General features: G+C 37.2%; 1 protein-coding gene across 1 annotated transcript; it reads left to right on the top strand.

The window, feature by feature from the left end:
* Positions 1-109,631: 109,631 nt before the first annotated feature.
* SEMA3E (semaphorin 3E) lies at positions 109,632-261,142 on the top strand. The gene is made up of 17 exons (XM_009943572.2): positions 109,632-109,891; positions 187,633-187,793; positions 198,157-198,216; positions 203,025-203,144; positions 219,926-220,019; positions 227,241-227,360; positions 229,381-229,523; positions 232,252-232,366; positions 232,708-232,777; positions 234,074-234,218; positions 239,868-240,090; positions 242,732-242,823; positions 244,023-244,064; positions 247,400-247,566; positions 254,011-254,078; positions 255,590-255,729; positions 257,812-261,142. Exons 1-17 carry the CDS (start codon positions 109,777-109,779, stop codon positions 258,262-258,264), a joined length of 2,328 nt encoding a protein of 775 aa, XP_009941874.2. The 5' UTR covers positions 109,632-109,776; the 3' UTR covers positions 258,265-261,142.
* Positions 261,143-267,836: the final 6,694 nt, after the last annotated feature.

Raw genomic sequence — 267,836 nt, 5'->3', positions numbered from 1 at the left:
TAACAAAGTCCCAAGGAGCTGGATGAGCAATTATACTGTTAAAATTCACAGGCAGCACAGAATGGGCAAGGGTAAATGAGGGAGCTCAGAATAGTCAGTTTTGTGCTTTACTAACCAGAGTCAGCAAAGAAACCAGCTTTGTTGGTGGAAGATTAGAATCTTTCTGTATTTTCGGTGATAATCAGACCTATACCATCATCTAGACTCTGTCCTGTGTTGAGATAGAGTTCACTGTGAGCCTGTTTCTTACACCATTTTCCACCTGAAGCTGCCGGAAGTGCAGGACTTGTTGCTCTGCAGACAAGCCCCTGTGTTGCACCTCTCTGGAAAGCTGCAGACAGCTAACTGGCCACTGAGCATCTCTTCTCTTTCTTTGTCTAAATGTATTACCAAGTATGTGTGTCTGTCCCTCATGGCGGCGTACAGACACTTTATACTGTTTACCTAGAAGAAAGCCAGTGATTATGAGAAATGCAAACATTTTTTTTGCAGAAAACAGGCTTGAACTTGAAACTGTTCACAGATGCTGTAGAAATGAGGGCTGTAGACATACCTGAATGCAGAAATAGCAGCCAAAATTGTCCATGCACAGTATTCTTTTTCCTGCTAAACATTTTCTTTCCATTTTCTTTCTTCTTTTTTTTGATTGTCAGCTGCACAATGAAAGTTCTGGTTGATTTAAACAAGTAATTGGATGAATTTAAGGACACAAAGATCTGGGATGAATATACAGAAAAACTCCTGAGAGCCAAACAAATGATCAGCAAAGTGTCCCAAGGGAATCTGTAGAAACTCTGTTACTCGGGACTCTTAAATTAAAAGATACTCTGGGGAACAGTTTTGGGAGATAGCTTGATAACTTACTAGGACTTTCCTATCATTAAACTTGGAAAGGCAGTCATTATCAACAGGAGTGGGAACACGGTTCATTAAAGTTTATAACGAAAGCTGAAATACTTACCTAAGTCACACGAATGCTGATGAAACAGAAAACAATATAAACACCACCAAAAACTGAGGGAGTCTCAGCTGTCCTGTAAAGGGTGGAGGAAGAATGGTGTGATATAAAGTTTTGTTCTTTCCACTGGCCTGTGTGGTTCCTGTACACCTCACGTACAGATTGACATGAGGGTTTAAGCAGATGCATTCCATTCACCTTAGTGAACACATGACACTGCATGTCCATCTCATTATACTTCCACGGTCCTTAAAAGGATAAATATACTTTATATCAGGGATCTGTAGCCAACTCAAAAGGCAGCAAGACACATTATAAAATTACGCAAAGGAAAATAGGAAAAAATACACAAAAGTTATGAAAACAACTCAGTAAATGAAAGTTGAAAAGTGTTCATTTGTATTTTTAAATTAAATTGCAGGCCACACTTGTCTGCTCTCCCCTACCAGTCCCTCTTTAGATTTAGGCTTGCTTATCCAGGACTACTGAAACTGGGAACACTAATACCATCTGAAGTCAGCTGATAAAGAGTTGCAGGGTCCACTTCCAAGACAGAAGTTCCTTGTTTTGTCTACTTTAAAGCATTCGGCAGTATTTCTCAACTAAGAAGGGTGGATAGGGCATTGACTTAGCATTCTAGTTCACAGAATTACAGAATCACAGCTTTTGTAAGAGACCCCACAAATCATTTAAACATTGGTCCATAAAGATATTTAAGAGCATCACTTTTATAATTTCAGACAGAAGAAACTGGTTAATACTCTGAAGGATAAAACATTACTTTCTTTTTGCCTAATTCTATATGCAGAATGGGAATAGTAACACTTCCCATCTCACAGGGTATAAATACATCAAGATTAGGACATTTCAGCACCATGTCAACAAAGCCATAAAGTCCCTAAACTACTTAGGTCATGTAGTGCAGGCTGACACGAACACACCAGAGACTCTGGCCCAGTGACTTTAATTCTGCATTGCAAATTGTGATAACCAGGTTATCTAACTCAAGGAGAATTTTACTTAGACATTGACATGTACTTAGCATACTACAGGTATATTAAGTAAGACTTAAAGAAGAATTAACGCAGAAAACATTTCATTTTGCATGAATAATTTAAAATAAAAAAAATTATTAAAATGTCTTAGAGTAATCAATTATTTCACCCTGAATCCTGCACTAATCTATAGCTACCTGCCTCTATAAACTGTTCAGGGTCCAGTTACTCTTTGTAAAGTACATAAAATCTACTTCTGATTTGATTACAATTTCATTTTCTAAATTAATTATCTCAAGGCAGGCTAATCTGACAGTTAGGAAGCCCTATGTGCAATAAGTTTATGTAAGGGATTTAATTATGCCTAGGGAATGGTGTTTTAATTAGGTATGTAAGATTTACTTGAGTTGGAAATTCTTAAATTGACTGGTGCCAGAAGGTGTATGACATTCGTGTTGTTATCAGCAAAGGGCACAGTACTTGTTTTGGAGAAAATCCTCACTGAAATCTAAATTAACCTGAAAATCTGTGCAATGCTGGTTCAACACTTGTGCCTAAAAAGATTCAGTTACAAAAGGCTTTCCTGACTGGTAGGACTCACTTCCATGAGGAGGCAAGAGAAAAAGAGAAGGGAGACTTCGCATGGGAGTGCTTAAGCGTTAGCATGCTGAGTGGCACTCTCGAGATGAGAGAGTGCTACTCTTTTAGCCTGAAGAAGAGAAGGCTGAGAGAGGACCTTATAAATGCCCATAAATATCTTCAGGGTGGGTGTCAGGAGGATGGGGCCAGACTCTTCTCAGTGGTGCCCAGTGACAGGACAAGGGGCAATGGGCACAAACTGAGGCTTAGGAAGTTCTGTCTGAACATGAGGAAGGACTTCTTCACTCTGAGGGTGATGGAGCACTGGCACAGGCTGCCCAGGGAGGTTGTGGAGTCTCCTTCTCTGGAGATATTTAAGACCCGCCCGGACAAGTTCCTGTGCAGCCTGCTCTAGGTGACCCTGCTTTGGCAGGGGGGTTGTACTAGATGACCCACAGAGGTCCCTTCCAACCCCTAACATTCTGTGATTCTGTGATTCTGTGACAATATCCAGGCACAATTTAGGGCGTAGCTTGCGCTAGGGGTTATTTACAATAAGGCAGTATGGAAAAAGCTGCTGCGCTGGTTTTGACTGAAGTGAACTCATCCATGGCCACAAAGATGCATGGATGCAGTCTGAGCTGCATCACCTGCTAACAGAGCCAGAGAACTGTCCATGGCCCATTTTCCTTACTGCCATGAATATGTGCTCTAGCTCTGCTATCTGCCTTCTGCCTCCCCTCCATCGAGCCTGGAGGAAGGGCTGATGACAGTAAGAGCATGCTGCTGAGTGAACCTGGCTCTTGTAAGTTCTCGGCAAGAGAGGCGAGAAAACTGCAGCTCTGACATCATTGCCTTCATCCTCTCTGCTAGATCAGAAGGGTAACTCCTTTCTGACAGCAGCACACTGCAGACTTATAGACATCTCCCCCTACTATAGGTCCTCAATATGTGCCTGCAGTACCTTTCTATACCACCTCTGTTAGTTGCTCCTTGTTTTCCCAGTATCTCTCCAGTATTGCAGCAGCTGTTCCTGGAGTTCCCAGGAGCCTAATGCAAGTGCACTTATTCCCCATTACTCTTCAGTACTGCTGACACCTACTCCATTACACAGCTTTTCAGCAAGGAACAGGGCACCTGGAAGACATTCGTCAATCATTTTTAATATCTTTCTGCCCAGAAAACTGGAAGGACTAGTAATTCAAGTTTATTTGGATACAGTAAAGGGATTCTCTCACAAGTTTGCTAAAGGCTTTTAAAAAATAATTGTTTAACAGTTCTGCCTCAAGCTCAGGTGAAATACTGTAAGCTATTAAACTTATCAGTGCACTTATCTGCTGTTACCAGGTGTGCTTTTTGAATGAAGCTTAACAACAAAATGTTTGGAGACTACTCATTAAACTCACAATGACATCCTTGACAGGACCAAAAAAGTCACATTTCTGCTCTGGATGTTGAATTTTACATCCAGCAATGCAAAAGGAGATATTTCTGAACTTATTATCCAAGTATTCCCCTGCTTAGGAAGCATACTTCTGTGGAAGCCCTGTGTGAAAAGACTTGATGTAATTGTAAAAATGAAATGTATCCAGAACTTCAGAAATTCTGGACTGACAAAGAGACAAACTTTGCAGCCACAATAATTTCAGCTGCCATCCTGGTAGACTTGGTCTAACATTTGGAGGAGAGATTTCTAAGATCCATGTGTGCAGGAAGGAAATTAGAGATTCAGTAGGTAACACTATAACACTTTTCTGCTGTAGATGCTAAGAAAGCACTGTGTTTCTTGCATGTAATCTTTCATAAAATATAGATCTTAACTGTAAAAAAATCAGGAAAGCACTCATGGAATGTATTTGCAGATTCTTTTCTTTGATGACGTAGCTAAATGCTCTTTGAGTGATCACATTCTTCCTATGCAAAAATACCCTGTAATTTCTTTGGTTTGCACTACTCTTAATTTGCTGTCCTAAACATGGTATGTAGTGCTGATGGCAGAGAGATCTCATATTCTCTATCTTTCTACATATGCAGAGATACATAGAAAACTTGCAAAGCATTTTGTTGTTCTATAGAGTGAAAGATATATGTATGATATCACATCAAAACATAATACTTTATTTTTAAATATTCTTACAAAATGTAACTTCCAGGAATGATGTCAACCTTTTAGCTGCAAGACCTTGACTGACCTGGTAATGCCATTTCTGGAAATCCCAAAGTAAAACATGCAAGACTACAAATAATTCAGCAGCATTCAACAATTTTGTGATAAAGTAGATAGCGCATGCATAATTCCAGTCCATTTCCGGCCAAATGTTAAGTCATGCTGATCTTAGGTAAGATACAACAATGGATTTTTAACTCCTTGCTTCATAGGATTATATCTGCACTTTATCTTTGCAGAAGTTGTGTGTGTCCTTGCATTAGACTTTGTTGTTGTTAAACATGTTTCAGTGATCAAACCAGACATTATAAGCAAATTCTGCTGCATCCATCATGTTTAGCAACATATTTCTGTGATAAGTTTTTTGTGTTTGTGTGGTATTTCAGATCTACATTCCCAAGTAAGACTCTTAAGTGTGCATGCTGTACTTGTTATAAATAATAATAATAATATTGGAATGGCCAAGGTGTCCATGTTACTGTCACTGACAGTGACCAGTGCTAGCTGTTTTTGTTGATACTATGAAATAAGCTCCACAGTGAATAATATTTAATAATCTGACTATGAAAAAATGTTTCTCCTGGTTTCCATTACTGAAGCATTCTCTGTTACTCAAGCTTTAAAGATGGTATCCCACTTCTTCATTTACTCGGATTTCATATTATCTCTTATAAATAAATAAATATTTGTATAATCTGTTTTGACTTTATGAGTTGGATTTGTTCCACCATAACGTAGGAAGAATCATGCAAATGCTAAGATTTTGGAGAGGTATCTGAGAGGTATTCTTCTGTAGCTTGAGGCCTTCTTTTTATTAGAAAATTTTTTTTGTTCCAATTTGAAAGAGGGTTTTTATCTTCCTATTTTTTTTTGAAGTTTCATATTGTTCTATTATATGGAAAGGACAAATTATTATTATTATTATTGTTGTTGTTGTTGTTGTTGTTATTTTTATTGTTATTGTTATTCAAAATAACTTTACAAGAATTTCTCAGCATGAGGGCAATCTTATTTACACTGCAATAAGGTTGCTACTGGTCTGGAAACCTGAGCTTCTGCTCTTGTAGAAGGCTTCTTTCTCCTAACAGTAGTCTTCCTTGTGGAAATACTGTCTGATCTGTATCAAGCCAAGGACCCTGAAGTAATCTTTCACTTATCAGTACTTACCATCAGAGCCACCTGTAAGAGCAGGCAAAAAAAGTTTATTTGCCTAAATGGAAGACCTCTGGGAGCTGTAAAAAACCCCTATGTTTGCTGCAGATCTGGAGTGACAGGTCAGGGTTATCAAATAACCCTTCCCAAAAGCAGGGTCCTCCTTCACAGAATCACAGAATAGTAGGGGTTGGAAGGGACCTCTGTGGGTCATCTAGTACAACCCCCCCGCCGAAGCAGGGTCACCTACAGTAGGCTGCACAGGACCTTGTCCAGGCGGGTCTTGAATATCTCCAGAGAAGGAGAATCCACAACCTCCCTGGGCAGCCTGTGCCAGTGCTCCGTCACCCTCAGAGGGAAGAAGTTCTTCCTCATGTTCAGACAGAACTTCCTGTGCCTCAGTTTGTGCCCATTGCCCCTTGTCCTGTCACTGGGCACCACTGTCCACTCCTTCTTCCATACAGAATGCAGCACAGCTGGTCGTATCACTATACCACTGGATGTAGGTGCACTCACAGTCTACACTAATACTCCATGACGACAAGGCTGGAGCTGTTTCTGTCCAGATACTATTTAATCTTATTACTGCAATTAAAGTTTTGTGTTATTGAAAGCTTAGCTGAAGAGACAGAGTGACCTGTTACGACATGCTGATGAAGTTACTCAGCTTCTCCCTGCAGAACCTTAGCAAGTGACATGAGAGGCAGTGACTCTTGGTGTCACTTTGAACAGGACAGGGCAATACAGGGAATGTACTGCCCCTAGCTCAGCATGGTCCTCACACTCACCAAGCTGGAGTCACAGGGGAGGGGAAGCAGTAAGGGGAAAATACAATACCACAAGCCAGTCAGGAAAGGGTTACTTATGGTCTACCTGCCTGGTGTACTAGACATGTTGGGAGCTAAAGCTGGCATCTTTCTGTGGGCTATGAAAAACAAAAGACAAACTGTCTGGAAATAAGTGGCATCATTCTGTTAGACCAGCAAACTGTTTTCTGAGAGTAGGGCCTGAAACAGCACTGGGTGTGGCACTGGTGCCTTGCTGAGTGAGTTACCTTCCACGCAGCAGAGCCAGAAGCAAGCAAGAATCACTGCAGATTCACAGAGATGGACTGCAAGAGGGAGGGGGAAGGAGTTTTTTCTATGCAGAGGACAGATTAATGCATGATAACGACAGAAACATCTTGATAATTTTTGAACTCCAATTATAAAGAAATGGAGAAGTCTGATCACGTTTGTTCCTTTGAATATTTCATATGCTTCAATGAATGACCTGAATAGTTAGTGTTTAAATAGTAAAACTCAGCCCCTTCAGCATGTTTATGCTTCTGAAACCTTTGACGATTTCAGCAGAATTGACCTTGTCTGTTTTCAATAGGGGTCAAGAGAGCATAAGTGTGCAACAAAATACCTTCAGGGAGATCAGTCTTGTACTTTGATCTCATTGAATCTTGCTTGCTGCTTAGACTTCCCTTTCTTACAATGGCCAGAAAGGCCCAGGAATTTAGCATTAAAATGTCCCCACCTTGACCAAGATATTGGAGGTCTCTTCTTAGTTACCCTCCAATCTTCCTTTGCACAAGTGGCTTGATCTCCTATACTTTTCTCTGTCCTGTCTTTGTCTCAGCCATCTAAGTAACATGGGTTGCCCAGACCTTCAGAAAATCCTACCTACATGTCTGGCAGCTGCAGGTCTCTATGTTAGGGACCAGAGCTTGCAGGAATGGGGCTGAAGCAGGTGTGGGTTTTGCTGGGCTACTCTTCTCTGCATCATCAACATCAGCATCCTAAGATGACATGGCATCTCTGCAGAAATCTCCTGTTACTGGACCATACACTTTTTGATCAAACACGTGCTGTAACCCACCTCCTCTGAGAAAATTTTTAGGCTAATAAATACATTTTGTGAATTGAATCTGGTTCTTACGTCATCAGCTGGACCACTTTAGTTTATGCTATTACTTATATTACTAGGCCTAATAATTCCAGGGATTTTGGTAACAAGATAATGATGGATTATGTTTTCAGAAAGTGCTGAAAACTAGACTTCACTTCACAATGAAAATTGCCAAAAAATTTAGAATCACATTTAATGGTCTTAAGACCACAAAGAACAGGAAGGAAGAAACGGCTTCCAAAAGTCATGGTATCACAGAGGCTAGAAATGAAACTAAATGAAGTTATTGCCTTTGTCAGGCCAACAAAAAGAAGATCATAGCAGACCACAAAGAGATTATCTGATGTCAGTGGAGGCAACGTCTCTTGTATGGATATAATGAGCTGAATGAGGACCCTTCTCATTGCAATGGCCCAACACTAACAGGTCTACATTACTTATGTGGTAGAGTGGTAAATACATACGGATTGGATTTAATCTTGCCACCAAACCTAATGTGTATCTGTATCAGATGTTAATGTAATCTACCATATCAATTCAGAGTTCAGTGAAGGAATTTTCCCAGGAAAATGTAATCTTCATCTCTATTCCCTTTATGTTTTATTTCCCCCCTTCCTCTTTAAAGATTTTTATCTGTCTCAGATTTCAACACCTGTCTGCAGTCTGCGATGTATCAGGCTTAGTATCACTTTACCTTTCAAATATAACTGCAGAGGAGTGATTATTGGGATTAGCTCACTAGGCTCGTCTGATCTGTGTGACTGTAGCTTTGCAAGCATCCAGTTAACCAACGGAAATGCTAAATGAGGGAGGTAGTCAGCTTTTTACTGATGCAGGCAGGTCTGCCTTAAAAAAAACAGAAGCACACTCTTGCATGCAAACTTGTTCTGATACTGTCTTCCATTATCTTCTAATAAGGGGGGGATAGGTAGTAGAAAAAAACATATTTGTTTATTTATTTATTTATTCATCTTGAAGAGATTGCCTAATTTTGTTGAAGGCAAGAACATGACTTGAAGATTTCCATAGAAAAGAACCAAATCCAAAAGTCTTTTATTAAAAAAAGATTTGAAAGCCTTCAGTTAATTTTTATTGAATGAGTTATATTTATACTTTGCTGTATGCAGGAACTCAAGTTTCAGACTGTCAAGAGCACAGGATAGAATCATGTGGTTAATGGCTGGTCTACCCTTCAGCACAACAAAGTACCCATTGAAGGATTTACTTTTGAAATGGTTCAGTGTATCCACATTGACCAACACTGGTTAGTGTAAATGGCTCAGCCTGCCCACATATGTCACTCAAAAAATTCCAGACAGAGTTCTTCCCTTTCTATGCTGTACTTAGCATTTTTTAGCATATTACACTTTTTTATAGCTTTTTGAGGGATAAGTTTCAAAAGAGGGGTGGTGTTCTCTTTCTCTTAAGTGTTATGTTTGTAAAGAAATTCTGAAGATTCCAAGCAAAAGTCTAAACAGTTTCAAAAGGTATCCAATACAGAAGAATGTATTCTTACTGGTTTTTTTTCCTGAGTTTTACAAGTACTTAGACATTTGCTTATGATTTGAGGGATGGAGGTTCAATTCTTTGCTTTGCTGCAGAAAATTTTGTGTGGCCTTGTAATTTAGCTACAGTGAAAAATGAATATATGACTATAAATATAAAACTAATTGAATATAAATGTAACAAAATAAAGTTAGTATAATTATACCCAAGATTATGATTTATCTATTAAAAAAATATCGTGGTAGTTACCAATGTGTGTGATGTCATATTGAAGACTATGTTATAAGCAAAAATAAAGATCAGCACTTGGAAGCGATTTCAGTACTAATCTCTAAAAAATTACTGGTAGTTAATAAATTGCAACTTTTAAAATTAAGTGCATCTAAAACAACTGAGTTCTTATGAAAGCTGCATTGTAGCGGATAGTTTGAATTACTATTTTTGCTACCTATTGAAACAACTATTGAAGGACAGTTACTGTGAGACCACAAGGGGAAAACTAGTTGATTTGACACTGTTGATGCTTCAGTTTAATGTTGCTTTTCAAATGATCAAAAACCTCTGCTGGGGCAGGCTCAAGACACTGTAAGGCTCATTCATTGAAACAATAATGCTTAGACTACTTGGCACTGCCAGAGAGTTTGAATGCATGTGAAACCTTGGCATCTCCTGTTTCCGTACTCCAAGGAGAGGAGTAATTTCTCCAGATGTAGACAACTTCTTTTGAGTTATTCCTACTAAGCCCCTTCCTGGTTAGTGAAAAGACATAGACGTTTCCACTCCATGCTGTTTTTTACATCTTCCAGGCCTTTTTTTATCTGCTATCTTTAAGGGATCATATCAGGCTCAGAGAATAAGTCTACATTTTAGATACCTAAAGTGAAATTAGTTAAATCCTATGATTTTCTTGCTCACAGATCAGGAAAGGACAATTAGAGTTGATCATCAGTAACAGTTTGGAACTGTCCTGCACAGAGTTGAAAAAAAGCCATATAGTTTATGTACTTATGATAGTGAAGTTTCACATAAAAGACTTTCAGATGCTTTAACTGATGCTGACAGGATACTCTAAGTGTCAGAAATGTTACTAGAGAACAGCAGCAAAAAAGCAGCTCTAAAAATGCTACTTGCTGCCTCTTGTGTATCTCATCTCAACATTGCGTGATAAGTCAGTGTTGCCACTCTTGTACCATCTGTTTTATCTCAAGCTATCATAATACTTTGTGACATTAGATTCAGTTCATTAGGACTGAGAACATGTATTCCTATTTTATCTGAAGCATCATCTATCTGAAATCACTGTTGTACTAGAGAACAACTTGCTACGCTGCTGGAGTGGTCTCATGCAGTCTCTCTTTTATGTCTCCCTCCAGCAGAATGTATCTGCAGGCTCCAGGTGAAGGACTGCCAAGGTAAGCAAGCAAACCAACTCCATCCAAGCTTACAACCATCAAAAGCGGTGCAGAGACTTCCTCTACTGTGCCAGAAGGCTTCCTTGCAGGCTTTTTCCAAATCTCTCGCCAACTGCGGCTATGTCAGCTGACTATAAAATGAAATTTCATTTCATCACCCTGACCATTTTTTTTGACCCAAATAGGTCCTACAGTTCAAATAGCAGATATTTTCTAGCCTTAAGGGTCTTTATTTTGTCTGACATGAGCTAGTTCTGTTGCCAATTCTGTGGAACAGATAAAGGGCTGAAGATGTAAGTAAGTGGGAATAGGCTGAAAGGGGGATCTTTTCAGGCAATCTGGGTAAAATTGAAAGAGAAGATAGGAGTAAATTTTTACTAACTAGAGACTTAAGTAAAACTCTCTGCAACTCTTTTCCACTCATTTTCAGCCAGACAGGGAAATCAGCAGTGGTTCTGACAACATAAACTCTCAGAGGGATTCCTCAATGAGAAATATATAGCAGCCTAATTCTGTTCTCACTGGAGTCGGTGCCAGGCTGCTACAGACTGCAAGGATGTGTTAGGATGGGTTCATTATGCATATAGCTGTTCCATTAACATGTTCAAAACATAACCTCTCCTTGTAAAGGGAAACCTTACTGAAGGAAAAATGGCAGAACCTTCTGTAAATTCCAAAATATAAAGGGTTTTCTCCATCTGTCTCCAGTGACTCCATTCTTCTATGTGCATTTTCAGCCCTTTCTAGAAGTGTAAAGAGAGAGTAATTTTGGCTCACTTTAAATTTAGTTAAGATCATCCCTTAAGGCTTTGAAAGACCTTTGCAAACCTCTACTAAATTAGAAATGTGAGAAGAGTTCTGATTCTTGAAACAGGCACACCTGATTGTTAATACAAGCCTGTTCAGCAACGTATTCATGATAAGGAACTAAGTTTTCAGTTGAATTTTAGTTGAATTCATTTTGGCTGCATTTAGTAGGTTTGGGGACTGTGTTTGTTTTTAAATAATATGTTGAATGACTCTTGATTAGTTCTGTAGGTGTTAAAGGAATACAAATAATGAAGCACAAGGATAATTACCTGTCATCCCCTGGAAAGTTTTACAGGGCTCATTTTGTTTAAAAGAGCTGTAAATAAGTCTCTAAGAATATCGGCCTGCATCCAAAATATGTCTGGGGCCTATGCTGTACGAGGAACATTTGCCACAAACTCTTCAGTGAGGTTCTAATAGCTGTTTTCTGTTTAACAGAACACTGCTCCTCTGTCCTTAAAATTAATTCAAATTTCACTAAGTCTGATATTTTGCTCTTCTTCATTGATTGTCAGACTGAAACTGTACTTTATTTCCCACAGTGTGAGACACTGTGATTTAGAATCATAACTGGATCAGTATTTTCTTACCCCAGCCATCTCTAAAGTAAATCCCAGTTGTAAAAATCTATGTATGCATATAGCTGTGACATTGTTTCATGATCCCATGGGTTAAAAGCTTTCCACAGAGCTTCAACATAGCATGTAACTCAGAATAAATTTCTGAAAGACAAAAATATTGTCCATTGCTACTTAAATAATTTCATTCCAATTAATAAGCCCATCAAGCATCTCTAGGTTGGCCTTGATCAGAATACCCTCAACCATGGCTCACTTTAATAAGGTTGAAAGGATAGATGCTGCTTTGCAGTGCAAGGTATTTCTTTCTCCTGCATGTGAATTGTAGAAACATTTGGTCACCCACGACGTGACTATTCACTGGTCTGAAAGTTGATTCTGTTCTTACATTGCTATAATAGCTCCCGAACTATGTGAGGGTCCTGCAAAAGAAAATTATCCAGCTGGTCATATTTCACTTAGAAATGTAGCCTCAACACTTTGTAGAGGATGCTGCATGTTTTAAAGGAAAAGTGTTCTGGAAACTAAACTATTTTAAACTACTGTAAGCAATGTCAGTCTCCAAAAATGTTACTGTCAATATATGAAAACCAAGCTAATTTGTTCGGTACATAAATTCATGGCAGAGCTTGAGAGCAATTTATAAGGGAAGTAAACATCCTCCTCCCTTACATGTTAACCTTCAGCAGTCTTTTTAATTCACAAAGAGCTCTTTCAACTTTTCTGCCACATAACCATCTGTAAAGTGCCTCTGAAAAAGTCTCCTTTCTCTTATCTCACAACTCTACTGATAAATTTAATGAATGGAACAGCAGTTTTGTTTAATTTGTTTTTTTGACGTTTGTTTTGAGTCCCAACAGGTATACACTTCTTTTTCATGTGCTAATTGGTGGTTTTTATTAGTTATTGGCACTAAATTTAACCCCTTCCTCCAAAGCAGCATAAGCAAGTTTTCCTACTTTGTGTGTCCATTGAAGATAAGTTTCGTGGGAACGTCTGTAATTGCAATCTACAGAAAGCCCTGACAGAAACATGTGATACAAAACAATTTCTGCCAAAATAGGGCTACTGTGTTTATGGCTGCAATAATCATATAATGTAACCTCAATGAAGAGTTATCCATGATTGATGTCACTGTTACTGAGAAACACCTTTGACGATTTAATCAATGCTTCTGGACAGAGTTGGGTTCAGAACGTGCTTTGATCGAGGGGTTGGACTAAATGATCTCTGGAGGTCCCTTCCAATCTCTTCAAAACTTCTGTTGTTCTATGATTCTCTGAACAGTGAAAAGACCCATCAAAAGGTCCATGGAATGTGGAAAGAGGGACAGGCCACTTGGGAAGAGTACAGGAATGTTGTCAGAGCATGCAGGGATGCAAAGAGGAAGGCCAATGTCCACCTGGAATTGAATCTGGCAAGGGATGTCAAAAATAACACGAAGGGCTTCTTCAAGTACATCAGCAGTAAAAGGAAGACTAGCGATAATGTGGGGCCTCTGCTGAACTAGGTGGGTGTCCTGGTGATGGAGGATGCAGAGAAGGCAGAGTTACTGAATGCCTTGTTTGCTACAGTCTTCAGTGCCAAGGCTGGCCCTTCCCTTGGTAGAGGAGGACTGTGTGAGAGATCGCTTAGGCAATCTGGACGCCCACAAATCCATGGACCCTGATGGAATGCAGCCACTAGTGCTGAGGGAGCTGGCGGATGTCATTGCTGAGCCTCTCTCCATCATCTTTGAGAGGCCCTGGAGGTGCCCGAGGACTGGAGAAAGGCCAATGTCACTCCAATCTTCAAAAAGGGCAAGAAGGAGGACCCAGGGAACTACAGGCCAGTCAGTCTCACCTCCATTCTGGGAAACGTGGTGCAGCAGCTCATTCTGGAGGTCGTCATCATCAAGCAAGTGGAGGAAAAAAAGGTAGTCAGGAGTAGTCAGCATGGATTCACCAGGGGGAAATCATGCTTGACCAATCTGATAGCTCTCTATGATGGCATGACTTGATGGGTAGATGAAGGGAGAGCAGTGGATGTTGTCTACCTCAACTTCAGCAAGGCTTTTGACACTGTCTCCAATAATATCCTGCTAGGAAAGCTCAGGAAGTGTGGGCTGGATGAGTGGTCGGTGAGGTGGATTGAGAACTGGATGAATGGCAGAACTCAGAGGATTGTCATCAGCGGCGCTGAGTCTAGTTGTAGGCTGGTAACTAGTGGTGTCCCCCAGGGGTCAGTACTGGGCCCAGTCTTGTTTAACTTCTTCATCAACGACCTGGATGAAGAGTTAGAATGTACCCTCAGCAAGTTTGCTGATGACACAAATCTGGGAGGAGTGGCAGATATACTGGAAGGCTGTGCTGCCATTCAGCGAGACCTGGACAGGCTGGAAAGTTGGGCAGAGAGGAACCTGATGAAATTTAACAAGGGCAAATACAGCGTCCTGCACCTGGGGAGGAACAACCCCATGCATCAGTACAGGCTTGGGGTGGACCTGCTGGAGAACAGCTCTGTAGAGAGGGACCTGGGTGTCCTGGTGGACGACAGGTTAACCATGAGCCAGCAGTGTGCCCTGGCTGCCAAGAAGGCCAATGATATCCTGGGGTGCATTAAGAGGAGTGTGGCCAGCAGGTCGAGACAAGTTCTCCTCGTTCTCTACTCTGCCCTAGTGAGGCCCCATCTGGAGTACTGCATCCAGTTCTGGGCTCCCCAGTTCAAGAAAGACAAGGAACTACTGGAGAGAGTCCAGCGGAGGGCTACAAGGATGGTGAGGGGACTGGAACATCTCTCCTATGAGGAAAGGCTGAAGGAGATGAGCTTGTTTAACCTGGAGAAGAGAAGGCTGCGAGGGGACCCTATAAATGCTTACAAATATCTGAAGGGTGGGTGTCAGGAGGATGGGGCCAAGCTCTTTTCAGTGGTGCCCAGTGATAGGACAAGGGGCAATGAACACTGACTGAAGCACAGGAAGTTCTGTCTGAAATGAGGAAGAACTTCTTCCCTCTGAGGGTGACGGAGCACTGGAACAGGTTGCCCAGGGAGGTTGTGGAGTCTCCTTCTCTGGAGATATACAAGACCCGGCTGGACAAGGTCCTGTGCAGCCTGCTGTAGGTGACTCTGGTTCGGCAGGAGGGTTGTACTAGATGACCCATAGAGGTCCCTTCCAACCCCTAACATTCTGTGATTCTGTGAAATTGTGTTGATTGTTAGAACTAGAAACACAAAGAGGAAAATTGACAATCAGCTGTATGTTTAATGAAGAAGGAAGAAAAATATTAATGTCTTACTTTGGAAATTCAAGAAATAGCTTAATGTTGAAAATACACATGAAACTTCCTAAAACTTTTCTACTGAGTATTTTGTACTTTTTGTTTTATTTAATTTATTTTTTTCTTTGAAATTAAGAAAGTAATAGCAAAAAGCAAACCCACAGCCATGACTTTTCAGAATATAGGATTATTTTCAGTGAAGCATTATTCTCTTTGAGAAAAAAATTATTGCATTTACTGATCTTAAAATATTGAATTATGAACAATAATATTTGAAATTGCTGAAGTCAATTGTCTGCTCTTTTTTGCCATGATATTCTGCATCAAGATATCAACCATTAGAACAAATTCTGGAATCTCAAGAGAATTTTTTTTTTACATTCATATAAATTCTTTGTTTTTTTGGTCTTTAAATGCCGTATCAACATAACTAATGTAGAAAGTAAGCATCTGTAATTTTAAATAGAGAATGCTCATATTGCAGCTGAATTGTCTCTTCATTAGTAGTATATTGCCTATAGTTTTCAAAGAGTATAAACTATGACAGGGAAACAAGATTGTGTTTAATCAAAGGACGTGGTTTCATCAGGAAAAAATAGAAAAACAGAGTCCTTCAATGATATTTGATTTTAGTCCTTAAAATCGATAGAAGTATATAAAATCCCTTGTTACGTAAGATGACAGGCTAAAATCACTGGTGTGTTCAGAAAGCACATTTCTATAGCAACCCACCATGCAGCACTGCATTTACTACACTTCTCACTGAAAAATAAAAGTCACTTATTCTTCATAGCACGACAATAATGTTCAAAGTCAAGGAGGCAGAGTGTTTTTTTTGTAATAGGGTTTGGTTTTATTATTTTTTTGATTTTGCCACAAATTCAGTGATGATTAACCTGTGTAATACTGTATCATTTAAATAATAGGAGGCTGCTACAAATAATCCAATGGCACAATAATCTATGGCAAAGACCTGAAATTTTAAGGGAATTCCTCTGAATGCTTATGTTTTTTTATGAAATGAGAAATATTTTAATTGAAAACAAGCCTAACCAGATTTCGTTAGGTTGAAAGAGTTTGTTTACCATATAGCTTACAAACAATAGGGGAGCTAAAACCCAAAGTATACCTTATGAACGAAGAAGAAATAAGCAAGTTTTAACATCTTGCCAGAGGCTGCAGTATGAGAAATACTGACAGACACATTAAATGAAGGTTGGACATTTGGTTTCAGTCTCATAATCTACTTCCCCCTTGCAGATGAAGGCAAAAGTGAGTGGAACCAGACATATAAGAAACATTTAAGATTTAGGCAAGCAGAAACTGATGTGTAAATGTTTCTTACCATTATTCTGTTTGCTGTCTCTTTAGTGGGTGCACCCTAATTCTGAAAAGGCTTCTATGAGTCACTGAGCTAATGGTTTTAAAGGATAAAGAGACTTGTTGTGTTAAATCAAGTGGGTAATACAGGCTGCTACTCTGGGATCCACCCCAAGAGTAGATTGAAAAATTGTGAATGTGCAATCGTGGTCTGAGAGAAGGGAAGGAAACCTGTCAAGTCAATGGGACCATCAGAAGGATTAAATGGGATCTCCATAAAAACTCATGAATGTTTCACTTGACTCATCAGATTCAAACTCAGCAGGAAAAAGACATCAGTTATAGTTGGCCCCTGCCCAAGATGTTTCCCTACATTTTTTAATCAAAATGGAAAATAAAATTGATGTCAGGTCCAACAAAAAACATACCCCAGCATAATTTCTTTCCTTCTTCTGCATTTCACTGTTGAGTTTGCCTTGTTATCATATCATCAGGGGTCTATGTGGCCCTGCTTGAGCAGGGTGGGTTGGACCAGAAGACCTCCAGATGTCTCTTCCAACCTCTACCATTCTGTGACTCTATGCTACAACACAGACCATGCTGCAGTGAATTTCTCCATCTCTACTCTTCTACTTTATGTGAACACTTATCTGTTACTGTAGAGGAAAACTTAAAAGCTATCAGTTGAAATGAGTCACCTAAACAAAAACCTCTAATTTAGCTACTCTAGGCTTCTACCTGCTTTTCCAGAATGGTATCTTTCTTCTCTAAACTTTGGATCCAAATAATGGACTCAACTGATGTCTTAGATATGCTAGATATGCTTAGATATGCTGTGAGATCACAAGTGACCCTTCAAAGCTTACTTATCCATCCTGAGTATCACTTGCATTAGCAAGTCTATAGCCTTACTTCTTATTTCCCTCATTTTAGTATGGATCTAAATTACTATTCAAGATAAAAAAGTACCATAGGAAAGATTGAGGGTAACCTGTTATTAAATGGTTGACGGAATCATTACCAGTTACTTGAAATATCTATTATTACTTTTCCTTTGGTCAAAATATAAAAAACAGTCATGAATGAAGTCGGTTTTTAATGACAGAGACAAGAGTGGAAGAATGGTTTCAAGCTCCAAGTGGTAGTCCTCTCCACTCTGTGTAAGATCAACAGGTTTATACCCAGGACCCAGCACTTACCTATATTCATTTTTGCTCTCCATCAGCTTTACCGTCTATTTTTCTAAATCTTACTTCAAGTTGGATTCTCACGAAACTACTCAAAAATCATGTCATTATTCACTTTTCTTACTTCTAGACCAAAAGAATGTCTAACATTTGACCAAGTCTTCTGACAAATGTAAATTTCTGTAGCATTTGATAAGTCTTTGAAATTTTTCTTTTTTCTTTTTTTTTTTCTGGAGCTGGGTGCTTAATATGCTACAAGGAGGTTTTCTACCTGGTGTTCTTCCTTGTTTGCTGAGCATGCTGTACAACATATTGAAATCAGAAGAATATTTGTATTGACATCACAGGAATAATTTTAAATAATGTGTAACTTCAGTTATTATTTTAAAGGTAAGTATAACAACTAACAGTCTTATTATAAAAGATATTACATAGTGCTACACATTTTGCAGTGTCTGAAAATGTTAACTATGTAATTTCTTTACAAAGGATATGGAACTTCAAATTCTATATTTCATTTTTTATAATTTCTTAAACTCCATAACCAATTTTTATAGAAAACAAACAATCACAGTTCATATTGAGCAGAATTGAATAGGTATGACTATCTTTAAAAGATGAATACATTGCTAAACCAAAATCTCTTCTGTTAGTTTTTTGCCAGATTCTTCTGGGGGCTTTGCTAGCTTTCAACTTTCTTCCATTTTTTAATCTGTCAGGATGAATTTCAGAGATGCACACAAGCATAATCTGCTGTTACACTACAGAGCTAGTCTTTCTACTTTTTCAATGTAAAGCAAGTCTGAAAATTTGTCATATTATGTATATTTGCTCAAATGTACAAAAATTTCATATTTCCACCATTCAAATTAATATATCAATAATAAACTAGTTTTGTAAAGTAGCATAGCATTTCTTTTATTTGTGTGAAACTCAGTTTCAAAAGACTTTCAAATAATATTCATCCATGCCATACCCTGCTCAGATACGGAAAAAGCCATGTACTCTCAACAACCTCTGATGCCAGTCGGGTGGTATTGGATGTATTAGTTCAGGTTGTAATTATACTTAATTCTTAAAGCATAGTTACAGTGTTAAATGGACTGTTACTGCTGCTTTCTTAGATACAGTCAATTGCTAAACAACACAAATGTGAGGATATATAATAAACTGTAAAATGTAGGCGTCGTGTTAGACCTCCTGTGTTATATGATGAAGGCAATTCTATGGTTGGAGCTTAACTAATAACAGGGATACATCAAATATTCTATAAATTCAGTAGAGAGAGGTACCTAACTTAGCTCTTAGTTAAAGTAAATTAGTCAGAAGCTCCTAATCATACCCGTATAAATCTCTAGTATTTAAAAGTTGACTTCCTTTTTTTTGTATAGATCAATTCTAATTCACTTGTCACTCACTCCTTAAAAAAAATAAATCATTCTTTATTTCCTTTCCCTTCCTATTCTTTACAATGTTTAAAGCTGTGTACATTCAGAAAATAAATTACTTCAACAAGTAGTCGGGAAAAAAGGAAATCTCATTAACTAATGCATTAAAAACAAAAAAAAAACCCCAAAACTCTCAAAATATGCCAGACTTCTAAAAAGCTACTGCCAGAAGTGGAAGAATTCCTTTTGCCTGAGGATGGATTTGCTGCTTAAGGCTTTTCTTCCTCCTTCATTTCCTCTGCAAAGTGAAGATTATTTCACCATCAAAAGCAGTACATAGTGTGTGATTTTCCTTTTTTGCCATTCTGGAATAGAAGTTTTACTGCCTTCCTGAAAATGTTCATGCTTTTACTTGGCTGATTCTTTTTCCTTAAAGTTCTGCAGTTTCTCAGTGCTGTGGGACTTCTTTCCTGGAGATCTTGTGTTATACAAGGGGCAAAATAGCAATGTAAAGACATGGGAGCTTTCATTATTTGTCAAGAAGTTTTGATAATTAGTGTTTTCTGGGGTGTTCTAGAGGAAAATTACTGTCAAAGTACAAGATTTAACTTTATTGTTCAGCAGATAAGCTATGCTTTGTCTTTTCTATGTGTGAAATAATCCCTTTTTGAAACTATACGTCAAATGAGCCTTTTGAATTCATAATATTCCAGTGACGTGCTACCTAAATTAACTGGAATTGTTGGGAGTTTATGGCATTAAGTCAGGCTGGGGAAGAATTAAGGACTAGATCCAAAAACAGACTAGAGGCAGATGTATACTGCACACTACCAGAATTTTGCACACAGACCACCCCACTAACTCTGGAAGTGCTGATTACATGCCTTACTACGGTGCTGCACTCACACAGATGTAACCATGAAGCTTTTTGGGTATGACCTAGATGAAGTGCTTAGATTAGTTTCCATTGCAAAGCTATTTTAGGCTGAAGTGTGAAGTAACTAGAGGATCTGAGTATGATTCATTATTTGATAAGACACAGAAGTAGCATAAGAAGAAATAAATACATTTCACAACAGGGTGCAACTAAAACTTTAATAAGAGGTACCTAAGTAGACAACATTTAGAATGTACTCCTAAAATAGCACAGTTTTTACTGTTTCTTGATTTTTTATTACCAATACATCTCACCTGCTCCAACAAAATTTCCATGAACAGTTTGCTCAATCTAAAGGTCTATAAGGCCTGCAAATTTGGCATAACTGGTCCCAGAGTGGGATTTATCCTACTATCTTAGAATTCCACACAGGAATATTATTACCCAAGACTGACATCCCAGGATGTCTTCTTAATTAAAGGAGGGAAGTGGGGATCTCCAGGAAGGATTCAACTGTTATCCTAAAATATACATGTAAAATTAGCCAGATGTATTGCACTCTGGAGCTGCCTCTTTCTCTCTCTGTCACCCTCTGCTCCTAAATTAAATTCTTGTCTATGCAGATTCAGCTTGGAATCATGTTCTGGCACTTCTAGTGTGCATTTTATCTGATCTGTTTTAGATATCTTCTTCTGAGTGAGATGAACCATGCCCTACAAGCACCTACTTCATTTCATTGACTGTAAACAATATCTAAATGACTCCTTCTGTAGGCAGCTATGTTTGGCCAGATGATTCTATCTAATGTACAGCACATAGCTGGAGGCAGAGTTAGATAATTTCAGAATAAAGAATATCCCTAGTGTTTTATATACCCCCTCTAGGGCTATATATAACTAAGCATTTGTGGAAGCTGTTCTGATACTTATTAAAAGCCAAACTGGCACTAAGACCAAGCGAGAGCAGAGATACCCTAAACCACATTTCATATTTCTATTTCTGGCTAGTCTTGAGAATGTTCATTGAATCCATACTTCATGAGATCTACATCTGAACTCGGGATTAAGCTTTATCCAAAACCACATTTGTCATAGGATAAAGCCAGGGCTGCATGCCAGACCTAAATTTGATGACATTTCAGTCTGCAGAACACAAGGGTGATTTTATGCAAATTTGGCCAAGTTAGATATGAAAGCCTAAACAGTACAGATGAAATATATAAGTTTGTGGTGTTTTGTGAGGTGAAGGGAAATTTTAGGGGAAATCAGACTGTCTTCTCATGGAATTGTTTGTGAAGTCTATCGAAGAGCAGTCTATCCATCTGCAACTTATTTTCATGATTTGGTAACACTAAGCTGTTAAGGAAGCTTGAAATGTTAACATAATGACTATTACTAGTCTTTTTTTTTTGTTCTTCCTTTCCTTCTCATTCCTCATTAGCTTCATCCATAGGTCTTAAAGCAGCAGAAAAGAGAGCAGTATCATCTTCATACTAGGCAGAGAGAAAACAGAAGGCACCAGAATGTTTTCTAAGAATTACCAACAGGATACTGCAAAATTCAGTACAGAACCTGTTTTTTTAAGCTCTGAGCCAGGCTTCTTTACATGAAACAGCACCCCTTACTTTGGAACTAATATAAAGTGTGTGCACGTGCATTCAAGCATGTCTAAATTAACAGGATGTTGACAAGACAGCATTTAATTTTCCAGACTAAATTATATTCCCTTTCCATTGTACAGTATCTTAAAAGCCGGCAAAGAATATGTTCTCAGGCAATGAATTTTCTTTCAGTGAAGCAGAGACTGAATATATTCTTGAAAAGTTGCACCTGTCACAAAGGTAAGCAGATCTCAATACTGCTAGTTGGCCTGAGTTGTTGCTGAATTTTTGTAATCAATGCTCAATACATAGCATAGCAGAAATCAATGTTGTAGACTACATCCTGATTATTTTTTCCGTGATATTACATGTGTAGGCACAGATACAAGATAATATAATGTTGTCACTTGACTCTTCATTTTAGTTGGAAGTGTTCAAAAGCAGATAGAGAATGAAAACACAGGTAAAATTAAGTGCTTAGAAATGAGTAGTTAAGGAAGAAATAAATAGGGGATGAGCTGAGAGTGTACTCTGTTACAAACAGGTAGAAAGATGATTAGTCTCTGAAGAATGAAATTACTGGTGTAAGAAATATAAGATACGGGTCATGTGGTACGGCAGTAATAAACTCAGAAGATTACCCAGTAAAGGAACAGAACTTAAATAAATGCACTGTATTTGCTAGGCCTCGAAGATCTAGACTTAGCAGCTCAAGAGCTTTGTATTTCACTTTTAGAGACTGCTGAACTTGTTATAGGAAAGTTTGGAAAAACATATTTAAAGAGCATTTAAAAAAGAGAGCTTGCATATGCCAAGCATTACTCCATGGAGTCTTGGAAAGGCCAACAAACAGGCTCTGCAGAGACGCCACCTTGCACTGTGGATATTATGCACTGCCCCCAGGCCCTGCACACAATCCAGGCACTGTCAGAGTCAGCTCCACCAATTCTGGCGCGAGAGTAGTGTGAACTGGTTTTGGCTGGTGTTGTAATACTTCATTGCTTCCATGACTTTCTCTTGTTTAAGATACTGTAAAGCAATCAGGAGATGTTAACAGTATTTCACTTGTCTAGATGTCCTGAATGAGTTCCAGAGGGATGAACGGAGGATCCCCCGGTTCTTGTATGCTTTCCACTTTACCAGGCTACTGTTAAAAAGTCATTCTGTCTAAGGTAACTAAAGATACAGCTACCTTGTCTTTAAATTAGGCTTGCTTGTGCTCAGGATTTGATTAGAGATTTTAGCAGCAAGTGGCTTGAAGTTCTTCAACCATGCAGTCTGTACAGCTAAGTCTTGACAGGCAACATACTTGGCTTTCCCAGGATAGAGTTAACATATAAACCAATACATGGGCCATGGAGTAATGAGGAATTTGTACTTGAATGTGAGCTGTAAGCTAACAAATAAACTAAATTAATGTATATCCTCTCTTTTCTCCCTCAGCAATGTCACCCTCAATAGCCCGTTTATCTGGTTCTCTGTTCTTTAACATTCCCTCCTAGATACTGTCCTCTGCAAACCTGTCCACAAAAGCTCCACCCTTTCTCTGCTAAAGTTACTCAGCCACTTCTACTGTCAAATCTAATGTCTCCAGTTGCTTCCCTTACTCAGTTATGCCACAAAGAAGAACCTGTGGAAAGGGTGCATAATGGTATCAGTGGTTTTTTTGCCAGGTTCTCCACCCTCTCCTTACTATTTCCTCTCCTTCTTGATTTATATTTGTCTTCTATGTTGCTAGGTTAAAGATTGTGTCATTTACAGTATTGCTGACCTCAGACACTTGAAAGGAATGTGTTAGCCCCTGAATAATAACGAGTTTTGTTTAAAAATACATATTTGCATGATCATGTTTATACATGTTATTTGCCCTCTGCAATTTTATGTGAGACTTTGCAGTGAACATTTTAACCACGAGGGATAAGGCATATTTTTTCTTTTTCATATGTAAACTGAGATTCTTATATATGAATATTACTCTAGAAGCTGAAGGTTAGAGAAAATATCAGATATCCCAAAAGCTATGATTAAATTGAAACACAGTATTTATTTCTGTTGGGGAGACATCTGTTTGAATACTAAAGTTTTACTGCACTGTTATTTATCCTCCAGGTTCCTAAAGCTCAAAGGTCTCCTTATGGCTGAATTCTTTATCTACTGATCAAAAGATGATAGATCCATAAAAGCTGAACCTCTGATGAAGTTCTCCACCCTTTGAGGAAGAGTGCCAAGACTGTCACCCTTTAGAAGCTGTTCTGTACTTTAGCAGTTAGCAATCAAATGAAGTATTCAAAGCAGCTTTCCAGTCTTTCAGGCTCTTTTCTTTTCTTACCAAAGCTGAAATAAGAACTTTAAACTGGGTGTACAGAGAGTGAGAAAGAGGATTCCCAACTAAGACCAAAAATTTTGTTTCATGAAAATTCTTTGTGATGCAGATCTCAGAGGGAAGAAAGAGTGGTGAACATGGACCTTAGACATGATATGAAAACACTGTTGCCTCTGGAGAGAATGAGGGTAGATGTGAAAACAGATAACTCACATGCCTAACTCCCAATGCACACAGTACTGACTAGCAGCAGGTGTGTTCCATTAATGTGCTGTGTCACCATTATATATAGAGGATTTAATATTCAAAATCTGGTGCTCTGGTGCTACCAGGAAGTTCAAAACTGCTTTCATGGATTTCCTTTTTAATACATGTGATGGGAGGGAGGGACTCTGTTACACAGTGTGTTCCTGCAGGTGTCTGAGTAAAAAGGGCAGCCTGGTTGATGTGGTTGTAAGTAAATATACTTTATTAATTCCCCCCATCCATCCAAATGGTAACTATAAAGGATTACAATTTAAATTTGGATTTTTCTTTCAAGTTTGTCAAACTAAACCCAAGTCTTTCAAATACATCTATGATTAATATATGTAATAATACTTTCATTAATTTTAGTGGCAGTATGCTATGCGTAACATTAAATACATGCATGATTATGTTATCGATAGGTTATTATTTTACTAGGAACAGATGAATATATGAGAGGTCAAATCCAAAAGGTCTAGATTTCAATTCTTGGTCAGAAAAACTTACAGAAAAATCAATATATCAGTTTAATGTGATTAAAAATATCCCAATTTTTATAAAAACATTTAGGACCTTGTGTTTAGGACCTTGCTGCATTTTCTGCATTATGCAGCAAATATTAGTGGGGGATATCTGCATAGTGCAAATCTATAGACTAAGCATTTTCAAATAAAGAGCAAAATATGCCATAGGTGAAAGTCCTTAAATTCACACCAGCTGTAAAGCTGTGCAAAGAAAACGTCACTCTGAGCACTGTAGATGCAGCTCTGATACAAGAACCTACACATTATCCTATAAAGAGATTCGCAGTAGTGGAAAGAACATCTTTATGTAATTTTCAGAGAAGAACTGCTAGCTGATGTTTTAAATGATAATATGACAAAATGGTTAGACTGAGCGAAGGAAAGCTACTTCCAATATCTGACAGTGGAATGTAATTTCAGTTCAACAACAGGAGTACTCTTGAGAGATTTGACCAAAAGGGAGTACTTGAAAAGATAAAGATCAAAGGATGATGGGCTAGGGTGTGGGAATCATGTAGATAAAATTCCAAATCTGGATGAACAGCATCCGTTGCTCTCAGCTTTTTGGCATCCTTTCACTCCATCCAAAAATGCAGCTGCAAAGATTTTCTATGTTGTTCTTACCTTATTTCCGTACATATTAAGTTCAGGATTCTCTTCCTCACTTTCAAAACACTTCACGGGTCTGCTCCTGGTTGCACCACTGCCCTCCTCACCTCTTCCTGCTCCCTGCATCCTGCCAGCTCTCCTTTTCTGACTGCTTTCTTTTTCTTCTGAATCCACTGAACATTTTACACCTTTTTTACTATGCCACCCTGCAGGTCTTCAACAGCCTTCTGATTATTCCAGGCCAAACTCAGTTCCTCTGCTGTCCTCAAACCCTTCTTTAAATATCTCTCACATTGATGTTTTGGTATGTCAGGCAACAGACTTTCTTCCCTTGATTTGCTGTATAGAGGGATAACTTCCACGTGTAATTTCTGGCAACCAACATACATACAGGAAAGACGAGATAATGAACCAGATTTCATGAATGAAGTTATAAGGGTTTTCAGTACTTGGGAAACCACCACATTCAGGAATGGAGGCAACTGCGTGATTTTAAACACATGAAGATAAAACAAGCTGAAAGGGTGTAGGGATATTCTTACTCTGTTTGTTTCAATCATGATTTTATTTAATTTAAACCATAGCTTACTTTGAAGCCAGCATAAACCACTCTGCTCAATATGAGGTTGACATACAGCAGCTTACATGAGTTAATAAATTACTCTTCTATAGAATTGTAGTTCACTTTTGATCAGTGCATGTGAGAGCACTTTACAAGGAAGACGGCAGGACTATTCCCACTTTGAAGAAAATGAAACTGAAGTACAGAGACTTAAGATCCTTTTACAAGAACATAACAGAAGCAGAGATGTAGAAAGAAATCCAGGTCCTCTGAAGTCCAGCTTTGAGTTCTATCCACTACAGCATGTGGCCTGTTGTACCCTACTTCCTAGAAAAGCTTTCTAACTGTAGTAGGTAACAAGAGAACAAAATACAGTGGTCAGACCATGAGGTCAGTTTTTCTGACAGGTTATAAGATGTTTATGAACTGGGCCATAAAGTTCAGAACAGTCTTAGAAAGTAAAACACACAAAAGCTTTTGTCTTTATTTTCCCCCCAGCTAATTAAATTCACATTTTTGTGACATCTGAATGAGTAAATCTCCTAAATGGGTTCTTTCCTCTAAGAATTAAAAAGAAGTAACAAACATTTCCTCATAAAATGCTAAAAAACAAATATCCCCCCCTTCAAGGATGAAGAATCATTACTCCCATTTAGTGGTCCAAGCCCATTGCTCTCTGGTTCATCTGGCTGGGTTCAGTAGGAAAACAGTTTTGATTTGAACACTTTTGGGGTCATCAGGAAAAAAACTCCTTGGAAAATGAGAAAATCAAGTAATGCTTAACTTGTGCACTCCCATTCATTTATGAATTCCAGTAATACGGGCATAAGACTGAAATCGAAGCAGCCTTTTTAGACAGCTATAAATAAACTGCAAAAGCAGTCCTGCCAACACAAAGAGCTCATGGGGCTCTTTATTTTTGGTTTGCTACTGAAGAGAAACTCTTGCCTTTCACATATGCTTTACAATGAAATTGTGTTCAGGGTAGATAGTGTTATAAGGTCTATATATATATTTGGAAAGGAAAACTTGCGGAAGACATATGAACAATTTCCTTTGTTTAATACAGAGGGTTCTGTTGGGATCTCCTAAGAGAATGTATTGGTGGTTTGATTCGGAAAATGAACAAAAACATAAACTTTTGAGAACCAGTAGTTAATCTAACAAAACAAAATACAGAGGAGATGTTATAACTGCTCAGAAGCCCCACAGAATAGCCTGAGGCAATAATTCCCAAATGGTGAAGAGAGTGGCCCAAGTAGGAAAAAATCTTTAAATTTTGATAAAAAATATATTCATAGCTGAAATATAGACTTGAAGTCAAGGTTACATGTACTGTTAACAACTTGCATATAAGTTCTGTGCTTAGGTCCCCCAGTTTCTCAGGCACTCTGGAAGGAAAAACTGACCATTCTGTGAGTTTCAGCTTTTTAATTAAATTTAAAAGGATGAAGAATAGTTCAGTCTGCCCTGTGGCCTTTATTTTTGCCATAGTTATTAATGGGTTTTTTTTGAATATTGATTTGTAATTATGTAATTTGTATCATAATTCACAGACAGTAGTGTGAAAAGTCCCTGTAAAAACGAGCAAATCAGAGTCTAAGTACAACAGGTAAATCCAGTGGATAATATTTTAAATTAATGTTAACTAATTATATTTTAATTAATATTTAACTATGCCAAAATCTTGTGCGTCTGAAACATAATAACACTGATTTTGGTAGTGTGATGATCCTAGCTAGAAGTCTTGGCCTTCTGACAATTAAGAGATTATAAATGAGTGAGGATAGTAAAGTTTCCTCAGATACTTCTTAAAACTGTGATGGTGTTCACTTATATATAATTTTTTTTTTAGGGTACTCAGAAGTTTCCTTTGTAGCCACATGTGTTTTATTCGTATAGGTGTTCTACAGAGGTAAATTCTGTTACTGTAGTATCCTAAAATATTGATGATTATTACAGGTTCTGATTTATGCAAACAGAACAGAAACTGTACATCACCTTGGGATATTAAGGTGTTTTTAAAATGACTATAATATGACTTTGTGTCCTGAAATTTTCTGGATAAAAATTTAAAATACTAAAGATTTCATGTGCTCTTGCGGTTAAAAAAAGTCAAAACCTACATAAAGTTAGCCTAGAATTTTTTTTGTATAGCACAAAAAATTACATGGATCCCATTTCTGTCCAGCCTTTGTAGGCTATTTTATTATTAAGAAAGCCGGTAGGTTCCAGTCAGGGTTTTTTTCCACAATGGTCTATAATATAGCCAGGCCTATTCCTTCTCTGCATGAGTTACCTCCGACTGGAAGAGTGTCTCCTGCTTGCCTTCCTCAGCTCTCGACTGGGTACTTTAAAAAAGTGCCACTATAGGCTGTGATGCAAAAGCAAAACATTGGCAAAATGATTAACTCTAAGTAGAGGAACAGATGTTTGCTCTCTGGAAAAGCTTAATCATTTGGGAATGGGTAAACCAATTATTTTATTTTTCAGTTTTGTCTTGACTGCAGTTCTTCATGAAACTCTGTGATTAGTCTTTCTATGTTATACTTACATCAGTAAAAATATTTACATCCTGGCAGATGTTGGCAGGAAGTATTGAAAGATGAATATAGCCTGAAAGTGTCTCCTGCTATTTCTAGCAAATCTGCATTAGACACCTGATTTCCCAACTCTTTTTCTTATTTTCTTTTTCTTTCTTTTTCTTTTTCTTTTCCTTTTTCTTTTCCTTTTTTCTTTTTCCTGGTGAAATACTGAAATTATCACTAGCTGCTTTAAATCAGTCTCTTTAGATTACTTTCTCTAAGAACTGCTTAAGACTGTACAGGTGAATGTAAATGAAAAAGTTTTATTAACTGCCTGCAATATGTACATTGACTTTCAGAATTCTTCTTAGTAAGTCATTAATTTTGAATGTTCAAGAATAATAATGCAAATTATTTCCAGTAACTTTCCCAGTTTACATCGTATTTCATGTCTGGTTCCATTAATGTTTGGTAATGTTAGTGTATAATGTCAGTATATAAGTATATATAGATATATAATACTATTAATGTTAGCATATAACTATAGAACAATATTACCAAATAACTTTTAAAAGCATCCAAATGACTCATGATAGAAAACTTGAATGAAAGCTAAAGGTGAGCACTAAAAATTCTTGAGAAAAAAAAATCAGTTTCTAGTTTAACTTACATAAAACATATAGTAACCAGCATATAATCAGGGAATTTGTGATAGGATTTGAAAATATAAAAATTACAGGCTAGAAAAACTGTGTGTATCCCATATTCCTTCTTCCTCAGCTGTGTGTGTCAGGCAGGGAATTTGGAAGTAAGGTTATCTAAAGAGCTTAGGTTTAGTAAGAACACATTTACTCCACAGGAATATTCCAGAAGAACTTCAGAAAATGGGATGTGTTTTGTGTTTGGAAGTGAAAAATAGCACCTAGTATGCAAAATGGTTGTGTGTTTCTTGTTGACAAATCAGGGTAGATGGAGCACAACTTTCCTGTCCCTTTGGAAATAGTTCATTTACTGTGGTGTTGGGCTTAGAAAATGAACTGTGTTTCTCTTTCCTCTCCTTCCTGGAGAGAAACAAATCATGCTGAAGTGCAGTTCTTACGTCTAAGCAATGTTCAGGGTCATCAGCCTCCTCTCTATATTTAACTGTCTCATCAACAGGAAGGGAGTAAATGACTTGGCTGTTCCTTTTTTAATTAAGTACCCATGTTGTAGTGCCTGTGAAAGAAAACCAGGCAGACAGGAGAGTAAGGACCCCTATTTAGAAGTCAAAAAAACGCTTCATGCAGCTCCAGGACCAATGCTATGTAGTGGCGTATCTGGTCTTCCAGCAACACTGATAGCAGGGACAAAAGGAGGTCGTGAAAATAGTAATACTTTAATCTATAGATGTACCACATTACTGAAAAGCTGAACCCTTTTTCTGACTTTCGTTGTAAAGGTCCCAGGTCTCTACCAGACTATCTGTATGAAGCCCATAGCACATCTTTAAAGCATTTATCAGTCTGCCAGATTCAGCTGAAACTGGTCAATGTACTCCAGAGTTGTTTAGAGGGCACACAGGCAGACAGACATGTAGCAGTATGTCTTCTCTTTCCTTAGAAATCAACCTAAAAACAGGAGCTGATTTTGAGTTCCTTACTTTCTCTTTTGTTTCAAAATAAGTGACGTATCTATCAAAAATGCTTGAGTAGATAGCAACCTTCATTAAATCAGAAATGTGGTGCTCAGGGGGAAAAGAGTAAGAAATATTTCTGAAGCTATTGAATGTGTAATTTAAAAGAAATTCCTTGCTCACCATTCACAGTTAAAGAAGAATTAAACCTTTCAGTACTGTCAAGATAATTGCCTGGGATTTAACATACTGTTATTGCTTTTAATTGTATAAATAATCCTAACTGCCACATTTCTTTTGCCTGCTTCTCCTAGAACTCCTGGGATAATATTTATTTCAGTTTTCAATAGGCTGTGTAGCTAAGATAGAGATTATTATGCTTTCTCTGCACTTATATCAATAAATCATTTATCTTAACACTACACAAAAACTTCAGCAAACATCTTTATGGTCTGGCAAATCAAACAGAGTGAGATTCAAGAGAGACATGTTAAAATTAAATCACTTGCTGTGTTACCTTAAGCAAATTACTGACATTTGTTCCTCTCTAAAATAAGGATAACAGATTTCTCTGTAAACTGCATTGGGATTTACAGATAAAGTGCAATAACAAAAAGTTATGCATGACTATGAACTTTTTTATTCAAGTGAGTACAGTTCAATGTTTGTACAAAGTCACAGAAGATGTTATGAACAGAATTTGGTACCTTCTGCCAACACCATCACTATAGGCATATCCAGACTCAGCAAGCCAGTTGAAAAAATAAAGTATCAAATACATGAAAGGTGTTGCATTGCACAATTTTGTGAAGATTAAAAAGTTTTGGTTCTTCCAGCAAGTAGGAGAGGAGTTTAATAATCAGATATTATTACTCTTCAAACATACTTTCCATTGAATCTGTAAAGAATAACACAAGTAGCCTGACTGGAATTAGTATGATTTTTCATACTGATAAAATGGAGTAGATCTGAACTCTGCCTGAGCGTAAGACAGAAGGCTAATGCTTTTGCCATATGCTTCGGAAACACTATTACTCTTAGAGTCTCAGATGTTGGTCTCAAGTGATCAGGGTGGTTGTGCAATATGGACTATCCCCCGTGGCTCATTAATTAGCTTAGAGGTGAAAGAGATAACTGTTATTAAAACAAAAAACTTGAGTACTGCCCAAGTAATTGCAAAAAAGAGAGATCTGGAAGGAATAAGAAGTGCCTTCTGAAAGAATTGGTAATGGGATCTAACAATTTGAGAACCGTTAGAAAGAATCATGCTCTCTGCTAGGAAAACAAGTGGGAACAATTTTCCACAATTTGGCAAACAGTCATTAATTATACTAAAAAGACATGAAATATAGAATAGGCTTTTAACTTAGTGTGGCTTATACTCTGTTAACTTAAGGATAAATTGTTTAAATAAATTTAAATCTTGGACCTTCATGAAAGAAGGGAAAAACTATTTGTGTCCACGCTAAACTTGACAGCACAGAGATATGGGGTCTTTGCTGACTTATCAATCAGATTTGAAGAAGTAAAGTAAAACGATTTTTTGACATGTTCATTTCTTGACAGGTGACCACTAGGTGATTTTGTATCTGTATTATCAAGAAATCTCCTCTCATTAATCTTTCTATTACATACAAATAAAAAGCCCGATTCCTGTGCCTCATAATCTACATAATCTACTATTCTTCAACAATGAACTATGAATAGATATCTTTCCGTGGAGTACAAAATATCTAAAACATTGTTTACATGCCAAAATTTATTTTAGTCTTCTTCTGTCTTAGGAATGGGACTGAACTTCCACTCCGGGATGAAACTTTCCTCATATTTGACTTTGAAGTTTTTAGCTGGCAAAAAAATTCCAATAATAAAGATAATAATGAAGTATAGGAACAGTAATTTTTGCAACTACTTTGGAAAGTAGTATTCAGTTTAAATGACACTTTAATATGTTTCCAAACAAGAAGAAGAGAAGAAAGTGTGTTAAGTAACAAAGCTTGAGGTGCAGGATAAATGTATGCTTTTTTAGTGAGTTATTCCAAACAGGCCTTCTTGCAAGCTTGCAAACTGAGGTATTCACTAAATTTCGTCCTTATCTATGAAGGTAAATATTATCCTAAATACTTGTAGCATTAGAACTTTACACAATAACTGCAAAAAGCCTTCCAAACACTCTAGAAAAACAAACCACAGAGAAAAAGACAGTCTGAGGTAAGAATTCTTAAAACATACTCACAAAACATTCCATACATTTCAAGGATTATATGCAGAATTTATTTAGTACACATGCAAAACATGCTACAGCTGAGGCACAAAAAATATGCCAATCCCACTCAAACCCACACTGGTACATATATTGGTAATGTTTCCTTTAAATCACCAATGAATAATTCAAATATTTCTTTTAATTTTTGTGTTCTATGACTGTAAATATTTTTATGATTATTTCATAGCAGGGTCAATAATGATGGAAGTTTTATACTATCTTTACATAATGATCCAGGAAACAGTGATACCAGTGGCTAACCTCCAGTATGTGCCATGAATATTACCACCTTATTACATTTTAATGAGGTTTATTTATAATATTTTATTTCTGTTCAAATATCTTTGAGAAAGACAAAGGGATATGAAGGCCCCTGTAGTCTTCCCATTAGCATCACAGGTAACAGTGTGTTTAGATTTGATTGTGGGATATGGGAAAGCCTTTGTGGTTGCACGTCTTCTTTTCCTAATTAGAGTAAGGATATGCATTTTACACTGAATCTCTGGCAGTTCTTTAAATCCACCTGTTGGCAGTACTGCCTTCTCGAGATGCCTGTTTCTGTTACACAAACAGCGTTGAAATTAGCACCTGCAGCTGGAGGAACTAATCCTGCCCTCAGCATCCATAGCAGCTGTGTGCTGAGACTCTGAAGGTGGGACATGGAGAGGACAGGTAGCTGAAGCCTCAAACAGTGTTTGGGTGAAGGACCTTCTTCCATGTTTTTCCCACAGCATGATAGCTCACTGAGGTAACTCTAGCCAAAATGCCAACACCGTGTAACATGGACGTGAGATATGTTCATCCAGGGAAGAAAATTTTCATTTCACTGATTTCCAGAAGATTTTCCTGTTTTACTGATTTCCAGAACAATTATTTTTGCTCTTGGCATTGGACTTGTACTTTCCTGTTCTCCCAAGAAATTATTAGGATGCTAAACAATAATTACCAGATAGTATTTCCTTTTTATACTCTTGTACGTGTTTTAGACACACAAGAAATTCATGGATGTGTTGTTCTTAAAGGCAGATATGCCTGCTTCTTCTTAGATCCCTAGTCTGCTACGACAGAATATTTAAGCATGTGTTTTTAGACAACCCAGCTGCGAGTCCATCAAGTATCAAGAAGCTGGAAGAAAATTTTTGACAAATTATTTTCATTTGCTAAGACCAACAATGAATTTTAGTTTTTACGACCTGATTTTTCATTCTGTGAATGTTTGAATAATGTAAAAGGAAAACATTTTTTGGATTGATCAGCTTCCAGTCTGTATGATTTTGATAAATTTCTAGCTTTGGATTTCAGAAATTTGTAATGGCAATTAATACAACTGTGTGGAAGATGGAGAAAAATTATGAAATAACAGAAAAAAACAAGTTTATTTTCAAAGGAGAACTAATAATAGAGTCGACTAGATACAATACTTTATTCTACAAATAACAGACACACTGTTTTGGTTCTCTGAACACAGGAATATTTGAACAGAGAGAGTCATTCCTGTGTTCGTGTTTCCATGCTTCTCTTCTCAGGGTCATGGCCTCCCTTTGTTTAGAAAGTGATACATAAACAACGGGTTTCTGTCAGGCTTGTGATCCCAATTAGGCTTCAGAACTTCACCTGAAGTCAAGAACCTTGCAAGAAACTCAAAATATTGATGCTAATATTTGGTGTAATGAGCCTAACTTGTCACTGGAAATGTTTGGGAACTGTCAATCACCTCCTTAACTGTCACAGTCTGACTTGCAACCATGTTATACCATATTTGAAGATACATTTGTAATTGAAGCTGAGGTAGGGGGCTATCTGGTAAAGAATAAATTGCATTTCAGGGAAAAAGTAACCTCTTGCATGATACAAGCTTCGGTAAATGTGAATTTACATTGAAATAATAAATTTGATTTTAAATCTCTTAGACTTTAATAACTGGAAGGAGACATTTAATTCATGAAGTCAAATTTACCAGTAAAATTAAGTGTCACTGAAGTCTTTATAAACCTTTGAACTATATAAAACATTACTTCTATAAACCAAATGATGTGGCTTGTAGCACCACACAAGAGAAATTCTGATGTCTTTATATAGAATGGAACAAGCCAAATGTAACCACGTAATTATTAGTTATGTAAATATGTATGAACCTGATGCAAGGAGAAAACATTTCTAATGTTTGCATAACACACAAACATCTGGTCTCCAAACTGGCTGAAGCTAGTTGAGAAAACATTCCGCTTTAACACTTCATTATTTTCTCCAGAATCCCCTGTAAATTTTGGTTCATTACCTTCACAAAACACTCAGCTGAACCAACAGCTGCCACAAGATGAAGCGTGCATTCATTTTAAAGGCAATTCACTTCTAGTGGCACTGAAGAGCAGAGTTTTTCCAACAGCAAAGGGGAGTAGGGAAGACTGCAGCACTGGTGGGCAGAGAAGACCAAAGGCCTTCAATTAGCAGAAGCATATACACCCTCGTCTCTTTGCAGGCTGTGAGAAATTGTATAAACTTGGCATTGAGGACTCAGCATTGCAGTTGGCATTGGATGTATGCTGTCAAGTATGAAAAGTATAGGCATATGGTAAGCACTCAAACATCTGATGCTTAAGGGTATGGGAAGAAACTACGCAGAATTGGTAGCAGATGTTCCTTCAGAGTGCATGCATGTTTAGGTGCTATGGAGAGGCCCACAGCTTTAATGACAACTGCTAACACTTATAGTACGCTACTTTCTGTATATTCTATCTGTCTCACCTGTAGGTCCTTCTGTGCAACCGAGTCATTTCCCCAACAGCTCAAGATAGTCTTTTGCTTTCTGTATTAGTAGAGAAGACAGCTACAGAAAAGGTCATAAAGGTGATCTAATTCTGTAACAGTTTAAAATTACATGTTTCTTAATAAATGAATTGGCTGACATCATTAAAATTACATTATTCATGATTTCTTCCTCTAAAACTTCAGAAAGAGATTGGGAAGTTTACAAAGTATGACAGGATTTTAAGGTAAAATATCTCCAGTCAGGAAATTATCCTATGAAGGAATAAAATTACTTCAAAAATCCAGTGTGACTCTTCACTCTTTCAGAAATGCAGACATAATCAATCCTCTTTCATTCATTTTGGACTTCTGTTTCAATATATGTGATCTTTTTTACCCATTCACTGGTCTAAGTAATTTTTTTTTTTTAATAAAGTATTCTACATGTTCTATACAATTTTCTTGTCTTGGTTTGTTTATAAACATTTTTCACTGTTGTGTTTCCAGGAATTTTTCTTCTAAATAGAAAAAAATTTCTGAGGGAATCTAAGGACAATAGAGATTGAAACACAGCAAGAAATCTTCTATTTGTGGGTGACTGAGAGGGCAATAACTGTTTTTACGACCTGACCCTGCAGTTTCTACTTGGATGACTTATTGCCATGGACTCCTTGGAAATTTTGTCCTAAAGAACTCCAATTGGTTTTGCGTGGGTTTTTTCCTTATAATAGTGGGTTACATTATGCAGTTCTTCCTAGACGTCCTTAAGGGCAAGGATACTAATTTGCACCTAGGTATGAGATGGTATAACCTGAAGACAGGTTATGGTGGGAACAATAGACTTAAAGAGACAGTGGAAAAAATTTCAAGGCTATTCAGAAATTATATTCTGATTCAAGTGAAGTTTTGTATACAACAACAGGTCATTCACTGCAATGACTAGCAGTAAGCCAAAAAATTTGCTACTAAGACGATTAGAAATGCATAAAGACAGGAAAATATTCATCCCGCACATTTTTTACTATATTCCAAAATGGAAAAAACATGACACAGTACATGGCGTGATTCCCTGCCACAAGCTGATGCAAAATTCATTCAAATAAACAGAAAGATTCACAGTGACTTCAGTGTCTCCATGTTGAGATCATAATAACTTAGCAGCATGGTAGGTCTAAGTCAACTCTTTCCAAGTTATTCAATAACAAGAGGTTTATCTTGGGCCTGTGTTTCCTTTTTTTCCTCATGCATTCTCTCAAATGGTTGCTGATTTTCTTCCAAGATTTTGACTTTTTTGCCTGCTTCCCTGCCTTCACCAGTGCTCAACAAACTTCTTGTTTTCTTTCCTCAGCGTGGTCCACATAACCACTATTTCCTTTGCTCTTGCTCAGTGACTCTGCCACCTTTCTGAATCTTAATCACACAATGAATTAAATATCGTATAGGGAATGATCTAACCCCCACAACATGTGCTGCATTATTGTCTTAGTTCTATTGCCTGTATCATGGTAAACAACACGTGGAGCTGTAGAAAACCAAAAGATAAAGGAGCTGATACATATTGAAAAATATAGATAAGTAAAAGAACTATGATAATTTATGATGAAGTAATGTAAGGGAAAATATTACACTGAATGGATAATGTAAAATTCATATAAACAGCTGGAAATATCCAAATTTACAATAACATTTCACTTATAATATCAAAGTGTACATGAAAAAATCTCTGTAAAGTTTTAAAGAACAAGGATTATCTCTAACAGCTGAATTATTTTATAATGTAATAGCTTTTTTGAACAGATTTTATATTAATTAGGTTTCATTTTTCACTTTCCATGAATATCCAAAATTGATTGTTAAGACCAAAGTGAAAGCATGCTATAATACCACCTTGTCCATTTAAAGATTAATGGACTTGTGTATAAATGATTGGTTACTGATCATGACCATAAATCATATTTCCCAGCCTTTATGGTTGTTATAAAGTTGCTAGTGTTCAGTAAAAAAAGAGGACCTCTTTTAAAAATAGAAATACAATGTATGAAATGAGAGGTTGTGAAGATTTACAGCTGAAGGGAGAAAAAAAATCAAAGTTTTTAGAATTGTAGTGTGCCATTTTTATTACACTTTGAGCAGAAAACTGTAGAAAATGATCAGATGTAAATACTCTTATTTGGCAAAAGTACATGTGTTGATTTGCTTTTCCCTTGTATTAACTGTGAGCCAGATCCTACTCTGTTTAGCACATGCGTGTTTTTTCCTTGTCTGAGCATGATACTCATGCAACATTTTAGAATATTGAAGAAAGAGACTGAAAGGAACCCAGTTCCCAGTGTTTCCTGATAAAATATCCATAATTCAGCTTTTAAGTGATAACATGCATTCTGTAACATGTACTGTGTGCTAGGCAGCAGGAGTCTCGCTATTTCTTTACTTGCAGCATTTCCCCTTGCCTGATGAGAATCCACACATCTTGTACCTGAAGATGATCCTGTTCCTCCATGTAATAGAACTTCCTGTCTTCTCCAAATTCAGAGACTGTAATTTAAAAAAACCACAACATCGAATGCCAGGATTTGGTATGTAACGGATTTTGGGTTCGTGTTTTTCATTTTTTCTGTAAACACACATCAGTATTGAATCTCTACACTTCAGACATTATTAAGGAACTAACATGTCCCCATGGACCTAATTAGCCTCTGTAAGAAAGAAAAGTACTCAAGAGAGAAAGAGAGTAATTTCTTCACCAAGATAAAAAATGTTCTTCTGTACTTCCTCTGAATCTAAGACAAAAATATTTAAATAGTCATGAGAACCTATAGCATTTTTACTTCATTCCTTAACCTTTGAGATATTTTCTTACATGTTTGTATGATGTAATCAAATTGGAATTTTCAGTCTGCAGCATCTATGCTTAAAACACATCTGTGACAAAATGAAGCAGCAACATTATAAAAGTCTGAGCTTGACAGAAGTAAGATGGTATTTTTAATGTATTCATTCAATGCTTGTTTAATGTATTCATTCAATGCCTGTTTAATGGAATTGTGAGTGGCAAAAAGAGGGTAAATAATGACTGTTTTTCACCTTCTCTTCCACTAAGAAAACCAAGGAACATCAAACAAATTCAAAAGGAGAAGGTAACAAACAAACAAACAGGATTGTTGCCTCTTAAATCAAATTATGAAGGACCTAAGCTATGGAACTTCTTGCCATAGCTTGTTGGTGGTAATTTCTGCAGGAATACAGAGCAAGGCTGAGGAAGTTCATGGAAGTGAAAGCCATCACTGCCATCATTTACATCTAAAGAGGACCAAGAATCAAACTGTTGAAAGTATTATGGGGTTATATAATTTGGTTTTTGCTCTCTTCTTATGTTTTGTTTAGATGTTCTGATCTAGACTCTATTGGAAACATTTCACTGGGCTAAACAGACTTTTGATCACATGTAATGTATCTGTTCTACACTTTAACAAGTTTCTTCATGACTACAAAATGTCTCGGTAGAACTTTGAGATGATACAGTTAAATAATACTAATCAAATATTTTAGCAAATATTTTCCAGTAAAAATGAGATATATGATGTGGGGTCAGCCTATGAAAGGTGAAAAAATCTTAAAAAAAAAGTCATAAAGCAAAACTAGAAAATTGTCCCACTGCAGTAAATTTGTAAAAGCTGTAATTTCACCTGAAACTGTAAAACAACCTTGAAAATACAGGAATAAAACCTAAAGTGTAATGGATAGATTGTGTTAGGAGAAAACTACCTTCAATATTTCATATATGTTCATCTGCTTGGTATTTCATGTCCTTTGTGCTGCATCCTTCCATGTTATTCTCTCCTTTGAAGTTCTGAGCTAAACAAACAAGAACAGAGGTCAGAGTGATGCATTCCCTTTTCACCTTTGGCTTTCAATAATCCTCATTTCTATTTGTCCATGACTCGTTGTCAAGACCTGGCTGAGATTCCTTTGGTCTTGCTCTGTGAGGCAAACCTTATTGCTCCAGTGTGAACAGCTACAAAGTCCAAGAAGTGTGATAACACAACATGACAAGTCATTAAAGAATAGTTAAGAGTCCCTGACTAAGGGATTCACAGCAACTTGCATTGTTTCTCATGACAGCTTTTCAATCCCCCCAGGAGAAATTATTGTTTATAGGTTTTTACTTTAAAAAATTTTTGATATTCATGGAAATTAACAGAATAAAACCTGGAACTACAAGGATGTATTATCATTATACCTCACAACTACATTTTTTTCTTTTTCCACTCCTAGATCTTTCCAGTAATTTAGTATTAGGCAGAGAGAGATGTCTTAAGACAACTATTGTTTCCTATTTATATTGCTGATTTTTGGTTTGTATTTTCTCACAGTGATTAGTGAACTCCACGGTTTCTTTCTTCCATTCAGCCTACTGCCAGCTTCTCTCTGTGTTAGGGACACTGCACCTTGCAGCCAGAGGGCCCTCTGTACATATGTTAGGCAACAAGGATTCTCTAATTCACTTTCCCTCTTTATCCCCCAGCTTCATGCAGTGTTACTGTGATTCCCCTCCATGGAAACAGAGCATACTGTCTGCACTAGACCTAGCACAGAATTTCCATAAGAATTAATTATGGACTTATGGCTGTAGAAACACAGCCTTTTATAAATTGGCTTAAAAATAAATAACAGCTAGGACTTTTCATTCCTGAATTTTTGGAAAAGGTGTAAGTATCAAAATCACTATGTCACTTGTGTGTGCTGAGTAGGAGACTTGTTAGTCTGTGAACAAAGGAATTCAAACAATGTATTTACTACCCCACTCCTCACCCAGGTCTTTGTGGCAGGAGTACATTTTTATCCTGGGGTGGACCACACAGGATTCACAACAAAATTTCCCTGTTGCTTAACACTGTTTCATCTTTTAGTAGGAAGCCAAAGACTAAATGAAACTCCACTTTAAATTAAATGTTTTTTAAAAAATTACACCTTTGCAAATGATCTACTTGAGGGACAGGACTTTGTACCTCTATAGTTTAGGATTAGTCTGGAAGGAAACTGAAAGGAGTGCCGTGGTGTGATTTATATAATGAGGAGTAGGAAAAGAAAGGAAGTTTGATAATTAGTCTAGTATAAACACTATAGTATAAATAGTGAACTAACACTTTTAATATTTTTCAGCTAGTTACTTTCCTGGTTCTATTTTGATCTTTGTATGTATAATTAATTCTCCTGGGATCAGTTAGGCATCTCTGGCACCCTGCAAACGTTAATGAATGTATCCTTAAAACAGACCTTGAAGTGGGGAAGTACTATTAACTGCCATTTTAAAGGTGGCTGCTAAGTCACAAAGCAAAGGCATTTTATACAGACTCTGGCAATCTGTGGCACAGCTGAAAATTAAAGGGGAATCTTACACTTTATTCATTTTTTTCCATTTTGTAACCACAGGGGATCAATTTTAATGATAGGGAAGTTAAGCAAAGCTGTTTAAAGAGATTATAAATCGTTAATATTTTCATCAACTGATTTCATAAGGTCGTGTTGAACGAATGTCTAATTTAGTGTAGCCATCTATTATGCACCATTTACTGTAACTGGTCCTTATATCCCCTGTGTGCTACACTCTGTCTCAGGCCATGGTTCACACAACTGCAGGTGTGGGCAGCATCCCTAAAAGTGTCTGAGCTGGTCCCAGTAACAGTGCCAGCCAGAGCCTAACCTGCACAAAGTTGTCCTTTCCACTCTGCAAAGCAAAGAAGTATGAAAATGTGTCTTCAGGAGGTCATTGGGTCATCCTTCTGTGCAGTACAAAATCAGCATAGATGGATTTTTATTTCTTCTTTCCCATTGAAAGGGAAATATCTAATGGAAGGAATAAGAAGAATGCTGATCAGATCTTGGTGGTCTGAAGGTTTACCAGGTGAGAAGCTGGCAGACAGCCCCTTTCTGTTGTACCTCAATTCTCTCTGCTGAGCAGCATAACTTCCATGTCTTGCCAGGGCTTCTAAGTGTTGCAGCCACAGTAACATGCAATGATCAATAAAAGAAGCTGAACCTCGGTACATGATTTTCTCAGCAGCTGTGCAATGTTCTTGAAGACCATTATCTTTATAACAGGTAAAGGGAAAACAGGATTCCAAATTTCTTTTAAGAAAGATTATTCTTTCTTGAAGTCGAAATAATTTGGAAGTACAAACTCAGCAAATATGTCCTGACTTATTGAGTTAATCATCACACTTCAGTTATGCAATTCACGAGTTATAAATCCAGCATGTCTTTTGTATGTACTTTTTCTTAAAGGGGTTATGCCTGACAGTCTTAGCTGATACGTTTCTTGAAATAAGATTTCCTTTTTGTTTGACTTTGATTCAAATAAAGGAGAACACAGCCAGTTGGATTCCAGGTGCAATTACATCTTGAACATTGTTTGATAAGGTTGTTTAGTTTAAGAAAAGAAAAATAATGCAAGCTCATTTTGATTTGATATTATAAATCTTCAATGCAAACATAAAGGATAAAAAAAAAAAAAAGAGTAATTTCTAATGTATTGTGAGGCTAATGAAGGCTGATCTCTTACGGATTTGTGTTCTTTAGTACCCAAACCTTTCTGCAGCAGTAACCATGGCAGAACACAGGCAACTATCAGGAAAGATTTAACATGTGCTATGGGTAATCCAGAAGTACACATGCTCTTTGTTGCCGTGTTGGCAGGCCAGCCATCTGTCTGAGTGCAATATATAGTTCTGTCTGTCTTATCTATGAGTCCTGTCTCTCTGAATTTGATCTGCCTTTCCCACAACCGGACTGTTAATTCAAATCTCTTTCCAACAGGCAGATGGCTATTTGCACAAAACTTCTAGTGATTTAAAGTTTTTTGAGCTTTTCTCCTTCTTTCAAATTTGAAATGTTCAAAGGTGATTAGGAAGAGAAAGCAGGGAGACAAATTAACAGATTGATAGAGAGGCAGCTAACACAAATGCATGTACCTTATTTTTGGGGGAAATAGCAGCATCTTAACAATGACAACAGAATTGCCACTCCTTAGTAAGATTAGAGAAATCCCCAAATTTGTCCCCTTCAGATCATGCAGATGTAGGGCATGCCATAGTAAGTAATTAGCAAGACAAACACCTAAAGACACTAGGGAAAGAAGTGCAGTTTACAGCATATAGATTAAAAATGTTCATGCAATGAAGTTCTCTTGCATTGCATAAATGAGTTAAAAATTCCTGAATGTTAGGAGTTTAGTAGCAACATCATCTTTGCCATGTGCATGGGTGTGGTGGGGGAGGGAAATCAGCTCTCTGTAGGGAAGTAGCTTCCGAGGATCAAGATACAGGACTGGTTTGCTCTTTATTAGATGTAGCCTGGATAATGAAGTTTTGATCTGTACGGATTCCTTAGAAAGAAAAATCACCTAAGACAGTATTCTTCATCCTGCAGTGTTCCTAATGCAGAGAACTATGTAAAGGAAGGTGGACAGCGGGACAAATTGCTGGTATACATGCAGACAACTTGCTTACATTTTCTGCTTTATAAAAAGCCCTAGAAGCACTAGAGTTGGAATCATTTGGAGAGATAATAGTTTTTTTCCCACAGAAAGTATTTTATTAATCTTGCATACTAAAAATGAGCTCAGTGCTGTCACTGTAACCTGAGGCAATCAGCTCTGAGTTCCTCAGCTTGCACTGCACAAACAATTAGGCGGCCATTAAAATAACAAAGACATTTTAAAAAAGATATCCTAGTCCCATTCATTTAATAAAAATTTTACCACGTATGTCTTGATCTGTGTAGTTGATGCACATATCATATTGCCTATGAACCTAGTAATGAAAAGTTATTCTGTATTTTTCTTTGTTGTTTTTGGGTTGTTTTTTTTTGTTTACTCTTTAATGACTAATAAAAGGTCTAGGATGAAGTTAGAATGTAGAGGCTGGCATATAATTCTCCCAACAGATCTTCTTTCTTCTGTATTTGCTGGTGCTTTACTTGCTGTCAGTCATTTCTCAATGTCTCAGTGGTATCTGCATCTTATTAACTAAACACTGTAACATACTATTAAAATCAGTTTTCATATTTTGTTTGATGAAATAAGATAGTTGACAGACATAATAAATATAAGTTTCATTTCAGCTTATGTTGAAAATTTTCTGTCCCTTAAAATACTGAGTATATTCAGTTAGATAAAACCATGCTGCATTAATATATCATCTTTCTAATAAACCACAGACTGGAATGTATGTACCATTGTTGAAAAACAGAATTTCTCGTTTACCTCCCAGTCATAGACTTCTGAGAATATTTCCAAAACTATAGATTCAATTTTTTTGCAATGAAAAAAAATGGCTGATTTTGATTATAGCATTTGTCTTTTGATCCAAAGCTTCAAAACAGAAAATACTTTCAGGTTCAAAGTTCAGTTTATAGCTCAGACTAGTTGGTGCAATCGATTGGTCCTTTTTAAAAGAGTTTGGTAAAATATTATGCCTATCTGTGAAGACCAAGGTTAAAACAACAGCATAGGACCTAACATGGTAAGGCGTGAGCTTCTTAACATGAAAAGTAGCTTTGACAGAGGCTCATTAATTCAAACAAAAATATCTGAAGTTTGTTAAGTCATATGATTCGATGTAATAAATCGTATTTCTTCTTCAGAGGGCTGGAACACCTCTCCTATGAGGAAAGGCTGAGAGAGTTGGGACTGTTCAGCCTAGAGAAGAGAAAGCTGTAGCGACCCCTTATTGAGGCCTTTCAGTACTTAAAGGGGGCTTATAACAAAGACGGAGACAGACATTTTAGCAGACCCTGTAGGGATAGGACAAGGGGTAATGGTTTTAAACTAAACGAAGGTAGATACAGTCTAGATACAAGGAAGAAATGTTTTTACAATGAGGGTGGTGAGACACTGGAACAGGTTGCCCAGAGGAGTTGTGGATTCCCCTTCCTGGAAACATTCAAGATCAGGTTGGACAGAGCTCTGAGCAACCTGGTCTAGTTGAAGATATCCCTACTCATTGCAGGGGGGTTGGACTGAATGACCTTTGAAGATCCTTTCCAACCCAACCCATTCTATGTTTCTCTATGATTCTCTGATTCTCTATGATGCTTTATGATTCTTAAAATCATAGCATCTTCTAAGAGGCTTTTTGAATTTATTTGGAACATTACTTCCCACTATGTATTCTTTCCTGGTATAAAATGACACTGTCCATTGTATGTTAAGGGAGCTAGTGTCATTTATGCCACCTGAAGATTGGTAGTAAATGCTGATGCTAGACATGATAATTCTTATGACTCACTAAGACCACTGCTACTTCATAAGGTATTTCTAGAGAGAGAATGAAAAAGAAGGATTGAAAATATATCAGGTAAAAAAAAAAATCTTGCGAGTTTTCACACCTGGAGAAAAGTGTTCATCTGTATGTTCTTTGTTGTTACCCTGAAGACAAATCCATGCTGACAAAGGTGGAAACTCTGGCCCTCTGAAGTGAGCAGACTTCTTGTTAAAGTATACTGGAAAATTGGTTCCTCAGACAAAGAGTTTGAGAAATTTATTGTATGCAGATAAATCTGTTTTCCAAGGGTCCATTTTCCCAGTGGTATGCTGGATTACATGTGATTGCTGTAAATACAATAAAAGTATACAGGAAATTAGAATCAGTTGCCATATATGATCATCTGAAAAAGTATCTGACCAGGTTTTAGCATCCTGTTAGTCACTCTCTGTATCTGTGCAACATGAGAGGAAAGAGCTCTGCTGGTGTGATGGATTAAAAAGTATCCTGGTTTGAATTTTCTCACCAATGAAGAATAATAATAGACTGCTTCTCAGCTGAATTTTTTAATTAAAAATTGACTTTATTATTTCCAGAACATGTGCCATGAGGACCAAAATTTCGGCTGGAAAAACATTTTTTGTATGATGAGAACACAGGATTTTTGAAGTGATTACAATTGGGTACTTATTTAAGCCAAAGATTTTTTACTTTTCTTTGTGTTTGGGTGTCAGATGTGATACCACCTGTTGGACTGGAAGACCAGCATTTAGAAAAATATAGGACAGAAAATTATTATGATTCATCAGTTCGACTTTTAAATCATTCATTGGCCTTGAGAAACAACGAGAATAAGTTCATCTTCCTTCAATTATATATGTGGCTTTTAATTTGTATTTGACTTCTTAATAAAGCATCTCTATCTGCAGTTTTGCAGTGCCCTTGTATTATGATGTAGCTGAATTGACATGAATCCTACCAGTTTATGGGGAGCAAAGGCTAAAAAGATGATAATGTATATCCTCTACATAAGCCATTATAGGTGGTAATTAATATTTTCTGTTACATGAAAGGGAGGAAAATTGTTGTCTTAAGGGACAATTTTGGGTCAATTTTTTAGGACCTTGCTTGTCATTTAAAATCAACTGCTGTGGATCCCTCTGCTATTCCCTTTCATATTTCTGCATCCAGAATCTCACTCATAGACTTTATTGGGAATGCTATGCAAAATCTTTGTCTTTTTCTTTAATTAAAAGCTTTCAGAATTGACGATTCCAGTTTTTCGAGCTACCATTTCCTAGATGTGTCTTTAAGATATTCAAGATATCCTTCTAAATTCTTACTCAGATTGCAGAGCAGTGTTTTGAAATGCCATTTCAGATTTTTTTTTTTTTTTGTGAGAAATAACATATATCTCATTATCGGTGTGGTTCTCATTTCAAATGTGCTTTTCCTTGTCACCATTTCAAGCAGGGTCAATAAACTGAGTGACAGATGTTCTTTATTAACCCCCACCCTCCCACCAGAGGAAGAGAAAAGGAGGAAAAAGGAGAGAGATTTACAAAAATTAATATAAAAATTTTTACTAATAACGCTAATAACACTAATAATAGTAATAATGAGAGAAATAATGCAAAATATGCAAAACCGACACTGAGTTTCTCAGAGTTGGGTGCCAGGGCGCTGGCGTCCCACCAACGGCTGCCGGCCAGGAGTGGGAAGTCCTGGACTGGCCTCAGCAGCAGACAGGAACTGGACTCAGGAATGCACGGATAGGAATCTGGCTCAGGACTGCAGGCAGAACAACAAGCAGGGTCCTCTTTAGAAGGCAGCCATGGACATAGAGAGCTAGACCCTCTTGATCCCCCGGTTTTAATCTGAGTATGACGTGCATGGCATGGAATATCCAGTTGGTCAATATCGGGTCACTTGTTCTGTCGGCCCCTCCCCACAAGTACGACCCCTTCCAACTCCTCACTTGTGAGACCTAAGAGATCTGTCAGTGATCTTGGCTGTTATAGTAATAATTATAAACAGGGGTCTTTTTCTGCATTCCTTTCCTACTGTTAGCTCAGTGTAACTATAAATATTAGGTGTTATCAGCTTTGGAGTGGACAGTGTCTGTAAAATATGCAGTCAGCTTCACAAACATGCAGTTACTTAGCAGAACTTAGCTGTAAGAAACATTCACTAAATGAGAATCGGTTCTGTTTTTACCAAAACCAGGACATCTCTTTAAATTTGTTGAGTGTTTTCTGGTATTAATGTGGGGGTTTTAGTAGAACAGAGGAACACTTAAGAGTTAATTCTTACAGTTACTTGGAATAAAATACTTCTACAGATTCAAATGAAGGAAGCAAGCCCAGTAACATTTATTTCATTATATTTAATCTCAGGAAATATTTTCTGCTGTATTTTTTCTACTTTACAGAAATAATGTTCATGTGTCATTAGTCTCTTACAGAAAGATGAATGAACCTACAACTCTTAAATCCTTTTAAAGAGTTCAGCTCTCGTCAGAGGTCAATCAGAAGTTAAATTGGGTATTTTTTAAGCAATTGAATAGGAAACTATTCCATTATAGATGTCAAGATGCAATGTGACTTATGTCACAAAAGTTAAAGGTTACAGGCTAATCCTCTGAGACTTCATTCATGGATCATATTTAAATCGTTTCAGACACTTTTAAGAAGTGTATTCCCTCATAAGATCTCTGCTGTCTTATAGGAGTTGCAGCTACACGTGTAAGCAGACTTCCCTTACTATCTGTGTTAGCATTCAGATTGCTGAACTAGACTTTTACTTAGAAATAGACAGAAGACCTTCTTAATTAATTAAAAGCAACTTCTTCCAAAATATATTAGTCTAGTAAGAGAAATATCTTTTTAAAAATTCCATTTATTCTTCCCAGAAGGTCTTCTAAGTTAAAAAGGAATCCCATGAAAACATGTACCCAAGAGAGCAGAATTCTGAGTGTTAATATGGTCAACAAATTATAGTATAAGAAAGATTATTTGCTTATTCATAAACATACTTACATTTATTAAAAGCACTTTGAAGAATTATTTTGAGGGAAAATGTTGAGTCATGTATAGTCTTTTTTTCAAATGGAAGCTGCCAGAAGATCATATTAAATAAACAGTTGACAAAGAGGTAATGAATTTGAGCTGTTCTTGGTTTAAAGCAAAAAAAAAAAAAAAAAACAGCAGTATTTGTTTATATGCAGAAGATACTGATGAAAAATAGCAACATGACAAACATTTCAGGACCAAGCCATGCCCTTAGCTGTCCTTGCACTACTTACATGGAAGCGTTAGTGGGAAGAATGCCTGTGTCCAAACTGGATTATGGCCAAAATGCAGTGAATCCACCCTGACTTATTGATATATCATTATACTGTTTTTGAGAAAAAAATAGTGGGATTCTGTGAACAAATGTAAACATCTTTGTTGCAGATGTATGATCTAGTCAATGTTGTTCTGTATATAGACCTATATAGACCTGTTCCAGCCTGGAGAAAAGAAGGATGTGGAGAGACCTTATAGCAGCCTTTCATTACCTGAAGGGGCTTATAGAAAAGATGGGGAAAATCTTTTCAGTAGGGCTTGTTGTGACAGGACAAGGAGCAATGGCTTTAAACTAAGGGAGGGTAGATTTAGACTAGACACAACGAAGAAATTTGTTACCATGAGGATGGTGAAACACTGGAACAGATTGCCCAGAGAGGTGGTGGAGGCCCCATCTCTGGAAACACTCAAGACGAGCTTGGATAGGGCTCTGAGCAACCGGATCTAGTTGAAGATGTCCCTGCTCACTGCAGAGGGATTTGACTAGATGACCTCTAAAGGTCCCTTCCAACCCAAAGCATTCTATGATTCTATAGACGTAGAATTTTCATCATAAAATATGAAATTATATTAATTAAATCCTAGTTATCTATCCAACATAATGATAATCGGTTTGGGTAGAGATGAAGGAGTGTTTCAGTTGCCTTTTCAAAATCTAATCAGGCAGAGAAAGAGAGGTTTCTTTTCTTCCTACAACATTTGCAAATCTGCCTTATGAAAAGATATTCAGACTAAAGACATTGTGGATAAGAGGAGGATTTAACTCCTAGTGAAAATCCTGTGTATCACAAAGATACAGGAAATTGTTGGGTTTGATTTGGGCAGAGAAGAAAATAACACTGTTAATAATTACAGTCATGTCCAGACAGTATGCTGATAGCTCGCATTTGAAGAACATTTTTTGAGAAATACCTCCAGAGTTTCTATTTGGGAAAACAAAGAAAATGCTTTGCTTATACTTTGTGTATTGCCCTAATCTTTCAGGACTTAAAAAATTTTCTGAATCTATGTGCAAGGACAAGGTTTGAGGTTAAGTGCTAGAAAGACAAATAAATTGAACAAAAAGCTTATGCAGTAACAGTTCTGTGTATTTGATTTGGAAAGGAGGGGGAAGTGCCTATTTTCCCTTTGGGGTTTTTTTGAAAAACTAACCCTTCTAACTATACTGACATTTGTGGCTGTTTGAAACCGTACAGCTGACTTCTTTTGCCTTTGAGCTGTATTGTCAAACCTAAGCTAAAGACTTTGTGATCCCTCATCTATTTTCATCTTTAAACTTAAAATGTGTCATAGAAGTGTTGGTAATTGTTCTGATTATCACAATATCATGATGCTTTATATTGTCCATTGTGTAAAATACTTTTTCAAGTGTCCTCACGTATGATAGTTTCCAGCCCTTTTCCTTACAGTCGTACAATCAAAGGTTGGAAAAGGCCTTTGGAAGTCATGAGGTCAGCCCCAAAACTCAAAGCAGGACTCGTTTTAAAATAAGTCACTCAAGGCAACAATAACTTGTCCTCTCTGCCTTCTCTTTCTAAAGATGAACAAGTGCAGTTCTCTGAGCTTCTGCTCACAGAACACACGCTCCAGCTCCCAATTATCTTGCTGACCTTCACCTAGACTCAGTCAAGTGAAAGCAAGAAGAAAATAAGTGAAACATTTGTTTACTACTTTCACAGTTTCTTATATGTAAACTGGTAGCACCAGATTTCTTCATTACACAGATTTTAATTTCGATATACTTGCTCTCTTTCCCTTGTTGTAGATTTCAGTGCTTCCATGTGATGAGAAGCAAAGCGAACAAGCAGTTAAGACGCTGGTTTGGGTGAGATTGCTGCCTGCTATTCTGAACTAAAACACGTTTGCTCACATTTCTCTTTGTGATTCCATGTATTTCTTGTACTTTTGCATTTGGACTACAACTCTTTGGGGTCAGGAGTGTTTCATTATGCCTCAGCAGCATCTAGTATAGTGAAGCCATGCTCTTGCAATCCTGATCTTGATGCTGTGGTGCTACTTTCCCTCCCTGTCATCCCTTGTTGCAATGGTGGAATAGGTAATGGCTCAGAAATGTGTCCTCTCAGCCACGGTGTCTCCTGACACTCTCCTGGCTTCCATGCTACACATTCCAAGTGCCTTAACGCACTCCTCAGCCTCAGCATACCATTAATAAAAGTCTACAATTCCTGCTATGAGCAATTACTGAATTTCTCTGCTCAAAATATGCTCTGTTCAGCTGGAGTACCCCACTCAGAGTTTATTAAGATTTGGCTCTGTTATCATCTGTTTCCCAGCCAGGAACTATGAGAGTTATGACACAGAAGGAAAACTAAAAAAGCAGAACTGACTTTGATTTCCATGTGTGCATGCTCTTGCTCCAAAGACTAGTAACATAGCAACAAGGGCTGGATTTTTTCATCTTTTTTAAGACTATGGTTTAAGTTGCATGTTTCCTTCAGGGCATTATGCTTATATTCAAAATAGAGGATGAGTTCACAGTACCTTGTTCACAGGACTTACTTCCAAATATATTGTGCTTATGATATTCAAACACTGATATAGCATCTGGTTTTGATGGAGTTTCTGCTTTTATGCGCTAATGCTGTTAGCCTGACCAGGTCATCATGTGTGACTTCATCTGTTATCAAACAACTTGATTTAATTGGTTTATTTTACATCTGAACCTCAACTTCTCCATTTCACTCTTTACAGAACTCTTGTGTAATTTTCTTCAGTAACACCAGTCAAGAACAAGCTGATTTTTAGAGATGCATTCTATTTCCACTGTCCATTCGGCTTCCCTTTTCACGTCAATACATTATTATCCTCTCCTAACCTTAGCAACGGAGCAGAACTACCAAGATATGCATGAGCATGAAGGCATGTAACATGATAATAACAAAGTCTCAGACAAATTTTTGGGTATCCCACTCCCTGGACACTTCTGTGCTCAGGGTAGGGATCGGGTCTCATTAGCTGGTGCATGAGGTTACTGTGCACTACGGAGGGGAATTTCCAGGTAGCTCCATGCTCAAGCAGCTGAGCAGTCAGAAATGATAAAGAAGCATATGGTGGTTTAACATTTACCCTTCTGACAATTTGGCAGGTACGTGTCTCAGCTCAGAATTCAAAGCTATGAAACCTCTCATAAGTTTCTTTTTCCCAGAGGAAAAAGCAAAGATCAAATCCTTGACAGGATATGATCTTCTTCTCATACTGAGTGTTTAGAGAAGCTTCAGATAGTGAAGCTGAGGCTGAAATCCTTTATTAAAAGGGAAAATGCTACCATGTATGTTATTTTTATCACCTAACTTCATTAACATCCCTAAGCAGCTTTTGCTGTGAGAAAGGGAAAGGATGAATCAGAGTAACAACCTAGTTACATATCGACCTAGTTATTTGTAGCAATTTTGGAATCTGCTTATGAGAAAAGTCCAGCTCCAGAAAGAAAAAAACCCTAACTGTAAGTGCTGGATCAAGCCACACTCCGGTGAAATACTTCCTACTACAAAATTTGAGTCCTTTTCCCTCAGGCACAAAGTTTGACTTTCAGAACAAAGTAATTCAACAGAAGCTCAAGGTATCAATAATGTTCTTTCTGTCAACCCAAATCATCTTTCCAGAGGCAGCCTGCCTATTCCCCCCTCCCCCTCAACCAAGCTTCTAGCAGGCTTTCATGAGGACTGGGTGAATCTTCAAGCTATTATTCGATCCCTGTATCACATGTACAACTGGGAGGCAGCTAATTAGTTGCAGATGGAGCAGGTTTACATTTTAAGAACTTAAAGAACTGCCACCATTTATAGTACTTAATGCCAGATTTCAGCTAAGTTCCAGGGCTCTGATCATTTGTTTGATCTCCAGAGGTGCACTTATTCAGAAATAGTTAATTTCATAGTTTCTAACTATCTCACAAAACTTTCCTGAACTTGGGCAGGAGCCAAAAACCCATATAGCTTTCAGCTAGCTTAATTATGCTGTGGTGACAAGAATTAGGAGGACAAAAGATATGACAGACGTCAGACTTAAACATTACTGAAGTTCAGGTATATCAACTGTCAAACAAGATTCTTGGCAGTAGGAACTGATCACATGCATTCTCTCACTGCAACTTATCACTAATAAGAAAGAAGAGGTTTTGTGTTGCCATTATCAGTGAACCACTTTTAAAAAGGAATCTGAACCTATTTCAATTTGTAGGTAGCAAATTTCTGTTTGTCTCCAAAGAGAAGGACTGTGTTAGGACTATATCACTTTGGACCTGTACATTTGACAGGTGGCATCTGTCATTTTGAAGAAACAAGCAAGTAGCAAAACAGATGAAATTTGAATAACTTGGGTTTTTTTAAAGGGTTTGGGGTTTTTATTGTCAGAAATTTTGTTACTGTAGCCAGAGATTGTGTTGTTTGCTATTAATTAACAATTATATTTAAAGGATTCTCTTGTATTTTTGATTCCTGGGAAACTAGAATGGAAATACCTACGAACAAGAATATACTGATAAATTCAAACAGACATTTCGGTGTTCTAAATAATTTATTGATACTTAAAAAAGAACAGATAAAAATGCAGGTGGCTAATTTTTAATGTGAGTCTCTCAGTGATTTACTAAGAACATCTGCCAGTTGGTTTATACGTGTTCTGTTCAGTACTCAGACACTCATAAAGAAGTTGTCCTGATGGAATGAGAGAACTGCTTCAGAGCAGGCGTGATGTATACAGTGCAATGCACATACCAGTGCTGATAGAGAGATTAAGCTTCTCTGAAGGACTGTCAGGCACAAGTGGACTTATTTTTTTTCCTTTTAGGCATGCCAAAGTTTAGTCAGAGGGTGAAAAATACAGAGAAAGAATTTGGTGGAGATTTTGAGCAGACATAAATTGTATAGCTCTCCCTGAACAGATAGATGAAAAGATTTTTATGAGCTAGTAAAACTTTCTTCAATAATCTGTTGCAATTTCAGCAAGGTGGTTTTAGTATGGGGTTTTCTTTGATTGTATATGTGATTCCACTTACTTTGAACAGAAACAAAACTCATGAATGAATTTAGTCTACAATGGCGGTCAAAGAAGATTGCAATGCTAAGCATATGTGACTGAGGATAGTTCTTATGAAAATATCCTGTGCATACTGACGTGAGTGTAACAGAGGAAAACTGAAACTTTTATATACTCCTGTATTGCTGAAGTAAATCTTCATCCTGAAACACATGATTTTTCAGAGTATTATAGCTGTCACATGCCAGTATCTCCAAACAGGTCAAGTTATTAAAGCTAAATATGGGGTAAATGCACCCTGAAATGTCATTGCTTCATAGAGGAACTCGGGAATACAAGCCCTATCCAGTACGATGGCAGGCACTACAGCAAAGCACTTAAATACCTCTGTAACTTAAACAGTGCCTTTCCCCTGACTGCTAAGGGAGTTCTCCCATGCCTTAAAGAAAGCCCATGTTTCACCACTTTGCTGTCCCAGGCAAGAATACCCAAGTGTAAGTTTTGAATTTTTAGAATAGAAGTAAGCTGGTATTAATTATTGCTTTTCTTCATTGTTACACCTCTTTGGATGATTATTTGGACTGGACTGCCCATTACAAATCCATGTACTATATACAATTATTCAACTAATTTGTTTGATACCTTTGTACAACTAACAAGTAACAGTATTTATCTATTAATATTCCTGTGCTGTAATCCCCAAAGGATAGTTCAGCAAATAATGTAGTTCTACTTAAATAACTAAAAGATCCCAAATATCTCTCATTGATTTATTACTACTTAATGACTTAATTGTTTTCCATTATGTTGTTCTGAGCAAAAGTATTTCTCTTATCATCACTTGTCCTGGATACAAAAAGAAGATTTTTATCCCATCATACCAAATATACCAATGCACCTTTATTCTTTATTGAAGTTATGCACTAAACAAAAGGGAATTCTTTTCTTGATGGCTTAGCAGGCAGGGCTGAAATAATCTCACCCTTCTGTTTCTTTTGCCAAGCTAATATGAGTTACAAAAAGATAGTTTTATTTTTATCATTGTATCAAGTTTGCTTGTTACATATCCGAAATGTGAAATCTTTGAAATTGAAGATAAAGAATTTAAACAATTCTCAGGATCCAGACCACTGAGCTCACCTGTGTAAGTACTTTTTATGTGTTGCCTAAAACATGTTGATCTACTCGTGAATACCTTGAAAACGGCAGGGAAACCAAGTAAATAATAAATTAATCCATTCACTCAAAGGATTCTTCTTCCCTCCTCCCTCAGAAAATCCTACCCAAATCTCCCAGACCATAAAAAGGAACTGTGAAGGTGGAAGACGGAAAAAAAAATCCCAAATGGAAGCTGTTTGTGTTTAGTATATCTTTTGCCAGTTAAGCCTACAGCTATTTATTTGACAGAAAGGAAGCAAAGCTACAACGCTTATCATCCTATCTCGTCACAAGTGTTCTTCAGGAAGCTATTTCAAAGAATATCATTCACAGCTAACTGGGGATGAAAGGAAGATAAAAATAGGACATAGTGACTGTGCTTTTGCTCTGTGAGGTTCTGCATGTTCTAATCTGTTTTAACTTATTAGCCACCTGGTCTATTGTCTTTAGTCCTTTCAAATTTTTTTACCATATTTAATGTCATCCTGAAGAAAAGAAAGCAATTTCAGATATTAGAGTCAGGATAGTAGAATAAAGGGAAAACAGAGTTTCAATTTGCAGATCAGCATTGATGAAAATTACTGCAACATTGTATAAATACACCAAAGCAAAAAAAGTTTAAGATCTATATCAGCCCTGGAAGGACATTTTTCTCTGCATCAGGCATAATATTTTAGAATTTTCTTTAACATTCTTGGTAAGAAAGCCTTCAATGAAGCGGGCCTCTCCATTTCTCAAGTTGAAGTTAAATAAATAAAAGGCCATTTAATGGTAGCTCTTAATGCATGTTGACATAGTAGGTAATGACTGATTCAACATAAGAAACTAATGAAAATCAATGTGAGGATGATGTATGATCTGGAAAATACACCTTTGGCTTTCTACTGTATAACTTTGTATCATGAAATCTTGAGAAGCTCTTATCTGCCAATAAATTAGAAAAAAAAAGATTAATGAGATTTTTTTGACTTTGACACTTTGTAATTTGTCTTTATTCTCTGGTTAGACTTTGTGTCATCAAAACATTTATTCAAAGCCCTGACTTTAAGCAGAACAGTGTTAAGCAGATGTTTCAAACTAAGCCTGCTTGCCATTGTCTTTTGTTAAACTGGAAAAGGATTATCAGGTAGCATGAAGCGATATGCCATGACCCTTCAGTTAAGGCACACAGTATAAGGCCCCTGTATCTTTGCTGTAGTGGTGGTATACAGCTGTCCAACACAGTATTCACAGCAGCTGCATCACCTGTCAAAAGTGCCCATAGGTGGGGAGACAAGTAACACTTTCTGCTTCAGCCAAGGTCTTCCTTCCACTTCTCAGTGGTTTCATCTAAGTTATCCCTAACGACATAACCAGCAGGTTGAGCCACTCTCAGCACTTTCCTTTTGGCCTGTCTACTCTGCAGTCAAAGGTGTAATTTCAGGACATGTCAGCGTATTGGACTGGTATAAACCAGCTGCCCCGTGTACTAATAGCCATGACCCTGTAAGCAGCACAAAATAGCAAAAGCATCGCATGGCTGAACAAATGCAGCAGGTCTAAGGGCACAATATGCCACATCCGAAGTTCATGACGAAATCAATTAGAGGTAGTTTTACACATGTTTCAGTACACATCCAAACCACAGAACAGACATACCCTAAGTATATAGTATTGAAAAGTATCAGGGAACAAACTGCTCCCTAGAAGATAAAAAGCATGAGCTGCAGTAATGAAAATCATCATTTAAATAAAACCAAGCTGTTGTGGGTCCAACCCAGCATCCGTTCTCCACAAATAGCCTGTGCCAAAATCAGTGGGAGAGCTTGCCTTTATAAATATGGAAAGATCATGGCAATTCCTTCCAATAATAGTCATTACTTTTTAAAAATATGTAAGGACTAATAAAAAAGCAAACAGTGTTTGAAAGCTAGTGTTACTTTTACCCCCAGTGTAGGAGATATGAATGCTGTCTATTTCTTGAAATAATAAAATTCATCATTTTTTCACTCTATAAAATAATTAAATCACTTGGTAAACTTTCGTATTTGTTTTCTTTGTTCTTGTCTCCAACCTGAAAATCTCCAAGTCCTTTGTTTGAAAAGCCCCACAACGTTCCTTCACATTTTCTTCCATTACTGTGAATCCAGGCACAACAACTTTGTTTTATTTCAATAGCCAGCAAGACAGATACATATATGCGTCAGCCAGCATGTCAGGGTACAGGTCCTGCCCAGACTGTCACACACGACGATGGAAGCGTAACACCTAGCATAATCCTATTTCTCCAGGCATTGAATCTCCCACTTATTTTCCACCCTTTAAAGAAGAATGGTTTCTGCTCCCTCTTGCTTTTAATGGTCTCAGTTTTCTTTTGTTGATATATATCCAAAATCTACTGAGTGCTTGAGACTTCTAAAGGTTTCCTGAAAGGGTCATTTTATGCAACTTTCCAATCCTGTTCATAAAATTGTTAGGTTTAAATTATGCACTGTTTCAAGTAATTGCCAAAATTTTCAATGAGTACATTTACAGCTGGACCTTCAGCCTATTTTTATATTTTGTAAATATTTAATGAAAGATACAGTATTTAGCAAAAGTTGAGGTATTCTGACATGCTGGTACGTACATTTGGTCATCCATTTTTGTTTTTCAACTTCTTTGTCTTCCAGAGGTGCAAAGCTTCTATTTCAAGCATTTGTTGATCTGCATGCTGTACAGATTTCTAGCACTACCAGATGTGTGTGTGTCAGTTTTCTCTCACCTGAATTCTTTCAGTCATGTTATATTTAGCAGTAGAACTTCAAAGTGTGATTGGAAACAAAAGATGTATACTACTGAATTCTCATTCTGATTTGATTTTCTGTGAAATGCTGGCTGTGAAAATAGATGATTTTTCTATCTCTCAATATACATGAACTGTGCATCATGATACGTGTCCCATGCTAATAGTCTTGAAATAAAATTTATGCATAGGAGACTGTCAGAATTGTCACTGCAGGAATGCTTTTTGAACGTGTATCTCTCAGATTGTATTTACCATTGTCTACAGTCACAGACAATACAAGGTGGTCAAATTTTACTGTTCACTTTTCTATATTTCCAGAATAAGGCGAGAAATGAATGCAAATGCCATAATTTCATTAAACAATACTAGATGAAGGTACAAAATAGTAATAAAATATTTGTTTTTCACTTGAGCATTATACATTTGGAAGATTCTTTCCAGAAAAAAAAACTTTAAAAAGCAGAAAACATTTATAAACAAAAATTTGCAGGGCCCCGGTATATTTCCATTTTTTTCTAAGCGGGCAAAAGTTTATCTTTGAAATTAGTGAGATTTGTCCAAGGTGTCTTGTCTTCCAGATTTTTCTTGATCCTGAGGATTTGAGCTGAAACACTTAGTTTGGGAACAAGAAAACTGAGTGTCATATGACCTCAATATTCTCTGCTTCCTTTTACAGTTGTCTGGACTAAGTAATCTAAGGGAGTGAAATATCCCAGGACTGAGTTTTACTGTAGTAAAGTTTGGCCTAGCTCACATAGTTGCTAGACTAAACTACCTCACTCCTAGTGCTTTATTTTCAGACAAGCCAGTAAGTGTGGTTGTCTTCACTTTTATGCTTTCACTTATGCTATTTTCCAGGTTTATATCTTGAGCTGTTATTTTCAGAAAATTTTTAATAAAACATTATGATTTAGTATGTATACTGCTATAAATACTATGATAAAGTATTATACTTAAAATAATGACATTTTAGGTGCTATTGAACACAGTGAGAACAGAGATATTGATGTAAATATTACTGCATAAAGTCAAACAAAATATGAAGGAAAATAAAGCTTCACTATTGGTTGAAACCTTAAGCATGGAATTTTCATTATATGTTTTATTATGAATCTGTTCCTCAACTAGTTTCTGCTTTCAGTCAGTCTTGAACTGTTACTATAAGAATAAAAAAAAGTCTTTGCACACAGACTATACATAATTCCTTGCCAGTGCAGAATTACTGTAGTGTTTTTTCATGGAGATTATTGTGTGTTTTGAAGTTTTTCCCGATGCTTTTCCACTGTTTGTGGAATGTATCTTCTTTGTGACAACTACCAGAACATAGGCCTGAAATGAAAAGATGCTCCATCTCTGAAACTTAACAGAGAAATAAAACCCTGGATTTTATTATACTTCATTAACTTGTTCCAAACTTCTCATATGTTGGTGGTAGGTAATATGCCAGGATTCAGATCTTTGCTGTTGGACTAAATGAAGAATTATATTTCTTCTATTTTCTACATCCTTTTTTTTGATGTTAATATGTATTTTTAAACTACGTAAACTCAATTATCACTCATTAAATGTGATGCACATACTCTTATTGATCAACAACACATCCTTGATTTAAATAGTTATTTTCAAAGATCTTTTGGAGAGCTCTTTAAGACTGTGTGGCTTTAATTAAGAAATGGATAATCAGCAGTGGTTTTTACCTTTCAATTTTTTTATAAGCTCAGAAATGAAACTGAAAAAATGGAGATAATATATTCCTGTAAGTTTTACTTTCACCAAAGTCAAGAAGTTCATAATGATGGTTCCCACCACAACTGTATCTTAGTCTCAAACACATATTTAGTACTTTATTTGATATGTTATTAAATTTCTATGCTCATACAAAGTAAAATCTCTATATAAAAGAAAATTTCTTGTCATTTCCAGCTCAATATTTTTAATCATAATATTGGATTGTTAGAGTTTGGCAATTTATGTTCTAGTAACTTTTAAGATATTGAATCTGAAAGTGTTCAAGAAAATATTCCAGGATCTATATGCTGGAATCTATACTTACACATTTCTCTTTCCAGAGTCTTAGATTTGGGAGTCACTCCTATGTCAGTTAGCTTCAGCAACATAAACTTCAGTCTGACTGAAAGAATATATTAAATCAGGTAATCATCCTATACAACTCCTTATTCTCAGACACGAACAGATTAGGGCATATGGCTGACACATATGCTTAACACTTTTCGTCAGTGATAATGTTTTGTTGGTTGGTTGATTATTGCGTATCAAACACATGAAGGCAGATATTTGTCCACTTTATTTAAGCACATTGTGAAGCCCTAGGAACAAAATCACAGCTTTTACTTTGCCTAAGGAGCTGAAGAATGCTCTGTCTTGGCAAATCCACGGACAGAAAAAGCTTGTGGACTCATCCTTCTCCAGGCTGTGTGGTGAGGTATGGGTTTTCATCTTCTAGAAGTCCCTAGCTGTTGAATGACCAGCTGTCAGTAAGCATAAGTTTCAGGGAAATATTTGAGGATAGCTGGATATTTGTTTTGCTTGGATGTAAGGCTGAATGCAGTTTAACAGAAATGTAACAAATGAAACCATAGTTTCCATCCAGCTAGGACTATATCAGTCATAACTTTGTAAGTAACTGTGGAACTGTGTAATGTCTATGATGAGGCATTTTCCCACTTTTTTGCTGAAAGTGTCATAAGACAGTGAATAAGTCATCATCTTCAGGTGAAAATTTGCATTGCCTATTTAAGTCTCAGGAATCTGATAAAAATAAGAAATCAGAGCAGTTCAGTGTCTATGTAGGAATGCTTTCTGAGGAAGCCAAAGATTACACTCTAGGATATGAGCAAAGTAAAATATCAGATCATTCGTATCAGTTTGACAGGAATGGCCAACAGTTAACACACTATCACAGAAACGTAACAGAAAAAAAAAGTAAAGGAAAAGTTAAGGTGTTTTTTCTTCTCTCACATTTTACACTTTGAGGCACCCTTTCTCCTTTCAACAATCTTTGAGGATCACCAGCAACACAACACACCTTTGGCTTTCTTAACAGTAGAAACACTAACTCCCGACCTGTCTCCAAAATTTCTATTCTAATATTACAACATATCAGCTTTACAACCTTTTAGGACAGTTGTGCTAGATAAAATTATCTTGTTTTGATAGAAGATGTGTCATATCATTCCTGAGAAGATTTCCAAGGCACTCCTCTAACTATATTATATGGCTGTAGGGGGAGAAGGGGGCTTGTTAAAATCAAATAGGATACATGATTCAGAACGTGGGTGTCTCTTAGAAAAATACTGTGCTAATGGGTCATTGTTTCCATGTGTAAGGATTTAGCAATACTTGATTTCAAAATGTTAGAGACTGCTGAATCCACTAGTTCAATGAAAGTGAGGTTGTTGAGACTCCATGTTCTGAGGTTCAGCAAGGCTAAACATGAATGAGCGTCCTTGGCTGTCCATGGGCTTCTCACCAGGGACAAAGATCTTGCCATTCTCCTTGGATAACCTCAAGGAAGTGGTTCTGGGTACCTCATTCACACTAATTTACTGGGGTTTCACAGCCTGACATTGTTCCTCTGCATACTGCAGGACTTCTGTGTTTATAGTGATCAACTTTTAATTATATAATATAACATGCATTTTACCAGCATTTTTTTCACAGTTTAATTGTGATTAATTCCATTGAATTTACAAAGTAATAATTACCCTTCGTGGTCAACAGCAGAATATAAACGCACATTTCATTACAGATATTTTGAAGGCTTGTTTTTTAGGAGTGTAAGAGCTATTTGAAACATATGTGACTATAGCCTTTATACCCAACAGTACCTTGTTCTTGTCTATTTTATTCTTTTCATTTCTACATTCCACTTATGAACAACAGGGTTCACTTAATGTTATTTACATATAGTCATGACGCAATACCTTTACGTTAAAGAGAATTCTTTTTCTTTGGACTTTACATAAGAGAAAATAAGAACGGTAGTGACTTCTGTCCTGTAGGATTTGCTCCATAATTTCTGTTTTATCCTTCGATAAACCCTAATGTTCTAAGGAGAAAATTCTTAATTTTGTGCTTGAGTAATCGAGGTTTTGCTAACATATTCATTATATGCCACTAGAAGATCTTTTACACCAATTTGACTGAGAGTGTTGAATGACATGAAAATGAATGACTGGGCCCAAGAGTATTATTTGATAGTCTGTTAGGATTGCAGATTAAAAAATGAACAGACTTAATATGCTCCCGATAGTCTGTTACTTAGGAAATATTCTTCAGCTTCTAAGACTATTTTGAACCTTGTGTACGCTGGCAGTTTTGTGTTCTGCTGATTTTCTGCTGTGTCACTGTTAAATGATGACGTCTGTTTCTGACCTTTGTGATAATGAATTATATCATGTTGGGATGGTCATCTCACAAACCTTTGTTAGGAGATTCATAACAATCAAGAGAAACAGGGGAAGATTTATTTTATATTGATCATGGTTCAGAAGGTTAGTATCAGAAACTGAGCACAGAGTTCAGTTTTTACTTTTTTAGTTCATGCAGTTTTTTTTCTTGATGAAATATAATACTAATTCTGAATCTTGAGATTTAGAAAAAAATGCAAGGTTTTGTTTTGTCTGAGTACTGCAGAATACTTATCTAAATCGTTTTTTGAAGCAAGCCCCCTCTGGTACAAGATAAGAGGGAATTTGGTAGCAAGGTAAATGGGCCTCACAGGGGACTTACTGACGCTAGAGTTTTCTTTTAAACTGCACCCAAGTCTTCAACTCACGAACCATACAGTTAGCAGCAAGGAGTTAACTTCCCACAGAGAAATACCACTCTTTCACCCCAGACAACTAAGTTTTATAAAATGCTGTGAAGTCAGTATGACTAAAATACAAGGAGACCACTTGATTTTACTTTGTATAAGAATGAAGGATATAATTTAATCTTTAGAGGATGAGATAGCTTCTATTTTTTTCATGGATTTTTTTTTCCCTGTGTGAAAATGACTTCTTTTTGGAATGGAGACACTTCATGGTCTTAATAAACTCTCAAAAGGAGAAAAATTTTGGTTAAGTAATATGAGACTATCCCTCAAGCCTGAAAGTAAGTGCACTGTCCTGTGATATAGGTACAATGGTAGGGCCAACAGCCTGTACAGTGCAATCTACTAATGTCTGCTTATTAGCTTTCTCTTAGTATTTCAGAACCCACTACACAGTTCTTTAGCAGTAGACGTTCCAACATAGGTCATTCTGTCATGGACTACTGCATTAACATTTTCATTACACAGTAGTGTACAGAAATAATGCATCACAGTATGTTATTTTATGCAGAATTGTGCTTTGGGAACTTACTTTAATTTTCACTGTGTAGCATTCAGTCTATGTATTACTGCATATCTTTCTGTGTTTAATTTAAAATGTATATGGTTTCAGTGCACTTCATGCCAGAACATGAATTATAAACCAAGTAGCACCTCATAAGTTTGAGAAACAGAAAATGTTGCAGGAGCCAGATGTTTTCTAGGGAGTATATAGGAACTTTATTACATAAATTCTCTTTTGTCTTCAAAAATATTGAAGCAGAGGACACAGTGGTTCTTATTTTAATTGTGTCCATTTTTTCTTGTAATAAACATGCTAAAGTGACGAAATCTGGTAAGACTTGCTAAAGTGAGAATTTCCCTACTCAAGGGGATTCTATATTGGTGCAATGGCTGTGACATGCCCTAATAAAGACCTGCAACAGAGGCAGAGAAGAAGCTAAAAAAAATTAGCACCTATAAACTGTTGGTCTGAAATATGAGCTGAAGCATATCAATAAATAATTTCTGAGGAAGAGAGTGAATAATTAAGAATGCAGAGAGAATAGGAATGTACTCAGAGCAAAAGATTAATCAGCAATTTTTGTGATGTTATGAGTAATGAGGGGATTCCTGAAGCAAGGAAATGTGTAAAAAAAGAAAGATGGTAAAACCACTGCCAGTGGAAAGGCCCTGGAAAGCTGCAGATAATTTAGAAGAGCAGGTGAATGTGAAAGAGAAAATGAATTAAATTCAGAGATTAAACTATGCCTAGACACAGTGTCAAAGAAGAAGATAATAGCTAAGCAAGAAATAACATTGGAGAAAAGACTGATTAAACAGATAAAATTTGAGTCCACATATTTCCAACATATAATAGTACACAGACAGATTTGGAATGAACCAAGATGCTTCTTCTGAGCTTAAAATACTTTTTGCTTTTGAGAAGTCTGAGATTTGTTCTTATCAGAGGGGTGCAGAAATGCCCTTTCTTCCAGCTGACACTGAACTTTGTCAAAATCTTGAATCCAGTGATCTGAAAGTTGGAAAAAGATGAATTATTGCACAGATGCCTTGTGTGAAAATTTTTCAGCTAGACAAAATATTTACTGTTCTCTTCTTGCTTATTTTCCCTACTATTTCCCCTCGAGAGCTGGCAAGACCAGCATTCCTAATTACTTTTGTTGGCCAAACTGTTGAAAGAGACAGGCTTGCCCAGGCATAGTTAAAGATCTGTAGAGAGGTGGGTAGAAACATAGAATAATTTAAAAAGATTGTTAGTCAAAGAATTCCAGCAAAAAATGTGAAAATTCAATCAACAACCAAAATTATATACGGTTTGAAAGAAAAAAGGGTTGGGATCCACACTACCATGAGATTAGTTACAAAGATTTATTTTCTATTTTCTCTGTAGAAAAAAATTGAGTTTTGGAGAGGAAAGGTTTTAAGGTTTTTAATATTTCTGTGTGCTTTCTCCCATCCTGAGTGATGAAGAATTCTCATCTGGAAAATTATACATCACAAATACACATTTAAATAAAAGTATTAACAATCCCTATGGTGATATTTGGTAACAAACATTTCCTCAGGAAAAGGAGACAGCAAAGAACAAACTTGTGAAAACAGATACGAAAACTACTATTATGGAGAAGTATTTCGGTTGAATGAGAAATTTAACTCAAGGAAAAAATTTTTAAACACATAATTTCTAGTTTTAGAAGATGTATAAACCTTTAGTACTTTGACTATGTCTGTGTAGCAGACTGAATGGAATATAATCTCAGTTAAATGCTAAAGTTTAATGAATTAGTGTCTATCACAAACTGGAGCTACTGATCACATGTTGTATGCTCATGGTGTCTGTGAGTCTAAGAGTGTTAAAAATATTTAAGCTAAAGTGCTTCACCTCATATTTGTGAAAGGATTTGCACTGGTTTTTATCAGCACTGTGTTTGAGCCCTGTCTCTGTAATGCAGTGTAAGACTGGACTCCTCTAAGGTTTCCTGCTTGACAAACCTGATCTCCTTCTATCACCAGGTGACCTGCCTAGAGGATGAAGGAAGGGCTGTGGATGTCATCTACCTGGACTTTAGTAGGCCTTTGACACTGTTCCCCACAGCATCCTCCTGGAGAAACTAGTTACCCATGGTCTGAATGGGTGTACCCTTCACTGGATAAAGAACTGGCTGAATGGCTGAGCATAGAGAGTGGTGGTGAATGGAATTAAATCCAGCTGGTTACAAGTGGTGTACCCCAGGGCTCAGTTTTGTGTCCGGTCTTGTTTAACATCTTTCTCAATGATCTGGATGAGGGGATTGAGTGCTCCTGCAGTCAGTTTGCAGATGACACCAAGCTGGGTGGGAGTGTCAATCTGCTCGAGAGTAGGAAGACTCTGCAGGGGCATCTGGACAGACAGGAATGATGGGCCAAGGCCAACTGTATAGGTTCAGCAAGGCCAAATGCTGGATCCTGCACTTGGGTCACAACAACCCCAAGGCTACAGGCTTGGGGAGGAGAGGCTGGAAAGCTGCCAGGCAGGAAAGGACCTTGGGGTGCTGGTCAACAGTCAGCTAAACATGAACCAGCAGTGTGCCCAAGTGGCCAAGAAGGCCAGCAACATCCTGGCTTGTATCAGGAATAGCGTGGCCAGCAGGAGTAGGGAGAGGATCGTGCCCCTCTACTGCTGAGACTGCACCTGGAGTACTGTGTTCAGCTTTGGGCCCCTCACTACAAGAAGGACATTGAGGTGCTGGAGCGTGTCCCGAGAAGGGCAACGAGGCTGGTGAGGGGTCTAGAGAACAACTCTGATGAGGAGCGGCTGAAAGAACTGGGGCTGTTTAGTCTGGAGAAAAGGAGGCTGAGGGGAGACCTTCTTGCTCTCTACAACTACCTGAAAGGAGGTTGTAGTGAGGCAGGTGTTGGTCTCTTCTCCCAGGTAATTAGCGATAGGGTGAGAGGCAATGGCCTCAAGTTGCATCAGGGGAGGTTTAGATTAGGTATTATGAAAAATTTCTTTCCTGAAAGAGTGGTCAGACATTGGAACAGGCTGCCCAGGGAGGTGGTGGAGTCCCCATCCCTGGAGGTGTTCAAAAAATGAATAGATGTGGCACTTCAGGATATGGTTTAGTAGGCATGGTGGTGTTGGGTGGATGGTTGGACTTGATGATCTTAGAGGTCTTTTTCAATCTATGATTCTATGATTCTATGCAGGTTAGCCATTTCATCAGGGTCTGTCATTGAGCCATTCAAAGGCTGATTCATCCTCTTCTGAAACAGTAGTCTAAGATCATAAAATCATAGAATGCTTTGGGTTGGAAGGGACCTTTAGAGGTCATGTAGCTCAACCCCCCTGCAGTGAGGAGGGACATCTTCAACTAGATCAGGTTGCTCAGAGCCCCGTCCAACCTGGCCTTCAGTGTTTACAGGGAAGGGGCCTCCACGACCTCCCTGGGCAACCTGTGCCAGCATTTTACCACCCTCATTGTAAAAAAGTTCTTCCTTATGTCTAATCTAAATCTACCTTCTTTCAGTTTAAATTCATTACCTCTTGTCCTGTCACTACAGGCCCTTGGAAATAGTCCCTCTCCAGCTTTCTTGTAGGCCCCTTCTGGTACTGGAAGGCTGCTATATGGTCCCCCAACAGCCTTCTCTTCTCCAGGCTGAACCGCCCCAACTCTCTCAGCCTTTCCTCATAGGAGAGGTGTTCCAGCCCTCTGACCACTGTTGTCACGCTCCTCTGGACCCTCTCCAACAGCTCCATGTCCTTCTTGTGCTGGGGGCTCCAGAGCTGGATGCAGGACTCCTGGTGGGTTTTCAACAGAGCAGAGCAGAGGGGCAGAATCACCTTCTTCGACCTGCTGGTCACACTGTTTGTGATGGAGCCCAGGATATGGTTGGCCTTCTGGGCTGTGAGTGCATATTGGTGGCTCATGTCAAGCTTTTCATTCACCAGTACCCCCAAGTTCTTCTCCTCAGGGCTGCTCTCAATCCATTCGTCTCCCAGCCTGTACTGGTACAGGAGGCTGCCCCAAACCAAGTGCAGGACCTCGCACTTGGCCTTGTTAAACCTCATGAGCTTCACACAGGCCCACTTCTCCAGCTTGTCCAGGTCCCTCTGGATGGCATCCCGTCCTTCTGGCATGTCAGCTGCACCACTCAGCTTAGTGTCATCTGCAAACTTGCTGAGGGTGCACTTGATCCCACTGTTTAGGTCATTGATGAAAATGGTAAACAGTACTGGTCCCAGCATGGACCCCTGAGGGACATTGCTTGTCACTGGTGTACATATGGACATCTAGTTATTGAACATTATGCTCCAGATGCTACCTTCCAAACAATTCTTTATACACAGAACAGTCCACCCATCAAATCCGTATCTCTCCAATTCAGAGAGAAGGATGTCATGAGGGACTGTGTTGAAGGCTTTACAGAAGTCCATATAGATCACATCCTTAGCTCTTCCCTTGTCCACTGATCTAGTCACTCCATCATAGAAAGCCACTAGGTTGATAAAGCAGGACTTGCCCTTGTTGAAGGCATTCTGGCTGTCTCAAATCACCTCCCTGTCCTCCTTCTGCCCTAGCACAGCTTCTAGGAGGATCTGTTTCATGATATTTCCAGGCATAGAGGTGATGCTGGCAGGTCAGTAGTTCCCAGGGTCCTCCTTTCTACCCTTTTTAGAAATGGACAGTATCTTGGCAACTACTTCAGCCACTTCCCTCAGGACTCTGGGATGCATTGCATCAGGTCCCATAGACTTCTGTATTTTCAGGTTCCTCAGTGGTCACAAACCTGGTCTTCCATTACAGTGGGAGTGGCTTTACCCTCGTGGCCTCCATCTTGTCGTCTATCAACTCAGGAGGGGAGAGGAGAGAAGTTTCCAGTGAAGACAGAGGCAAAAAAAGAGGAGTCTAAGGAAGCACTCGTTTTAATTTGGTGATACCTTCTCCCTCACTGCTCAATGCTGGGGCACCCTGGCCAAGGAAGAAGAAAGTTCAGTGAGATTTATCTTATCCTCAAGCATTTACTGGTTTCTTTGTATCATGTTTAACATGGGGTTCTGGGAAAACTGAAAAGATACCTTGCAGTTTCTGTACTCTGCCAGGTGTAAGGATAGGTTGGTTCACCACCAGAGTTGGTGGCAGCAGACAGGACAGCTTACTAGGTTCAGTGTTAAGCACCATCTGAAAAACCACAGCAACTGCTTTGCACTTGTCAGGACGTCACAAAGCCACTCTTTTCTAATGGCTTTCCAGACTTTCCAGCAAGCGGTGTCGTCCAGTGAGAACCAACAAATGCACATAAATTCACAATAGTTCAAGGGATTGAGACAATAGTAATTTCTGCATTGTATGTTTACTGAGTGTAGAAGTCTATGTTAAAATAAGAATATTAAAACAGCCTCTGACAATTAAGGAAATATCAAGGTTTACTTATGAAAGGATTAATAACCATCTTGTACATATATATGTGACTTGCCCTTTGGCAGAAGCAAAATTAGTCATATATTTAAAGACCACATCATGTTTCAAATGAAAAAGAATGTTTCTTATTTCCTAATTTTGAGAGTTCATAATCTACAGAGATTTTTGGATGTGTAGTATCAACATTTCAAAATCGAGAATGGTTAAAATAACTCTATTACATTACCACTCTCTTGGCCTCTAGCAAGTTTCAACTGTAGATACATTGTTCAGACATGTCTACTAGCACAGGTAACCATCTATTAACTCTCTATAATCACAGGTTGTTATGCTTTACGTGGATGGGATAAATGAATACTCATACATTTTGCCCTGAGTTTCACCGCAGAAGATGATGAAGCACTAATGATGACAAAGCTCAAGTCATGCTCCTCATTTCCTCTCCACACCTCTTATCTCCTTCGACGTTCAAGTGGCGCCTTTCAGGTCTTGTTGATTCTACTTTATCTTCTCCCAATTTTTCTTCTCACTGGAAAGCCCCCTGCTCGTTTTGTTTCAGTCCAATTACCCCTGTATGTATGTGTAGTGGCATTATTCCCACTGCTGTTTCTGCACCAAGAACGAAAGTCGTATTCCATTTTTTTCCTACCATTTGAAATGCTTAAGGGAAGACCTTCTCAAAGAAAGAGATGATAAGAATTTAATGAAGTTACATAGTGTTATTCTCAGACTTTTTCTCAGCCTGGTTTCTCTTTTTGTTTCATTAATTTGAACATTTTGGTGTGAGTGAAACCTTCAGATAAATGGTGCAATCTATGGCAGACTTGTGGATGTTCACCCTAAAATACTAGTTTTGCAAAAACTGTGAACAACTAAATGCAAAGTCTCATGATGGAAATTACTGGGTGCTTTTAATAAAAACAAGTGCTATACCACCCCTGAATATGAAAGTATGTGAACTGCATTTATGCTTTGGCAGCACGCTTCCTGAAGTAGCTGTTAAACAAATCTGTTCTCAGGTCATCCTGCCCATCTCTGCTTTCTTTGGTGGAGAAACTACTCTGACAGGTTCCCAGCATCCATGTTTCTCTTTCACCTGACTTCCCAAAACACACTAATTTTACAGTCAGGACTTTCTGGCCACACAGGAGTTGAGATTTACTGCTGTGAGATTTTGATGCCAAGGCTAGGAATGTATTTTTCCACCAAGAACAGCACACAGTATGTGGCAAGTTTCCTGTTTGGTCTCAATTCTTTTGACATTTTGGACTGGCATAAGAGTCCACTGCGGAAAGGCTCTGCTCATGAGTTGTCTTTTGTCTTGCTGCCATTTTCCTTTGACTTACTTCAATCTGAAAAACTTGTTCCAGTCTGAATGGTTTATTACTAACCAGGGCTTACAAAAATAGCATAAAGAGACTATTTCATGCAGAGAGAATATAATTATGCTTCCAATGTGCTCTTGATATACTTCATAACTCAATAAGCAAGTTGTGAAACTTAAATTTTTTATTGTAAATTGCAAAATTGTTATGTTTTCAAAAGTATTTGGAGAACAAATAGATTCCTTTCACAAAAATTGCTATAGCTCATTTTCTGCATGTACTTGACATATAACAGGACAGCATTATCTGCTATGCAGAGAACTGGGCTGAAAATGTTACCTAGTTCTGACTCTATCTTCAGGTTCCTACATAACTTTAGGGAAGAAATGTTTTATTTTTGTGCTTCAATTTCTCTTCAGGGTCACCTTGAAGAAGTTAGAGATTTAAATAAAATTTGGTAATGTTGAATGGTCAGGCTGTGGGATTCAAGTGCCACAGATGGTGTATCCCATGTTCCGTGTGTGATTTATCACATGATAATATTTGCAAATGGAAACAACTTTTGCTGGCAAAAATCCTGTATTTTTATCTGTGTGAGTGAGCCAAGAAAAGTAGGTATTATTTATTGAACTTCCTTTATTCATATAGGAGAAGTAGTTTCAACAAAAAATCACTTATTATGAGACCCCCTTAGGTCTGATGAATTTACAGTCACCTAAGAGGAAAAGGGAAGAGAAAGAAGCACAGTTATCTCATTTCAAGAGGTAGAGAGTTACGGGCTTAGACACATGGACAAGTTCCCACGGAGACAGCAACTTACTAAATAGCAACCAACATGTTGTAACTGTCCTTTTGTGTTCTCTTGGTTTGTGGCAAATGTGAAGTAATTCAAATAATCCTTAGACCAAAGAAAGGTAAATCACTTCACACTTGTCACAGGCTAAGAGATTGAAGATAAATGTTGTTGCAGATCAGCTATAATGGGTAACTCTTTATGGCCTGGTGACTTTCCATGTGTCTGTGACTTGAGACCTAGATTGACTTTCTGTGCCAAACATTAAATTTACCCTTCTCAAGCCTTACTTCCACGTCTAACCTAGAGACAAAATCAATCCCACTTTTATATTTTTCGGTGCCAGCCATGACAAAAGCAACTCACAAAAGCCTAGCCCTAAGGTGTACTGGCCTGACAGGGGGGAAAAAAGATATCAAATAAATTGAAAGAACTAGATTTCTAGCCATCCTTTGTAGATTCAAGAAGCTTGGATATTCAGATAGGTAACCAGTGTTCGGAATATTTATTTAGTGAAAGTAAAGTTGAAACTTTTGGGTGCTAGCCAGTTCTCCATCACTATTCATTATTATTAACATGGTGTTATTCCAAACACCAATCCTTTATTTGACATGATTATGATAATAATGTATCTTGAAGACAAGACAAAAATTCCAGCAATGCTTTTGCAGCATCTGCTCAGTTTTAGTACGGTCACTGTAATTTTTAAATTGTTGCTCCCACATGCCTTGGGGTTCTTTTTTGATTTTGGGGGAATAAAGTTTTTTAGTTTGTGGGTTTTTTTCATAAAATATCAGAATGGAGTTTGATATTGGGAAGAGAAACTCGGATCATTAATGCTCAATCAGAAAAACAGCATAATCAATTACAGTTTTTCTTCTTCTAACACACTATCATTTATTTGGGCTCAGTAGAAAAAGGTCATCAGCTTTTAATTTCTGTAGCATTTGGACAGTAGTATACACAGAGCCTTTGTGTTTCTGATAAAAGGTGGGTTTTTAAAAAATATAATGAGCGAACTTTGACGAAAGTGAGTTCGTAATTTATTCTTTCCCTACAAGTGGTTCAGTGCCACTCTGTGAAAATCTTGCAGTCTGACCCTTCTGGTTGCTTAAAAAATAGAGGAGTGTTAAAATCCATAATGTCCATGACTCCAGGATCAGTCTCTACTCCATTTTCTGCTGAAGTAAGCTCTGGAACTGTATGCCAAAACAGATAGAAGGTTTCTTGTACAGTCTATTCACCACATTATCTAATTTAAGCTAAACTCAGTGCCTGGAAATAGCTCTATTTAACTGTCTTTGAAATCACCACCTAACTTTGAAATAACTGGATTAAGATTTGATTGTGTGTAAGAGAAAATATAATTTTCATTTGGGTGCATACAATACTTTATTTCAGCACTTTCTTGGTTGTACTTCAGAACTTTACTGACTTATTTACACCGCTTTCCTCTCTTCCCCAAACTCTGTCCTCCAATCCACTGTGTTTTTGTTTTGGTTTCGGCTGCCGCCGGCAACAAAAGCGCCACGCGGCCGCCCCTGCCCCCACCGGCGTGCAGAGGAGAATGAAAAGAAAGAGGCAGAAACTGGTGGGTCGGGATAAGGGCAGTTTGACAGAACAGCAAACAGAGGGAACAGTAACAACAACGATACAGATAAGGAGAAAACACGACAAAAACAGACCCGCTCTCTCGGACCGCACCGGCGCCGCACGCTCCCGAGCCGCGAGAGAGTTCCCGCCGCCCGCCGCCCCCCCCACCAGAACCCAGCGTGACGTCACATGGTATGGAATACCGGGCTCTGTTTGGCCAGGTGGGGTCAGCCCCCACCCCCCGGCTGTGCCCCTTCCTGGAGTCCGGTGAAAATTAACCCTGTCCTGGCCAAACCCAGGACACTTTTATACATGTTAGTTTTATGACGGGTGAGATTCGTGTCATATTTTTTCTTGGTCATATATTTTCCTCTTTCAGGAAGATCAGGTGAGAAGCAATCACCTGGGGATGAAGAGAGACAGTATCAGAGACTTCAGGGTGTGAACTTCTTGGGAAGTTAGTGCATAATTATTTCTTATTTCATTTTCGTCTTCTTGGATAAAAAGAGTTCTAAAATATTCCTCTCTATAAACAACCCTCACAAGTTCTAGTTTTCTTTCTTATAAAAATGTAACCTTTATTGATTTTAAAACCTTGTGGTCTTCTTCAGGGAGCTCATTAAGATGTAAAGATCTAGATAGGTCTATTTCAAAGTAAAAGTTGACTTGGAATCTTATCGATATTTTTCAAAAAGAAGTCTCTCATCTGAAGTCTGTGCACTATCACTTTTCACTTTCTCTGTCTTTCTCTCTGTGTGTATGTGTCTGTACGCATATGTACGTATCTCCTAGAAATGCAATTATATGATTGTATGCATGTATATACACATGCATATATATATGTAAACATATATGAAAAAAACCATATATACTTTCTTAACTACATCTATTACTTCATTCGACTGAAAGTCGCTTAAGGAAATCTCATTTTATTTAATATGTTATTTGCAAAACATTGAAAAATAGATTTCACATGTAAATGCATATCATATTGATTTGGCAAGAACAAGGTCAGTTAATTGATCCCAGTTGCAATGAATTTAATTTCTCTCCCACCATTTCACTCCTGCTTTTGGAGGTCCTGAAGTTAAAATTGCACATGTGGCATAGATGTGTATTTCAGCAAATGAGTTCTTTTAGCACAGTCATTAGTGTTAAATTTATGTAAACAGGAGACCAGAAGTAGTCTACTAGTCCCAGTGGGTTCTTTCAGTTTGGATTCACAATTTTTGTAAAAGTTATAACAGTCTAATTAGTGTTTTGGACGTACAGTTTTCCACTTGGCAGATAGACTACAGTAGCTCTTTCAGAAATTCTACTCATTATGTCTTATTAGTAGCAGGCAAGACAATATAAATCTCATTTCACAAGAGATTTATAAGAACTCCTGCTGGGAAGTTGTCCTTTTTCAAGTGACCCCTAGTTTCTTTTTCTGTGTGTCAGCTGGATATTTCTGGAATACTGTCTTTAATATAAAGTATAGTATATAACAGTATCTGAAAATGTCAATGTCTGAGAAAGTAGATTGTATTTCTTCCAGCTATAAGTGCTTTGGGGAAAAAAAAAAGCTAATATTACTGTTTCACCAAATTACTATCAAAATGAAAACATTTTTAGTATATATTTCCTAATCAAACTATGAAAAATTCTAAATGACTTAACCGCAATTCATTTTTATCCACACATGAAGCTGTAAGTCTTCCTGAACAGCTTGATTGCAGATACGAATTTTATTTTCAGATCAAAATGACATTTTATGTTCCATTCAGAAAATCTCTTATTCTTTTCGAACAGGAAATTCTTAATCACCAAATATTTACATGTTTGATCTCTTTTTAGACAAGTGGCTTTTGTTTTTTTAATTGTCCTAGAATTAATGTATATTCATTTTGAATGGCTTTTATAGGAATATAAACTATCTAAATAAATATCGAGAAAGACGTAAAGTTCTTAAGACATTTTTATCTTGTCTGATGAAAAAAGAAATCAGAAAACACTATCGATCCTTCTTCTGATAGAGTTTGAGTATGAATAGATGCTTTATAAACACAAATTTCCCATCCTACAAAATTATTCGGCTCATTTCAAACTGCAGCCAGAGGGCGACCCGGCATGTATCTGATGTTCAGCATCAGGAGTCTGAGCCTGAGGTCAGAGCCATGACTTGGTAGAAATCCTGTAGCTAGATCTGGAGTACAACCAGCTGGATCCGGGATAAGCTGTACAGAGAATAATTTCAGGGTAAGGTATGATAATAGTTCATTTATCATAACTTTCTACACTCTTACTGTTTTTTTTGCTGAGTTGATGACCGAAATTGAATAACATTAATAACATTTTGTATGTAGTCAAGCCATTTCAACAGGGTTTGCTGAAGAAGAAGAAAGTAATGGGCCTCTGTGTTTCATACTGCATTGGCAGAAAAGCGTACATGGTTTGGCAAGTTCAGTATTCATGGAACATTTTCTGTATTCAGTTCGAATTATACAAGTGTCCAAACTTCCTGTGCAGTGACAAATCCTGCAGAAAGTATTTGATATTTGTTTATAGGACCAAACATGGTTCATATTGCACTATAAGAGATTATGTATGTCTTGACTGCAGTTCACATTTTTAGTGTCAGCAAAACAATGTGTTTCTCTGTATGAAAACAGAGAGACTAACACGCCTTTGCTTACATCCGCATGGGCCAATGACTCATGCTGTATTTTAGGAACAGGCCAGTTTTCATTCTTTGATCTCTGTCAGTTGAATAATGATTTGCAAAGCCAAAAAAGAAAAAAAAAAAGAGTATGATTTCATCACCTGTTAAAACTAGATACTGTGTACTTAGTAACAAAGAAAAATAAATGCATGGTGCCAAATTCTGGTTACATATAACAAACTTAATATGTAATAAACCCTTTTAATATATTTATGGTAAAGTACATGTGAGCAGATGCATGTCCCACTTGATCTGAATAGGAGATGAAAACAAAGTCTGTAAAGTCAGTGCACTATTCAATTTACCAGAACACTGGTGATTTAAATCAAAAGTCTCAATTGCCTTAAGTCTTGGATATATTACCCCCAATTTGTTTTTAACTTCTTATTTGTTTAATTAGGTAGTCTTTTACTTTCCTGTTGCATGTCTGGGAATCATTCTCTGTAAGTTCAAATGCATTGCTTTCTGTAGCTTTTTCTACGGTATCATCTTAGGGTATAAAACCTATATTTCATATTTCTGTCATATGCTCTGGAAAACGTAATAAAAAAGTATTTATAAAGCAATTAAGTAATTCACCAACCTTGAATATCAATTTAAATTAGGTAATTTATTTTCCTACCTATTTTTATTCTCGCAACCTGTGAATTAATCATTTTGACCCTAATACGTCTTTAGGTGTCATTAATGATCACAATGTATGGCTAGTGAGTTGGAAATTGCTTGTAATAGATTTGAGCTGTTCAGCTTTGTAAGTGAGATATTCTTTCTTTGAGTTAAAAGAAAAATCAACCAAATCAATCGAAGATGGCGGTTACCAATGGCTAATTTTCTTTCTTTTTGCTAGAGATGTTTTAGAACAAAGAAATCTGATGTAAATCCTCTTTAATTTCCTCAGTGTTAAAATGTGACCTATATATTTTGGGATGTCCTAGTCGCAGTGAAAACTGGTGAATACCTGGATTTAATCAGGCACAATTTGGAAAGCCGTAGAATGACAGAATGGTTTGTGTTGGAAAGGACCGTTAAAGATTATCTAGTCTAACCCCATGATGTGGGCAGGGACATCTTTCACTAGATCAGGTTCTTCAACCTGCTTCAAACCTGACCTTGAACACTTCCAGTGATGGAGCAGCCATAACTTCTCTGAGCAACCTGTTCCACTGTTCCAATGGCCTCATTGTACATAATATCTTCCTTCTGTCCAATCTAAATCTACTCTCTTTCAGTTTATGGTCACTTCCCCTTGTCCTGTCACTACAGGCCTTGGTAAAGGCCTCTCCATGGTTCTTATAAACTCCCTTGAAGTATTGAAAGGCTGCAATAAGGTTTTCCTGGAGCCTTCTCTTCTCCGGGCTAAACAACCCCAACTCTCTCAGCTTTTCTTCATACGAGATGTGTTCCAGCCCTCCCCAAGATTCCCCAAGACCTTGTTAAAATCAATGCATGCCCTTACAAGACACACATAAGCTATTTTCCTTCCACACATTTAACAGAAAATAGACCTTCTTACCAATGCCTAGTGGACCAAAGGATCCCTAATTTATGATGAAACAGATCTAGTAACATTTTGGGGGATGTACAGGGATTTTCCAGTTTCAAAGCAAAACCCAGCTGAAAGCATGTCTTCAAAAAATGTATCTTCATTTGAAAAAATGGGTTATATTTGGAACTTCTCCCAACATAATTGCACAAATTCTCTGCAGAAACCATGACTATTCCACACCTTAGAGTTTTTCCTAGCCAGTCAAGTGGGTTATGAATCATAAGTACTACCACAGTAGTAGCGGAAAGTACAACAAGACAGTCATCAACTTGCAGAATGCATTGTACAGACTTTGGGATGTCCATCCTCGCAGTGACAGTTGCCCTACGGGAAAAGAAATTACACAAATACTACTACCACCAGCAGTTTCTGTCGGACCCCACACTAAAAGGTAGGAGTGCTCCGCTCTTTGTTCCCAGGTCTCATCCCAAGTGCCCCCAGGTTGTTGCCTGGCTCCATATGCTGCATTTCTGGGTTTCCTTTCAAATCAAAGGAAGGGAAAAAACCAACACTCATTAAAATGCATCCACTAATTGGCACAAGTTGGGACCTCACCGCAAAGTATAGCTGCCCCACAGGTAGCTACGTATATTGTAAGACAAGGCCTGAGGTTACTTGCAAGCAATAATAGAGATAAAAAATGGGCAATGTTTCTGCAGTGAGCTTTTTATGACTGTACAGAGCTCTGTTGACTTTGGGGTTGTGCTCGGGTGCAGAAACCTGGCTAATATAGGATCAAAGTCACACAGAGTTAAAAAGAAAAGATAAAGAACTTTTCCCTTGTTTTACCAGCTGCTTGCAACGCCTGCTGAGTCCATGAAAACTGAACTCAAAATGTCAGTTTCTTTTTAATTACAAAGCCAAGAATCAAACTATGCTTAGCAAAATATAAAAATAGAAATCTCTGCAGACAAGATACCATTACCCGATGTCTTGTTAGTAATTCATTTGTTTTAAAAGGAATTGCCAAGAACAAGTCACTGTTAATTGTATAGCAGGTTATATTTACTTTTCACAAGAATGTCAGATGGAACTGCATTTTCAAAACCCTTTTTATAAGTAGATCTCAGACTTTCCAGTCTTGTCTAAAAAGGGAAGTTAGTGTTCTGTAAGGTAGGATGTGATTTTACCGAATACTGGCTATCCCATATTAACTCCCTATGTGAACAGTCCAGCCCTAGAAGTAGGTAGCGTGCCAGAAATTTTTACACTAGCTTTACAAACAAAAACTTTCCTGTGAAGTCAAGGCCTCAGGCACCTTTTATTCAACAAACTCCTTCAATTTTTTCAGCAAAGCCTTATTATATGGCAACATTTCTATGTCTGTATAGTACAAACTCAGTTTGCTGGAGCAGTTGCAAAGAAAGCCTTAATAAATAGAGCAGCATCTTAATTTTACAACTTGAAGAAGAGGTATTGGGAATGCAACACCTCCTGTCCCCCAGTAGACGCCAGCATGTGGCTCTCAAAATGGTACAGAGACAAGGAGAGGGAAGAAAGCCATCCCCAGGGAATTCTATGGGCCACTATGAGATCTTACCTATACCAACTACAGCAGCCTAGTCAATCGTCAGAGAGGTCCTATCTTTCCAGGAATGACGAGCTGCTTGGATGAAAGAACTAAAACAGTTATGGTTATAGCATGGATCAGATGACAATGTCAGGAGGAAATGTTGCACTTATATAGTCTCCATCATCTTTCAAATCAACAAATTCTTGATTTTTCTTTATAAATTCACTACATTTGTGAATATCACTCATCCTATTTATCCTCTTTATGTCCATAGGCATCCCCTTCTAGGGAAGCTCAGGAAGTATGGGCTGGATGAGTGGTTGGTGAGGTGGATTGAGAACTGGCTGAATGGCAGAACTCAGAGGGTTGTCATCAGCGGCTCTGAGTCTACTTGAAGGCTGGTAACTAGTGGTGTCCCTCAGGGGTCACTACTGGGCCCAGCCTTGTTTAACTTCTTCATCAACGACCTGGATGAAGAGTTAGAATGTACCCTCAGCAAGTTTGCTGATGACACCAAACTGGGAGGTGTGGTAGATAACACGGGAAGGCTGTGCTGCCATTTAGCGTGACCTGGATAGGCTGGAAAGTTGGGCAGAGAGGAACGTCTCTGCAGCCCAGAAAAATATTATTTTAAATATTTTTACGAGAGGAAGAAAGTGGGGCAAAGAAATTAGGCTTTGTCTCCAAGCTAAAACAAAACTTTCTGGGAGAGACAGGATTATCATTGAAGAGTCCTGGTTTCCTGGACTGTGCTCAGGTCACTTTCTCACTTCCACTACTTCAAATAATATAAATATAAGTGCTCATCTGTCTGCTGAGTATATATTTTCTAGGTTTAAAATCTATGGTGTTAACATCACAGCATTGCTAATCTTTTCCCCTTTTTTTATTTTAACATTAAACTGCAAGTCTCTACAGTAATGCTTCAGGACAGAAGGAGGCCATGCAGTCCACTGCAGACATTCCCAGTAACACATCGCTAACGTTTTTATTGCTTCAAAGTGCTTGTCTAACACTTTGAATGATCACAGCTGTGGTTTCCGGTGCCATCTCAGATGATCCATTCTCCATGTTAATTATCCCTTTGCATTCTTCTGATTGTCATAGTGCCTGATCTTCTCTTGTTTGACCTAGTGTCTGTCAGCATTAAAACTTCCAAAGTTCTATGTAACTTTGTCATATCTCTTAATTGTCTCTTTTTTTGTGAATATTTACAGTGCACAGAGAAGCATGGAAATGAGTTCTACACCTGAACCCTGTGTATTAAAGCCTGATTCACTGCACATGAACTTAAGATGGCTGGAAATGAGAATCCAGGTTTCAGAAATTGTTCCACAAGTTATTTGACAATGCCTGGTAAGAACTGCTATTCTACCTCCCTCTGCTTAAGCAAGGAAATGTGCTTATCTTTTCCCTGGATATAAGACACATATTAAATTTCAGAGGCCAAATTAATACTGTATATCCCACAGACTTTGAAATAAATTTCTTCTGAGTGTGTCAAGCTGATTGATAGAGCTTTTCTTCTGAGCCAGTTCTATTTCAGAAGTGAACTTTTCGGTTATAGTAATACTCGAAGTTTAAGGCTCATATCTACATTTCACATTTCACTTCTGGTTCAACAAAAGTTACTGATTCTAATAACCACATATACATTGTGATCTGAGACTATCTAGTGTAGCACGCCAGTAGGGCAGCACTGAAGCAATCAGGACAGCAACGTTTAACAAATAATGGAAATTTCTCATTGAAGTCTGGAGTACCAGAGACCCCAAGAACAGAAGAGTTTACAGAGATGATTTTAAGGATGGGGGACATTCTGTGATCTAATTCCAGCAGTAGTGTGCAGATGCAACAAGGTAATTTGCATTTATGTTTTTAGTATTTTTCTTTCATGCTGGTAATTTGGGAGAATCTGGCTAAATTTAGATACTTCAGGGCCTCAGCAGAGCCCCACATGAAGGTAAATGTCAGCCAGTTACCTGCCTCTGGTGAGACATCTGCTCTTATTTCCACTGTGTTCCTATAAATACTATGGAGAATGCTGGCTGGGGGATCACTGTCTCTCACAGAGGCAAAACACCAATGGCCACATATTGTGCTACATCTTGCCTCTTTGTAAGGTCATGCCTCCTAGACTCTGGCTCCCAGATGCTCTCAGCTCTGAGCCAGCAGTTTACATCTCTTGTACAGGCACTATCTTCTTTCTGTGAGAGGCAGTAGATAAAAATTACAAATACTTATATCCTGAGAAGTATTTTCTGCATTCACTTCCTGTTCATTTTTCCTAAAAATCTAATATTTATCATTCACTAAATATTAATAGCATAGCTATTATTCAAACTTCTGTTTTGCTTCTGTGTTTATTTTTAGAAGAAATACTTTGTGTTGTCACAGCATACACACTTTCCCAAAATTCTTTTTTCAAAGACTTCTTGAATCATTTCTCCCTAATTTGCTTATCTGTTCTGTGATTTTAAAATATAAATAATGCATAAGAGCGTCCCCCCTGTTTCAGCAGCTTTCCACTATGTTTTTCCTTAACTGAATCTGTAGCTTTTTAGTGTGATTCAGAAATTAATTTCAAGCACTGTTGACTATCTTTTACTTTAGATACTTGGTAAACCTTTGGCACCAAGAAAATTAATGAAGTTCAAGCAAAAATAAAATTCACTCAAATAGGTATTTCTTGCTGTCCATTCTGATTCTTATCCCCAGTCAACTATTTCTTCTTCTAATTATGCTCTGAAAAGACACCTCATGAGCTGAAAAAGGAAGTACAGAACGGTTAATCTAGTATAATATCTCTATTTTGTAACTTTCAGTATTGCCTTGCTGAGTTTCACAATGAGGTTTTCTTTTTCCCCTGTTTGTAATCTGCAAACTGCATAATTCTCTCCCAGTTGTGATCTAATCACTGAATTTTAGTGGGATGATTTTGCCAGCCTCCATTTCTTTCTGCTGATTAATAGTTTCTTCATCTCTCGAGGTTTGTGTGGTTTGCGGAAGCTGAGGAACAGTTCTCAGCTGATTTTTGATCACGCAGTTTTCAAAAATGTTCTCCTTTCAAGGTTGGATTCAGCTTGGCTTCTAACATATCTAACATACCTCTAAACAGCAGGGGTAAGCAAGCTCTGCCTGTGGGGCTATTCATCCCTCTGCTCCAGGCCAGCCTATAGCCATGCAAACTCCAACAGGCCAAAAGGCAAGATGTGTGAACTCAAACTTGGGAGAATTTAACTACAACCCTACGGCTCTGCTTTGATTCTGTGTGTTGGTGGGCATCCGTTTGCATGCTTACGAAATACTACATCAACAGATTCTTAAAGAACCTGGTCCTTGTTCTGCCTCCGTGCTCAAGACAGTAGCGAGTCTGTGATGCAATATGCCAACACTACTCATAGTTAACTTGTCCTTGCATGATGGTGATTCCCATAAAAAATGTGGATGTCCTTCCAATCCCTCAGGAAATCAGCTCCTAATATGCCTTCTATAACATATTCACATTTCCGTTTCTTTGGAGACTTTGAGTCTAAATGCATTTGAATATCCCTAACATGCTGGTTAGCTTCCAGGCACTGTCCAGTCGTTCTCCAGAAGTTAGATTGCACACTTCTCTGCAGTTTCTTGACAAACAGTACATCTCTTAGCCATCTGACAAAACAGTAAAGTGTGGCTTCCTGACTTAAGGCTGCAGGTGTCTCTGGAGATGATTTTCCCGGGTTTGTATCACATTCGGACAACTGCAGAGTTAGTAGTGGCAAGCTGTGCGTCAGCTTTGTCTAATTCATGTCTTTCTTATAACACCTATTACATCTCTTACATTTTATTCAATATAGTTGTAGCTATTGATCTCTCTTCTAACTGTGGTGAGGTGTTAAAAATTAGTGCTTCTATATATCCATCTCCACATTCTGTGCTCTAGAGCAGTCATTTACCAGTAGGCAAGTCTGAGTGTTATTCATTTCAGAGAAAAAGAAAAGCCTTCTTCCATTCAACAGTACCTGTTGATAGAGAATGACATTCTTCCTTCACATTTTTTTTAGTAGTTAAGAAATTTGAGTTAGATTTGACTTAGCCTGAAACCTCTATGAGAGCCAGTATTCCTGTTCTGCTCAGATGCCATTTTGCACTGTAACTCAGTAGAGCACTCGGTGTGCATTGATGCTTTTTTTGAAACTATATAATATGAGCACTGTTCTCATTGCTGGTCTTTTATGATGAGCCTGTTTCCACAGCATGCCTCTCAGCTGTTGCACAAGGCAACTTTTCACATCAACTTGTAAGCAGCTGAGTCGTCAGAGCTGAATAAAGCTCAGATAAAGGCTGTTATATGTAATGTAAATAGATGTGAACTGGCAATTTAATATTGCCCTTTTGCTTTTCTGTACTGAATAGGACTGTGAAAGCCAAATCTGGCAGAAACTATACAGTGTTCACAACTAAAAAGTAAGCCTTGAATTTAAATTTGATCATTTATGTGGGTGCAAGTGGATGCCTGTGAGTGAGATGAAATGCTTTAGTCTAATGGCAGCACAGTCTCTGAATTGGAGAATTTTAAGACTCAGATTTGTAACCACTGAAATGCAAAGCAATATATGCATCACCAATGGATTAATAAAATAAACTGAGACTTAGCCAAAGATCTATATAAAGTACTAACAATATTCATACAGATATTCTCTGTTCTAAATATTATTTAAATGATAAACTGAAACCACTAGTGAAAAAATAAAATAAGGCCTGTTCAGTTTTAAACTATGCTTGAAATATAACATCCTGTTACTAGATGGTTTACAGACAAATTATTGGACTCAATAGAGGGGAAATTCTTTTGCCTGTGTTATACAGGAGGTCAGGTTTGATGACCGAATGGTCCCTTCTGGCCTTAAGAGCTATGAATCTACTCCTTTTCTACAATGTACACATAAAAGATCAAATTTCCAAGACTGGAATATTTCACAGAAGGAGCAGAAGCTCTCTAAGATGTCTTTAAAATAATGAAGGGGGTAAAAAAGACATAAAATAAGGACAAGAGAAGGAATACAAAATAAACTAAATTAGGGAATTTCTATCTTTCACCCTACAAATGGAAATAAAACATTAAATATAAGACCATGCCATGTGTTTCCAGGAGTACTTATGTGGCAGTGCTTGAAAACAACTCCAGCATACAACTGAAGCTAGTCTGTTTTGCAAGAGATATTTTTGAATAATCTCTCACCTAACAAGAACCTGAAATTCTTTACTCAGTGGAAAAATATTTTGTGAACTGGATGTGTACATGTCACCCCATATAATTACAAAAATATCATTAAAGAGTTGCAGTGAGAAATACCAGAATCAAAATAGCTACTAACTACCTAAGAACATTACCATAGTCAAGGTATTAGCATTCACCCTCCTATACCATCCTGAGAGTGAAATATCTACAAGACAACATTTTCATTTATGGAGTTTATGCTCTAAACTCAGTAGGGATTTCAGTGTTTAGAGTAAGTCTCAGTGAGGGTCACCCTTAAAAAATGATGTATTTTGAGGCATCCTTTAAATCTTGTTTCTAACTGTACCTTATTTATAAGGACATTATACACTAAAAATAATATTCTACTATTTTAACTCTAAACAGTTATTTGGTTGCACTGTGAAAAATAAAACCCACTCAACTGCAAACAGTACAAGCCTATACCCTCTTAACAATCAGTACATAACTCAGGTTTATCCAAATATTTGCATTTCTCATAGATGACTTATCAAATACAAACAGCAATGAACATTCTTTCTCCTCCATCTTGATGAGCTCAGCTTCCTTGCAGCATTGACTTCCTTATAAGAGGTTTCTAAAGTGTCATAGAAAAGGAATACACTAAAATAATACACATGCTACACATTCGTTCCCTCCATCCATACGATCTTTATTTTGTGCCCCATTAACCACCACCACTTCACAAGGGTTTAATTTCTAATCCATACAACTGTTTTCTGACAAACTATCTGTGCCTGCAGATAAGGCAGTAGTAGAAAGACATGATACTCAGAAGAAAAAATACTGAGCTGGAAAGCACGTTAAGAGGTGTTTTATTTAAATGACAGTTTTTCATAGAGCAGCTCTTATCCACAGACACAAGAGCACTCAAATTTTACAGCCTATATGTTCAATCACTGTATCCATTATTGAAATTCAGCTACAGCTGGAGAAAGAATAGAAAAGCCTTGTGAATATACATCAAGATGACACAGAAGGTAGGAGAGTAATAAGGAATCCTCATATAAATGTAAGAAATATAAGACCAATTAGCTAAGAGAAATTTAGTCAAGATCTAAGAATTATGGCTCTATTGCTCAAATCTAGCTTTATTACACTGACATCTTACTCAAAGGGTAATATCTCTCAGAATTTCTGTAATAATATGATATTGTATTTCTGTTTAGTATGATATAGTTTGTGTTCCTATACCTCATTATTATTGATAGCCACCAATTATTGCAGATAAATACCATGATATGAGTGGGCCAGAGTTTTACTTGTGGTGCAATGATTTCTGAAGCTTTTTGCAGGATTAATACTTTCATTACTTTCATTTCTAAATCTACAAAATAGGATTTTTTGTGAACTGCTTATCCTCGGAAGGCATTCAGAAACAATGCTGTAAAGGTCCTTGTTTTCCAGGTTTCCTGAGCTAAATCCGTTTAGGCTCATATTATGCAGTTTCAAAAATAAGATGAAGAATGTAACTCTTCTACTGTTTAAATAGAATTCTTATTATAGAACTAGCTGTGATAACATAATAAAATTTCTTGCTGGTCCCTTTTTGTAAAAACACAAAGCAGGTTTTATACAACTTCTCTTCCCTACACACACACATCCCAACCATACTTAGGAAGGGGAAATTCTTGTCAGAAAGCCCTCACTGGCAATGACAATCTGTCTTTCTGTTCATTGGGAGGTGCTAAATGGCATGGGTGAAAGGAGGTGGTAATAAAGACTTAGCTCAGTGTAGCCAGTCCTGTTTGACTGAAAAAGAAAATTCTTTGAACTTTATTGGATCTTCAACAAATAGAGCTTTTCAAGATAACAAATGCTTAGTTTTTTTACCAATGTTAAGAACACATTAGTTGTTTCTATAGGGATATGGAAAAACATACGGGCCTGACTCTGTGATCGGTTTTATAGCAAAGGAAAAAGAATTTCAGTACTGGTACATTTTCAGCCATTAACGGAGCTTTTGTTTTAACACTCGCCACCCCAAAGAAAAATAGTTTTGGTGCTTGTAGCCTCCAAGCAGAACTACATTTTAGAGAACAGAGGCTTTGGGGTACCCAATAGCTTCATGTGATGCCCTGATTTCACTGAAAGTTTCTCAGATTTTATAAGGTCATAGAGCAAGTATGAAACATGAAAAAGGGAAGTGAAAATCACCATGTCACTCTGTACATGTGTTTTGTATACGAATGGCACAACATGGCAGCCATACTTGATGTGTATGCTCAACAGCACAATTCTTTCCCCAGATGTGAAATTAGTACCACTGGATTCAATAAGCCAGCTCAGGGCAGGAAGCAACTGGCAGAATCAGATCCAGCTTATATCTTTAAATGTACCTTTTAGCATTTTCTTTTTGCCTAACTTGAAAGCTAGTCTAAGCCTTTTTAGGAATGAGTTCTACAAAACAAATTTTAAGATCCTTCAAACAAATCTCTTCAGTAAGAGTAATAGGTTGTGCTGAAAAATCATAGTATGATCTTTTGAGACTGTTAGATAACAGAACTATATTGCGGCAATATTTACTACTACTGAGTGTTAAAGCCAATAAGAATATTTTAGAACTTAACAAAAAAAGAAATATTGACTCAATCTGAGTGCTGATTGTGTGTTATTTTTAAGTTATCCTTGCTAAATTTATCAATGGTCAAAAAGCACTTTGGGATTTCAAATAAGAAGTCTAACTTTTATATGTAAAAACGTAGGTGAGAATAAATTAATCTCTAGTTTCTGTTTGCAGCAATGCTACTACTCCTCTACCCCTGTTACATCCACTGCTACCTTATGCTTATCTTTCTGCATGTGAGTTCAAACCATAAATAAATAGATGCAAATTAGAAATTTGTGACAGTTTCCAAATTTCTGTTCTTTTGCAAATTTCAGTCATTACAGGGACAGTATTTCACTAAATATCTGTAATATCTGGTAATTCCAGTTGCTCTTGATATCAAGAAAAGGGCCTATATCCTGCATTTTGTATGCTGTTATGGATCTGATCCCAAACACCAGAATCTTGGTTCTAGAAGATTCAGGAAAGAAAATAAATTTCTAAATTTACGTATTTGCAAAGTGACACTTGGTAGTAAAGTTGTTAGAATCTTATTATGTTCCTTCAGTAGGGAGTTTTATAAAAGCTACTTTGCCCGTATCAAATTCTAAAGTGAAATAGATTTATGTGGGAGAGAACATTGTCTCGGTTTAACATCAGTGCAGTACCCCAAAGGATCACAGTTCATGTCTAACTGAGTTTTTGCAGAGCAGTCACAATCACTTACATGAGGAGATATAAAAGATGCCATAACTCCAAGAGAGAAAATACTTTATTCTGTGCTGTTTACTCCTTCCTTCTTGCTTTTCTCTGCTTCCCCTTCCACCCCCTTTAGAGCAATAACATACTGCATTTTTAACATTCCCAAAACAGTCAAACATGAACGTATTTTCCTAGTGATGACCTTGTTTATCAATAATTAAAAAACTTACAATAATGTCTGGCCTTAGTTTTATAATCAAAAAGAGAATGGTTTTTGTAATTCCTATTGAACTCTTCCTATAAAAAAAAATAAAGACTCAGTTCTAGCAGTTGGAAAATCGTGAGAACACTGATTTTTTGGATAGTTATCATTATGGCTGCCACACAAAATTTAATGTCTATAGCTGAGTGTATGGACTTAGCTCTAAGTTTAAGTATGAAAACCAGCCTCCACTGTTCAGTTCATAATACCCCCTTGTCTTCTGTGGAATTGGCAAAAATGAGTATCCCTACAACACAGTTTCTAGTAGCCTATTTTAGATTCACCTGTTACCAAACATACTCCAGGACATCTTTTTAGTAGTTTTACCTTACCAAAACCAAGCAGGGTTATTGGTGGAGCGTTAGCATATTTTCTTTCCCTCTTGCACTGCTCAGTAGGAATATCTTCCAGTAATGTGAAATACATATTATGCATTGTCAAAATATGGTATAATGCTTTCCATTGAATTCATGGAAATGGGGCGCTCAGACTATCTCTGTCAAAAGCGCCGCTTTCCGTCTCAGTGAAACAATTTCTAACATCCTCACCAGTTCCAAATTCCCTGCAGAAACATGATCATATCTAAAGATGTCAAATGGATATGACAGCTGTGCTTTTTAGGTAAAAAATGTTCTGGAAGTCCACTTCTTACAATGTAGAAAAGTTGGTGTTAAGTGTTTTGCCCAGAAGGCCTTGCATTTAATATCGGAAATTATTTGCTGTGTCTGTGTATGTGTGAAACATACATTTCATTTCGCTTCATGTCTTCTCTTATCTTCTTTGAATGACTGTATTGAATCAATCCAATTGTTAGAATGTGATTAAGGAAGATGTTCAACTGGAGATTAACACTGGCAAACAGGAATCAGTGCCCAAAACCAAGAAGGAACAAAGGGCATGTTTTTTTTGTCTGATGCAACGCAGTATTTCCTTCCCATATCCGGAACTTAATATTTTTATAAGTTTTAAAAGGAATAAATGAACAGGCCTCATTATATAATATTTATGATTCTTGGTTCTCTACTTTCTTTCATTTTTTTTTTCCGTTGAAAGATTATACTGCGACTGAGTTAATATCTTCATGTGCCAAGAACTTTAGCTAGTTGTTAGCTAATTTTATCAGTCAAGAGCAACTTGAGTTAACCCAGTCAGAAAATCACAGCCTTAATGCTAAGCTGGTACTCTCACACCAAACATTTACTTTCTTTAACACTGAGTAAAATGTTTTCAGTTGTCTAATAGCACAAGTAACCTGGACTATGATTACCACACTCCTATGTCAACACATTAGTATCTTATTTGGCCCCAGTTTGTGAGCTAATGATAGTATATAAAGATTTTACTTAATGCTTTTAGTAGAGAACTTAAATGGGACAAAACCAAGTCATCTAAATGAAAGAAAGCAGCAACTACAAGGCACTGCATAGAGTGTTGCTGTAGTGCTTTGCTACTGAAACCTTTTCTCATGTCGAAAGCAATCTAACTGATACTGAGCAGGGACATTAGGGAGCCTTCCACAGAGAATGGTTATACGCTAGTTTGATGGGATTTAGAGTAAATTGCAAGGGTCACAAAAGATTTTTTATTTCTAGATTTTCATGGAACTTTTAGAAAAAAAACGTATAGTACTACAGCTGCTTGAGGAAGGAAATAAGAAAAATCTGAAATACCAAAGTGCATGCAAAGGGAGAATATCTTCTGGCTTTCAACTGCCTCAACACTGGTAACTGTGATTGATATTCAGTATGGATAATCTTAAAAATAAATCAATGCACATTTTGAATGCTTCTTATTCAGATATATATCATTGCACATTTTTATGTTTTTAGGTCCTGATAGTGAATCTTGTGTTCTGATTTTACAATTATTATGTGATTCATAGCTTTAAAGTCATTCAGACTAATTTCAGTAAAACCAGTTAAGATCCATATTCTAAATAAAAATTAATAAAAAGAAGTTTTGTCTGGAGTAGAGATGTGCCCTGAGTATGTAATAATTTTTTTCTATTTTCCATCTGACTTACAGTCTATTATTACATGTTGCTGGTAGCAACCTTAAAGCCAAAGAATGACTTTGTATTCCACAATCCCTTTGGAAGTTAAGCTCCTCAGAAGGATGGCTGACTGTTACATAAATCAGATTTTACATAAATCAGTCTTAACAAAATAACGATTATAACTTTACTCTGTTTGGGGTTATGCTATCTGTTACAAAACAAACAACTTTTTCCAGCCACATGTAAAGGAAGTGCCAGCCTGTTCTCAGTGCCTCCACACTGTTTCTGGGGGATCTGATAGTTATAACACATGACACTTGCCAAGTGCACCTGAGTCCCCCAGGAAGCAGCTATAGCAATGAAAGAACATGTCAGATGATAAGTCAAAGTCAACTGTCATTGCAAACATCAGGAATGTTGCACTGGATAACTGTCACTGTTAGACACAGCAGAACCTCATCTGAAATCCTCTGTGGTGATTCAGAAAAAGAAAAATAGGAGCAGGTTTAAATATCTTGTGGGCATCATCAAAAGCATTTAACATCCTGGAAAATATGTGGAGAATACAAGGCCTGAGATCAACTCCTATGTATGAAACTCTGCCTCCAGCTTGGCAAGTATTCACCTGCTCCTAGAAGAGGACAAACATATGTTATATCCGACCCAGTTACGGGTCTCTGATGAGAATGTCGTTCAGAAATATCTAAGTGTCATTAACATATAGTCTGACCTCCTGCATAGTATAGTTTACTTATAACTCAGGTGTAATTCAACATAAAAAATAATCTAGTTTTTCCTGTATGTAAGCTGATGACTCCATGTGACTAATGCACAGCTTCCAAAATGCACTTAGTTTTCTTTTGAGGATTTAGAAGTGGGAACGTCAACATGTACTCCTACTCTGCAACATGAATGTGTTACAAAGGAATAGAGACCTTATTTCTATTTCAATTTTTCTGTCAAATTTGTTGTTTTGGATTCTCATTGTACCTTTCACCACAAGGTTAAAATATACTTGATATTTTTATTCTGGTTTTGAAAAGGCTTAATAATAGCACTTGAAATCCTGTTGATATACTGCCATAGTTTATAAGAATCTGCCTTTTTGTTTTGTTTTCACTCATTGCTTATGACGGTATTAAAGAAATACTTACTGACATTTCATTTTGGAACTATCAGAGCAAACACTGGAAGTCTCTCTCCTTGCAGTAGTGTCATTTGATTCAACTTTCGTAGTACATGTTGAAGAACTGAAGGAATCATGCAGCCAATAGGACCTTTCTCAGGATCTGTGTTTTCTAACATAGGAAGTAGTGCAATCATTGAATATCATTGCAGGCCCTCTTTATTTGGATTTTTTTAAAAAACGGATGAATTACTTTAATTACACTGAGTGTCACCTGTGTCTGGGAATAGTCTCAGGGAAATAAATGGGACTACTTGTGAACTGAGGATCTGATTTAGGTCAGGGTGAGGTGACACATCTTTATACTTACTTTGCCAGATTTAGCAGGCAATATATTTTTTGACTGATTTTTGCAAAGTTTAATAATTTGTCTCTAACTTCACCCAAAGATTGTGCAGTCTTTTTTTAAGACTGATCAACAGACAAAAACTGCCTAATAATGTGAACTCATAGTCGAGTAAAATTATCAATATAGTCAAAATAAAGATCATTCTTGTCAACAATTAAGCTTTTCTCTGCTGTTCTCTGAAACTTCCCTGATCTTGAGAGAATAAGGAAATATCAATGCCTTTGAGCTACCAGAGAATGCACTATAAAGCAAAAGCAATTTTAGTCTTTTGGATGTAAGTATCATGGACAGGATAATCAGTTTCTGACTAACTTTTTCCTCCTTGACATGAGAATATAGACTTCAAGCATCTTTTTATTTGGGCTGGTAATTTTCATCAAACAAGGAGCCAGGAATATTATACTGTGAAAAGTTACTCCATGGTTCCCATTGGTTTTCTTGCATCTTTCTTTGAATTGTCTGGTTCCCACCACTGGAAAGGAAAAAGTTTGAGACTTGACAAGTGTGATTCACTATAATAGTTACTGTATTTTAGGAAGCATATTAGTCATGGACAGAAAATAAAAATATTCATGATCTTGCACAGCCATGTTCTTGCATTCTCTGGAAAGTAATTATTCCTATGTAAGTTGAGGATGTTATTAAATCATTTTATCAGAAACTTTCTATAACTAGATGGACCAGAATTACATCACTGTATTCTCAAGGGGCACCCATGCGATTCTGTCTTTATCTAACTCTTTTCTTGAAAGTTCAGTTCTTATTTCTGTGCCTGAAACAAATGATCAGACTGTCCTGAAGACTGAAGTAATCCAGTCATATACTGAATGTATTTTATATCACTATGAGTAATTTAAAAAAAATGAATTATTATTTTCTAAAACTCTAACAAATGTCATGATAGAGTACACAGGTCCGGTTACTTACCAGTTTCATCTACTATACTATTCACTATGTTAATTCCACACAAATATTTTTTTCTTTTTCCGAGCAGACACCTGTAATGTCTATGCATAGAAATTAGACCATTAGATTAGGCTGCTGCTTCCAAGTTAAGCAGTGCTTATGCGTTAAGGTGGAGAGAAAGCTCTCGACAAATTAGGAATCCACTGCCTCTAAAAGCCTAATAGCTACCAGTTGCAAATAGAAATTCTTCCTCCTGCTTCCCTTCCTCTCCTGTTTATCAACTCTGCAAAGTTCCTGGGAGGGCTGGTTGAGCAGGTGGTGGGGAGGAATCTACATTTCAGAGGAAACACCCTCGCTATTTGCATGAACTTCATGAAAACGCCCTTCTTTTGTGCTGTTGATTAAATCGCCAGCCCAAGCAGAGCGAGGAAAGTAACAAAGCATTGCTGTTAGTATTTTACACTACATAAAAAGCAAAGAAACAATCAAAGTAATATCAAATTACACTGATAAAACAGAATTGAGAAACAGAAAATCTTATATCATGGAAAAAAAGCACAATGCCTTTTCTATAAAACCAAAGATAAAATATTTAATATAACTCTCAATACTTTAAAAAAAATATTTCAAAAGCCTAATAAAATATTGGACTATAATTTCACATAAATCTCAAGAGTTAACACACGTAGACCAAAAATCTGGAGTCCATCTGAGCCAAAAGGCACAGTCCAGAAAGACAGAAATGAAACTAAGCATTCTGCTTTTAAGGTTCTTCAACATGGAAGATGACAAATCTTCAGTGACCATGTGGAAATTTTCTACCTGCTTGGAGACTTGTGTTTTCAACTTTCTAAGCATGGAAATGATCAGAAATAAAAGAAGGCTATATAATTTTTACTGTAAGCAACACTGGTCCACAACAAAGAAAAATCTTTTTTTTAACTAGTTGCGTAGTTTGTTTTTCAGACTTTTCTTCTCATTAATTTCATGTTTCATTCCAAGGTAAAAGATTATCTATTTTGGCAAGGTATAAGAAAAGAGAATGTACAGGACTGTTACTGAGACATGTTTGCCAGACATCCAGTTGCACACTACAGAAAGAACAATTTTGCCAAGGGCAGCTCTTGCTAGCTGAAGCTCCACAAGGCCCTGTGATATCCCCTCAGGGACAAGGGAATAGAACAGAGCTGGCAGATCTTTAAGGACGCTTTCTATAGAGTGCAAGAGCTCTCAGTCCTCAGGTTTAAGAAATCAGGAAAGGAAGACAAGAAACCGGCTTGGCTGAGATGAGACTTGGTGGTCAAAGTAAAGGACAAGAAGGAAATACACTGGCAGTGGAAGCGGGGACAGGTATCCTGGGAAGAGTGCAGGGACGCTGCCTGGTTGTGCAGGGATGGCATCAGAAAGGCCAAGGTGCAGTTGGAGTTGAACTTAGGAAGGGATGTTAAGAATAATAAGAAGGACTTCTAGAAGTATGTCAGCAAGAAAAGGAAGGTCAAAAAAAGCAAAGCCCCCGTATGAGCAAGACTGACAAACTGGTAATAACGGACAAAGGGAAGGATGGGGTACTCTGCAAAATATTTGTCTCAGTCTTCACTCTTCCCACACCTCCTGAGTGGATGGACCATGAAACTGGGACATGGGGAGCAAAGTTCTTCCCACAGTAAGAGATGATCAGGTTCGTGACCACTGAGGAACCTGAATACATGTACATCTATGGGACCTGATGAGATGCATCCCAGAGTCCTGAGGGAAGTGGCTGACGTCATTGCCAAGCCACTCCCAAGTCATGGCAGTCAGGCAAAGTCCCTAGTGACTGGAAGAAGGGAAACATTGTGCCCATTTCTAAAAAGGTTAGAAAGGAGGACACTGGGAACTACCGACCTGCCAGCATCACCTCTATGCCTGGAAATATCATGGAACAGATCCTCCTAGAAGCTGTGCTAGGGCAGAAGGAGGACAGGGAGGTGATTTGAGACAGCCAGAATGCCTTCAACAAGGGCAAGTCCTGCTTTATCAACCTAGTGGCTTTCTATGATGGAGTGACTAGATCAGTGGACAAGGGAAGAGCTAAGGATGTGATCTATATGGACTTCTGTAAAGCCTTCAACACAGTCCCTCATGACATCCTTCTCTCTGAATTGGAGAGATACGGATTTGATGGGTGGACTGTTCTGTGTATAAAGAATTGTTTGGAAGGTAGCATCTGGAGCTTAATGTTCAATAACTAGATGTCCATATGTACACCAGTGACAAGCAATGTCCCTCAGGGGTCCATGCTGGGACCAGTACTGTTTACCATTTTCATCAATGACCTAAACAGTGGGATCAAGTGCACCCTCAGCAAGTTTGCAGATGACACTAAGCTGAGTGGTGCAGCTGACATGCCAGAAGGACGGGATGCCATCCAGAGGGACCTGGACAAGCTGGAGAAGTGGGCCCATGTGAAGTTCATGAGGTTCAACAAGGCCAAGTGCAAGGTCCTGCACTTGGTTTGGGGCAGCCTCCTTTACCAATACAGGCTGGGGGAAGAATGGATTGAGAGCAGCCCTGAGGAGAAGGACTTGGGGGTTCTGGTGAATGAAAAGCTTGACATGAGCCACCAATATGCACTTACAGCCCAGAATGCCAACCGTATCCTGGGCTCCATCACAAACAGTGTGACCAGCAGGTCGAAGAAGGTGATTCTGCCCCTCGGCTCCACTTTGTTGAAACTCCACCAGGAGTCCTGCATCCAGCTCCGGACCCCTCAGCACAGGAAAGACGTGGACCTGTTGGAGTGGTCTGGACAAGGGCTACAAAAAATTACTAGGGGACTGAAACATCTCACCTAGGAAGCAAGGCTGAGAGAGTTGAGGTTATTCAGCCTGGAGAAGAGAAGGCTGTGGGGAGACCTTGAACGGTCCCTTCCAACCCAAGCTATTCCATGATTCTGCTCTGTGATATCACATTAGGTCTACAGCAAAGAAGCTCTCACAAACCCTACCAAGTCAGCCACTGGTTCTGGCAGACTGGTGACTGTCCTTAGAAAAGAGCCTAGCACAAGTTAGTTTGAGAAATTAGTCCCGAACTAGTTATTTACTCTCTTTACACAGAAGATATTCTCCTTCCCATGTTGCAGTTTCCTGTACAAAGAATGTATGATATACCTTAGAGAAACTGTAAATACAGTGTTACTTCAGATACATAATTTTTATTTTCTTCTGATTTTTAAATATAGCTGGAGAGCACTATGGTCCTTCTATGCAATCATGAATAAGAAGATTTCACATATGCAGAGGAAAAAAGAGATTGTGAAAACATTTTTTTTTCAAATACAATAGGACATCTGAAACCTGTGAAGTTTTAGCTGCATGTCTGTAAAGTTTGATGGGATTATTGGGTAATGGTTTTATATTCTGTTTCCTCACTGTTTAAATGCTTTCTAACTACCTTGAATGGCTAACTTAAATTGAGTAGATATTTTATAAAGTCAGAATATTTTGAATGAAATAATTCATTTATATTAATCATTAGTTTCTTACCTATCTCCTAATGACAAGCAGAATTAATATCCCATGGCGATTATAACTAGAAGACTTGTGTAAAGCCTCCACACAAGTGATTATACGAGAAAAGTTCCATGTGAGCAACGTTAAAAAATGTGTGCAATGTTAAAGAAATTACTGAATCTACTTATCTGGCTTATAATTTCTCATGCAATAAATTTAGACTTGAATCTTCAAAATCAAATGCTGAAGATTAGGTTTGAATTAAATGGTCTTGTAGAAAAAAAGTAAATAGCAATATGATGAAATCATTAAGAAAAAAATAAAATATATGGTAATATTGATTATTCCAAATACGAATAACTCTCAACTAAAGAAAGAGAATTTCCAATTTTGGAAAGTGAATTCTGTGACAAATCAAAATCAATGTCATCAGTAAAGAAGTTGTATTAGTTTGACTCTAGTATTTAACTGCTTTATTTTTTTTTTTGCTGTATTTATCAGAAAATATTTTGGTTTTCTACAGAAACCAATAAAAGAAAGTCATACAAGTTCTGTGCTATGTTAAGTGGATAATTGTTACAATTGTTATTCTGGTATATCTACAAAATTATAAACCTTGTAGCATCCTTGTATGAAAGGTCAAAATTTAATACAAAAAATAAGTGTCAAACGTCAGATTTATCACAGGACTGCAAATGTGAAGGACTACAGGTTGATCTCAGAAATGTATTTTCCTTGGTTTATAACAGATGCTGGGGGAAGAAAGAGTAACACAATCTTATTTCAATACATTTGATATCTTGGGTCTTCTGGAGATAATCGAGCACAAAAGAAAATAAGAAAAAATAGCTTCTGTCTACTTATGTGCCAGCATTTGAGATTGGGGCCTTGTCATCATTTCACCCGTATAGGACTAGTCCACACTCAGGTGTGTCATAAAAAATGTTCTGTCAAGCAGCTGAAGAAAGAGAGGAAGAAAAGACAAAAAAATGACCTTTTCAGGTCATTCAGATTCGCATAGGAAGTCAGTGAAACAAAACCACATCACATAAACTTGTTGGACTGTGCCACAATTTGTTACTCCATTCTAGTGTGAACTTAATCCATTTTGTACCATTCTAGAAGCAGAAATCAATGCAAAAGAAAAAGTCTTTCAGATGAGCAGTACTGACAGAGGTAGTTATGTAGTTATATAGAGATTTATCCTGTAACACTTTTTTTAAAGAAAAGCAACATTCTTTCTTACTGACTGTAATTGTTTTACCACCTCTCATAAAAATAACACTTTATAATTTTATGGTTCACTTACAGTGCTATTACACTGTTTATGCTTTTGTGCTGTATGAGTGTGATCTCTCCTTTGATAATTAGTAACATCTGCCTCTTTTGCATGACAAATGATGTGTCTTAAACCTAAGTTGCTTCATTTCCACAAGTTTTTAAATGTTTAGGTTTGTGTAACTTTCTAAAGGGCTTCAAGCTTCTGGGAAAGCAGAGTACCTTAGCTTCTGAATCTGTAAGAACACTGTGTATTTATAATTCAGCTTGTTTCTGTTGTGGCTGCTTAAGTAGGCAATACATGAATAAGAAGGATTAGACTTAGTGTGATGTGTAAAATATTTTGAAGTTAAACATTTATACACTTTGATAAGATGATTGTCTATCTAAAAGATGTTTGTATTACAGACTGGATATATGCAGACTCCATAAATACTCAAAGAAATATTGTTACTGTATATTTTTGACATGAAAAGTAGTGTCTCTTTTTTTTTCTTCTTATGGGGAACCTCAGACATGAAGAAATAAACCGAACAAATATCACAAAAGCAGAGCCAGGAATTTAACCTGAATCTCCTGGATGCTAATTCTGTGAATTTATTTGCTGAATTAACACTTTAAGAAAGAAATTACGTGTTGCAGTTCAACATCTTTCATTTGACATTCCTGCAGTTTTTCTTTTGGCTCCCAACAAAGCAGTCATGTGGTTTAGAAAACATAAAAATTCTGTATATTCATTTCAGCAGTTGTGAAAAGAAGCAGGAGGCTAGTTGTTATTCAAGTCAATTCCATTTTTCTGGACCTTGAAATTAGCTTTTATAGCCAGATGATGAAATAAGAAAAATGTGCATGATTCGTTGTGCTAACTAATGGCTGCCAATTGGAAGAAATGGGCTTGTAATTAGGAATCGCATTTTCTGTTGAAAAATGCAATATATATTGTCAGTATTTTTTGGAAACTGACTACATTCTTGGTAAATTCAGGTAGATCTAAGCTCAGCTAAATTTAGCTGCTCAAAGATGCATAGATATCTAAACTATGCTATAGAGCATAGACATCAAAACATTCTCTACAGCCAATAAAGGGGGATGCAATATAGCCTAAGATAGATTTCTGAGACTTAACACTAGTAGTTGACTAATATTAAGGTGAAAAGCACTCTGTGCTTTGTGTTCTTGCAAGGCCTTTTTAAGCTTTGTGACCAAGACTTCAGCTACATCCCAAGAATTCCAGAGGGGAGAGGAAGTCACAAAAGAAAGAGATGTGTTGTCAATGGGTGGAGAAAAGAGGTAAAAAATGACAAGGACAAATAGAGAGGTTTGAGACTTATCTGGTTTGTATTTGTCACATTTAGGAGGTATGTATTTTAAAAAGAATTGCATCCTAGGAGGAAAAGACTGCTAGGTAGTTATATTTATCCTCTAGGATTTCTGTTGTTGCTCTTTTTATCTACTTGTTTAAGTGTGCTCTTTTCTTCTTTGTATTAAATTTTTGATTGCTAAACAAGGTTTGTTAAACCTTTTTTCTTGGGTTAGAAAATAAGCTCATTGAGCAGCAAAAGTGTTTGTATAATTTTCCCTGGTTTCTGGATGGAATAGTGGCCCCTGGAAAATTCAAAGCCAGCTCTTGATGCTGCCAGTCAAATTTTGGCTGAAGGAAACGTTGCACCAATAAGTCATGATCTTCACACCAAAGATTCAAAATCATAAACCTGTTCTCCATAACAGAAACAAATTTTACTAATAAAATCCCTTTCAATTTTTTTTTTTAATGTGGTGGTTGTTTAACTGTATAAATTACCCATATGAAGAAACTTTATAGAAAGGGAATAAAATGGCAGCGGAGGTCTGAGAGAGACTGAAATGCATGCCTAAAAGCAAATTATCTGCAATAAAAGGGAAATAATTGTTAATTAGTCTGAACACTTTGCATTTTATTTTTATTACGTTTTTATTATGAAGGAATTTAATCCAAAATATCCACTGAGTCTTGGACTCACATTTCACTATCTGGTGTTAGTAGAAATATTATCTTTAATAGAATAAACTCAGACACAAATGTTACATATTATTTATAAGGTGGAAAGAAGTGAGGAATTTCAACCTGAAAAAGAGTTGCATTTTCAGGCATTTTGTCAATGCAGCATCACAAATATTGCTATGAGCCTTTACAGTAGACTAAAGACCAGAAAATTTGAATGAGCTTTTTGCTACCAAAGAATCAATTAAATGCAGGGATACAGGGCAGCCTGAGTGAAGAAGATCCAAATGAAAACCAGTTCTCCACACTGTTACTGATTATTATTTTTTATTTTTCCTAAATGCTTTCTATTCTCTGTGTTCCAGCTAACACAGAATAAAGTTGTAAATATATGAAGAATACAGTTCCAAAATTAATACAGTCTTCAGAATAAAACTTCTGATTGAAATTCAAAACTTGAAGAGTACCAGACATTTTAGGGATTTATTCCAGGCCAAAACCAGTCCAGAACATTAGCAACTACAACAGGTTAATTTCTAGTTTTATTGTCCAGTGGATGGTGTGAAATATTTGAGTTGAGCTAAGTTTCATTTGCAGCTAGGTTTAACACCCTAAAATGACATGTGACGTCTTGTGGTGGCCTCAGCAAAAAAGGACAAAGATTTATTTATATGAACTCATGTGGTTCTTCTGAACAAGACTGGTGATATGTTGGGTTTTCCCTCATCAATACCGAGGTATACTTGAGCACCAAAATGTACACTGTCTCTCTATGTGTGGTATTGCTTCTACAATTAAATAAAGATACTTAGGCCCAAAAGCTGAGAAAGAAATTCCTTTTTGAACTGATGACTTCTCCCATCTGCTGTGGCTGTGGAGGCAAAGCTGAAGTGGTGTGCAGTCCTGAACTGTCTGTGCCCATCCTTTCCATAGTCATAGGTCATTGGGACCTTCCTACCACAGTACGATAGTTTCTGTGTTCCTTCAAGCTTCTTTTAAACCTCCTGCTGTAGTTCTGCCTTCACTTTTCTCACATCCTACCGTAAAAACAGTTACCAGAAGTGAAGTTTCTCAGTTTAACTATGCCTCTGTCTTCACCTTTCTGCATTGGCTCCTCTTTGACACATGCCTTGCAAACTGTTTCGTATCAAGGCTCTCTCTTTCCCTCCGTTGTCTAAAGGAATGTAAATTCATTGTTGGTGAAATTTATTTGTGTTTCTTGTTTATTTCAAACAGGACAGCACTCTTCATAAGTACTAATTTCCCACAAAAATGACTGAGAAATGTGATGCTGGTGAATAATTGCCCAGTGGAAGTCTACAATTACTGAATGCAGAAAACAGAGTTGTTTACTATACTTCTCAGATCGTGCGTTTGGGGGTCAAAGTTGTGGGTCTTTTATAGAAATTATGAAAGAATAATCAGAAGATCCTGATATCCAGAGGAAAGCATTCAAAGAAATCTTTATCCTAAGACAAATGCCTGAGAATATACGTGGAAAGAACTAGTTAAATGACACATGCTTAGAATTCAGTCTTTCAGAAAGTTAAGTGCTAGTGAAAGACCTGTATGAGTATACTATTTTATTTTTAGGGAGATCATTTAAAGATATTTTAAAAACAGGATATTAACTGTGGAAAATTACTGGTCCTTGAACTGAAATAAATAAAATACGACATTCAGTACAAAATAATTCCTCCCATCTTACAGCTATTCAAACAGTGAAGTCAATTGGTCATTTGTTGAGTGTTCAGCCCACAGAGAAATAAGCTCCCAGCTAAGGTTGATCAAGATTTATGTATTTATAAATATATACTTTTAGTTGGCAGGCTTTCTTGATAAAGCACACACCTTTTTTAGAAAAAAATGGAACATTTCCATAAAAGTGACAAGTAATAGTAATCTTTCTCAGACAGGCTTCCATTCTGCTGAGTGTTTTAGTCTGATGATCTGAACATGGGAACGAAGTGCCAGATCTGCCAAGGTCCTGTGAATAGTGCTATGTGAATAATTGTGTTTAAGTACTTTAAAAGTGAAAATTAAGTTTCAAGTTGAATAGAATGTGAAATTATTTTTCTCTTTCTCAAAAAAAAAAAAAAATCTGCTGTGAACCACAGATGAAATGTTCAAATAGAGCTATGTCATATAATCTTTTTTGAGTGCGGCGTGCAAAAATACTGGACCATGGTTCAACTTTATGCACTGCTTCATTAAAAAAAAAAAAGCACTTTATCTTCATGGGTTTAAAATAAATCAACTTGTGACATAGTTTAAAGTTGGATCTCTCACATCTGGACATCTAATCATTGGTCTGTCAGATCAACATAGGTAAGATACACACTCTTTCTTTAACAGTTTTATGAGCCTAATCCCTTCCTCAATATTTCCATGAAAAGTAGTTGTATGTGAAATCATTCAGTTAATTTGATGCGAATTTGTCAGCAGCCAGGAGACTACAGAGCATTTTTTATCATTTCCTACACCATTAAAAAGGCCTGACATTTATGCTATATGAGCTCCACGAGTTTAATTTTAGATTAGTTCTAGTCTGATTCCCTGGACTGGCGCCCAGTAACAGTAGGAGCATGTTGGGTGCAATCTTGGAATGTAGCTTCCAGTTCAATTTCATCAGAAAGGAATCCAGTTTGCGTCTTCTCCCGCTGCTCTGCAATGTGAACCGAAGTGTGTTGTGTGAATCAGAAGATTCACTCCAAAGACGTAGTCCTTAGCAGAACAGAAGTGTTTATCTAGATGGATATGTCCTTAATCTATTATCCTGTTTCTCCCCAGGCAAAGTGTTAGTGCAGTCAAAACAGGGTTTAAATTCTGCAGGTTATACTGTTCCTTTTATTCTATGCAAAATAAATCATGACAATTTTTAACCTTAATTTTGTTTCTTAAAAATATCAAACTAGTGAACTGCAACACAACGCCCTAGGCATTATCAGACATTTTGCTACTAATAAAACACACAGGGTGATAATCACACCTCAGGAGCTCAGCGTCACAATGAAATCTTTGATCCTTGCTTTATGTGAGTGGGTGTGGTCAATCTGCACTATAGTGCATTAACCCTAAGCAGTACGGACACAGGTCATTCACTCTTGTAGCCACAAAGCATCCATCAACCCTCTTAGCATTGGAGAGATGTCTTTCAATCCCACTTCTACCACAGGCCCCCTTTGCCTGCCCTCACCTCTCTGGAACCTGCTCTGCCCAACTTACTTCATAAAACCTCAGTTTTCCACCAACTCAGAACTGATTTTTTATTGTACAGATGCAAAAAATGTGACCTCTGTGTGGAATCAGTTTCACAGAAATTATCATTTGTATTGGGGAAATCCCTGAAACAGGAAAAACTGGCCTAAAACTAAGAAATAGTTTGCTCTTTTCTAACAGTGTTACTGGGAGCAATTTTTTTTCCCTTTATTTCCTATTTTTCTATTACAAAAAAATTCAGGATTTTGAACCCTGACCCAGCAAATCACTTAACCATGTGCTTAACTTAAACCACATGAATGTCATTGTTGAAATCACTGGGACTGTTTGTTAAGGATAAGTCTGAAGTATTGCCTTTGTTTATCAGGACAGAATAAGTGTATTTTATTTGTTGTGTTTCCAGTTCTCACAAAGAGAGCTGCAACTAATATGATGTAACCCAAAAAAATTCAGTTTGGGGAAATTAACACACAAAATAGGGGTTTTTTGAATGAACCATAGAATCATGGAATCACAGAATGGTTTCAGTTGGAAGGGACCTTAAAGATCATCTGGTTCCACCGCCCCTGCCATGGGCAGGGACACCTTCCGCTAGACCAGGGTTGCTCAAAGCATGTTCACATTTCCCACTGATACAGTTATAATTTCAGGATATTTGGTGTTCCTAGATGTCCCTATTAATAGAAATTGAATCAAGTCATTTTACACAACCAGAAAATGAGGCCATTCTGTTTCTGGCCTTTTTGGTGATGCAATAATTTGGCTCTGAAACCTTAGGAAAATGTAACTGAAGGAATAAAAGCTACACAGACTGCAGAAGTGATACACAGGAACCAAAATGAGACAATTCTGCATTTTACAGACAGCATTTGTGTTCCACATGATTTAACAACTACCTAGTATTTTAATTATTATTATTTTTAAAACTTTATCATGGTAACTGTGATGGTAATTATGCTGAGCAGCAACTAGCACAGCAACATCAGACTGTATAACTTGCTGTATTATAATTCAGGGCTTCCCTCAGACAGCCATAATTTGTATGTCCTTCTGGTTTTGCCTACTTTAACTTTTCTATTTTAAGGAATACACATGTGCTTTGTGTTAGAGCAGGGAAAACACAACAGACTAAACTACAGTTTATGGTGAATTTCCCTTTTGGGTCATGCCCTCCTTCAGTGTTGGAGGAAGATGGTCACTTGTATAAAAACAAATTATGATTCAGAGAATCCCCACAGAGAGATTAACCAGAGAAGTGTGGTTTTCTCTGTGCCCTCACCAAGTATACAAAGTCCCTGTATAAATAGTCTTGTACTGGACTAATTAATCAGCTCTCTAATCCATGCCTTGCCCATTCCATACAGAGTGGTTTTGTTAATTCAAAATAGACATGGTCTTGAGCCACAGCATTTATAAGATCATAGCATCTAGGGACGGAAAACAACTCATACATCATCCGGTACATCTCCCCAGCAGGGCAGAGTATCCTAGTTAAAAATTACCCAAATAACAGGGCTTTAACCACATCCCAAGCCAGCCAGTCCACAGTCTAACTCATCCTGCTGTCATGATATTTTCCTTGATTTTTCTTGATACCCTGTGTTATAGCTCCAACTTCTCACTTTGAATTCTGCTCAGCAATAGCAAGGGAGTGAATCTCCCTTGCCTGAGAGCAGCTTTCCACATTTGTACAGACAATCATTTGCCCCCTGTTTATGCTTCTGCCTCATTGATGTTCTTCTGAATTGGGGAAATTTGTGTATATGAAATTTCTGTATCAGCCAACACAGCCTTAGGATTTGATTTTTGATGTTTTTTCTCACATCCAGCAATGCTACTGCACTCTTGCTACACAGCTGTAAAGCTGGATTTCTGAATAGTTATTCTAATGACAGTAACCATTGATTTTATTACTGGAACAATGTCAAATGACTATGAAAATGGCAGTATCTTAGCAGATGAGGGTAATATTTGTCCGTCCTTAGTAATGATATAAATGAATATAAATGATCTCGACAGGCAGACAACAGATTTCCCTGAGATAAAGTATTCACTCATCTAGTTGTATATTAGACTGACACTCCTCTCTCATTTCCTCCAGTAAGTAATTTAAAGGATTAACTTAATGCTGTTAGATACCCTGTCCGGAGACTTCTTGAAAGCTGAAGTTGTTGGCTCTTCAGTAAAGAAAATGTATTAAAGCCTCTGCTTTTTTTTTCTTTAAATGAATATGTTTGTGGTTCAAATAAATACCTGTCTAGACAGATGTCGAAAGTGAAATCCAATGATAATGACTTTCTTCATGATAATAATAGAGCAGATGGCAAAAAAAACCCCTGTTTATGGTGTAAGGAACACCCAGGTTCTGAATGCAAAGCCAGATCTTTTTGTTTCAGTTACCACACAGCAAAGGGTAGTAAGTCGATTGAACAAGAAGCTGTCTTACATGGAGATATTATTGGCTATGCGTGCATATGTGTGTGTGCATATGGTAAAGCAGTTAGAAATGTAGCAATGGATTTTTTTGTTTTTCTCCTCTGAAAGTGATGATCTGGTTAATGCTGGGATTTCTAAAGACCTTAAATGAAATAGATTGTTTAATTCCCATCACACGGGGCTCCTGATTCCTTTGAGATGTTTTGTACAGAATTTTAAAGGTTCAACGTTTCCCACCCTTAAAGCTGTCTGTGGCTACAGCGAGATAAGCCATGGCTCACTAAGAATTGCTGCAAAATACTGGGGATTTGTGCACTTCAGTATTCAGCATCACAGTACCTAGATGATAGCTGCCTGACAGCCATACAGGGATACAAAGCAGGATATATACCTACGAGTGTCTTTAAACCAAGAAGAGAATTAATACTTTAACCACTGTGACACAGAAGTGTATCAGCTAAGCTTCTTTCTGTATTGCAGTTGAATTCAGATAGCTCAGTTCCAAGCATGCTCCATATTAAAAGCCCCAGAGTGTGTCTTTAGATTTCCTTCCTCTTTTCTTCAGTTTTTGGACTCATGTTGCTGTCACAAGAAATGTAATTCATTCTTGAAAGCAGATTATGTCTCACTGATGCTAATCACAGTGTATACAAGTTCTTGATCTCTGCTTTTGGGATCTGTCATGGTGTATGTCTTCCACTAATAGGTGCAAGTGAAAATTCAAACTAAGTGTAGTCCAGGACTTGTGTCCATACTGATGATGTCATCACCTTGTTCAAGTAGGAATGTGGAATCCATTAGTGGGCAATAAAACTGGAACTGATTTTCAAACATTTTGCATCAAAATGCATCTGCAGCTTTAAATCCTGCAGCTGAATTCTGGTCAAAATGGTTTATTGTTCACAAACGCTTTCCATTTCACCTTTAAGACGACAATTACATTAAAAGCTGGCCGTAAGCTTCAACTGAAAATTTGTACGTTATATCATTGTATGTCTGATTAAGGAAAGTTAACTTTTGTTTACAGCTGTCTCTGATGATGGCCAAACCACTTCATTCTTGCATAGAAAAATTAATAGCTAAGAACTGAAGCAACTAAACATCACCTTTAAGGCATAAAATATTCTTATGTAACTAGTGTTTTGTTTATAGTTTTGTTTCTTTTTTAAATAGAATAAAGAAGCCATCAATCAAAAGTAAAATCATTTAAAGAGAGAACTACACAGTATTCACATTGCTCATTTGGGATAAAAAAGGGTATCATTAACTTTTAATAAAATATATTCCTTATTCTGAGTTAATAGGAAATATCTGATAGCCATAACTACTTAGCCTTAGACTTTTGACCACTACATTTTTATTTCCTGCTTAGTGATCACTGGAGAATATGACATGTCGTATTTCATCTTGGTCTTCAACAAACAACTAACTGTTCATTTATTTTATTTTTTTCTTTTGAGAAACCTAAGCAATTATTTAGTAGCAAAAATATAATCAGAAATACATTCCCCTAGAGAAATTAGTAATTTGATCTTCATCCATAACTAATGGTACAGATTGCCGTGTCCCATGTGCTAACCGTAAGTCAGGCACATGGAGTTGATTTCAGGAATAAGATATGCTGATAAGCCATTTGTTTAGTGCAACCTATAAAGAAACCCCTCAAAAGGGCTGCATTTGAAGAAAGAAATGTTTATTCCACCTGTTTTTTATAGGTTAACCAAAGTGTGTGATCTATGTCCCAAGTAGTATTGACATTCACCTGTAATTAGTCATAGACATGACACTACTGCAAACAACAATGTTACAAGGACGGTATGTTTCAATATTTACCTGTCAAAACCCAGTCTTTCTGGAATTAGGAGGAATGCAGTTTAGCTGAGAATTCTTTTTTTCCTCCAGAGCATCAATTTACTGTGTAATTTTGTGGCTAGTTTGAAGTACAGGTTCATGTTCAGTCAAACTCTTGCTTAATGAATATTGTCTAAATTTGATCTTGGATCAAAGAGAGAATGCACTGCGCATGAAACAAGAGAAATAACACTTCCCCATCCTGGAGACATTACATATAAACACATCTACTTTCACACAGGGTTAGGATCCAACTTTTGCAGACAAAAGCAAAGGCCTAAACCATTTCTAATCCGAAAAGTCCATACGAGGACTAGGTTTTATTATTATTTCCTGTTATTTCCTTGTATCAAACAGGATCTGGCAACATTCTTCTGCTATCACTTAGCATATCCTCCCTAGGGTCAATGGGGTCATCCAAGCGGTGGTTCTGCTCCTTTCCTTGAGAGAGATCCCAGAAGATATTGTTGTGTGATTACTCACCTGTTGGATCAGCTTATTCGTGTTCTTGTTGTGTCTTGTCTGCACTCTTACTTGATGTGTCCACAGAATTTTTTAATGGGTTGATTGGGAGTTGTGTGGTTGCAGTACCTACACTGCGCCCATGACAAGCAGTTTTGTGTTACCATTTCCTCCAGTACTACTGATGCAAGAGGGTCAGTTACCAGTTTGTAATGGAGACAGGAGCAGACATGAATTTCCACCTCAAAGACAGAGATAAGGCAGAGATAACAATCACATGATACATAGATCTTTCCTTCATCTCCTACATCTGTTGTGTGGATTTCTGTATAGTAGAATTCAAAAGCTAATGTGTCAGTACGAACTGCAATGCCTGGTGGATAAGTAGTGACATAAAATCTTTGCAGATGAAACACTGTAAGAGAAGAAGTTCTTCAAGCAACTTTTAAAACGTTGTCTACTAAATAAATGAAGATATGATTACCTGTGCGATACAGCTACCACAGCTAAGAGTATTAATGAAGATACAGTCATCATTAGCTTCAGTGAAGGCCACACAGCTCCTCTTGGGTTACACACCTTCTTTTGCTCAGCAACCACTGTCTAGTAAAGAAAGAGAATTCCTACCATGGCTCAGTGTATTGTCATCAGAACAAGGAGGCAGACTTGCAACTTTAAAACCTGATTTTAAGTTATGGTTATGGGAATTCTTGGACCACTCCAGCTTCAAATTTTCTAAACACTTCATTTTGCTTTAGAATTATAACATTTAGAACTTGTTACTGGTGCTAGTAGCTGCAGATCTACTTATTCATATCATGCTCCTGCGTTTACATTTCAGTCTATCAGCTAAACTTAATCAGTTCACACAATATGTCAGAAGCATTTTCTATTAGAGTGTTTAGATTTACACCCAATGACTTCACCAGAATTGCTCTGGTTCTGCAGCGGCTATGGCAAATCAAACTATGGCTCACAGACCTTACATAGCAATTCAAAATTAATTTGTAGTTCTTTTAATGGACTTCTTTATTGTACATAAAGAATTCAAACATACACACCAGCTTTTTTATTCATTTTCTTTTAAGAAAACCTGTCTTCTTCCTCTTTAGAACAGTGTAATTATAGGAATTCTACTGCAGCAAAAAAGTATCGGATTTGCTTTTGAATTTTCAAATACTCTTTACTTACAGACTTCTAGGCATGATTTTTCACTTATCTGTCAGCAGTTACTGAAGTGGAGATTTTCCTACTGAAACAAACTTAGGTTTGACAGAGATCTGTTGTATTTGCCTTATTAACAGAAAATAAGCAGTAAACCCACCTTGTTTACTCTTCAGAGACCTAGCACTGTATTACATGCAGGCTCTACTGCCCTGGGGCATTTGTGTTTGTACGCATCTAAGACTGAATCCTAATATTTGCACATCTTTGTTGTCATCCTTCTACCTAATGTTTAAAACCCTTTAGGACGAAGTCTCTCAAAACACTCCTTGAGGCAAGAGCATATGCCTATTTAATTGAAAAGATGCTGAGGCAAAGAGCTTGGCTGCCTTGCCTGAGGCCACACATTTCTCTTAACTTGAAATTCTGTTTACCTTTCCACTCCTGGCTTTGCATCTAAACGTGTTGTGTAAGGGTGGAGGCTGGCGTAAGGCTTGCGATCTTTGTAGAGCAATATGAGAAAAATAAAGTGAGGATTCTCCCTGTGAGAACATTTGCTTTTCTTAGGAAAAACAATAACCTCCTCGATGTACTGACATGGGAATTGTCCTTTTTTATTCTGTTAGGTTTTTTTCCAGTGCAGGCATCTTACCTTGTGCTCAGCAGCCATTCCCAGCTCTCTCCCATGCCGGCATCTCTTGCTGACAGCCAAAGCCTTAACGTCGAGCGGCAGCTCCAGCTCCTACTTCTGCACCTCTACTCTGTAGCCCTTCGCTCGGCAGGCAAGGGCAGGAGCCTGTGGCACCCGCATGGCCCACCCTGCTTGAGACTCAGATTTCAGACTAAAAAAGCTTTGTCCTTAGGCATAAATATGAAAATCAGCTTGTTCAGGTATTTCTGAGTCTACTGGAGTTCCACATTGTGCTTGTGAGGAGCCAAAGAGCTGTGCAATGGCTGGGGACGTGTGGGGTTAGAAATGCATGTGAGTGCATGTGACCTCACGTTGGTGGGGATTTGCCCTTATTTCTATGTGTATCTTGTTTGCATAGACCTGCTGCACCCTACCTCTTATCTAAACACAAAATAAGACCCACAGTTTCCAGCAGTTCCCTTGTCCCTTCCACCCCCCCCCAATTCCCTTTCCGCAACTGGAAAATGAAACCAGAACTTCAAAGTTGGGGAAATTGTTTTGAACTTGTCACACTAAATTTTTGGTACCACTTCAGGATACCTGAAGTCTAACTATCCAGTCTGTTGAACATCTACAATCTTATGTGCAGCCTGGGAAAATTAATAAATAACACCCTGCTGCAGCTTGGAGAGGACTTATGGAAAGAGGGAGGATTTTGCGGTTTGTATAATGTTTGCTTTCTTCATTGAATATGGTTTTAATTTTTGTACTGTGAGCTCACACTTGGATTTTTGTGTCCTTTCTGAAGAAGAACACATTAAATTAGAAGGAGTGTTAAGTTTTCCATATCAGCATCCTTCAAAGAAAAAATTCCACTTGGACTATCTCAGAATTGGAAATGTTTAAATTTTACAGACTTATAATGAGAAAGAATGAGTCTTTGAGCACTCTATTAATTTATTTTTCTTTTGAGAAAAATATAAATATTTCAATAAAAACTCACAGAATCACACCCAAAGACAAATTGAAGTTTTCAGAGTCTTCACTCACCTCAACAGGCACCAGGTCATGCTCATTTACAGCAGATCTTAATGGTCAAAAGCAGCACATTTTTATGCCCCAGTACTACAGAAAGGTGCCAATACTAATAACACCATCAAGTAGATGATAAACTCATCTGTGCTGATGTTGGTGTTTGGAGGCAAAGCATATATATTGCCTTCTGCTCCACTAACAATGTCTCAAGCACACATGCTGAGCTACTGCCAGACAGCCAGCACATCAGCATAAAATTCTGTGCAACCTGCAGTTGTGTGCAAGAAATAGAGCAAATAGCTGTGTGATTTAGCTCTTGCTCCTGTGGTTTAACTGCTGCTGGCCGGTTTCCAGCTGATTTAAAGCAAGCCCAGGTATGTGTACCTGTGACCTACTGTTGGTGAACTAACAGGTAGACATGACCTGCTCCTGATTATACAGCCTCCAGGAGTCCTTGGGCATACTCATGATTTACTTCGTCTTTTCATCGAAGTTGCATTTTTTTTCCTGTTGTAGTAGTTCATATTTTTTATTCTTCTTGAATAGATCTGTCTTCTCCCCATCCACGTATCCTGCTATTCCAATTATTAGCATTTCATTATGTTATTGTACTGCGTTCTTTTCAGTTTGCTGGCATCCAGAAATTTCTATTAAATCTGTCTCTCCAGATCTCATTATCTTTTGTTGGCTACCAAGTTTCTTAGAGTGAATTATTGTCAAGTGCATATATTAGTTTTAATTTTCCTTTCTTCGTGATTCTTATCCTGTATAAAAGAATGAGAAGTAGAAAGACTTGAAATGACTCTAATGCTCCATCCCTTTAAAAAAAAATGCAATTATTAATGACTAAAATGCATCTCACAAAATTCTGAATGATTCTATACATGAGATCTTAGCTACAAAGAACTTTATTCCTTGATCCCATACACATAATCTTTATTTTAAAAAAAATCAGTTCTTGCCATGAGTATATTTTTAAGTTGCTAATGACGTGAAAAAGAAATCAAGTTTTCTGGTACATGTTAGTTGCAATATAAGAGGCAGCTGCTTGACATTTGCAAATCCGATGTTGTTTATCATGCTACCACAGCTCTCTGTTCAAGATTTTTTTTTAAGTACTGCCCAATCCTACAAGCATTTAGTCAGATAAGTAATTTTACTGACATGTGTAGATGACCTAAGATTCCAGACTTACAGACATTTAAAATGTAATGGGGAGAAGCCACATTAGGGAAAAAAAACAATCACAGAAGCTAAATCTTTTCCTTTAAAGTAAGAAAGGATATACAACTGGAATCTTTTTATTCTGATCCACTTAGTAGCATGCTGTTTAATGACCCTAAGTGATAATGTACTTAAATAGTTAATTCAAGGGTTAATCCTCCTCTAAAACTGAGCTGGGAACAAAAGCTGAAATGACTTTTCGAAAGCAAGGGATGGGAGGAATTCTGACTCTTCTGCCGATGCTTTACAACGTGAAACTACGAAGCAACTGAGGAATCAGTGCACGGCACGTGGATTAAAACGCTTCCTAGACACAGCTAGTACTGTGCATTGCCTCAACCCTCCCTGAACTTTCTCCGTAAATCCAGCAGCCTGACAGCCCGGCTTCCCCGCTGGGTGAATCCTGCAACTCCAGGCGGGAATGGCACTTCTTGTTTTTAATTAGCAAGGGTGAAAGGTGAATTAAAACTAGCTGTTTGGCAAGTCAGAGCAAGGGGTTGAGTTCTGAAGAGCACCAAGGAGGAGGGTGCTTTCTTCTTTTTTTTTTTTTTTTTTTTCCTCCCTGCTTCTCTGAATGAATTGCCTTGCAGGAGGGACTGAAAATACTGCTTCTTCCTGAATCCACTGGCAGAGTTACTAACGAGAGCTCAAGACACGACACTGCAGAGTAACGCCTTGGAATGTCCTCGCACTTTATAAACAATTGTCCTAGGGAGGGAACATTTTTACATGACATTTGCACAGCTTAACAAATGGCTATCTGAGGCTGTGTACTGCTCTGATGAACACTGAATTTCCCATAGAGCTAACCCACAAACTGACCAAAGAGAGACATCTACCTGCACTGGGAAAATAGAAGTGGAACTTGGAGCTTTAAAAAAACCCACCAAAACAACAAACAAACAGCAGCAGTTCAGAGAAGAGCACAAGAATTTGATCTTGGGCAGGATGGCATCTGCCCAGAACCTTTTAATCCTGGCTCTATATGGCTTGTTACTAGAGTTACCGACTGGATGTCATGCAACAGATACAAGGCAGCCAAGGTTACGTCTGTCACATAAAGGTAGGTCAGTATGTCAGGTTTTTAAAGACTTTATGCTAATGCAAGTTCATTAACTTCACTGAAAGTGTTGCATTGGGGTTAAATTATGGTCCTTTGACAGAGTGAAATACTCCTGTTCAGAAATCTCGTGAGTTGTTTCCTTGTACTAAACTGCATCTATAATTAGGTTTACTGAATTCAGGAAGATTTAAGACACTTACGGTGATGATTTTAGGCTACCGAAGTATTCTTCTACCTGAAAGGATGTTAGATTTTCTTGTCATTCTGTCTTAACCTCCATACTTTAAGAAGGATATCTGGTGTCTAATAAGAGGAAAAGAAACGGAGAAGATAACCTGAAATTATTGCTGAATAAATATACCCTTATACATCAAGTAACACTTAAACAATCAAATGTCTGTTTCACTTTTAGAATTCTATCTACAAATATAGCTAAGGCAAAAAGACTGGATTCCTATGCAACCGTATGATTCATTTTCCAAACTAGCAAGTGTCATCACACTATAATTAAAATGACTAACTGCCAATATAAGTCTGCTTGCAGTTTAACTGAGTTACCCAAAGAAACAAAACTGTTATTTTTTCTGACATATGTATGTAGAGTACTTACAACTGTTTTTTGTTTTGAATTATTTAAGTTTCAGTTTACCTGAAGCCTTAACAATTGTTCCTCAGTTGCTTTAGAGTACCTCCTTGTTTGGTTCTGGATTGAATGTTATTTAAACTCTTCCCTACAATTTGGATTTAAATCTGTGTATATAAAAAACATCTCTGCACAATCATGAGATTTCAGTATTCTGCAGCAGTACATACATTTATAGATTATGTGCTTAGAAATAAATACATGACAGGCAGTTAATCCAGTAGGAATGAAAAAATGTAAGTGTGGAAGATAAACTGATGATTGGCCAATCAGCAATATTCTGATATTACCTCTTATGCAAAGATGAAAAGAAAATGGCTTTTTGCTGACATAGTTGGGAATGAACAAATGCTAATTTACTCAGGAACATTTCTGTGGTTATGAAAGTGATTACTAAACTGCATCAGTGTGAAGTGCATTAGAACACCTATTTTAAGTATGGCTAAGATTTAAGAATTAACATCAGCTACAGCTCCACGTGTAGACAGCTTTAGTCTAAACAAGGTTTAATTGTGTTTTATACAGCAAGCTAAATTACCGATTATAAAGAAAGGAGAAGCAGAGTAGGATAATTGGTCTAAATGTCTTGCTAGGAAGCTGTAAGAAAAGGGGTTTGCTTTAATAGGGCAGTGAAATACGTTTTAAAGAAAGAAAGATTTGTAATGGAAAGCTGTCTTGTAAATAAACTATTAGTTGCTCTCAATTAAATAAATTATATGTTCCCTTTTAGTACATAAACCACTACTTTTATAGTGTATAGTTTCAGAGTATAGTAGGAATGAGTGACAAATGCTCATTATATAACCCTTTCACATCTCTTATTCTTGAAAATGTGCATTTGAACATTGTTTTATTTCTAGGTATAATTACTAAGGCTATCATTATTATTGATATTTGTTTGCATGTGATGGGGTAAGAGAGATGAGAAAAGCATAGTAAATGAGACAAATAGACCCACTCTTATGTTGGTTCAGGACTCTGGGTTAGATGCAGGTTTTGGCAAGCTCCCTACTATGGTGCTGCAACTATTAACTGCTTCTGTGCTCACTTGTAGAAGTAATTGTTTTTCCGCTGGTTGGAATCAGTGTACATTTCACTGCATACTACTTCCATTTTCAGCAGGGAGCCAGTAATTTGGCCATAACACATCTGAACTCTGATATTTTCAAGGAGATTTTAAAACATCCGCTTCTCACAGAGGGCCAAACCTCCCCTGCCTGATGTCAGTTTACTCAGATCCAATGACACAGAATGATCTGTCCCAAGCAAATTCTCTACCTTGAGCACTCATGCACATCACCATCTTATATTTCACCTTGTACAACACTCTCTCGCATTTATCACACTTAAGAAAAGCGACTGATTTTACAAGCAGTGTTGTGGTCAGTGAGTGCCTGACCATGTATCCTGAGCCAAAGATTAGAAATGGCATACCTGCCTGCACCCTGGGAACAGCTATTGCAATCCTCCCAGCCAAAAGAATGTAGCGACCAAACATGAAGACAATGAGTAAATGTAATGCTGTATTCACTAATCAAATAGGAACAGCAGGAGGGCCCCTCATCTTAATTGCATTTACTCCAGAGAGAGGCTGCTGTGGGTACCAGCTAGACACGGCGTGGTTACAAGGAGGCGGTCGTGCACCCTCCGCACAAAGCTGCTCCAGCCTGTCGTGTGAGTTGCCGTGTGGTACGGATGATGAAGCCCATATGTGTGAGTTTTCAGTGTGGAATAGCTTTAAATTCAGTTTAAAATTTCTCTGCAAAGACCCTGAATCATGAAAGTAAGCAATCCTGCTCACTGCCTGCCTTTGTAACTGTGGATGCTACTGGTTAATTGGGATTCAGGCTGTGGCAAGATAGGCGAGTGCTGATTGGCAAGCTAAAAGCTTCTATGATGAGTATGATGAGGTCTATGCACAGATGTTTTGTTATGGAAAAAGTATTAAAAATTAGTCTGTTTTAAAAACTTGTTACGTTAAACACTCAAGAGAAAGTTTCCACAAATTAGAAAGAGAGACTCCTTCATTTTTATAAATTCAGAAATTCTGTCTTTTATTTTTCTTTAAAAGTGATGCTCAGTGAAAGTGTAGTGAACTGCCAGTGAATGAGAACTTTTTGCTCTCACAGCAAACCAGCTTTCACCTGCAGCACACACATGCCTCCAAACCCACTGCAACAAGATCAGTTCCTAACCCTTGTGCAGAGGGGTCACCTGATGGATAGGAATACCACAATCCCCTTGCCAATTAAGGAATATATTGTGCAACCCCCATATGACTCTATGGTCATTTACTCAGCTTCATTGGGAGTTGATGAAAGTCCTACATTCTTCAGCTACTGCTAAACCTGTCAAGTTATTGCAAAATGTAACGGTGACTTTTTGGTAAGGAAGAGGATGGTTTTTATTTGCAGTAAATTCAAAAATGAGAATTTTGTTATTCCTTTATGTGGGATTAGAATCAATCCTATAAGCACCTAATAGTAAATTTATGGTTTTAACTTCATTTTTAGTAAGCTGAACTATATTTATATCCAGGACTTGAAGGTGTTTCCTCAAACCACCAGCTTTTGTCTATCAGAAAATTTACACAGCAATTAGTACCACTTGCGATATTAGTGGTATGGTTGTGCTAAAGGTCAGTGGCTGCTGATGATCAACGAAGACCTTGCTTGGGGTAATAACGTACTCCAGTAGCTTCATGTTGATTTGTAGAGATATAAATTACTGTCACTCTCTCTGTAGTACAGAGAAATAAAGTTTCTACATTATTATGTTATAGGTTGACAACTACATTTAAAAATCTTTAGCTCATTTTACATACAGTATAGGCTCTGCCTAATGAGGTGTTAATGGAAGCCAAGCTTCAGCCCCTATGCTTTATAGGCTGCTAGTTAAATTCTTTCCCAGTATCCCACAGTTTGAGTTCTTGCAATGGGAAATATATAATTAAGGTGAAATCAGCACAGGCTGCAGGTTAAAAAGAAACTATTTACGTTACAGATTGAAATGAACTGGGTTTCCAGAGGACAGGAGGTATATATTTATATAAGCCTAACAGAGCTACACTAGAAGCTTGGAGGCCTACAGAGCCCATGAAAGATGTAATTGTATAATTCAAGCATTATGCAGGGTTTGTGGTGTATTTCTAACTTGTTTTTTTTTTCCCCTAATTTGTGAATATGGCAAAGAGCAAAGGTAACAGTATGAAAATGAGATGTTGAGCCCTTACAGTGGTTTGTACAATTTTGTTGCTGCAATGGGATCTGGTATAGTGGGTTCTGTGCAGAGATTTGCAGATCTTAAGGGATCTGTTTCCTATTTTATCCATTTACATTGCTCTTGAGTGACTCGAGGGATTTTGGAACTGCCTGATTTCAGGTTGTGTAGCTATGCACTGGACACTGTTCTTGTCTGGGAAAGGTATGGTTAAGTAGCACTTGTGCTTGCCTTATCCATCCAAATATCTGCCTGCTACCTGCTGTGGGAACTGCTTGCTACTTTCTGTAGGAGAGTCAAGAATTCTGCAGAGGTAGAAGGAGCAGAGTAAATTTAGAAGAAAATAATCTCAGTTAGAAAATTTATTCTTTAAGCATAAAAATTTCAAAGAGTAGCAGCAGACAACTAAGGAGGAGAGAGCTGAAATGTTGCAGAAGGAAAGTGATACTCTACATGTTCATATACAGATTTTAATATGTAGAATGTGTAATAAAAAACACTTAACACGTAAGAATTTAGGTTGATTGGGGCTGGCTAATCATCTTTGAGGGCTGCTGAGGTCTGTTACAGAAGAAAAAATGTTTCATTGCCATTAGCAGGAGCCAGACTTCTAGCACATCTACTTTGACTTTCTTGATAATACTAATTTAGAATTCATTGCAATTAACACTAAGACTATATCATGCTTATCCATGGCATCCTACTGTGTCAGTTCTCTAGCTAGGTGGCAGCAAAATTTACTCAGGGACTGATGACTGGAGTGAATAACAAAAATGTAGGGAATTTATAGACAGGCATTTGTGATTTCTGAAGTAGGTAAATATATTTAATGCAAATATAATATTTTCCATTAGTAATCATCTAGCCACATAAATTGTGGCTAATTAATGACTAGTCACATAGCCCATAATTGAATCCTGACTGATCCAATTTCATGCATGAAAATGCTTTCTATTTTTAACAGCTTTCACTGTAATAGAATTTGGTTTTGAATGACTGGGAAAGAGTAGTTTTCCTACCAAGGCAAATTCAAATTCAAGAAAGATGTTAATTGATGCTAGATAGAAATCACCTTAAATTCGTACCAGAATAAGGATTTAGCTTGTGGTCTATGCTTACATAAAATCCAGAGAAGTCTGTATAAACAAAGGATAGATGATTATGTGTATGTATACATACACATATATATCTATTAAATATGTGTGTATATATATAACAGATTGAAGTTTGGATTTTTCTTACAGTGAATTAGAGCAGTGTAATTCTGAGGGTTTAGGAGCTAAAGACCTGTATGATCCTGTATAATGTCTCCAGGTCTAAATCTGTTTGGGTATAAGGACTGATAACCATAATTACTGGTGTTTGGAAAAAACACGTGACAAGCAGTCTCTTCTTCTCACCCAAATTCTTGAGGCCACATGGAACTCAATTTCAGCTTAGGAAAGTCTTAGGGAGAGACACACAACTATCTCTGGGTCATCTGTGGCATAGAGAGGAGAGCTTTTTCATCCCTTCTCCCACCGGACAGACAACTGATTCTTTACCAACAATAAGGACAATCTTCAGGTTCATTATTCATATATATCACACGAGGTGGTTGGCAGAAAGTTCAAGAGTGTTTCCAAGCAATCCCAGAGAAACTTGCTCACCAAGACAGGAAATTTTTGGCAGAGGATCGATGCTACTTCCTTTCATAACTGCATTTTGTTGACAAATGCTTCTGTAAGTATTGCTGTAGCAGAAAGCTGAAATGATAAGCACCACTGCCAGGGATGTAAGAAGCAGACTGTTTGCAGCGTAACATCAACCACTTTCCTGCTTTTGCTTTAAAGAAATAAGTACCATCTGAAGGTGCAAGACCAGAATATCCTGCATGCTGGTGCTTCCATGAGCTACCTTCCTGCTTTCAAAGTGATAATGCCATCTGCTATTTTAAAGTCCTCATCAGATATTGTAGTCATCATTATTTCACTGAAAGCAAGTGTTACATTTTACTTAAATGAAAAACAAGATGAATGCTGTTTGTATGATTTACAGGATGGTGTGCAAGGGTGAGCATCTGCTTCAGGCCTTTTGAGGAACTTTCGGTCAATAAATATTCTAAAAGTGCGCAATGGGAATACTAAATATTTTTAAAACTGCCGCCCTTGTTTTCTTCGTGTAGCCAGGCAAATATGATGAAGTTATAGCATGCTAGCATGCAGCCACCATTAATTAGAACAATTTTCATTTCTTAAAGAAATTCATAGCCTGCAGGAATAAAGATAATAATCTTTGTTTTACAGAAAAAGAACCCTCTTAAAATGAGTATACTATTTTAAAAGGTTTGTGTTTGTTAATTAAAGTATGGCATTTAAATAATCAATTAAGAATTCATGATTAAACACGAAAGAAAATGTTGAAAGAGAAAAAGAATGAAAATATTGCATTATAAAAAAATTAAAATATAATTCTAAACTCTTGTACAGAAAGGATGTAAATAACTTTGAAGAAACAATATTTTGGCTTTTAAAATAGACTCCATATTTAAATTGATGAAAAATGTAAATTGTCATGGCTGAGATTCAGTTTGAGGAACTGAATGAATTTGTTTCATACATTAAAACAAATAATACCATCATGATTCTCACAGAGCATAATTTCAAAAACAAATGTTACGAACCTATTTTTTCCCTGCTTTTATCATCTCACATTGACAAATTCCTTTTTCCCTTGATCTTGGTCCTTCTGACCACCCTCAGGACTACAAATTCTTATTTTGGAAGAGAGAGTTTACCTTGTTAATAATTTCAGTTAAAGACGACATCACTGTGTTTCTCCTCTAAGCATCTTCTGTTAGTTTTCATGAAGCTACAGATGGATATATTTTCACTCATGCTGCACCCATTTGGCAAACTGTTTTATAGCAGTCTAAAGACTTCTTTATTTTCCCCTTTCAAACCAATGTAAATCAGGTATGTAACTTTATGTATTCAGTTATTTCTTGTCCTGTGATGATTTTCATGCCTATAAAAATCGCCTATGCATAAGTGTTTTGAGATTTTTTTTTCTTAAGAAACAACATTACAAACACAAGGAAGGGTTTCTTTGTTTTTTCTCAGGGTTTCTCTGTGATATTTCTTGATGCTAGACCTTTGCACATTACAATCAGGCATTTGGATACACTAACCACACTGGTCTAGGTGAATGTATCATCTTAGTAATGAATCTTGGTTTCTCTTCTAGACTACTCTCATTCTTATTTTGCCTGTAATTTGCAGGATCTCCAGAATATAATGACTTGTCAAAGGTTCCTTTTGTGGTTTCAGTGCAAGTATGTACAGGAGATCTGTAACCACAGAGATGTTAACAAGGTGATGCCTGCCAAATGTCTTGGCCCTGGCATGACACACAGATTGTGCATGTAGCCAATAGCTGTAAAACTTGGATCACTCGTAGCTGAAAAATAATTTTTGATGGAATAAAAATTAAATTTCATATTTAAATTACTTTTTATTAGTCTCAGATAACTGGTAGTTGTTTATGTCATGTCTTGCTATCCTATCTCAATATATTACTTTGTATGCTTTATTACCTCTCCTGCCCATTAGAATCTGCTCAACTCTTCTTAACAACAAGAGTCTTCCAGTTACATATAATGACCCAAGATTTGTTCTTGAATGCAGTGCAATGGTTCAGACCGAAACTTCATTTGCCTGGTGGAAGTGCCTTCCATTTACCTCATACACTTCACAGAACAAAACCAATGAAGTTTACCAGGAAACAGCAATACTCTCTGCCATGTTGTCTCTTTGTCTTCTGTGGAGAACCTTGGTGCCATAGCACTTTCTGTAACTCGCTTGCCTGTTACTGGTTGACTCCTGGCACTTAGATCTCCAGTATCACGGGACAGATTAAAAAATGAATTTTTCAAAGCTTCTGCGGGTTAAAAGGTCAGCACAAATGAAACATCTTAATATTCTAATGGCAAAGACTAATTTGTCATAGACATGCAACATCTAGCTTCTAAAACTGTATTACCTTTCTTAGTTGAATTTACTTGATGTGACCTTTCATATCAGAAACCTAGTTGTGAAGCATCTTTCCAGTTAAGGAAGGTTGTATGACATACATGATATTTTTAAGCTTTTTGTGGTCTGTGTGAGTATTAAATGCCAAAGTACAGAAGCAATAAAAGGATGAAAATTTCTTTAATGAAAAAAAACCAAAAAAATCAAACTCAACCAAAAGAAGCCTGTAAGACAAAAACAGGAGAAAGGAAAATATTATCACTGATAACTTCGCTTATACCTTTGGCCTGAGCAGAAGATGTTCATTATTTATAAGACTTTGATGACAAGCAATGTATAGTCCTCTTCAGACTGTTATTTGGCAGCAGCAGCTAAGAAAAAGAGGTTGTTTATGATCTTTGTGAAATCCTGTTGCTAACATTTCTGTTTCATCAGGTTTTAGGAAATTCATGTTCGGTGCAGCATGTGAAATTTATTCTCTGTTTCTATTTCTTTTAATCCCCCCAAATATATTTATATACTAATTTCAAAGGTTCTCAGCTGAATCCCTCTAGTATAATGATTGGCGTTTTTTTGCAAACTATTTGCAAAGTAATTCTCTAAACCAAGGAACCAGTGCTTGGAAGACAGGCGCTCAGTGAAAGACTTCACTCCTCTTAACTTCCTTAATGTATCTTTTCTCTACGTGTTCTGTGTTTATTTTTATCTAAAGGATTCCTGACTTCATACTGTGAAGCAATTGAAGCTTCTATGGGGAGTCAAACAATGGGTTTTTTACTGTTGCTAAGTTTGCTTTATAAGCTTTTTCTTACAACACATTTGTTTAATAGACCTAGTGAAATGGTGAATGCAACTGTAAATATATCTTTTATTTGTTGATGTGCAATAAACATCACAGAGATGTCAGCCTTTTCTTATTCTGATCTTCCCGACACTGGTGAAAGGAAATTGTACAAAATGAAAGAAAAGTGCCTTAAACTGATTGCAGAAAACAACAGTCCCCAAATACCTAAGGGTCAGTACCTTGTTTCTCTTTTAACAGATGGTTTCTCCCAGCAGTGTTACTAAAACTTAATAGTAGTAAAATAATAGGTTGCTTAATGTGAGGGAATTATTCCAGATAGCACTATTCACTGGGGTCATCACTGAAGGTGATTTTTCAGCCAGAAAGCTAAAGGTTAGCAAGTGTTGCTCAATTCCACGAGCTCCTGCAACCCTTTATTTATGATTAAACTAAGCGCTTTCCCGTGGGTGTGTGGTAAAAGCCAAGAGTAAAGGAAAATAAACCCATTCCTTAATTTATTAAAAATTTCAGCTCTATTGTTTGAGAATGGTGTGATGCAAAGCTAGAAAATATGTTGTCTGGGAGCCCAGAAAGATGTGTGCTGTCTTAAGAGATCTTGTTCTTATTAAGGCTGTTGCTGAAAAAATATCTTGTCTTTATGTGCCTGTGTTTGCACGCAGTCATTATTTTCTTTTCTCTGCTTATCTTAGGTATGACCATGTCCTTCTGCAAATTTTCAGGTTACACAAGCATCTGGGAGAGTCATCATTTCTAAACACACTATTGAGGTGTCAAAGTATTGAGCAGGTTGAGCATTTATTATAGCTCAGAATCAGGCTGTAAACAGTCCCAAGCTCTTTGTTGATTCCATAGTATACCTTTTTGAGTGACTGCACCTTCTGTGGGTCAATACTCAAACACTGCAATGGGTTATTTCATTTCTAAAATACTTAAATTCTTGTAAATACAGTGCTTCACATCTAGGAGATAAAATAAACAGTTACGCTAAAGAGTGGTTCTCCAACAACAGCTTTGAATGCAGCACATTGTACTTAAAAACTACTCTTAAATAAATGAAATCTTTAACACAAAGACAGAACAGAGGCCTTATTTCACTGTTACTAAGGACAGTAGCAAACCTCCCATAACCTTCTGTGACTAAAGAATTGACAGGATATTCCTTGTTCCTGACTTTAATTTCCGAAAGATGTTTAGGAAATACATTTTGTTGTTGCACTTAGCTTGGAAGTGTATTTCTGTCTCTTCTGAGTATAGAATGACATAATGGTCAGCTTAAACCAGAGGCCTAGCTTACACTCAGATAAAAGTAGGTGAGATGGATTTGGGATGAATGTTTGATGATAGGTCTAGGGTGTTACACATCCAAGGATAAAACCCTTTGGCTGAGAATGACCTCCTGCAGAGCTTACAAACTGCAGCACTGCTGCGTTGATAAAGTATAAGTGAAGATATTATTACTAAGTAGTATGTCTTTGATCTAATAATGGTCTGGAAGATGAGGATGAATGAGTAGTCACTAGAGTAATGTAAATGGCTATCATAGCTGCTGGACACAGCTGTCTTGACCACAGTAATGTTCAGGCGAGTTCTGTGTCTGCTTTGGTGCACAATATGCTGATTTTGTTTAAGCACAATATGCTGATTTAGGTTAAGTATGATATGCTGGCTTAGGTTAAGCAGCTTTCAGAGCAGTTTAAACTAAACTGATGCACTATCACACCAAAAGAGGTGGGCCTCTCATGGCTGCCTGCCAGAGCTCAGCTACTCTCTGGGCAAGCAGCAGTTCTAAGCAGTGGTTATATACAAGTTGTTTAAGTTATTTCTGCTCCACACAAGGCAGCCTTATAGACCATATCCTAAAACTTTGATCCTATAAATGTCTGATCATGTGTGTTCCTTTAATCACGCAAATGACTCCATTGATTAAAAGCTAAGTTGGGGTTTGTTTGCAAGACCAAAGTCTAAGGCACAGGTTCTTTGTGGCCATCACTGTAGCGTGATTGATTAAAAACAATAGTGACAAGTCGTTCTGTTTTGCTCATTCCTCAGGCATTACAAAGCAACATGAAATTGACGATTTCGATTTATGTGTATAATTTCACTTTCCTTTTTATTCTTTGGTTAAAACACTTATGAAGAGGCTTGAGACTTAACAACTTGCCATGCTGCTGTATTATATGGAAAACAGTATTTATAGAAAATGCTTCTCTGAAGAGCTCACAGAGCACTGTAAGATGTGTGGGTACTTGTCATTTAGAACTATGAAATAGAGGTTACAGGTGTACAAATTAACACGTAGAAAGTAGATTTTCAATCTATGAAAAAACACTGCTTCAGTTTTCCTGAATTAGTCACACATTATATCCATGACTGTAGTCCTGCTGCAACGCTGTTGGTGTGGTTTGGTTTCTGTGTTTAACTGCTCGCAACATGACGGTAAGTTTCTACAGATGTGTATTTCTGTGCAAACTCTGTCTCAGTTGTGTTGTTTTATAAGTGTTTGGTTCTTCAGTCTATAAGGCCTGCTCTTACCAGACATTGTAACTTTGATGGCCGAGATTAGCTATTAGTGCATCCACCTGAGTCCCATACTTCTGGTGGTAACTGTATTACAGTAGCATGGGGTAACACCGTGTTTCTGTTAGCATCCTGGAGTTCTGCAGCTGCTTTTACAAGGATTCTAATAATGCTGATAACTACTTAGTCACTACAGGACTGTTTACAGGCTTTTAAAATTATATCCAAATACATCAAAGGGTGGAGATAGATCTTGAGAGCTACTTGCATAATTGGATTAGAAAGCCTTCAGGCTCTCCTTAACATTGTTGATTGGACAACACTGGTTTTCAACCAACCTGTTCCTCACCTAAACACTTACTGATTTTTACCCTTGCGAAAGCCTCATATCTGCTGAAAACATAGATGGTGAACCTCAATAAAGACCTCACAACTGCTGGTAACTATTTTAGATGGTGAACTCAAGAGATCTGATGTGACGATTATAGAAGCTAGTACCCGTAAAACATGTCTGTGTGCAATTTTAAACCAAATCCTTTTGTAATTAAAATATTTACTTTGGGAAAGAAGAGTTACAGTTGTTTTCTTTCATTGAGAGTTTTTCTGATGGGCTGATTGGGCCACCAATAACATGTTAATAATCTGTTAGAACTGGGAAGTCTGGATTCACTTAGAAGTTTTATGAAGAACTTTCAAGAAGCTCCTGGATCCGCAAGTGTTTAAGTCTTGCTAAATCTCTTTTTTTTTTTTTTTTCCCAATACAATTATTTAACGTAAATGTGAGAATAAAACTTCATTCCAACTACCTATTATTTTGCCTAGTTAGACTGAAATATCTTTGAGCAGCATAACACCAGCAATAAGAAATATTAACCAGGACATGGCTCAATAGGAGACAATCATTAAAGCAGAAAACAAACATGCAAAGTGAAAGAAATGTATTCTGACCTTCTGTATGTTTATATCTCATGTCCCTTGGGCTTTCTCTATTCTTTCTCCTACTGAAATAGTCTGAGATCTTCCTCTCTATTATCAGTACGTTTTTTGGTATCTCCATTTCTTAACAAATCACTTAATCCTCCAAAGTCATAGTCACCTTTCCTCATTCCTAATGTTTTCCTAGTTCAGCACACATAATGGTATGCCAGGCACTAAAGTCTCCCTCACAGCAGCTGTCTCCCTCTCATGTAACCCTCAACAGTGTTCCTGGAATTCTTTATATTCATTAACCACATTTTTGGCTCCCTAGGTGGACAAAAAGTAGCAGGAGAATAATTGTTTCTACGTGTGCTTGTTGACCTGTCAGTTTGCATGTACTAAATGACCAGTTGCCTACTAATTAGATTAACTGGATAATGACTTTGTTCTTCCTTTTGGTTAAGGAACTAGTGGAGTATTTCCATTTCTTAACTAGTGATTTTCATGAAACTCAGAAAAACTGTATGTTTTTTAGACTGCTCCTACTCTGCACCCTTTTCCCAAGAAATCTGAAATCGGTTGAAGGGATCTCATGTTTCATAGGGAACAAACTGCTAACAATGAGCAGAGTGATGAAAAAAGCCTCATTTTCCTAGGGAATTAGACTGTTACTTTCATCACACGAGAATCATAAAATCTTTACTATGATAAATCTTCATCCTCTTAGTCCTTCCACACTGTTATTTCTGTTAAGAAGTCAGATAACCTCCTGTCAATTTAGTGGCAATGCAATCATCTTTTCCAGTAGTTCCTATGGAAATTTCAGTCTTCTGTGTTGCAGGTAGCTGTTCCTAGGAAGTCCGGTTGATCACCAAGCACAATTTAGTCTGAAGATATTGTCTTATTACACGAGTTAAGGCCCTAGGACTGCTTTCTTAAGGATTAAAAATATTAAAAGTAATATATATGTGGGGTTTGTTTCTTAATGTTTTGTCCTTTACCAATAATTGAGGACAGTGAAATAAAAGGAGTATTTAGAAGAGATTTTCTGTGGTGCTTCCTGCTTTCAGATGGGTTAGGATTATTATCCCAGCCCTTCCCTGTAGGATTTTGACGTGATCTTATTTCCAGGGGAATCCTGAAGATGTACACACATGTGAAGGTTTCTAGAGAGAGAATACTAAAGTAAGAAGCCAAGGAACAAAGCAGACTCCTGGGTCAATATAGTGTTGAAGGAAAAGAACATCTGAAAAAAAAAAGACCACGTAAGGTCTATATCACTGTGGAAGATGAAAGAGTCCTTACTAGAAAAATATACAGACTGGGAAACTTGGAGAAGACCAGATCGCTACGCTAGTGAGACAAGGCTTTATCTAACCCAGATCAATCCCGCTACATTAGTATCAGTTAGTTTTCAGTAATAGGCTTGGTAATAAGAACAGTTAAAGAAAGTAAAAGCTTTTCAGGCTAGCAGCTGACAAATGTGTAGACAAACAAGACAAAATAAAATCTGTGGGTATCTGAGCATATTGAAATTTACGAGTAATAACAAAAAAATATTCTCTCTTTACTTCTTGTAAAGAAGCATTCTTTGAAAAAATATTCTCTTACTCTATCTTAGCGTCACTCAGCTCTGAGTGACAAACTGTTAACAAATTATTTTATCTCATTCTAACAAGCAGTTTTATCAGTAACCTCCAAAGTAATTAAGTACAGCAGAATTTTATTTAAAGTGCTTTGAGATACTGAATCAGATAAATTATCCTTTATCCTTTTATTGATTGCACAGTAAATGCATTCCAAAAGTTCCAGTGTGCTGATGAAATCAAATTTCTCCTTAAGCTGCTGCCATTTATTCTTTTGTAATGTTTATGTAGACACTGTTAATTAACTTCAATTTTGCAGATAGTTTAGGAATGTTAAAACAAGCCTTGTTGTCTCTCAATTCCAAGAAAGAGTAGCAACACTTTTAGAGAGAAAATGGCAGGTGTTGTCTTTCAATTCCAGTCTGCACATGAATGCTTATTTTTGCTATCAGTTTAGTGTTTAATTCAAAAGTTCTATATGAATTCTCTTAGCCATGGTGAGACTTCTGTATTGATAAATTGAGGTACAGCATTTTTCTTTGAAGTCCTAGTACAGAAATCTAAATACTTTTAAGAATGTAAGCATTAGTTTTTAAAAATTACTGTGTTCAGCACTGCCAAGACTTCTTGGAAATAGAAACTGCAAATATTGGAAAAAAAGAACAGTAAATTGAAAGAGCTTTACATTTGTTTCTTGAAACATGACATGCTTTTCTGCAAAGTCTGATACCCATTTTGCATGAGTTTGACAAAATTGCTTTTTGATGAATGTCAATAAATACTAATAATTCCTCGATACATTATCAGTGAGGTTAAGTGGTACTTTTTTTTTAGGGTTTATCATTACTTGAAACAAATATGTCATGAATAGATATTTGTATAAATCATTGTGGTGAAGAACAACTGCAAGGAAATGTACAGTTGCTCATCTATTGCAAGGTAGCCCAGGTGGCACATGCATCCTTCTACAGACTATTTATCTGGTTTTGAATTTAATTACTCACTCTTCAGATTTTGCTGTAGCTTTGCAAATCATAAACACAGGACTTGGGAACACACTCCATTTGCAATGGTTTTGCAAGTCATGTGGCATCTGGGGAATTAGGGAACTGGAGCATCTCTCCGGCGCGCAAAGGGTGAGGGAGCTGGGCTTGTTTAGCCTGAAGAAGAGAAGGCTGAAAGGGGTCTTTACAAAAGCTTATAATATGTTAAGGGTGGGTGTCAAGAGGATGGGGCCGGACTGTTTTCTGCGGTGCCCAGCAACAGGACAAGGGGCAATGGGCACAAACTGAGGCACAGGAAGTTCCAGCTGAAAATGAGGAAGAACATTTTCACTTTGAGGGTGACTGAGCACTGGAACAGGCTGTCTGGGGAGGCTGTGGAGTCTCCTTCTCTGGAGATGTTCAAGATCCACCTGCAGGTTATCCTGTGCAACCTGCTGTAGGTGACCCTGCTTTGGCAGCAGTGTTGGACTCCATGATCTCCAGAGGTCCCATCCAACTGCTACCATTCTGTTATCCTGTGATCTGTGTGCACACTCACAGCCTACAGCAAACACAAATTAAAGAAATTTCACAGAGTCATCATTTATGGGGGCCAAATTGCTTTGATTTTAAGGCACCCAGTTATCAACAATTAGTTGATGCATATGAATTTGTCATCTCATCATAACTTTGTCATGTATCAAAACCCCATTGGTTCATGCGTCATGGCTGGTTCTCTTTTGTTGGCCTCATTGGGCTGTTCTTTTTTTAAAAATGGTTTCTGCTGGGCTCAGAAAAAAAATCTAAGACTCGCTGCTTTGCTTTGTGGCTTTTTTTAAATTCATTTTTGTGAATATGTGTGATTGGTACCATGTGTTTATGTAACTTCCAGCTAGTAATACAAGGACTTAAATTAACTTTCAAATTATTTTGATCCTTTTAATTTTATTTTTGTATATATTTTTCATTAGATTTTGAATGTCTTCTGAAGTTGATTTCCCTGGTTTGGTTTTTTTTTTTCTTTTTTAATACTATTCCCCCTCTAAGAAAGCTAAATTTAATTCTGTTGTTGTCACTATTACTTAAAGTCTCAAGCATAACTACTTTTTCATTTTTTTGCTAGCTTTTCCTTTGATATGTTCCAAAATAAGCCATTCCAAGAAGGAACCATTCAACAGGCTAATTAGAACTTCCTGAAATGTTTTCATTATTATCAGTTTACAAAAGAGATGTCCAAGACATTTTCCAATGCAATTTTATTCTTTTGTGTGGCCTCATTGATCTTAGCCAAGACTGTGTCATTAAAGTTCTCTCCAGCAGAAGTAGCACCTTGTCTTTATGGCATTCTCCATGTCCTCTACAGACATCAGTTTAAGAAATAAATACATTTCTCATATTTTACTTTGTTTCAGCAGTTGTATTTATTATGCATACATTCTTGTTGTAGACTATAGCAGTGTTTATATCCATTCTTGTGTGGCATATGTCTCTTGCATTTGAGGGATCTGGATGAAAAACAGAGAAGTTTCTATACTGTCTGATTTTCTTGAGTGAACCTTCCTTTTAGTATGTTTAAATATGAATTCCAGAGTACAGAAGCAAGTGTTAAATTTGCAATTCCAGGTAGAGGAATTACTTTGACTTATTAAATTAGTGCAAAATAAATAAGTTAGTTTCAATGAGTTCTTATATTTTAATTGCACATGCTTTAAACCTCTAGAAACTATCACTTTTTATCTAGGGTAATTTTTATCTGAAGTCTAGATCAGGAGCAGGTTTACAAAAATGTGTTATTTTGTTAATGGGAGATATCGGATGTTGACGTTGTAATGACTGAAGCACAGCACTGAAGGGGTACTGTATCAGTATTCCTGGTAGCCTGATTGACAAAAACTTGTCAGTATTAGAAGGTGAAGAGTCTAGAGATCAAGTCCTGTGATGAGCAGCTGAGGGAACTGTGGTTGTTCGGTCTGGAGAAAAAGAGGCTGAGGGGAGACATTGCTCCTCTCTACAACTACCTGAAAGGAGGCTGTGGCGAGATGGGTGTTGGTCTCTTCTCCCAGGTAACAAGTGATAGGATGAGAGGAAATGGCCTCGAGTTGCTCCAAGGGGAGGTTTAGGTTGTATATTAGGAAAAGTATCACAGTGTTGTCAACATTGAAACTGGCTGTGCAGGGAGGTGGTAGAGTCACCATTCCTGGAGGTATTTAAAAGACACGTAGATGCAGTGCTTACAGATGTTGTTTAGTGGTGGACTTGGTAGTGTAGGTTAATGGCTGGACTCGAGAATCTTAGGAGTCTTTTCCAACCTAAATGATGCCTTGATTCTGTATTTTGTGGTGTTTGAAAAGACACAGGGCCACCCTTTGTTTCCACACTGTCTGTATGTCCCTAATCCCATGCTTCAGGCCCTAGACGAATTTCTGAAGGTGAGAAATTTTTTTTTCTCTTGATTAACAATTTGGGTTCAAGTTTTAAGGTTTTTTTTTCCCTTTCTTCTAAGAAGCACTGGCTAATGGCAATAACTAGAGACAGGCTTCATGCTTCTCTTGGCATGAAACTGTCAGGTAACTGTTTGTTATACCCTCCTGACACAATCAGGATGAAACTGATGACCATATTCTTCTCTTCCCCGATTTTCTCCTCCTTTTTGCAATGCTGCAATTTCTTCAGATCAGTTATAACTTTAATCTAACAAACTCCTGCCAATAGAGTCATTGGCAATATGCTTGAACTACCTTCCTTTGGCATTTTTTATTTACAGCTTTGTCTGTGGTGTTCAGATTGTTGTAGGAAGTTGGAAACTGTGTTGTGGTCTGTACCCCGTACTGAAATCTGGAATATTAGTACATCTTGGGAGTCCTCCTAAACCATGCACTTGTTGTAGAGTTACTTTTAGTTGGGTGGAACTGGACTTCATAACCCACACATCTCTTTCCAAATTTCATTAAGTTAGTTTTTAAGATTTGCAATGGCAATCAGAACAGAGACATCAAACTGTTGGTCAAGTGTAGAAGATATTAATAACTAACTGGTGTGCATTTCAGACCAGCAGTAATTATAACATTATTATCTTAGTTAGAAAAGGAGGAGCCCCTACAAATTTTCCAACAAATTACCTGTTATTTAAAACATTTAATCCAAGAACAGAACCTGTTTGGTGTATTGCCTATTTTTTGCTTCCTAAAGCTGTCATCTTCTTTCAGAAATCCGTTTTATTTTTGATCTGCTCCTTTAAACTTCCACTGGAACCTGAAAAAAGTCCTTATAATTCCAGTAGCAGTAAATGGACAAACACGTTCTGAATTCCTACTTCAAATGATTAAACTTTTGATCTGAGACAAAAGTAAGCTCTTAATCTGCAATGAAATCCTGGGTAAAATTTTTATGGCTAAATTAATAGACTGTATTTCTCATGTACTGTTTATGTTATCTGGAGTTTTACAGCAGATGAAAATTTTCTTCTGTCCTTGGATAATCTGGAAGGAGAGTGACATAATCAAACAGAACAATAGATCATTCATGACTACCGAATAAGTGTCATGCTTTTGTTTTCCCAGGATGAGCATTTCCAAACAGAATACCATTCTGTGTCTGTTCTCTGTTAAAAGCGTACATTCCTTTGGATAAGGATTTTGTAATGATGACTGATGATATAAGATTATGTGGGCTTTTTTCTGAGTTGTAAAAATCAGTGCACAATGAATTCAGAAATATCTAATGAATAATGCATTTTGTTCCATGCAATTTCAGGATTAACCTGTCTTTCAGCTCATGACCAGATAGTTCTAGAATAATATTATATTGGAAAAGGGGAAGAGAAAACACATAGTCTCCCTACTTACGTACACATCTCATTTGTATTAATTTTTATATGCATTAAGGTCAGTTGAACAAGATTTGAGCTGTATATCACATGCTGAAGCTCAAGTTCACCATGTCTTCTGAACATGTGTTTAGGACTTCTGTGAACACATCCTCTGACTTTGTAGTGCTTCAGTGGGCTGTGGCTCTTGTGATCTTTTCCAAATTTTTAAGGGAACTTGTGGTTTTGGAAGCATAATTAGTTTTGTTTTCACTGCATCCTCACTGCAAAATCAGGACAGAACTAGCTGACATACCACAGCCCAAGCTGGGCTTTTCATTTTGTTTGAAGCACTCCTAAGCTTGTCCTTGGGTTTCTTGTATAAATGACAACTGAGTGAAAGCCCATATTAACAGTGCAGCGAAGATGCACGATCCTTCCAAATATTACTTCTTTCTTTCTGTTCATAGCTAACTAAATCTTCTCAAAGTATTGAAAGTATGCTGATGAATTTTTACTGTTTGGGAAGTAAAGCTGAGTTTAGGCCCTGGGATTACTAATCATATTCAGGCAGAATATTCCCTACAGATTCATAAAATACTATGACTAAGTTATTTTTCTGGGTTTTTGTGAATCCACACTCAATTTCTGGTTGTTTATGTTTCTACAGTCTTTTCCATACTAGCTATCCCTATATCCCTGTAGTTAAGTGCACTTAGGATCTGTGATTAAGCCTATATTGAAAAAGAAATAGTCTGTGAGCATCCTCTGAAACAATTTCAGTGGGCCAGGAGAAACGGAAGGAAAGTCATTCCTTGCCCATCCCCCAGCCCCACCAAACACAAAAAGCATCAAAACCAACCACATCTGAAAAACCACTGGAGTCTGAATCAGGATCGTACAGATTAATGTGTTGAAATTAAATAAGGCTGTGCCGCTGTGACACATTTTCTCTGGAATGGGTTCTTAAAATGACCTCAGCAGGCTGCATCCTCCCATAGCCCACATGCTAAAACAAGAAATATAATAGATTTCTTGTTCATCTCTTGTTGCAAGAATCCACAACCTTCTTATCATTCTTAGGGTCCAGGTCATTACAGCAGAAAGTCACAGAGCAGCAACTGAAGAGTTTCATCTAAACTGATAGATCACTATCAGCTGTGTAGATAAACTTGACCTATGTTAGTTGGTTTTTTTCATGGTGTCCTATGTTGCAGAGTTAGAGACACATATACACAGAAGAAATGGGAGGTCTTTCTAACCTTTCAGATCTGTAATCAGTGGGACAGAGAGGTTATCTTCCTCAGCAGGACACTCTTAATCTAAATAAAATGCTAGTTGTCATTCTGTGAGATGACACTCCTACATTTGAGGTGCAATGTAACATCTGAGAAACCTGTGGAAAAGATCTCGTGGCTGAAATCTTGTTGCTTTTTCAAACTGTTTTGGCTTTAGAAGCAGTAGCTGCTTTGTTTTCTTTCTTTCTAGGAAAATCATAAACACACCCCACAACTAAAGTGTAGGAAGTGACTGACTTCTTTTAAAACTACTCATTAGCAAAGATTCATATAATGGAACCCTCCAAAACATTCAGTTTGTTGAAATGAAAACCAAAACAAAGAACAGCAGTGTTGTGGGATATTAAATATTTAGATAATTTATCTAAGTATCTCTGCTATTTCCCCTGTGTCTTGTTTTTACCCTTGTAATGATAACTAGAATCAGAAATAGAAGTGTGACAATATTCTAGAGGAAGATACAGAATTACAAAAAACATCCCTCGGATACCATTTCCTTCCCATCGCATCTTAAATCAGGCCAGTAACTCTGAATTTCTTACATTGCTGGTTCTACACTTGGGAATACAGTTTGAGATAAGCAGTTTTAGGACAAATTGGTTATTTGAAACTGCTGGAATGGAAACCAGTGTTGCCTTTCCACATCTACAGTTGGTCATCTCAGGCTGGCATCCATAAGCACATTGAAAACTGGTTTGAACTGAAGAACTCTTGCATTATACCGCATTATGCTTTGACAGAATCTGACACAACCTTAAACGCCAAGTTCTCATTTAGCGTGATAAAGACAATTCTTCAAAATGCCTTATTTTTTTAATTGTCTCACGCTTGATAAGGATATGTGGGTTTCTCTTTATGTGAAATATCATGATATTATTGTTCTATTTATTATTTCAAACAACAGCTACAGCTGCAGAAAGTTTTCAGTCTGGTCCCAGATAGATGCAGTGTAGACAAAGCAGCCTGTGTATACGTTTATGTATCCATACATTTTTTCTCCTTACCAATACACAGCTTGACCTATGGAAAAGAACTGTGAATAACAATGAGGTAGATCTCATGAAGTTTTTACACATAATCTTGTGAAAGCTGTACCCTTGATCAAATTAAAACACGAATTTTTGGTATAAGTTAATACTGTTTCTTTTTGAAAGATGTAACAATAGTAAATACAGATATAAAATAATCTTATCATAAAAAGTATTCTCACTTTTCAGATTATGTGAATGATCTTTAGAGACAGAGTCCATATAATGTACAGGTCCTGATTTGAATACCTTGTCATTTCTTCTTTGGTTCTTGTAATGGTTTGGATTTCATAGTTAATGAAACATAATATTTGCTGTCTTTATTAAATATTGCATTTTGAAATGTGTTATCATGATGCTTACAAAGTGTGATAGTTGTTTTCCTGTTCTTGACAGTAAGTAGCTTCATAAATTGCTTATTGATTTTGTGACTACATTAAGAGATGTAAGACCTTACTATTTGTAATCCTTGTATAGCTAAATATAATATTTCAATACCATACCTTGGTGTTTAAAGAAGGCTTCCTTGTCATTTTAATACCACTTAAAGTTCTAAAGCCATGTTCCTTAATCCTGTGGGAATGTCTGGAAAATAGATGAACTGTTTTAATACAAAAGTTAGCATATCTTAGCTGAGTAACCTTTGTAGTTCATCCCGACAGGAAGAGCCATTAACCACTTTGTCCTTCTCCCATCAGTAAATCCAGACTTCCAAATGATGCTACAGACCACTCTGTGACTTAAGCAACAAATCTCATGTTTTCAATTTTCTCTTCAAGACTTCAATTTTGAGTAGCCAGCGGGACACTGGAAACTTGTACAGAGTGTAACAATTGCCGTTCTCTACATGTAATTGAGAAGCAGAGATCCCTGGTGTTTCAGCTTACTAGGGAGCAGATCCGTGGAGTATAGTCAGTTTCCTGGACGTTTAACTAAGTTGAGGATAGAGTTTTCTACTTCACTACAGATCAGTTAGACAGTTTATCATTCCTACAGATTCAAAAAAACACGTCTGTCTACATCTCATGGAGCAATATCGTTTTCACCGTATATATTGAAATAACATATGTCCTTCACCAGCAGGAAGTCCTGTTGTTCGCCTGCAGTGATAAGTAGCCGCACTTATTTCAAGAGAACGTGATGTTCACAGTTAGAAAAGGCAGTTCAGTTTTCTCCTACTCAGCATATTCAGTTTACTGGCTGAAATCTGTTTTAACAAAAGGAATTTTAACGCCTGCAATCTCCCAACACAGTCATCTAAAAGTGGGGCCTCCTGAGCAGAAAGTCAGTATCGGTGTTGGAAGAGTTTGCTTAGGAGATTGCACAACCTGGTTTCCTGCAGCCATTACTTCAATAAGAGTATGTCTTGTCTCAACCTGTACGTCTTGAAGTGACTGATTGTAAAAAGATGTTTGGGTCCATGTGTAATAATAACCCCTGAGCAAAGTTTGTCCACACCTGGCTGTTTCTGTAACCTTCTACGTAAGAGAAACCTGACGAGTTTGAGACAAATTATGTGATCTGGCTTAAATATTTGTTTTTCAGTGTTGATACAGAGTTTCACAACTTCTGTGTGATAAATCAATGTAAAGTTTGTAGCAGTACAGTAGTAATCAGAGTTCATGATGACAATGATGATAATTTCATTCTTCAATGAATGCTATTATGCAAAACGAGTCTAGCCTACACCTGGCATTTCAATCATCATACTTCAAACACCTTTTTTCCTGGAGTGACTACACATTTATTCATGAAGCAAAATAGTTCAACAGAAGTGCACTTTTCTTCTCTCTGAAGGAATAGTTTTCCAATTTGAGATACAGAATAATCCAGGAATTAACATTTTCCTTGTTATACTATATGTGCATAATTTCCACTTGCACTTTCTCTGCTTATGCCAGACACTGGGTTTTCCCAGAACTAAATTTTAATATAATCAGACTAACTACCATTGTCACTCAGTGCAAATTAAACTGCATCCAAATTGCAAATCCATTGCAGTTTACGTTACCTTTCAACATAAATTGACTTATTATCCATGACTTCAGTGGATCTACATTGGTTTCATGATTTCACATCAGTGTGGATTCACTATACCTATTGCTTTAGACTTGCAGAGGTGTGCTGGGCCAACCCACATGTGTAGTGATGGATAATAATTAAGTGGAAGACCATTTCCCAGGTATAAACAAAACCATTACAGTATTTTGTTTTAAAAAGAAAATATTCAAATCATAATCAACTGAATTAGAATGTAGCAGATATTTTTTCTGCATCAAAATGAAGTTCTTATCAAAATTGCCCATCATCCTGGCAAAGATAAGATTTTTAGAAGACCAGCTGAAAGCACGATCTCCAGTCACATTAATTCTTCAGATTCATTTCCTAGAGAAACTTCTAGTCACTTTCTCTTTAACTACAAACCGGTGTAAAAAGCAGGGCTACAATAAAATAGGTCATCCTACATGTGCCAGTATGGACTAATAAATTGATTTTCACCCCAGAAAAGCATAAATCCAGCCAGAAAGTTGGAAGGGAATAGAGTGGTAGGCACAGAGTATTGCAACTCTGGATTAGCTAAGCAGACTGGAACAAGGTTTTGCAAGACCCAGTGGAGGCATTTGCTTCGTCTTGTGACCTGCTGTATCATCAGGAACAACCTCTGCTAACAGTTGGCATCTGCTTGACATTTTCAAATTCTCTTGTACTGAGGAAATCATCACACCTGGCTACCAAGTGCAGTGTTGTGCTTATCGTTTCCACTCAGTCTTTGGCATCTCTCATGAATCCAACAGGGAATGATTTATTCACTAAGTTTACTAATAAGATGAATCAGTAAAGTAAAGGTAAACTCTCCGTTGTGTTAGGTATTGTACAAAAGTATTTAAAACAAAAGAGAGAAGAAAGGGCTGTAAACTCACCTGTCCCGCAGTATAGATGGAAGTGCCGAAACATCAGTTAGGAAATCATGCTACCTATGTGGATGATTGTTTTCACAGCTACTGGAGCCAAATTAAAAATATGAAATTCAAAAGCCTTATAAGCTAGACTTTCCAGTTGTCTCGACTGATATTGATGCGTAATTTTACATGGCTGACTGTGTCTAGATAGATGTGAAAACTGACCTCATTAATTGATATAGGTGGAAATATTAAATGCCTATTCAGCTGAGTACTAGTCAGTTAGTCTTTGCTAGCTGATATAAGGACATCATTCTGTCTTTCAGCTGTCATTACATATATTGGTTAAATAATGCTATATACTTATATGTAGGTTAAATGCTAAAGTTTTCTCAATAAACATACATGTCTAAATACAAGTATTTGTCTACCAGTGCCTACAATATCACATTTCCTATGAAAATATCTCTGGTACAAGTAAGAGTCTTTTCTTATCTCTGACTATTGAAATTATGCAGCCTGTACTGTGCACACAGCATCGGGATAGTTCATTACAATGTTCTCTTATATCATTCAAATTTCCGAGACATTTCTTATCTGGAATAATTTGGTCCAGCTCTGTTGAATGCATAGGCATATACAGGCTGAGTATAATTTCACTGTCAATAGAATCCTAATTTAAAAAGGCAGTTCTGATACCCTTTCATCATTAAAGTTCAGGTTTCATCTAATGCACATTTCACTTTTTTCATTGGACTTTGAGCAAACATATGAAATATGTAATTTTAGCTGCTACTGCATGCCTGAATTTAAAAAGAAAGAAAAAAATGTACGCAGTTTTATCCTTTTTAACCACAGCATATTTTTTCTATCCTCAGGGAGAAAAAATAATTCTAGTTGAAAAGGGTACTCTGTTATGTGTAGCATAATGTTTTCTCTGACTTTAATGGATTTCACTGTTTTAGAAAGCACTGGAAATGGATAACTTTAGACTCTAACAACTAAAATCACATCACATAGTTTTTATCAAAAGCAAAAAACCCTTAGAAAAGAGAGCAGAGAAAAGTATAGGTTCAGCAGCGTTCCTTTTTTGAAAAGAAAGAGACTTCCAGGATATATTTTCTTCAGAAACATATGCAAGTATGCTTAATTAACATACTTAGAGATATTTAACAATGAGCAACCAGTGTTAAATTGAGAGAAGCAGCTGTCACTTTAATAGTTTGGATAAATCTAGAAACTCCGAATGCATTTCATTTTCATAAAGCACTAATGTGAATTGACATTTGATGTAACAACTCCCTACGAGGAGAGGTTAGGGAACTGGACTTGTTCAGCCTGAAGAAGAGAAGGCTGCGAGGGGACCTTATAAATGCTTACAAATATCTGAAGGGTGGGTGTCAGGAGGATGGGGCCAAGCTCTTTTCAGTGGTGCCCAGTGACAGGACAAGGGGCAATGGGCACAAACTGAAGCATAGGAAGTTCCGTCTGAACATGAGGAAGAACTTCTTCCCTCTGAGGGTGACGGAGCACTGGAACAGGCTGCCCAGGGAGGTTGTGGAGTCTCCTTCTCTGGAGATATTCAAGACCCGCCTGGACAAGGTCCTGTGCAGCTTGCTGTAGGTGACCCTGCTTTGGCAGGAGGGTTGTAGTAGATGACCCACAGAGGTCCCTTCCAACCCCTGCTATTCTGTGATTCTGTGATTCTGTGAACTGAAGAACTCTCTGGGATCTGTCCAGCTATGCTTTAACAGTTTTAGCACCTTTCTCAATTATGTTCTAAATTAAAGTCTTACACATACAGACACATAACGGCAAGTAAAATGTTTAACATGCCATGTCTGAAATATCACAGAATTTTAACAAGAGATTACACTCAATCCATTTGCATTACAGATAACAGTGTTAGCAGAGTCATCCCTATTGATTTAGTGCTTCATAAAAAGTAAATACTAATGAGAATTGATTTTGCAATTTTTTGTGGATAGGACTTTTTGGTGGAAGTACCTGAGAAATGGAATTCTTCATGGAAATTTTTCACTTCATAAAAAATCAAGAATACATTTTCCATAAAGAAATTGAATCAGCATGTTCCTTTTAAAGAAAATGCTACGTGAGAACAAAATAAACTTTTCTTTAACTTGATCATTTTATTTTGAGTTAAATACTAGACTACTTCAATTGGTGACTTGCATTTTTAAAGAAATTTCTGTTCAAATGCTCAGATTCTTGTATGCCTTGAGTACATTATAACTGAGTACAATATAATTTTAAGTCAGTGCCTGTGCATGTGTGACTTTATTACTCAAACATTCACGGTAGCTGGCATTTTCAATGAAAGCTGTGAGATTTCAATGACCAAGTCTTTATCTAATTCACTTAAATCTCTTTGAAATTCTTACCATTAATGACTGAATTCTCCTAATGAATAATTTCTGAAAGTACCCTTGTAGTTCTCAAATGATATGTAATGTAGCCCTTTGAAATACACTTGTCTTTGAGGAGGAGATGATTTTCAAGTGATATTCATTAACTATTCAAATAAACAGGTTGAATTTTTTTATTAATTTAAGTACATTTTTAAATTTTTGCTACATATGCAGCAGTTTAAAAGCATATTTCAATAATTATCTTGTGAGCAAATAATAAAAAACATTTTTGTAAGAAACATGAATTATTAGAAGACAGCTATAAAAATCACTACACTATCTGGCAATATAATCTAGCACAGCTTATATTTATCAATATGCCTAAAATGCTTTATATGTATTTTAAATTATGTATTAAATCATGTATAATTTTTTATGAAATATTGATAAACCTACAAATTTAAAGCACAATAAAATGCTTTTCTATGATTAGCTGAGTTACAGTAGTCTAGGATATCTGTAGTCCTTTGTTATTAATATTTTTAATGTTATTATTACTTTTATCTGTTGTGGATGCAAGTGAAATTAGAGTGACATTTGTACAAATATGTGGCAAGATTATTCTGTTCCCAGGGAGAATAACTCAGCTATTGTCTGAAAATATATAGAGTATTAAACTTAGTTTTGGTTACACATCCATATACTGCCTGTTCTTACTTGAAATATAAGTGTTAGAGCAATTTACTACTATTCTACAAACATCCATAGGATTTAATGAGATGGCTCTCATATTTGTAATCTTGACATTGTAGTAAAACCTAACTTCAAAATCATAGAATAATAGAATCATAGAATGCTTTGGGTTGGAAGGGACCTTTAGAGGTCATCTAGTCCAACCCCCCCTGCAGTGAGCAGGGACATCTTCAGCTACACCAGGTTGCTCAGAGCCGCATCCAACACGGCCTTGAATGTTTCTAGGGATGGGGTCTCCACTACCTCTCTGGGCAACCTGTTCCAGTGTTCCGCCACCCTCGTTGTAAAAAATTTCTTCTGTATATCCAGTCTAATTCTGTCTTCCCTTAGTTTAAAACCATTTCTGCTCTCACAACGGGCCTTGCTAAAAAGATAGTCCTCTTCTTTGGTATAAGCCCCCTTTAAGTACGGAAAGGCCGCAACGAGGTCTCTTCAGAGATTTCTCTTCTCCAGGCTGAACAGCCCCAACTCTCTCAGCCTTTCCTCACAGGAGAGGTGTTCCATCACCCTGATCATTTTTGTAGCCCTACTTTGGCCCTGTTCCAACAAATCCATGTCTTTCCTATGCTGAGGGCTCCAAAACTGGACACAATACTCCAGGTGAAGTCTCACCAGAGCAGAGTAGAGGGGCAGAATCACCTCCCTCAACCTGGTGGCCAAGATTCTGGGGATGCAGCCCAGGATACAGTTGGCTTTCTGGGCTGTGAGTGCCCACTGCCAGGTCATGTTGAGCTTCTCATCAACCAGCACCCCCACGTCCTTCTCGGCAGGGCTGCTCTCTGTCCCCCCATCCTCCAGCGTTTATTGATATCCGGGGTTGCCCCAACCCAGGTGCAGACCTTGCACTTGGCCTTGTTGAACCTCATGAAGTTCTCACAGGCCCACTTCTCCAGCTTGTCCAGGTCCCTCTGGATGGCATCCCACACTTCTGGTGTGTGAACTGCACCTCTCAGCTTGGTGTCATCTGCAAACGTGCTGAGGGTGCACTCGATCTCACTGTCTATGTCATTGATGAAAATATTAAACAGCACCTGTCCCAGTACCAACCCCTGTTATTCTTCTAAGCATTTAATTCAGTTTTTATACCCATAGGTCAAATTCTTTACTTATATTGGTTTAATCATACTGAAAAAAATGGAAATGTCTGCAGCATATACTGCTGCACAGACATGAATGATACTGTATGTGATTTACACAAATAAAATAGGGTTTAAAATGTAGCTTATATATTTATAATGACATAGCACAGAAGGCCAAACACAATCACGTGTATGATTGTCTGCCATTACTTGGAGACAGCCATTTGACATAATCCATGTTGACTTTGGAACCATTCATTTTTAACAATATGTATCCTGTTTTCTCTTTACCTTTGTAATCAGATCTGTAGAGCTACTTTTTTTGTTTGACTGAAAAAGATCATGGGGACCCCACATTCAGTCGGCAACTAATCGACTCTTAAACTTTTCTTGCTACCAAGAAACACAATCTAATTTTGGAAGCAGTTCATAATCTGCTCTTAGAAACCCCTAATCATGGTGTTATTGTTGGATGGTCAAAACCATACGTTGTTTGTTAGTATTTAACTGAACTGAGTTTAATTTCTGTGGAAACCAGAATGATATAGAAGCAAAGCTAACAGCTTATTCATTCAGTTCGAATGTAGCTAATTATGACATTTCTAAGAGAAGTTGTCATATTCTTGCTTGGTTCTCAAATATAACACCGGTTTTGTAAATAAGAATCTCATGTTTTAATTTTACTTCACTGTTTGGAACAGAATCGTGGATTTGCAGGGGCACTAGAAACTTATGTTTTTAGCATTATTTGTATATTGATCTGAAAAGTCTGTATTCTTACATTTTATCTTCCAGTTCCCTTCATGTATGTGTGGTCTTGTAAAGTAAAAGACATATATGTTTGCAAATTCAAAAAAAGAAAATCATTCTCTAGAAGTGAGAAAAAGGTCTGTCTACGCACTATTAATTTATTATTTTTCTCTTGATATTTTAACATAGTCAGAACACTATGATTTATGAAAAATGGAGTAAGTGTATTGTTTTTCTAGAGAATTAAATTTGCATCTTATCTGACACCTAAACTTTACCTAGGTGTTTGGTTTTGCATTGTCAGAAACTCTTCGCAACACATTAATGTGTGGTGAGTTGTTCTTACTAGTGAAGGAATTCTTGTCAATATTTTGATGTGTTTCTTTATACTTTACTAACCTTATGCCTGTGGTAACAATTGTTTTCAGTGAGATCCCTGGATAATGAGATTTAACCTTAACCCTGGAGTCAAATGAGTCCACGCAAGGCCTTAGACTTAGGAGTTCTCCTTGTCACCAAGACTTTTAAAAATTCTCATTTAGAGAACTACTCATCTAATCAATGAATGCATTGGAAAATATTACTAACATTCAACACTGGAAAGATCACCAACGTCTAATTTGTCTTTTATTCATCTTCTTTCTACTTGTTGCAGTGTTATAGCTATCAACCCCATTTAGTTTTGTAGATCTTTGGGTTCTTTACTAGAGAGAGAGAGAGTAGAAAGTTCTATTTTAAGAGTAGCTACTACAAAAAACTTTTCATTTTCTTACTTACTGAAAAAGGCGCCTGCTCTTGAAAGTGGTCATAAATAAATAACTGGGAGTGAAATTGATATGTATTCATTACTGTTTGGTGTTCTCCTAAGGAAAACAAGTACTCTGTTCGGTCCACTGTACACATACTCTGCGGAAGCTTTTACTTTTTCCTAATTTATTTTTATATTGCTGTGAGCTCTGACTTGCGTCTTTCTTGCTCTTGAGTCTTTTTTTTAACTTTACTCTGAGACTTTAACTTCAGTCCGTGGCTGTTAACTACTGGGAATTACTTCACCAGGTGACCATCATTGCTGAATATTCCAGTTCCAGTGGGCAAAGATAGAATCTTTGAGAAGCCAGGTTACAGATATGCAATGACCAGAAAAGAGCAGGAAAAAAAAGAAAAGACAAGAAATGAGAAGAATACAGACTTTAAGCCACTAAGACGCTATCTGGATACCTACCATGTAATCCACTGGACACTCACATGAATTACTCTCCTCAGGGAAACAGGTATGCTAATTCACCAGATTCAGGTAGCATCTTGAATATCTCTTGTGTATCAATTAATTTTAAATATAAAAAGCTTTTCAAAGCTAAAACAGACTCTTTTTCTATTTATTTATTTTGTGGAGGATTATTTTATATATAGTTTCATAAGACATTGTAGCACTATTTAGTTAGGAACATGGAAAATAAAGAAGAGAAGAAGGCTTGTCTACTATCTGGAAAATATCTCAGGTTCCATTGCTCATCTCTGAAAGAAACACAGTTTATTAAAAGGCAATATGAGAGTAAATGATTTTAAAAAACTGAAGGAATTTAGACTTCAATATTTGCTGTGGTTAAAAGACAGTTGAAACTGAAATACTGTCAGTACGAAAAGTGAAGATATAAAATGAAGGTTTAAAGTTATACATAAGTAGCCTTATTTCGGCAAGAGAAAAATTTGAAAATTTGAGAGATTCTTATGGTTGGAAGTAAAATCTAACATTTCATAGCACTATACGTGGACATTATATGAGTGGTAGTGGTAGTGAAAATTAAATTGATTTCAATTATACTTAGCTAATATAGCTAATATTAACTAATATAGCTATCAATTTCTGTATCACAGCTATGTGCATTTTGACTTTACGTTTTCCTTGGAGATCTCAGAGCACTTTAGTGGAAGTGCAACACTCATTAAATATATGGTGTTCCTTTAATCAGCCATCTGCCTGGTTTACCCATTTGGAAAACCAACGTGGCTTCTGCTTTTATATAGTGTTTGGTGCCCTCTTCAAGACAGAGGTCAGAACAACAACATGCTTGTGCATGGCAACTTGTGCAAAGTCAGTCAGTTAAGCTACTCATGTTAGTGCTACATCTGGAAAATTATTATTAGCCACTTGTCTAATTTACAGAGGCAAGAGACAAGAACTTGAGAATCTTGTCTCCCAGTCTTCTCCCATTCCTAGCTAAACTACTTTGCAGGTCAACCAATTCTCCCTCCACATTGCCCCACCCCGTGGAGCTCTCCAAGCTCCCATAACTCTCAGGCATACTTCATTAAGCTTGTCTGTTTCTTGTCACAGAAATCGTTTCTAGCAGAGAATATAAATTCATTGAAACTGAGCCATTTCCAGTTTGCAAAGCATACAGGCTTTGCCACTAAAGGCATCTTTAAGAAATACATTAAAAATATTCAAGAGAGACATTTTATAGTGTCTCTGCCCAATTCCAAGAGCTATAATTCAAAAACTATTCCATCAATGACCTTCAGATTTAATTTGTTTTTTAAGTCACAAAGTGTTATTAAAAAAACACCCAAAGTGGATAATCTTTTCTATACAAGTTATTTCGTCAGCAGTTTTACATAAAAAAGGACATGGAAAATATATGGGAGGGTTATATTCCATTAGTTTATTTTTTTTGTTATTTAATTATCTTATCTCCTCAACTTCACATAATAATCAGAAAGAATTTACCTTTGGGGAGAGATGAACTGTGGAAAATTTTATAGTAAAGGGCACAATCTTGGAAAGCAACTGGTCAGAAAGTAATAAAGTGGAACTTTCTCAGCTTTTCCTCCTAGGAGAACTGTTCCATCCCTCTGATCATTTTTGTGACCTCCTCTGCACCAGCTCCAACAGGTCCATGTCTTTCCTGTGCTGAGGCCCCCAAAGCTGGACACAGGACTCCAGGTGAGGTCTCACCAGAGCAGAATAGAGTGGCGGAATCCCCTCCCTTGATATCTTGGCCATGCTTTTTTTATGCAGCCTAGGGTATGGTTGGCTTTATGGGCTGCTAGCACACGATGCCGGGTCATGTTGAGCTCCTGGTCAATCAGCACCCCCAAGTCTTTTTCATAAGGGCTGCTTTCAATCCATTCTCCACCCACCCTGTATTTGTGCTTGGGATTGCCCTGACCCATGTGCAGGACCTTGTACTTGGCTTTATTGAACTTCATGAGGTTCGCACAGGCCCACCCTAAAAGCCTGTCAAGATCCCTCTGGATGGCATCCCTTCCCTACTCTGTGTCAACCACACCACACAGTTTGGTGTCATTGGCAACTTGCTGAGGGTGCACTCAATCCCACTGTCCATGATGCCATCAAAGATGGTAAATGGCACCAGTTCCAACACTGACTCCTGAGGAACACCACTCATCACTGGTCTCCACTTGGATATATAGCCTTTGACTGTAAGTCTTTGAGTGCAATCATCCAGCCAATTTTTTATCCACTGAATGGTCCATCCATCAAATTGATGTCTCTCCAATTTAGAGACAAGGATGTTGTGAATGACAGTGTCAAATGCTTTGCTCCAGTCCAGGTAGATGACATCAGCTGCTCTTCCCTTATCCACCAACACGGTAACCTCATCATAGAAGGCTACCAAATTTGTCAGGTGCTATTTGTTCTTAGCGAAGCCATGTGAGTTGTCACCAGTCAGCTCCTTATTTTCCATGCGCCTTAGGATAGTTTCCAGTAGGAACTGCTCCATGATCTTGCCAGGCACAGAGGTGAGACTGACTGGCCAGTAGTTCCCTGGACCTTTTTTTTATAATCTAAACCAAATGGAACTGGAATAAATTACGTGTACTGCTGTTTCCTCAATGTGAGGTGTGAGAGAATGAACCAGAAAAAAGAAGACATGTCGAGACAATTCAATAAAAATTCAGGTGCTCCAGCACTTTATCAAGTCTGTTGTCCTCTGCAATGAGGACTATGGCCCTATGTTAGCACACAAACTCCTTTTACGTATGTAAGTTATGTAACTCAGTAGACTGAAAACAGCCATTACTCTGCCAAATACACTATTTAAAGTCAGAAAAAAACTCAGGAAATGCAATATTCTAGTCAATACGAAAAAAAGGGCAACTTCATAGTCACAGTCCTCAGGTAACTAATGGCTTCGGTCATCTGTAAGACAGGACTATGAACCTTGTTATTTTTAAAGGTAACCATCTACTTTCTAAATAAGAGAAGAGGTCTCAATTTTCCTCTCTTGACATAGCTTCATTCCCACCTAGCTTAATAGGTAGAACATTTTTTTTTTGGAGATATCTGAGCTCAGCTTCATTCCTTGACTGATGACAGTTCAACTCTTTATCCTACACCACCAATGGGGACTTTTGATATTTTGCTGGGGACCCTTGCCTCTCCTCCCACTGCAGCTATCACTTTCATAAAAACATTGGAGTTATTAAAAAGAGGATACAAGTGAAAGTAGTGCTCTCATATGGCAACCTGAAAGCTACAGCAGTACCCTTGTCAAGGAAATTCTGGACACCCAGAACCTGAAGTCGTCCACATATTTAGATTGTTGTCTGCATGCCAACTTTGCGCATTTCGAACTATGTATCTGTTGTTTAGACTGTTATCTTCATTGCAGAATTTCATCATACAGCTGGCAAAAACTGCATGCATCATCTGTACTGTAGTACTGAATTTACATTTTTCTGAGATTCCTGTAACCCTGCCTTGCTTTTCACATCAATTACTGTTTTAAATTCTGAACAGGAGTGCAATCGTTTAAAGGTGTGCAAGAAAGTTAATGTATTACTGAGTCATTCTAATCTTAAAAATCAGCATTTACAGCAAAAATGTCCGGGAGACGCAGATCCCACCTATCTACTGATTCAGACTCGGGATTTTGTGATTCAGAAGTCAAATTTTAATTGCTTGGAAGATTTTTCAACTTTCACAGGCCTGTTCTAGAAAAAAAAAGTTTGATTTTGCTGACAAATGAGAAAAAAATAACAATGGATAAATGTGTTACACGAAACAATGTCTGGACACTAAATTTTTTTTCAGTCTGGATCCCTGTGAGCCAACGTCAGTCCCTGGGAGACTTGCTGCCAGTAGCTAGTTATATTTGTTTATTTATATATCAGTAATGTTTTTACTTCTTGACTCACTGAAACCCATGTGCAGTTTCGAGTTTCTTCTGGGCTTTGTATCTCAGATCTTAATGAGAAGGGTTAGATTAAGAACAAGAGCAAAATGCCCACACAAAAGGACAATCCACAACCGCTTTGTATTCCTTTGTGAGCTTCCCAGACTGGCAGGGCTGTCTGGAGCGCTGAGCTGGCTCTGCTGCCCGCCCAGCCCAGGTAACAAGGTGCAGACAGGGAATTAATGCTGTCTTTGGCTCAGTTCCTCCACTTGCTGGCCAGTGTAGCTGAGCTGGCATGGAGGTGGGACAGTATTTTATTTCTGGAAAAGACCATAAGCAAACGGAAAGGCTGAGGGAGCAGGGAGGATGCAAGGAAGGAATTATGACTCAGAGGAGTGTCTGTGAGTCACAGTGTTTCCCTGGGCTGCCCAGGAGTTACACGCAGCCTCCTACTTGAAAGAACTTAAGGTATGCTCTAGTTCAACAACAAAGCAAGTACTGAGAACTTGAGTTTAGAAGTCTGGGTTTGCAAAGAGTGACTTCTTCATGATGCTTATGTTTTCATGTGCTTTCAACTTGAGTTGGGGGCATCTGAAATAACTCTGATGAAGTTGTTCGCAAATATGAGATCACGATTCTGCTTTATTCCTGCCATTGTGTTCATTATGAATCTTGCAGTGAGAAGACAACTACAACTGTATGCATCACAATAGAAATATAACAATGCAGTTTCTCATTAGAAGGTTTACAGCCTCACTGGTGGACACCTGCCAGTTGAAACCGAGTTTTAAACATCCTTTTAGTGATGGTATAGATGGCTATTTCCTAGGAGCAGGAATATTTTGTTTTTTACAGTTTCAGTCTACTCTAGTGAAGACTATCAAGTGTCCCCATATTACAGGATATGTTGAAATGTATTCATGCTCAAATGTTCTAATAGAGCTAAAATATTAACATTTCTGTAAATACCTCTACAGCGGCAATGCGCTTTGTTCCCACAGTTATCCATGATAAATCTACTCAGCTCAATATTAATCCATTCCTCCTTAGGGTGGCAATTATACTTTACTAGTGTTCTGAATAAGGATGATCAGATGAATCAGAGCATACACCTACAAAAGACCAGTGGCAAAATTTTACTTTGCTTTAGTGATTAGCTGCCTTGGTAAAAGAAGCAGAATATGGAATAGCTTGTGCCTCCCAGTTTCAGTGCCTTATTCTCATAACCTGAAATACGGCTTATTCTTTTTGTACACCTGATTTGCTGCTTTTACACCAAGACAGGGGCAAGGCACTTCAGCCTTTGCTCACTCTCTCTGAGCAGCATGACAAAAAAACTGGACCTAGCAGATTTTCAAGTATTAAAACTTCAGTGATTTGCTGGAAGAATCTCTGTAAAAGCCCCTAAATCTTCAGTAGTGTTTTTAGCAAAACAGGAGGAAAGTGTATCCTTGAATCGATACAATACAGCCTTAGGTAGTAGTTCGGTGCTCTTGAAGTTCAGTGAGAACTTTACCAGCAGGAAGTGAGGCACTGGGCTCCAGGTGCAGGTTTGAAAAAAACCGCTTGTCATTAGATAAAGGTGAAATAGTTGGTAGCTTAATTTTGCTGTGATGTTATATTATTCTGATACAGCAAGCTGAAGACAACAGTGTTAAGATGAAGATAACTGTGTGCACTTGTGGTTATGTGTTTATATGTATATTGATGTAGTGTGCATATGAGTGTATATATACCCACACTTCTTTAATATGTGTCTTTATGCATATATACATAGCTATACATGTATATATACATACATGCATATCTCCACACTTTTAGTTTATCAGGTTTCATTCTTGTTTAAACATACACCTTTCACAGAAGCTCTTGCAGTAATTGTTCCTGTGCTGTGCATTAGTACTGTATTATATGCCTTCAGAGTTATAATCGTATGCGCAAGTTGTACAGAGTTATTCATTCTCTAATTAGTGTGCCATAGGTATTCAGTATTTAGTTACCTTTTCTATCTAGCTTTTTATAAGTGTATATTTTTATCATTCACTTGTTTGTACTTAAATAAAAAATGAAGCAACTTATTTGGCAAAATTCTTATTCACAGATAGAACAGAAATCCAACGTCAGTTATTTATGTACATAAATTATATATGTTTCCCGTATCTTTAAATATTAGAACTTCATAGGAAGAAATTTGCATTTCTGTGAGTACATTTTCCATTAAAACACAGTTCTGTTCCCCAGCACTGAGGTTTCAGTCAGCTTTGCTTTTTGAGTGACCATACTCCTCCAAGGGAGAAAATTCCTCCTTTGTGGTAACAGGAAAGATAATACATGCATTCATAGCCTAAAGTCTGTGGAATATGCTTCAAGTTTGACTTTCAGCTTCCTTAGAGAATTAGAAGGACGCTTCTGTTTGTGGTATAAATACACATGATAATGTTTCCATCATCTCATCCCCACTTTTTGCTGCAGTTAGATATCAGCTGTAGTCAGTTCACGTAAGTCAGTGTCCCAGTAACACGGGCTACTCTTGCCAGTGCTGCAAACTATTAAAAATTTTGAAAAATCTTTGTTTCAAGGAATTTTAATTACAGCTCACAAGGTCATTCATGTTGAGACTTTATATCGTGGGCCAGACTTCAGATCTTCTTGAATGAGGCAAGAGGTTAGTGTGTGTAACTTTATCCCCACTATAGGGTTCATATGCTGCTGATTATAAGCTTGTAAACAAATCCTTCATATCTCTCCTGTCTGAAACAGATTTATAAGTTTATTTTTTAGAAAAATAAGAACGGGTAACAAGGACAAATTGTCCTGAAGTCTGTGCAAGAAAGCTAAACACCCAATTTCTGATAAAAAATAGATTATAATTAGAAATATCAGATCTCTTAAGACTATGCTGAGTGTACTTAGGTCATTTCACAGTTTTGCAGTCAAGAAGCACTATTGCTTGGCTTCAGCGAGGCATGGGATGACTTCTCTTTTTGTTGTTGTCAGCATCTGGTTTCCTCTCTTTTCCATCTTCATCCATGCGGACGTAATTTTTACAGGCTAGACTTGAATTGAAAGCACTGAATCAAAGTCCTTACTCACCAATTTATAAACTCCTTAGCATATTTGGCAATATGAATGAGCAAAATGTTTGTGAATGCTACCATCTCTCAAGGGATTTTGGCAAGGTATATAAAATTTTAATCCATGTTCCCCTTTGGATATCATTAATTTGCATGCAGTAGAAGTAGAAATCTTAATGATGTTTCCGTAATTTGTTCTACTCTTTATATTTTACAGACATCCATATGCAAGGTCTGTTTGGCCAGTGCAGCATTAGTGGATTTATGTTATATGTAGATTTTTTACTTGAAAAGGCATGGTTCTTTTTTCTTTCTTTTCTTGATAAGAACCATTCTCTCTCATCTGACTCTTCCACTTTATTTGACATCTATGACTTGTCTCATGCCTTGACAATTAATTTGGCTCACTTGTGTAATTTGCTCTTTTAGCCAGCTTTTATCATCTTTGTTTCAGAAGGCATTTATGTCTTCAACTGAGACTAAATTGTGTTAATTAGGAAAATATCTAATGGCATTTTGCCCATCACCATGCCTGAATGGCCATGTAACGTCAAAAAAAAAAAGCAGTGTTTCTCTTGAATTCATAAGAAGTCCTTCCAAAAATGCTAGCATTGAGTAATTTATCTTTTTTAGACACCGGCAATATAGTAGACAAAGACATAATAAGACCTATTTGGACGGGAAATTATCTAGACACTTTTTTAATGAGAAAAATTCATTTTCTAGGCAAAATGATGAAGTAGCTATAGCTGAGTGTCTTTCTAAATCATGTACTTGAGCTCATCAGGAAGTTATTAGGCTTGATGCAGAAATTACTTAATTAAATTTTATGCCCTGTGTAATGAAAGAGGTCAAACTAAACAGACGTAGTAATCCTTTTAGGTCCTCACTTGCAGGTGAAATCATGGGCAAGAGAATCTAGGGCCTAACTCCTATTGATTTCAGTAAGAAAATTATTTCATCCAATAAGATTATGAACAGAACATTCACTTATGGTAAAGACAGAAACAGAAATTATTATAGGTAATTTATTTTTAATTTATTGTGTTACATAATCAAGTATTATAAGGGACAATGACATACAGATACAATGGTATACACATATTTATGTCTTCACTGTGACAATAAGAAGTTATATTCTTAATTCTACTTTGTATCAAAGGATTTGGAAGTGCTTTGTAAAGTGATAGACCAAGTTAATAATTTCACTCAGTAATTAAATGAAGCTGTCCCGCTGGTAAAAATACTTTTTTTGGCTATTTTAATAGCTTTGTGCACTGCTGGTTTAGTCGTAGTGACAGGGTCATGGCATACTGGTAATTGGAAAATAGATTGTTGCCTGACAAATTAAAAGAAAAGGAAAAATTCTGCTTAGAACAGTTCTATTCATAGACTTTTTTTTGGTCATAAGAATTTGATATGAAATTAAAGCTCTTCAGCATAAAATGTGGAACATGACAACAGTAGTTGTGAAATAGTTCAGAAAATCCCCCAAATTTATTTGCAGATCTTCTGCTGATTTGTTACTTTCAGAAACAGTCTTGAAACACTGGAACAGTTACCAAGAGAGGTGGTCGATGCCCCATCCCTGGCAACATTCAGGATCAGGTTGGACAGGGCTCTGAGCAACCTGATCTAGTTGAAGATGTCCCTGTTCATCGCAGGTGTTGGACTAGATGACTTTTAAAGGTCCCTTCCAACACAAACTATTTTACGATTCTGTGATTTATGGATCTGGGACAGTTCTGCATCTATAAAGAAGGAACATTAAAGTCAAACAAAGAGGCGTCCCAAGTGTAGCAGCTTTAATATTAAGGAACCAACTCAGACAGTTTTTATGTGATTGCAATGAGGTGTCTCCAGAAGCTTCAGATAAGCTGCATGCTACTACTGACGGTAACAGCCTGTATTTCAGGTTATTTCAGTCTGTCTCTAGTTTTCTCACCTGATGGAACTGTTTTTCTTGGTATCAATATTCTGTTTTTAACTATGATTAATAATTTTGGATGATTTAGTTTAGACCCAAAGCATCTTTGCACAGCCGGAAGGATATCTGTTTCTCAGGCTGTATGCTATGAGTTTCATTGAGTCACAGATCAGCAGTAATTTAAAAAAAAATTGGGCTGTTTGAATTAGAGTAGAATAAATAGAATAGAACAGGACAGAACAGAAGAGACTAGAATAGAACAGAATACATTATTCAGTTGGAAGTGGCCTACAACAATCTAGTCCAATTGCCTGACCACTTCAGGACTGGCCAAAAATAACTGTTAATATCTTTGTAAACAAATATTTTGTAATTTGTTTGGCCATTAGTTTTATTCTCACTGAATTCATTACAGAAGCCCTCAGGTGTGGTGTTGAAGCGTTAGCTATGTACTGAGTTAATGCACAGTTGTCCTCTGAGGAAATGGACTCTGTGCTGTAAAAGGTTTTATTATCATTATCTTATGTGTCTTTAGCAAAGGAATAAAATGATAAAAGTATCCCCTTTATCAAGTTGAGAAAACAGCTGAATGCTCCTACGGAAATTTAGCATCTTTCCATCTGCATTTTTTTAGCTCATTATGACATCAGTTCCAATGAACCTGCTAAGACTTTACTCAATATTGGGTTATAATATTTACTATAATAAATATAATGATTGTATGTGTGTGTGTACATTAAGTGATGAGGATCATGTCTTAATTCTCTTCCAGTCAATCACAGAAATTTTTTACTTCCCTGAGATACAGGTTTAGGTTCCTGCTGCTTTTTTTCTGTTGCAAGTTAATGCCTATATTTTTAGCTTCTTTGTATAATGTTGTAGAGAGACTCATGCAATTTAGAATCTCAAGGGGGTCAGTCTGCTGTTGTGACCCCGAATTGCTTCTGTCTTAAAACTTTTCAGTATTTCTAAGACATGTAATTTTTTTTCTTTTGAGTGCACATGAAAAGGGATAATGTTAGCGTTTTGCAGTTAATTCAATTACTTTCCACTTGTGAAAATGCTGACAGGATTTCCGACCACTGGAAGAAGTGCCCTGACTGTTAGATGTGATTGGCAGCCCAGACATAACTTATAAATTGCAGCTGAAATGAAAGAATTTTATCTTCAATCATATATATTCTTCATGACAAATGGTTCAGCAATACTTTTAGGCCATTATTTCAGTGAACTGATTTTCAACAGCAATTAATGAGCAATTTGTTACATAATGGTCTGGGTCAAATCACAGATAAGTCAGGATCTGTTTCAGTAATGGACAAGACTTTAATACACTTTTGATTGTAAGTCATAGCTGATGGTTTTTAAACACTATACATAAATCTGAGTTTTTTTCAGATTTACACCATCTGCAGTACCACTATTATAAGAAGACTGTGTCCTATACATTGCATATAAACTAAAAAATGAAAAAATGAAAGCTTATTGAAAAATTGCTGGAGAAAGTAGCTTCCTATATTAGAAACATAATTTTTTTAAATATTATTTAAAGATAATAGTAAAAATTTGCCAGAGGCATAATAAGAAAGTCGTTTGGAAAAAAAAAAAACATGCCAAAAGCAATTATGAAACACACAGAATAAAAAAGACCTACTTTAAAATATGGTTAAATGAGACTTGTCGTCATCACACCTAACTTTACATAAAAGTTCCTGTTAGCTCAGATTTTTCTATGGTCTATAAAAAGAAAGAGACACTTCCAAGAGTAACTCGTGTTGTAGGTGGGCTGAATTTCCACCTCCAGGTGGCTATCTTTTGTGGTTAAGTATACAGAGATGTAGGATCCCTCTGTAACAATTTTGACTGGACATCTAATTTTTAGATAGCTAATGTTAAGTGACCTTATTAAAGGTATCTTAAGTTGTTAAAGTTACCTTAAGACATTAAGGTATTATTAAGGTACCTTAAGGTATTAAACACCTTATTAAGGGACCTTATTATTGTAAGGGAGCCTCTATTAACTCACCAGCTGATGATATTAGCATGAGTCCATGACTAAAAAATGTAAAAGAATGGAGAAGAAAGTAGTAAGGGTGAAAATGTTACTGTGGCAAATCAATGATTTAACCACATTATGGATTTCGCAGACATGTACATGAACCATACATTAAAATGTAGTAGAACAGATAATAGTCACATATTTAAAAGTCTTAGAAAGACATAAAAAGGAGGAAACTTAAAGGACAGGAGAACATTTTGAAAAGTATGAAGACAAGTAATGCCCTAAAGGAGCAAAAGATACACTTTAGTATTATAGGCAAGAATATCTATTTTTCCTTTTTTTATTTTTAAAATTTGGTATATTTATCTTAGGAAGCTAGAATGTAAATATTTGGTCTTCTGTATTTCAGCCAGTGGTGAAGGTGCTCTTAATTGAAGATATACGTCTGGGCCAGTTGGTGCAGCCAGCTGCGGAAAAAATGGGTCTGCCTGGGACAATCCTGAACTCTCTTGTGCAACAGAGTTTCATGTTTGCAGAAGCAGATTTCTGTATCTATTAATTCTCCATCTTTCTGTGGGGAAAAAATGAACAATTTCTTCTCAAGGCAGCTGAGGTCTCCTTGTTGATTTCTTATCCCTCCTCAGGGAATAATGGGAGACAGATATATCTCCCAAAATTTGGAAAGCAAGGAAGAGGTTGAGTTGCCATAGCCCTTGCCTTGACATAGTATGGAATAATGGCTAAAATATCTTAGACATGCAGAAGATGGGTTTATGTTTTCAGCAGTGAACATCCAAAATACTCTTACAGCTGACTTTGAACCGAAAAAGAGTGGTCTAAAGATATGAAAGAAATGATAAAATCATATTAAATCTATACACAGTTAAACGTAGTCAGCACACATGATGTTCAGATTTGTTTGGTGTTTTTTAATAATAGAACCTCAATTATCTTCAAATACAAACTAAAAAGACATAGAAGAGTTAAACGTTATTAAGGAAAATTAAAGGAAATAACTATGCTCAGGTGGTATCACAAAAACTGATAAGACATTTTTTGTACTGTTTTAAGCAAACTTGCCTTTGCACTCTGTTTCATTTTAATTAATAATTTCTGTTTTTTCAGATTCTCACCTTCTCAAAAAATAATTAAACATACACTGTGTTTCCTGCTATTAGGAGGGAACCAAAATATTTGATTCTTTTGCTAAAAATCTCAATTATTAAAGATCCATTTGCAGTTCAATAGGTAGCTTGTTGTTAAGACATAAAGTTGGGCATTTGTTACGTACCTTACAGGATTATTTTGCAGTATCCACTTTAACTAGCAAACAGTTGCAAGGTATATAGTGTAATTTCTTCTGTCATTTTAGTGCCTACAAGCTAAAAACAGTAAATATTTTTATAAACACTTCTTTGTTATGTCTGTATTTAATTAAGTTTAGGTGTAAGACTTTTACCTCCTCATCATACTCTTCTGATTACAGTGATACCTGCATTAGCCTGTATTTTGGAGGATTTAAGTCTTAAATATTCACCATCTGTCAATAACAGATTACCTCATGGCATTTTGGAAGAGCTATAGACTAATTAGAACCAATGGGTATTTTTTTAAGTTTATTTTTTTCTCATAAAGGAATTCTTCAATGTAGGAGTTACACAGAAACGTATCATCTGGCTGAGTGCAGTTTTATTGGATCGTTAGTTAATCCATCAGAGATGTTGATTATATCTCTTAATAACTGGAATAGTCGAGACTAAAAGAGGAGATTAATTTGATGATATGGCAGTTTTAGCACAAAGCAGGCATTTTAAACCTAAGATGTTGCCTGAAAGGGGAGAAAATGGCTGAAGGCTATGGAGAAAGCATTATGGTATTTCAGTGACATATTTCCTTACTGCTGCTTCAGCACAGTGTGCAGCTGGTTGCTTCTGTTCATGCTTGCAGAGTCTTCTCGGGATTATGAGATTATTTGCATTGACTAAAATAAAGTGAAACTTGAGATTTCTGTACAAACTTTGTATTGCTAAAATTATATAGATGTATTCCCATGAGTATCAGTATACCCGTAATTAGTGGATTCCACTGCCTTAGTGATACCAGTTTTGAGATGAATACAGCCCCAATCTCTCTGAATTAAGTGCATTCTGACAGGAAGAACAAGAATATATCAATATAAATTGTGATGAGGAACATCTGGAGAAAATTTTTACTACTAATATCTGGGTCAGCCCTACAAAATTTGTAAGTCTACTGAAAAAAATCCTGCTCAAATGTTACTAGATGGCAAAAGACGTTTATGAATTTATCAGAGGAACGTCTTCGGTGACTTTAAACTAATAAGCGGTTTGGTACAAAATGGCTGGTACAGAGAAGTAAGTTCTTGTAGAGTAAAATGACATTGGCCATTAACCCACCAAGAATTACCATGATGGCATACAGAAAGATTTACTTTGGTTTGAAAAGAAATAAAACCAATTTATTTCAGGGAGAACCAGTTCAATAAAAAGAATGATTGGAACTGGTATTTTAACTTTTCTTGTGTAATAATTATAAACATTCTACATTAAGAGGCCATAACATCTTAGGTGAGAGTGAATGTGTTGCTGGGCTTTGTGCTTGCTTGTTTCTTAAGATTCCATGTACATGAATTTATTGTTTCCAAGGCAGGTTTCATTATTTTTAAACATGCACAGACATATAGACTGCATCAGTACAGAATGCACAGTTTCTTCTGGGCTTTATTGATAGACTGTTTGAGATGGTTTAATCAGAAGAGGGGGAAGAAAAATCTTGTGAAAACCTCCAGTTGGTTCAGAAGTGATCGTTCTTATTTTGAATGACATGAAAACATTTTTATAGGTTGCCTAATATCGGAAGCCTTGGCAAATTGTAGTCCAAGATCAGAAGGTCTGCTTGAATATGTGTGATCTGTTCCTCATTGATACTGGGTTTTCCACAGGTGTTGTGGGAGACTGGAGTTTTAACTAACTATTTTCCATAATCAGCCAAACTTGTAATAGTTTTATTAACTCCCCTTTTGCTGTCTGTGATCCAGCTCCTTGCAGACCGCAAGACACCATGCGATTTCAGCAACCACTGTGGCTGTCAGATGGAGTTCACTATTCAGTGTGACAGGCTTAGCTTTGGCTTCAGTGACTCCTTTTACTCCTAGTAACTGCTGAACTGAGAGAAAGTTATTTTATTTACTCTGATGGGATTTGAGATGCTGAAGGTTATCTGAAGAGCCAGCAACAATTAGATTTTTAAGATTACAACATAAAGTCATGAGACTTGTTAGTTATGTTCACTAATGTATTGTTAATCTGAATTTTGTGTCACGGGAATTTTGAAATATACTCTATAGAAGGTGATCTGTCCTAGTCTTTCAAATACTTCCGTGGAAGACCATCCTATAATCTGAGTAAAAGCTAAGAAATACTGAACAAAAAACTTCCAGTCAAGCTTTAATCAGGAGGCAGTCCCTCATCATGTAGTTTTCTTGGACAAAAAAGTCAAACAAAACTGAAGACCGAAAGCATGAATGTAAAATTTTGACTTATATAGCTCTGGTTCTAGTTCCAACACGTTGATATTTATTATTTTATTTCAGTCCCCATGTTTGCAGATCTTTTGATCTACTGATAACCTCTTAAACTTCAGCTGATTTCCAGGAAAATGTGAAAGTAAAACATTATTTTTAGACAGAGACATTGTGCCAAATACTTTAACAGAGTGACTGAAAGGGAAGTTATGCTTTGAATACTGCACAGGAGGTAGTACTGCAGCTCAGTTATGCATGAATAGGTGATAATGAACATTTAGATAAAACTTGAAGTTTAATCTATATTCAACAGGACAGAATACTTCTGTTTACTTATCACAGAATCATACTTCAAATGTTTCAGAAGTTTTATAGTTTTTTTTATATGTTGGCTTTAAAATGTAAGTAATCTGAGAGGACTAGAGAGAAAAATCTATGTGCTAACAGACAGATTTCAGGAGCAAAAACACCAGAAACATAGTCTGTGTAACAAGATGACAATGGTTCTATAAGTAGGTTGTGAGCAGATTCTGAAATCCACAGATATTAAAAACAGATGGACCAACACTTTTAGATAAAGTGTCTTTAAAAGTCAGTTTTAAACTTTGGAACTGCAAGTCAATCAGATGGATGGGGGTAATGAAATCTATAATATCAATAATATGCTTACAAATAGGACTACTAAATTCTTGTGCCAACAGCTGTACCTGAGCTTGTCATATGGACATCCTTGATAACCAGAGAAGAGAAATTAGCACTTCTAGAGTGCAATTCATCTCAGCAGTGTTGGACATATGTAAGGATGAGCTGAACAGGTCTCTGCCTAGAATGACTCACTTCTCTGTTGTAGAAAGATGACAGCTGGAACATACCTACATATCAGACTTCTGAAGTTGGGTGTCCTACCTTTAATGTCAGATTTTGTAAGGCGTTAGGCATGTATTTTTAGGAAAAAAAATGTTTATAAGCTTAAATGTTTCTAGGCTGTGATACAAGGACAATGTCATTAACCTGTCCTCTAAAAATGGTCCTGAAATTTTATTTGAGAAGTGCTATGAAAGAAAGTAGTCTATAAATGCAAAAGTGCAAGCAAAACTCAGTCTTCTGACTTCTTTGGCTGTGCAAGTATCGCCAAATGCCTGCTGTCTTGGAAGCCTTAACAGCAACCCTAGCAGTTTTTAATGCACTTGGCTGAAAACAATTGAAATTACAAGTGAGTTACAATTGCTACAAAAGCTTGAGTTACCACTGCAATTTCTCCTGGCAATTTCCTTGGCACTTAGTGAGGTTTTGAAAAGCACTTTAGTTGCAATTAAGAGAAATAATGGTGCATCTGCAATTTCCTTTGGCCTAAAACCAAAATAGTCTTGACCATGAATGACATATATTCTAATAACATTCTAATGAGTTTTACTTACTACTTTTTCATATTTTTCTTTTTAAATGAAGTAAGCAGAGTTGAATGTCTTTATTAGTACAAGACATGAAGCATGTAATTGTTTGGCTAACAAGCAAATAGTAACTGGCAAACAGTGCAGACAATCTGGAGCTCAGATATTTGGTCCTTCCTGGTGGTCACAGAGTCTGCAGTGAAGACTGAATGGTGTAGGGACTGAACTATTCTTGCAGCTGAGTGGGTGGTTCTCTGCAGTTCAGAACTAAGACAAATAACTAGCAAAGGCAGGAAAATATTTACTGCCACTACCCACTGCACATACTGCTATCATACACAACGTACTGGCATTGTGACTGAAAATAACTTTCCTGACTCGAAGACTATCAGAGTAGCACATTCTCCACCAATAATACAAGAAGTTTGTAGACCAAACAGCATGGAAACAACATCTCTAATAAGATCGTAACCATACCTGTGTCACTACATTGATTGTAGGAGTCAGAGCATATGTTCACCTTATCTAAACAAGATTGACCTGATTCCATCCAGAGGGACCTGGACAAGCTGGAGAGGTGGGCCCGTGTGAACCTCATGAGGTTCAACAAGGCCAAGTGCAAGGTCCTACACCTGGGTCGGGGTGATCCCCGCTATCAATACAGGCTGGGGGATGAAAGGATCGAGAGCAGCTCTGCTGAGAGGGACTTGGGGGTACTGATAGACGAAAGGCTGTACATGAGCCGGCAATGTGCGCTGGCAACCCAGAGGGCCAACCATGTCCTGGGACGCATCAACAGAAGCGTGGCCAGCAGGTCGAGGGAGGTGATTCTGCCCCTCTACTCTGCTCTGGTGAGACCTCACCTGGAGTACTGCGTTCAGCTCTGGAGCCCTCAGCACAAGAAGGACATGGAACTGTTGGAGCGGGTCCAAAGGAGGGCTACAAAAATGATCCGAGGGCTGGAGCACCTCTCCTATGAGGACAGGCTGAGAGAGTTGGGCTTGTTCAGCCTGGAGAAGAGAAGGCTGTGGGGAGACCTGATTGCAGCCTTTCAGTACTTAAAGGGAGCCTATAGGAAAGATGGGGACAATCTTTTTAGTAGAGACAGCAGTGACAGGACGAGGGGTAATGGTTTTAAACTAAAACAGGGTAGGTTTAGGCTGGATATAAGGAACAAATTCTTTACAATGAGGGTGGTGAAACACTGGAACAGGTTGCCCAGAGAGGTAGTGGAGGCACCATCCCTGGAAACATTCAAGACCAAGTTGGACAGGGCTCTGAGCAACCTGATCTAGTTAGTGGTGTCCCTGCTCGCTGCAGGGGGGTTGGACTAGATGACCTCTAGGGGTCCCTTCCAACCCAAAACTTTCTATGATTCTATGATTCTATAATTACAGGCACCTATAATGCTTAAATTAATATTATGGTCTTAATAAAAGGCTCATGAAGTCAGTAGAAAAGGATGGGCTTCTCCAGAGGGCAACACTGATCTTAAGTAGGCTAAAATACTCTCTGGAGGGGCATATTTCTCTCCATTAACTATTAGAGAATTTAGTTTCTGGGTATGTAGCTTGGGTGCCTCTTTTAAGTTCTTGGGGTAGAACAACTCTGAATCCAGAAGACACAAAAAATTATTGAGGAGGGTGCAAAGAAAACGGTAAAACATCCAAGATCTGGAGGATTGAACTGATCTCCTACATTTTGGGCTGTTGAAGAGCAGCATTCAGAAAAATCACTTTTCTTCTTTTTTCCCTTGGAGATTCCTCTGAAATTCAGCCCAATGTTAGTGATGTGTATGGCAATGTTCAGACAGTTCAACGTGCCATGTTTAACCTAAAGCACTTGATTAATCCTCTTAACTGCATTGTTGAGTTTCATCGTTAAACAATCAGTCTTCTTTATAGGAGATCATATGTAAAATAATGCATAGTATCTAATCTATAGAAACAACTCAATTCAATCAATATTTAACCTACCTTCATTGTCACGTCTTGTGATGAAAAATAAATTTCAGTGGACATAGCCTGTCAAACAGTTATGTTTAGCCATTTTGGTTGTTTTTTCTGATCTTTTAGAATGAGATCCAGTCTGTCTCAACCATACAAACACTGGTCTTTAGGACTCTATAACTCATCTAAATTCCAAACAATAAATGAATTCAATTTATCAAGAAATGTCATTGGATTTTGTACCTCTTTCCTTGAAAGGTATGTGCAATCTTTGGATTAAAAAAGGAAAAGTTTCCCTTGGAAACAGGAACCAGAACCTCACAGTCTTCCCTCCAAAATAACTAATTGTTAGGCTAGGGTCAAATGCATGTTTGCTCATTTCTGCTGCACAAGGTCTCTCCATCTTCACTGAGGTACATTTTTAAGCCACCTGAACTGCACCCTGCTTCACAGAAGAAGTTCACACTGATTTCACTGAGGTCTCCTAATGAATAGTTAGTGAAAGATAAGGATGCCTTAATCAAAATAAGGAAAATTAAGAGCTGAATTTTAGGTATGCGTCCTTATTTTAAATATATATATGTATAAAAATAATAAATTCTAAAATTATAGAACAGTTTTGATGAAGACCACTGCTAAACATTCCAAATCTCACAGGAGCATCTGACAAGCTGTTACTGATATTTAAGGACTTTGTGATCTTCATTTTGAAGCACAAGTATATATTTATGCATTTACACCCTTGAGCTACACCATCAAAGGCATCTTTGTAAGCTACAATTTTTAGTAAAAATAAATTAAAATTGTTCTGAATGTTACTGAAATAACAAACTGGGGCAATTCATCTGGAATTCATTTTATTTCATATCACGGGCTTTGTGTCGCTGCTGTCCAATTTGACAATGAAAAGCACAAAAAATAACATTGACATAAGGATATAGTTATGTTTATATGTACAGAAGCGGATTTTTTTTCTGTTATTTTCAGAGTAGTATCCTTAGAATTGGCACCCTCAACTGGCTTTTGGAAAAGAAATATCTGTAGCAAGCTCGTTAAAATGCAGCAGCAAAAGCCTATGAAAGGAAAAAGGTGTCAGTTCAGTTACTGTTCTTAGTCAAGTACTTCCGCTGTACCCGATGGGAGGTTGGGAGGCTGGAGCTGGGAGGCATGCTTTCCCAGACAGGCTTTGAGCAAAAAGGTAGAATATGTCTGCTGGCTACATCAATGCTTTTTGTCCTAGAGTCTATTAAGTCATGCCCATTAAAGTCAGTAGGGGCTTTTTTCTTGAATCACAGAATCGCAGAATGGTAGGGGTTGGAAGGGACCTCTGTGGGTCATCTAGTCCAACTCTCCTGCCGAAGCAGGGTCACCTACAGTAGGCTGCACAGGACCTTGTCCAGGCAGGTCTTGAATATCTCCAGAGAAGGAGACTCCACAACCTCCCTGGGCAGCCTGTTCCAGTGCTCCGTCACCCTCAGAGGGAAGAAGTTCTTCCTCATGTTCAGACGGAACTTCCTGTGCTTCGGTTTGTGCCCATTGCCGCTTGTCCTGTCGCTGGGCACTGCTCAAAAGAGCTTGGCCCCATCTTGTGTGTCTCCATCACAGAAGAATAAAATCTGTTTTCTTTTTTTTTTTTTATTTCCTGATGCCACATTTTATATACTTACATAATATACATTTTTAAAATAATATCTAGGAAGCTTAGCCTTCACAGTGGCTGCAGCTGTAAGATCTTCAGGTGTCTAAAAGAAAGAACATAAAGGAGAAGGCAATTAGATCACTGTTCGTTAAGGACTGAGTAGAGCTTAGAGATGATCTGAGTATAACCCAAGGCTAAATGAAAATTTACTTTAAATAACGGGGGTAATATTGAATATGGGAATAAAAGATTATTAATAGCAATAGATTTATAACTGAAATATCTCTATTTAATTTAGAAAAAAAAAACATAGGGAGTTTGATAACCTCAAGTCAGAAAACACAATCTTCTTCAAACTAAAATATAGGCTTATACAGCTGTGTAAAAAGTACAGGTTTTTTTTCATTCAAGAGAGAATATAGGTATCTCATTTAATTCCAAATATGTCTGTGTGTAAATATATAGATACATATGTATGAAGAGATTTACTTTTCACATATGCTTATGTCCTCCTACTGATTATTTAGAACCTAAAAGGCTACTTTACAGTAGATGCCTACATTCTGTTTTACTAAATTTAGGTGGAATACCCTTTCATCTTAAAGGAGAAAAGTAGTCCTTAAAACACGGAATTAAATTGACAGCAAGATGACACTGAGGACAGCTTCATCAAAGATAAATGCACTTACTTGTACTAATTTATTGTTATCTGATATATGATTTATTTCTTCAGACAGATGAAATGTAGTAGAAAAAATGTGTGTAGACTTCAGTAAAATATTTAATACAGTGTTAAAAGATGCTATTAGTCAGCTAAAGGGTTGGGGTTGGATAGGTATTAGCACACACCTTATAAAATAAATAAGGAAAGGAGAGTAACTGTGCTTGAAGAAGGGATTTTTTTGGAATTCCAGAAGGGTTATTCATGGAATGCATCTTATTTAATAGACTCATTTATGGACTTGGCATAAAAACAAGCAGTGTGCTAATGAAATTAGCAGATAATGCACAAAATAGTTGACCTTAAGAAAAAAGTGTTAGACTGAAGTGAATTGAATGAAATTTTAATAGTACTGAATGCTTAGTTGTGAATATAAAGGTCCATAACAAATTACTCTGTTAAAAGCTGCATCCAAGGTTTTTGTGACCCATGGGGAAGGAGAAAACGGAAGTCTAAGGGCTGATTGCATAGAGATTATTAACTAGACAGTGAGACTGGCCGTGAAAAGAAAAAGGGGCTCCTAAAACCTATTAAACGAAGTATTTCCAATGGAACTAGTAAATACTATTCTACGAGACAGGGTTAAGACTGCTAACAGAATGCAGGAGGATGCTGAGCACTACTTCCCTTACCAAGCCTTAAGATAAGCTTCATTATCACCTGCCAGGGCCAAGCTCATGGACTGGGACTCTAACTGAGAAGCTAAATGTCTTGTGCAACTCTGTAAGGCTTCTCCATCATCCTCCTTCTGATGCCAGAACCCACAGCAAAGCTCTGTGAACACGTGATGTCCCCGTTTTGGCTCCTGAGCCAGAGTTACTGACTTCTACTCAGGTAAAAACCTTGCCTTGGTTTCGGCTGCCGCCGGCAACAAAAGCGCCATGTGGCCGCCCCTCCCCCCGCCGGCGTGTGGAGGAGAATGAAAAGAAAGAGTCAGAAACCGGTGGGTCGGGATAAGGGCAGTTTAACAGAACAGCAAAACAGAGGGAAAACAGGAACAACAACGATACAAATGAGGAGAAAACACAACAACGAACCGTACGGCCCAGACAGCCGCTCTCCCGAAACAGGACCGGCGCTGTGCCCCCCTAAGCCACGAGTGCCTTCCCACTGCGCCGCCCTCCCCCCCACCGGAACCCAGCGTGACGTCACATGGTATGGAATACCGGGCTCTGTTTGGCCAGGTGGGGTCAGCCCCCACCCCCCGGCTGTGCCCCTTCCTGGAGTCCAGTGAAAATTAACCCTGTCCTGGCCAAACCCAGGACAAACCTAAAGTACCATGATCTGAAAGAAGTCTGAGGTAGGTGGTGCATGTTGCTCATGCAGAACAGTACCAGCGTGTGGTACAGTGTCCTCTCCTGTCCTTCCACAGAGATGATCTCCCACTCATCACAGCTCATGCCATAGAAAAATCCTGTTTGAGTTCTATAGTAGCAAAGCAGTACTAAGCAGCTGCAAAATTGCAAATTTAGAAATATGACCTCAGCTAAAAACCATAAGCAGCAAAACAAAATTAATTTTGGGGGAAAAGAATCTATTTTTGTACAAATGTATCCAGGAATAAGACAAGGCGAAAAGTAAAACAGCAAATATATTTTGTTACAACAGTGTTTTCCCGAAACAGACTTTGTTTCAGACTTTTCCATGTGACATCATCAGGTCTTCTAAAAGAAACAGAAAGAACATGCCACTAAAATGTGACCAGAATGGAATACAGTCACATTTATGCTGATAGAACTTATTTCCATGTAAACAATGTTTAGGTATAAACGGCAGGGAGTCCATTTCTATGTTTGTGTAGTCTGTGAGTTACTGTGCACTAATGAGCAGCAGATGAGACAGATTCTTTGTATTCTTTTCTGGGTTTTTTTTGGTTTTATGTTTTGTGTTCTCTATGCTCTGTGTTTAGTGTCTTTGGCCGCGAGAGAGATTTCTCTTCCATAATTTACCTGGTTTTAAGTGTAATAATTTTGAAGTGTCATAACATACTTTTTCCTTCCAATTTCACTTACGCTCCATAGAATTTCATGAATGCATTCTCAAGGGGAAATGTTAGCGTGAAGTAAAGGAATATGTATAGCAATGTTAGATCAGTATTTCTTTTTCTTTTCCTTCATTTGCACTTCAAGAAAGGTTACAAAGTTTAATACAATGCAGGGTGGTTGAAGACGATAAAAGGTAAACAACAGACCTTTACAGAATACTGTATTGTTTAGATTCTTAATAGTTTATTTTTGTAATGAATTTCATTAATTATATTGTCCTGAGAGAACGGTCTTCAAATACATTAAAATAAATGAGAGAAACACCAATTTAAGGTTCCTAGAATATTTGCACCTTTTCCTGAGAGGTATAACAATTTTTGAACTTTCGAACAAGGTTATGTGATGAGGAGATGGGACTATTTTAACATCTGCAGTCATTTTTGTTTGTCAATTTATGTTTACTGTTTTTATAAAGTTCTAATCCAAGAACATTAAACAATTAAAAAATGTGAACATTTAATTACACATTTAGAGATAAAGTAAATGCTACAGCAACTTGTCTATACCATGCAAATATCTGTATTTACCTTCTATAAAGAAAAAAGAAAAAATATTTGAGAAAAGAAACTTGGATATGGGCTTATGCCCTTAGATTGGAGCTTCTTGTAAACACAAGAGAACACACCCATAGCTCAATGACAGTGAGTTTTACATCACAAATAGTCATATTTTCAAAGGAATTTGGGTGCCTGAAAATGGATTATAGGGATTTTCCAACCTAGACAAATTGGAAATAATGGGACTTTGTTGCCTAACGTGTATGAACGCTTTTGAAAACTAATAGGTTCTCAATTTCTAAATAATTCTGAAAAATCTTACCATGCTCTGTGTTTTTCTGCGAAAACTCTGTTACCTAAACTGAATATAAACACCATGCTTTATTAATTTAAATGGCTTACTGAGATCATTCTTTAAGGTTTTATGTTATTAGTGTTCAAATCATTTTATGCTTTATGCTTTGATATTGTTAATGAAAATTTTGTTCTAGTGGCACATTTTTCACAACACTAGTAAACAGAGAAAAAAGCATGTATTTTCTTGCAGAGGAGCATTAAAATTTTAACTGCATGAAGTGAGCAGGAAGGAATATTTGTGTTTTATTAATAAAAATATAGAAGACCATAATATCTTGGAGCTGCTATTTAGCCCAGATTAATAATATCATCTTCTTACTCAAGAGTAATTACTGTGGCTTTTTATTTGTCCTAGTCTTACCTGAATGTATTTAAATGTGATCTAGTTATCAAGGACCTAATGAAATGTAACACCTAACAGAGAGTTGGGAGAGATTTTATATTCCCAGATACAATAGGTAAGTGAAAATGAAGATGCACATACAATATTGTTTAAAATCATATCTACTTCATAAGGTGGAAGCACATTAAAAGGTTTATGTGCTTTCTGCAACCTACAGGACTGAATATTTCACTTACATAACCGAATGTACTAATAGAAATAGCTATGAGTTATTAATGCTATTGGCATTATTACTTATTCATGAATTATAATGGCAATCCTTTTTCATGCTCCTAGATGTGTAGTATTTACCAGAAGACTCTGGGGCAACACATGTACTATGTCATCTGGTCAGTATTAGAATTATTCATAGTTCCTGAAGCATCAGATTTTTTCCAGGATCAGCAGAAAAATGCTGGTCAAGATAAGCAAATGATTTAACCTAAAGCTAATCTTTCATTCTCTTTTTAGGATGAGAAAAGAGTTTAAAAACTATTAGCTAAATGGACTTGAGGCAGTGGAAAACATATCTGTAATCCTCTTGGGGGGCTAATTAACTCTTTTCTGTTACTTTGTAGTTTGGATTGTTTAATTTTGGATTATGCAATTCAACATGTCTACATTACAGAGTGCAAAATGTAGCACTATGCCTACAGCAAAAAGTGAGTGAGGATGTCTTGGCACAGCAAGATTGGTCCCGCAGCACACTTAAGCTTATTATTTATTTCTTAAATGAGAAGAGTTTGATTTGGCAAACAAGATAGCGATTTATCACATAGTTGAAGTAAGAATCAAAAGATTAGCAGAGGCACGTGAAAAGCTTGAGTTGAGTAAGGCTGGCAGAGTTACAATATTATGGTTTATAATATAGATTATATCAATATACACAAAAAAGGGAAAAGCTCAAAATTCTAAATGGCGTATTAGTAATAACAGCAATCATTTGTAGATTACTTCTTAAGGAGATATAGCATACTGCTCCCTCCACTGCCCAGACCCCACAACCTTTCAACATGCTGAGCAGCATAACTGAAGCTCTGCTCTAAGCAGGCTTTCCCACATCAGAAGTACAGAACCATAGGAATTCTGAAAGTGGGGGGCACTGATGACAGAAAAAAAAAACATTGAAGCAAAATTCTGACTACAACCTTTAGATTGAGTTCGTGGCTCTAAAACAAGCCACAGTTGCTAAGCTAATTACAGAAAGTCACATATTTATCATGCAGCTGTACTGTTTTCCCTAGGGATTAGAATATGCGCCTATGCACAATGTCATACACTTTATGCATATATATTTGCTGTAGAATACATGTGTATCTGAGGAGATCATGCTGGGAAAAAGTGACCTATATTATTTCACTATCTTCAAGGTTTTCAAGAAATTACAGATTGCAGTTTCTGTGATTTGAAGAAATTATTTCATATATAAGCACTGTGAACTAGCCTGATTTGTTAGATCCTAGAACCTTTCCCAGGGACAAATTCCGTGACACAGATTTCTTGGACACTGGACATGCGCTTAGAATGAGATTTGGATTAATCCAAGTAAAAGAAATTTCTTAGTTTTGCATTCCATACTCAAATGCTTCCTGATTAAAGACTATTATCATTATTGAGCTATGTGGTCAGCCTAAGTATGTCAAAGCCGCTTTTAACTTAATTTTAATTGACGGATTACAGATATGCTTTTCTTAAAGCTGTTGATGGCAGCTGAAGTTACCACTGCCCTTAACCATTACTGTGGTAACGTTATTTGTGTGCGTTATAGCTATGATGCAGCAAGTGAATGTTTCCCTACTATTTCTTTAAACTCAGAGCAAAAGAACTCGACCCTTTATTGCATATATGTGAGATGCTTGGGACAACACAAATTCTTCCGCTTAGCTCTCTCACCTCTGCTGTAATACATCAGTTAAATAACAATTATTCTATTCTGGAAGAGAGTAGATATGCAATAAAATTAGAAGTTATTAAAATTAAGATAAACCTATCAGGGATAGATTTATTAGAGGTTACATACAATTTTAAAAAGCAAATTCAGAGCACAAGCACCCATTGAAGCATTGACCTGTGATTATTCCTAGTATTTAAATTTTTGATGTTCCTTTTGACATCTATGGAAACAAGCACTCTTCCAGATAATATCTGGGCACAGTTCAGGATACAGTACAACAAGGACCATTCTACGTAGGGGAGTTGGATGACATTATGCTGCTTGGAGATGAGGACAGTGGAACAGTTTAGCTTTATGTATGTATGCCATGTGGCCTCTGAGCCATAAAATGGTTTTATTTAGTAATACACAGCCAAGGAAACCATAGTCTTTCACACTTGCAGGGCCTATGGCAACATTAATACTTTTCAAACAGAAGAGGTGGCTGTAGTTTCACAGCTCTATACGTGTTGTAATTGAATCAGATACAGCTTTTTGTTATTGAAGTTATTTGTTATCTTATTTGAGAAGAAAAGTGGCTAAATGCAATTTAGATAATGCTGACAGGTACCAAACATAATTCATTAGTTTCTTTCATAATAAGACTGCTAACATAGAGTTGTTCACTACATTCATTTTTTAGTACAAATTAATTTTAATTTAGTCTTAAAACTATCTCGTAGTTTGCTCATTTAAATTTCATAACTGAACGGAATGCATAAAAGAGAAAATATGATTCAGAGTGACTTTCCACCACATACTTTTGTTAAATATGATTTTTTTTGCCAAGATGATCAATGTCATCCTTGATTCCATATATTGCAATTTATTATGCTGTAGTTTCCTGAATTCACTAGCATGCACCAGAAATGACACCACTTTGAACTTTTTGATCACATGAAAACATTTGTCAAGTTGGCATTTTGGCTAGTTCACAAAAATGCGTGAAGTCCATCAACAGTGCACAAAAAAGCTATAAAGTAAAGCTCTTTTAATGCCATTTTGAGATATATGATTAACAGGATATAACCAAATTTGATTAATCTGTGCATTCATAGTATCTCATACTTGACATTTGTAGTGAGTTACTTCTTTTACAACAATTTTTCTTACAGCATTTATATACAAAAGGGAATTCATAATCCTCCCAATTAGTCACCTTTTTTGTCACTTACCCACCAAAAAACCTTGGCTTTCCAGGGAGTGTTTCCACTAAACACTCTTGCTGCCATAATATTTGGTTTCTCCACCACACAGTCAGTTTTCCTCTCTTTTGGCAAAACTATTTTTTGATCTACAGGGTCTATGGAGTGTAATGTTAACAAAGTACTTGAACAGAAAAGGCCATTGCTAGTCTATTTTCCATTTTACATGTAACAAAAACAATGTAAATTTGAGTACACACACATGCATTAATGGTGTTTTTGCTAGGGAAAAAAATAAATAAAAACAAGCATCAACAGTGCTGGAATCCTGTATTTGTTTTTGACAAACGAGTTCAGTGTTCAGTGACAGATTATGTGGCTTGAGTATATGTATGGAAGCAATACAGAGTGAAAAGAAATGAATTAAACTACAATAAGTGAGAGTATCCACGTATCCAGAAGCCGGACAGTCACCTTTAAATCATTATTTTACTTCTTAATTCCAGTTGTGGATAATCTCACAGAAGAAAAATGCTCACAGACAAGTGCAGAAGAGGCAAAAGAACCAGTAAAGGTCTGTGACCACCTCTGAAGCTCTCTCCAAGGCTTCTTTAACCTTTGGCTGTGCTCCTGTTCCAGGTGCAGCAGCACAAGGATTGCAAGTTGTGCTGTTTGCATGCTAACAGCTATCTTTGGTGTTAGCACAGATGGAAGAATAACAAGAAGCTACTGCATGGTGTGCAGTGGGCCACATCCATATAATAAAAAAAAAGGGGCCAAGATTTTTTCAAAACCTTTATAAAACCGAACTGAGAATATCAGTATGTAGCTCACTGACTAGTTCAGAGGGAAAGAACAGATCTTTACAGAAACGGCCAGTAAATAAACTGTTACTTTTAAGTTTCATGAGAAAAGACATTAAACACTACTGTATTGTGGGGGAGCAACAGAGTATTTGTAACTATGAAGTGAGCTCATTAAAAATCTGCCACTGGATCTGTCTCTTAAAACATGTGCCATCGTATCTATAAGTGAGGATGCTTGTTAGTAATAGCAATTATTGCTCACAGCACTAATAATTGATGTTTTCCCAGTAGTCAGTGTACTTTTCTTTCAAGACATAAAAATCTTAGTCTTCTTCTTGCCTTATTCCCCTTGCTTTTTCAGAGGCTTCTTCCCTGTCCCTGCCTTGAAGCTCAGAGCCTCGCATCTTTTGAACTTGTAGGTGAATAATATACCCGGCAAAACACCTGCCAACCGCAGATCAGCTTCCAATTTCAGTGTAGACTTTTAAATAACCTGGAATGCTTTTCAGAGTTTGTTAGCTCACCAAATCTAAATGGCAGATTCCTGTGTGCTGGACACTGTGTAGACTGGTCTAATTATCTAGCGCAGTAACCCTATTGTTGCCGTATAATTCATTGATTTTCTTTGCAGTGCTGATAGTGCCAGTTTAACATATCTCTGCTACTTACTGTGTCTTAAATAAACATTACCAAATACCTCTTTTCCCCCTGCTTTTTCCTAAAGTAAGGCAGCAGAAGAACAGAGATTCTCCACAGCTCTGAAAGTAAAACCTCCCCCCCTCCGCAAACATAAGCTGAAGTCCCACAAAGTGAAGATCAGTTTTAAAATGCTGGGTTTTTTCCCTACCCTGAAATGCAGCTCAGGTGCCACTGTTCAGACCATTAGCAACTATATCATTCCTAGTGCACACATAATTAAATAAACTTTAATCAGCATCTATTTACAGTAACAGACAAGAGACCTTACTGAAACTATGGTAGTGGATATTTTAGTGCCATTATTGCATTATTTAATTGAAATTGGTCTCCCCTTAACATGCCACACATAACCTCTAGGTACATAACAGTGTACAAGAATTGTGAGATAGTCGCACTTTAAAGGTGTATGGTTGGGCGTAAAGCCAAAGCTAAGTGTTTCTGGCTTCTGTAGAGAAGAATATCCTTCAAGGAACACAAATATCTATATTCAGAAGGTATCTTTAGTAGCAAGTGATTCAGCCTTCAACAATCTCCAATTCTTCAAAAGAAGGATGTAGATTATTTTATAGTGTTAATGAATGAAGAGTATTCTGTTTCTATTGATTTCTATGCAGAAGCAAATAAATAAGCACTCTAGGACCACCATCTTTCCTTATTTATAATATATTAAACAGCATTAAACTAATACATATAAATCCTTGAGCTTGATGTTGATTTCCTATTAGCTACTCTGTACTAAAAAAAGTGATGTCTATAGATCTGTTTGTTGTTCACTATACATATTTTTAAAAAGTGATAAATAAAAAAAAGCAAATCACTGTTTTCACACTTGTTAGCAATAGTGGAATCAACCAAAAATACACTTTCTTTCAACAGTTCAAAAATATTGTTAGATTGAGATTTCCTCATCATCAGGTCCTAGTGCTGTTCAGTCACGGGTGCTGTTCCCCAGGGCTCAGTTTTGGGTCAGCTCTTGTTCAAAATCTTTATCAAAGATCTGGATGAGGAGATTGAGTGCTCCCTCAGTCAGTTTGCAGATGACACCAAGTTGGGTGGCAGCGTCGATCTGCTTGAGGCTAGGAAGGCTCTGCAGAGGGATCTGGACAGACTGGATCGATGGACAGAAGCCAATGGTATGAGTTTCAACGAGGCCAAATGCTGGGTCCTGCACTTGGGTCACAACAACCCACAGACTTGGGGAGGAGCGGCTGGAAAGCTGCTCAGCGGAAAAAGATCTTGGGGTGTTGGTGAACAGTCAGCTGAACATGAGCCAGCAGTGTGCCCAGGTGACCAAGAAGCCCAACGGCATCCTGACTTGGATCAGGAATAATGTGGCCAGCAGGAACAGGGAGGTGATCGTGCCCCTGTACTTCGCACTGGTGAGGCCACACCTGGAGTACTGTGTTTATTTTTGAGCTACTCACTACAAAAAGGACATTGAGGTGCTGAGGCGTGTCCCGAGAAGGGCAACGAGGCTGGTGAGGGGTCTAGAGATCAAGTCTGATGAGGAGCGGCTGAAGGAACTGGGGCTGTTTAGCCTGGAGAAGAGGAGGCTGAGGGGGGACCTTGTTGCTCTCTACAACTACCTGAAAGGAGGTTGTAGTGAGGCAGGTGTTGGTCTCTTTTCCCAAGTAACCAGCAATAGGATGAGAGGCAATGGCCTCCAGTTGCATCAGGGGCGGTTTAGATTAGATATTACAAAAAATTTCTTTCCTGAAAGAGTGGTCAGACATTGGAACAGGCTGCCCTGGGAGGTGGTGGAGTCCCCATCCCTGGAGGTGTTCAAAAATCTTGTAGATGTGGCACTTTGGGATATGGTTTAGTAGGCATAGTGGTGATGGGTTGATGGTTGGACATGATGATCTTAGAGGTCTTTTCCAATCTATGATTCTATGATTCTATGATCAAGAAGCTTCGAGATGTCTCCAGAGTCTTCTCTGTGAGTTTTGCTTCTGTCAGAAAAAAATTTTGCATACACCAAATCAGAATTTTAGAAGATCAGTTGCTTATGTCAAAATTGATTTATGAAAGGAACAAACACTAACATACTGTGCAACTAAGCACTGTCTAACACAAACAGTCAAATGTATGTGTCAAATCATGGAGTCAGCTTAAAAATCTGAAACACTGACATAAAAGTATTTTAAAAATCTTATAAAGCATTTATATATGGAGTATAAGCAATATATTGCACCTGTGTTGGCAATTTTATTCTACGAGAGTACAACAACCCATAAGACTCCTAACACAAAGTTCATGAAATTAGGAAGGTCTAGTGTTATGAAAAAAAATAAGATAGCCTTCAGGCCACTTACAGATTATCCCTAGACTCTGCTTACAGAAAAGTGGGAGATGTAACTAGTTTTAAAAACAAAAGCTTAAACACATTTCTTGTTTCATTGGGGAATTTTTGTGTTATAAATATTCCATTAACCCCTTCTGAAAATGAATATATAGATATCCTATACCTAGCTGGTTGTCTGAAGAACAGTACAAAACAACAGAAATATTCTAATTTGAAAAGAAATCACTCTATTGACACATTGAAATACATTATTTTTCTAATTCATATGTATTAGAAATGTATTGAAATAGCAAGGATCAAAACATTAAAATTCTATTATGCTATGAGTCACAATGTAGTGCTATCCATTACTACAAATGTTTAAGTTAATTCTCTCACTAGAAATACTTCAAAGTGGAAAGTACTTTTGAATATTACTTCACTCCTTTGAGTCTTGCTTGTACTGAATGCTGAGTGCCTGGTTCCTCAAGGAATTATAGATATTTAATGTAAGTGAGGATAAGGATAGGTAAAAAACAATTCTATCACTGCAGAAAAAGAATTTCACAGTACTGCTGATGGTGCTATTCAACTAATGCTGCTATTGAACCATTATTTAAATTTGCAAGATATTGTTCACAACTAATAACACAAAGAAGAATCCCATATATCTACAACAGAAAAGCTTTGCAATTAATGAGAAAAGACACAAAGCTGGCATTGTCTTTCTCTTAGTTCTGTATGTCATTTCTAATAAAGATTGAATAATAGAAAATTCTACTAATGCTAATCTTTTCTTTACAGTAAGAAGGCTTTATAGTGCAGGAAAAATTACAAACTTTTTCAGTCTGGCTGTTTCTCAGTCAAAGGGCATATCAGTTACTGTAAAATACTGCAACATTCCAAGCATTAAATTTAATTATAGACAATAGAATCAAGTGCAGTTCACATCTGTGGAACATTAAAAAATGAGGCACGTTCAGCAGTTTATTTATTCCCAGTAGAAATATCCCTACTGAAATAGCGCTCTTAAAACATTCTTTCCTACCAGACATTGCTGTTTCAAATGCATTCCTCAGGCAATGTAGATATTTAGTTTTCAAATGTGACATGTAGAAATCAACCTTGATTTCCTTGGATGGCTTGACTTTCCTTAGTTGTGTTACGGTTTAGGTAACCTTATCATTTCCAAGTTTTAACCCTGCTACTGGACCTATACAAACAGCCTGAAGCATGCTTATTCAACTGGGCTACAAATAAGCACCAAAGGTCCACCTGTGTTAATAGGTTTTGAAGGTTTCTGCCACTTATTACACATGATTGATGTGCAAGGAGAGGCCAGATACTGTGGAGAATGAACCTGCAATCTTTAGTCTAAACACACGAATCAGTACCATCTGAATGGAAAGATGTACTTAGTTAAATATCGTTAGAGATCACTGCAGTTATAAAGGGTTACCAGCACAACTTATAGGTTTGGATGTGCATTTTTAATTTATCTTCAAATAGTTTGGTAAATTGGAATTATTTTGGATTTTAATAGTACATAGCGTATCTTCTTGCTCCTAACACAGGAAAATTCCTTCTGTAATTTAGATCAGCAAAATGTATAAATAAATCAGAAAAAGAAATGTAGTGCATCCAGAGCCAGATTCTGCACAGATATAAATAAGTGAAGCTTGATTTATGCCGGTGGAAACAGGCTAAATGAAATGAGTTTCACCCTTACACGACTGGCCCTCAGAATATATTTCAGCAATGCAAAGCTACTTGCAATTTATAATAATCTTTTGTACAACGTTTATGCCATCTTATTTTGCTGCTGTGGTGTTTCTCCTGTAGGCACTAAGGCTGAATGGCACATTTGAAATTGAATTTCTACCTATGTTGAATCCATCCATTTCAGGATTTTTTACACTGTGCTCTAACCACCTACATTTCTATTCCTTTTTTCCCCAAAAAAGACTCATTATAACTCAAGAAAAAAATACTAGTACCTGCACAGCGTTTGTAGCTTGATGGGAAATTTCGTGTTTATAACTGTTATGTAATGAAAGTTCTGAATGTTTACAGTAATATTCTGGAGAGTTACTCCACTCGTTTTATCATTTAAAGCTCCCTAACCTAAGACTGTAAAAAAGAGGTAAATATTTAACATGAAGGGATTCCTTAGATGTCTGTGGTACAGCTTACTTGAAGCAGAGGATGGTATTTCAACACGAATAATTTGTTGTAAGGGCTGATGCTTATATTTTTGGTATAAATGCAAGAACGGAGGCAGCTGGACTTAGTGGAAACCACATCTGCCTTGACAATGTCAGGGCACCTATGCAAACACCATGGCTTTTAGATGTCAGCACAGACAGCATCTGTATTGCTGCCTTACTAAGACAGCACAAGTAAATTCATATCGTAGTAAACCACCAACAGATACACAGTGAAAATAGGTCTTTCTAAAGGACCTGCCTTTTTGTCTTTGTAACCCTTCTAAGAAGAGCAAGAAAGAAAGCAGTGCAAATTCCACTGATCAGCTGAGCTATGAATTACCAAAATGCTAAATTCTATAGGGAAGAAAAAGTAATTGTATTCAATAACTATTTAGCATTTTTTAAAGCTATTCAGACAATGATGATGGCCTTGGACAAGAGAACTGATAACCACAGAAAAAATATTTATTGTTAAATGACATTAATAACAGCACCAGGCTAGACTTGCATAGAAAATGTGTAATTATAAATTAACTCTGTGATGATTTTTAGGCATGATCTTTATTTTCTATAGTGGTGTCAATGAGATTAGTTTCAAAGGGGAATAAACAAAAAGAAATAAGTTGCAACACACACAAAAAAGCCCAGACTGCAGCTTGTTTTTATCAAAATTACATTTGACCCTTAATCTTTTGAAAATATAGATCCTGATTAGAACTATCATATTTATACCTTTATTATTAATTTGTTGATACCACTTTTATTAGCATAGTTTGAGATGGCAAGCAGCATTCTGAGACCTTTATGTGAAATAACATTTTATTTATGCATATAAACATACGCACACACATGCACACAGACACACATTCTGTGGGTCACAGATTTTTCTTCCTCTGATGCCTGTACTCCAAAGGAGATGCATGTAAATATTCTTTTTTGTCTTACTGTTATATAGAAATATTTTACTTGGAAAGGTGATAAATCCAACTAATGATGTGGTATCAATATCCTGTGCATACAGAAAACTTTGCTTTTTAGTGTAGATTGTATTATGGAGAATGAAGATGGGGAAATAACCTGGAAGATAGCTAATCCTTTTCCAACTAGTGAATGGCTATTAACTAGAGAAGATTGTGAAATGCTTCCTCCTACCTTTTTTTAACTAGCTTATCTAATAGAAGTTAAGGTGCTTGCCTTTGCAGATTGTTCTGAAGCTAATAGATCTGATAGTCACATTATTTGCATCCTTATTGTTAAGTGACCCAACACAATTCCTTGTCTTGTCCTTGCAGTATTTGTTGTTTCCTTTCTTTTCTGTCTTTTTTTTTTTCCCTTTTTTTCTTTCAAATGCAAGTATATACAATTGCACCGTGTTTTAACAACTTTATTTTCCATTGCTTCCAACAGTGGAAAACAGGGAGAGAATGTTTTGTTCTTATGTTACACCAGACTTGAACAACTGTATGAGATTATAAAAGATGCAATGAAGACTGGTTTTGTTTGATTATCTTGTGATACAAATGTAACACAGATCAGGGCCCATGCGGTCACTTAGTGCCAGCCATCCACTGGTACATAAAAGCTGTTTGTGCAATGCTTAGATTGAGAAATGCATCACTCTGCAAGAGAGCTTGTTGAAATTGGAAACTCTTTAGATAGATGATACTTAGTTATGTGAATAAAGCTGGCATAAATAAACTAGATATATTTCATTTACATCTGCAAAAATGAGGACCTACACACTGTGTTTCCTGCTTTTAATTTTTCTCTATAAAGAAAGCTGCCTCACTGCCTTCAGACCAGACACCATTTTATAATATCCTACAAGGGTCAGAACAGAAAAAAATATTCCCAATTCTTAAAGAGAGAAAATTCCCTTGAACTTCAGTTAAGCTTATCCAGCAAGTGGCAGAACTGCTTAAGTATAACATTCTCCTCTAAAGTATTAATGAAGTAGAATATAAACAATTAAATAGATTTCATTTAAATAATATATGTTTAGGACCTATCCATTCCTAAGAGTAATTATTGTGACAGTTTGATAAATATATTATTCTATGACGAGTTATTTCATACAGTTTATTATGTTCTTTTTACATATTTTCCATACTATCAGGAGTGAAGAATTGTATCCTGATGGATAAACGCTGGTGCAGTATGCAGCATGCATTACAAAATTAACATGTCCTCAGATAGTCCCATGCTCGTAAATAATGTGCAGAATATAAATTTTCACTGCTATTGTATTCTAAACAAAACTACTGCTGTCAGATATAGCAATATGCTATTTGGGATTTATAGTTCTAATATAATGTCTTCTAAATTTTTGTAGTTGTATTGAAACTAATTTGGGAAGTAATCTTCATATCTCGAAAGTCTATATTTAGAAATTGTCTTGAAACCTGTAAAAGGTTCCTGAATGTTATCTCCTACACGTCTTTTCTTTTCTACATCTTTCCATCTCTGCATACTGCTATGAAAAATCCATTGCAGTTCCACTAATGAATCATTCTTTATTCAAAAGCTCTTTTGGTTTTAGAAGTAGATAATTTTATTAGAGAATTTTTGTGGCGGGAACAGCAGTAGTGCTTTAAAAGTACGTAGAAGTTCTTTGCTGTCTATATGGATCTTTGTTTTGCCTTTTTTACCCTTCTTGAAACATTATGAAATCACTGAAATTGAATGTTTTCATTGATTAATATTTTTGAAAATAAAGGATATTTACCTGTTTTTAATTGACTTCTATTTTGTTCAAAGAACATTTCATTTTGAAATGTTAGTTGACTTACAATAAAAAGATGACACTTCTTTAATCAAAATAAAATATGTAAAATTGTCAAAATAGTTTCATCATGTCAATGTGAAAATAACAGGATTTTTCTGTTTGAAAATGTTCTGTATTTGAAGATTTTATTCCAGCTTGGGATGGAAACATTTTTCAAAGACTTTAAAAACTCTTTCAGCTCCAGAAAAATGTCTACTTCCAACTTTTTAATATCTTTTAAAAACCTTGTGTGTGTCCTGCTCACTTTTTTCTGAGAGCAAATGCTCATCACAGGATAACAGCCTTGTGAGTCACACATTGTATTTCCTTTCAAAATATGAAGTGTCCAACAGTTGCATATGGATTTCCTGAATGATCTTGGCAAATCATGTAGCACTAAATCCAAACCCAGGAGAATTTGCTGAAAATGGAAATCATTATTTTCTCATTTTCCCCATCTTCATAATGAAGATTCTTTTCTTTTGCTTACTTTTTTGTCCGAGTCTCCCAGTTAGATTGCAGATTCCTAGGGAAAAGGATTATGCAGGGCTGAGTAGTACATCGTCTAGTAACGAGCTGTGTCCCTCAAGGGCCTGTATTGGGACCAAGACCAATACTATTTAATATCTTCATCAATAACATAGACAGTGGGTTTGAGTGCACCCTCAGCAAGTTTGTGGATGACACCAAGCAGAATGGTGCCGATGACATGCTTGATGGAAGGGATGCCATCCAAAAGGACCATGATAGGTGGGATGAGTGGGCCCATGCAAACATCATGGAGTTCAAAAAGGCTAAGTGCAAGATCCTGCACATGGGTCGGGGCAACCCCCAGTATCAGTACAGACTAGTTGGAGAATGGATTGAGACCAGCCCTGCAGAGAAGAGCTTGGGGATATTGGTGGATGAAAAGCTGGACATAAGCCAGCAATGTGCGCTTGCAGCCCAGAAAGCCAATCGTATCATGGGCTGCATCATAAGCAGCGTAGCCAGCAGGTTGAGGGAGGTGATTCTGCCCCTCTGCTCACTCTCCTGAGATGCTATATGGAGTCCTGTATCCAGCTTTGGGGTCCCCAGTACAAGAAAGACATGCACATGTTAGTGTGGGTCCAGAGGAGGGCCATGAAAATGGTCGGAAGGCTGGAACACCTCTCCTGTGAGGAAAGGTTGAGAGAGTTGGAGTTGTTCAGTCTGGAGAAAAGAAGGCTCTGGGGAGACCTTATTGTGGCCTTTCAGTATATAAAGGGGACTTATAAGAAAGATGGAGAAAGACTTTTTACCAGGGCTTGTAGTGATAGGAATCAGAGTAATTATTTTGAACTGATAAAGTATATATTTATATTAGATGTAAAAATCAATTTTTTTACTGTGAGGGTGTTTAGGCACCGGAACAGGTTATCCAGAGAAGCTGTGGATGCCCCCTCTCTGGAAGTGTTCAAGGCTAGGTTGGATGAGACTTTGAGGACCCTGGTCTTGTGGAAGATGTCTCTGCCCATGACATGGACTAGATGATCTTTGAAGGTCCTTTCCAACACAAATTTTTCCATGATTCTATGACTGTACAATCTAAACCTTAGATAACTATGGGCTTCTGCACGATGTTCTAGTACAGAAAAATGGATCTGCTCTATCAAACCCATATTTCCATAACATATTTGTAATTCTAAATATCAGCAGCTCTTGTGAGGTATAAAGGTTATTAAAGAAATTTTCTACCTACTGTCAAGTCAGCTTTAAGAAGAGGAGACAGGTGGACCCCAAAACATCTGAAATTAAGCGCTGATGATAAACCAAACATCAAGATGAAGGTGAATTTTTAAAAAAGCTGTGAAGAAAAAACCTGTGCATAATGGATCAGGACAGAGTCATACTGGGACAATATTCCATCTTGAAGGAGGAAGTGGTGTTGGGTATTTTTGTGGTTAACATCAGGCCAAATGAGGATATAGAGATGTTACCTGTAATGAGGGGAGATTGTTTCTCCCCTCTACGTGTAGATTTCTCTACAGTATGACAGGGCTTTTATTACCGCTGGGTATTTTTCTAAAAGGATCTGAAGGGTTTAGGAGCTCAAATTACATCTGAAATTCAGTAGTGTCTATCATCTGACTCTGTTAGATGCTCAAATTTACCATCAGAAAAGACAATGTTCATCTCAAATGTACAATAAATTTCCAAACCAGAACTAGTATTTCCCCCCTGCCTTGCAAAATCTGCCAGAAACAAATGAATACTGTGAAAAAAAAAAAAAAAAAAAAAAACAGAAGGGAGAGAATGGGTCCACATATCTGTGAAAGTTTAAGGATAAGATGCAATTCATAGTAGTTATAGGACCATTAAGAGCTGCCTAATACTGACTTTTATTCTCTGGTTACACTAGTTAAGATCAACTCTATGGAGTCTTAGCGGCTCAAAGTCAAATGGTAGAAGCATGTCTTTAGTTTTGACTGCTAATATTTACAAAGTGTTATTGTTTCAGAAAGGTTTCAAATATGTCCCAAGTTATTCAAATAAAATTTTTCTCTGTTTCTTTCTTCCAAGGCATTTAACCTAATCAGCATTTTATAGACAATTAGGCATACTGGGGGACAAAGAGCAGAGACAGCAAAGATTCTTAAAGACAGTTTCTTCTATGTATTGCCCTTCATTGCAGTGCTTAAAACTGCAAACACAGAAAAAGTATAATCTTAGCTTATGTATAGAATGCATTTTGGGATGGAATCATCTACATTTAACTATGTATCTAAATCTTAGTAGACTTCCTTAAAATATGGAGTATAGAAACAACTACTTTTAGATTATGTGTGTTTAGATTCTTTTATAAAGGAATTTTAAGATCCTAATTGGTAATTCCTTTTTGTCTTGTGCTGATAAAAGGCACAGCTGGATAAATATCTTAAACTAGACACCTGGCTTTGGACAAAACAAAAGCTGAATATGGCAAATCCCATCTGCAATAGAAGAGCTTGAATTCTTTCATAAAAATCCTTCTCGTAAACAAAAAGATAACATAATTTAAATAAAGTCAGCAAACAGGCCTTTGATGTATTTAGTTATCATTAATATTCAAAAGTATATGGGACATCTCAAGAAAATCAGGATCAAATCATCGATACATTTGTGCTAGATACCTCATATTAGATAGGACTTCTGAAGACACTGACGTTCAGCAGCTGAATATTTGTCTCCTTTCTATGAATTAAATCTTTCCAGAGAAGCTAATCTGTTCAATTAAAGAGAACAGACTTTGGGGTAACAATGTACTAATTTCTGTGTAAATCCATTGGCTGTTGTTTAGAGTTGCGGTGCTGGGTAATACTTGGGTTTATTTCAGTGTATGAGATGTAGCAATTCTTTCTAAACTCACCTATGGAATTTTGTCTCAAACTCTGTATCTGCTGTAACAGTTGTGCCAGAAAAAAATAATTTGGAAGTTTCATTTTATTAGTTATATCCCTCTCAGTTTTCTCTCTGCCTTTTACTTTTCTTACAATGCCTCCTTTCTCTTTCATTCTCTTTTTTATCATGTTGATGATTCCATATCACAACATATACACCGTCAATCACATGCCATCCTGCCCAAGAGCATATGCCCCTGAAAATCACGTGGGATAGCTCATTTTTACCCATCTTTTTCAAAGGAAATTCAATTTAACAGTCATTTTGAATAGCATAAACCCCCGACTTTTGGCATTTTTCTTTTAAATGAAAGCACCAGATTCTCTTTCTGTCAAAACACTGGATATCTCCATAGGAAGAATTCTACCCTTCCCATATTGCTCTGGTAATAAGCATGTAGTAACTGGTACACCTTAATAAATCAAGTCCTCAGGAGACTGGACTGTCTGTGTTTCATCAGAAGAGGACTGTGTGATTATTTGAACCATATGCATCTTCTAAAACTCAAGAGTTTAATAAATTGATTCTTTTGCTTGTTAACACTATTAAGATATTAAACATAATGTAAAACATCTTCTGTGTGTATAAATTAAAGGAGACATATCTTTGTATGCTTACTTCTTTAGAAATATGTTGGATAAAGTAGATAATGTGCTCAAAGCTTATTTCATGGATGCTTGTGTCATCCTTAGACTGGAATAATTTCATATTAAAATTTTCCAATTTCTATTTCTGCTGGAATATTTTTACAAACACATTTCTGAAGCTTTATATCATGCATTCTACATTTAGAAAAAACATAGTATTAATAAATAATGTTAACAGACATTTTTATTATCCACAATGTTATCAGTTACTTTTACCTACATAAAATGCTTTATTAAAGAGACAAGGATCATCAGGGTTTGAAGTCAAATGTGCCTTTTAGGCACAATGCCTTTTAGGCAGCCACATTATACAGCATAAATAAATACCTACCCTACCTTGGACTGAGACCTGGGAACTTGTAACAGCAACGATACGCCATTTTCCATAAGCAATGAATACAGTTTAGTATTTTCTATTGCAACCTCATTTTTGAACTGTGTTGTCAAAGAACACCTTGGGGATGTGTGTGCCTTTTCTGAGAAAAAATCACACAGGAAAGCTAAACAATTTTTTTCTGATAATAGAGTCCCTGATATAAGGAGTTTGTCCACTTGGCCAGAGTAAATTTATTTGAATTCGTGCCAAAATCTGCTATCTAACACCAAAAAGGATAATAAAGAAAAAGATCCATCACTCGGCAAGAAATTTCCAGCTAACTGGAACAATATATGAAATTTAATTTAAAATCTTTGAAAATAAATGTTGAATAAATTATTGTTATTAAATACTAAATATTGTCATTACAAGCATGTTGTGAATGCATGGAAGAAATTATGCTTTAAACAAAAGTTTAACATTGGAATTATGATGTTTTCCTCTCATTCTAAGTGGATTCCCTACCTGTTGCTTCTCAGTTTCAGATAAAATACAGAAGGAAAACTATTACTCATATACTTTTTCATGTCTATGTTATCTATATTGGTGTGATTACCTATCTGAAAGTTAATAAACTTAACTGTGAGAAATGGCAGATGAGCTCTAGAATAGTCCTTAGATCAGAAGCCATAGTAGCTTACTACTGCTGCAACGAAAATCAACAATAACTTCCAGAAATTGGTAGGGTCACAGATATTACTGTCAGAAAACAAATCGCACTTCACCATACCCTATTGTTAAGCAGGTATTGTAAATGTTTTCAGCTGATTTACAAAGAAGTTTTCTTCTAAGACAGCCTGTAAATTGGCCATTGTAAAAGCCTGTAAATGACAGCCTGTATATGTCCATTGGCTATGTAGGTTTGATTAAAAACCAAAAATATCATAATTTTATTACACTACACTGAATTTCTTTTTACGAATTAGTAGCATTAAATTGAATATCAGATAATTTTTTTTGGACTGGTGTGTACTTCTAGAAATGCATCTTAAAATTGCAGTAAGCCCATTTTGTATGAGGGTTATGTGTGATCATTTTTAATTTGATGTACACTGTGAAGTTTCCAACAAGAGCTAGAAACATGAAATACTGTGTAAGCATACACTTGTTTCTTTAGTAGTATGTAGCATATCAATGCTATAAGACCTCGTATATTTGTAATGGTTATACTTCTGTTGTTTAGCAACTAAAATCAGCTCAATTATAGTGGGTCTACGTGAGTATGTTATTTTGCCTGCAGGGAAGCAAAGCTAAATTTTTTCTAGATGTGACAGAGTGTATATATGCCACAACATATATAAGTGACTTAGAATAATTTGAAATGGAAATATCAAAGATTAGGACATGAGCTAACATGATTAGCTGTGTCAAAGACTTTAAAGTTCCACTGAAATTTTTCTGCCATAAGCTGAGTGGAATTAAAAGAAATAAAAATACACCTATGATTTATTATGTGTCCCAGTTACAGGTTTTTCTCTTTGAAAAAAGGAAGAAGATAATTTTGTGTTGCGTGCAGATTGAAAATATTCTTGTCTCCCCAAACCATACCTTTTAATTCCAGAAAATTTTGCCTCTGTAATTTAAAGAAACTCACAGGGAAAGTTCTTTGTTTGAAGTTTTCACTATAATTTAAACTTCATCACGAGATCTGCACATTCAGAGGAAGAGCACCAAACAAACAAAATTATTCATGGACTTTGCTGCACCAGATCACTTCATGAAGCCAATTACATTCTCCAAATATAGCTAGATAGCCAAACTCACCTGCTGTTAAGAGCAGAGGTTGGATCATATGAGAGTAGTTATGGACTCATGGGTTTTTACTTGTCGTTACTAGACTTTGCTTTCTGTCTCCTACCCTGCCAAGTTTCTGAGGCATCTGCCTGGCAGCCACACAGATAAAACCTCAAGCGGTGAAAGTTCAGACTTCAGCCTCCCTCCCAGCCTTTTATGTTTATCTCCTACTGATTCATGTTCCCCAAATAAGATACTAAAATATCTTAAGAACCGTGTTTTAAAAATGTAGTGGCAACTTTCAGCATTACCACTACCAAGATTTTTTTAGTTCGTTTGCTATTTGCAGTTAATTCTGCCTTTAAAATTCTTGGCTCAGATTTTGTTAGCAAACCTCATGCGGCAACATTGACTTCAGCCATCTCTGGCCAATTTACTCTGTCCCCTTTACCATTGCTCAGCTGGTTCAGTTGGTTTCTGTTTCACCTGAGTTAGTGTATCCTTTTCCGCTATCAAGAAATTGCTATCATGTGTCTATAATTATTTTTGCAGCAACATAGATGGCTGACGACTGTGAGCACAGGAGAGTAAAAATTGCTAATGCATTAGCTCTTATTCAGCAACATAGATTTTTGGGGTGAGTTTTCACCTCTATTTTTTTTTCTCAGGGAAGAAAACTTTGGCCTTCTCTTACCAATTTTATATGGAATATTGCCAGTTAGAGGTCTTAACCTTGTCAGAAAGATCCAACCACTTGTAAGATTATATTTTAGTCCTTGTGATGGATGACTCTTTGGAGTACCCTTGAATAGTAAACTGTCTTGAAGTACTGGTGGTTTAAAACTGAAACTTACTTGCATTGCTTGATCTTACTATTAACCTGTAGTTCATAAACTGTGTCACAGATATTTCAGGTTCTCCCCTGTGTCTCCTTACTGTTTTTCCTCCTTTCTGTTTCTCTTCCTTTCTTGTCACATATAAGCAGAAGTTGGTTATCATTTACCAGCTATATGGCAAAAAGCTAAATTAATTGAAATTACATAAGGCTCACAAAATTCTTATAAAACTTGTTCCACTGTAATATTTATATTCCATGACTATGCTCATAAATGGAATCATACAATGTCATTCAGGTGTTCATATTACCTAGACTTTGTATCTGTGGTCTTTTACGTTATTGACGGGGACAGATAGCAACCCCAGTTGTTACCTCCTCCTGTAAAACAGAACTGAGACGCTCCTTAGGTACTCAACATGTTCAAAGTGCCGGACTCCTTTGTCAGTGCCCTGCATCTGGAAACCATCTTTGCCGGAAGAATGTTCTGCAGAGTGAAGTAGTGTGGGAGGTGAGACTATATTTCTGTAGAATGTAAAAGGGGAATCAAAGATTTTTATGAGGGCAAAAAAGGGCAAAAGCAATTGACTTGTGCAGTTGTGATGATGTAATGCTATGAAAAACAGAGCAAGAGCAACTGCAACTTTTTCACTCCCTGAGAAAAAGAAATCCAACTCTAGTGATATTTGTCTATATTCAAGGTTCAAAGTTGTATCTTACTCACCATGTGCCTAATTTCTAAGAACCTGTTATAAGATCTCACTATACTCTGCCTGCTGTGGAGCAGCAATGAGATTTTTGCATTTAATGTTCTAAGCATGCCTTTGTTATTGAGCTTTTATATCTAAAAAATATCAATATATTAAAAGGGTGACTTCATTCTTTTTTTAACACAATCTTAGAAGTAAGAAAGAATTACATACTGATCATTAAAATATTCAAGAAATCAGCTATTATGAATATAATTAACATCATTGCTGGCAAATGGCTAACAGAATGCATCTTGTCAAAGAGGATATTCACCAAATTAGAAGTGCTATAAGAAAAACTGTGGTAAGCAAGATCAGTCTGAATATTTGCCAGCAATCTGACAGACAGATAAAAAACCTTCAGGTTTGTTCTTGGTATTTAAAAAAGCAAGAAATAAGGTTTATTCTCTTATGAAATGTAATCTGGCAGCCAAGACTTGCTTTAAGGTTTTCACGAGTAAGTGAAGTGCCATGTAGGAATACGTAAATATTGAAGCAGTCCTTCCTTTGTTGAGTAAAACATTGTTTGTACTGTAGTGGCGTGGTTTTAGTTATGGTGTTGAGCTTTTATATTAAAATGGTAAAATATTACAGGATGAAACTTGAATAACATTTTCTCAAATTTGGGGATCAGTACAGAGAGGCAACATGAAGATCTGTTTTTATGAAGAGATAGCAGTAGGAATGGTCTTTTCTCTCTTGTCTTGTGTGTTGAGCACTGACAATATATTCTGCCTGAACAATTCATCCTCTTTTCCTCTTGCTTTTTATTTCTTTACACAAAATCTTTATAGAGCAAGGGCTTTTTGTCACAAAAATCTATAGAAACTCAGTAAAAGGAAGGATTTAACTCAGCTGAAATCTGTAGCCATTCCCATGTGAGAGAGGAGCTGAGGATTTCTAGTCCATGTGTTAGAACAATTTATATACTCTGTCCACTTACTGTTTAATATAAAATGCGTAGACTATTTTGAGCAATAGAGCCAGAACTTCTTTCCCAGAAAAGCAATTTAACTACTAAATTAGGGTCATGCTACTGCTTGTTCATTCTTCCTGAAGTTTGAATATTTTGTTGCACAGCTTCAACAGGAAATGGAGAAAGCATCCACCCTTCCCTGCCAATCTAGTAGCTAATAGCTTGAGATTAGACCTCCTTATGGAGAGAGAACGATCTGGGTTTCAATCCATTTAGAAAAGGAAATTAAACTCATGTCTGCTATTCCTTAGGTGACCGATTTAGCCACTAGAATATTTTAAAAATATTTAACAGTGCTATATTTTCTCTGGCCAGGTTCTCGAAGAAAATTGCAGTTGCACCTGATCTCGTAAGTGTGCTAGATGTGCTCAGCATAAATGTAGCTATAAAATACTACTATTAGGTAGAAAAACAATCTCTTTTTGGGTTATGCTCAAGTTTAGGTGTGATGTAGAAACTGAATTTTTCAAATCAAGGATGTAAGCCTTAGCAGGAGCACAACTTTTAACACGTTGAGGAGTCTAGAGTCACAAGGTGACACTTGCAAATGCAAGATTCTTCAAGGTACTTGAGAGTAGATTTTCATGAAAGTTGCTTTAAGCTTTGAATTTCGGTATCTCAGTCCCAATTGTGTTTTGATTTCAAAGACTGAGGGTAACTCAGCCCTGCAGAATACAATGATCTATGAACTAATAATTCACTAGATGAGTGTGAAGGATGTGTATCCTGTGTCTGCAGCAGCTCAAGTCTGGAAGTTGTACAGATGCAATCATGTAGTGCTATATCAAAGCCAACTAGCTCTGCTGAAGGGGCATAATATTGCATGAATGAAGTTCTACTGCTTCAAAACCTGGGTCATTTACATCAAGCTGGATCATGGTGAGATTCACTTGCTTAGAAATGACAGGGATTTAGTGCCATTTTAGACTCCGAGTACCCCACCCATTCTCCTGACATTCAGAAGGTGTTGTATCCTACTTGCTTACGCTATCCTAATAGCTCAGATATCCTACAATGTCCAGAAATGCTAGTACCTTTCAAAGGAACTATATAATACCAGTACATTTGTGTTTCAGTAACAAAACTTCTCCCCAGGTCCCACTGCTCGGTGTTTTCCAGCCCTTCCAGATGTCAGGTGCAATTCTGTTCTTATCTCTATACCCATGGCAAAACCATGCCTGTATAGCTTTGCTGGAGGTAGTCCTAGAAATATCCCTTTTCACAAGTTTGATCTTGAAAGCTGTTTAATTTTCTAAGCTTTCATTTAAGACAATGAGAGTTGCAGGTGTATCTGGCTGGACAGAGTCTTATCTGAGTAGTCATCAGGGTACATGATCAGGTAGAGGACTGCTCATCATGCCCTGTGTTCGCATTGAGAACACTAGAGTAATATCTCTAATCTATGTAAAGAAATATTGTCTCATTTATGAAAAATTTGCCTTCAGAACAACATGGAAATAAACTGGGGGAAGCTGCCACAGTATCCTTTTGTGGCTAAATTAAACTGGAATTTAAAATGCAATTCTTTTAACTCCAGGACTGACTCAAAATTCAAATATATTGAATGTTTTATATTCTTGAAAATAAAAAGTGGCTTTATTTAGGACAAAAATAGTATTTCTAGTTCTGCTTTCATTCCTTTTCTAGGCTGATCACAAACAAGCAATGTTCTGAAACAGCAATCGGATGGATTTTCTTGGCGAGCGAAGCTTACTTTGCAAGCACCATTTCCACATTCCTATGCAGTACTGTGCTGAGTGTATCACAGTCAAAGAATGTATGCATGTTCACTGGCCAGTATGCAAAGCTTAGACAATAAAGACTTGCTCTGTCCATCATGATGCTCCTCTCTGTGACTTAATTTTCCCATTTGTTAAGTGACGCCAATCACATCCATGTACAAAGTACTTTGAACTCTACTGTTAAAAAATATTATGGAAAGCCTGGATATTAACATTATTGTCCACAGATATATAATCAATAGATTATTTATGAAGACAGCTCAGGAAGAAGTCAGTTGTGAAACTCATTTTCTAGTAAGAAACTTTTGATAGAAATTTTATCATCTAGGGAAAGAGCTTTAAGAAACTAGTTGCTTTCAGCTTCTGTTGACTTGAAACAAACCTAGTCGACAAATGGAACAAAACATATTTTCCTATTATTAAGTTCGCTTATCATCATGTGCACAATATAAATAACAATTTAAAAGAAAAAGAAATTGTGGCAATTTTGTTAGAGTAAATAAATATCCTCACTGAATACTAAATTTCTTGCCTTGGCTCAAAATATTTGTTCTCTTTTCTATACTTTAGGATATAAGTAAGATATCTCATAAGGTAAAATGGTCATGCTAAACCTTTTCGTGGGTAAGATAAATTCATATTGTAATATGGAATTTAAATCTCATTGGTTTGGAACACCCTTTTCTCAGGGAACATAGGACAAATTTGTAATAATGATTATGAATTTTGGTCGTTTAGTATTTCGATACCTTACGAGGCTGCATTCTCAGGTTAAAGATGCATATCAATTTCTGAAAATCACAGCATATATGGATGTCATATAAGGCATTCCAAGTGGATGCCATAGTGATAGACCTGTGCATGGACTTTCTCTGATATTTAGGACCAGTCGCCTTGCAGAAGACCAGCTGTGGCCTCTATGTGGCTGAGAAGGTGCTGCATAGACGAGTGAACATAACTGCTGGTATGGCACAAAAACTGGAACCTCCACCCCAAAATGGATGACGGCCCATTTGTTTTCATTAGCTCTGGGACAATCCCACTTCTCCCAGCATCATCTGCTGGGCCACATCCAAAAAATTGGAAAAATTATGCTTAGGGATAGCTGTGAGCATAAGCTAAAAACAATTTAGTTGCTTTTACCAAGAATGATTTTTCTTTCTTCAAAATAAAACAGTTCACCACAACATAGGCATAGGAATATAGTTCCTTTCCCCTAGTCCCAGTTCCGCTGCTTTGCAGACAGTCCTAAGGTACTCTTTGTAATGACTTCTTTTGATGCTTCATAACAGCAAAATGGTTTTCAGCCTCTCTGGCCTGCTGTGAGCCATGCTGTGCTCTGCACCATCTGCTCAAGAGTGCAGAAAGACCCCTGTGCTTGTCTCTTTCCTCCTTCCTTAGGTCTGATTCCAAGTTTCTGCAACATTACCCAGGATGATTTTCCCTTTCTCTGTGGAAGTGACTTTAGCTTGGATTATGTGCAGCTAAGCCTTAGCTCTCCTTGTCTGGTCAGTGTATTTCTTGACAAAATCAGTAATTACCCGGAAAACGATGAATATGTATTTTACAGATTTCATACTGTTCCCACTGAATTTAGAGGAAATATTTTAAGTGAACTGAGTGGAGACAGTGTTAGGCTTAAAACTAGCAACCGCATCCCTTCAAAAAAGCAAAACCAGAATAATGTTGTACGTACAATAAAAACCTGCAGTTTGACATGCCTGAGGGAAAGACAAGGAGACAACAATTTCCTGTAAGTTTTCTAGTTTCCATCAGTACATTCATTTTTTCCCATTAGCAGTTGATGTCCTAAGCAGTAGTTTTTCCCTTTCAGAAAATGTTAAGGAGGAAACTTATTTCCCTTCATCCCCATCTCATGATACATGGAGCATAAATATTATGATGTAAAGATTCGCATTCAAACCTCCTGGAGAGCCGGCTCATTTTGAAAATTGTTCCCAGGTGATTTGAGTCTCTTTCTTACTCAAAGATTATATGATTAGCATTTTAATGTCCCACAACTTTTTGCCTTGTTCCCTAAGAGGATATGAACATGAAGCCATGAAAGCTAAGCTGTTTGGTATTTATCACGCACACTCTGATTTTATTTCAGAGCTCTGGGATTTAAACAGGACGTCAGTCTTTCATAGCCCATTTGGATATCTTGGTCTTCATATAATGCTGCTGGATGAGTATCAAGAGCGACTGTTCGTGGGAGGAAGAGACCTCTTGTATTCCCTCAGTTTGGATCGAGTCAGCGACAACTACCGAGAGGTGGAGTAAAAAGCTGTATATATTCGTCACTTTGTGCCATGACGTGTAGCATGGAATATCAGAGTTTGCATGACTGGAAATGAGATAAAGGAGTTTTTGCAGATGTTTTGCACGTGAATTTTAAGCTCATGTTTATATTTAAGAAAAGTACATTAATTACCATTTTTTTCCTGGTAATAATCCATGAGGGTCACTCTAGGTGAAGAGACCTGCGGGACATGTAGCTATTTATCACTGTTATTCAGCATGTTTACAGATGTTTAGAGCACCTCACACTTAGCACTTACTTGATTTCTGTATGTCCACTCTATTATCAAGGAATAATTTCTCCCTGATATTTGTGGGGGACTTTTACACAGCAACAGAGAAAACATTAAAAAAAATATCAAAAATTTAACACATAATTCAGAAGAGGTATTTAATAGCAACATAAAGCACGCAGCTAATTTTTAGCCTTCTTTAGAAGCAGGGTTTTGCATCGGCTTTGAGGCAGAGTTGCTGTTAAGTAGAGACTGAGAGTGGTATTTGAAGTCTACTCAGTGGTCTGTGGGAGAAAGGTGGTTTAAGTCATAATCCTGCCAGAGAGCTTGGTACATCGTGGAAACCACAACTGATTAACAAACTGGCAATTGAAGTTGAGACACCAGAGTTTGAGCTGATGTGAGCCTTGGCTTCCTTACTCACTTCTGCCCTTGGCAGGTAGGAACGGAAGCCTGGATAGCAATGGAAGCTGGAGGAACATTGCTTCTGCCTCAAACATATTGACTCTGGGTAAATGATGTCTTGAAATACTTCTGTGTTTTCCTTAGCTACTTTTTGAAATTCTCACATTAATAAATGAATGAAAAAGTGAACAAATAAAGCTGCTCAGGAGAAATATGATTTTTCTTGATTTTCATACTGCAATGACCACTGATGTTTCAAATTCTGTTTTTTCTGCTCTCTTGTTGTAAGTGAACACCACTATTCTCATGCCAACACTCTGGTCAACTTGACCATAAGCAACCTTGTTTATCATCTCCAACTGTCATTAGCATGTTCCTCTACTGTGAACAGATAAAACATGATTTATCCTTTTTATAAACAGTTTGGGAAAGGCATTTCTAGATATGGGGAAACAGATGTGCCCAGAGAGACCATGTGAGAATTTATCTGTGCTTAAAAAAATAAAATATAATATTTTAACTCCTCAGAGAGAAATGTTACATACTGAGCTTTGCTCCTCCACAGTGAGATATGAGTTAACACCTTTCCCATTTGATAAAAATTATTAATGTCCTGTGATATTAGATCTCAGGGATATGAAAACATTTAGCAAGCAATTGTTTCTATAAAAAAGGCTTTTTTTCTCCCTCTCTTCTTCCCCATTTGGCAGTAAATCTATGTGAGGAAACTTGACAGGATAGAGCACTTTACACTTCTGTGCAACAACCATTGTCCCATCTGGACACACTTTGGAAGTCCATTGCACTCCTTCTTGTTTTTAAATGAACGAACAGCCATTTACTCTGAAACCATACTCTCTGTTTTGAGACCTGCATGCAGAGTATGACAAATTAAAGGAAGCTTTTCTTGCCTGCTTGCCTGCTTTTATGATGTGCAAAAGATGAGAAACTGAGCTTGACCTAGCATGTTTAGAAACATGACCTCACTGGGACTTCCTTAAATACAAATGTCATGATCCTTTTGTCTCTTCCCGGTGTTCACTCAGTACAGATCTCATTCAGTGATAGCTAGGGAAAACATGACTGTCTCACAGCACTATCAGCTGAAGTGTGGAATGAGATATTTCTGTTACATGAGAGCTTAATTACTGAGGTACACTGTGGGAAGTTCCTGGAATTGAGACTGGTTATTTCATTGCTACCAAAGCTCTCCATTAATCTTACTTTAACTATGTGTTTGTTAACCTTTGACCTTTTCTTTCAGATGGAAGACTTTAGCTTAATTAATCTAAAATATCGGTTATAACCTAATGAAAGTATAAGAGTGGAGGCCAGTTCCTGGGTTTTGTTCTCTCTCTGGTAACCAGGATGAGTCACTAGCTGGAAAAAAGATGTTTCATAAAGTTGGTAGCTTTGGGGCAGATTTGCATAGATCTTTTTTGTCTTCTGTGTTCTAGAACACAGTTTCTGTGGTTTAAATCATTGCCATCCCTTTTTCCACAATCGAATATGAATATGTTCTCTAATAACCAAAGTAAAGCCCATTCCCAGACAGAGATGTATCCTTTCTGCTGTAAAATGACCCAGTAATTCAGTTCTAGCAAGCCTATTAGAAGACCCCCAAAAGAAAAACAACAAAATGCTGAGTGAACACAAAATGCTTTTGCACTGAGACCTGTTGACTGCCAAAGTAATCCAGCATTTCCAGAAAAATCCTGTGATTAGTATTAGGTATGCATCCTATAAATCTGCATTTAATAGACCACATTTTTCCTTAAATTTCAATTGTCTTCAGCTTTCAAAAACAAAGCAGCACTCAGAAGGGTAGATTACGCCTTATTCACATAAGCTGTTAGGAGTTTTTGTAAATATCTACTAACACTGTATTAAGCTTGTATTATCCTGACCATTTTTCACACTCGGTAAAGATACATACAAAATAGGAAAAATCTTTCGGGGAAGATAACTACTACTTCCATTCTTGCATTGGCTGGGGAATCCAGAGGTTCAGGTTGAGCTCTTACCTGTGGCATGGAATTTTCATGTCATCTTGGACAAAGAGTTCTGCTTCTCCATTGGTCTAATTTTCTTTCCTTTGCCCAGTCTGCAGCTTTTTTTTGTAGTCTTTGTATCTGTCTTATAATACACAGAAATTACACAGAAATTTTCTTGCTTAGGTTTTTTAACATATATTACCATAAGTTTTTGAAACAAAGTTACTCATGCACTTTGGTTTCTATATGAATAATGCCCTAACAGTAGCAAGAATAAGGGAGAATATGAAGTGTGGAGATCAATATTTACAGAGAACTAAAGCTAGAGAAGTACTTGAAACCCTGTGTAAAGCCAAAGCTTTGGAGTTACCCTCCATGTGACCGTTGCTTTCCGTAAGATCTCATTCCCTCTGACACCACGTTAGGAATCGAACTTTACACGTATTTAGGATTTGGTCCAAAGTCTTTAAGGCTAGTAACGATCTAACACATTGATACAGAACTTTCTTTGATAAGTGGTGCCAAATTTATTTTAAAAAGCATTTCAACTCATTGAAATTGGTGCCAGAGCAGATCTTTGTTGACAGCAAACTTGAACCAATGCCACCACCACTGATCTAACAGCTCACAGAGAACGATGACCTCTGTTTCCACTTTTCTTCTCTTGTCAGAGTGAAAATAAACTGCACTTCCTATTTGTCCACAAACTCCTTATAGCTAGTCTTTCTTCCTAGCTTCTGCCTCAAAGGGCTTATGAAGGACTTGCTCTGAAGAGAAGTCTTCCTACTTCTGTAAACAGGCTTTTGCAGGCTGGTTTCAATGTGCTTTTTTCAATCTGAGTTATCTCCAGATTAGGATTTATGTCTCTGTTGTATTAAACTATAGAGCCTGCATAATAGATCCTGTCTTTAGGGAAGCTAGCTATATTTCCACTTCAGAGCGGGCTGAACACAAGTCTGCTAGAGCAGGGTTTACTTGTATCTCCTTTGAGTACTGTGTAGGAATGTATATATATTCACACTGAAATAAGAAGCATGTAATTTATTGGTGAGTTTGACTATCCATTGGAATTACCTTCCAAGAGGCAAGGTGGCTATATATTTGTTGATGCATATATACAATATCCAGTCATAACTAGATATTTTCGCAGAATTTGTGCTTCAGCCAGACACAAGTTATGTGTTAATTAAGCACTATTTATTAACTTAAACCAGGGGTGGGGTAGCTGAATTGCTTAATTGCTCTGTCACCTACTAGAGTTCAGACCAGTCACACAGTAGTCTGTTTTGGTCTGAAGTGCTACAAAGCTCATACAATTTCTTGAAATTAGTTTTCATTAGACATGGTATACAGTTTTCTGAGGTTAGTGACTGAATATGAAAGCTGTTTGGAGATACTAATTAGTATTCCATCTCCAATTAAAGTTTTCTCCCTATCTGAATTTTCACAGTAGCTGTTGTCTATGCAGACTTATAATTATATTTTTTCCCATGAGGAGTACATTTAAAAGTAGCTTTTCCCTGTCTTTTAAATACAGCAATAAAATTACATCATCCAGGTCTCAAGGATGATAATATTATGGTGCAAGATGAGAAAACATTTCTAAATGAGCAACTTAAAAATTTACTTCACAATAACCTGCAGGGGTGAAAAGTTTTGAAAGATTATGTCCAAGCCAATAATCATCCCAAGCATGCAGACCAGTGAAATGTTTGTTAGTATGAAGTTATTGCAATCTAGATGCACACAAAAATTTCCCAACAATATTTATTGACAGCTTGCCAAAAGATTGTAATCCTAGCAAAGAATCAATTCAAAGTTAAAGCTGATTGTTGTCAAAACTTTGAAGCATAAATATCAGGAAAAACAATATATGGCATGTTAAAGGCTACCATTACAAGTGGTTAATATCTGGATTTCCACGCAGTGCAGACACGTCCTGTGTTATTCTAGTTAAGTAAAACAGCAATAATTACACAAATATGATTAGGTACAGTAAGTAAACCTTAGTGAAGTATTGCTATCTTGAGCCAATTACTACAGATTTCTTTGCAGATGATCATAACAGACTGAGCAGCTCTTCTCAGTTGTTTTAACTGAGCTAAGAAATCCTCATAATGATTTCTAGATTAAAAACAATAAAATATTATTTTTTATGTTTTGCAGAACATATTTTACTATACATATTTTTGTCTGTTCTGCTTAGACCCCGAGATGCATGTAAAATTGAAATTTGAAACTTGGTATGACAGTAAAATCTGACATGCAGAGGAGTTTTTAATCTCTAGTCTAAAATGGTTTTGAAGAGATCAAAATCTAATCATAGAACCATAGAATCATAGGTTGGAAAAGACCTCTAAGACCACCGGGTCCAGCCATCCACCCAGCACCACCATTCCTACTAAACCATATCCTGAAGTGTCATATCTACACGTTTTTTAAACACCTCCAGGGATGGGGACTCCATCACCTCCCTGGGCAGCCTGTTCCAATGTCTGACCACTCTTTCAGGAAAGAAATTTTTCGTAATATCTAATCTAAACCTCCCCTGATGCAACTGGAGGCCATTGCCTCTCATCCTAGTGCTGGTTACTTGGGAAAAGAGACCAACACCTGCCTCACTACAACCTCCTTGCAGGTAGTTGTAGAGAGCAACAAGGTCCCCCCTCAGCCTCCTCTTCTCCAGGCTAAACAGCCGCAGCTCCTTCAGCCGCTCCTCATCAGAGTTGTTCTCTAGACCCCTCACCAGCCTCGTTGCCCTTCCCTGGACATGCCTCAGCACCTCAATGTCCTTTTTGTATTGAGGAGCTCAAAAATGAACACAGTACTCCAGGTGTGGCCTCACCAGTGCGAAGTACAGGGGCACGATCACCTCCCTGCTCCTGCTGGCCACATTATTCCTGATCCAAGTCAGGATGCCGTTGGGCTTCTTGGCCACCTGGGCACACTGCTGGCTCATGTTCAGCTGGCTGTTGACCATCACCCCAAGGTCCTTTCCTGCCAGACAGCTTTCCAGCCACTCCTCCCCAAGCCTGTAACATTGCATGGGGTTGTTGTGACCCAAATGCAGGACCCGGTATTTGGCCCTGTTGAAACTCATACCATTGGCCTCGGCCCATTGATCCAGTCTGTCCAGATCCCTCTGCAGAGCCTTCCTATCTTTGAGCAGATCGACACTCCCAACCAACTTGGTGTCATCTGCAAACTTACTGAGCACTCAGTCCCCTCACCCAGATCGTTGATCAAGATGTTGAACAAGACCTGACCCAAAACTGAGCCCTGGGGAACACCACTTGTGACTGGCTTGTTTATGTTAAACCTCATAATCTTCATAAAAGCTATGAGACCTAAAAAGTTATTTCTGCTTAGAAAAGCTTCTTCAGACTCCTATGTATTACTGAAACCATAGTTCAGACCCATATTCTTAGGCAACTAGCATGGACTTGCCTTAGAGGTAGGCAATTTGCTATGAGCATCTAAGACAGATTTCTACATCTCTGCACAAACTGTACAAAAGGTACAGAGGTGTCTGCCTTTCTTATTCCTTCTGTTAAGCCTTTTTGTGCTAAGACAAACCATGATAAATATTCCAATAGGGAATACACATGTGGCTGAACAGACACAGAACAAGGGCTTCTTTTGGAGAAGGATTCGTGCAGGAGTTGCTTTGGAAAGCAGATACCTAGCAGCAGTGGTAGATATAGTGACAGAGAGTAACTTCTGTTACACATTAGCCTTGTGTTTAGAGCAATTCACTCAGGAAGCAAAGCACTCTGTCTCCTCTGCAAGGTATTTGTGCACACATCCCCTGCTTCTCCTTAGATCATGGAACAGATCCTCCTGGAAGACATCTGAAAACATACGGAAGACAGGGAGATAATTAATGACAGCCAGCATGGGTTCACCAATGACAAATCATGCCTGCCCAAGCTAGTAGTCTTCTGTAATGGAAAGGCTACATCAATGGACAAGGGAATAGCTATGGAAGTCATCTACCCTGACTTCTGTAGAGGCTTTTGATCTGGTCCTCCACAACATTCTTACCTCTAAATTGGAGAGATATGGATTTGATGAATGGACTATTAGATGGATGAGGAACTATCTGGATTGCCATGTCCAAACAGCTACAGTCAATGGCTCAACATTCAAGCAGAAACCAGTAACAAATTGTGTCCCTCAAGGGCCTGTATGGGGACCAAGACTATTTAATATCTTCATCAGCAACAGAGAAAGTGTGATTGAGTGCATCCTCAGCAAGTTTGTGGATAACACCGAGTGGTGCAGTTGATTCTCTAGAGGGAAGGCATGCCATCCAGAGGGACCTTGATCGGCTTGAGTAGTGGGCCCATGCAAACATCATGAAGTCCAGCAAGGCCAGGTGCAAGGTCCTGCATGAGGGTCGGGGCAGTCCCTAATATCAGTACAGACTAGGTAATGAATGGATTGAAACCAGTCCTGCAGAGAAGAGCTTGGGGATATTGGTGGATGAAAAATTGGGTCATGACTCAGCAATGTATTTTTCCAGCCCACAAAGCCAATCATATTGTGGGCTGCATCACAAGAAGCATAGCCAGCAGGGTGAGTGAGGGGATTCTGCCCCGCTGCTCACTCTCCTGAGATGCTACGTGGAGTCCTGCATCCAGCTTTGGGGCCCCCAGTACAAGACAGACATGCACATGTTAGTGTGGGTCCAGAGGAGGACCACGGAAATCATCAGGGGCATGGAACACTTCTGCTATGAGGACTGGCTGAGAGAGCCTGTTCAGCTTCAGGTTGTTCAGCTTGAAGATGAGAAGGCTCCAAGGAGACCTTAAAGCAGCATTTCAGTATTTAAAAGGGACTGCTAAGAAAAAAAGAGACATTTTACCACGGCCTGTAGTGACAGGACAATAGACAAAGGTTATAAACTGAAATGGTAGATTTAGATTGGACATAAAGAAGAAATTTTTTATGATGAGGGTGGTGAGACACTGGAACAGGTTGCCCACAGAAGTTGTGAATGCCCCCTCCCCGGAAGTGTTCAAGGCCAGGTTGGATGGGTCTTTGAGCAATCTGGTCTAGTGGAAGGTGTCCCTGTCCACAGCAGAGAGGTTGGAACAAGATGACCTCTAAAGGTCCCTTCCTACCCAAACCATTCACTGACTCTATGATTCATTCTATAATTCTAGCTATAGACCAAATTCTTGTTTCTTATATTGCAGCTGCTTTTCCTTTTCAACATTTCAGAAAAAGCAGACACTGTGTTACCTCTTTGGCTTTATTCTCTTGATTCTCTTTATGCATTTAATTCAGTATGTCTTAAGGGGAAAATGTACATCTAAAATATTTTCAATACCACCAGGACTAAGTATCCAGGTACAAAAACAATCTGCTACACAAAATATTTAATATTAGGTTACAGAGTCAAATGTTTTATTCCCCCTGTGGTTTCCCTGTTTCTAACAGACACCTACACATGATACGGGCAAAAGCTCACATTTCAGCCTGCCTAGTCAGAATATCTCTTTGGGAAGTGGAAGCTGTGACATCATAACTTTTAAGCTCAGGAGATGCTAGATTTCACATCTAAATTCTAGGCTCTTGCGTTATGGAGAGACTGTTGCCTATTCAATCCTTGACCAGTGAGTAAAGTAAATGACTGTGGGCCTTGAGCGTTGCATTGGATGAACCAGCAAAGATCTGACCAGGGTGACTGGATGAGTACCCTCACATGAGTTCAGCAGAGTTCAGGTACCTCCCCAGACTACACAGCAGCAGTATAGAGACTAGGGGAGACTTAGTTCTGAGCATACATAGATGACTGTAAGACCATCTGATTGAAAACAAATATTCTGATTAATCTTAGGTTCCTTTAAGGATTTAGATAGTGTCTGAACATAGGTCATCTGCTTCAGGCACTAAGACATAAACACTAACAGGCTGCTGAAGTTGACAAGAATAAGTTACAGCTGACCTCTTGCCTTTAAGCACTAGGCCTCCGGGATTTATAAACTATGCTCACTTTTCTTGAAATTTACTTTTCTTATAATTTATCCCCAGATTTCTTGGGTTAGAATTATTACAAGAAAACTAAGTAAAAATAGAGGAAAAAAAGCCTAGCAGAAGAATAATTCAATTTTAAAATATTTTATAGATAGAAGAAAAATTTATGACTAGCCTATTGGAAAAAATGTCTTAATTATGACGTCCATTTTTTTGATATTTAGTTGGTTTCCGCTAAGCCTGATATTAGTGGAGTAAATATGTATTTGTTTTCACTTTTAAAGTTTCTAAGAAATGAAGTAATCATTCTAGTCTGCTCAGTCATTTTTTAACATTGTTTTCATCTAAACTAGTCATGCATCTGGAAGAAAACATAAATTTTTTACAGTAAGTAGCTGAAAAAAAATCTCAGTTCTGTAATCTGGCTTCACTTCTAGTAATTGACTGTGAAGAGTTGCTCCTACTCCCATGAGGTTATTTGCTGACCCTCATTAGCTTTACTGAAAACCGTTTTCTTTCCTAAGTGTCACTTAAAGCAGGAAATCAGTAGTTCAAAAATAATATTTCATGCTGAAAGTCACTGACAATTTAGCAGAGATGCTTCTACTGAATTTGTATATAATGTTCCATACATTAACTACTTTTAAATTCTGTTGACTAGTATTGTTTGCTGAGTTACCCAAAGAAAAACAGTTATGTTTCATCAAAAGTATTTCTAACCTTCTTGTAAATTTTACTGATATTTAAAAATAGAACTGGAATATGTTACTTGAGAGCTGTTCAAATTTTAACAGAAACTTGATTAATCTTTATAACTTACAACAAAAATTGTGTATATGGTATGAAGAGCCAAGTATAAAGACGAGTGCAAAGTCATGCACCTGGAAAGACACAACCAAAGAGCCCCGTACAGGCTGGGCTCGGTGTGACTGGGGAGCAACCTTGCTGAAAGTAACCCAGGGGGTCCTGGTGGGCGACAAATGGAACACGAGTCAGCAGTGCTCCGCGGCAGCAAGGAAGACGAAAGGAACCCTGGGCTGCATTCCCAAGGGTGTTATTAGCAGAGATACTGGCATGGTCATCCCACTTCATGGGAACAAGAGTGGTCAGTGCTTGTCAGGCCTCACTGGGAGAGCTGTGTCCAGTTCTCATCCCCATTATTCAAGAAAGATGTGGACAAACTGGAGAGGGTCCAAAGGAGGGCCACAAAGATGATCAAAGGGCTGAAGAACCTGCCCTATGAGGAAAGATTGAAGGAGGAAGGTCCTTTCTCCCTGGAGAGAAGTTTTAAGGGGAACTCATAAAAGTATTCCAGTATTTAAAGGGCAGCTAAAAGAAAGACGTAAGCTTTGTCTTCACAAGGAGCCACAGGGAGAAGACAAGGGGCAATGGGTACAAGTTACACTAGGAGGTAATGAAGATTTTTTTTTTTTAATGAGAACAATCAACCACTGAAACAACCTCCTGAAGGATATAGTGCAGTCTCCATCATCAGAGGTTTTAAAAATGTGATGGGACCGGGTGCTTGATAATCTCATCTAGGCTCGCTTTCCCATGAAATGTTGGACCAGATGATCATTCAAGGTACCTGCCAATCTGGGCTGTTCTAGGATTCTATAATTCTGTTCTATAGGTCTTTCACTTATGAAAAATAGTGGAAAAGTTGGATTGACATGATCAGACTCTCAATTGAATAAATGTCTGGGTTTTTTTTTTCCTCAGATCCATTGGTCTAGTACACCTCTGCAGGTGGAAGAATGCATAATTAAAGGAAGAGATGCTGTAAGTATCACTAATTAAAAATCAAATGTACTTTAATTACACCAGTAGCTGATCCAAAACAAGGCATCCTTAAACTTCAGGAGATCAAAGCACAGATATAAATCTAAGTGTTACAGTTTAAAAACTTGTAACTACTCTGAACACACTAAATTATTAATTTAATTGCTTTCAAAATGTCTCATAAATGGGCGAAGAACACTTTAGTTCATCTGAACTTTCTCCTAATTCTTGTTCTGGGGATATCAAAGAAGGTTCCTTAATAGTTCTCCTTTCCTATTTCTATTTCCCTTTCTTTTCATGCTCATAGGATACCTTCTCCTTTCAAACTTTTTCCCATTCTAATCTATCTTTAAAATTCGCATTTCAAAAAAGCAGCTAAAATATTAGTGTTTATAAAATATATTAGAATTTGTTTTGTTCTATAAGTTTTTTTGGTATGTTGATAAAAATATTCTGTTTTAATGAGCCCCAAAACTTTTCTGTTCTTGTGATTCGGTGTTTTGACTGTAATCAGTTCCTGGGGAAAGACCTGAAAGCTCAATGACATACAGCAGCTGATATCATTGGCACCACAGGATGAAAGTTCTTCTGGACGAGAGTTCTCTAATTTTGCAGTGCACCAAGCTCATTATCTGCACCTCATAAACACAAAGAAAGTACAACACCCAATAAATACCACAGCTGACAGAGCTCACCACTGTATCAAAAGATTAGAAAATGATGATAGTTTTATAGCAACAGCGACAGGAACATAGGACATAGGAGGATGCATGCAGAGTTTTCCCACATGAACACAGCAAACAGGCAGCCTTGATGATAACCACAACATATTGCCAGTGCAGATCAGCAAGCTATAAAGATTCTTGTTGAAGTACAAGCAAGAGAAGTGTCCACATCAAGCGAATCAATGAACCAGATTGGAAAATAATAATAATAACAACAACAACAACAACAACAGTAACGATACATTAATGCATAATAATACACAGTCATACAACGTAATACTATACTCCTTACACTCACCTGGCCTAGAAATGATCCTTTTTGGGGCATTTTAAAAAGTCATTACATTTTTCTGGATACTTTTACACCCTTGAGAATTTCAGATGGCTTTGGTTGAAAATGGTATTTTTCTACATTATCCAAACCTTGCGGTCATATAAAATGAATTCAAAAACTATATTTTTTTAGCTTTACTTAATACTACCACTTAACATAGGCTGTTATCACAGCTAAAGTTCTGTCATCTTTCCTTCACCATTTCATGATGGGATTTATTTTCTGATACTTTGACAATATTATATGGGTTATATAAATACAGAAATAAGTATTGTTGTTCCAATGTAATAGCAAGGTACCCCCTTTGGACTCTTGAAATTCCCTAAAATTCAAAATCTTTTGTAATCTGGTCTGTTATTGTATGTCTTCATATTTGCTTTGTAATGATTGTGATCATTTTAAAAACTTCATATTTCCCACTTCTCTCTTCATTGAGAAAGTTGTGATTTTTAAAAGAAAACCATAAAATTTTTAAATAATCACAAGACTCCAGGATTAGTCTTTAAGAAAAAGATGGTAAACTTGTAAAAGCTGGAAATATTGTAATACCAGACAATATTTAGATCCTCACGACTATGTGAATTACTAAGACTAATTCATTCCAGAAAAAACGTAGTAATTTTCATTAGCAAGCTCAGTATTAAGAAAGCTAAATTGGCCAAGCTGAAAGGACTACAAATTAGAATGCAATCTGTTTCTATTACTTTTCATCTCCATTTTTTGTAGCCATAAACTAATATTGGCTTCATGGCATAATGTCTTAAAATCAACCTTTTTCCATTTCTTAAGTTCTGAATGCTATTTTTCACAGTGTAAAGTTTCAGAAAAAAAAATATTCATCAGTGTTCTTTCAAACCTTTTTGCTAATTTCCATGTCGTTTCCTTCTTTTATTTCCTTTGCAAAAGATCTGTTACTCAGTGCGTAGAAGTAGTTTTAGTAGAACTGAAAAGGTTGTAATAAGCATCTCTGTGTTGAGCTATTTCATGTGTTCTCTGCTCCCTCTTTCTATATGATAGAACGGGCCACTTTTATAAGCTCTCGCTACCTTTATAAGTTGTCAGTTCATCTTGTAGCTGTAAATCTGTAAGTAGTGTAGCCATAAACACAATTTCAGAGAGCTTGTAACAGACTTAACAGGACAGTTAGAAAAGCTTCGTCTTTAACAACATGTGTGTCGTCTTAAGCTCAGGTCACAATGTTCTAATTCAGATCAAGTCAAAGAAAAAATCCTGCTCTTTTCCAGTGTGCCAGGAAACACACTGCTGGCCTGTGGTGTGAGAGCTTTTGATCCTTTCAATTATTTTTTCAGAACTGGAGATCACTCAGATGTAGAAATCAAATTCTGTACTGATGACTAATTCCTTCACACGAAGAAGTTTCAGATGAATAAAATTCCACAAGTCTAATAATATATCTGTAGAGCCTCCTAAAGACAACCACAACATTTAATTAATAAATACAGTAGGAAGAAAACTTACTTTAATGTTCCCTGATTGAGGTATCTCTTCCTTGTTATGCGTACAGGACATTATTATCTCAGCCAGCAGCAATACCTAACTGTCTGACACTTGCCAGGATAGTACCCTTTTCATTTGTTTATGAATGATAAAGTCTAGCCATTTGGAATGACTTTTCTCTGTATATGGTATCTGCCTCATCCTGTTTTTTCTGTGGAAAATTTCAGGCATTTCTCTGAAGGTGCATAGGAGATAAAACGTGTAATACTCGGCCTTTTAAAAAAAATCCTAAGATCTTTCTTCCTTTACAGTGCTTTTCAGACTAAGATCAAGAGCTGCAGGCATATGTGGATAAAAAAGGCAACCAAGGAGTAAAGACCAGACCACCTCTGATAGAGAACAGAAGGGATAAGTCAGGAAGGTCATACTTGGAGGGGAGGGAGAATGAGGAACAACATCAGCGCCCAGTAAAGCATCTATTTAAAAACTGCAAAGCATCAGAAAATCCCTGTGTATTACAATTCTACTATCACTAGTCAGCAAATGTTTGTGAAAAGTACATATAAAGTGGATGCCTCTGTCTTTGAGTGCTGACACATGTATAAAGGATGACATCCTACTAATCTCAACTCATTCTTCTCTCAATTTTTTTCAAGTAGTAGGTTTTTTCCAGAGGGTCTAAAAATGTTTTCCAGGTGAGAGACCATGTGGATGCCACATGAAAGAAGACCTTTTTTTTTTCAAATCTCCTTTTTAAAAAAATGAATAAATTAGTTAAGAATTAAGAAATTCCAAAGTAAGATATTGCAAGGTTGGTATGTCCTTTGCATATACATAATATTTAATTACACATAAGGTTACATATCAGTGTAGGTTACCTCCTTCTTTCAATTAGCATGATACATGTTCGAGATGAATGATTAAGGAGAATCTTGTAGCAAAGGAGATATCTCCTTATGATCCTTATTTATTTGTTGGAGCAGCTGGAACACTTACACTGAATGACACAAAGGTTTGAAGAAAGAAGAAAGATGGTTTCTTAGTTTTGAACCCAAGGTGGATTTACAAGAGCTGATTTCTGCCTATGGTTCTGTTGCAGACTCTTTCTCTGTGGCACAAAGTTCTTGCAGACAGTCAGTAAGACCCAGAATTGTTCTCATGTAAATATAGCAGTCTGAAAACTACAGTAGTCATCAGTGAAGGACATCAGTTTTCAAAAAGGAAATTCCTCCCTTCTGTTTCACACATTCATTTAAGGATAGAATTAACTGCCTTTTGGAGATGTCTGATTTTCTTCATTGATTATTGAAAAAGCCTAGAAGAATAACATAAATTACATATCTAAATTTTAGAACAGCTAAAGTTAGCTAAGATTAATCCCTTTATAATTGTCTTCTTAAACTTGGTGTGACTGCCTTAAAACCCACGGTCTGAGTTTCAGAAATGTTGAGCAATTAATTGAAATGAGCAGAAATTTTGTTCCAAGCTTAGAAATCATTGCAAAATGTTAAATACCCTGTAAAACCAAATCTCAGGAGTCCCCAAATCAATGGATGCTTTTACCTCACTGTTTCCATTTCTAGTTTAGCACAGGAAGGATAATGACCCCACATCTCAAAAGGATGTTTGAAAAATTTTTATTGTAACATTTATGAAGCTGAAAATACACTAATGAGTCCCAGGCTATTGCCCTGGGGGAAATGAATAATTTCTTCTTCAATGGATGGTTTGAACAGTGGAAACAGATAAAGCATGAGGCTACACAACATAAAAAAAAATTGATTGGCAATTAATTACACAAGAAATTAATGCTGCAGTGGTCTTATGGAAAAAATGTAAGTGAAAAAGTGTAATTTTTCTTGAGATAAAATTTAGTAAACTTGAGAGGGAAGCTGTTTGCTGACTATTCACATCTCATGGTCTGAGTCTAATGTCTAGTGCATCTAATAATACTTAGTAAAACAAATATTTGGAGTTGCAGAATATCTCTGAAATTAAAGAAGCACAAAAGTGTGTTTTATAAGTTAATAACTCCTAACTGGCTAATTGCCTGAAATAAATTGTGATAAATCAGTGCTGTAAACTGACATTTTTCATGTCAAAAGTGTCCATCCATGAATTTGGTGGCACTGAGGTACTAGCATGATGTGGGAGCAATAAAATGTTCTATTTAAAAGGACAGAAAGTTTCAGTATGCAAAGTTTTACCTAAGTGCACTTGAGATATTTAAAAAACATATTTTTTTAGAAAAATGCTGATATTTTCCTGTGTTTGTTTTTTATGTAAACTAGGATGAATGTGCAAATTACATCCGTGTCCTTCACCGATACAACAGAACGCATCTTCTGGCTTGTGGAACAGGGGCTTTTGATCCACTCTGTACTTTTGTTAGAGCTGGACATCCATCAGAGGTAAGATAGCTGTTTTACAGTAGTGGTTCCTTTGGTCTAGATTCCAACAAAGCCTTTATGGTCAAAAATAAATATTTGAATTTAAGTGCTCAGAGTTCTCATACAAACCATGCAAGAGATATTTTTGCTGATGAAATGTAATGCTGGTCTAAAATTCAATTTGCAACTAGAGGAACTCACTAATGATTGAAATTATATTCTGGAGAATTATACAAGGAACTTGAAGTTGTTTTCATCTTAGAATTTTGTTACTAGATTAAGCTGATAAAGGAATTCTTACAAAAAATTATTAAATATTTTGGGATTTTGGCCTAAATCTGTTTTTTAAAAAAATAAAACAATATACTGTACAACAAAATACAGGTTAGTTTTATGGGAGATGGAATACCTTAATAATTCTTTGTTAAATTCAACTTCTTAGTGTTGCTCATGTGCAGAAGGTGTGTTAGCTCCTTAATGACACTTGTAGCTGAGTGAAATAGTTCTGCAGTGGAGATCATGAAGTGCACAACATAATCAATATTGTCAACATATTTCTTATGCAAAAATAGAATTGTCTGGATTTTTTCAGAAATCTGGATCATTTCTGTCTCAGTTCTATTAAGTAAGGGTTAAAGAATGAGTAAAAGTACGAATCTCTCATTTTAAATTAGTGTATAAGCCTTCTTAGGAATTCAACCTAACCCTGATTATATGCAACCTGTGTGTTGTTATACATAGGACAAAATTCTGACTGGTTGATGCTGCTTACATCCTGCTTCCTCACATCCTTATTTCATCACACTCTCATTGCCAGTCAAAAAAACACATAGAGTTTATGAATAGACCTTGAAATTCCTGACATAGAAAAGCCTTCTTGAAATGCTGAATTTCTACAGCTGTCATCAGATTGAATTTGTGGACAATTTATAAATTATATTACTAGGTCTGGACCTTGGAACTACAGACTTAATGAAAATTGGACACTCAAAGTTAACCCTTATCCTATAGTCAGATCTAGTGAAGAAATAACTTATTCAGTTATAAGGTAAAGCAACTGTGCACCTCCAACTGGTGTCAAAATCAGAAGCGTTTGAGAAGTTAAGAACACAGCACAGCACTTACACTTGAAGTTATCTGAATTGCAGAAATACACAGTCTTCGAAAATTGGAGGGAACTAAATAATAAGCAAATTGAAAACAAACCAACTTTGCATGTCTTTGCTCCCCTCGTAAACCTCCTGTCAGGCTTCCCAGTACAGTTTAAAGGAAGCAATGTCTGCATATTCAGGAGCACTATTTAAGAAAGCATAAGCAACAGGCTGATAAAAATAGAAACCAAACAAACAAAACATGAGAAACAAGAGTTGTATATAAGAATGTGTAGCCCATGATCCTCCCCTTACGTATCACTGTCCTTTCTTCCCTTCTTTTTGTTTATTATTCTCCCTTGTCAAACTGACGTTCTAAAATTTTACCCTCACAGATATCATGGGAAAATTACCATTTTTCTGTTTGTGTAGACCAACAGGAAATATATTTGCTACACTAAGAAGCAGCTATATTAGTTTCTGTTATCTGCAAAGCTGACCATCAGGGTTGAAAAAGAGAGGTGCCATTCTTATGGTAGGTTAAAAATAACGCATGCTATGTGATTGAGTGGGCAAATCGTAGTTTGTTTTCTTTGGCTGATAAGAACATCATGTAGCTGCAGGAAGTGAAGGGACCAGATCCTTTCTCAGCAAAGTGAAGTTCAGTCTCTATTTGCTGATCTCTGTGTTTGCCCAGAGTATCCGGATCCAATGACTTCCTATTACTGTCCCCCATTTCTTCCACCTCAGCTCTCTGTCCTCTTTCTTACTGTCTGATTGTGGAGGAAAGGAGAGTAACAGACGAAATGGTCTTAAAAATATAAATATACTATTCCATTTCTGAAAAAGACTCAAACACCTTTATTAAAAAAACAGTAAAACTTTTAATTTGAACAGTAAATGCTTGTTTATAATAGGCAGTTAAATGCGGTTCATAATATACAGGTGGCTGAAAGCAACAGTTTTTAGATATTATTGATATTTTTTGTTAAGTATATTGAACTTCAATAGAAGTTGCAGAACTTTGTTCTGCAAACTCAGTTGCTTCTGAACAGAATCTCTTTCAGAAGCACAAGGTGTATTTGAGGCTTATATACATTTGAACAACAACACTTTGTTGACTTGTTGATGTGTAAAGGGTGGGAGGTAAAAAGGGAGCCCTTGTAACAGACTTCTATGTATCTGGACACCCAGATAACACAGCATATGAGGCTAGATTTACTCGTCCATACAGAACTATGAATCAGCAGTCTAAACACAGAGGAAGTACTTGTTCTGTGGTCAGTGACCTGAGCCATAAGTTTCAGTAGTGCTTCCTGAGATGATGATGAAGGGAAGATGCAACACTCTCAGTAAAAACTGCAGGGTTCTTAAGTTACAAACTGTATATAAATACAAATCAGAGATATAGGTGTTTAAGAACACGATAGAATAGCAAGACTATATTTTCTACAGCCTTATCTCTTGCATTTTAGTGAGCAGGCCAAAGAGAATCCATCTGTTGGAACAAAATAATCAGCTGAGGCTCTCATTCTTGTTGCTCACTAATCCCACGTTGCAGGAAAATTCATTTTGTTGTTGGCTTGCATCAAAAGTTTGACAAAGTTATCCATTTCTGAATAGCTTTTTGGTAAGAAAATCAAGCATTACCTTTTTCAATTTGAACAGCGAGAATATCCCAAAGTCACAATCATAATCATACTGTATGGTATCCTGATCTGGTATTTAACATGGTTTTGTGAGGTGCAATCCAGCTTATGAAATGGTGCCTCCTGTATAAAGTCTTCTATTGTTATGCAACTACAAATTCATACTTTCTTATCAAAATCAGATTTGAGCTGTGTCTTGCAGAACTGAGCTTTTGTCAACAAATAGTGAAGCCAAAAGCAGATTTTTGTCTCCAAAAATGGGCAGAATTTGACTGCCTCATTGGCAAATCATTATTTCTTGGAATTCACTGAAAATCAGAACTTCTAAGTTTCTCAAAAAACACAGTGAAAATGTCCTTTCTCCTAACCAGTCTCTCTAGAAAATATTAACTTACAATATAGTAATTGAAATGGGATTTGAAATCGTCACAATCAAATTTTACTATGATATATTATACATGTTTAAATGCTTCTTTCGTCCTTTTCATGGTTTGTAGAAACTTAGTGATACTATGTATTTTGTCTTAACATAATTACACTTGAATATGTTGATCATATACAAAAACATGCAATAAATACTGGATTTATTGAATTCTACCTCAAACTTGTGTTGTACCACCAGAGTCTAACCAAATGTAATTTTCTAAATCAAATGATTTATAAATTCTATGATACAGTATACATCCATTTGAGAGATTAAATATTAAACAGTTTACTGTAGGCATTCTCTTGTAATATTGGCTCATTTATATTGCTTTGGAATTTCAGGCTGTTCACAACAGTAAAGCTGTTGCCAGACATTACCTTTCTAAAAATATACAAGTAAGTCACTGACAGCAACATACAGCTTTTTATCTTTTTCTCTCTTTCTAATTACTTTGACTCTGATTAATGTTGCTTTCTCAAATTTGAATATTTCAGTAAATTACCAAATATTTTTCTGTCATTTAGAAATATATTAGAAAATGGGAAAAATAGGAGTGCTGTCTTTGCAGACAGAACAACTATTTGTGTGTGCAAAAGTACATATTACAAAATCTTGCCCAAAAAGACATAGGCAAGTTAATTGTCAGCCAGTGAGTTCAATATCACTGACTTCATGAAATGCTTCCAAATGTCAAAAGTCCATGCAGGTCAGAAGAGGCTGGGTTCCTCCAGTTTCTATTTGTCTAACATCCCAAAATGAAGGAGAGTTCATTGCAATAAAATCAACATGTTTTTTTCTGAAGAAAGAAGAGTCAGACACCCTCCACCCCACATGTCCTATGATGAATTGATTATACATCTTTCCCATGTGCTCTGTGAGAAAAAAAATTGAGAGGTCTTCAAACCCAATATAGAAGATGAAAAAAAATGCTGAAAAAAAAGTTACGTTGTTTCCATTCTCACAAAATCGACATTTGTCACTCCTGTTGCCTTTGATGCCAACAATGGGGGCAAAGCATCTGCACGAAGTCTCTTCCGCTTGCCTTTATATCAACTTCTCAGTTTTGGTAGTAGAAGATGGTTACTGGAAGAAGTGTTTTCTGTCTCAGTCTATGTTTTTCCACATCTAGCTACTAATAAAACAGTATTCCACTACTGTTCTATACAGTTCAAAATACGCTGAGTCAATTATGATTACCTTTAGATAAACCAGATGAGCTATCTGCAGTCAGGCAATGATTTTTTGTTCATGAGTTTTCTATTCAGCAGAGCAACAGATATTAGGGGTGCTCCAGAGGCCTTCCAACGCTCCAAACTGCCGTAGTAACAAGGCCAGATGGCAGTTCCAGTAAATATGGCTAAAGAAATTACTTTGCCTCCATAGAACCTGCAAAATGAGTGGAAATTCCAAAACAAAACAATATGCAGAAGTAATATCCTAAGTTTTTGCAAACTATATGGTGACAAGACAGAGCTGATTCCTGGAGCGGAAAGTATCTCTGCATGATAAAATGTGTTGAGGGCATAAAAAGTTGTGGGAAAGAACAGTGCATGAATAATTTTTCTTCCAGAACATGCTGTAAATTTTTAATATGTACATTGAGCTGGCAGAATTCCATTTTCAATGCCTCTTCTAACTCCTTAAAATGCCTCCAGCTGTATTCTCCACTTCAGAAGGCTGATGGACTGTCACTCTAGCCACAAAAAGTGCAGGTGGTTTCCGGGAGTCTCACCTAGACGTTCCTAATCTGATGTACTCCTTATTATGCTATTTGTTTTTCAATTACACAGCTGAAATTCTGCTTATCAGGGAACAACAGCTCTAAATCTAAGTCTTTAAGGCGTATTAGAAAGGAACTGCCTTTAGTGAAGTAGTAAGTGTATTTGTTTGCTTGGAGGACAGTTCAGTCAAGTTAGAAATTCATCTTTCTAATCTGTGTTGCCCTTAACATTTCATTGCATGTGGGGAAGGCACTTCTTTTTCTGTCTGTTCTGTGATTCAATGCAAAAACAGGGTAAGGTTCATCTATACAATAAGCTTTCCATTTGCTTCTCTACCCCAAACAAATGTGTGCAACATGAAATCCTCAGCTCTTGCTTTAACAAACTGAAGTGAATTGATAGGGAATATGAGAGAGAATGTTCCAGTCACATCTCAGTTTAACTTTTACCTGACATAATTTTTCAGTTCTTGACCACCATTTGGTAATATCATCTTTCTTTCAGCTTTGTTAAGAAACAAAATTGTATATGTATTTATATATATTATTTTAGCATAGTGTTTCTGACATATTTTTATAATCAAAAGAAGCAATGATCTGTCCAGTTACTCCTTCTCCATGCTTTTTCCTATTACCTCATCTCCGCTTCCAGTTTGCAGAGGATTAAGGAGTAGGAACGTCTGGTTTCACTGACTAAACAGAACTGGGTGTTGGTCAGTCCTTTATTAGACAGAATGTGTGACAAATTTTTGCCCTGAAAATATTTGCTCAGAGGCAAAGTGTCCCTCTGCATGGATAAAATAACACCAGTTATAATGCCATCCACATAAATCGTAGCAAGTTTTTCAACTCAATCTATTTATGGAATTAAATCTGCAATTCTAAATACTAAAAAACTGCTGATTTTTTGCAGTCCTTGGTATCTATAGTTCATGTGAAACTAGTCATTAAGCTGAGTGATGTTTCAACCAACATTAAGAGTTCATGTGTATGAAGTGCTGCCAAGAAAGCAACACAATGTCATAGAATTCTTTACCAGAGGGATTCGTTATATCATCTAGCCCGAATACCCACATTACAGAGTCTCAAATTACTCCCAAACCGTCATCAGTTAGAATAAAGCATTTCAGATTTTGGAATTTAAATATGCATACATTTCAAGAGATATTAAAATGTTACCTAAGGTAGTAATAAGTAGGAAATTAATTAGGTGAGCATTACCCCTACACCCACAGCATACAACAAAGGTGTTGTGTTGCAAACAGGAAAAAGAAAAAGCTGAAGACCCATATCAATGCTAGCCTGAAGAAGTAATTCCTACTGAACCCATGGAGTATCTATGTACTCCTTAGAAAATGAGAATGTACTAGCCAAGCAACACATGAAAAAGATTTTCTACACCAACTCAAATAATAACCAAATCTCCAAATCTGGCTAATCCCCAGTCCTTCCAAAAAAAGACAAACATCCTCTTGTGACACAGAACAAAAAAAGTTCCTTCTGAACGAATGCATATGGTTATGTGAAAATTTAAAGTTCATGAGAGTTAGTTGTGATAATTACCTTAATGAACAGCTGTATATGTGAATCTCAGTAAGGATAATGAAGAAAGGGAAATTCTGTTCGTCCCGTGCTTTGCTAGGAAAGGGATAATGGGTATTGCACGAATAGAAACAAAGGCCAGAAGGGGCCATCAGAATATTTTATGTGGTCAGTCACATACTACTTGGATAATTTCTCCCAGATACTGAATTAAAACTTATTCAAGAAAACATATATTGTCATTTCAAAGAATCCATGTAATGGTAAATCCATTATTTCTCTGTTAAGCTGTCCTAACATTTAATTACTTTAAATGTTAGGAAATCACCACTTTTTCCAGGTTAAATTTATCTAACTTCAACTTCCTGCCATTTAACCTTGATATGCCTTTGATAGCAGAGTTGAAAAGTCTCCCGCTATCTTTTCCACATCTTTTCCACTTGTAAGTATATGCACAAAGATCAAGCCACCTCTTCACTTTTTCTGATAAGCTAAATAAATATAGCTCCTTAAAACTCCTATCACAAGGATTCCTCAGTTATATATGTGTCCTTCCTGTGAACTCTGCAGTATTTTCACATGTTCTAGAAGTGTAGACACCAAAACCAGACATACTACTCAATGGTGTGTATACAGGCAAGGTCACTTCCCTACCACTGTTTGAGATTTCTCTTTTCATAGACTCAAATGTTGAGTTCTTGGCAGAGCATCATAATGAGAAATCTCTTTTTAGCATTTTGCACTTAACCCAAAGTTTTTCTCTAGGGCACAAAGTTATACCAGTTTACACACTTAGTTGAGGCACCTGATTAGAAGTCTCATATGTCAAGGTCAATGAAGAGATCTCTAGAGATGCCTGTCACTGTCTGATGTAACAAGGCATGTGGAATGTCCTAGATCCTGAATGAAGCACCTCAGTATAATGCACGAAAGTAGTCTGACTGAACAAGGATCTGAATCTCCACCTTCTAGGGCATTCTGATATATGTCAGATATAAAATCTCTTCCCTCTTCCAAGATGGACTACTTTGGATATGGTTGTATTAAAAGTCACTTTGTCAGCTTCTAACCTTTAACTCAGCATTCCATAATCTGAACGAATACAGAGCTCTCATTAACCTTTTCTCTTCATTATGTATGCCTCATCACTCTTTTTGTAAATTTTACAAGGAAATAAATCATATGATTGCTTAAAACACTACTAAATTGAAAAATCACCTTTCTATCAAAAACAAAACTTAGCAAAGCCTTCAGTAAAGGAGGATTCATCAATTCATACCTAATAACTACACTTTGATATATGTCAGCAGTTATATTTCTTAATAATTTTACGATGCACATTGTTCCATCAAATAGCTATGTACTAAGCCAAATGCCCTGGGGAAAGCCAAGTATTCTGTATCAGCACAGTTGTTCTTATCAGTCAGTCTTACACATTGTAACAGACAATAGGTTTGTTTGACAGCACTCTCCAACCATAAAATGAGGTGAATGACATTCATTACGTTTGAATGCTGTCTAAATAAGGATATACTTGAAGTTTAAGTTCTATTTGGCAGATTAATAGAGAATATGAATTGTTCAGCCATATGCAATGAATTTTCCATCATATTTAACCTGCCTTTTGCAAGATGAAAGACAGATGGTCAGTAGAGAATGAATTAATAGAGAGGAATAATACTATTATCCTGCAGAGAAAGAAATACTCCACCTGCGTGGTAATTCGATGGGGTAGGTAAAATGTTGCAGTTCTCATCATAATGATTTTTACATTCTGCCACCTTTATTTATGAGAGAAAGTATTTTTCTAAGTGGGGGGACCTGGTGAAGTCTATGACATTGTTTGAGGAGTGGAAGTACTGTTCAATAAGCTGTTAGTCATGAACTAATAACAGCAAATACTGAAAAATGACAGGTTTTAGTTAATATTTTTGCAGGTTTATAAAATGCTTCCTTAATATTCTGTAATATTTAATAAAGTTATGATTGATTATTATTCTTATTTGACTGAGATCTCTCGAGGAAAATTATTCCAGACTAATAAATGAACTAAAAAGCAGTATTACCTGCAGTTCATATGTGCCCTCAAGAGGCAGTGGATTCAATCCTCTGCCGTTTCTTCCAGAGTGGCCCATTTTGGCATGTTTTGTTGAAGCACTGCAAAGGGACTGTTCGCTGTGTAAGGGTCCACACCACGGAGACAGACAGAACTTCCCCAGGGTATCTGCTTTCCTTCTGAAATGCATTCTCTGTTGCATGTAGCTGTTGTCCTCTCCATGCTTAATGCACCTGTTGCTCCATCCGTCATCAAAACCTAGACTGTAAGCTAAAACCATAGAACTGTATCCTCCTTTTTTTTTTTTTCTTATGACCTTTGTCCCCAGTTTTTGTTGCAGCAGTCATTGGATGTGAGGACTTTTATTTGGTATTTGCTCTGGTGTGACTCTCACAATCTCAACACCAGGCTAGCCTGTCAAAATCAAGGAAAAGTGAAAGCCTTGGCTAACAAGGCTCTGTGTAAGACTGTGCACTTCCCCACAGAAACCCCTTCACTTTTGTGTAGCAATTTGGTACTATCTTTAGCTCCTCATTCACCTACTCATAAGACTATTTCTCCATACACAGCTATTCAGACATTTAAATTCTAGAGAACCCTTATGTGGTCCATGGAACTTTTGTACATACTAACTGTCGCACTAGTGCAATATAATCATAATTTATTGTGCTAAAGGTCCTATTCTATTCCATAGGACCCTAAAGAGTTCATGTGTCCAGTTTAAGGTCATACAATGGTGTCCTAAAAGTCTGACCATTCTGAGCTGCTAAGGATAAATGCCTGTGATTCTATATGCAGGGTGGTCGAGGTTTTTTTCCTATTGCCAGAGTATTTTGCACACATTAAATCAGGGAAATATATTACTTCTGTCACTTTAGGCCAGATATTTTGACACAAGTCACAAACTGCTAATCCTTTAGCAAACTCAGACAGCAGTCTGACATAACTCCAGATCTGAAACATCTTTTCACATTGGACCCCAATGTGTCTTAATCATTTAACTGTGGAATAAAAGGCATAGATCTGAAAAATAGGTCTAAATTTTTAGGGAGGATTTAATGTCTCTAACATTTTATACACTCTCATCCTACAGGATGACTGATCTTTTGAGAATGTCACTGGATAGTAAAGAGGATTGAAAACAGATCCTCCGAAGAAATACTACCTCCCAAATAAGCTTGATTACTTCAAATAGCAGAGACCTGGCTATTTTAGCCAGCTCTTTGAGGACTCTATTCCTAACATTGTATTCCCATTTGACTTGGAACATAAAGTTGAGTGAATATGGAAGTTGTAATTTTAAAAGCTAGTAATCCTCTGACAAGCAGAGCAATTTTTTGCCAGTGCTTAGATGCTTTTGAAAATTAGTGTTTTTGATTTTTTGAAGAAGATCTCACATCATGAAATGAAAGGTTCTTTCACTGTTGGAGCATCCTTATGTTACTCGCCCATATATCTGCATGCCTGTGTTATGTTGACTTAAATAGGCCAGTAGGTTGCAATACAGACTTATTAGTAGTATTATAAGCGTATGGAGAACAGGTTCCTTTATACAAACTCCATGATATTAATTCATTTTTAACTGATTTTAGATTTTTAATTTCTTAAATGACTTTGTTGGATTTACATCAGTTAGTCACCTACCTAACATTTGGAAGTATAGTTATCAGACATTGCTAATACACATTTTTCTGAGCACCAAAATTTAGTCTGCTTAAATGCAAAAGGCTATATGAAGTGAAACATATTTTCAGGCCTGACCCAGTATGTTATTTTCTTTTATTATGCAAAGACAATGTATTGTACTGTATATCTCTTTTACCAAGTGCCTTCTTGATGAGGCAAGTATACAGATTAAATAGGTCATGGAGTTAAGAGTTCATTTTGGAGACTTATATTTGAATTATATTTTTTGCTGATTTACACAGATGTTCTGTGATTTTTCAGATTTTTTTTTTTAATGGGAAAGTCAAGGTTCATCCTTCCTAAAAGAAGCCTCTGCATATTGTATTCAGAGTGTCTTTCTATGCCAAAATAAAAATGTAAGAAGAAGTGAGTATCTAAGAAAAAAGAAAAGAGATGAAAAAGTATTTTAAGAATATATGGAGGAAAAGAATATTTGGAATAAAAGTCACGTGAATTTATACTAAAAGCATAGTGCAAAAGAGAATGGAAATCAAGATGAGGTTCATTCTGTGCACTGCACTTCACTTTCTGTTGTGGTCAAAGAATTTCTCTGGATTCACTCAGCATTCACTTTGTCCCATGAGGAAAAAAAACAGACACACCAGTGAAATGATCTAGAAATCTTATTTTTGATTCATTTTGAAAGAAGTTCTTTGGTTCCTCGCGTTAGGTTGTGTGAGGTTGCAAGTGTACATATGGATGTGCCAAATGCCAGACTTTAAAGGTGCAATGTTAAGATTAAACCAGGCTTAAAATTATATGAAAAATTCAAAAGTACATATGGGCTACAAATATCTCTTTGTTTAGAAACAGATCACCTGCTATGTTAAATATCTTGGAATTTTATTTTCTACAGAATGAAGTCTGTTGCCCTCTCGGACATTTCATAAGTTACATTCGTTTCCATGGCTCTAAACACTGTCAGTAAAGCTGCAGTAATATCCCACTGTCTGACTGACTTGGTGAAGTTTTTAAACCATGGTTTTCCCCATGTGTTACTTTAGTGGTTTGTTACTTTCCTTTTGAGATAGTATAAGGAAAAAAATAAGAGTACATGGAACCACCAAACCCAAGAACAATATCCCCCATTTCAGGAGAAGGGTCTTGGTGTCATTCTCATAAAAAGCAAGGGCAAAATTGCAATGGACTTCAATGGAAGCACTCTGTGAGAGGATGTAACCCTGCAAGTGAAAATTAACCTCACAGCTTTTGTACAGAGGTTTGAGGAAAGCTTCTGAACATTCTGTCTTCAGAGCCAGGATGTGAACATTCCCTTGGCAGCCCTTTCCCTGCCATACCCTCTCCATTTGCAGGTCTCCCTCCTGCTCTGGGCTTCAGTCTCCAGTGCTGACGACCCTTCTTGAAAGCCCACTTCACCAGGCCGCTCCGCCATCCAGTCCACTGGGATGTCCTTTCCCTGTGGAGTTAGTGTGTTCCAGTCTGTCTCACCCCTTCCCAACAGTGTCCTTGCTCAAACAAGGCACTATATGATCAAATAAGGTGAATCTTTGATATTTACACTCCCTTTTTGGATGCTATAGAAAATACTTGAACAGAGAAGAGTGCATCATAGAACACTAGCACCACACGGCTTTATCATGTTTTTTAAAAGAACGTTTCTCATAGTTTTGTACAAGCAATGCATATCCGTTTTACCGTTTCCCATTCAATGCAGCTTGCATATGAACCTTCTTATTCATAGTTATCTTTAAAAAAGTCTCAAATTTATGACCCCTACTAAATGAAATGCAACATACTGCTCTTGCATGTAATGTCATTCTTACTGTAAGGTTGAATAACTGTGAAATCATCAGTGCTAAGAATGAAATTTGTCCAGTAAGTTACAATGAGTAGTATAGCCAGTGTTAAAAAATATATATTCGCAAAAATCTGCAGTCTCTCCCCACAATACTTTAAACATGATTTACCATCCCACAATGTAGGTAACACGCACTTCTTAAAAAAAACCCACAAAAATAAAAACGAAACCAAAAAAAGCCAACACCCCAAAAAAACTCCAAAATAACCAAAGAAAGTACCAACCACATAAAGGTACAGGTCTCATGGAGAACAGACCTTGGCTATACTCTTGGAGTATACGCATATACAGTTAAGTATGAAATTAAAGATTTAGATATGGTTTAAATTTCCTTTTAAAAAATGCCAGCATGACATGTTTTACTTTTTTGTTACCTGGAAAATAATAAAAATTTAAAGTAAAAATAATCCCCTTGCAGAAAATCAAATTATTTTTTCTCATGAAAATACTATCTTAGAAAAACCCAACCAATGCCTCTATACTTTTAAATTCCTGGTTTAATGGAAAGATACAGCCATTGTATTAACATTGACAATAGGCTTTAGGTACTTTCTGAATAGGGATGGAAGTAAGCATACTTTTTAAATTAATAACATATGTAAATGCTGTCTTGAACCAGAGTAAAACACCACCCGGCATTAGAGAAAGATATTTTCTGCAACAAAAGTTAAATGCAGTCTTTAAGTTTTAATGGCTCCGATTGACCTTTTCTTTCATTATTATTTGTAGCTTACATTATTCTTCATTGTCTAAAATTATAAATTCATAACAAGTTAATGGCAAAATGTTTGATGCCCTTGCAAATATCTTCTACTTCTTTTTAAACAACATTATTATTTTAATAATTGAAAGTGCATTATGTTTCCTGAGTCACAGGTATCATAAATCAAACCCACAACCTCATTTCTTTCACCAACCTAGATGCAGAAATCTGTAATTCCACTCCCAGCCCTCCACAAGTGTTTTTGCATAATTTTTACCCTAACCACTGAAAAGTTCCTGTAAAATAATTTGCAATGTTGAATTGCAGTGTTGGATAATCTGCGAGGAAACTGTCAGTGTTCTTCTGACTTTTCCCAAGGGATTCCAATGTCATAAACAGCAAGGAGGGTTAGTATTATGGTATTAGCCTTCAAAGCTGACTGTTAATGTGCAATGCTTATTTCATTTAAACTGGCATCCCATGGAAGCTGACACACCTAGCGCTTGATCTTCCGTTGCTTACCCCAGTGATGGGAATAACATATCGCAACCATAGAATATTTGGCATGCTGTTCTAGAAGGTGAAGGTGGAAAATCTCTCTTGGAGGAATCATTGCTCACATTTTCAGTGACTTTTCAGACAGTTACGTGCATGTGCAAGCATTTATGAGATACACATCCTGCTTTATATCAAAACTGATGGAATCCACTTAAATACTTCCCCAAGTTGCACTGAAATCCAAATTTTTGTCTACCTTCACTGTTAGCATTACATTATATATTTAAGCTACAATCCTTCCTCAGAAATTCCAGCTGTTAAAATGTAGATAATGAAAGGATACCATGCATACTGCTTAACATTTTATTTCCATGGTCATGTAGTTAGCTATTTTAAACACATTCCTGTCACGAATGTTAAAAGAGCTAGGTTTATCTTCACCAATTATTTAATTCAGTTTCTCAGGGGAATGGTTAACTACGTTAGTAGCTTTTTCTTTGTAATACTATAATTTGATGTACAGTGACATAAAATTGTTCCATGTCATCCAGAAGATTTCCCTACCACCGAAGTCTCCCTGATCTGAATATTAGTGACATTCTACCAGGGGAAGACCTGAATATGAAGTGTGGTTTGTTGATGCCCTAATGTAATCATGTCTTGCCCTATAGCACAAAATCTTTCAGTTTCTATTCCCTATGTAAGATGAAATATGAGCCATACATTATAAAACATGAAGTATGGATAATACCACCTCTTCAGGTATTGTTTTGAAATAACTTTGTTTCCATACCTGATCACTCTACCTGAATATTTTTTTTTCTGTAGTCAGTTTTAAATTTGTCACTTTTTCTTTTCGTAGACAAGTCATTTTTTATTTTACTGTGGGGAAATGTGAAGAGAAAGCATTAACATTAGAAAAATCTATTAATTTTTAACTCTCAATTTGTTTCTCCATTTACTTCTACAACTTTTTCTCTAAAAATTGTGTTTTGTTTCCTTTACTGAATGAAGTCATTGACAAATAGTTTAGTTGTTATCATAGAAGAGAATTTTTTTCACAAGTAACTATTTTTAATACCTGATTAGAGAATAAATAGCAGACATTCAAATTGTTTTTAGAAATATTTCCTTTAGATCATATTTTAAGGAAATTATGACTCTCTAGTTCTTTTGTGCAGTTTCAGAAGGCTTTTCTTTCCCTTACTGAGTTCATCTTACTCTTTTTTTTTTTACTGTTGACCCAAAATGTTATGGTATTTAGTTTCGAAAAATATCTGGCATGTGGTGTTTGAAAAGTACAGAATGGGGCTGAGATTTCCACACACAGAGAAATATTTCTTCATTGTTTGACATTTACCCAACAGCAGAGGGAGAACAGTTACTACTGATGTGCAACTGAAGCTGATACAGCAGAAAATAATATTCCTGCACCACCAGCCTCTACCCAGGATGATAATTTTCTGCTGCATCAGCTTTAACATCAGGCACTAATGTGCCAGGGTTAGGCCAACACAGGAGCTTCTGGAGAGGTGAGATTTTGAATGTCTTGTTACCTCTTAAGTTTTGGGACCATTGCTTAAAAATTTTATGTGGTTTTTGCTTCCTATTTTTATTTTGGGGTGGCTTTATCACTTCAAGTAGAAAAGAAACAGATGTCTTATTTTTCCAGAACCACATTCCGAGTTACATCCCATTTTTATGGAAACTTACTAACTAATAGGAATCTTACTTTTTGATGAGAAGTTGCAGCAAAATGTCATGTATTATTAAGACTGATGGGAATGGAAGACAGGTACACCAATTTGTCTGCTCTGGGGATTAAGGAGTGACTAATGCTGTGAAGGGGAGGGGCTTGTGACAAATGCAAGGTTAACTGTTTTAAATGAAATGCATAGAAATATTCAATTATTCATCAATGAGTGGGAACTATCAGCTCTACAACTTTCCAACTTTACTTCTATGTTTTTTCTTTCAGTCCTTTTGAAACATTATTTATCATTATTGTTATCTTACCAGTTTTCCATCCCCTGAAATTGTCAGTATCTCTTTTGCTTCTTTGCTCCTTGTCTTTTTACTTTTTCTTCAGGAGAGGATAACTGTCATGAGTGGAGCTACCTGAGGAGAACATTAGTTTTTCTTTGGGGGCAATAGCACTTGCTGGGGAAGCAAGAGATTTGTAGGATTTGTAGGTTGGAAGGGTGGACATAGATGAGTGATCTGGAGGAGAATGGGGAATGTAGCATTCCAGAGAGCAGACCCGTAATCAGATTTCTGTATCTCTCAAAAGCAAAACTTTCTAGGGACTGAGCTGCATATGCTACAACTCCCCAAACCTACATGTATGTAACCAACTGCAGAAAAAAGAACTTGCTATAATGACATGAGGACTAAAAGGACTACATATACTTAAATAACGGCTACTGGGACACCATTTTGTCTAGTCTAGATAAATTGAACTTTTTTCTGAGCAGATGTTGAGTTATTCTAATAATCACCTGAAAAGTCAGGTCTAATAAAAATTGATTTTTATGGTTAAAAATCTCTTGGACTTCATAGAGAATGTTTGCTCTAAGGGAGAGATCCATGTAGATCGTTCTCAAAATTGTGTGGGATTTGGGGTCCTGTCACATGTAATTTTATGCATCACTAAACTTTTGCCTTAGTATATTAGCAACGTGAACCTGAGGTTAGTTTACTGAACAGGCATGTTGCCTTTACCCAATATGTTGATATAATCTATATTTCAATAGACTTTTGAGTAAAACTGTTACACAGAACTGGAACTGCTACACTGTTGAAATGTTACTTGTCACACACTTGATGGCTAGGTAGTATATTTTTTTATGAAGCTTTTGTAGCTTTCTCTTTATTTGCCCTTTTATTCTCCGCCCATCCCCATATTTTGTGGTAAGCTTTTTTAATAATACATAAATTAAAAAATACTGTGCTCTCACTTTCTGTTTTAATCAGATATTAATGTGTTCTTTTGAGAAAGCTCGGACAAAAGCAGCACTGCAAATGAAAATTTAAATTTTAAATTCTTTCTCAGCCTTTAAAGCCTTGTACAGAGAAATTAAACAAAGTTGCCAATATTTTTTTATGTACTGATATTTTGTTAAATCCACTGCAGAAATCACATCTGCTCTGAAAACCGTAACTGGGGATTCACTCCTAAACATACTTTTATGAAGAAGACACATAAACATCTCAAAGCTACCAAGAGCAGATAACACAGCATGATATATTTAACAGCTACTGGCAAAAAATGTTTAAAGAGGGAAAACACATTCCATGACTGGATATCTATTTAATGTATAAATAATTTGGAGAAAAGATAGAGGAATCTTCACTCCCTACTCCCACAGAAATGCAGTAAGTGCAAATTTAGTGCATATTTTACTGATTATTTTCAGGCAGTTCACACACAAACATGATTAGTGGAAACCCACAGAATTTCTACCAGTACCTTAGTGAGCAAACATAAATGTGTTTTCTCCCTAACGAAGACATTCCATTACAAAGATATAACAAAGTCAAAGCTGGTCTCTAAGAACTATTTTTCTTTGTCTGTAGGGTTTATGCTGTTTTATGTGATTTCTCTTTTTAAGGATCATCTGTTTCATCTGGAATCGCACAAATTTGACAGAGGACGAGGCAGGTGCCCTTTTGACCCCAGTTCTTCCTTCACCTCCATCTTAATTGGTAATGATCTTTATGTCACAAGCTTCATAGTCCTGTCAATCTGTCATTCCGAGTCTCTTTCTTCAGCACACCGAAGTGTTGTCAGTCTTCCATTGCAGCCTTCCACATGTCAGACTTAATCCTCATGGTGCTGCCCACGTTAATATTACATCCCAGGCATCATTAGCTCCAGCAAGGGTGTCTCACTGTCGTGAGTAGATGTTATTTGACACATGCCAGCCTGAAGAGGTAACTGATTGTTGTGTAATTTTGGAAACAATAATTTCCTGCTTTACTTCAAAGTAAAGCAATATGTCTAGCCTAGACTTTAACATGACAGAGTCAAATGCATAAAATTTACTATTTTTCATCTACTGAGAAGTAATCTGAGTAACAAGCATCTCATAAAAATGTGAATTTAACTTTTCATATCAAGCGTTCATTGTTTACATAAATTACAGCTTTTGGGATTAAAATAGATTTTTTGTCAAAGCTGCCTTTTAACAAAACTATTCAAAGTTGGTGATTCTCCGTTAGGAGAGATGATCTTGTACTCGGCAATTACAAAAATGGAATTCAGTACAAGTCCTGCAGTGCTAGAAAGCTGTGTTGAGATAGTGCTCCTCTGTGCCTTGCTGGTGAGTATATCACTGTAGGACTGGGACCTTTGAAGTTGTAGTATAGAAAACCATAAGTTTTATCCTCTATAATGTTTTCCTGAAAACATTTTGTGAGATCAAGCAAACACTGTCTTGGCAATATTATAGTACATTGACTAAAAATAGAGTGGAACTGCAGGCAAAGGGTGAAAGCTAGATGCACTTAGGGGGTAACACAGTTATTTCTGGTTTTAGAAAACATAAATAAGACTAAAACTGAGCTTTAAAATGGAAAAGTCATTAAAAGAAAGAAACAGAAAAAAGAGGCCAAAGTTCAAATAAATTTTTAACTTTTCAGAGACAAAGAAGCTAGAGAATTTTAGAGCTCTTTGATATTTACATTTGATTTCATAACTTAAAATCAAACAGCTAAACTCTCTGATTATGAAGTAAAATGATATAGCTCATCCATGGTAGTGAGGAAGTACTGTTCATGAGTGTCAGATGTATTTTTGCATGCTAGGTTTATTTGTTCCTTTACATTAACAAATTACTTACAAGAAGAATCTTCACCAGTAAAGCCAAATCTTTCAAATTGTAGCAATTAATCAAAATACTGTTCATTTCCATCAAAAAAACCACAGCTCAAATTCTTATGAGTTAGAAGGTTAAGAATTCATGAAAGAATCAGAAAAAAATATTGTATTTTGATTGAGCTTCCAAAATCCATGAAGTACAGATTGCTATGCTTTTCTTCCACACTTATTTGTAAATTGTTGCCACAGTTTTTAACAGATTCCAGTCTTAGCTCAGCCTGGGAACAAAGACTTATCCCACGGAATTTGCTGTAGTCCTGAAACTTCATGGTGTATTCTTGAAGTCCTTCTCAGCCTGTCTGCAGACAGAACTAAGTAAATATATTAACCTAATCATGTTCCTAATGTGAGATCAATGTGAAATTTATGTGCTGAAATGGAAACCAGATTGTCCCACAGAGCACTTCAAGACTAATGGTTAGTCCCTGTGTTTCTGGCCTATTGATTAGTTCGCCTGGATTATGCAAGGTCCTATGGATCCTTACAGTTTTATTTGAAAGAGAAATCCATTAAAAAATTCCTTCCCTTGTAAATGTTAATCAGAATCTTGGACATCCACTGATAAAGACCTACAAAATCAATGTTGTAAAGCTAATAATTCTATAACGTGACAAGATTAACAGGAGAAAATATATTTTTATCAGATCCTTGATACAACACCAAAAAACAGACAAACATTCATCCCTTCACTGAAACTAATACGACCTGAGAAAGGTATTTAGAAGCTGTTTTTCTAGGTCTCCATTGGAAATTCTATAATTTCAAATGATCACAGAATTCTATTTTAAAAGCATAACAAAATTCTTCAAAGACTATATGATTTTTCTTACACTTTTATTTTTTTTATACTATTGGAATTAAACACTTAGGAAAAATATGCTAAAGAACTTTGTATTTCCATATATTCAACTATATTCTACCAACTTCTACTAACCAGAGACAAACAGAATATACAGAATTAATGCTGCCCCTTAGACTCCAGAATGTGCATCCTTTATGTCTGTAGATATCTATTTGAGAAGGGTAGAAGGCATAGATGTAAACATGGTAAATATTAAAAAATCTTTTAAAAGACGCTTGAGAATGACGTCTCATGTCAAGGATGCTCCTTCATTCAGCCAAGCCCCGATTCCAGCTCATGGTGACCATGACGGAAGGTGACAACTACACCATCCAGGACTGGTCTTCCAGTCTGTCCTCCAAGGCTTATGTTCCTTTCTTCTTCGTGCACTCCAATTTTCTTAGAAAATGAAATCCTCTCCTGGTATGGAGTCAGCATACCCTTGGAGGCTGCACTCCAGAGCTGCCTCCACTCTTATGTAGATTCAGCCAATGTGTGTGTCCTTGAAAAGGTTTTATGCAAACCCATTAGCAAAAGCAGCATCATCTTCTTCCTAATGAAACAATTCAAAACCTGCTTCCAGCTCCCCAACTCGCATCAACACAGCAGCCTACGCTGGTGTGGCTATTGACAAAGAGTAACACTTAGAATAACAAGGAAACTTTACGTACCTCTGATAAAATTTTAAAAGCTTTTAAAACCTGAATCTTGAAAGATCATTTGCACCATCACTAATTAGAACCAGATTTAGCTAGACGAATTTAGGAAGAAAGAGAATCTCTTGTTCTATATCTCTTCATGTATTTCAACACGTCAGTTAAAATACCCACTCCAAGAAAGCAATATTTCGTGACTTGGCTTTAAAACTAAATATCCATGTTGCCATAAGTTTTATTACAGGTTATCTGACCCAGTGATAAAGTAGCTAGTGATGAATTCCTCAATTTATGAACAATTAACTTTTAGTAATTTGTCAGCATCAGGAAACAGACTAGATGTTGGATGGCAGACAGGCTGAATAAAATATATATGTTTAGACAAACAGCATATAATATTTTTAGACTTTTATTTCTAATGAATTCTCCCATCTGCTTTCAATAGCCATAAGTATTTTTGGTATCAGATCTTGCACACTGATTAACTTAGATCACCCTAGCTCTTGAAAGCTGAGAAATTAGTTTATGTCTATGTTTTGGTACCTGCAATATATCACGAGCAAGTGGTGAAAAACCTAAATTACATTTGAATATGTGTTTCTATCCAGGGAATCAATTCTGAGAATATTTTCTGGTTTTATGGTTTTAAAACAGTTTCATGTATATATGTGTTCTCTTATACTTTAGACAATGAACTAAAATAAATAAATTTACTCTCAAAACAGAGCACTAAATACCTGAGTGACAGACAGAAAATACAAACTTACAGAGGAAGTTTACCAGCTAAGCAATAGCTAGTTTGAGTTTGGTTTTTTCCTGCTGTGAGAAGAATCATTTGCTAAAAACATGAATTGGTATCCTAATTTTAGTTGCTTTGTGAGTAATAACTGGCTGACAGCCAAAGAAATGTATGAAGGGTGCTGCTTATGTTCTACTCATCATGTTCTACTCCTTTATTCATAACAGATCTGGTCCACTTTCTGATAAGTGATATAATGGGAATTTTAAAAGGACTACTGATGAATAATATTTTATGTTTGCATTACCTTCCAGTTTGAAGCAGGTACACAAAATACATCAATAACAAATGAAAGAAACCCACTTTTAAGGTGGCAGCAGCTTATTTTTAGAAATCCTTTGTATATATTAAGTTTTTAAAATCAAATCACATACTTCAATCTATTTTACTTTAAGGGTTATCATGCAAGAACTCTTGGATTTAGAAGACAGTTTTGTATTTGATTTTATGAATATTTTGCTCTGAGAAAAGAGCAAAAAATAAAGATGTCTTTTAAGAGGTCCAAACTGAACTTTGAGGTATTTGTTTGCTTGAAAAGAATGCTAGCTAAAAAGTAAACATGTATCACTTGAGCTAAAACTGGTTTTCAGATCCGCGGGATTTTTTTGTTTATTTACATAAGGAAAGAAGAAAGTTTCAATTCTTGTTTTAGAGCTTTAACCAGGCTGTGTTAAAACTTAAATTTTAGCAATTAATTTGTTAAATACATGTGAAACTGAGGTTAGACTGGAAGAGGGGAGGAGTGGTGAAGGTCTGTGGAATTGCTTAGTTGATTTTCACTGAAAGATATTGGTTATTCAGTGTGAGGTACTGAAGTATAAAACCCTGCAACCAAGACAGGAGTAAGGTGATATGTAGCAGTAGCATTCAATAGAGGAGAAAAGAGTAGAAAACTTGCCAGGAATCTTCAAACCTCAGCCTCAGGGTGTCTCTAAATCTAGAATTAGTCAGCACCTGTAAAAATTCAGCAGTGTTCAGAATTTTTAACATGGATTTAAAAGATGTGCAAAAGACTGTTGAAGAGGAAAAGAGATCATCAATGTCAAAAGTGCAAAAGATCTCAGAGTTACAGTGCATGTTCTTGTGCTGAGATCTTTCCTGGTCACACTCATCAGTACTGTCTCATCGCTTTCCTTAGGCAAGGTGACCTGTCTGCTCACACTTGACACTTGGAATATGTTTAGTTTAGTAACATTTCAGGGTAAAAATCAGATTCAGTTTCTATATCTGTACAATATATTTTGTTTAACAATATCTATCCAAGTCAGGAACTTCAATTTTCTCCCCTCAAGATCTCATGGCTAAAATCACTGACACCTACCTCGGTAAATGGTAGAATGCCTTACCAGCAGCTTAGTTACATATACTGACATTTTATACCTATGTCAAACAGAATGAATAGGCTTCATATCCAACTTCTGAACATCTGGACTTACGAATGTCAGTCCTGATCACCAGTAATATGTGACCAATCATTTACTCTGCACCGATGCATTTTCCAAGATTCACTAGTGTTAAAAGGATAAAAAGCTCCATGTTTTGTATTACCAATCAACATAATTAAAAAATCCAAGCAGCCACTCTGAGATACTTTTCCAGTGGAATTCTTATAGGGGGATTTATGACTAATGTAAGTCATTAATTAGGGCTGTGAAGATTGTTTGGAACATTGTTCAGACACCTGCAAATTCTGTTGTTTAAGCCACTCTGTTGTTTGAAATATAACACTCTCTGTTAGTTTTGAGTAACTTTCACTGCTACTGATGCTATAATTAATACTTACTTTTCGTTTCACTTGCCAATATTTTACACTAAATCATGACCATGTATTTTACAAGACAATATACATTTTTTATATGGTGAAGCCTAAGGCAAAACTATGCTCAGCTCAGACTCAGCAGCGGATTCTGAACCAGCCCCAGCTGACAAACTATAAACTTATAAGAATCATTATTCAGGCTTACGATATCATTCAATTCATACATATCTCTCAAAAAAAAAAAAAAAATTGTGCTCTGAGGGTGACCAACGAGCAAAACTCTTACTTTTGCTATAATCCTTTATAAATGCCAGCAAATGTTATTTGAATGGATCAGTCGTTTGTTTTGATTAGGGGGTAGGAAGCTGTGTCACTGAAACCTCCACTCAGATTAGCCATGAACTGGAAATAATATATTTCCGTCTTCTCGTGCAGTTTAATTCCTGCTGTGTTGTTTTCTGACATAAGGATGCCACCTAGTGACGATAACTGTCTGCTTCTTAAATTGGGCCTAAAAAATTTCCCATCTCCGTCCACAAGGATATGAAATGTATTATTCTTAATACTTGATCAGTTATGGGGAATTGCCTCCATGCATAACTAAAAAGTAGAATTATTGCTGGCATTTCACTAAAGTAAAATACATCCAATATCACACTTTTAGATGGGTCATATAGAGATAGGCTGGATTTTTGAACATATGTATGATCCAGTTGTACCCAACTACATGTAGATTTTCAAGAGTTATTGGAAATGTTATTATTTCTGTTTTCCTATGCTTGATTTGTTTGTGAATGCCACCTAAACACTTTGAAAATGGGACCCAATTTCTGTTCCCATGAATTTTTCAGGAAATATCACCGGTTGTGCAGGATGGATAAGACCTCACTTTGGGGAATATTTTAAGGGTATGAAAACAAGTTATTGCTGGATCAGAGAAAAATAGGCTCTGCTCTGTCCAATGAATACCTAAGCCACTCAGCCAGCAATTTATACCCAAACTGTAGTGATTTCAGGTAAAGTTGAACATCTCCACCAGACTGACTTGAAAACCCCTTCAGCCTATTAAAATGTGCTTGTTTATAGAAATCACTTCTAAGGTGGCAAGTATAGCTTCTTATCTCTCCAGCTGGGGAGATCACTGCATCCAGCCCTCCAGTATTTTCAGTATATGCTTCTCTAATGACTCTTTTTTTCAGTCATGTTTTGCACAAAGCCAAATCTGATAACTACTCTCAGGAAAAATTCCCCTGTTTGAGGTCTAATCTATGGATTTAGGTATGGTTTAGCCTTGAGCTGTATCCATGCAGTGTAGCCCAAACCAGTGGCTTGGTGCAGCTATCACTAATCTTTTCCTTTGCACTGCATCCCCTGAAATCTGCTGCTACATTTTCATCCCATTTTCTGGCTCCTGCTATTTCTGGCTCCTCATAAACCCAACATGTCTATTCTAGTTCTGGGACCAAGCAATTTGCTGCCTCTCATTAACAAGACTGGGGCACGTCTGGAAGTGCTCAGAAGAAAAACACTGGTCAGAGTCATTGTACTGGTGAAGATTTAGGTGCCAACAAAGGGTAGGTGCCTCTAGCGCCAGGCACTAAGTGAATAACAGTGAGATATTTGGATTTGAGTGCCTGATGTGCCAGACGTTTTTGTGGCAGATGTGGTTAGATGTTATTTTAATACTTTCATGTTTTGTGTGTGAATCTACCCTGAAGTGATTAAGTCAGTACTGAAAATGAGGCCAAGCCCACGAAAGTAGTTTAAAATTCTTGTCCTCATGCTGTTTCAACTGTAAATGTTGCAGTGCTGGTAGGAACAATGTTCATACGCTCTCTAGACCATATGTAAATTACTGACTCACCTTCTCACCTGAATCTGAGCGATGAGCCATGTTTATAATGCAGTTCCTATCATATGCAATGAAATTAACAAGTAGAGCATTATCAATTTTTTTTTAATTATTTCTGGTTTTTAATGTATGATCTGCAGGTGGTGAACTTTTTACTGGTCTCTACAGTGACTACTGGGGGAGAGATGCTGCTCTATTTCGCACCATGAATCGCATGGCCCATCTCCGAACTGAACCTGATAGTGAGCGCCTGTTGAAAGGTATGGGAAGGAGGAGAAGAAAGAACCAAGGGTGTTTCAGATGACTAGGCAATTTCTGTTTAAGCAGAAATTAAAAAGAATTGTTCATACATATGTATATCGATTTGCAGATGAACTTGTTTAAACTGTGTTTTTTCCATGAAATTTTTCATCAGCCCCCTACCAGCATGAATATACTGAAATCTTTGCTTTGTTGCATATTGGATTTAACAAGAGGAACTTTTAAAACCTTCATTTTTCACCTTTAAAATTGCTTTTAATTTTTATTCTGAATATTCTATATGATTCCTTGATATGCTGGATATAATTAAAGTAATATTTTAAAATTTTTTATTTAATTAATAAGCACTTCTAATTAGAACACAGTACTCTTTTTTCTAGGTGAAATTATTTTGTCTTTATGTTGCAATAAAACAACTCAATCTTTGACAAGTTGTGCAGTAAAGAGGTGTCATCCAATAATGTGAAATAACAAACATATGATGATCACACAGTTAAAAGAAACAAAAAGCTAAAGCAGGTAATTTTAAAGAAGAAAACTAAAATATTCCTCAACAAAAATACTAAGAAAAAATCACATTCAGGGAAATTTAGAAATTGTTTCTTATTCTTCATAATGAAATGTAATTCAATTCCAAAGTGCTAAAGTTTCTGCAAAATAAAGAATCTTGATTCGTTGTGCTTCAAATGTGTTGAAATAGTTCATCACAACTTTGACACAATTACCGCTAAAGTTTGGCAGAAAAGAGTCAAGAATTGCCTGTTATGGTGATTCGTATGGTTAGCATCCTCTTTTCAGCGAAAACACATAGAAGTTTTTTCTCTCAAAGTTCAAAGCAACTTTCTCCTGAGTCAGAAGAGAGAAAATAGTTCTGCTACATATTTCTTTCCACATGGCTCTGACCGCCGACTTGCATTAAATTAATTTTTTTTTTAATAATATATGTTTAGAACATGCTTAGATATGCTTTAAGTCCAGTACTTAGAGCATTGCTGAACTGATTGTTTAGACTGGCTACATATGAGTAACAACAATCAGGTGGGTGTTCGCAGTAGGCAAGTCAAGTTTTCTTCTGTCTGTAAGATTTCATAATTTTAAATACAGACTTCTCTGAATTCTGGCCTCAAACTTGGATTTTCATTTTATCTGTACTTGAAATTTAAATTTGCAGAAAAGGAATATTTTTAAATACATGTTAAAAAAAAATCAGAAAATTAGCAAGTGCTGTATCAATGTCTTAAAATGCAATGACTCCTTACATATAGAACAGGAAGAAGATATTTACATTACCCACTGCTTCTTAAAAAATCATACTAATTGCGTGAATGTCATTCTCTTTCAACGAAATTGCGAAAACTTTGTTAGAATTCAGTGAGAAGAAATAATTCACAGCTTAGTTTGATGTGGGGTTAAAAGTTATACAGGCACGGACTGAAGTTTTAACTTAGGTTTCAGCTTCGCAGGAAAACGTCAAAACAGGAGAAATTTAGAAGGTTTTTATTTCGTGACATAGATACACAATGCATCTTCTGTCTATGAAGATATATGTTCATACAACATCTATTAAGTGAACTACCAAAGCTTTTTTGTCATCTAACAGGCTATTTGTCCAAAGTTGATGTTCCTACACCTGGTTTGTATGGGATCAGAGACAGTTATGTGAATATTAGTTCCAGGTTTTAGCCTAATCCAAATTAAAATATATAAAGCCCAGAGAATGGGACTGGAAAAAGGTCTTTTTCTTGCACACATACAAAGGAATATTGATTTGCAAATTGGAGTTATGAAAATATTTTTGTATTAATGCATTCCACATGTTCTATAGATACCCACATACAAAAGAAATATTTTTTTTCCTATATCTATCACCCCATTGCCCTTAGGTAGCTCTCTGACTAACAGATCCTGGAGTCTTTAATTTTATTTGTTTCTTTTCTACCAGCTGATTGAAAGTATTGAAAAAAATAAGAGAAGGTGTTAATAAACTTGAATTCAACTAGTTTATGCTTTTTTTTAAAGAACCAAAATTTGTTGGCTCATACATGATTCCTGACAATGAAGACCACGATGATAACAAAGTATACTTCTTCTTTACTGAAAAGGCATTAGAGGCTGAGACAAGCACTCATGCCATATACACCAGAGTGGGACGCGTATGTGCGGTAAGATCCTCTTTCCAGTTCCTCAGATAAATGAGGAAAAAGCATGCTCCTTTCTTTGGTCCTTCTCCCTCAAGCAAATGTGGCATCTGTTAACGTATATGAGAGTAAGTTAAAGGTTTGAATGAAAATCCTACATTTAAACAGCCCCAAGCATTAGAAAACTCAAAAGTGATCTGAAATCTGGGCTTGAAGCTGAATTTTGGTGAGAGAGGAGTGCAAAGTTCAGAAATCTTGTTATTCAACACCATCTCTCTTTGTGCTGATATGTGGTAACGGTAACAGCGGTTGCCCACAGAACTTTCTTATCATCCATATTCTCAATTCAGATCAAGGTGCCCTTAGTACTGGCTGTAGATCCAGGGCCTCCTGCAGCTGTCACAGATGACATAAATTGATGTCCCTCACATTCACGGTGAAAGGATCAGCTCAGCTACCAGTTCTCCCTTCCTTCACATCCTCTTCCTCTCACTTCCCTATTCTGTTAGCAAGGAGCAGACTTAACTCACCTGCATTTGTGCAGGGTCGATGCCTACCCTACGAGACACTTGGCTTTTGCAGCCAGCTGGACAGAACAAGAGGCAATGGGCACATACTGAAATACATCAAATGCCATCTGAATATAAGAAAACATTTTTTACTGCCATGGTGGTTGAACACAGCCATAGGTTGCCCAGAGTCTCTACCTTTGGAGGTATTCAAAACCTGACTGGACACGGGCTTGACTAAGTTGCTCAAAGCCTTATTTTGAGCAGGGCAGTTGGATTAGACGATCTCCAAAGGTCCCTGCCCAGTTCATCTATTCTGTGATTCTGTAAATTGTGAAAACCTCTTTCTGATGCACGGATGATAGGAGGGGTACAATGTCAACCATTTGTAGAGTGCTTTATAAAGAGTGCATTTCTCTTTCCTCTTCTTCTCAGCATCAACTAAGGAAAATTGTATATATAGGAAACTAGAACAAAGGACTGAAATACCCAGCAAATTCTTATTGCAGCTGGGCATGAAGTTTACCAGAAGAAGCAGAAAAGTCATGAGGAAAGATCTTGGTTCCCTCCACTGTCCTGTATGATTATCCATTTCCCACTCAGGCCACATTCCTAGTTTGTTGATCCCACCTCTTTTTGGCTCCCTGGCCACCCACACAGGAAGGACATCTCAGGCAGTTGAAGGAAAGGAGTACTGTTAACATATGATCTCCCAGATTCCCCTGCTCATAATCGGTCCTCTCTGAACAACTGATGAACTTTGGGTGCATTCCTTGTCTATTAATTGACCTACAGTAAGGCTGTTGAGAAGAGCTCTCCCATTCCCAGTGGGACTAAATCTGCTTTGCTAAAGGAAGGAATGAGAAATTTATGTCTTAGCATCTGATTTTGTTTCTGCAAAAAATTGCATTCTTCCCTCCTAACTGTTGGGGATACATTCCTAAAACTGTCTGACAAAAAGCAAGATACAAGTTAAAAACCTTCTGTCACTTCAATGTATACTATATGTCACACACGCTCACCAGTATACTACCTATTAAAATTTCTTAAGGAGTACGCTTGTATAACCTGAAACATCTGAAGTATGTAAAGTACCAAATTGCAGCCTTAAGACACTAATGTTCACAAAGCCAGTTGCTTTCTGAGTTTGAGCCTGCATCAAGATCTGAAGTAGAATTCTTTGACCTATGCTCTGGAAGAGATCTGAATAGATTAATAGATCCCTCTAGTCTGAAATATATCCACCTAAACATCTTATTTCTAGATATGAGCTAAACCAAAATCCCATAGGCCTTTCTCTTCCACTTGTCCACAACTCCAAATGTGGAGTTATTTGGACATTAACTTAACAACCATATGCTATAATTCAAATTAGATTTAATGAATACAAAAAATAGCTAGCTGGTGGTTCAAGAACTGGCTTTATTCCCAGCTTTTATGCTTTCCTCTGAGCTGTAACAAGTTTTGCAACACAGAGGCACCAATTCTGTATATTTGTACATTTCTGAGGAGAATAGATGTCTGGTTTTGTAAGATCTCAATGTGAAGCTGAGGAAATCAATTAATTTCAGTAGTTTAGAGTGAAGTTGTGGGAGTTTTGCAAGCTTAATACAGAGATTTTAACACTCATTTACAGAGTCTACCTGAATACAAGGCCATAGCTTTGAGGATGCTACCCAAAGGCTGCTGAATCTGATTACTAAGTACTACTGAGGTCCCCCTTTTCTTGACTGCCCCAATCACAACAGCAAGAAAAAGATGAGGCAGCGGTAGTATAATGTTAACTATTTAAAGTTGTTGAGAAATTGTTAGAACACCATGTAGACACTTGTCTTAGGCTTTCCCCAGCTGTAGCTGCTCTCAGTTTCCAAATGTGTTGATCTAACCCTGCACTGAGCTCCTAAAGCAGAGCTAAACTTCTCCAATGTGCTCAGTACATCCATTTAACAAAAATGAGAAATAAAAAAGATTTACAACGGCTGTATATTTAAAACTGTCCATGGATGCGGTACAGAATTAAAAAATTCTTATAAACCCACAGATCTTAATGAGACCTGGGCTTGATCAGTGCAATCCTCCTTGAAAACTGACTCCAGAGAAATAATACTAGTAATAGACATGTGGTTTGAAAATGCATGCTTCTGACATTAAAAGTCAGAATGAGCGGCTAATTCATCAGAGATGTTTGCGCTTCTAGACTTACTCATTCAAATTACCATCAGCATTTGTTTCTTTCTACACAGAATGATATGGGAGGCCAGCGAATGCTCGTGAATAAATGGAGCACTTTCCTCAAAACCAGGCTAGTTTGCTCTGTGCCTGGGAGAAACGGAATTGATACGCATTTTGATGAATTAGGTAAACAACCTAATCTGCAACAAACTTAAAACCATCATAGAAAACATATACTTTCATGATAACACATCTTACTGTCAAATATTGTACTTGTATTCACTGACAGCAAAGCTGTTAGTGTTTTGTTTCCAGTGTATATGAAGTTCTATATATATGGAATAGACTATCATCAATTACACCTTTACATGTTGCATGGTGTTCAAAAATTGCTTTTAAAAACTGCATAAAATTAAGTAACATACATGAGTAACATAGGATTACACTTTTAACAAGCAGTGAAGTTTCTCTTTTGGGGCTGAGAAAAAGTAGTTTGCTACCAATAACACTGCATTTAAATTTTACAGAGGATGTGTTTCTGCTGCAAACTCGTGATAACAAAAATCCGGTGATATTTGGCCTCTTCAACACTACAAGGTAAACAACCAGAAGAAATAATAGCAGCAATAGAGGAACATTTGAACAGTCTATTGAAGAGATAGAAACTGCATGATAAGTATCCCTTAGCAAATACACAGTAAACAGTTTAATCCCTGTTCTATTCATAGTGGGCTTCTTTGTTAATGTAAAAACCGCTCTGTGACACTCAGGGACTTGAAATCTCATTCTATCCAGTCTATCTGGATCATAAATTAATTAAATGTTTCTCTGCTTGAAAATTTCCTACTGTCAAAGTATATGCACTCCTGAATCCTTATAAGAGCAGCCTATCAGAGCCACCTGTCTTCCTTTAAGAGCTCGGCTGTAATTCAGGTTTAAGCAGATAGCAACATAAAATCCTACTAACTTCTTAGTGAAACCTGAAACACCATCCGTGATGTTGCTGGTGGCCTCCTTTTCCACTGCAGACTAGTTCAAATGCAAGGACACAGTACCTGTTTCTTGGAGATCCGACTATTATTTTAGCACGTAACTAGTACAGAAGAGCAACTGTGCTTTGTCCATTATTTCACCCTTCTGGTTTTTGTTTTTTGTTTTTTGTTTTTTTTTAATTTAATAATTCAAGGCAGATCTGGTCCTCTAGGGATGCTGGCTCCCCATGTCTGTAGAGAAAAGTGGGCACCTAGATAATATTATCTGGATCACGTTCTGGAATATTCAAAGATAATTTCTTTGTAGAGACAACTGATGCTGCTTTAAAAAATAATGATTTGCTTCTCCGGAATTAAGTGAATAAAATTTAAAAGTAAAAAAGATACTTCAGTGTTGGTGGATCTACACAAAGTGATCTTGATGTTCTAACTAATAATACTAACCAACATTCTCATTCAATATAAAGAGACTCCTGTTCTTTTCAGTCAGAATTGGATGATTCCCATCTTTCCAAAGTAACAACAGGTAAAATCTTAGAGAAGAAAAATGGTTAACTGTTTAAGTCATTAATCAAAGATGTCTGAGACCTGAGTTCAGTTCACTACACTTCCTCTGTGTTTATAAACAAATAATTTAGAGCCTGTGTTCACCATCTTCATATTTTGGGACAACAACACAGAGCTTCCTCAGATAAATGTTATAAATATAGATACATGAAAGAGTCTGTAAAGAACATTGGACACAGCAGTTATAAGAAAAAACGTACAGGAAACCATAAGTAGTTTTTTCTTCCTGAATACTGTTGAAATGTGACTGATTAAAAATCATACTATAATATCAGTATCATATGTACAGAATCTAACATATTAATTTAAAATTACTTTGAATTTTACTTCATAGCAATATATTTAGAGGGTATGCTGTATGTGTTTACCACATGGCAAGTGTCCGAGCAGCTTTCAATGGACCATATGCTCATAAAGAAGGACCTGAATACCACTGGGCTCTATATGAAGGAAAAGTACCTTATCCTAGACCTGGTTCAGTAAGTACAATCTATTTTCCATTGCTTTGCTATGTAAATGAAATCAGGAGAAAAGTCAGCCTGCTGCTAATGTACACATCTTCCTGACTTCACAGTCCCAGATATATTTATCTGAATGTATACACACTCTAGTGTTTCTGGAAAAGTGTAGAATGGCTCAGCAATAAGTTTAATCACGTACTAAAATCATACATTTCCCAAAGGAAAATAGTGGAACTAAGTATACAAGGTTTTCCAAAATCCTGTTGGGACTTGAGTTTAGCAACCTTGTGTTAAGGTCCTAAAGTCCCAAAGATAGGACCCCAGGCAACAGGAGGAGAAAGAGACACTTCTAGAGGGCAGGTCAGATGCTGCATTCAGAAGCAACAAGTGTGTTACCTGAGGAGGAATCTCGCTTTCTATAGAGTTTAGAATAACTATTCTTGTAAGTTTGGCTGCTAACATATGTTTTGCGTCTGAACCTTGATAACTTTAATGTAATTGCAAAGAAATAAATGAAAAATAATATCAATTTAAGTGTGTTGAGTAAGACATGAGTTTTTTTTCTAATGGAACTTTCTGATGAACAAACTGTCCTTATGGACTTGGTTTGAGAAAATAAAAGCTAGGATGAACTAAAATATGTATCTATATTTAGAAAAATATATATATTTAAGAAGTATGCAATATTTTCAAATGTAAATAAGCTTATTACAGGAAAAATGCAAGCTTACACAAGGCAATCCACTTTTCTTCGTCTGCTGAAGCCAGGGCATTTAACAAGCGTTAAAGGAAGATCCACTATTTCAAGATCAGATGGTTCTGGTTGCTTTTTTTCAACTCTCTTTCCAGAAGAACAAATTTCAGTATTTCTGTAACTTAGATCAGTGCACAGGTTAGAAACCAGACATAGATTTTAATAAAAGTAGCTAATCAGAATAAACACATTCTTAGATAAGGATTAAATCCTTCATCACTTGAGTTCCTTCTCTCATGACTTACTCTTTCTAGAAGCAATGGTCTAGCGTCCTCATGATTCATTGCTTTGCTTTCAGACGTCACAGACAGAGATTTTATTAACCTCAAATCAGGTTTCTGATCTTACTAACATCCTGGTTCTCTAACCTTTACAAAGAATATAGAAATCTTAAAATAATGTTGCAAAGAACCAAACTCAGCAAAATCATTCACGCTTTCCACTAATTTTCACAACTTTCTTCACAAACTTCTTTTTTCTTCCAATGGACATTAAGTGAAGGAAAGAAACAAGACATATTTGGAAAATGCACTTAATCTGGCAACTATTCTAGCATACTCTGCAACTATATCAGTGCTGTTATGTAGAGTTGTTCCTGCCTGACAAGTTTTTCGTTTGGTAAATAGAAATTCTGGAGAAAGACACGAACTCATTACCTGGAGAGACATAATTAATTTCAATAAGAAATTACTAATTTTTATGTCAATTAATCAAAAGCATCACAAACTGTCTTCATCTCAAACTCTTTTCCTGTTTCACTCCCTTTTTTTGGTGTTTCTGAAGTTCCTGACCCTGTAAGCATCTTAGCCTGGGACTCTCACGTCCCAGCTTGGGGGATGAGGAGGGCAGCCCCATCTTCACTGCCTGTCAGTGAGGCTTGAGGGTGCCCTTCACATTACTGGGGCCCATCAGCATCTCACAAATGGGGCACAGCCAGGGTCTCCCTCACCTTCCCCTCCCCGCTGTAAGCCAGGAGGAGCCCCACAGCAGGCAACGCAGGCTAACCTAGAGAAGCATCACATCCATCATTCCTTCCGCTCCCTGTCCCTTTTGGGAATACAGCCACTTACACACCCATGGCAACTGTCAGCTGTTGGAAAGTTGCTTTTGTTTACACTCGCCGAAGGTCTACCCCTTATCATGTCAGCATTGTGCAGATTTTTGACTCAGTGAGATGCTAAACCTACCCCCAGCTCCCGCTCTTCACCTCTTGATCTTCTCACAGGCTGGGGGCTCGCATTCTTGAGCATAACAGTGGAATAAACTGTTTCTGGAGCATTACCATCAGTGTTATTTTTCCTTTGCTAGCTGAATTAATATTCTCTTTTATACTAAAAACATTCATTTGCAGAAATAAACATTGCATACAATTCATTTATCACTGAATCGCAGGAATGAGAGGTAAAAAGGCCTGTTAGCTTATCTAGTCCATGCAGGTACAGCCTTTCTCCCTGTAGTATGATTTCAAATGCATGTCCTCTCTCATTTCAAATTAATGTTTTCCTCTGTTTCTCTTGGGGTTAGAGACATGTCAAAATGCAGAAATAGATGCTCCAGAAAAGAGATTATCCGGGATTTAAAAATTGTGAATACGATTTGACCACCTTGGCCAATAAGTCAGCACTGTATCAGTGCTGACAGTAATACCAAACGTCTTTTTATTTGTTTGACGTGGATTGAAGTCAGTCATTGGTATTGAGTCAGGATAGGAAAATAGATACAGAAATTATAAAATTTTGAGCAAAACGGTTGAATTCAAAGGAATTATTAATATCCTATTTGTTATTTTGTATAGAAAATTTACAGGTTTTATAGCTTTACTGAGTAATAAGACAGTACCATGCGTCGATTGCAGAATGGCTGTATATTTTACAAAAATGATATGGTCCAAGTTCATTAAGTGGTATTCTTTTTTTTTTATCCAGGCAGTAGAACACCTCACACATGTTATTTGAACTAACATTAAACACAGGCAAGGAATTCACTATTAATGACTACAGTCATTATGTTGATATCTCCTAGCACTGAAGATTAAATGGTGTTTTTTTGGCAAGGAGAACAGTGAGCCAGAACTTCAGCAGAGTTGGCAATGATTTACAGGAAGGTTGCCCTAAGTTCCACCCGGTTTCGATACTTCTCTCCCTTGGCTGTGCATGGCCACATTTGGGTCAGACTGGATTGTAGCCTCCCCAACAGGCAAGGCACAGGAGCTGAAACAGACATAAAAGAAGAGAGCAAGTAATTTTCCCGATGTTGTGGAAAAAGTTAGTCGAGGAACCAGGTCTTTATTGGGCATTCATCGATTTAGTCATATTTGTCTCTATATGTTGCAGAGCACATCAGAGGCTGAAGTAACTGGCTCTGCCAGCTAACAGAGGATTAATTGATTCATTTTAGGCTGCTCATTTAGGACACAGTTTAGAGGTCTTTTCCACACTTTTCCAGTAGCATGAAGAGAAAGCATGTTTCGGGCTGTAGCCCACATCTTTAGGTCTCACACTCCAAAGTAAAGGTCAGCATATTGGTAAGCTGAATCCCACTACTTGTCCCATTACAGGAGCAACAGTGACAAGAGACCAAAAATGACCCACTATTAGGCTTCTCTGAGAGTACACAGTCTTTGATCTTAGCTATTGAAAGGGTAAATATGGAGTCTACAAGGAATGAGAGCAGCGTTAAAAGCTAAATAAAGAGAAAACAGCAGTTAAGAGTTCCACAGGTTCTGACAGACTCTGCAGTTCTCTGCTCTCTGAAGTCTGCCTGAAGCACTGCTTCTGCCATAGTCTCTGTTCCTGTTTTGCTGATTCATTTCGTGCATTCAGACTGTGATGCTTCTGGAAATGACATCAGTTACCTCAAAAATGGTGTTGACTGATACACTTCAGAGATGGCTGCATCTACTGTTTTCTTTCTAGAGTACTTGATTTTATTTAATTAACAATGAAAAGCCTGTGAAGGACTATTTTTGTTAAATCTCTCCAGGGCTGGAACCTTGCAAAGAGAATCTAGCAATGTCTATTCACTTGATATGTTGTGTAGTGCCTGGAAGCAGAGGCTTAGCCTGTCTTCATGCTTCAGCTCTGTCCCTTTATTGCAAACAGCTGGTGAAATTCCATCACTAGCTTGATGAGACAATTACTTTAAAGTGAACACTGAGAAAATACTTTCCTGTAGCTAAGCTCAAAAAGTCAAAACAAACTTTGCCCCACTTGACAAGTGCGGGAGTCTGTTGTTGTCAATTATAGTTGACCACAAGTTTAAAATTACTCTTTCCAGTAAACATAAACAGTATTTAATTTCATTTTATTGATTGAAAAATCCACTTTAAGTAGGGAAAGACTGCTACTGTGGTTTTTCTTGAAATGCTTCTTAAAACCACATTGTGTTATGAATATTTGGGGAAAGTAAATGGTTACTGAGATATTTCCAGCTTGATCATAAATGATTTCAATTAGACTTCATGAAGCAAATTGGAAATGTAGAATCTATGTTCATTTACGGAATACTATATCCTTTGCAAAGTGTCCTAAAATTGACTTCTCTCTTTAATGCATTAAATTATCCCTAATTGCACATTTGACCAAAGGAGTAAGCTTCTTGTAGTCAATTGTTGACGTAAAGTGCATTTGCTTTGCAAAACAGTAGATTGATCAAGGCAAACATTAGTATTTCAAGCTAAACTGTGTATATAATACTGTCATCATGAGTTAGGAATTAGAGTCAAATGTAATACTGTTAGAATGCCTGAGATCAAGAATTACTGCTGCTGCTGGCATTATTTTTGAGTGTGCTTAGCTTCTTATGGTAATACAGTTTGCAGTCAAAAGTAATTAGTCAAGAGATTGATTTCAAGCGTTAGTATTCTGCTGACTTTCCATGGCTGTATCTCTACTGGGATAGGAACACACTTTCTCCTACCTCTGTCAATGACCATTTTGACTACATCTTCAATATGAATTTCGGAGGAAACAAGCACTATGTTCTTTGTTAAAATTTAAAAGTGTCGCTCTTTATTCTTCTCTTAGTATGCCAGAGAGGAAGGAGCTCCCTCTTTCTAAACATGACAATGCCAAGGCTCTGTTCAGCATTCCCTTTCTTGGCGTCTCATGGTTAATAAACCATGCATGCTTAATGTCCCAGTTCCTGCTGTGGTCTTCTGTGTACATTTTTATGCCAGGTTTTCTGTAGACTTGTCATTACCCCTGAAAATAAGACTGGTCTCTGACAATTTATTTGGCAAACCTTCAGGATAATCTATTGTGCTGACTTCAGATGAGATAGATAGAGTTAATTTCCTTCACAGTAGCTGCTGTATTTTGGATTTATTATGAGAATGATATTGATAATGCACTGATGTTTTCAGTTGTTCCTAAGAAATCAAGGAGTTTTTCTAGTTTCTCATGTTCGGCTGATGAAGGAGGGAGCATAGCCAGGCATTTAGCTCAAGCTGGCCAGTGGAAATATTCCATACCATAAACATCATGCTTGGTATATAAATGCAGATTGGCTGGGGGGCAGGAACTTTTCTGTGAGTTTGTAAAGTTCTGTATGTTCAGCAAGCTCCGTGAAATCTGTGAGTTCCAAAATCACTGCTCAGGGACTGGCTGTGCAATCAGTTGTCTGGTGGTGAGAAAAATTGTATTTGTATTGTTTATTTTTCATATTCTATTACTATTATGAGTATAATAATAATATACTATTATGAGTATAATAATAATAATAATAATTATTATTATTATTATTCCTTCCTTTGTTGTCTTATTAAACTGTCTTTATCTCAGACCACAAGTTTTACTTTTTGCCCATTCTACTCCCCATCCCATTGGAAAGTGGGGACGAGCGAGTGAGTGGCTGTGTGGCACTAGTTGCTGGCTGCCAGGTTAAGCTCCAACATCTGATTTATGTTTTTGCAGTGTGCCAGCAAGGTGAATGGTGGTCTGTACACTACCACTAAAGACTATCCTGATGAAGCTGTCCATTTTGCAAGGAGTCACCCGCTGATGTATCAGCCCATCAAGCCCGTTCATAAGAGACCAGTGCTAGTTAAAACAGACGGAAAGTACAATCTTAAACAAATAGCAGTGGACAGAGTGGAAGCTGAAGATGGGCAATATGATGTCTTGTTCATTGGCACAGGTAAATTAAAGAAAGTAAAGAAGACAATTAATTTAATGTACATTTTTTAAACCTCCAGGATAAATGAAATTGTTATGTACAGTCCAAAACCAAAAAATCGATACAACATTACTTTTTAACTATCATTCTTCATGTGACTGTGCCAGTCTTCACCCTACAGAGGAGGTTAGTCATTCTAGACATGTGCTTCAGTGTGCTAATAACATCATTGAGAAGAATAATGGTAGGAAAACATTTAAAGACTAGGAAGAGAAACTTCAGTAGAGGATTCCATTTTATTACTTTTTCTTTCCAAACAAGAACCTTAAATTAAATTCCTGAACAACTAGCTTTATTTTTAAAACTTCAGAACCTCTGAGCAGAGTTCTGAGCTGAGACCTAGAAACCTGAGAGAAACAAAGGTGACCTGATTTTCAAAAAAACATCAGTTAAAGTTATTAGCTTTACTCCACCCTTTATTTTCTCCAATTCTGGAGACAACGAGTCTAGCTGATACCTTTAAAAAGAGACTGCCAGCTTCCAAATTTGGGTTATAGCACAGCTCAAGAAAGAAAGGAGGAATCACAAAAATTTCTTAAAAAGAAAATGTTAGTTTTCTGCCAAATTTTCTTGTTCTTCTTTTGTGCTGTTTTCATAAGATATCGAGAGCTTTTTTAAAGACAATTTTTAAACAGCTACCAAACAAATATGATTAAGGTGAAATATGTCATGGATCTGCTTTAACTCTAGGCAACCAGAGAAAAAAGCACATTCTAGTGGTATATGAAAAAGAAGAAAACTTAAGAAAATAAGAGGAAAGCCTGGAACTAGACAAGACTTTAGTCACATCTAATCTGTCTGAAAAAAATCGAAAGATTCATACATTCACATTTTATCAGTTTAAAAATGACTAGTATCACAAATAATTTTGACAACTTTGTCCAGGAAAGCAGTTACAGTGAATTATTTTTCACTAATGAAGTTCCTCTAATAAGCACATTGCAGTGTTGAGAACTTCAAAAGAAACATGTTTGTAGAATAACAAAGATTTATTTACATCGGTGTTGTTTTCCAAGCTTTTACACGGCCTGAGTATGATCTTGGTATTAGACTTAGTGTGGGCTACAAAACACTATGCCATGTGTCACTTATTTCTGTACAGCAGATTTTATAACAGTATCTACATTTTTCATATTTTCCACTTGCATTTGTGATTGAGATATTTTATCAAATACTTGTTCACAAGTCCACTGTTCAGCAAAGTCGAATCCAAGGGGACTTGAGCATGTGCTTTAGAGCTGTGGTGAACTGGCACCCAACAGTTGCTTAGTCTTCTTGAGATCTCTAAACTTATGTGACAGGAAATTCCATCATAGCAATTTAGGCTTTAGAAACTCTGAAACGAACCCTGCAACCTCTACTCTGGCAAAGCTCCCATCAAAAAGCTCACTGCTTCTCTTGGCAATATAGTGTTAGAAAGGGTTAATTTTTTTTCATCTGAGCCCAACACCTGCTGTGTAACTTACGTAAACAGGGTCTTACTGCTGAGCAGAAGTTTCCTTAGGGTAGCAGTGCAGGTTAGAATTCATCAAAGGCAAAGTCTGAACATCAGGGTCAACTTTCACATGTCTGTCAGTAGGATTCGAAGAGGGACTTACGAAATCAGAGCTCAGAACGCAATTTCTTTTTACTGTTCCATCACAAAACGAATGCCTTTGATTACATAGTCTCTCTGAGAAATGGTGTATGACCTCAGTTTAATGGTTCCTCTTTATGTTTGCCCCTTTGATCTTCAGCTGAGCATGTTTCCCAATGCTTGTCTGCTTAATATTTCCCCTGTAAATCAAAGGTGGCTGAAAGTAACAGAAGAAAGGAAGTGATATTTGCCATTGTTGATGACAGACTTTCAGATTAGGGAAAGCGAGACTATTCTAATAACAGTCAGCACGACAAGGCTGAAGTGGTGGAAGACCAGTTGCTATTTATGTGTTTTAATTTCCTGCAAAAGTTGTAGCGACAGAGAAGTTGACAAACCTGAACTCCAATGTGCCTTAGACTTTTTGAATGTGCAGCTTTTTTTTTGGTTCATCTTCCTTTGATTTACCCCTTCAGCTCCACAGCACCTCAGTGTTTCCCTGCAGGAGGGCCCTAACTTCAGACACTGAACCCCTGAAGGTTTTTGTACCCTTGCCTGGACGAACGGAGATGCTGCCAGCAATTAAGGATAGTTAATAGTTTCCTAACTAGTGTAAACACTCAGATCCTATAATTAAAGCTACTTTACACTCCCTTACCCTAATGGATTCAGCTCCTGCCTGCCTTTATTTCTTTTTCTGAAATATGGTCACTTCTTTGATTCTTTTGCAGTTCACCAAGGAGTTATGACCCAGAGTTTGAAAAATACTTGTTGATTAATCATATAGCTCAGGGATGTCTCAGCTGACTCTTATTTGCCATGGACAAACTGTCACACGTGTTCGTTTTCTAAGAGTAAGAATCCTCATAAATAACAGCAATATGCGACTACCTGTAGTTATTTATAAATTTCTATCCATTATCAGTTTGATGAAGTAATTTAATGTATTTGAGGGCCATATAAACATTTCCACCAATTATAACCAGCAATTTTGTTTTGTTTTTTTCTTTTAAAATTTATTCCCAGATAATGGAATTGTGCTGAAAGTCATTACAATTTACAATCAAGAGACGGAATCAATGGAAGAAGTGATTCTTGAAGAGCTGCAAGTATTCAAGGTGAACTGTGCTGTCTATGAAGCATATATATATGTCTTGTATTTTCTGCAGAATTGAAATGTCTAAAAAATCTGAGGATAATCAAATATATAATAGTGCATGCAAGAAATGTTCTAATGAACAGCTATTTTATGACAGGATATCTTCATTTTCAAGTGAAGTTTTTCTGAGTTGGAGTTATAACTCAGTCACTGAAGTATTGAAGCAAGCCAGGACTACTGTCTTTCAGTTCACATGCTTGGAGGTAGTAGTGTGACTTTTAACTAGAAATGTATCTAATTTTATTTAATTTTCCCTCAAATCCAATTAAGTATACTCTTTTAGAGTATAACTACATGCGCAAAAATGTGCCTACTGCAATCTTGGAAGCTTGAAAGATGTCTGTACAAAAAAAGCCCGATCCTCAGACAGAATAAATCCATTAATCTGTCTTTACAGTGGGACAGCCCGAGTCCTAGTGTGACAAAACTCATTCCTGTTTAAGAATAACTCATGACTAAAGCTCAGTATAAGGTATGTGGCAAAGCTAGGGTAATGAAATTCTCTTAGTGAGTATTCACCTTATGTTGCGTTAGCCACACGAAGTAGCAGACTAAACTACTTGCAACCACAGGGAAAAGCTAACATCCAAACCTAGATATTTAAATTTGGTACCTGCATTTAGGCAGTGTAACTATTGACTTGTTGCCTAGGGGGAAAAGTCACTGAAATTTCCACTCTTGATAATGCTGGTTTTCGATAGACCTATTAGGGATAATGTCTTGCCATTACTCCAGGAAATCTGAGAAGAGGGCAGAGAGGACAATGGTAAAAGAAGAAATTCCTACTCTTTTTATCTTATCTTCAATTAATGTTTTTTTGTAAATAACACTCCACTTATCACTCTCAAGTAGGACAAAAGAGATTTAATGGTGGCAAGAGCTAATGTCATGTTTGACAGGGAAATTGTAGTGTTCCCGTGGCTCTGATAATCCTGAATGGAGTGTTGGCTTGTTGTTTTTAAATAAACTCTTTTAAAGTAATACTTCTGAAAGTCATATTTTCCTCACAACTTTCTGTAGCTTCAGAACTTAAAGAAAGTCGAAGTACCTAGCAAAGTTGAATATAATAACTAAACATGAACACTATGTCACCTAATGTATTTTCATACCAAAAAGATATTCTTTTTTCTAACCAAGGAAATATTTCCTGTTTTCTAGGTACCAGTTCCTATTATTTCTATGGAAATCTCTTCAAAAAGGGTAAGCATTTGACAAGTTTGAAATGTGAAGATTGTGACTCAAATGTCTATAAACTGTACAAAGATAGATAGAGACATGGATAGACAGACAGATGGCTGGATGTACATTGTCTATAATGAGATCTGGTCTGATACATGGAAGTTTTCCTGCTATAAATGTATGGTTATATGGTCTGTTCCTTTATGAAGCATTTATGTTTTTCAATTCTGATGTTAAATCTCCTTAGTTCATGCTATCATTCATATCAAAGCAAGTAAAAACCAATCTGCTTCATGAGTTACTGGCATAGTAATCACAGTAGGGATTACCTTGGTGGATATGGCAACTCACAGAAAAGTTCCTTGCTGATAAAAGCGGACAGACTTCAGCCCTATGGTGATTCAGTGCTCAAAGCCTTGCTGGCTCTCCCACATGTTCAGTTGCACATGAAAGGCAGGGCTGTTTGGATCTGACTCCCTTTCAAGTTTCTGCTAGTTTCTGCTAACATAAACACCCAATTTCTTACTCTTGTAGGTAAATTCTTACCTGTACCGTATCACAGAGATCCATACCATATCACCGTACCATCTCAGGACGGAGCCATTATAAACATCCCTGGATAGATATATCTTAATAGATCTTAGACATCCAATGCAATATATGTTCACATAAACAGTGAAATACAAGTAACGACAAAAAGTGCACAAATAGGAGATGTGAATGTGCCCCAAAAGATCATTCTAGTCTCGGTGTCCAGTCAACTTGCATTCTTTTTGCAGGTAGTGTAGAAAGACAAACTCCTCTGATGGTGATTCAGAGGAGGATCTTAGATGTAAGTATACTGAACTATTTCCTGGATCAATATATTTTTTTTCCCATGGACTGTGAAAGCAGCTCTGGATTGTCTAACACTGCACGTAAGTGATTATTTGGAGAAAGACTTCAGTGTCTTTTCAGATATTTGCCTTACTTTTACCTCTCCGTGAAACGTGATGGTAAAAGGGTTGTGTAGGAACAGTAGAAGGGAGACAAAATGAAATAGTCTTCTTCCATTACACCCAGCTCCCAGAGGCTGCTAACACTACTAATTCAAGAAGCAACTGGAAAATCTGGAGAGAATTGTAAAAATGCTGCCAAAGCAATCTCGTGGTTGAAGAATAAACCTCCTTGTGTGAAGTAAAAGTACCTTAACTTTTTCAAGAGGTCAGAGAAAAGAGTGAGAGAAAACAGGATAGCCAGATATAAAATTTTACCCTACAAAGTGACTTCCTAGTGTACGTGTATAAGGATTCTTGAAGATTGATGGCAAAGCAATATCAAGATCTAATAACTAAATTATGGAATCATATAAAATCATAGAATGGTTTGGGTTGGAAGTGACCTTAAAGATCACTTAGTTCCACCTCCCCCTATCATGGGCAGGGACACTAAACCAGGTTGCTCAGAGCCCCATCTAACCTGGCCTTGAACACTTCCAGGGAGGGGGCATCCACAAATTTCAGCTTGTTGAATGTAGATAAACTTAATCTTGAAATAGCATGCACTTTTCTGACACTGAGGACAATTAAATGCTGGAATACATGATAGGGACAAGGCTGGCACCAAGTCATTTTGTCTTTAAAACAAGATCTGCAAGCAGAAGTATAACTTAGATGTGTTTAAGTGAAAAAAGTTACTTAGCTTCTCTGCTCGAGCATTTTGGCTGGTCCCTTTTGATCTTGGAGTTTGTGAGCCTGTGGAGATCTTCTTGCTAGCTTTATCTCAATATCATTATAACACTAACCAGTCTTCATTAAGTCAGTGGTAAAATAAAATATCATGCTTCAGGTCTGAGCTAGTTATCTGTAAAGGCTAAGAAGGAATGTTATTCTTTGATGTTTGGTTGGCTAGATATCGGCTGCTTTTTGCCCTCCTCTGATGAACCAAGACAAAGTTGTCTTTACCCCTGCTAGAAGATGAAAGAGAAAAATCCTATCTTGTATGTCTCAGTGAAAGTGTTGTTCATGTCTTCTGCAGCCTTTGCAGACAAGAAAGAATTCCCCTTGAACAAGGATCCTAGGTTTCTTCTTCATTCCCTTTGGCAGATAGAGTTCCTACTACTATCATCTCATTTATCTCAGCCGAAAAAGTCTTCAAGCATTGCTGTTACCAGCCTGTCTCTTCAAGCGTTGCTGTTACCAGCCTGTCTTAGTCTTTTCTCCTAGCATTTTTGAGAGTAATATTTCTGTGACCTAAACAGATATAGGAGGTGTAATGAAGAATAAAATGAACTATCCGGATTAAATTTTGTGTTTTGTGATAGGCAAGCCAGACTAAATGAGCTGCCTATATTTTCCAGCTTGAAGAATAATAAAGTACTAGATAGAGAAAGCTTGGTCCAAAAGTGGGAATTATGGACTAAGTTTGGCCATTAGGGTAAGCGTAGTTTAAGTGTTTATTAGGAAACCTTTTCTTGACTGGTAAAACCACGGAAGTGAGCCATGCATAAGCAGTTCTAATTGCAGTGCACATTGCATATTTCTGTGTTCACTCTATTTGCATTTACCAGAAACAGGATTTTTTTATCAAAACCCTGTAAATTCAAGCTATTTTCTTCACAATTTATTATGCCAATAACTCATGAATCAGATTGATCATCTTTCATTTGATTTGAAAAGGACATTTATGTGAAGTTAGAAGATTCAAACAGTCTTAGCACTAATGCTGAAAAAACGCAAACCCTACAAATAGTTATTGAAGAAGTAGATTGTGACTGGTTAACTTTTACGGAACGACTGCACAGTACCACGGAGAAAAAAATCTGTATCTCTTGTGCGCCGAGGGATTCCACAAATCATAGTACTCCTATGCATGTGTATATGTGACCATATTGTAAGTAACCACATCAGGAGTTAAGTTTACTTGATAACTCCCATTTTAAAATTGAGGTTGCTTATAACATTTGCAAATGTGAACTGCTTTTTTTAAAGTCTTTCATGTCAAGGTTTTTTCCAGATTGGTTAGGTGACAGAGAATTGTAAAGAGGGAGGCATTGGAAACTGTCTTGAGCGAGAAAAAGAAATGTAAACCCCTGCCTATTCAAACACAAAGCTCACAAAGCTGAAACTTCAAAAGTGAGGAAATGCCAGAATAAACTTGTTCATTTCACCTTCCTTCTGCTCCTCTGTTCTCATGCCAGAGAGTTTAGCCTGTAATCAGATATTTTTCTGCAGAGTAACTCTGCCTCCCTCAGGGCACAGGCTGGATTCACAACTGGCAAGCAACGACACAGTTAACATTTTTTAGTAACTCCATTGGTAGCAGAAGTTTTAGTGGAAGTTCTAGGCTTTTAATCATACACGGTGTATTTTTTCCAGCAACAGCTCTACGTTGGATCTGAGTCGGTCATAGCGCAAGTGAAGTTCCACCAGTGTGACATGTATGGAACGGCCTGTGCGGACTGCTGCCTTGCTCGAGATCCATACTGCGCTTGGGATGGCATCTCCTGCTCCCGATACTATCCCACAGGAATGCAGGCAAAGAGGTGAGAACTGCTGCTTTCTGTAATATCTTTTTTGCAAAATACCTACATAAAGAGACCCTACTGCAACACAAAGTACTTCGTATCTCCCCCTCATAAAAATAACCAAGCAGTGACAAGATACGTTGCCTGCTAATTTATTAGCACATCCTTAGAGGATTGCAAAGGACTCTAATTAATAGGATGGTATAAACTGCAGTACCAGGAATATTGTTATGAAAGAAGAAAAGTAATTAATTGCAGTAAGTATTAAATAAACCTCAATTTCCTTATTCTTCTTTTGGTGCACAAAGGAAAGTTTCTTCACAACAGTGAAGACCTAAATTGGAAGTCTTCTACAGCGAATATATCACACTACAATAACATATAGAATAGAATTTCAAAAAAAAAACCAAAGAATCTGTGTTAATAGTCAAATGCCTTCACCAGCCAGAACGAAACCAGAGTATCTGCAAAAGCTAAGTTTAGGCTTAGGCTTTCTCCAGTGAATTTATAAGGACAAGTTACTCTAAAGGCCAGTTCAAAGCACAAACCTAATCTGGGTGCTGTAATTCTTCTGTTGGGGAGACTTCTCCTCTCCGTCATTGTTCACTTGTTTATGGCTCTTGGCCTTCACTTTTAGGTGCAGTAATTTCACACACATCTATTCTCTTCCCTTCCCTCTCAAAACTAATTTCTCCAGTTCAGCTACACAGATACTAGAAAGTGCATATTTTAATCCAGACCTTTCACTAGACTTGAAGTTAGCTTTGCCATTAAAAAGAGTAATTGCTAGCCTTAGTCAGCCAAATTTTGGTAATGTATAATTAAAATCCTTTCTGTGGCTTTTTTGCATTTACTGTTTCTGCTTGTATATATGAGACCTACATGGACTGCAAGGATTAGAATGAATTGAGTAACTTCTGGAGGCAATTTTGTAAGCCAGTGGAGATGGTTCAGTCAAAACCAATTCATAACATCCCAAATTTATGATTGTTGCTTAAGGATAACCAGGAAAAGGCAGGGGAGGGTAATTTATTTAATTTTTTGTCCTGAACCCCTTTCCATGAACCTGAATGCACTCATACAAAAGCACTGCTGACTATAGCCAGGCACAACCAGCATTTCTGTGGATTTTTCTGAAAGATAACCAATGCAGCCATGTTACATAGGGTAACATGACTTTTTGAGTAAGGCACATTAAAACATGAAAATGAGGAATACAGCCAATGACTCAGCATAATCAACAGTCTCTTGAACTTATTACACTAAGGCACAGGTTAAATCAAGTAGGAAATCAACATGACTTTTACAAGCAGGATTGCACAGTCTTCGCATACCTCTTGCAAGCAGATCTAAGAGAGCAAGTGGGCTCTGGTTGTCTCGTCAATTTGAGAAGAATCTGGCTGAAATTTTCAGGTCCCAGATTAAGAAATATAAGCAGCTATATATTGGGCCAGGGAGATTAATTTCCTACAGTACATGTAGAAATTGGATTACTATAATTATAAAGCATATGAGTTACTCATCTAATGATGTAAAAGTCACTAGGGGAAGGAAGGGAGGTTAAAAAATTTCCCAGCAGTCTACTTGGCCTGTATCAGCATTTATGTTGATCTGTAGGCTACTTATTGTCTAAGAAAAGATAAGAGAAACTCACTCAGTCCCGAGCTCTGCTGTACATTTTTAGCACATTTTCTCACCTAAGACAATTCCCAGAGTAACAGCCCTTAAGTCCTTTGACACATGCATTTATCCAGGGTTGAGTGATATGGGCAGCACCCCAGGCACCTTCCTGTGCCTTACCTCCCCAGCAATCAGCAGGTCAGTCTCTAAAAGAAGAAAATACTGCTGTTATCACCCCCCTTCTCTTCAGATAAGCACTGCATCGGTGGAGAAGGGATTTGCACTCAATTGAATGTTCTTGAAGTCTGAAAAACTTGTTTTAAGTATAAAACTTTGAGGAACAGCCAGCAAGGACTAGTGATGTTGAGAGAGATGGATGGTATTTGCTTTGTTCATTTTAGCTCATAGCTGAAACTCAGAGTAATTTAAACTTATGAGTTTACACTAACTGTGTGGTACATGGAGAGACAGGGAGAGCCACTTAGGACATGTGTATGGAAGCTGGTTTAAGTTGCCTCTTTCTGCGTTCTGGGTGGAGGGCACTGCTGTAAAAGGCAGGTCTCAGTAATGAACATGGAGTTTTCTGATACCAAGCATCCCTGAGCAGGCGATAATCCTGCCATGGCTGCCTTGGGCTGCAGACACAATTAACACCACTTCCCAGAGCATACACATCTTAATTTTGCCTTGTTTCAGGACTCCAGTTTTCTGCTCAAGCTGTACAGGGTAGTACAAATAATGTGAGTGCAAGGGGCATTGGAAAGCATTTGTTCACCCCTTTCCTGGCAGCCCTCGCGTCATCAGGATTTAGGGAGCTGTGCCTTACATAGCGCATTTGGCTTTAATACCACCTCTGTGTGCTCAGATGTGGCCCTCATGCAGTGCATTTAGGTGGGCTTTTGGTTTGTAAGAGTACCCCTGCTAGTGCAGCAAGAGGACTGCTAAGAGCTTTCTTTTTAATTCCAGTTCTACTAGTAAAGAGTTGAACCGAAGCAGGGATGTATAATGTGTCCTCCCCATTTGATACAAATGCTCTCTGCTTTAGACCCTAATGTCTCCCAGGTATGGCAAGTGTTTAGACAAACATGAAATAGAAAAACTGTAAAGTCAGGCATGTACAGGATATAAAGAAAACAGCAGCATAAATATAAAAAAGCCTCTGCTTGACAGCTGGTACTAATTAATTCAATTTTGAAAGCCTGTATTATAATTCCTTGTAAATGCATAGCCTGGATAATGAATTAGATATGGAATTTGATTAGGGACAAATAAAAATTGAGCCCAAAATGCCGCATCTTTGTACGGTAGTGCAGCATACTACATTGCCATGGTAGTTACAGGTGTATGGTTCCTGCATACTGCAAACACTTAAGATGCCAGAAGGAAATTATATTGCATTCAACTTCCATGAAGCACGCTTGAGAAAGCAGAGAGGTCCAGGACTTAAAACTATGCTTTAGACCACTGTTACCTCTGCAATCTGATTTAGTGAGTTTAATCTTTATGCAAACAAGCACTAAATTCTACAAGTGAGATTCTTTGCTGTGCCAGCTCAACTTCCTGTCTGAAAAAGGGCCGAAGTAATTTTAAAATGTCATTCAGCTTGGGTAGGTCTGTTAACCTGTGATTCAGTAGCTAATTTTAAGAAGCTGACAGTCACCCTCCTGCCTGCTCTCCCTCTCTGGCCTCTGTCTCCACCACCCACTCCACCAGCAAACACACAAATACACGTTTCATCTCTTGTGGTTAGCAAGGGAGCTCCAAACAGGTGGGTTTTTTCCCAAATCTAGGGGTTTCCTCCCCCCAAGCCTCCTGGCCCTGTTTGTTGCCTGCCCGCGACAGGGTGCCCAGGCTGGAGGGGGGAGGCGGCGCTGCACTGATGGTGGGGGGCGGTTAAGCGGCTGCCTTCCCCTCGCAGCTAAATCTCAGTACTAACCCAAGCGTCACTCTGCTGTAACATTTGGTTCAGCAAACACAAACTCAGCCTATTGATATAACTATGTAAACCACATCGATGCCTTTTCTCCCTGAGCCATTGTGACTTCGTCTCATCTATCCCTGGGAAATAATAAAGAAACATGAGGATGATGGTGATGATGATGATGACAAATATATTGCTTTCTTGCTGAACATTTTTACTAAGTTCCTGAAAGCACAGAGTCACAGACTGAAACCTAAATTCGTGAAGTTATAGATTACAAAAGACACTTCCATATACTCAATAGTATATTTGCTAGTCACTGACAGTTATTCGTTATAGTAGTTTATGTCAGGATTGTCTGGTACTCTATTATTCATGGAATTCTGAATGAAATATTTATTAAGAAAAAATAACAAATACCAGGATTATGTCAGTATTTGTGAAATCAGTTTATCTCCCAGCAACTCCCTCTCTTTCAGCACCTCTCCTCATTTTTTCCTTTTCTTCAAAAAAGCAGCAAGCAAAGGCACTGGTAGAAGTATCTTGCCCAGTGTTCACACTCACAACAGCAAAATTCCATACAACAAACATTTCTTTTTTTGTGAATGGCTCTAACTACTGGAGTACTCTGTCCAGTTCTGGGATCCCCAGTTCAAGAAAGATGAAGAGCTACTGGAGAGAGTCCAGCGGAGGGCTAGAAGGATGGTGAGGGGACTGGAACATCTCCCCTGTGAGGAGAGGCTGAGGGAGCTGGGCTTGTTCAGCCTGAAGAAGAGAAGGCTGAGAGGGGACCTAATATATGCTTACAAATATCTGAAGTGTGGGTGTCAGGAGGATGGGGCCAAGCTCTTTTCAGTGGTGCCCAGTGACAGGACAAGGGGCAATGGGCACAAACTGAGGCACAGGAAGTTCTGTCTGAACATGAGGAAGAACTTCTTCCCTCTGAGGGTGACGGAGCACTGGCACAGGCTGCCCAGGGAGGTTGTGGAGTCTCCTTCTCTGGAGATATTCAAGACCCGCCTGGACAAGGTATTGTGCAGCCTGGTGTAGGTGACCCTGCTTCAGCAGGAGGGTTGGACTAGATGACCCACAGAGGTCCCTTCCAACCCCTACCACTCTGTGATTCTGTGAAATATCCTATCTTAAGGACTAGGGTTTTTTTAGCTCTACAATGATCTTTGGGAACTGAGTAGTAAATACTACATGCCTGCTAACAGTCCTGGTCCTGCTCCTGCTAGATAGGGCTGCTGGGCCTGACAGCAGTGGGGTTTTCTTGTTTGTTTTTTCAAGGCTAATATTTATATTATTTGTGTATGTTTCTGCAAAAGAATGTCCCTTCTGAATAATCTGTATACACACACATGCAAAGCTGGTGGCAGCATTATTCAGCACTGACACTCTGCAGAGTTATCAGTAAGCAAAGCTACAGCATCCGTGCATTACAATGAGAACTCCCAGGGCATGATAAAGCCCTGTTGCTATCTCAGAATCTCAGTTTCCATTTAATAACACGTATGTGTTTTTGGCTCTTCGATCTAAGAAGCTCAACACACTCCTCACTGAATTTGCAGATTCTCCTGCAAAAACAATGGCAAAACATTGGCTCTGCTACTCAGAGTATCAGTAAAGTTGAAAGCTGGTACACCAGCCCCACTGGATCAGAAGTCCATACAGGTGGCAGAACTCGGAAAACAATCACTGTCTACTGCCAGTTTAGAAATATGATGGGTAACATCCACAGGCAAGATCTTTAGTATAAATCTACACAGTTTTTTGTAAATTCAGTTTGTGTCAAAGATTCTGCCTTTTGTGTTCCCATCATGTTGGAGAAAAGCATTATTGAAGTAATAATTCAAAGAATAACAAAACTGCTTGTCTTTGCTTTTTTCTGTCATATATGATTTATACTGTACACATACCTGCTGTGTAAAATTTGCTGCATTGCATATTTTTGTTAATTTGTTATGTATGACTTTGATAATAGTGTATAGAATTGTTCGTTATGCAAATATAGGAAAGGTATCCTTAGTATAACTAGACATCAGGTTGCTGGAAATACTACATCTGGCAAGATATGGCATTCCAACAGGCTTTTTCGTTTCCATAGTAAGCAATCTTAATTTTATTTATCAGGACACTCAGAGAAAAAAATTATCATGTAAAAGCACAGTTCCTCTGGGAATGCACTGTACAACTACAGTTTTCATTGTTTTTCTGTAACTGTCTACAAAATCCCCAAAGCCCAAAACTCACAACAATTTTTCTCTTAAAAGCAATTGCATTATTTCCAGGTTGCAGCCAGGGCTGCCAGGTTCTCACCACAGCTCTGCCACCAGCTCAATTTCTAAGCATAGGGAAGTCATGAATGTGTTTATTTCCCTATGAAGAAAAATGATCTTAATAACTATCTGCTACACAGATGTAATAAAATAAAGTATTTGCTCTGCACTTTGAGATTCCCAAGTGGAAAAAAAGAACAAGAAAGCAAAGTATAACATGAAAACTACTATTCACATACGTGGCAAACTGTTCTAACCTAAAAAAGGAAAATTTCCTTGGCTTCCAGAGAGATAGAACCCAATGACAGGCTGAAGGTCCCTTTGATTCTTCCTAGCACTGAGTGCTGCCTAGGTGGTTCACAGGATCTAGTTTTGCTGTCTGTAACATCAGTGTAGTTATGTAGAAAATGGACATGTAGTTGTGCCTCTTCCCCAGACAAGTCTGTTTCTTTTTTTCAAACATGTGATTCCCAATAGGTTGAGTGGGAGAGAATACCAATGCATAAAGGAGTACTTCTCACAACAATGCTAAATTTTTAGGAATCAAGATATAGCTCCTTATGTATTTAATGAATGCCACTTCAGCATAAACTCAACAATCTAAATATGTTATCTCAAACAATTCCATTTTTTCCTTTCCAGACGTTTCCGCAGACAAGATGTTCGACACGGAAATGCAGCGCAGCAGTGCTTTGGCCAACAGTTCATTGGTAATCTACTCACATTTATAAATTGCTAGTAAATGCCTCGAGCAGAGAGCACAGATTTTGCCAAGAGTATGAGCCAGACCACGCTTTCACCTGAGGTTTTTTACTGGCATATTCCTATAATAAGTTATAAGAGTCATGGGGATGAACTTATGTCATTCAGATCTAAAAATGACTTTGTTTTGACCACAGGTCACGTGCATCCCATAGTCCTCCTGTAGTACTGCAGCCCTGTCATTTATATCAGGGATGTGGCTAATGCATCTCAAGGGTTTCCAGCAGAAATGCAGGTGGGAAAATGGGACAGGGATAGGAAGCAACAGGGCTGCATCCTGAAATACATATGAAATACTGCCAGGACACTCAGCCAGAAGTGGGAATTGAAGGAGCTCCCCAGCGCGGACATGGGCAATGACATGTCAGAATACAAATGTGTATTTATGATCATTATCAAGATTTGTCCTAAAAAATGATACATTACTGTGTCTAATGCTGTTGTCTAAACCTTGGAAAGTGATGATTTCAAACATTGATATTTGGAATGGCAAAACAGACAGCAAACAGTTGCCTGAACAACTTCAGTATTTTGCAGGATAACACCCAATGCACTTATAGAATTAAAAATGTAATATAAAAGGTTCTTTAATGTAGATAGACAAAGAAAATATATTTTAGATATTAAGCATTAGATATTTAACCAGAGAAATCTTCATTAAAATTTGAGTCTATTGGAGTGTATAGTAGATTTTGGAAAATTATATTCCAATATGAAATATTAATTATAGAGTAAATTTGCAATACAACAGATAAATCACAATGATATAAACCACGGTATTTCTAGGGTATAAAACTGATTGGTATCAAGAATATTTCTCACTACTGTAGAGTAGGATGATTTAGTTAATGAGGCAATTGTTCTCCTCCAGTGTAACATCTAGCTTACCTTCCTCCAGAAGTTTTGTTGGATGGAAAAGCAGAATTGAGTTTTGATTAATTTCATTCACCTTGTTTTTATTATCACCCTTGGGGTGAAATTGTATATTCATTTTACATATGTATGACATGGAGATGCATAATATTGGTTAGGGTATTTATAGTTTTTAAGAGTTTCACTCTGCTAAAGGCTATGTGTTCTCATTCTTATCCCTAAAAATATATCATTATTTATTATATTTAAGCATGTATTGAATCCTCCTGTTTCACTGACTGAAAATGAAATAAATTAACTATTCATAAGAACTAGGCACAAACAATTAGAAGTGTGAAAGGCTGAGATCTGTTTATCTGTGAGTAATCTTAACTGAATCCTGGCAAAATCTGATACATTTAACTTCTGGTCAGATACTGTGAGAGTCTGAGATGATGGGAAAATTCACTTAGTGGGTCAGGCCTTCACCAGGCACTACTTTTCAGTCACTATCTGATCGGATCTGAACTATCTCACTCTTCAAAGTAAATACACTGATTATAATTGGCACTAACACATTTTTTTAAAACATTTATTTTCCTTCCAGGCGAAGTCCTGGAGAAGACTGAGGAACGATTTGTTTATGGAATAGAGTACAACAGCACCCTTCTGGAGTGCACCCCTCGGACCTTACAAGCAAAAGTAATCTGGTTTGTCCAGCGAGCACATGAAACTAAGAAGGAAGAGGTAAATATTTTTATAGCCTAATCCTTTAACTAAGAGAACTCATGGTTAGGAACATTATATCTTCACTGAAAGGCTTGTCATCTGTTGCTGAAATGTATGTGGATGTAAGGGAAAATAATTATGTTCATCTGCTCTCTTGAATTAATAGACCTGAGAGTTTCATATGGTGTTTGCGTTCAGCATCTTGAACGCAGATGTTAGAAATGTAGTGAAGCTTGAATTAAGTTCTCAAAACAAAAGAGAATCCACCACTTCTCTAGGTGTGTTATTGCAGAGGTGAATTGTGTACATATTACTCCAGATGTTAGTCTAGCTTCACATCTATTCATACTTGCTGCCTCAGCCATTCTACTACAAAACTTTCTGAAAATGGCGGTTGGTTGATTCTCTGCCTCTTTCACATCTATTTCCTTATTATGAAAGTGCTTCATAAGTTATTGTATTTATTCCTCAATACCTCTCTGATACACAGTTGCATAACTGTCCCCACTTAGTATGTGGAAGGACATAGGGAGAAAAGCCTCAGACCACAAAAGGATAAGGATGATTGCCTTCTACCTAGCAGCTAGGCTCTACTGTAAATGTGAAACCCTAGCTTAGCCATAGATATCTGCAGATCTCTGGAGTAGGACTCATCTGATACTAAATGTGGACATTTATGATAGAGATCTATGCAGCGGCCAGTCAATGTAGGCTACCTTTGGAATCAAACTAGCTAGTGTTGCAGTGGTATCAGATTACGCTAAGCTAGATAGCTTCATTTGGTCATGGGCAGGGACATCTTTCACTAGACCAGGTTGCTCTAAGCCCTCTTCAGCCTGGCCTTGAATGTTGCCAGGAGTGGGGCATTTACTGCCTTTTTGGGCAACCTGATGTGGGGTCTCAGCACCTTCATCGTAAAAATATTCTTCTTTATGTCCAATCTACATCTACATTCTTTCAGATTAAAATCATTACTCTTTGTCCTACCACTACAGGGTCTGGTAAAAAGTCTCTGTCTTTTTTATAAGTCCCCTTTAAGTCCTGAAAGGTCACAATAAGGTGTCCCTGGAGCCTTCTCTTCTCCAGGCTGAAAAACTCCAGCTCTTTCAGCCTTTCCTCATAGGACGGGTGCTCCAGCCCCCTGACCATTTCTGTGGGCTTTTCTGGACCTGCTCCACCAGGTCCATGTCTTTCCACAGCTGAGAGCTCCAGAGCTGGATGCAGGACTCCAGATGAGGTCTCACCAGAGCAGAGCAGAGGGACAGAATCACCTCCCTCAAGCCTTTGGCCACACTTCTCTTGATGCAGCCCAGGCTACAGTTGGCCTTCTGGGTTGTGAGCACACATTGTCGGCTCATCTCCAGGTTTTCATCCACCAGCACCCCCAAGTCCTTCTCAGCAGGGCTGGTCTTCATATATTCTGCAACCAGTACTTCTCTTCTGCTTCATATTCAACATTTTACTGTTAGCTACAAAGATGGGGATTACATTCTCCTGGGCACTTCTCCTGGATGGATTAGACAGGTCTGTGCTCCCTGCTTGTTAGCATCTGCAAATGCCTCATACTGAAGAACCTAGCTCTCAGGAGATGTAAGGGGAACTCAGGCACCAAACTCAGAACTAAGGCTTTCAGATCACAATGGCCCTACAGTTAGATATACATATATCTGTGAGTGTTCCCTCAAAAACATTTGTCAATGTGTAAGAGCATTCCCAGGGCCAGTTATTGCAGGTCTGCTGGCAAATGCCCATTTGTTTTCCACCCCGTAGTTTATTTACATGTTTTGACCTTATTTCCCTCTGTGATTTAGCCACAAGTGACTAACCCATGCTGAGAAAACAGGAAACTATCTGGTCTACTGTCTGTTCCACCATGCTTGCCAGATTCTCTAGGCCACTTTCCTTTCACAGCTCAGCCTCTTGTTTATTTCAAGTAAACATTTTTATTACTTATAAACAGAGAATTAACGATAACGGATCTCTAATCTTCCTCTCAAAATTTAATGTTATGTTCACGAAAGAATATTTCAGAAATAATTGCACTGATTTAACGTAATAGTAAAGGCCTGTGTTCTATAACTGCACCTGTTTGCTTTTCAGGTGAAGACAGATGACAGAATAATCAAAATGGACCTTGGCCTCTTATTCCTGAAGCTTCATCGGCTGGATGCAGGGACCTATTTTTGTCAGACAGTGGAACACAGCATTGTTCACACTGTCAGGAAAATCACCCTGGAAATAGTCGAGGAAGAACGTGTAGATGAAATGTTCAACAAAGACTATGAGGAGGAGACACCTCACAAAATGCCATGCCCAATGCAAAGCAGTATACCTCAGGCATCAAAGCCATGGTACAAGGAATTTCTTCAACTAATAGGTTACAGCAACTTCCAGAGGGTGGAAGAATATTGTGAGAAAGTGTGGTGTACAGATAAGAAGAGAAAAAAGCTTAAAATGTCTCCATCCAAGTGGAAATACGCCATCTCTCAGGAGAAGAAGGCAAGGATCAGGCCAGAGCATTACCGGTTGCCCAGGAACATAGCTGACTCTTGATGGACAACAGCGATCCACTATTTCTGGGTGAAATTTTATTTGGACTTAAGTAAGAGGGAGAAAGCAGTCCTGGTTTTGGTAAATGACACAGGTTTACATATATAAAATATTGAGACTGAAAACAAAAAAGCTATGGTAAGTTATACCATACACTCATGATGACTGTTTTGAAGCATTTTAAACAAAATCTTCTTAACTATCTGATTCTAAGTAAGTCAATGCAATCAGAGTTTTGCATTAGGGAGGACGTGACAATCTTCAGACTTCGAGTGCTTGACTCAGTTTCCTGTGTGGACCATGCTTGCGCTGTATGTTGTTGCACATGATGGCATATTTAACAAATTCGGATAGCTAAGCATTCACAAGTGGATGAAAAACATAACACATCTTTTCTTTGTTTCACAAATTTATTATGGTTCTGAAAGTGGCACGTCTTAAGATCTTTCCTTTTGATTGTGACCTGCCTGAGTTTATCACTAAGAACAACGAGTTGTGTTAATACTGTGTACTGCTATTTCTAAAGATAATGAAGGGAAATCTTATTTATTTCCCACTGTTTTTTGTCTTATCAGTCATTTATGAAGAGCAGTGTGCTCTCACAGCTAAATAATATTGCCTAGTACCTTGATGTAAGTCAAATGCATGCTGAGAACACAAACAGAATGAAATTCTTCAACTTATTTGCATAAAAAATTGGAACAATGGTTTAGAGAGAAGACGAGTCTATGTTCTCTTCAGTAATCGACATTGCCTTAGGAACGACATGAATTAAGGGAGTGCCTTCTTGTGGCAAAACAAGCAAAATCCACTACTACCATCTATTTTCTGAAGAAATGTGCATAAAGAAGAAGTATTACCCAGATCCACGGCTGATTTGTTTTCAGCACGTACTTCTAGTCTCCATGTGCTAAATCCACAGATTTAGAGGGCAGTATTGGAAGTCATTTATACTGGAAAGACAGCATTTAAACTAAGTCATGTTTTATGTTGTTAACGTGCTTTTGAGATAAAATGCAGTCATAAAAAGTTAGGATGTAGATTAAAAACAAGAACAGCATTATGCAGCTGTGTTTCTATAGTTTCAGGGTCTGCTCCAGGTCAATCTTTGCCTGGTATCTCTGGTCAAAAGGGCTGCTTTGCTGCTCTTGTGAATGATACCAGGAGAGGAGATCAAAGAACTAAAAGTCACTTACAATCTACTTCTTTCAAGACTTACTTAAAAAAAGAGAAGAAATATCTTTAAGCACATGAAACCAGATGCAGAATGCAGCTTTCCACTAATTGAGAAATCTGATCTTACAATATTAATTGGATTTTTTTTTATTAGAAATTATTAGAATAGTTAGGGAAGATATAAACACAAATGAGTCACAAATCAGTTAACTCCTCAAATGAGAACATGGTGCTAATAGAGGAAATATCCAAGCTGATACAGATTTTGATGCCACCAAGAAAATATACAAGGGGTTCAGCAGTCACCAGGAGATTCGTGTTGAGCTTTAACTTCTAATCAGGAAACAGAATTTAGACTTAGTGGGAATTAACAGCCTAGATAAAAGAGATGTTTTCTAGGTTTGAGGTGTTAACAAATGCAGCAATCAATGCTAACATAGTATTTTCCAAACAGGCTGTGTATAAGAGGAGCTCACAGTTGCTGGCAGGACAAGTGAACCTCGCTGTCCTCCTCTGGGAACAGAGACTATCCCAGTGTTTGAAAGGAGCCCGCGGGCACACTCAGCAACTGGAGTATGAGGAAAACAGGGTTTCACTTAATGTCAGTATAACAGAAGATAAATCTTTCCATTAGCCAGCTGTGTTAAGGAAAATAATTCATATGAGGGTTTACACTTCATTAGAATGTCTGTCTAAGGGATGAGACCGGACTCTGTGAGCAGCCTTGCATGAATTCACGCAGCTGCAAACTTTGATCTGATACAGGAGACTGGATAAATTCACTTTTCCATGAAGGTTTAATGGAACTTTTTTGCAGTTAGGATCCTGTGTTTGTTTAGAGTTATTGGGAAAGCTAGCACTGAAGGCTGTGGCAGAGAGAACACGTACAGAACAAGCATCCCGGATTTATACTTAATCCCCTATACAATCCTTGCTGGCGTCCTTGGTGGAAAACTGTTACAACACCACCGAATTACTTTTCTGATGAATTAAGGAGTCCACTTCTTTTTAATGGTAATGGGAATTACATTTCACTTTTTCTGATTCATTTGCTAATAATTAGTGCCAAATGTACCTTTAATGGATTATTAGAAAAGAATAACAGCATCTCGGCCTGATGGAAGAAGAATAACTTTGTGTCTCATTCTCTGAGATTTCAGGTGGAAATCATGTGATATACAAATCAGGATTCCTCATTTTGTGTGAGAGTGTGTATTTTTAGCTCCCTATCCCTTTAGTGGTTACATGTGGAGAATTGCATTAAATTTTTATTTACCTCTTAAAATTCAAATTTCTGTCTCACAGCTTGCTGCTTTCAGGGTTGCAATGCCTGTGAGAATTCAGAACTACAAGGTCTTGTTCAAAGAGTGCTGTGACACCTAAAGAAGAAGAGAAAGACTGACAATGTGTTTTGGAAGGATACGCATAAATATGCTCATACACAGACAATGTTATTTAAAATGTTTCTTTGTATATATGGGGGGCATTGTCTGCTTCTTCTAGTTATGACTTTGATGTATTTTGTATGTGCATGAAGTGGTCAAATTATAAATATTATTAAGAATCATATTTCTCTGAAATAATCTGTATTATTTCTGATAATCTATTTTCACCAGGCAATATGATTATTTTTCAGATCACCAGTCACACATTGTTATTTACAGATGCCCTTCACCATGTGTTTTGTGAGCAGAGATCTCAGATCAGGACAGAGAGTTGTTAATAAATGGTTGCCAGGTGGGAAACTGGCACAGGGTAACAAGGAGATTTGGTCTATTAATGTCAGGTAGATTTTGCAAAGTGGTGATTAGAGCAGCATCTGCTGCATGAATGTGTTTTGAGAGTGAAACATGGTCCCTTAACCCCAGAAGATTCTAACTGACAGAAATTCACTGAGAAGCAATGGTTTGAATAAAGCTTTGAACTCTGCCCTGCTGCCTGGCGAGGGACAAGCCAGATCACTTGGACTAAACACTTTGATTTGCTTTGCTCTTTCTCTCTTGTTGTCAATGAGATTATTGTCACCTTGTACATACTACTGTGCTCTTAGATTCTGTTGGGACATCAAGCCAGGAGACTGCCAGCCTGCTGTGATATTCCTGCCTTGTATATCTCAAAATAAGCTTTTAGGATATAGACAACTTCTCTGTAGCATAAAACAGATCTCTTTACACAGGCAAGAGACAAAAATAATTGCCCTATATCCAGGTACGTGAATAGCAGAGTTCATAGTCATATTTGAAGCAGTGTTTGAATTAATATAACTAACATAGTTATGGAGCTTCTTTATTTTTCTTTGAATTTGGGGGGAAAGATCAATTTTCCCCTAAAAAAACAGTCAGTCAGCTTCCCTTTTTAAAAGGCAATTAATCTCCTTAGTCTACCTTGGAGCAGTGAAGCTGTTTATGAAACTTTATATCTCTGGGTCCAGAAGGCACAAATGCCTCTGAAAGCTGCACTGTACAGATAAGAGGCACCGAAAGTGAGCTTTTCTACATCTGTAACTGAGAGGGATGCCTGCAATTCCTATTGGATCTGGAATCCTGTTCAGTTCACCAAATCACTGCTTTTAAAGGAGAAATCATGTCCAGTCAACAGGAGTATTTATTGTAAACAAAGCCGTGATTGACAAGTCTTGCCTCTTGGTGACATTTACTTTCTCTACTAGTCACGAGTGACTTTTTTTAATTTTAATTCTTCGAGGAAGTAAGTTGTCTGAGTAGCACTACAAACAGAAAAATGGCAGTGCTAACAAAGTCAAGTAGACCTACTAGTTGCTATGAGTTAATCAACATTTCACAGTGATAAACACATTTCTAAACAAATTTACCAAACACCAGCATAATCCATTGCTGTAATCCCATTTCACAAAACAGATTTGCCCACTTGAGGTGTGACTCTCATCTAATGTTGAACCAGGAAATATTTTGTTAAGCCTTAGCACACATGTGCTCATAATTTGCTGAAGGGAGTTGGGCTGTGCACCAGAACTGAGCATAGCTGAATGTGGTTGGAGCCTTGGCTGCCCAGTTCCTAGATTTCCCAAGATTCTCATCCATATCTAGCAAGAGCACATTTAATTGCGGGAGAAGAAGCCTGGATCCATGCATATTTGGTGAGTCACAGATGCTGTTTCAGAGCATTCAGAATTTCCTGCCTTTGAGAGTGGTTTTACACATCTTTGAAAAGCTGCTTTTGGAGAAGTACAGTCTAGGATTACATGTAATGTGGGTGCATTTGCATAGAAATGATGAACTCTCAGAAAACCTCTAGTCAGTTTGAATTTCAGCATTTCTAACAAAGTCATACATATAGCCCATGACGATTTTTTTCTCACTCTGAAGAATCACACACACCCAGTGCCCTCAACACAGATTTCAAGCATGTCTATGAAGGCACGTAGCAATGTCAATCATCATCATCGCCATCATCATCATCAGAAGCCAGAACAGCTGTAACTCACTGTCTTCTCCTCTTCCTAATAATGAGATGAAGTCTGCAGAACAATGAGCATAATTAACGCACCATGAGCATTTTCTGTATTTTAATTTGCTAGCTGTATCAAAAGGCACTACTGATAAACCGAATTTGAAGAATGCACTGTGAACATTGTCAAAATCAAGGTGATGGAAGTATTCCACAGGTAGTTTAAACTGTGGCATATAGATCATTAATATTTAATTTACTGGATTTTCTTCTTCTTAAATGTGATACTACTTTATTATTATTTTTCAATCATTATCAGTAATGGATATTTGATAGTGCTTTTTATGTTCAAAATTTCTTTAGTTCCACAACAACCACCAGAGGGATGAAAATACATGTTAGTATCCCTTCACTCTGTTTGCAGGAGCAGAGAAAGCCTGTGGCCAGACAAATCTCCCCTGTGACGCAGTGCAGATTCCTGCTGCAGCAACTCCCAGAGCAGTACCACGTGAGCGGGCAAGTCAAACCAACACAGTGCAACACCATGCAGAGGTCCCAGCTTGTACTGCAAAAGCAATGTGCAAGGGCATGTTTGTACTAGGCAATGTTTTTTTCATGCAACTTCCGTTTATGGAAGAATAGGCTAAGACATCCTGCTCAGTCATTCCTGCCATAGGGTGGAAACTTATGGAAGAGGGTCAAAGTGAAAAATCAGAGGTTAGTAAGTCTATCAAGGCATATAAAGCCTGTTTACAGTGATGTCCATTCAAGGTCTTGTCGGACTGAGTCCAGGGTACAGTCTGTATTTAAAGCACAAGAACCTGTGGTAGTTCAAGATTGTTTGGATTTTTTTTTTTTGGGGGGGGGAAATTATTTTTTGTTTGCTTGTTTGTGGATTTGTTTGGGTGGGGGGGTGGTGGTTGTTTTTTTTTCTCCTTGTAGTTTTAGGAGAAAAATAAATATTTTGAGATTGCAACCTATCAAGTCCTTTTTAGATGTCTTCATTTGGATGAGATGACTCATCAGATTAACTCCACCATGATGCTTTAAGGTAATCAGATCATTTCAAGATAATTTTTTCTCAGAGTAAATACTCCAAAGCATCAGAGCTATCACAATAGCTGAAAACATGGTACATAATTCTGAGCAGTTTTGTCACAGAGAGCTAGCAAATAAAGACACTGGGGAGGATGAGGATGAAGTTGACAGGATTCAGCAAGAAATCAGTATATAGTACATATTATTATTATTATTATTATTATTATTATTATATATACGGAGGGTGGGGTTTGTTTTGTGTTTTTTTTTTCCTTTAAACAGCAGAAATCATTAAGTGATGTACTCATTTATTCAGAGGTCAGATTTCATCAGAGACTAATTTTAATCAGAAATCATTATTATTTAGATTTGCTTGAGAAGAAGAGGGAATTAGGTGCTCACTCACTTTTATACCACTTCTCTGTGAAAAAAAGATATTCATCAACCTGAAGTGTAACTTGCAAAGAAAACTTCCAAAGTACATCTATGTTTCTATCCTCCTGCCTTTTAACCATTTTGAAAAAGAGCAGATTTTTTTTTCACATCCAAAAAACACAGCAATATTTTTTATGTGCACTGACCTTTTAAGAGTGTGAACAAGGTAAAAATTCATTCAGCCTCCAGAATATAAAATATTATCTTGAAATTATGAATGTTCTAGCCTAGAACATTGCCATTTCTGTTCTGCACTCTGCCTTTTTGACAGTTTTTTACATCTTTGCAGTATTGTTTTGTGAATTGCATTAAATGTTACACCTGGGACACAGAACTGTGAGATGGCAGATGAATATTCAGCTGTGAGTTATCTATATTAGTGTGGGGTTAGTGTCTATAAAGATTTGAGAACAGCTTACCCACAGAAGCTTTTAGAAAAGACCTTGAATTGTGAATTGCTATCATTGTTTCTGTGCCTGGGTGGTTTATGAATTGTGGGGAAACTTTTGATTTCATAAATAATGTGCTCCAGAAAGGTAGAAACATCTTCTTAGCTTAAAAAAAAAAAAAAAAAAAAAGTTTTCCACTCCATCTATCTTTTTCAAAGAACTTAAAATGCACAAATTAAGATACTGCAGAGTAAAAGAAACAGTTGCAAGGGTGGCATTTCTGGGGCTTCTTTGGTGCTTCCTCACTGGTTAATCTGATCACCTGCTGTGTCTTCGGTGCTGAACGTAGGGTCAGTAGTAGCTAAAGCCCTTCCTGTCCTCTTCTGTAGCTGTCAATGGGACTGAAGCTGCCAAGATAATCGCCACTTCTATAGCTTGTGCCAGGGAACATGCCCCAGTAGAGATGACTCTCACCACTGGCTGTTCTCAGTGTGTTCAAAGGCAACCCTGCTCTGATCCAGGGGATTAGACAACACATGGATTGCAAAATCTTGGGAGGGACATTGCAGAAGCTACATGGCAGGAGCAAAGGGTGTTGGATTACAGGATGCATTGTTGGGAGAGGATTGGATGTAGGATGACTGATAGGGAAGTGCATGGAAGATATGGGGAACTATTTCTCAATGTCTACTTGCAATTCAGTGCATCTGATATTGCACAAAGCAGGAGAAGGAGGCAGGAAAAACAGTATTTATTAGTAACTTCTGTATTTTGAATTTGCCCTTGTAGAAAACTGTTTTCGCAGAATTAAAAGTAAGCAAATGGCACCATTTGGTCAGCAGATGTCATATGCTCCATAGAGCTTTCAATTGCAAAGCAGTCTGCACAGAGGGCCATCATCACTGCAATTACACAAAGTCCTCCAAAAAAATACATCTATTAGCTTGATGGGAGCTGAGTATGCATGAAGGCTACACTTTCAAAGGCTGCAGAAGAATCATGTTTCACCCCTGTTCTATTCAGGTTATAAAGGAAGTGGGTTGTCTTCCCTCTCACTAGGCATAAGGCCATAAAAGACTTTCAAAGGTAGGAGAGCTGAAAAACAGACCGTGATCTCTTTCCGGTCATATATTCAGTCCATCTCCTGCATAAGAACCGAGCTTTTTAAGCCACATGAAAAAGTGTATCAAATGAAGCCAGTAATCTATTTTCGTAACCATAAACAAAAGCTGTGTTGTGGGAAATCTCTTCTTACCTGAAACTGAATCTTCCTCTCCTCAGCACAGCAAAGGCTGTTCTCCCCACACAAGGTCCAGACAAGCAAATAGACTAAGGTCTGATTAATCCAGGACGTAGTCAAGGCAGTGATTTATGCAGCACAGATGATGAGTCTTTCTTTAATGCATACAAGACTTATACCTTAAATAAGTAAAACTTACCTACTGAATTTGCAATCAGTACATACTTTGTAACAGACTTCAAGAACTTGCTTCGAAATTCTCCTTCTTTGGAGACAAACTGTTTTGTTTCTTTCAGGAAGAGTTGGTTATCCGCTAACATAACAAGTTTGGGAACACACAACAAGAGGTATTTGTGCCAACTGTAGTCCTAAAAGGTTTACCTCTCATATGTTCACTGCTCTTGTTTTTTTTGGTATATCACACAAGTGCTGCAGGAACAGAAACAAACATGTTATTTTCATGTGATTTTTGTGGCAGATACAAGACTTTACCTTAAGATGCACAATGTAGGGTTTATTAAATAGATGGCAAAAGAAGAAACATTTCCAAGAACATATTTCAGGCAATTGAGCTAGGTTCTTGTGGCAAAGCGTTCAAGTTATTCCACAGTATTGTGCAAAGTAATTGGAGAGCTGCTCCTGACTTGTTATCACCACTGCTAAGTCTTTTAAGTTCAGAAGTTATCCAGAATAAAAAAAAAACTCACCTCCTGGTAAGCCTGAGTCATAATGATGAAAAGCCAATACCTCCAGCAGCCCCGGCATATGTACATACTACAAGACTTGAAAGTAAGCCCTGTAGCTACTGTAACTATCAGAGCTTCCTGGGCCTCAAACACCTGGTGGCTCTGCCTTAGAATAACATGAACAAGGCAGAACTGCATCATTAAAAACATTATTCTGAGTTGGGAATGCCTGCTGTTTAACATGTAATGTAATTAAGTGAAATTCGTCACACGGATGAACTGGAAACGTGATGATCAGATTATCTGATGCCCATGTGGTATGCTGAAGGCTCATCAGTTTTCATGTGAAGGCTCAGAAAGAATATTCTTCCTGTGTAACCCTGATACAGGCTTAGCCTTGTCTTGTTTTGCTCTATTTTGTTTTCCCCCCAAAATGGGATTATTTCTGCTTCCCATCTTTACATTGTCTGAAAATAAAATTAAAAGCTTTATGGACTTCATAAAGTCCATAATTCCCTGAATAATCTGGTGACCTCTGTGATGGAGTGACTGTGTTGGTGGATAACGGACGAGCAACTCATGACTTCTATCTTGACTTCTGCAAGGCCTTTGACAAGATCCCACACAAGATCCTTCTTGCTAAATAAGAGAGATATGGGTTTCATGGAGAGATTATTTGATGAATAAGGAACAGGCTGGATGGCCACATGCAAACAGTTGCAGTCAATTGTTCTGTGTCCAAATGGAGATCGGTAACAGTAACAAGCAGTCTCCCTCAGAGGACTGGGACTGGTATGGTACTTTTCAATATCCTTATTAATGACAGACAGTAGGAATGAGTGTACCTTAAGCACTTGGTGCACCACCAAGATGAGTGATGCAGTTGATTTGCTAGAGGGATGGGCTGCCATCCAGAAGGACGTTGACAGGCTGCAAGAGTGGGCACGTGAACCTCATGAAGTTCAGCAAGGCCAAGTGCAAGGTCCTGCACCTGGGCCGGTGCAATCCCCAATATCAGTACAGACTAGGGGAAGAATGGACTGAGAGCAGCCCTACTGAGAGGGACTTAAGGGTACTGGGGATAAACCAACAATGTGCGCTTACAGCCCGGAAAGCCATTTGTACCCTAGGCTGCATCAAGAGAAACATAGGCAGCAGGTCGAGGGAGGGAATTCTGCCCCTTCT

This window comes from Opisthocomus hoazin, chromosome 8, assembly GCF_030867145.1.
Source record: "Opisthocomus hoazin isolate bOpiHoa1 chromosome 8, bOpiHoa1.hap1, whole genome shotgun sequence".
Classification (NCBI taxonomy): Eukaryota; Metazoa; Chordata; class Aves; order Opisthocomiformes; family Opisthocomidae; genus Opisthocomus; species Opisthocomus hoazin.
This window is presented reverse-complemented; position numbering and strand designations above follow the sequence as displayed.

What these genes read in the sequence shown, in the direction of transcription:
- SEMA3E (XM_009943572.2), top strand. Translation starts at nt 109,777, where the DNA reads ATGGCATCTGCCCAGAACCTTTTAATCCTGGCTCTATATGGCTTGTTA. An exon ending in GAGCTGGACATCCATCAGAG is followed by an intron (nt 203,145 to 219,925) that starts GTAAGATAGCTG and finishes TCTCTTTTTAAG; the next exon opens with GATCATCTGTTTCATCTGGA. An exon ending in CTTTGGCCAACAGTTCATTG is followed by an intron (nt 254,079 to 255,589) that starts GTAATCTACTCA and finishes TTTTCCTTCCAG; the next exon opens with GCGAAGTCCTGGAGAAGACT.